Consider the following 221,913-nt stretch of genomic DNA (forward strand, 5'->3'; position numbering starts at 1 on the left):
TTCATGTCCGTTTCAATTTCTTCATTGATCCTTATGTAGGGGAAAACACTAATGGCAAACTATGAAAAAGGAATATCAATGAACAGGATAGTTACGGCCTATTAACTTATCCAAAGTAGTATGAGATCAGATACGCTTTTCCCATCAGGTATTATTCCCCTATCGGATATGGCTCCCCACAAAAATATGCTCCCCCATCAGGTCAGGTGGACATACTAACATGGAATTTCTGATAGTTTCTATTCGATAGTATTGTTTCATTGAGGAAGTCAAACCGAATGTTTTGAGATCAAACAATGTGTGTGGCTGTTAACGTTCATGTTGACCTCATCTTTAGACTTTGGATTGCACAGCAGTACCATGAAGATCATTAGGAAATAATCAATGTCTTCTGATCTGTTTCCATTCTCCAAAATGTCAAGTGAAGTCTGTCTATTTATGTGAAAATCTAAATTAATATATTTATTTATGTATTTATTTAAAGTATGAATGTCCTCTTGTCAAATTGAATTATAATTGAACATTTCTTTGTCCATGTTTGCCCCCACCCTCTTTTCTCATCGCTGCCTCTCAGCCACTGAGGTTCAGAAACCACACACAGACAAGCCTGTGGGCAACACCAAACAACTGAGACACAACATTTCATTATTTACCATTAATTCTGTATTTCTCTGACTTCAATTGCCATCAATAGCCTTCATTTTCAATTAACTTTCTTAGAATTGATTGTGTTCATTCATGTTCATGTGATTTTAGAAAAAATGTTTGGGCCTGTCTAGAGAGCCCAGCAGAGATGAACCCAGAAAACACTAAGACATGAGTTATACATAATGAAAGTGCAATTTCAACTCTTGGATATTTAATGGAGCTTGCGCCTACACTGTTGTAATCACATAAATAATCATAAGTTAGCTGTAGTACTCTGACGGTACATAACTCAAACTTCTTCCATTTCTGGCTTTCTCACACTCTCACAGTTCGATCAACGAACGATACTGTTCTGACCATCAGAAACGGCTTTAATGTAATGGAACAGCCTTATCCAGTGTTTTAGCTTCGTAGTGGTACATACATAATGTAACAAAGGTGATGGCTCATACTAGGCCCTAAATGCTTTCTTAGGGCAAATCACACTCCCCCTTCCTTTACCTACTTTGATCCACAGTCATCTTCCATCCTTGTGTGAATCACTTCTTCTGCATGTAACTCTAAAGGTTGTTCATTTCTCCTCAAGACTCCATCTCAGAGATACCTAATGGCATTTATCAAGAAAAATAAACAACTGAAAAGTGAAGTACTTGACAAATGTCTTTGTATTTGAGAGTATCCACTGCACTGATGGTTCAGTTGAATTCACCATCACACGTCACTGGTTAATCTCAAAAGAACAATCTGTGTATTTGTTTTAATTGTCCATTCAAAGAAATACAATGTCAAGTAGATGTGTCCTTGAATCCGGACAAACACCTATACATTCAAATACCTGAAATCTCTAAATTAGTATCTCTGACACAATTCTCACAATACACATATGGAATGGTAATGCACAAACAACAAGTACAAAACAGATATTGCAGTACAGATACTGCAGTGGCCCATCATATATAATAAAGGCACAGTTACATTTTCAAGCTCTAGTATGATGCTTTATTAGTTGGATCATTCAGAGGGTGGGGCTTCCCGACAGGAAATAAATGCCATGTGCAGTGATGTGCATCGATTCTGAGTAGCTATCCAGCTAGGTCCCCGAAGGCAGGCAGAGTGTGAAAATGTGAGAGGATGGAAGTCCTAACCATACCTTCATTCCAGTAGGCCATCCTCACTATACGTCAACAGTCATTCCAAGGTCAGGCTTTCTGGCGAATTGGATTTTACCATCCGCTTCTTGCTCCTCAAACACAATGACCTGAGATCAACAAAAGGCTTTGAATCACAGCAGAGGTCAATACAGCCGAGGCGTGAAACCAACACGTTCAGAGGGAAGAGAAGTCGCCTGAGGACTATTCCCACGAAGCACTGCCAAGTTCAATATCATCAAACCCACAGGGAGGCCCAGCCACTGCAGCTGTACATCAAAATTTGTGATGTTCCTAACAGAGGCATCTGAGTGAACTCCTGTGTAGGGTGATTTTCCAGGGAACTAGTTAGACAGAAAGGCAGTTACGGCATCAATATCTGATTATTTCCTCAGTTAAGCCAAGGTCCAGGGAGGTAGAGGGTTTTCTGGGGACCGATGGACCAGTGGTGTCAAATATTCTGCCCGTTGATTAAGACCACTCCTTTACTCCAGCCCTATGAATGGAATTCACTAATCAGTGACTAAAATAGAACGTGGTTCTATTTGTAACACTTGATGAACTGCAAGTCCCACCTCTCCCATCTCCTCATTGGTTTTTAGGAGCATATACCCACGTGCCATCTCCTCATTGGTTTTTAGGAGCATGATTGAAAGATTAACTGAGGTCCACATTCTAATCCAGCTGGTTCTGGTAATGCACCTTAAAATTGTTTGTCAACCGCCATATAAAGTCTACAGAAGAAGAAGAAGCCTGAAGGACGAGAGATTACTAGCAACGAACTCGGTTTACCCTTGTATCTGTGGAATAATTGTCGGAGTAGAGGACCCTGTGCATTTCAGGTAAAATAACATCCCAATGTTTATATACCAGGGTATAAATTAGCTAGCAACAGCAAAACAGCCAGCTAAATTGCCAATGTTTAATGCTTTTCAACCTGTCCCCAAATAAATATAGTTGGTTCAGAGTTTGTTTTGATATTTCAACCTGCGTGTGGGTGGACAAAATTAGCACGTGCGTGAGCGGTCTGGTCAGCATGTCAGAGTTTAGCATTTCTCTAGGACCTTCTTTCATCACTATGTTGGTCTGATGTGTGATATGCCTACTACACTAGCTATCAATAAACCAGATAGTCCTACTATACTACACATCAATAAAAAGTATGGACAGGTGGGACTCTCTTTCATAAGCACAGAGCCTGTTGGGCTGCTTTACACACAGGCAGTCTGATGAAGGTGTCTCTGGGATGGCCGTCCACATACAGCATACCCTGGAAGAACCCTGGGAAGGAAGGCTTCTGGGGGACTGAGTTCCACTGGCTTGCTGCACTCAGTCTGAAACATGGGAGGAGATCACACTATTATAAAACAGGAAATCACTGACTAATATGATTCCTCATCATATTTATTAATGTAACGAGATCATTTGTGAGAGTGTACAATGGCATGACTTCAGTCGTGGAAAAATAAAATGTTTTTATTCCACTTCTGATCTTTAGATGTAGTGTTGTTCTTAGTGGGCAAGCATTTTCAAGACAGCGCTAATTTCCCAGCTGAGTATAATGGGTTTTTAACATGGTAGTGGGAAACCACATGAAAAATCTGTTATTTCTGCAATCTGGCATTGTAATTCTACGCTCAGCGAGAACCAAGAAGATAATCAACAGAATCCGAGCTGGGCAGGAGCAATGACAGACTCAGAACAAATATACATGGGGACAGAAATTGAAAGATGTTCATGATCAGTACAAACCTATTTACAAAGCCAGGCTTCATATCTAGAATATGAATGATAAAGTCTCGTAGCGGGGTATTGGTCAACTCAATGTCTCTGACAAGACCTGAAAAATAAGCCAAGGCGGTCTTTGATATTCTACATTGTGGTTAATTAGCTGCTTTTGAGCACCTATTCTGAAAGGATTTACCAATATATGTGTCTAGTTATACAACCACAAGGCTATCACTGACCCAGAAACAGTAGGTAAAACTATCGAATTACCTTTACGCTGTTCATCTAGGAGTTTACCACAGTTCGCTCTCCCAGAGTTCTCCACAAGTAAACTCAATGTCCTCTCCCCCTTCAATGGAAAGTACATAAAAGATGTGGAAACAATTGGACGTACTATCTACAGTCCACAATGCAAAGTAGACTAACTAGAGACAACAGAGGAAACGTGGCTTTCAGTTGAACTGAAGATAATAATTGATCAAGTCCAATCTGCTTCTGTGCGATAGGGTAAGCAGCGTGGACTTGTTTCCCAATAACAGGCAGGTGCAAAGTTAGTGATTGAGATTCCTCTTTGTTAGAACAACATTTGTCTGAAAACTTTCTGTTGACTTAATCCTGGCACCTTAGTAACAACCGCATTTATCAGCATCACCAGAAGCTTTCCCCTCTATCATGTGGTGTTGAATATAAACTAGCCAGGTTAGAAAGCAGCTCAGCAGCACACCTATAGACTGAATAGAATAAAATAATGTGTTATTGTCACATACACCGGAAAGCTGCAGGGAAATGTGTTGTTTTACAGAGACAGCCATAGTAGTACAGTGCCCCTTGAGCAAATTAGGGATAAGTGCCTTCCTCAAAGGCACATCAGATTTTTCACGTTGTCAGCTCAGGTATTCGAAGCCAGCGACCTTTCGGTTACTGGCCCAATACTATAACCGCTAGGCTACCTGTCGCCCGAAACACACTATCACTACACCTTCCCATCTAGGCAGTGCAAACTCCAGAATCTTATAGTCCAGAACTCCAACAAATAGTTAGTCCACAAACACCTAGAAGACAAGACAAGTTGATTAGTATAAATAATTTACTGACAGTGTGTGCATCATAGGGTACTTGACATTTTCTAATATCCTGACATAATTACATGATGTAATAATATCATGTAGTGGTGTCTGTCTGTACTCACCAGGGCTCTGTCTCGAACATTGTTCCTGGAGTTCAGAAGGTCTCCACTGCTGATGGTGGTCTCATATAAAGTGTAGTCATAGGAGTTCTCCATGTTGACTGGTTTCTGACTTCAAGGGCTACAGCAGGACAAAACAACAACAACATTCTTTCTAATTTGACATGATTATACATTACATGATACAGTGAATTCAGAAAGCATTCATACCCCTTGACTTATTCCACATTTTGTTGTCTTACATGCTGAATTCAAAATTGATTTTCTTACCCATCTACACACAATACCCCATAATGACAAAGTGAAAACATAATTTTTGGAAATTGTTGCAAATTTAATTGAAATATCTCATAAGTATTCACACCCCTTTGCTATGACACTCCAAATTGAGCTCCGGTGCATCCAATTTCCTACAAGTTGATTGGATTCCACCTGTGGCCAATTCAATTGTTTGGACATGATTTAGAAAGAAACACACCTGTCTATATAAGATACCATGAATTCCAAAGAACTGTCCGTAGCTCTCTGATCTACGTGATGAGGCATATATCTGGGGAAGGGTATAAAACCATTTCTAGAGTGTTGAAAGTTTCTAAGAGTACAGTGGTGTCCATCATTGGGAAATGGAAAAATATGGAACTACCCAGACTCTGCCTAGAGCTGGCCGTCTGACCAAACTGAGCAACCGAGCAAGAAGGACCTTGGTCAGGGAGGTGACCAAGAACCCAATGAACACTGACAGAACTACAGAGTTCCTTGGCTGAGATGGAAGAACCTGCCAGAAGGTCAACAGTCTCTACAGCACTTAAAACATCTGGGCTTTATGGGAGAGTGGCCAGACTAAAGCCCCTCCTGAGAAAAAGGCACATGACAGCAAGCCTGGAGTTTGCAAATAGGCACGTGAAATACTCAGAGCATAAGGCAAAAGATTATATGGTCTGATGAGACAAAAATGTTACTCTTTGGCCTGAATGCAAAGCGCTGTGTGTGGAGAAAACTAGGTACAGCTCATCACCCATCTAACACCATCCCTACCGTGAAGCACCGTGGTGGCAGCATCATTCTATGGGGATGCTTTTCAGCGGCAGGGACTGGGAGACTGGTAAGTGCTGAGGGAACAATGAATGGAGCCAAACACAGGCACATCCTTGATGAGAACCTGTTTCAGGGTGTAAAAAAACTTAAACTGGGGCAAAGATTTACATTACAACAGGACAATGACCCCAAGCATACAGCTAAAGCAACGCTGGAATGGCTTCAGAACAAGAATGTGAAAGTCCTTGAGTGGCCCAGCCAAAGCCCAGACTTGAATCCTATTGAAAATTTACATTTAACATTTACATTTAAGTCATTTAGCAGACGCTCTTATCCAGAGCGACTTACAAATTGGTGCATTCACCTTATAACATCCAGTGGAACAGTCACTTTACAATAGTGCATCTAAATCTTAAAGGGGGAGGGGGTGAGAAGGATTACTTATCCTATCCTAGGTATTCCTTAAAGAGGTGGGGTTTCAGGTGTCTCCGGAAGGTGGTGATTGACTCCGCTGTCCTGGCGTCGTGAGGGAGTTTGTTCCACCATTGGGGGGCCAGAGCAGCGAACAGCTTTGACTGGGCTGAGCGGGAACTGTACTTCCTCAGTGGTAGGGAGGCGAGCAGGCCAGAGGTGGATGAACGCAGTGCCCTTGTTTGGGTGTAGGGCCTGATCAGAGCCTGGAGGTACTGAGGTGCCGTTCCCCTCACAGCTCCGTAGGCAAGCACCATGGTCTTGTAGCGGATGCGAGCTTCAACTGGAAGCCAGTGGAGAGAGCGGAGGAGCGGGGTGACGTGGGAGAACTTGGGAAGGTTGAACACCAGACGGGCTGCGGCGTTCTGGATGAGTTGTAGGGGTTTAATGGCACAGGCAGGGAGGCCAGCCAACAGCGAGTTGCAGTAATCCAGACGGGAGATGACAAGTGCCTGGATTAGGACCTGCGCCGCTTCCTGTGTGAGGCAGGGTCGTACTCTGCGGATGTTGTAGAGCATGAACCTACAGGAACGGGCCACCGCCTTGATGTTAGTTGAGAACGACAGGGTGTTCTCCAGGATCACGCCATGGTTCTTAGCGCTCTGGGAGGAGGACACAATGGAGTTGTCAACCGTGATGGCGAGGTCATGGAACGGGCAGTCCTTCCCCGGGAGGAAGAGCAGCTCCGTCTTGCCGAGGTTCAGCTTGAGGTGGTGATCCGTCATCCACACTGATATGTCTGCCAGACATGCAGAGATGCGATTCGCCACCTGGTCATCAGAAGGGGGAAAGGAGAAGATTAATTGTGTGTCGTCTGCATAGCAATAATAGGAGAGACCATGTGAGGTTATGACAGAGCCAAGTGACTTGGTGTATAGCGAGAATAGGAGAGGGCCTAGAACAGAGCCCTGGGGGACACCAGTGGTGAGAGCGCGTGGTGAGGAGACAGATTCTCGCCACGCCACCTGGTAGGAGCGACCTGTCAGGTAGGACGCAATCCAAGCGTGGGCCGCGCCGGAGATGCCCAACTCGGAGAGGGTGGAGAGGAGGATCTGATGGTTCACAGTATCGAAGGCAGCCGATAGGTCTAGAAGGATGAGAGCAGAGGAGAGAGAGTTAGCTTTAGCAGTGCGGAGCGCCTCCGTGATACAGAGAAGAGCAGTCTCAGTTGAATGACTAGTCTTGAAACCTGACTGATTTGGATCAAGAAGGTCATTCAGAGAGAGATAGCGGGAGAGCTGGCCAAGGACGGCACGTTCAAGAGTTTTGGAGAGAAAAGAAAGAAGGGATACTGGCCTGTAGTTGTTGACATCGGAGGGATCGAGTGTAGGTTTTTTCAGAAGGGGTGCAACTCTCGCTCTCTTGAAGACGGAAGGGACGTAGCCAGCGGTCAGGGATGAGTTGATGAGCGAGGTGAGGTAAGGGAGAAGGTCTCCGGAAATGGTCTGGAGAAGAGAGGAGGGGATAGGGTCAAGCGGGCAGGTTGTTGGGCAGCCGGCCGTCACATAGACGCGAGATTTCATCTGGAGAGAGAGGGGAGAAAGAGGTCAGAGCACAGGGTAGGGCAGTGTGAGAAGAACCAGCGGTGCCGTTTGACTTAGCAAACGAGGATCGGATGTCGTCGACCTTCTTTTCAAAATGGTTGACGAAGTCATCTGCAGAGAGGGAGGAGGGGGGAGGAGGATTCAGGAGGGAGGAGAAGGTGGCAAAGAGCTTCCTAGGGTTAGAGGCAGATGCTTGGAATTTAGAGTGGTAGAAAATGGCTTTAGCAGCAGAGACAGAGGAGGAAAATGTAGAGAGGAGGGAGTGAAAGGATGCCAGGTCCGCAGGGAGGCGAGTTTTCCTCCATTTCCGCTCGGCTGCCCGGAGCCCTGTTCTGTGAGCTCGCAATGAGTCGTCGAGCCACGGGGCGGGAGGGGAGGACCGAGCCGGCCTGGAGGATAGGGGACATAGAGAGTCAAAGGATGCAGAAAGGGAGGAGAGGAGGGTTGAGGAGGCAGAATCAGGAGATATGTTGGAGAAGGTTTGAGCAGAGGGAAGAGATGATAGGATGGAAGAGGAGAGAGTAGCGGGGGAGAGAGAGCGAAGGTTGGGACGGCGCGATACCATCCGAGTAGGGGCAGTGTGGGAGGTGTTGGATGAGAGCGAGAGGGAAAAGGATACAAGGTAGTGGTCGGAGACTTGGAGGGGAGTTGCAATGAGGTTAGTGGAAGAACAGCATCTAGTAAAGATGAGGTCGAGCGTATTGCCTGCCTTGTGAGTAGGGGGGGAAGGTGAGAGGGTGAGGTCAAAAGAGGAGAGGAGTGGAAAGAAGGAGGCAGAGAGGAATGAGTCAAAGGTAGACGTGGGGAGGTTAAAGTCGCCCAGCACTGTGAGAGGTGAGCCGTCCTCAGGAAAGGAGCTTATCAAGGCATCAAGCTCATTGATGAACTCTCCGAGGGAACCTGGAGGGCGATAAATTATAAGGATGTTAAGCTTGAAAGGGCTGGTAACTGTGACAGCATGGAATTCAAAGGAGGCGATAGACAGATGGGTAAGGGGAAAAAGAGAGAATTACCACTTGGGAGAGATGAGGATCCCGGTGCCACCACCCCGCTGACCAGGAGCTCTCGGGGTGTGCGAGAACACGTGGGCGGACGAAGAGAGAGCAGTAGGAGTAGCAGTGTTGTCTGTGGTGAACCATGTTTCCGTCAGTGCCAAGAAGTCGAGGGACTGGAGGGAGGCATAGGCTGAGATGAACTCTGCCTTGTTGGCCGCAGATCGGCAGTTCCAGAGGCTACCGGAGACCTGGAACTCCACGTGGGTCGTGCGAGCTGGGACCACCAGATTAGGGTGGCCGCGGCCACGCGGTGTGGAGCGTTTGTATGGTCTGTGCAGAGAGGAGAGAACAGGGATAGACAGACACATAGTTGACAGGCTACAGAAGAGGCTACGCTAATGCAAAGGAGATTGGAATGACAAGTGGACTACACGTCTCGAATGTTCAGAAAGTTAAGCTTACGTAGCAAGAATCTTATTGACTAAAATGATTAAAATGATACAGTACTGCTGAAGTAGGCTAGCTGGCAGTGGCTGCCTTGTTGACTTTGTAGGCTAGCTGGCAGTGGCTGCGTTGTTGACACTACACTAATCAAGTCGTTCCGTTGAGTGTAATAGTTTCTGCAGTGCTGCTATTCGGGGGCTAGCTGGCTAGCTAGCAGTGTTGTTTACGTTACGTTGCGTTAAAAGAACGACAATAGCTGGCTAGCTAACCTAGAAAATCGCTCTAGACTACACAATTATCTTTGATACAAAGACGGCTATGTAGCTAGCTATGTAGCTAGCTACGATCAAACAAATCAAACCGTTGTACTGTAATGAAATGAAATGAAAATGTGATACTACCTGTGAATGCGACCGGGTTGTTGAGTCCTATTCGGTAGACGTTGGCTAGTTGTTGGCTAGCTGTTGGCTAGCTAGCAGAGTCTCCTACGTTAAGGACGACAAATAGCTGGCTAGCTAACCTCGGTAAATTAAGATAAGATAATCACTCTAAGACTACACACAATTATCTTGGATACGAAGACAGCAAAGACAGCTATGTAGCTTTCTGTGGAAAGACTAAAAGATTGCTGTTCACAACACTCCCGATCGCACTTAACAGAGCTTGAGAAACTCTGCAAGGAAGAATGGGAGAAAATCCCCAAATCCAGATGTGCACAAACCTGATTCTAACATACCAAAGACGATTCAAAGCTGTAATCGCCATCAAAACTGCTTCTACAAAGTACTGACTCAGGTTTTTTCCCCCCACCTTTATTTAACCAGGTAGGCCAACTGCGACCTGGCCAAGATAAAGCAAAGCAGTGCGACAAAAACAACACAGAGTTACACATGGGAATGTGTAACTCATCTGAATACTGAATACTTAACATTTCTAAAAACAATATTCTCACCCATCTACACACAATAACTCATTATGGGTTCTTGTGTGTAGATGGGTGAGAAAAACTATATATTTAAATCAATTTTGAATTCATGCTGTAACACAACAAAATGTGGAATAAGTCAAGGGGTATGAATACTTTCTGAAGGCGCTGTATATTTAATATAAAGGTCAAGCTCTATTTTTAGACAGTCAATTACCATAAATCTGAAATACATTTTTTCTACAAGTGTGTCTGGATCTAGATGTTGTGAAAATAATTGTCTCAGAAGGGAGCAAATTACAGCACCGGCTAGTGAATAATTAATGGTCTAAGCAAGTACCAGACGTGCTGCTGCATCTGCCCACAAAATAAAAAATGAAGAGAGCATGTAAGGAGGTCTAGGGATACAGTATACAACCAATTATAGTGATACAGTATACAACCAAGTATAGTGATACAGTATATAACCAATTCTAGGGATACAGTATACAACCAATTCTCGGGATACAGTATACAACCAATTCTAGGGATACAGTATACAACCAATTCTAGCGGCTCACCTTCTCAGTAAACTACAGGCTCTCCCACAGTGACAGATGCTGCTGAATCATGACAGGCTCATACACTCTCCTGGCCTGGAGAGAGGAAACCTCAGGAAGCTTCTCACCTGAGCAGGGGCGCCGCCAGGGATTTTGGGCCCCTTGAAAAGATATCACATTGGGCCCCACCACAACAGGCCACACCAACCGTGCGTAATTGCTGTAACCACACACCTCCAGAACCCATTTGACCCATTCAAAGCTTTAAATAACTCTACCTTTGCAGGCTTGCAACTCTCTTGTAGTCCAATATATACTGTATGATATTTACTGACAGTGAGCTGTGAAAATATAACACTGTGCAGACATGCATGCAACATTCTGCATACAGTGGAATTCACTATTTGATACAAGACTGATTGATACAGTCTAATTGTAATTGTAATGGTAAAATTCTTAAATTGAAAGTTCTCCAAACATTAATGAATAACTTGAAATAAATATAACTTAAATATACTTTAAACTCCTCAATTAAAATAAATTAACATTAATCATCTATAGAATGATATAACAAACCAAATAAATTTTATAAATATTTTTGAACTAAGTATACATACCAACTAGAAAATAAACAGCTGTAAAAGTGGAATACGAAATGGAAATGAAAAGGCCTGATGGTGGCGCTAGAGGAAAGGTCAAGTGATCACCAAATCAATAGGTTTCTTCCACAAGGGGTATTGATTGTGCACAACCATTTTTATGGCAATCGAGCCATTACGTTGAGATCTATCTTGTTCTCAGTCTTGTTCTCAGCCTGTGGGCATCATGTGTGTAGTGATACAATATCCATAGCCATGCCATTTAACAGTTATCACTGGTCCTTGCTCAGCCTTACTCACCAAGAGCCCAGTGCCAATCCTTCTTGCTAGCAAAGTCACTGATCAAGACTTTGAAGTCCAGCTTTCTAGCTAAATAACTTTCAATGGACAGCATGGCAAGACTGCAAAGCCTGTCCTGGGACATAGTGGACCTAAAATAGTTTCAGTTTAAGCTTACTGAAAGCTCTCTCACCACCAGTCACAGGCAGTGTGCAAAATATACGTAAAGCAATGCACACTTTTCCAAAAATGCTTTGCAGCTGCATCTTACAAATTGCATTCAGGAGACCAAGAGGGGACAAGTTAGGGGGGAAAGTGGCAGCATATACAGTGTTCAGGTGTCTTACTTCATTTTGAAACTCAGGTGTAAGGTCTCTGGAATAATTCATGATCAGTGGTTGGCACACAGAAGGGACTTTATCCTCACTAATCTCCCCAACTTTCAGAACAGAAAATTATTCAACAATTTTTGAAGTGGTGTGGAACCTAGTTCCCAAGTCACTTCTGTTTTCCATAGCAGTAAAAAACACTGTTCTGAAAAAACGTTGCTGCACTGTCCTGAGCTGTCTCCTCTTGAGAGGTCTCATCATGGAATCTCTTCCTTTTCCTCTGGCGGCTGTGTTCCTTGCTAAATTGAGGTGGAACATCCATTTGCGTAGCAATCAGTGTTGCCTCAGACAGGAGAGACTCCCATCCATCTCTAAGAGCCTGCATCTCTTCCTTTAAGGCTCTGATATTGGATGTCTCTGTGTCTCAAGTGAGATTTTTCCTGACTGGATAATCACATTCCTGTCCTCAACGCATTGCAGTACCTACAATTATGCAAACTGACATGTCATTCAACACAATGCTGCTCACCTCCTTCAGTTGGGAGTAGGGCTGGTTCAGGGGTATGTGGATGGGGAGACAGGGCTGGTTCAGGGGTATGGGGATGGGGAGACAGGGCTGGTTCAGGGGTTTGGGGATGGGGAGACAGGGCTGGTTCAGGGGTATGTGGATGGGGAGACAGGGCTGGTTCAGGGGTATGGGGATGGGGAGACAGGGCTGGTTCAGGGGTTTGGGATGGGGAGACAGGGCTGTTTCAGGGGTATGGGGATGGGGAGACAGGGCTGGTTCAGGGGTATGGGGATGGGGAGACAGGGCTGGTTCAGGGGTATGGGGATGGGGAGACAGGGCTGGTTCAGGGGTTTGGGGATGGGGAGACAGGGCTGGTTCAGGGGTATGTGGATGGGGAGACAGGGCTGGTTCAGGGGTATGGGGATGGGGAGACAGGGCTGGTTCAGGGGTTTGGGGATGGGGAGACAGGGCTGTTTCAGGGGTATGGGGATGGGGAGACAGGGCTGGTTCAGGGGTATGGGGATGGGGAGACAGGGCTGGTTCAGGGGTATGGGGATGGGGATACAGGGCTGGTTCAGGGGCATGGGGATAGGGAGACAGGGCTGGTTCAGGGGTATGGGGATGGGGATGGGGAGACAGGGCTGGTTCAGGGGTATGGGGATGGGGAGACAGGGCTGGTTCAGGGGTATGGGGATAGGGAGACAGGGCTGGTTCAGGGGTATGGGGATGGGGAGACAGGGCTGGTTCAGGGGTTTGGGGATGGGGAGACAGGGCTGGTTCAGGGGTTTGGGGATGGGGATGGGGAGACAGGGCTGGTTCAGGGGTATGGGGATGGGGAGACACTGCTGGTTCAGGGTTATGGGGATGGGGATGGGGATGGGGAGACAGGGCTGGTTCAGGGGTATGGGGATGGGGAGAGATAGGGCTGGTTCAGGGGTATGGGGATGGGGAGGCAGGGCTGGTTCAGGGGTTTGGGGATGGGGAGACAGGGCTGGTTCAGGGGTATGGGGATGGGGAGACAGGGCTGGTTCAGGGGTATGGGGATAGGGAGACAGGGCTGGTTCAGGGGTATGGGGATGGGGAGACAGGGCTGGTTCAGGGGTATGGGGATGGGGAGACAGGGCTGGTTCAGGGGTATGGGGATGGGGAGACACTGCTGGTTCAGGGGTATGGGGATGGGGAGACACTGCTGGTTCAGGGTTATGGGGATGGGGAGACAGGGCTGGTTCAGGGGTATGGGGATGGGGAGACAGGGCTGGTTCAGGGGTATGGGGATGGGGAGACAGGGCTGGTTCAGAGGTATGGGGATGGGGAGACAGGGCTGGTTCAGAGGTATGGGGATGGGGAGACAGGGCTGGTGAGGCTGAAGCTGCATCTGTTGGCACCCGGTAGGGGCAGGGACAATTGATTTAGTTTGAATAGCTTGCTAAAAGTTTGCCTGCATTGATTAAATGTCAGCTGAAAACACTCTGAATTTTTTTGTGAAGATATTCAGTAACTAACGTTCGGGCGCAAAAGTAGCCTATTTCACTATGGACCAATACAGAGGCTCTCTGGATGTAAAATAAAATATTAAATATTATATTAATTATAATAGTTTAACAATTTAATATTGTTCTAATAATTTTGTAGGGCCCTTGTCAGTCACAGAATCGCAATTTACCCCTGTTATATCAAGCAAGCTAGCACTCAGAAGGGAGGGGTGGAAATAATTTAGACGTGTCCTTAAAACATGATCAAAAGTGCTAATTTTAGGCACCGCTGGTAGGGATATTTACGATCAACCTAAAGCAGATTTTAGTGGTAAATGCAGATGGTTATGGCATGAATTGACAGCGGAACGCAGCCTGTGACGCACTCTGCCTTTATGCGCATGGAACAAGAGTAGTCGAATGTGCTTATGGTGCCTGTGTAATGGATGTGAAACGGCTAGCTTAGTTAGCGGTGCGCGCTAAATAGCGTTTCAATCGGTTAAGTCACTTGCTCTGAGACCTTGAAGTAGTAGTTCCCCTTGCTCTGCAAGGGCCACGGCTTTTGTGGAGTGATGGGTAACGATGCTTCAAGGGTGACTGTTGTTGATGTGTGCAGAAGGTCCCGGGTATGGGCGAGGGGACGGTTTAAAAGTTGAACTGTTACACCTGTATACTTGTATACAGTATTTAGAAACATAAAAACTAATGCTTTTTCGCTATTTAATTTAATTTAGGTAAAAACCAAGCATAGCTTCCCCTCTTCTCAGTTAAGGCTTTTGCCCCCCTGCCCAATGCAATTGCGAAGTAGTCAACTTTCGATAAAGGGTTTGGCTCCTGAGACCACTTGGAAAAAATCTTAATCACAAAAGCATTATTAAAATATAAAGTTTGAGAGGAGTAAAACACTGAGCTGCCATTCCCTTTTTGTCTATGCATTATAGACAGGACCACATTATTTTAGCCATGTAGGTCCCGTTATGGATATGCGTAAAACCCTCTCCATGTAGGCTACTTTTCATGCCCATCAGGAAACGAGATATGAGAACATCAGGTAAATACCGGTGAAACTCCTATTGTAACATGTAACAATTGTTTGATTTCCGTTTCATACAGTAAGCTCAAAACCCAAACCCTGCCTTAGGACTACTATAACTGCTGGTTCAACAGCAATGAGTGTCTTTTTATCCTGCTGATTTTATGATATCAATTCATTTTACATGTATTTATTTATTGTTGTTAAAATAAAAAAGATTTGTTGTAATAAAATGTTACGAAAAACAAACAAACAATCTTATTAGAATGATTCACCTTCCTGGTTTTATGGTTACAACGTCCGTAGCGCGCATGCTATGCAACTTCTGGAGATGTGTGAACGCGATGTGATCTGTAAAATGGTTTCGATTATGTTCATAAATAATAAGCCTATTTGGAGGCAGTTTAACGGTCAGTGGACATTCCTGCTTTCTCTTTATATTGGATCTTTATCCAGCTCATGTGTAAAGTTTGGATGTGCGTAAAACTCTCCATAGTCTGCGTTGTTTTAATATTATATGCCCACAGGGAGACATTATGTTGCCTTTAAGTGTATCTATTGATAACAACTTGTTGTTTTGTTTTGTTTAGAATTTGATTCAAATGATTTTTTTCTCTTTTTAGGCCTATTCAATAATTAAATTAGTCTTGCTTATTGACAATGTTTGGTATGTCCATGCTCAGACAAAATGCAATGTACAGTAGGCCTAGCCTCTATATCAGTGTAAATGCTACTGAAGCCATGCAATTACTTAGAACAATGTGGACTGCAAATGGGTTCAAGTTAACGTATTTAGCAAAGATAGGTCTACATTTGGTTATTTCGTTTCTGTAAGCCGTTAACAAACTATAACGGACTAACATTGGAATTGATTCCAAGGTAATATATAAAATACCGTAGATATGCAACTTGAAGCAACCACATATTTCGCCATGTTTAGCACGTTCTGATTGGCCAGTAATGGGCAAAAGCCTCAACACACATACAACTTATTTAATCATCAAAACTCAGCCCATTCGCGCCAACGCCAGCAACTGCGCCAATAATAGTAATAGTGAAAATATCAAAAATACCACTGAACCTATAGCGCTACCGCCTGCCCTTAGATTTACCATTGCATTGGGTTTGTTAAAATAGAGCCCCTAACTGTTAGCTATATATTGAAAATGAACTGTTTATTCAGACTGAGCGGTTGCTAGGTAACACTATAAATGATCAGTTACAAGACAATTACATCCATTTATTTTTGTCACAACATAATCATTTCATATGATAATTTTGACCTCTGCATAAAAGTGGTATGTGACAAATGACAACTCTAGATCAATACAGAAGTGGAAAATATCTGTGACTCAGGAAATAACCCTTGCTTTTAAGATCATTTCTGGGAAAGCATCTGAGCTTGACAGCAGCTGGTAGTACATCACACAATCATACCCATCCTCCCTTTTCCAACTGTTTGAGGTGATTGTTTGTTGCTTTCTAAGAGATGTCCTCCAGCACTCTTTAAGGCGTTGAAGAACTGAGAAACCTGAAGCCACTCGGGGTTCCTGCTGGAACGTGCTCCCCTCCCAATATGTTCAAAAGTGGATAATGGGTGGCAGAAATCACCTAGCCCTGAAATGGCATTCTGTGTTTACAAGCATAGTATTTTTATGGAGCAAATTGTAGTTTCACACTCTTGCTGTTGTTTGATATTGTGTGAGCTGTGTGAGCTGCCTGACAAAGTTATCTTCAGCTGCAGTTAATATAAACTTGAAATGTTCATGTTATTGGATTCTACAGTGGATTGGTATTTTGGGAAAAGTGTATTAAGATTTAGCTCAATTTAAAGAATGTTGTGCAATTTGAACTTCCTGCCACATGCATAATCAAATCGTATTACCTTGGCTTTTAACCACTGCTCTGTCAAATATTAAAGAAGTCTCAAGGTATTGCTCACCTGAGGTAGAGTACCATATGATAAGCTGTAGACCACACTATCTACCAAGAGAGTTCTCATCTATACTTTAATGCAGGCAAACTTAAATAAGTTTTACCAAATTTTTACAAGCATGTCAATATGCAACCAGAGAAAAAAATGAAACTCTAGACCACCTTTACTCGACACACAGAGATGCATACAAAGCTCTCCCCCGCTCTCCATTTGGCAAATCTGACCATAATTCTAGCCTCCTAATTCCTGCTTAAAATCAAAAACTAATAGCAGGAAGTACCAGTGACTCCCTCAATATGGAAGTGGTCAGATGACGCGGATGTTACACTACAGGACTGTTTTGCTAGCACAGACTGGAATATGTTCCGGGATTCATCCAATGGCATTGAGGAGTATACCACCTCAGTTATCGGCTTCATCAATAAATGCATCGACGACGTCGTTCCCACACTGACCGTACGTACATATCCCAACCAGAAGCCATGGAATACATGCATCGAGCTAAAGGCTAGAGATGAAAGCGGGACACTAATCCGGATGCTTATAAGAAATCCCACTATGCCCTCAGACGAACCATCAAACAAGCAAAGCTTCAATACAGGATTAAGATTGAATCCTACTACACAGGCGCTGACGCTCGTCGGATGTGGCAGGGCTTGAAAACTATCACGGACTACAAAAGGAGACCCAGACGCGAGCTGCCCAGTGACGCGAGCCTACCATATGAGCTAAATGCCTTCTATGCTCGCTTCAAGGCAAGCAACACTGAAGCATGCACGAGAGCACCAGCTGTTCTGGATGACTGTATGATAACGCTCTCTATAGCCGATGTGAGCACGACCTTTAAACAGGTCAACATTCACAAAGCAGATGGATTACCAGGACGTGTACTCAAAGCATGCGCTGACCAACTGGCAAGTGTCTTCACTGACATTTTCAACCTCTCCCTGACCAAGTCTAATACCTACATGTTTCAAGCAGACCTGTGCCCAAGGAAGTGAAGGTAACCTGCCTAAATTATTACCGCCCCGTAGCACTCATGTCGGTAGGCATTAAGTGCTTTGAAATGCTGGTCATGGCGCACATCAACAGCATCCTCCCGGATGTCCTAGACCCACTACAATTCAAATACCGCCCCAACAGATCCACAGATGACGCAATCTCACGCCACACTGCCCTTTCCCACCTGGACAAAAGGAACACCTTTGTGAGAATGCTGTTCAGTGACTACTAGATCATCACTAAGCTAAGGACCCTGGGACTAAACACCTCCCTCTGCAACTTGATCCTGGACTTCCTGACAGGCGTCTGCCATGCTGATCCTCAATACTGGGGCCCCTCAGGGGTGTATACTCAGTCCCCTCCTGTACTCCCTGTTCATCCATGACTATGTGGCCAAACACGACTTCAATACTATCATTAAGTTTGCAAAGACAACAGTGGTAGGCCTGATCACCGACAACAATGAGACAACGCATAGGGAGGTCAGAGCCCTGGCAGTGTGGTGCCAGGACAACAACCTCTCCCTCAATGTGAGCAAGACAAAGGAGCTGATCGTGGACTACAGGAAAAGGCGGGCCGAACAGGCCCACAATAACATCAACGGGGCTGTAGTGGAGCAGGTAGAGAGTTAAGTTTCTTGGTGTCCACATCATCAAACTATCATGGTCCCAAACACACCAAGACACTTGTGAAGAGGGCACGACAACATCTATTCCCCAGTCACCCAAGTCATAGACTGTTTTCTCTGCTACCGTACGGCAAGCGGTACCAGAGCGCCAAGTCTAGGACCAAAAGGCTCCTAAATTGCTTCTACCCACAAGCCATACGACTGCTGAACAATTAATCAAATGGCCACCGGACTTTTACATTGACCCCACCCCCATCCATTTGTTTTGTACACTGCTGCTCCTCGCTGTTTATTATCTATGCATAGCCACTTCACCTGTACCCCCGCACACTGACTTGGTACCGGTAACCCCTGTATATAGCCTCGTTATTGTTATATTATTGTGTTACTTTTTATTTATTTTTTTTACTTTAGTTTATTTGGTAAATATTTTCTTAACTCTTCTTGAACTGCAGTGTTGGTTAAGGGCTTGTAAGTAAGCATTTCATGGTAAGGTCTACGCTTGTTGTATTCGGCGCATGTGACAAATAAAGTTTCATTTGCTCCGACTGTTGTCCTTTTTGAAGAACAAGACTATTTAATGTTGTTATTAAACCAAGTGTTAGATATTCAATTGAAAGTATTTTCCTTCTATTCATGGACAATTATTATAGACAATGTTTTAGTCTGTGACCACAGGTTACGCATTCCTCACAAAACTCATATGAGATGAGAGCCAAACAATAGCAGATATCAAGTAGGTTCTAAATACAGAATTAGGTGTAGTTGTACATCCAGGTCCCTGATGCTATAGAAACAGGACATAGGCTCCTGCCCGCAAAAGCCATGGCTCGTGCAAGGCTACTTACGTACACAGGGTATGCATGACTCATGAGCTGAGAGCCAAACAGCAGATATCAAGTAGGATCTAAATACAGTATTAGGTAATGTATATGTGGTGCTGAATATAACATAGACACTCTCCTACGCTTTAGTGCTTGCTCTCATCCAGGCCAATGCTCATTGTTCTACATACTGCACAACGTAAGGATGAAACGCGTTAAGATAGCCCTGAAGATCTTAGTTTACCGGGAGCCTAGGCTGGATATGTGTAAAATTGTTCTGACTGTATGTTTGATGGGTGGGAGATGTTCCTAAACCGTTAATCTGATGCCCCCTCCTATTCTTACTGTACTATAGTCCTGGAGGGGGGTCCACCATACCCAGCAACAATCTCACACATACTCATCTCTGATTGGGCAAGACAGACTCAATATTCCCCATAGGGCCTTACTAACTGACTTTGGAGAACGATACAAAGAAGAGCCCCTCACGGCGACACTCACTGTGGTAGCGGCTCAATACATTCCTCAGAAGAGTGTACTTGGTGGTGTAATCCCCTGCCTCAGATAACGGAGCATCGTAATCTGAAAAGATAATGCCACTATCAGAACAGCAAGAGGCACGAGGAGCGAGAGGCGGGGATACCTCCTCCCGTGTCCGATGAGTTTCTCTCTGCTCCTATCAAACATCTCAAGCCAGCAGGAGACATATTTTGTGGTTATCTTGACAGATGCGGCTGCAGGAGTTTGGATAGAGGCAAGAGGCAGTCGAGGAAATAAAATGTAAATAGAGACTACTGTTAAACTTGAAGGTCAAAGAGCAGGTGCCAATGTGCCACTGTTACTAATGTTTGACATCAACGGCATTCTCCTCTGAGGAGCAAGGTCATTACAGTGTCAACAGTTGCAAAGAGGATATAAAACCCATCATGCCGTCTTTCATTTAGTGGTGTAGGGGCTGTGCTTTGGCAAAGTGGGTGGGGTTATATCCTTCCTGTTTGGCCCTGTCCGGGGGTGTCCTCGGATGGGGCCACAGTGTCTCCTAACCCCTCCTGTCTCAGCCTCCAGTATTTATGCTGCAGTCGTTTGTGTCAGGGGGCTAGGGTCAGTTTGTTATATCTGGAGTACTTCCCCTGTCCTATTCGGTGTCCTGTGTGAATCTAAGTGTGCGTTCTCTAATTCTCTCCTTCTTTCTTTCTCTCTCTCGGAGGACCTGAGCCCTAGGACCATGCCCCAGGACTACCTGACATGATGACTCCTTGCTGTCCCCAGTCCACCTGGCCATGCTGCTGCTCCAGTTTCAACTGACCTGAGCCCTAGGACCATGCCCCAGGACTACCTGACATGACTCCTTGCTGTCCCCAGTCCACCTGGCCATGCTGCTGCTCCAGTTTCAACTGTTCTGCCTTACTATTATTCGACCATGCTGGTCATTTATGAACATTTGAACATCTTGGCCATGTTCTGTTATAATCTCCACCCGGCACAGCCAGAAGAGGACTGGCCACCCCACATATGCTCTCTCTAATTATCTCTTTCTTTCTCTCTCTCGGAGGACCTGAGCCCTAGGACCGTGCCCCAGGACTACCTGACATGATGACTCCTTGCTGTCCCCATTCCACCTGACTGTGCTGCTGCTCCAGTTTCAACTGTTCTGCCTTATTATTATTCGACTATGCTGGTCATTTATGAACATTTGAACATCTTGGCCATGTTCTGTTATAATCTCCACCCGGCACAGCCAGAAGAGGACTGGCCACCCCACATAGCCTGGTTCCTCTCTAGGTTTCTTCCTAGGTTTTGGCCTTTCTAGGGAGTTTTTCCTAGCCACCGTGCTTCTACACCTGCATTGCTTGCTGTTTGGGGTTTTAGGCTGGGTTTCTGTACAGCACTTTGAGATATCAGCTGATGTACGAAGGGCTATATAAATCAAATTTGATTTGAATTTGATTTGATTGACATTTCCCATGCATTTAATTAGCTGATGAATTATTTATGCAGTGAGTGTTAAAATGCAGCCTGAGGTCAAGCACGGTGGAGGAGTGACAGCACCATCTACTGGCCTTTACTAACAGTAAAGTGACAGTATATTACTGTAATCCTGCTTGTATAAATGGCTGGTGTAAAGTCCTTATCAGAGTTATGTTTCAATAAAGCGAAATAACAAGATCAACTATGAGAACACATTGATTATAAAACAAGTGGACAGCAAGTAATATAAAGATGCAAATAGAATGTACCATAGCTTGTTACCATTGGCTTATGCATGGGTGTGGCAATTGCAAAGGCCCCATTCATGAAGCCAAAATTTGTTCCTCTGTGGAACATGTAGAGATTGATTGATGCATCCTGTTTCAGGATTTCCGTCACAATAGCAACCATGTCTGCCAAACAGAGGGTAACAAATGAGAACTCACTACTGGTGGGTATATAGACAGAGTAAGAGCTGTATCATATCCATTGCTATAAACTCTACCTCTATATACAAGAACTGTGGCAGGTAGCCCAATGTAAAACAAAAAGTATGATAACATTTGACAAGCAACCGACCTCGTTCCAAGCATCCTATTGCCCATATTTTTATTTAACCTTTATTTAACCAGGTAGGCAAGTTGAGAACAAGTTTGCGACCTGGCCAAGATAAAGCAAAGCAGTTCGACACATACAACAACACAGAGTTACACATGGAGTAAAACAAACATACAGTCAATAATACAGTTGAAAAGTAAGTATATTTACAATGTGAGCAAATGAGGTGAGATAAGGGAGGTAAAGGCAACAAAAAAAAGGCCATGGTGGCGAAGTAAATACAATATAACAAGTAAAACACTGGAATGGTAGATTTGCAGTGGAATAATGTGCAAGGTAGAGATAGAAATAATGGGGTGCAAAGGAGCTAAATAAATAAATAAATACAGTTGGGGGAGAGGTAGTTGTTTGGGTTAAATTATAGGTGGGCTATGTACAGGTGCAGTAATCTGTGAGCTGCTCTAACAGCTGGTGCTTAAAGCTAGTGAGGGAGATAAGTGTTCAGTTCAATTGCAATATGGATTAAAACCCTGCCACACCTTGTTACATTTAACTATAACTCATTGTAGGGACAACCAGATCCCCATTCAAAATCACCTCCTTCACCATACTGATTAGCTACACATATTGCATAGAACAGTGGTTCCCAACTGTGGGGTGTGTTTTTTCAAGGAACTCAGTCCGTCTTTAAACTTACTCTTGAAAGTCATTAATAGAAATCACAAGGTGCAAATTCGAAATTGGGTAGTTCATCAGCAGTTTATTTTGTCCTGTTAGTCATTGCATACCTTAGAGAGCTATTTATAATTTGTCAGAAATGTCCAGATCAACTAGCCCAAGAAGCTAATGTTTTTTGTTGTTGCTTTTTTTGCCCATAGATATTGTTGTAATTTTTTTGTCACTCAAATATCACTTGAATGCACATACTTTACTAAATGTATAGAATTTCAATAAAATGTCTGTCAAAAACTGATAAATGTTCTTTACACCCCATGACAAAATGTGTAGATTTTCAGGAAATAAACTCAAAACCCCCACCCCCGAGTGAAAAAGTTTGGGAACCCCTGTCATAGGACATAATGACGTGTTTAATTAGACATTCAAATTGAGCTTTACTTTACTGATTTAAATCAAGGACAGCGGGATAATGAATAACAAGCATGGAGTGACAGAGCACGACTTGATTAGCATCCTGCATGTGCGAGATAGACATGGATGCTGATGGCAATGAAAGGAGGACAAAACCAGGCCTGAGGACCAGAGTTATCAGTGGCTGTTGTTCAACATAAGGACAGTCTGGAGAATCTTCATGACATTAATACACATCTACAACTGTGTGCCAAGCTGTGTGACAACTGACAAGTATTTACTGCAGTGATGCATTGTCTAATGAGAGGATCTTGAAAATTAAGCTTTTTTTTAAAGGATTCACCATCATGTAATGTGTAATATATGGCCACAGTATCTCAAAGCTAGCAGTGGCTACAGTGTTATGTGATTGGTGTGTGTGTGTGTGTGTGTATTAAATGGTTAGTCAGTGGCCCTTTCACATACTGTACTGTTCCCTTCTGAGAGGGGCTGAGTCACTCTTATCTAACAAGCTGCACACATGTACAGTGCATGTAGGTTAACAATAGGGGCTTTGCAGTTTCTATTTATTTTTAAGGTTCTAGACCAGGGGTGTCCAACCCTGTTCCTAGAGAGCTACCTTCCTGTATGTCTTCGCTCCAACCCCAGTTGTAACTAACCTGGTTCAGATTATCAATCAACTAATTATTAGAATCAGGTGTGCTAGATTAGGGTTGGAGTGAAAACTACAGGACGGTAGCTCACCAGGAACAGGGTTGGAGAGCCCTGTTCTAGACACTGAAGGACAGTACAAAAGCATAACACAGTATAAAACAGTATACAAAAGACAGCTCGGTTCAGCTGAAATTGACTACGTGCATCTTAATTGAATTTTAGGGGGAATAAAGACCAACTCTGGTTTATGATGCTTGGCTTGGAAACAAGCACACATGGAAAGCATATTCATCTCTGACAGAAATATACCACAAAGGAGAACTGACCATATGCTAAGCACCATGTGACCAATCTATTGAGTGTGACTCATGCGGTGTGGCAAAGAGATCCTACTGCTTGAGGAAATATGACTTACCCTCAGCAGCAAAAACATGGTGAAGGTCACCCCAGAGGTCAGACCACCCAGACCAATACCCCATCACCATCTTGAACTTCTGGGGCTAGAAGAATGGGAAGGGGAATGTTCAACAGAGAAGTACAAATAAACTAAATATATGTTATTCCTTGTAGACACAGTATTTACTCCTTGAACATCAGGGCCCAGTTTTTTTATTTTTATTATCTGATTGGATTTTGGCAATCGGATAGGATTAAATGCATAGCTATTTCTATGCATGTAATCCTTTCCGATTGCTGATCAGATAACTTCTGAAAAACTGTGCCCAGACTATAGGCATCCCAAGACTGTGATTCAAAGCAATTTATTACACAGATTAAGACTAAATAGCTAATATCCTCTGTTTTATCTACAGGTGTCAGATGAAACTGAATAACTGATCAATTACAAAACTGGAGCTGGATAAATCTAATGATAAATATCAGTAGATGATCGTCTGAACACAAGTCAATACATTCGCTCACTTGAATTGCATCCAGATACTTGAATCCCTCTGGGCTCAATTCGACGTCTATTCCACGTTGGTTGAATGTCATTTCATTGAAATTATCAATGTGGAATAGAGTTCGAATTAACGTCTGTGCACAGTGGGATACTGTCATGCTGTATTTTATTTGTGTATATTATGCAATTACTTTATGTACTCTACGTTGAGTCAACCAGTGTGTGCCCAGTGGGATGCTACAGTGACTTCCATGCTCAGGAAACAGCTTTGCATTTTAACAGTTCCTATTTTTGCCTTGTTTTCTCCCGAGTTTAATCTGTATCTCGGTAAACAGCACATTCCCTCATCTCATCGATCTTCTATGTGTTTAGGCTTCAAGTGGAAAGGGAACTAATCAAGGAACAGTTCTAATGAAGCCTAACAGTAGCGGCCTGACGCACACACACACACACACACACACACACACACACACACATCTGTCCTTGGCACAGACAGAGGCCTTGTGCTATGGGAGAATAACAACTACAGTTCAGGCAGAGACTGCAGTGTCAGATGGGCCAGAGGCTCTACTTTTGTGCAGCTGTCTGTCTGTTTGTCCAGTCAGTATAATACCTCCATTCACTCCCCCGTGCTTCAGCCTATCCTGGTTATCTGAGGTCAGGAGCAGCTTCTCGATCCCACTGGACAATAGTGTCTAGAACAAGGCTCTCATTTCAATCATGCTCATATTTCCAAGTAGATATCCTACTATTGCAAATGCAAATAGTTGTAGTGAAATCAAGATAAGATAAGATAAGTGATGCACAGAGTGTGTGTGTGTGTGTGTGTGTGTGTGTGTGTGTGTGTGTGTGTGTGTGTGTGTGTGTGTGTGTGTGTGTGTGTGTGTGTGTGTGTGTGTGTGTGTGTGTGTGTGTGTGTGTGTGTGTGTGTGTGTGTGTGTGTGTAATAAAGCAGATGCACTGCACTGTCTTACCTCTTTTCAACATCTTTTGCATAAGAGCCACACTCGTTCTCCACTTGAACTGCTATAATTGGGCCCCCCTTGGAGAACTGAGAGTTTTAAATAATAAATCAAAATAAGAGGAGAGCTTTCAAATGACTCCTGAATAAGTCAAGCATATATTTTCAAAGCCTTTGGGATTGATAAAACACCAAGCTTCACATTTTAAGAATATTTTTGTATTTTGATATAGCCATAATCAATAACCACCACAAATTAACAGGAAAAATGGAAACCCTAGTGTAATTAATAGAAGAGTAGTGAGAAAGTGAGAAAAGATTACCTGATATGGTGCAACTCTTGGAATGAGTTGATCAAAGGAGTCAACTGCTTCTGTGAAATCTGGGTAGGTTGTTCTCAACTTCATGTCTGGATCACACAGCAACCAACTAGGAAGAAAGCAATACTTAACTCTAATGTTATCAACAATGTATGCAGTTACATTTAAATACAGGTTGCACTGATGGCATTCATGCATAATGACTGCATTGATTGTTAATGTGCTTCATTACAGTGTGAGTTTAATAGATTTCAAAATATCTATAATCGGGTTAACCTAGTGGTACATACTAGGATATTTCTGGATCAATTACCCTTCCTCAATCAATTTTAGATGATGATCAGAGTCAGTCAAATGTCTCTCATTGAAGGGGGAAGCTCAGGAAATAACTGTTTTCATTCTCTCTGTGTGTGAGAAATATTGTTTTTTCCCTTTAGATCTATAATTCTATTTATCCACATTACTAAGGAATGTGGGACTGTAACTATTTTACAGAGACCTGACTGTACACACCAATCTAGCTGATTGAATAACTGACTAGTCAATGAGGGAAATAACACCACACTGGAAAAGAGCATCACAAAAATTGATGAGGAAAAATTGATGAGATGTCGTATAGGGGGACCTATCCAACAGGGAGTTGAAACCAACCTGGGCTAAAATGTTAAAATCTGGGAACATCTAACCTGGGCATCCCTCCTAAGTCCCACTCAGCACAGATGTAGGGTCCTGCCCGCAGAATAAACCAGAGCCCCAACTCTGCTGCTAGGCTGATGTACGCCCTGAGAGACACAGAGAAAAGCAGAGAGACAAAGCTCAACAGCTTTATCAAACATTTACCACAAAATCATATAAACGTCTTCCTTACTTTAAAACCACTCTCTTTTGCTCATGAAGGTTCCATGGCACATATCTGAAAGATAAAGCAGTCATTCTCAGTATCCCTCCATAGTTGAGCAGCAGTGAGTGGTGGCATAAGAGAACATGAGGTGTTCTGTGTGTCCCTACGTGGTGAGAGTGTTGACCCCACAGGCCCTCATCTTCAGCAGCCAGTCCTCCCAGTAGGCTTTTGGGACGCGGAAGTAGTGGATAGAGCCCCCCAGGATGTGAAAGGGCTCTCCCTCCAGAGTGAACTGAAAGGAGTTGGCCCTCAGACCCTCTTTCTGGCTCATTCTCTCCACCTCTGGGTGTTGGCTGGAAGAAACAGACAAACTTCTGGTCAAACCAGATAGTTAGACTAGATAGGAGTCATAGGAACTAGACAATGGCAATCTAAGGTGAGTAAGTAAGTATTTATAATTCTTGTGACAAGCATACAAGACACACCCAACAAATTGAGATAAATCAACAAAGCTTTCAGCATAAGCTACATACATGCTACTCCTCGTCTTACAAGAATGGAAATCTATATTTGAATATGAGTGTGAAGTACATAGTCAATTGTTCACACTGTTGCACTGTGGAATGAGTGCTGAACTGAGCCATAACAAATGGCAACACACAAGCTACGTGTTTGTCTACACAAAGGTTAATTTCCATAGTAGGTGGGTCAGGTGAAAGTTCATGATGGGGTAAATTAAAGATATGGAATGGCTTTGTATTAACTAGACTATCAAAAGTATTGATTGTATATAATTTCTCACATTTGTAGTCCTACCTCTTCTATGTAATAATATTTAACAATCTGATAATATTTTGTCATTATGAATGGTATTTAATAGCATTACCTATAATAGATTGTCTTTAAATAACCCGTTTTTAAAGGGTCCGTTTGGGATACTGGTTGCCTATTGATGCATTTGCAGGTACATGAAAACACGAGGAAAAACAAACAAATAGGACATAATTTTGTACATACTCTCGAGACCTGTCCATAAAGTCTTGTCACAGACAAAACAATGAGACAGCTATTTCACCGGATGAAGAAATGTGAAGCATCCGCTTGGCGGTTCCACCCACTTGAGAGGAAGCCCATTAGCCGGCAGTAGAAGATGGAACGAGATGGCTTTTGTCCGACATTCTGCACATTTTCTCATCGATTAAAAAAATGTCTGTTCCCAAAACTATAATATTTTACGAAAAGAGTCGAGTAATTTTTTAGACTCTACCCCTTGCCAAAGTTTTTTTTTAAATGCGTTGTTGTATACGCGCACTTCGCAGAGTAGACGTTCCCTAACGGAAATATGCAAATATAGGTTATAAGGCACCAATAGGGTCTCGCTAGCTCGTGATTGGCTCTGCCCACTATGACTCCCTTGTTTCCATTTGAAACGACAGGCTGTGGTTTATCTTGATTTAGTTCCAACAATCTTTGGCCTTACCGTGTGAATTAAAATATATCAGAGAATGGCATACCGCTGTCGTGTGAGAGACAGCCTGACGACCATGGACACATAAAAAATGGTTTACGAATAACGTTACAGCGTTGCAACAGCTGGTTTGACAGCCCACGCCTTCAAAGACCACACCGGAAGAACAGGAATAATACTATACAGGCGATTCACTCAAGGGGAAAATACAGGTGGGAGCTATAGAACTTAATAAATTAAAATATACATTTTCACCCGAATTACACACAACTCAAAACCTAATGCAAGTGGAAAGTCTGACTGTTCTGACAAAATTCAGTGTTTCTCATTAGTCTATCATAATTCGATTTTCAGCAGGCAATAGCCTTTAGTTTACATTGTCCGTGTTAGGCGTAAAATATTGCTCGCTTTCAATAGGCACTATGAAACGGATAGTTGCAATATATTGTATCACGTTTTGTCCTTACATCAAAATCAGTAAAAAAAAAAGACAGGTTAGGCGACCTTGCAATACAGGAATCTTACCATTTGGCGTTATAGCCTACTGTTTACACTAGATTGTAATGGGGAAAACGTTTTATCCATGTAACCAGGGTTGCCAGGTCAAGCTCAAATTTCAAGCCCAAATTTCAAGCCCAATGATCACTCAAAACCCGACAAAAGGCCTGAAACTATTCGGATTGTATATCTAAGCAAGAGAAGAGTTGCATATTAAACAAACCCTTTTCCCATAACGATATCGAGTCAATTAAGGAATATCATAGTAACGACGTTAGAAGCATAATTCGTTTTTCCTAAAATGTTTTTAATTATTGCAAGCTATGAGGTAAAGGAATTTGAATATGTGTCAAGAGAAATATATAATTTGCCTCGCCAGATCATTTTCCATCAATGGATGTCGATTTTGTTTGACTGCTATGATTAAGCAACAAGACACGGGGGTAAGGTGGCCAATATACCACGGCTAAGGCCTGTTCTTATGTATCTCGCAATGCGGAGTGCCTGCATGCAGCCGCTAGCCCTGGTATATTGGCCATATACCACAACCCCCTGGGGTGCCGTATTGCTATAATATACATGGTTGCCAACGTAATTACAACTGTAAAAAGTAATTTGTCATACCAGTGGTATATATCCTGATATACCACGGCTTTCAGGGCCCGAACCAGGTTTATAATTGTAAATGCATCCTCTTTGCGCATGCACATAACTGTAGATACATCCGACAGGAGAGTTTGAGTGATGAAAGTTGGACAGATAATCTTAATCTCTGAGCAAGAAACACTTGGACAAACATAAAAAAACAAAATTTAAGCTGTTTTTGGCAATTGTTATTTTATTATATGCCAGATGTTAAGACTACAAACTGTTATAAATAGCCCATTTGCGAGATTAACTTGTCATTTGAATAGGCATAGGCTGCAGACTAAAATCTGGGTTTATGAATGTTATTCAATTTTGCCATGGTTTGCTTTGATAAAGACAGGTACCCTATAGCCCCTGATAGGTCTACATCTAATTTCAGACAGTCTACAGTAAACTGAATGATATATCAGCTTGCTTAGTTCATATTAACAGACTAATTTATTCAACATGAATAGCAAGGCAATTTTGAGGTAAGAAGTCAATGAGGGAAGTAACACCACAGTGGAAAGTGGGTTGAGTTTTCTTGTTGTTGTTGTTAGAGACCAATTCATCCGGCTCACGGCACCAAGTTTTAATTTCACCATTATTTAACCAGGCAGGCCAGTTGAGAACAAGATCTCATTTACAACTGCGACCTGGAGTATTAGCGTTGATGTTATTCTTCGATAACACAGGCCGCAAAGCAAATCAGGGGGGAGAAAAATATATTTATTCAAAGATAACAAATCATGGTTGTTATGTTGGGAAGTAGCTGGTCATTCTTCCCTGTCCTCAGTGTTTCTCTCCACTGAACAAAGAGACAGGATTTAGTTTTAAACCCCCAACCCTAGCCTGTGGTTGACCATTTCCTGCAATAAAATTGTCCAAATGGCCAGATTACAAGTATTCCATTTCAGGATCAATGTATAAACAATTTGAACTAATGAGAACTTGCCTCATGTAGCTGAGTCCAGGCTGAAACCCCTATACAGATTCTAAACAGATGTTGAACTGAAAAACAACTATTTCCATTGATCATTAATTCCCTCTTGACCTTTTAATCCTCTGCGTTGTATATTGATCTTTGAATATTCTTACACATCCAACAACTTTGTAAAGTCATAAGCTTGATGTAGTCATTGCGTGCTAAGAATATGGGACCAAATACTAAACGTTTGACTACTTTAATTCACATAAGTTAATTTGTCCCAATAATTTTGGTCCCCTAAAATGGGGGTACTATGTACAAAAAGTGTTGTAATTTCTAAACGGTTCACCCGACATGGATGAAAATACAAGTCAGTCTGCACTTTAACCTCCGTCATTGTATTGAATCCAAAGTGTTGGAGTACAGAGCTGTGTCACTGTCCCAATACTTTTTTGAGCTCACTTTAAAATGTATTGGTATTCCTATGGAATTGTACAAGTTTTAGTCCTCTGTTTTATGAAAACAGTTAATAGGATAACATTGCATATATTTTGGTCAGCTCACATCCATGACTACTCACATGTACATATACATTTGACATGTTTGAAGATATTGCAATTATTGATCATAACATCTTCAGAAATAAGCAATTCTGACAGCTTTTTGGGCACATTCTTACTTCTGGGAATTTAATGTTAATATACCACTACCAATAAAAAGTTGAGACACCTACTCAAACCACGTTTTTTTTGGTTATTTGTACTATTTTCTACATTGTAGAATAATAGTGAAGACATTTAAAAATGAAATAACACATCAAATATATTTCATATTTGAGATTCTTCAAAGTAGCCACTCTTTGCCTTGATGACAGCTTTGCACACTCTTGGCATTCTCTCAACCAGCTTCATGAGGTAGTCACCTGGAATCCATTTCAATTAACAGGTGTGCCTTGTTAAAAGTTCATTTGTGGAATTTCTTTCCTTCTTAACGCGTTTGAGTTGGGTTGGGTTGTGACAAGGTAGGGGTGGTATACATTAGATAGCCTTATTTGGTAAAATGCCAAGTCCATATTATGGCAAGAACAGTTCAAATTAGCAGAGAAATGACAGTCCATTACTTTAAGACATGAAGGTCAGTCAATCCGGAACATTTTAAGAACTTTCAAAGTTTCTTCAAGTGCAGTCGCAAAAACCATCAAGCGCGATGATGAAACTGGCTCTCATGAGGACCGCCACAGGAAAGGAAGACCCAGAGTTACCTCTGCTGCAGAGGACAAGTTCATTAAAGTTACCAGACTCAGGAATTGCAGCCCCAAAAAATGCTTCAGAGTTCAACAGACACTTCAACATCAGCTGTTCAGAGGAGCCTGTGTGAATCAGGCCTTCGTGGTTGAATTGCTGCAAATAAACCACTACTAAAGAACACCAATAATAATAAGCATGGAGGAGGAGGTGTGGGGGTGCTTTGCTGGTGACACTATCTGTAATTTATTTAGAATTCAAGGCACGCTTAACCAGCATGGCTACCACAAGATTCTGCAGCGATACGCCATCCCATCTGTTTTGCGCTTAGTGGGACTATCATTTGTTTTTCAACAGGACAATGACCCAAAACACACATCCAGGCTATGTAAGGGCTATTTGACCAAGGAGAGTGATGGAGTGCTGCATCAGCTGACCTGGCCTCCACAATCATCTGACCTCAATCCAATTGAGATGGTTTGGGATGAGTTTGACCGCAGAGTGAAGGAAAAGCAGCCAACAAATGCTCAGCACATGTGGGAACTCCTTTAAGGACTGTTGAAAAAGCATTCCAGGTGAAGCTGATTGAGAGAATGCCAAGAGTTTACAAAGCTGTCATCAAGGCAATGGGTAGCTACTTTGAAGAATCTCAAATATATTTTGATTTAACAACTTTTTGGTTACTAGATGATTCAATATGTGTTGTTTCATAGTTGATGTCTTCACTATTATTCTAAAATGTAGAAAATATATCCCAATAAAATAAGACCTTTTAATGAGTAAGTGTGTCAACTTGTCACTGGTACTGTATATTAGGCACATTTGGTTGTGTATTCCACATCACTATGAACATTTTTAGATATTATTGGGCATATTACAATTAGGCCTGTATTTCATACATGCAGGTATAGTCATGCGAAATCAATTAAATAATACCCCTTTGAGTTGTTTGGCAGCCATATTGTGAAAAAGCTTCTGTGGGGTTAATGCATGAATCCTGTGATGGCCCTGTATCTGCAAAAGAAATTAAAATAAATCCTGTTCTAGCTGTGTGTGTGCGCAATTTGGAGATTCTATCACCAAAATTACAATCCAAAAACATAGCCACTACGTGTAATTATATGGCTAAGCTTACACCATTTTTAATGTCAGCGGCACAATATGGGCTATTTTTTTAACAATAGTGATAGGTGGTGCTTTCAAAGTTGGTTATATTATAATTTGAATGGTAATATCATGGCCTTTAAGAATCACTTGTCAAACAAAGTTTAAAATGTATCAGGGTTTCCTTTTTAAAGCAATTTATACAGGTAATTCTGATTTGTACCCGAGAGGTCAAAGGTAAACGTTCTGTTGGCCTGAACATTCCAAACATGTGTCTGATTGATAACGGAATCTTATTTATTTTATTTCACCTTTTATTTAACCAGGTAGGCCAGTTGAGAACAAGTTCTCATTTACAATTGCGACCTGGCCAAGATAAAGCAAAGCAGTTCGACACATAGAACAACACAGAGTTATACATGGAATAAACAAAACATAGTCAATAATACAGTGGAAAAAGTCTATATATAGTGTATGCAAATCAGGTAGGATAATGGAGGTGATGCAATAAATAGGCCATGTTGGCGAAGTAATCATAATATAGCAATTAAACACTGGAATGGTAGATGTGCAGAAGATGAATGTGCAAGTAGAGATTAGAGCTCCTCCCTGGGCTCGAACCAGCCACCACATCGAAGCAGCGTTACCCATGCAGAGCAAAGGAAGCAACCACCCCAAGGCTCAGAGCGAGTGACGTTTGAAACGCTATTAGGGGGCGCTAACTAGTCAGCCATTTCACTTCGGTCACACCAGCCTCATCTCGGGAGTTGATAGGTTTGAAGTCATAAATAGCACAATGCTTGACACACAAAAAGGAGCTGCTGGCAAAAGGCACGAAAGTGCTGTTTGAATGAATGTTTACGTGCCTGCTTCTGCCTACCACCGCTCAGTCAGATACTTAGATGCTTGTATGCTCAGTCAGATTATATGCAACACAGGACACGATAGATAATATCTAGTAATGTCATCAACCATGTGTAGTTAACTAGTGATTATGATTGAATGTTTTTTATGAGAAGTTTAATGCTAGCTAGCAACTTACCTTGGCTTACTGTATTTGCGTAACAGGCAGTCTCCTTGTGGAGTGCAACGAGAGAGCGGCAGGTCGTTATTGCATTGGACTAGTTAACTGTAAGGTTGCAAGATTGGATCCCCCGAGCTGACAAGGTGAAAATTTGTCTTTCTGCCCCTGAACAAGGCAGTTAACCCACCGTTCCTAGGCCGTCATTGAAAATAACAATGTGTTCTAAACTGACTTGCCTCGTTAAATAAAAGGTATATATAAAAAAAAAAATATATATATATATATATATCACCAGCAGCAAGAGCTACATCATTGATGTATACAGAGAAGAGAGTCGGCCTGAGAATTGAACCCTGTGGCACCCCCATAGAGACTGCCAGAAGTCCGGACAACAGGCCCTCCGATTTGACACACTGAACATGGGGCCGTGCATTATCATGCTGAAACATGAAATGATGACGGCACACATTCTAAAATGCAATTGTGTTCTTTGTCCGTAGCTTATGCATGCCCATACCATAACCCCACTGCCACCACGGGGCACTCTGTTCACAATGTTGACATCATCAAACCGCTGGCCCACACAACGCCATACAGTCTTCCATCTGCCCGGTACAGTGAAACTAGGTTTCGTCCGTGAAGAGCACACTTCTCCAGCGTGCCGGTGGCCATCGAAGGTGAGGACGACGAGCACACAGATGAGCTTCCCTGAGAGAGTTTCTAACAGTTTGCAGAAATTATTTGGTTGTGCAAACCTACAGTTTCATCAACTGTTGGGGTGGCTGGTCTCAGACGATCCTGCAGGTGAAGAAGCCTAATGTGGAAGTCCTGTGCTGGCGTGGTTACATGTGGTCTGCGGTTGTGAGGCTGGTTGGACGCACTGCCAAATACCCTAAAGCGATGTTGGAGACTGCTCATGGTAGAGAAATTAACATTCAATTTTCTGGCAACCGCTCTGGTTTCTGCAGTCAGCATGCCAATTTCACTATCCCTCAACTTGAAACATCTGTGGCGTTGTCTTATTTGACAAACTGCTAATTTTAGAATGTCCTTTTATTGTTCCCAGCACAAGGTGCACCTGTGTAATGATCATGCCGTTTATGAGCTTCTTGATATGCCACACCTGTCAGGAGGATAGATTATCTTGGCAAAGGATAAAATCTCACTTAACAGGGATGTAAACAAATGTGTGCACAATACTTTAGAGAAATTCGCTTTTTGTGCATGTGGAACATTTCTGGGATCTTTTTATTTCAGCTCATAAAATATGGGACCAACAATTTACATTTTGCGTTTATATTTATGTTCAGTATACTATGGCTTCAACACTAAAATAACAGCAGTGTTTTGAAACAACAATGGTTTCCCTTGTTCAAAGCATTCTAGGCCTTTCTTCATTGTTCTCCATTCGTTGAAGCCGTCCGCGTGAGCTCTGCTTCAGTAGATGGGTATAAGCCATACTGAACATTATTTCAGCTTTAGACTTTGTGAAAATCAATGTAGAAGGTAAGATTCTTAATTTTGACATTAGCTGAGATTGGTCAATCTACATAGGGATATTTTATTATGTGTTGAATTGACTGTCTTAGAATAACAGCTATCGATTCTGGTCATAATATATTCTATCATCATACAGTATCTTACAAGTTGTATGCATTTATTAGTCCCTACACAGTTGCTCTAATTATTGTCTTAAGTGTGATTATTCATAACATTCATAAGAGATCCAGACAGTGGTTTGTCTGTTTCTTCCAGCCTGCAGCCAGAGGTGAGGAGAATGAGCCAGAAAGAGGGTCTGAGGGCCAACTCCTTTCAGTTCACTCTGGAGGGAGAGCCCTTTCGCATCCTGGGGGGCTCTATCCACTACTTCCGCGTCCCCAGAGCCTACTGGGAGGACCGGCTGCTGAAGATGAGGGCCTGTGGGGTCAACACTCTCACCACGTAGGTACACACAGAACACCTCATGTTTTCTTATACCACCACTCACTGCTGCTCTACTATGGAGAGATACTGAGAATGACTGGTTATTTTCCAGGTATGTGCCATGGAACCTTCATGAGCCAGAGAGAGGGGTTTTCAACTTCCAGGACCAGTTGGATTTAAAGTAAGGAAGACCTTTGTGATGAATATGTTTGATAGAGCTGTTGAGCTTTGACTCTCTGTTTTTCTCTGTGTTTCTCAGGGCGTACATCAGCCTAGCAGCAGAGTTGGGGCTCTGGGTGATTCTGCGGCCAGGACCCTACATCTGTGCTGAGTGGGACTTAGGAGGGCTCCCCAGGTTGTTTCCATTACTTTAAGCCTTTAACTTTGTAGCAGGGATCGAATCAAACTGTATTTGTCACATGCGCCGAATACAACAAGTGTAGACCTTACCGTGAAATGCTTACTTACAAGCCCTTAACCACCAGTGCAGTTCAAGAAGAGTTAAGAAAATATTTACCAAATAAACTAAAGTAAAAAAAATATATATAAAAAATTGAGTCTATAATACATGGGGTACCGGTACCGAGTCAATGTACGGGGGTACAGGTTAGTCGAGGTCATTTTTACATGTTAATGTTAATCCAAGTCCTGCAGTGCCTAGCTCCACTCCCACTCCCCAGGTGCTCTCATTTGTTGACTTCTGTAACTGTAAAAGACTTGGTTTCATGCATGTTAACATTAGAAGCCTACTCCCTAAGTTTGTTTTACTCACGGCTTTAGCACACTCTGCCAACCCGGATGCCTTAGCCGTGTCTGAATACTGGCTTAGGAAAACCACCAAAAACCCTGAAATCTCCATCGTTAACTATAACATTTTCCGCCAAGATAGAACTGCCAAAGGGGGCGGTGTTGTAATATACTGCAAAGATAGCTTGCAGAGTTCTGTATTACTATCCAAGTCTGTACCCAAACAATTCGAGCTTCTACTTCTAAAAATTCAGCTTTCCAGAAACGAGTCTCACTGTTGCCGCTTGCTATAGACCTCCCTCTGCCCCCAGCTGTGACCTCGATAACATATGTGAATTGATTGCCCCCCACATATCTTCTGAGCTTGTGCTACTAAGTGACCGAAACTGGGACATGCTTAACACCTCGGCCATCCTACAATCCAAGCTTGATGCCCTCAATCTCACACAAATTATCAATGAACCTACCAGGTACAACTCCAAATCCGTAAACACGGGCACCCTCATAGATGTCATCCTAACTAACTCGCCCTCCAAATACACCTCTGCTGTTTGCCTGCATCCGTAATGGGTCTGCGAACAAATGACCACCCCTCATCACTGTTAAACGCTCCCTAAAACACTTCTGCGAGCAGGCCTTTCTAATCGACCTGGTCGGGTTATCCTGGAATGACATTGACCTCATCCCGTCAGTAGATGCCTGGCTATTCTTTAAAAGTGCCTTCCTCACCATCTTAAATAAGCATGCCCCATTCAAAAAATGTAGAACTAGGAATAGATATAGTCCTTGGTTCACTCCAGACCTGTCTGCCCTTGACCACCACAAAAACATCCTGTGGCTTTCTTCATTAGCATCGAATAGCCCCCGTGATATGAAACTTTTCAAGGAGGTTGGGAACAAATATACACAGGCAGTTAGGAAAGCTAAGGCTAGCTTTTTCAAACAGAAATTTGCATCCTGTAGTACTAACTCAAAAAAGTTCTGGGACACTGTAAAGTCCATGGAGAATAACAGCACCTCCTCCCAGCTGCCCACTGCTCTGAGGCTAGGAAACACTGTCACCACCAATAAATCCACCCTAATTGAGAATTTCAACAAGAATTTCTCTACGGCTGGCCATGCTTTCTACCTGGCTACCCCCCTATCCCGGTCAACTGCCCGGCACCCTCCACAGCAACCCGCCAAAGCCCCCACCATTTCTCCTTCACCCAAATTATGATGTTCTGAAAGAGCTGCAAAATCTGGACCCCTACAAGTCAGCCGGGCTAGACAATCTGGACGCTCTCTTTCTAAAATGATCTGCCGAAATTGTTTCAACCCCTATTACTAGCCTTTTCAACCTCCTTTCAACCTCTCTTTCTGAGATTCCCAAAGATTGGAAAGCTGCCACGGTCATCCCCCTCTTCAAAGGGGTTGACACTCTAGAACCAAACTGCTACAGACCTATATCTATCCTACCCTGTCTTTCTAAGGTCTTTGAAAGTCAAGCTAACAAACAGATTACCGACCATTTCGAATCCCACCGTACCTTCTCCGCTATGCAATCTGGTTCCAAAGCTGGTCATCGGTGCACCTCAGCCACGCTCAAGGTCATAAACGACATCATAACCGCCATTGATAAGACACATTACTGTGCAGCCGTATTCATCGACCTGGCTAAGGCTTTCGACTCTGTCAATCACCACATTCTTATTGGCAGACTCTACAGCCTTGGTTTCTCAAATGATTGCCTCGCCCGGTTTACCAACTACTTCTCTGATAGAGTTCAGTGTGTCAAATCGGAGGGCCTGTTGTCCGGGGCTACCACAGGGTTCAATCGTCGGGCCGACTCTTTTCTCTGTATACATCAATGATGTTGCTCTTGCTGCTGGTGAGTCTCTGATACACCTCCTACGCAGACGACATCATTCTGTATACTTCTGGCCCCTCTTTGGACAATGTGTTAACTAAACTGCAGACGAGCTTCGATGCCATACAACTCTCCTTCCGTGGCCTCCATCTGCTCTTAAACGCAAGTAAAACTAAATGTATGCTATTCAACCGATCACTGCCCGCACCTGCTCGCCCGTCCAGCATCACTACTCTGGTAGGCTCTGACTTAGAATACGTGGACAACTACAAATACCTAGGTGTCTGTTTAGACTGTAAACTCTCCTTCCAGTCTCACATTAAGCATCTCCAATCCAAAATTAAATCTCGCAACAAAGCATCCTTCACTCATGCTGCCAAACATACCCTCGTAAAACTGACCATCCTACCGATCCTCAACTTTGGTGATGTCATCTAAAAAATAGCCTCCAACACTCGACTCAACAAACTGGATGCAGTCTATCACAGTGCCATCCGTTTTGTCACCAAAGCCCCATACACTACCCACCATTGCGACCTGTACGCTCTCGTTGGTTGGCCCTCGCTTCATACTCGTCGCCAAACCCACTGGCTACAGGTTATCTACAAGTCTCTGCTAGGTAAAGCCCCGCCTTATCTCAGCTCACTGGTCACCATAGCAGCACGCGCTCCAGCAGGTATATCTCACTGGTCACCCCCAAAGCCAAGAAGGACATTTCTAAGTGACCCCAAACTGTTGAACGTGTGTGTGTACATTTTGGGTGAGGTTTTTTCTCTCGACTGAGTAGCATCGTTTCACTGCCAAAAATAAAATTAAACCATCTCGTGTTCAGCGAAATAACAATACAATGTCAAATACAGGTAGCCTAGTCAAATAATTAACATCCAATCATATTAACTGTTACTCTCTCCCGAGAAACCTTCACTCATGCACAGACATTTAGAAACGAAACATGACAACATACATACGGTCACTGTGGGGACGACGTTGTTGATGCACTTATTGATGAAGCCGATGACTGAGGTGGTATACTCCTCAATGCCATCGGATGAATCCCGGAACACAAACCAACATGTTGAATGAGACATCCTTATAACAGTTATTTTCTTTTAAGCTGGCTGTTACGTGACAAAAACATGAAGTTGAGGACAACCTACCCTGGCTTCACAGAAGCAGTGAACTCTTTCTTTGACAAACTCATCCCAATAATTAAGCCTCTACAAGTACGTAAATTAGTTTCCTTATTATCCAAGTTATTAAGTCCTGATATCTGTTAGAGCGGTTTGCAGGGGTGTTAGTGAGCTAGCTGTCAATACATGTTGTCCTCCTGTTTTATAGTTTAAAGAGGGAGGCCCCATCATTGCAGTTCAAGTGGAGAATGAGTATGGCTCATATGCAAAGGATGAACACTACATGCCTTTTATAAAGGAGGTACTGTGAGACTGTACTGTTTCTCACCATCTGCATCATACTGTATGCCCAGTATAAACCTTTGCAGTGACCTAGAAATGTATAGTGAAACTGTATTCTCATTGGCAGGCTCTACTATCCAGAGGAACCAATGAACTCCTGCTGACATCAGACAACCGGGAGGGGCTCAAATGTGGAGGAGTGGATGGAGGTAGTGGTTTTCTATTGCTAGATCTTGATATTTGGTAATGTGCTACAATGTACATCTTTGACCCATTTCACTTGCTTTCAATAGAGTAATGATGCTGCTAGAAAATATCCTTATTTAGTCTACATTGTTCATCACTTGAACCCCTCCTCTCTTAAGTTCTCAAGACGGTAAACCTTCAAAGACTGGCCTACGGAACAATACAATATTTAGCGTACATGCAGGTATAGTGCCAATGATTCTCTATTTTCTTCTATTTTGTCTTGCATCTGAGAAAACATAGTGGTCCAAAGATGAAGTGTGACTTTTCCCTTACTGTAGCCCCAGAAACCTCTGCTTGTAATGGAGTACTGGTCTGGGTGGTTTGATGTCTGGAGTGAATCTCACCACGTGTTTCCAGCAGAGGGTAAGTTTCATTACAAACTAGGTTAAGATCATGTCATATAACCCCTAGTTATAGCAACTCTTAAAGTTCATCCACCTTTTACACGTTGTCATTTAGCAGACACTCTTGCCCAGAGCAACTTACACTAGTGAGTGCATATATCATATTTTGTTTGTATTGGTCTCCCTTGGGAATTGAACTCACAACCCTGGCATTGTAAGTGCCATGCTCTACCAACTGAGCCACACAGGGCAATCCATTCATCAGTCTAAGGACTGTATGATTGCCCACCGTCTATCATTGATTCTGTCTGTCTACTTTTCTGGTAGACATGTTGGCTGTGGTGTCACAGATACTGGAGCCAGGTGTATCCATCAACCTCTATATGTTCCATGGTGGAACCAGCTTTGGCTTCATGAATGGAGCTGTGGCGAACCTTGGCACCTACAAACCTCAGGTCGGCAGCTATGGTAGGTTTTATATATCCTATCAAATGTAATATTACTTGCAAAGAAAAAAGTTGTCATCTGAATCTTTTTTATTTAATTTTTTAGATTATGATGCACCGCTATCCGAGGCTGGAGATTACACCACTAAGTATCAGCTCTTGAGGAATTTATTCAGCCAGTTTCACAGTAAGCTTTCTCTTTCAAACATTCACGTAAAATACCATTGAAGTTTTGGAAAACAGGCACCATATGCAATTTGAGAAAAAATGTCTAACTGGCACATGTATCTGTGTGGTCTCAGGTGAGAAGCTTCCTGAGGTTCCCTCTCTCCAGGCCAGGAGAGTGTATGAGCCTGTCATCATTCAGCAGCATCTGTCACTGTGGGAGAGCCTACAGTTTACTGAGAAGGTGAGCTAAGGGTTAAGTAGCATGCTGTCAGCTGAGACCTGGCAATACTCTATCTCTTCAAGGGTTGATGTTGATTCCATAATGTTCTTAATTTAATTGAATGCACTACATTGACAATGTTTCATCATCAAGCCCTTGAAGTCAGAGGAGCCTGTCAACATGGAGAACCTTCCTGTCAACAGTAATAATGGTCAGTCCTATGGCTACACTCTATATGAGACCACTATCAGCAGGGGAGGCCTTCTGAACTCCAAGAAAAATGTTAAAGACAGAGCCCTGGTGAGTACAGACACACAGCTACATGGCATGAATGTACTATACTGTATGGTACACACCGTATGACAATACATCATTTGTACTAATAGAGTTGGCTTGTCTTCTAGGTGTTTGTGGACAGACACTTTGTTGGTGTCCTGGACTATAAATCGGTAGAGTTTGCACTGCCTGATGGGAAGGTATGGTGATACTGTGTGTTTAGATTCAGTCTACAGGTGTGCTGCTTTGTAAACTGGCTAGTTTATATTCAACACCATGATAGAGGTGATAGCTGCTGGTGATGCTGATCAATGAGTTTGTTACTAAGGTGACAGGATTAAGCAAAAAAAGTTTTCAGACAAATGTTGTTCTAACAAAGAGGAATCGTAATCACTAACTTTGCACCTGCCTGTTATTGGAAAACAAGTCCATGCTGTCCTATAGTAGAGCGGAAGATTGGATGAATTACTCTCTGCAGTCCAACTGAAAGCCACATGTTCTTCTATTGTCTTTGGGTACTATGCATTGTTGACTGTAGTGCATCAATTAGTGGTTTCCACATGTTTTATGTATTTTCCATTGAAGGGAGAGCGAACATTGAGTTTACTTGTGGAGAACTGTGGAAGAGTGAATTATGGGAAAGCCCTAGATGATCAGCGTAAAGGTATGGTATTCTTAGTTACTACCACTTTAACAATCAGAATTCCATGGCAGAAAGCGTACATTAAAGGCACTGTAGACCTTCAGGTTTAATCCTTCATTGCTGTGACAACTGTACATAGTCGTTAAAGTGGATAGACCTAAATGCTCAACAAATAGTGACCGTATCAATGAGGTCTTGGAATAATTGCATTGTTACTCGCCCATGCAGCTCTTAATCTTTCGTTGCATTATCACCCTGTTCTAGGTCTGGTGGGAGATATTGTATTGAACCACGTGCCTCTGAAGGACTTTATAATCTACTGTTTGGATATGAAGCCAAACTTCCTAAAGAGGTTTGTCCTGATCATTTCATTTATACAACAATAAGGTCCATTCTGGCTCTTACAGTTTATAATTTAAGTGATAATGCCTGAGAAGCCAGTGTCTGGAAGATATATTGGCACGGGTGTTGTTAGGCCCGAGACAAAGTCGAAGGCCGGCAGCACACCTATAGCCTGAATTGAAACACACCAGCTTCGAGGGCATTATTACTTTTATACAACGGGTTACCAACATATTCAAATAATGATTGACATATTTTCATGAACTTTATTTTGATTAATTATTCATACTATTTCATCCTTCAACGAGATATCGTCCTGACACAAATCTAGGGTTGCTACCTAAGCCGGCTAGTCGTTCGTTCTATCGGTTTGGTTGCCAGAGACGCGACCCAGTCGTTAAGTCCTTTTTGTTCTGCATCTATGGACATGACCCAGTCATTCTTTTCTAAATGTTCTATTGCTGTACTGGCTGGCAACGTTCTTATGCCTTGCTTTCTAGCTAGCAAACTATGACTAATTTACAGTCTTGTCAAACAGTGCAGCCAGAATAACAACAAAGTAGCTGCATTTGCATTTGTTTAAGTGGCTTTATTTGGATACATTCATAAGAATGAGCTAATGATGCTCGATTTCACCTGGCATAGAAAATGTGCTCTCTCATCAGGACACTGATGTTCAGAGAGTTAGCTAACAACACAGCTAACACAATCACTTCAAACTGAGTCTGGAAAGAAAACAAACTAGCTGTGTTTCATTTAGTTTTACCTGTTTTTTTATTGACATTTCTTTGTATATGTCCATAAAAATTATGCTGATTCATGATTTTGACTGGCTCAGAAAAGCTGCCTGCCCGTCTGTCTCATTCCAACTTCCAATCCCTACACGTTAATTACTGAGACAGCTGGCGATCGAATTTCAATATTAAAACAATGTTGCAAATGTCAGAGATTCAGACTGCAGGTTTTATACAAATCTCCGCTATTGAAAACCAATTGCTCGTCTAAAAGAAATGGGAGATAATGTCTAGATGCTTTTTACAGTGGGGATAAAGATGATAAATTGTCTGGCTGGGCTGAGACAGTGGATTGCATAGTGAGATGGAACAGAGTAAATATACATTTCACCATCATAGCTTTCATGGTGGTAACTTGTGGAAAAGACACCGACTGGAATGCGGTTTTAACCAATCAGCGTCAAGGATTAGACCCAACCGTTGTATAACTGTTGTCATTGTAAATTTAACTGGCATGCCTAGTTAAATAAAGGTAATATAAATAAAAAATCACCATGCTGTAAATTAGATAATAGATCGATAAGAAAGAGAGTACAAAACCTCTCTGCCAATAACAGCGAATTTCAGTTTTCCCCTCCCCACTCAGACCACTCTCAAACAGTCCAAGCAAAATTCTTGCTTGAGAAATTGCCCTTTGCTAAGAAGCTATTTTTGTTTTTGTTTTTAATTGAAAACAAGACTTCATATTGAGAAAAAAATGGCTGCATTTGACCATTAAAGTTTATATGATTTGTATTGTAATGCTAGTCAGTGATTTCCTGTGTTATAATAGGGTGCTCTCATAGCCTGGTTCCTCTAGGTTTCTTCCTAGGTTTTGGCCTTTCTAGGGAGTTTTTCCTAGCCAACGTGCTTCAACACCTGCATTGCTTGCTGTTTGGGGTTTTAGGCTGGGTTTCTGTACAGCACTTTGAGATATCACATGATGTATGAAGGGCTATATAAATAAATTTGATTTGATCTCCTCCCATGTTTCAGACTGAGTGCAGCAAGCCAGTGGAACTCAGTCCCCCAGAAGCCTTCCTTCCCAGGGTTCTTCCAGGGTATGCTGTATGTGGACGGCCATCCCAGAGACACCTTCATCAGACTGCCTGTGTGTAAAGCAGCCCAACAGGCTCTGTGGTTATGATAGAGATCACCACATGTCCATACTGTGTCCCTGCTGGTTTATTCGTATAGTATGGTAGACCTATCTCTGGTTTATTGGTTTATAGTATAGTAGGCCCATCCCTCATCAGACACACATACTGATGAAAGAAGTTCCCAGAGAAACTCTAAACTCTGATTATCAAGTCACTGATTACAGTGTTTCCATCCACAGGGCTGGAGTAAAGGAGTGGTCTTTATCAATGGACAGAATCTTGGACGCCACTGGTCCATCGGTCCCCAGAAAACCCTCTACCTCCCTGGACCTTGGCTTAAAAGTGGAAATAATCAGGTAGAACTGAAAAAAGCTCCTTTAATTTCTAATAGATATAGGGTTCTAGGCTTCTGATGTGTTTTCAGAAGTTCTCATGTTTACACTACCATGTATTCTTATAAAGTGTGTATCAGACTTTATTTGTACAGTTTATCCTCAAATCAAGACACGTACTGATACATAAACAGGCTTGAATGGTTTGTTTAATGGATCCTTTTTTCATTATTTTAGATCATTGTGTTCGAGGAACAGAAAGCTGATGACAAATTAGTATTTGTTGAAAATCCTGATCATGGAAAAACAATTGATGTATACAAATATCCATTTTGTGTTCTGCTTTGAAATGATAAATATTTTAAATAAATTGACACAGCAATTTCTTATAACATAGTAATAACACGGTAATACAAAGCTATGATTACCTTAACACATTGTATGTAATGTTGTTTTTGTGTTATGGGATGGGTCTACCACTGAATGTGATGATAGACATGTATTTTTATGTAGTCTAGAGCACAGTCATAAGGCAAGTTACATACACTACCGTTCATACGTTTGGGGTCACTTAGAAATGTCCGTTTTTGAAGGGAGTAGTACACAACATTGTACAAGATCTTCAGTTTCTTGACAATTTCTTGCATGGAATAGCCTTCATTTCTCAGAACAAGAATATACTGACCAGTTCCAGAAGTAAATATTTTGTTTCTGGCCATTTTGAGCCTGTATTTGAACCCACAAATGCTGATGCTCCAGATACTCAACTAGTCAAAAGATGGCCAGTTTTATTGCTTCTTTAATCAGAACAACCGTTTTCAGCTGTGCTAACATAATTACAAAATTATTTTCTAATGCTCAATTAGCCTTTCAAAATGTTAAACTTGGAATAGCTAACACAACATGCCATTGGAACACAGGAGTGATGGTTGCTGATAATGGGCCTCTGTATGCCTATGTAGGTATTCCATTACAAATCGTCTGTTTCCAGCTACAAGTGTCATTTACAATATTATCAATGTCTACACTGTATTTCTGATCAGTTTGATGTTATTTTAATGGACAAAAGCTATTTTCTTCTTTCAAAAACAAGTACATTTCAAAGTGACACCAAACTTATGAACAGTAGTGTACATGCATTAAAAGACAAGACTTTGAGTGGTGGAATGTAGACTATTACAACAAAGAAAGGTGAGATGGAAGAGATAAAGGACAACCAAGTTCAAAGGTAAAATGCAGATGTGTAAAACATTCAAGTTCAGTACCTTACTCTAGTTGTCTGGATAGGCAGTGTTATTGTCCATCTAAAATGAAATATAGATGAAAAACAAACTACTTGATTTCACATTTACAGTATTTGTCTTGAGTACTGTTAGGCATACTTTTGCTGTTAGGTTGACTAAAAAGGTATTTCATTGTATTTAGATTAACACAATATAGTTTGCAGCGCATCTTATGCTCATCTTGAATGGTAAAGCTCAGGTTATTAGTGCGTAAACATTAGCCTATAATATTTTTTTAACTGGTCATTTTATTTGATCATAAATTATTTGTTCTTCTCTGTAATAACTTTATAATAATCTGGCACGCCCCTTTGTGTATTTTATTTTATGAATTGCTTGTATATCATTGATTTTAAATCTTTCTTATTACAGATTATCCATTATATTGACCTCTGTTTATCATCTATCCCGATTTTGCCTATTCACTTTTACCCCTACCTACATGTACACAGTGGCAACACGTCATTCAGGGCAGGTTAGGCTTGCCTGCTTTGCATGTTATTTTGGCATTAGTACATGTCTCACATCAGTTTGCAAACAATGTAACAAAAAATGTATATAATTTGAGTTAATAAAGCCACAAACACACATGGTTCCTTTTTGGTTTTCTTGAGCAAGGCAGCTCCAAAATGCAGGAGTTTCAGCCTAGCTCAGTGCTTTCTGTGGTGGTGGGGCAAGCCAGCAGAAAATACGGAGCGGTGCGCTGTGATTGGCTCAGTGTTCTGTCACTCATGGGGACACTATGTCACCGCCAAGTCTAAGGGTAGACCTCGAAAGGCTCAAGGTCATTGGCCACATAAAATGATGTCAAATCACGTAATATGTACAGTAGCTTTGATTGGACTGATGTCAACATACTTTCAAAATATTAGCTAGCAGTCATCATCATGAATCAACTCAACAATCTACTAGCAAATCCTTTTCGATCCTTGTCATATGAAGATAAATAATTAAGAGAAATCATAAAAAATGTATCTGTGCTCATCGGCCATTGGGCATTAACATTACACAACAAGTTGGAAATCGCAAATTCCACAATGAGTGGTTTGGAAGGAAGGTGAGTTCAAAAATGTCTAGTAAACTGCTGCATAAATTATGTAATATGCCAGGGAGATATGTATACTGTAGCTAGGGAAGTAATACTAAGTGTATGTTGTGTAGTAAGCTGTTAGTAGCCCATGTGCAGCACCCTAATAATTTGGTCCCTTTTCCCTTCTTAATTTCGCCTACTGTTCTGATTTGGTGGTGCACATGCAGCCTTTTGCCTGTTTGAGAGAAATGTAATCATTGAATATTGTAAGAGCCTTCATTGTCTGCTAATATGCCCCCGTTATTTATCCTATGGTTCTGACTTGGTGTACAGGGAGAATACTAAGAGCAGCCCATGTTCTGAATTCTGTCGCTGTACATTTCAAAAGTGCTGAACAAAGTTATATTGACAATGTCCATCCTAGCTCGCTCATGAATGTCTTAATCGAAATAACAGATTGCCTCTTATCCACTCGTCATTCCCTTATGCCATAGTTTGTACATCTCAATTGTCAGTAGAAACCATATTTGTTTAAACAAGTCAGCCATATCAGTTATGTTTTTTTTAAAGGCAGTAAATTAGGCTGAATTAACTGTATGTGTTGTGCAGTTCATGTATTGTTTAGTGTTGTGTAGTAGCTTTTCTGGCATGCATAATTTTTATTTTATTTTAAATTGCCCCACCAATATTTACATGCTAAAATTGCCACTGTGTGTACATATTACCTCGTGCCCTCTGCACATTGACTCTGTACTGGTACTCCTTGTATATAGTCTTGTTATTTTGTATTACTATTTACTTTTTAATTTTTGGGCAAATGTTTCTTACTTTTAACTCTGTGTTGTAGTCGGTATGGCTATATCGTAAAAATACATGAAAACAAACATTTTTGAGGGGTCTTTAATTCACGGTTAGGGTTTAAAATCACATTTTAACAAGATAAATTGTAGAAATTGGCGAGGTTTATGACTTTGTGGCTGTGGTAACTATTGATGATGTAAAGTTGCCGGGATGTCAAGTGTCCTACTCGATTCGGCAAAGGTAAGAATATCTGGATTAACTATATAATTTTAGCTAAATGTAGCAATGAATAAATTGGCAAAATGTATTTAAAGGGACAATTCTGTGAACTGTCTTGTGCATGTTTTAAAATGACACAACCTGTTATCAAAGGTGTCAGCTAGAGATGATGTGCAGGAGCTTGCAGGGATTTGTAGTTTTTGCATGATGTCTACTTTGATGCTAATTAGCATTTTCGAATGCGAGTAAATAGAGACAAATATATTGCTAAAAGACACCTTGTCGGCGAGAGATTTACATGGTTATCAAAGCGTCACGCCAGGGTAAGCCTACACGAAACACAGCACTTATTTGAAGTGTTTCTAAATTCCTCTATGGGGAAAACGAATGGAACCATTTTGCTTTTTGACCGCTAGGTTTTGTGGGTATTGTGCTACCTGTTGGGCTTTATGAACCCCCATACAAAAACTGACTTGGTGAGCGAAAAAAACGGGGGGCAAAACACCTGCTGGAGAAGGCAGATTTTGGGCCCAATTATCTGTCACACTTCGCCTCTTCCTCTCTGTTTTTATTCACGATCCCAGTAGTTGCGAAACACTGCGTTGTTGACCGTGAATATCCATTTTGCGACATTTGCGTCAACAGTGAGCAATAGCAATCATCGGTCATTTGAAGTTGAAATACGGTGGTTAGTTGCACTGCACAAGCGGGTGGAGTATGGTTTTCCACGCGTTTCTTGTACAGTAGGCTAGTAAATGGTGCATTTGAAATGCCTGTCTATAAATTGCAAGGTTACTAGGATGTGCATTGGATGAACAGCAGCCTAAACCTATTCGATCAGGATAAAATATTGGTTAGTGCTTTTATTTTAGGACTTGCTTCCGTATTTTTGACACATTGCCGTCGGTTGGAAATGGAGATTGCCACCGCACTGGGGTGTTTTGTTGGTTTCGCCTTCGGAGGACTAGTATTTGTAGCGTATAAACTTGGTTTAATGTATCAGTTGTTTCATAAGGTAAGTCCCTTCGGTGTAAACAATATGACATTCTAACTTGGCTTCAGCCTGCTCACTTGCTGTCTCAACTCTGAAACTCGACTGCAACCTGACATTCTTAGAAGCAAAACAGCTTGCTCTTACTGTACCTTACTACAATGTCTGTATTTTTTTTCACCTAGTCTTAGTAGGTGAAAAGTAACCCTGCTGCATGTGAGAGAACTTTTAACTGCCTTGTGGCTAACACAAAGGTCATGACGACAGTGCAGGTTCTTCAGAAGTCATACATTGGCCACATAAGGTGCATTAGGCCTACAAGGACAATATGCAGTTCATTGATCATTACAAGATACTATAGTGATAAATACATAACCAATAGGCCTTTCTAGTTTATGACAGCACTTTTCAGTTAATTAAATCAAATATTCATGACCCTGATTTTGAAGTCTGCCTGTTCAGTTATTTGCCTGAGTCCTCTACTTCTTCCCCCAGACTGAGACCCAGAGCCCTCGCCATGGTGGGGAGAGTGTGGCAGAGGTTCTGCGTGCCCATGGGGTTAAGTTTGTCTTCACCCTGGTGGGGGGGCACATCTCGCCCATCTTGGTGGCCTGCGAGAAGCTGGGCATCCGCATCGTGGACACCAGGCACGAGGCTACTGCAGTCTTTGCAGCTGACGCAGTAGCCAGGCTCTCCGGTAAATAAGTAACATGCCTAATATCGCAGACACTGACAACTGTAATGTAAGGTATTTATCTGAACTGTCCGGGACTGGTTTAACTTGCTTAGTGCACTATGGTCTACTCATTTATTCATACAGTAACATTGACACTGTCAGTGATTCTCCCTCCAACAGGCACTGTAGGTGTAGCTGCAGTGACTGCTGGCCCAGGCCTGACTAACACAGTCACAGCAGTGAAGAACGCTCAGATGGCCGAGTCTCCACTGCTTCTCTTGGGGGGAGCTGCTGCAACACTACTTCAGGTGAGAGTCTGAGGGCTTTTACTGGTGTAGCTGCATGGGGGTACCCTAGTCCTAACGTTAACACTAAGGCTAAGGTCATGATGCACCAGCAAGTTCTACACAACAAATTACCATAATCCTGCATTGTTGAGTTGTGACTGGGTGAGCACACTCTCGTATGATTTCCCCCGATCCATTGTGGAGGTTTGACCTCTTGGTGAACTTTTGCTGTGCAGGGTAGAGGAGCACTGCAGGACATTGACCAGATGTCCCTGTTCAAGCCGCTGTGTAAGTTCTGCGCCTCAGTGAGGAGTGTGAAAGACATCGCCATCACTGTGAGGAAGGCCCTGGCCATCGCCCAGTCTGGAACTCCAGGCCCTGTGTTCATAGAGTTCCCCATCGACACACTCTACCCCTTCCACCTGGTGTCCAAAGAGTTCGGAGTGAAAAACCCTCCCAAGGGAATAATGGGAAAAGTTGTCACTTGGTAAGTAATCAGCAGAATTGTGCTCGACCATGCTTTCACACATCCCTAGTGATTTGTGGAAGTAACAGATGCTATATATTTTCTTCCATAAGGTACCTCCACAATCACCTAAAGAACTTGTTTGCTGGGGCCTGGGAAACCAGAGACGTGTCCCCTCTCCCTGTACACATCCCTCAGGCCACAGACAATCAGGCAAGACTAACTCTAGCCCTCAGTCGTTCTCTAACAACTGTGAGAAAGGTTTTGATTTGATTTGATAAAGGCTTGATTTGGTAGAAGCCGATAGTTCATTCTGTAACCAGTTACAGTTTTCCAATAGACACGAAGGCATGTTTTTTTTATGTATCCCTTGTGGCTCAACCTCTATTGATCTGTCATCAGGTACAAAAGTGTATAGAGCTGGTGAGCAGAGCCAAGAAGCCTGTTATCCTACTGGGGAGCCAAGCAACACTACCTCCAACACCTACAGACGACATCAGGTATTTCAACAACCACATTTATATTACACAAGACATCAGCAGACTTCTGGTCCATTCAATGCCCATTCATATAGTTGTCCTGTAACAGGGTGGCCCTGGAGTCCCTAGGTATCCCCTGCTTCCTGGGTGGAATGTCCCGTGGCATGCTGGGTAGGAACAGTCCCTTGCACATCAGACAGAACAGGAGTGATGCCCTGAAGGAAGCAGACCTTGTGCTGCTAGCAGGTGAGACAAACTGCCACCTGTAAGTTTTGTCTTCATACAGTTTTTGTCTTTGTGGCAGTCTCACAATGGTGGTATGTGTTCCAGGAACTGTATGTGACTTCCGATTAAGCTACGGCAGAGTGCTAAACAGACGCAGCAGGATCATTGCTGTCAACAGAGACAAGACTCAACTTCTGAAGAACTCTGACATGTTTTGGAAGCCCACTGTGGCCATTCAGGGTTGGAACTGATGACTGAATTGCCCAATCAGAAGTCTTATTTGCTTTCACAAAATGCTGCCACTTCCTCTTTGGGCTATTTGGTCTTGTGGAGACTCACAATTCTGTCTGTCTTTTAGGAGATGCAGGCTCCTTCCTTCTCCGCCTCTCCAAAGGCCTCAAGGGCCACACATGTCCAGAAGATTGGCCACAGTATCTCAAAGCAGGAGATGTCGCCAAAGAGAAGGCTAATCGGTACACTTGTGGAATTCATTCAGCGAGTTGGGCAGAAAGCCCATACCTAACCAATGACCTCCATGCAAATGACTATAGTTAGTACATCCAGTGCACCAACCAGACAGTACAGGCTGGGTTATTTCCCTGTGAAAGTGTGTTTTGTTCTGTGTGTTTTTTTTCGTGCAGGAGGAAGGCTGATGAGAAGACGGACCGCCACCTGAACCCCCTGAGTGTCCTGTACCGCGTGGATGAGCTGATGGCTGACGACAGCATCATAGTGGCGGATGGGGGTGACTTTGTGGGCAGTGCTGCTTACATCATGAGACCAAGGGGCCCACTCCGCTGGCTGGATCCAGGTCAGGATCCTCAGTGGACAGTGTTGAGTTTATTTTTATAAAATATGTTTTGAAATGTGTTATAATGTGGTCATTTGAGTAAGAGAGGTATTAACATGTACAATAAAAAAAAGTAGGACGTGTTTATTGAATGTGAATCCTGGATGTTCCTGATATCTTAATGGATGATTACCGAATGTTTGTCATTCTAACAGGAGCATTTGGAACCCTTGGTGTTGGAGGAGGGTTTGCTCTGGGAGCCAAGCTGTGTCGACCTGAGTCAGAGGTACAGTAGAATACCAAGCATCCTTTATTCATCACTGTTTTATACGGGTTTAGGTTTTTCGTTTTTTTATGCTTTGAAACACCATCTATGGTTTTGGTTGAGTTTAGCTGACTACGTTTCTCATTAAGGTGTGGATCATCTATGGCGATGGATCCCTGGGATACAGTGTTGCAGAATTTGACACCTTTACCAGACACAAGGTACAGTAATAACCAATTCACTATTCAGACCAATTTATCAACAACTAATCATGCATTCAGACCAGTTAATCTGCTTTCTCCCTCTCCCAGATGCCAGTAATTGCTCTGGTGGGGAACGATGCCTGTTGGAGCCAGATCGCCAGGGAGCAGGTTCCCATCCTGGGCAGCAATGTGGCCTGTGGCCTGGCCTTCACAGGTCTTTGTTGCCTACTGTACCCTCATTGCCACCATATTGGAGATCTCTTGTGCCCATACTCACACATGCAATGTCTCTGTTGGCCTATATCATCTCTTTGGATGTAATGTCACACATCCAATTCACTGTCTCTGTTCTCCCCTTTCCTAGATTACCACATAGTTGCCGACGGTTATGGAGGCAAAGGCACCCTCATTGGTCGCGAAGACGAGGACAAGCTGGACGGCATCATAAAAGAGGCTCAGAAGGAGACCAGACAGGGAAGAGCCACACTTCTCAATGTTCTCATAGGGAAGACCAACTTCAGAGAGGGCTCCATCTCTGTGTAGAGTAGCTCAGACAGACTGCAACCCCTGGGGTCCCTGTCTGGACCTGTGGGTCCTAAAACCTTCCCACCTTGCCTAGAAACACAAATATGTTCACATGCTGTGGAACAGTACAACTGCTGTCTTTTTTTCTGGTGAAAGGAAAACAATTCAGGAACTCAATCTCCACAACCTTTATCAGCCTTTCAAACAGCTGTGAAGATGAGTTTTGATCATGGACCTTTTGGTTCTTTTTGCTGGAGAGAAACAAACTTGACATGTATGCTTTGGAAAATTAACTACGGCTGGCTTTGCTGCTGTTATTATGTAGTAGGCCAGTATCCTTGCTGTATACACTTAACTAATACCTGTGCATTGACTTCAGATTGCCTATTGATCTACTGAACTCTACTTTGAAGCTGGCTATTTATTTTGAAAAATCAAATAAAGTGAATTTTGGAATGGCACATCCTTAATAGAGATATTTAGGGAAATTAATCCTACACTAACCTACAAGTCTCTGCAGGATCTGTAGGGTTAACAAGATAATAATACAATTGTAATCATTTAATTTAAATGGTATATAATTGATGATTGTATGGCTTTGATTATTGAACGTGCTGTAAGACTCCACTAATACATCAATCAACAGAATGGATACACAAATACAAGATGCCCTATGAAAGAGGAAGGAATTTAAACTAAGATGTTATTTTACCATTTGGGTATTGATCATCATCTTAAATGAATGATCAAATCTGACTTATTACACTGCTCATACTATTTCAGGTTGACTTATTTTATGGAATTCTGCATTATCCTGATTGTGCAAATTGAAGTCCACCTTAAATTTGAGTGTTTTGAGAATATTTGAATATTTTTCTGTTTTGCTTTGAATGTACTATTCATAATGTTTATGTCGTTTGTAAGGAGAGGGATTGGTAGACACCTGACCTGAATCTGGGTCTGAGAATCTCTTGCACTAGCATATGGTATTTGATTATATAAAATGTCATCTTCTACATAAACACTGTGATACTAGTATGCCTCCTTTGTTTTTCAATGTTGACATAATGCATTTAGTCATCAGTTCTGGAATCCGAACACTGGGATTATAGGAACAGTTATTTTTGTTGTTGCAATAGAGAATAATTTAAATGTAGTGTTTTTTCCCCCTCTACTGAGTGGTGCCTTTGTGACACCAACTACACTGGTTGTCTAATTCTGAGATCCTGACCATTGTATGACACTATCCACTCCACTGTCCTCCTGGTCCTCTATCATTTACCTTTTATCAACTCAGATGTCAAGATTGTGTTGGCTGTAGGCAGAGCTACTGTACATACAGATCTCTATATGTCTCTGGCTATATAGTCACAAATGTTCTCCTCTTATTTTACCATACTACCAAGTCTTGTTCAATGTTCTACTGTATTCATGTTCTATGACTGTTTTGGATAATAGGATATTATGGTTTGCTTTTAGATTAAATGTTCAAAGTCTACAAGTGTTACAATCAGTGTATTACGTAATACAATTTGGATCATCACACCATAACCATTTACTTTGGTCTTATTGGTTGAAACAAGTTGAGTAATTATATATCTGCTTGATATATGAATGATTGTTATTTGGCCAACAGTGGTCTTCTCTTAACTCCTTTTATTTTCCAGCTGTATGTTCTCCTCTGCACCTGTAGACCTCTTATTATTCTCTACTATTCCAGGGAGAGTTGCCTCCTATCAACCTTTCTATGGTGAGCAGTGCCCCTGTCGATTCTCTGGAGCACATACAGAGCTAGAGCTAACATCTGGGCTTGCAACGTCTTTTCATGTGTTCTGGGTTGGTCCTACTTTCCTATTTCCTCAAGCAGTACGAATGGAATTAACTGATTTCATGCAGATTTCTTTGATATTTTTGTCCTGTTTTTACAACCATAACCTGTCTTAGTAACCTTTGGCCTGCTCCTTGTGGGTGCAATTCTCATAATTACCAGCAGATGGTGCACTCACCATTTTTGGTGTGTAAGCCACACTTACGCTATTATTGGTATCCCCAAAGTAGGCTAAATAACCAGTGGTGTAAAGTACTTAAGTAAAAATACTTGAAAGTACTACTTAAGTAGATTTTTTTTGGCGTGTCTGTACTTTAATATTGATATTTTACTTCACTACATTCCTAAAGAAAACAATGTACTTTTTACTCCATACATTTTCCCTGACACCCAAAAGTACTTGTTACATTTTGAATGCTTAACATAACAGGACAATTGTCCAATTCAAGCACTTATCAAGAGACCATCTCTGATCATCCCCACTGCCTCTGATCCGATCTCACTTTTACTTGAGTCATTTTCTATTAAGGTATCTTTACTTTTACTCAAGTATGACAATTGGGAACTTTTTCCACCACTGTAACTAACAACACCAATCACCATTTACACACACTTTCTTGATTAACAAGGATGTTCATCTGTTTAATTAATCTGTGTCCATACCACCATGACAGTATCTAGCTGCCCCGGTCCCTGGCCCAGACTTGAGCTTCTATGTTTTCTTATGGGAAAACAATAATTACACATTATACAATGTTATCTACTAGAGAAAGAGTCAATTAAATAACACCTATTTCAATGTTTATTGTGAGTATGCCCTTTTGTTTTTCCCCCCCAAAAAGATACACCTGTCCTTTGGTAGTGGTGTCCTTTTCACCACCAAGGGCAAATTCCTCATGAATAGTTTTTTCAAGAAAATGTTCATTTACTTACCATGGAAACTTATTGTGACACTAACACTATATGCTGTCTTAAATACTAGCCAAAGCATGCTAAGCAGTCTGTCTTCTTCCTCCAAAAACTGTAGAAGTGTCATTTCCATCACAAATATATATTATTATAGTTTTTACATTTAAAAAAAACTTTAGGCTTACTTAATCATGTTTTAAAGAAAATGTTCCAACTTGAAAACTTAAGTAGTATTTTTCCTTGTTTATAGAAGTTGCCACATAAAACAGCACCGAGGTCACAGAAATAGAAACAAAACAAAAAATTATCCTATATTATACTAGGAACATCTGCAAAAAGACAGGAAGAGGTACTGGAAGGAAAACGAGAAGGGAAATCTATCTCTGAGCTTACAAAGCCAGAACAAAGAAGAGAATGCAAAGGAAATGGAGCAAACTGAATAGAAAACAGACTTGAAAGAGAACAGTTGCAATGGAGATTTGCCTATCAAGCAACACACCACCTCAGTCACCAGATGACTTCCAGCCAGAACATCTTCATTGTCTGCAACAGGAATGAGAAGTTGAATAAATGCTGGAAGAAAAAAGGTTGGAAGAGTTCGCTCAAAAACATAGAGATCTTTGCATGACAAATGTCAAACTTGATAAAGCTTTACGGAAAGCTGAGGAGTACAATGGACTTAGATATCGGCCATATATCCTGCCTATAGTTTACTAGGGTGCACCCAACTCTTAGTCTGGCGGTCTCAGATTTCAAAGTTCAATAGCAATATTATAAACATGAATCCACAGAAAACACAAACCAATTCACAAATATTGACATAAACCACTATGAGATGGGCTCAAATGTGAGTGACTGTGCCTATCAATAAACACTGTATGGTGTTTAAGTGTAGCATGTGTTTATAACAATACCACTGCAATGTATGATGCAATTATGTCTTGCAAGAAATATCCTACCACACCGTAATATGGCAGTGCAAATTCAGTGTTCTCCAAGGAAAATACATCTTGGAACTGAATCCATAATTAAAAAACAACCAAATCCTGGCGTCAATCTTTCCCTCAATCCCTTCACAGCACGTTTGTATAGGTAAGTGAGTGTTAATGTCCAGTTCTCTCTTTTTTATTTCAGTTTTATACAACTTCTCAACGATTTGAAACTACATTTTCCTTCCATGGAATGACGTTGTTCACGTTACGTTCTAGCTGTTTTGTTTTGCATGTTGGCGCCAACTGGTGTAGAACGTGAGGGTAGGAGAGGGACTAAGAGAATATTGAGTTTTGATTGGCTCAAAATCAACTGCTCCACAATGGCCTGGCCAAAGCTGCAAAAAGAGAATTGGGATTTTCAGCAAAATCAATGAGGGCAAATGATAACAGGCCAACAAGTCTTCAATACTCCAGGAAAAAGCAGTGGAACAGAATTAGCACAGCCACAGAAGAGAAAATCACTAGATTCTATGAATGTGACAACAACAGTGGAAATGGACACACGAACTAACAAGAAGAAAAATAAGCAGAAGCGCTTCCTAAATGGCACAATTCAGAACATTTATCAGAAGTTTAAGAGGGAATATTCACAGATTAAAATGTCATACTATGAAATCTGCAAGAGATGTCCCTTTTGGGTTGTCAAGCCAACAGTCCAGGATAGGGACACATGCCTCTGCAAAACGCACACCAACCTCCAGTTCATGCCAGACAAACTACAGTATCACAAAGTGATCAGCTGCAGCAACATTGAAAACCTTATTTAGTCTTTGTGCGGACCTGAAGAAGGACCTTGTGAGGACCTGAAGAAAGAGTGTATGTACAGAGAGTGTTCCCTTTGCCAAGCAAAAGAGTTTTAACGTCTGACTTTGATGCTGGTGAGCAGACATGGTGGTTTGAGTGGAAAAACAAAGCTGAAGAGCGATAGAAGAAAAACAAAGAGGTAAACATAGAGAAGTTCACTGTACATTTGACAATAAAAGGAAATGTGTGTGACACACTGCAGATTTTACTGGAGGACTTCTCCAAAGGATTGAAAGAGAAGTTGGGGAAACAATTGTACAATATTCAACACCAATACTCCAAACTGAGAGAATTAAAAGAGAATCTGCGGAAAGAGATCATCATGCATATTGACTTTACAGAGAATTACCTGTGTAAATACACCAGTTAAATCCAGGCAGTTTACTTGGTGAAACTGACAAGCAGGTGACCCCTCCACACCTGTGTTGGATATACCACAAATGAGACAGTTTCACTCTGATCACTGAGCTCTTCTATGCGGATGACCCTCTGCAATCTAGGCCCATCTGCTTGAGCTCTGCCCATCAGCTACTTTTTCAATCTTGCTTTGTCTTATATTAATTAAATGTTTAACAATGTATTATGAAGTCAAGATCAATGATATTATGAAGCCAAGGTCAATGAAAGAATGATGAAAAAAAACTTTGGAGTACTTTAAATTAAATTATGGGCAGAAAAACAAATTCAACTCAATCTTTCATTGAATCAGATGGCTTATTCATCACAAAACCATTTGATGTTGCCAATTATTTTAATGATTACTTCATTGGCAAAGTGGGCAAACTTAGGCTGGAAATGCCAACAACGAACAGTGAGCCATCATATTCATGCATAGAAAAACAATTAATGAAAGCATTGCACGTTTAAATTTTGTACAATTAGGGTGGGAGAGATGGGAAAATTATTGTTATCGATCAATTATAACAAACCTGGCATTGACAACTTAGATGGAAAGCTACCGAGGATGGTTGCTGACTCTATAGCCACTCTGTCATATCTTTAATCTGAGCCTAGAGGAAAGTATTTGTCTTCAGGCCTGGAGGGAAGCCAAAGTAATTCCACTACCCAAGAGCGGTAAAGCGGCCTTTACTGGTTCTAACAGCAGACCTATCAGCTTGCTGCCAGCTCTTAGCAAACTGTTGGAAAAAAGTGTGTTTAACCAAATACAATGCTATTTCTCCGTAAACAAATTAACAACAGACTTTGAGCATGCTTATAGAGAAGGGCACTCAACATGTACTGCACTGACACAAGTGACTGATGATTGGTTGACAGAAATTGATAATAAGAAGATTGCGGGAGCTGTACTGTTAGATTTCAGTGCAGACTTTGATGTTATTGACCATAACCTGTTGTTGAAAAAACATAAACTACCGTTCAAAGGTTTGGGTCACTTAGAAAAGTCCTTGTTTAGTGAAAGAAAAGCATTTTTTTGTACATTAAAATAACATCAAATTGATCAGAAATACAGTGTAGAGATTTTTAATGTCGTAAATGACTATTGTAGCTGGAAACGACTGATTTTTAATGGAATATCTACATAGGCGTACAGAGGCCCATTATCAGCAACCATCACTCCTGTAATCCAATTGTGTTGTGTTAGCTAAATCCAAGTTTATAATTTTAAAAGGCTAATTGATCATGAGAAAACCCTTTTGTAATTATGTTCGCAAAGCTGAAAACTGTTGCGCTGATTAAAGAAGCAATAAAATTGGTCTTCTTTGGACTAGTTGAGTATCTGGAGCATCAGCATTTGTGGGTTCGATTACAGGCTCAAAATGGCCAGAAACAAAGAACTTTCTTCTGAAACACGTCAGTCTATTCTTGTTCTGAGAAATTAAGGCTATTCCATGCGAGAAATTGCCAAGAAACTGAAGATCTTGTACAAGGCTGTGCACTACTCCCTTCACAGAACAGCGCAAACTGGCTCTAACCAGAATAGAAAGTGGAGTGGGAGGCCCCGGTGTACAACTGAGAAAGAGGACAAGTACATTAGAGTGTCTAGTTTGAGAAACAGACGCCTCATAAGTCCTCAACTGGCAGCTTCATTAAATAGTACCCGCAAAACACCAGTCTCAAGCGGTGACTCCGGGATGCTGGCCTTCTAGGCAGAGTTGCAAAGAAAAAGCCACATCCCAGACTGAGCCAATAAAAGATTAAGATGGGCAATAGAACACAGACAATGGACAGACGAACTCTGCCTAGAAGCCAGAGGCACCTCTTCACCAATGACGTTGAGACTGGTGTTTTGCGGGTACTATTTAATGAAGCTGCCAGTTGAGGACTTGATGAATAAATGGTTTCAGCTGTTACAAAGGCAAGTTTAAACATTTAGGCATCGTGTTGAATTATACATTTTAGGAAAAACAAAAAAATCACTTAGAATGTACAAATATATAAGAAATGTGTTATAAATTAATTGTATGATATTTTATATTCAACTAAAATGGACCCTGGGTACCCTGTTTTTATGCATTACATGAATGGTATGCCTAATCATCATCACAAAGAGCCATCATCAATGTTGTTTTTGTGCAACTGCTTCAATAATCCTCTTGTTTACCAGGATCTTAAGCACCTACTTTTTAAGTGTAATGTTATGTCTGTCTCAGTCATAAATATTAGTCCCACATAAATGTATCAACGATTTATGTAATATATGGAAGGGAATAGAGCTGGAGACGTACTGTGGTAAGGGCTAAAAGGCTATTGAAGTCAAAACATAAAATGATTCCCATGCATTTTCACAGGACAAGAGGGTTGATGATTTTGAACTCATCCCTGAAACCCAGCTGATGGTCGGTCTGTTGGTGTTTAACATGCTGGTTCCAGCTCCAGCCAGGTGTGCTCTCAGGATGACTGATAGGATAGGCAGGCACCAGATAACAGATATGGGAAACTGTAGGCTACATGCTGTTAGCCTCTGCCACAGGTTTTCACCAACAACATGAGAGAAGCCTGGAGCTGAGGCTATCACGCTGTTTGATAACACACGTCTCCAGAATGGGAACATTTGAAACCACTCTTGTCATCCTCATACACAGTAATACTGAGCCTCCTTTATTTACATCATACATTTTCTGTGCCCTTTCTCAGGCTGTGGTTATGAGCCACTGAGAGAGCTGAAACCTCTTCCATTAGATAAAAATGCATTTGCTCTCTTATGGACTCTGTCCAAATGAATTACTCCAAGAATACTACTGTGCAACATAGGTCAGTCTCCTAGTTTCAGAATGGTGTGAGTACAAAATCTCAGCAACATGCATGCCTCTGTTTCCAGGGTGGTGGTAGTAAACTTAGGTTTGTTTAATATAACAGATGCACACAATTGCAGGTCCGGGGAACAGTTTATGGTGGGCAACAAAACTTCTTAACAGTATTGTGAGTAAATAGCATGGTCTCCCTCTCTAATTGACTACCAGTGACACGGAGTAGCAATATATCTAAAATCTTACAAGCTCTCAGCAATCAATGCAACACCATATGGTCATAGGTCATGGGCGGGGACTGTGCTGCAACTCTGAGATAAGTAATTTGTCATTTGCATACTGTGTGTGAAAGTGATAGGTCTCAATTTTTGGAATTAGGCAACTGGTCTAGCTCTAAAATAGATAGTCCTTGTCCAAGCACATTCAACAGTGTCTTATGTAACTGCATTAGATATTAAGAACCCCCCTCACCTTGTATCATCACCCATTTGCCATCTAAGCCAAATTGAACCATCAGGTTATCTTCTTCCAGACAGCCTTTTTTGGAACTCTGTATCCAGAGAATTTCACTCAGGGATGGGCAACTGACGAAATTGTCTTTGGAAGAATTTCCAAAAACAAACAAAAAATCACTCATATTTTTGTTGAGAGTAAAATAGTAGAATACACAAGGCAATATTGAAATTTGGTTGTGCTGCATCAGCAATGTATCTATTGTTATGTCAATCACTGACAGTCACTCAATTAGCTCGTCAGTTTAAACATTTTTTAGATTGGTAAATTAGTCTAGCCAGCTATCTAAACTTGTAGTAATCATGGTTTAATTACCAACCTGGGCCCCATTGATTTTGTTAGACATTCTCACTCAGATATACACTATGGCCAAATGTGTAGAATTGCAGGAAATGTTCAACATTTTCTCTCCACCCAATGGCAAAATGAGTAGATTTGCATAAATGTAGCTATAAAATCGATAAATATTCTCTCTACCCCATTGCTAAATGGGTAGAATTGCAGCAAACTTGGTTTGAAACGGCAACATTTTCCCCACACCCGGTGGCGAAATTAACTATAAAACATTTCACTTATGTCGCCCAAAAGGCTAGAGCCGGCTCCTGAATGTGTGGGTACGCAAACCAGTGAGCCACTGCGGCCGCTCTTGATGAGTTCAGTTTTTGTGTGACCCCCACCCTCATCAAAGTTGCCCATCCCTGATCTAGCTAATATCACATGGGCTGATCGTAAGTGGGGAGGTGGGGGTAAAACATTGTTTACCCCTTTCCAGAATGTAGAGAGCCAGTGGGATTTACAGTAGCGCGCTGAGCACATCCCAATTGCCTTGTCCAACTCCGTCACAACACACACAGTCAGACCTCCAGCTGCATATGAGTCGACAGGTTGTGTACACAGAGGAAGTCGACTGAGAAAATTTTATAGCTAAATAGATTTGCTAAGAATAACATCTAGTAGACAAAGGCACGCAGACTTCGCCATGTCAAGTACAACAATCTCAAATACCGGCTTTTAAAGCAGGATATGTCCGTAGTAGACTGTACTGGATTTTTAACTCGCAGTTGCAAGTCAGCTGACGTTAACGGCTCGTCTGCTAGCACGTTGAATATTTCCACTGACCAAAAAAGCAACTTGGAGATATCCGGGTAAGTGTAAATACTTGTGTGAATTTAACTAGCCAATGTGTCGTATTTCACCGTTTTAGTCCAACTTTAACGTCATTCTAGCTAGTCTGTACAGTACATTGAGCTTTTGCCAACTGGTTAGATAACGTCAGTCAATTCTTCCTGACTGCGTTCTTCCCGTCCTTAGTAAGTAGCTAGCCAATTTAACTAGCTAAAGTCAGCTAGCCAGTAACGTTATAGCCAAAGTATACAGTGTATGAACACGTCACCAAAATGTTTTTTTTTCTTGGAGTGAAGTTTTTATGTCTCCAGGAGGAAAGTATCGTTCTTATTGAGCCCCAAGACTACTATTATTGCAATAAAGATACAATAAATTGGCCTCAAGTCAGACTTTAGCAGTAATACAATATGAAGATAATTTAGCTAATAGATTACGCCGAGATTTTTCACTTTCAAATTCTATTTTTTTTAAATAATTATTTACAACCACGGCCACACTCGGGTGACGCTGGGTCGCCACTCTATGGGACTCCCAATCACGGTCGGTTGTGATACAGCCTGGAATCGAACCAGTGTCTGTAGTGACTTCTCTAGCACTGAGATGCAGTCAGTGCCTTAGAACGCTGTGCCACTCCTTAGCCCAAAATGCAGCCACACCAAACAAAAAACAGATTTCAAAGTTTAACAAACCATAGAACTGAGCACAAATTGAGGACTACTTTTAACACTTTTTACAAATACACATTTACAGGAAGAACTGTGCAGATACTAAGTCTGGTAACAGAATTTAACCGAGGGAGATTTTACCGCTTTGTTACCAAATTTAGCATCTGCACAGTTTTTCCAGTAAGTGTTTTTTTTAAACTGTGTAAATTGTTCAAAGTAGTCATTGTTCATAGAGGTGTATGGTTTGTTAAACTTTGAAATCAATAGTTTTTGTTTGGCATACATTTTAAAGTGTGAAATCTAATTCTGTTTCCGTGGAATTGCCCTTAGTTCGGCATCTCAGTACTTTGTGTGTAAGGTTAGCACCATGGATGTTCCACTATATAAAGCTAGTTAGTGTAAGGTGAATCTGATGCCCTGCCTTTGGTAGTAATGGGGACAGTGGCACACTGTCCTGTAAAGGTGCTGTTCTATGTATGATACAATAAACTGAGATCATGACTCTGTGGTTACTCCAGATTGCATTTCACTTAAGTTATTGCTTTGATGGAATTCTATGTATATTAATTCTCATGGTTGTCTTACAGGAGCCGAATGGCCTCTGTTGTGGCCTCTGTTGTGACTGTGAAAACCGAGAAGCGGCCTGCCCCTGCTGACCCTCAGGATGTTGACTCCAACACCAAAAAACCCAGGTAACAAAAATTGATATGAGTAGCCTACATTTAGTACTCAGTTCCTGTTTATGTGCCAAAACATTATTGGTATGTCACTGGTCAGGAGCTTTTTCTCTTAGTTCCTGTTCCTAAACCCATTCTTTATCTTTCAGCCTAGGTTTGAGTTCAAACAGCAGCCAAGTAAACTTGCCATGATTTGTTTAACCTTCATGTTGTCTAAGGATTTGGGCACCATCAATGGAACCATCACTCAATCTCTGCCTGCCCCAAAGGAAACTGCTGCCCAGCCTGAAGACCAAGCGGGCCTCCGAGCTGGTCCTAGTTATTGGTACAGGGGTGAGTTCAGCTGTGGCCCCTCAGGTCCCTGCATTGCGCTCCTGGAAGGGTTTGATCCAGGCCTTGTTGGACGCGGCCAACGACTTTGACCTCCTAGAGGAAGAGGAGAGTCGGCGTTTTCAGAAGAGCCTGAAGGACGACAAGAACCTAGTCCACGTGGCTCATGACCTCATCCAGAAGCTCTCTCCGGTAAGGCTTCACTTCCCTCACTCCTTTGCACATACAGACAGCCAGACGTGGACAGGACACTGCCAATACACTGTCTCCAGCTGGTTGAGACACACCAGTGTCGTTCATTGTAAACCTTCCTGTATTGGGATTTGTAATTCCAGTGGGAATGACAGTGGCAAGGAGTCAGCATAATTATATCTACATTCGAAAACATTTGATTCAGGTTTTCAAACCTGTGTTCTTTGTAAAAGGTGATGCCCTTGCCCTAACCAAAGTACAGCACTGATAGATGACAACAACACTTCATCGTTCATTGCGTTGTTTTCAAAGCCACTGACAAGTTGGCTCAACCAGTTCTGACACTTTTAAGGCCTGTTATTTGATTCGCTAGATGAAGAAATCCCCCCAGTGAATAACGTCTCATTGATTTCTCAATAAGTCAACGAACCAGTGGACCGTGACTAAATGATGGAGAAATTCAAGGGGAAAACATTTAGGGATTTCCGTACCAGCCCATATCCCCGTCATACCAGGTTGGCTCAAACCATAATGGATTGATGAGGTCTTAATACCATCTGCCTTCAGTGTTAGTCATGTCTCATCGCACCTTTCACATTGCTTAAACATGCTTTGTTTCAGCAGCCTGCCTGTTGCCACAAAGGGAACAAACAGCCCATTGTGGGTTTATCCATAGTTTTTATTCCGGTTCACAATCATGCAGGCCCGTTGCTGTTGGCTATGGATTTGGGTGGCTTTAACATTTTAATGGGAGTGCTGCTGCCTGCTAAAAAAATATGTTTTGTAATCATGGAGTAATGTGAATCCGGGAACACCAGCCCCGGCCAAGGTTTCCATTCAGCCTCAGAATAACAGAGCGCCCCACCAGACTAAATAGCTCACAAGAGGAGACATGATTATCAGGTGATTACACAGCCATGGACCCTGTGGCAAATATTTTTCTGTTCTTACTTAGCAAGCAGCGGTTCTCCACAGGCCTGTCTGTACATGTTCAGCATCTTATCAGTATGGGGTAAGCAACTTTAGCTGAACATAATTCACTGTATCACAATTCCAGTGGGTCAGAGGTTTATATACACTAAGTTGACTGTGACTTTAAAAATAATGGAAAATAGAAGCTTCTGATAGACTAATTGACATAATTTGAGTCAATTGGAGGTGTACCTGTGGATGTATTTCAAGGCCTACCTTCAAACTCAGTGCCTCTTTGCTTGACATCATGGGAAAATCAAAAGAAATCAGCCAAGACCTCAGAAAAAAATTGTAGACCTCCACAAGTCTGGTTCATCCTTGGGAGCAATTTCCAAATGCCTGAAGGTACCATGTTCATCTGTACAAACAATAGTACGCAACTATACCACCATGGGACAACTCAGCCATCATACCGCTCAGGAAGGAGACTTGTTCTGTCTCCTAGAGATTAATGTACTTTGGTGCGAAAAGTGAAAATCAATCCCAGAACAGCAGCAAAGGACCTTGTGAAGATGCTGGAGGAAACAGGTAGAAAAGTATCTATATCCACAATAAAACGAGTCCTGTATCGACATAACCTGAAATGCCGCAAGGAAGAAGCCACTGCTCCAAAACTGCCATTAAATAGCCAGACTACGCAACTGCACATGGGGACAAAAATCATACTGTTTGGAGAAATGTCCTCCGGTCTGATGAAACAAAATTAGAACTATTTGGCCATAATGACCATCGTTATGTTTGGAGGAAAAAGGGGGAGGCTTGCAAGCCGAAGAACACAATCCCAACCGTGAAGCACGGGGGTGGCAGCATTTGCTGCAGGAGGAACTGGTGCACTTCACAAAATAGATGGCATCATGAGGTAGGAAAATTATGTGGATATATTGAAGTAACATCTCAAGACATCAGTCAGGAAGTTAAAGCTTGGTCGCAAATGGGTCTTCCAAATGGACAATGACCCCAAGCATACTTCCAAAGTTGTGGCCCTGACCTCAATCCTATAGAAAATTTGTGGGCAGAACTGAAAAAGTGTGCGTGAGCAAGGAGGCCTAGAAACCTGACTCAGTTACACTTGCTCAGAACATGAGAACATATGAAAGCTGGTGGTTCCTTTTTAACATGAGTCTTCAGTATTCCCAGGTAAGAAGTTTTAGGTTGTAGTTATTATAGGAATTATAGGACTATTTCCCTCTATACCATTTGTATTTCATTAACCTTTGACTATTAGATGTTCTTATAGGCACTTTAAATGTTTAGTATTGCCGGTGTAACAGTATAGCTTCCGTCCCTCTCCTCGCTCCTCCCTGGGATTGAACCAGCAACACAACGACAACAGCCACCATCGAAGCGGCGTTACCCATGCAGAGCAAGGGAAACAACCACCCCAAGGCTCAGAGCGAGTGACGTTTGAAATGCTATTAGCGCGTGCTAACGAGCTAGACATTTCACTTTGGTTACACCAGCCTCATCTCGGGAGTTGATAGGCTTGAAGTCATAAACAGCGCAATGCTTGACGCACAACGAGGAGCTGCTGGCAAAACACAGCATGTTTGAATGAATGTTTACGCTCCTGCTTCTACCTACCAACGCTACCAACGCTCAGTCAGATACTTGTATGCTTAGTCAGATTATATGCAACGCAGGACACGCTAGATAATATCTAGTAATATCATCAACCATTTATAGTTAACTAGTGATTATGATTGATTGTTTTTTATAAGATAAGTTTAATGCTAGCTAGCAACTTACCTTGGCTTACTGCATTCGTGTAACAGGCAGTCTCCTTGTGGAATGCAACGAGAGAGAGGCAGGTCGTTATTGCTTTGGACTAGTTAACTGTAAGGTTGCAAGATTGAAACCCCCGAGCTGACAAGGTAAAAATCAGTCGTTCTGCCCCTGAACGAGGCTGTTAACCCACCGTTCCTAGGCCGTCATTGAAAATAAGAATGTGTTCTTAACTCACTTGCCTAGTTAAATAAAAGTATTACATTTTTTTTTTATCAGCAAATCGGCTTCCAAAAATACCCAATTCCCATTGTTATAACTTGAAATCGGCCCCAATTAATCGGCCATTCCGATTAATCGGTCGACCTCTAATCCTAACTGACCTAAAACAATGATTCTTTACTATGATTCAATGTCAGTAATTGTGAAACTGACTTTAAATGTAGTTGGCTAAGGTGTATGTAAACTTCCGACTTCAACTGTAGATCTATGGCGCTTGCTATATAAAGTAGCCTGAGTCTCAAATTTTGTAGAATTTAACATGCTGAATTTAAAGAAAACACTTTGAAAAGAGGACTCTCTTAGCTTGAGGACTCTTGTAGAGTGTAGAAGGAGAGATTTGTCATTGCTTCACCTTTTTTAGTCTTTGGTCACATTGTTGCCCAACGAAACAACATCGATTCAACCAGTGGGTGCTTGTTCACAGAACCGCTGAAGAGAACCAAGGCTTCTGCAAGGAGGAGTGTCCCGCGTCTCAAGAAGTGATCAAATACAGAGTGGGACACAGCAGTTTAACCCAATGGTATTGGTGCGGCAATGACTGCAATCCAAACAATGTAAATAACTGGATTAGGACTGTGTTTTGGCACATAATGTCGGTTAATGAGCCTAATCTGAAGGTTAGACTCAGAATGTTTGTGACCTAAATCCTTTCATGCTGTCATTGAATGACCTAGGCAAAATACTCTAGGAAATTACATTACAATTTTCCCTGTTTAGGACTAGATTGGTTGAAAACTTTAGGGTCGAATCCTAGGCTATATCAATCTCAAAATCAGGATTGGACCATGGTACTACTTTGCCTTATTTGGTTGTTACATAAATCCTGAAACAAAAGGAGAATCCGTTCAGTGCAGAAGTCAACAGCAGGGTGGGTGGATAGCTAGATGCTTGCCCTTGGTGATGATGACTTCCTTCCTGTGGAAAGGGATCCTGTTGTTAGTTAATTAGCCCACTAGATCTCTAATCTCTAGACAGTCCAGCAGTAAGCCGGGCAGCTGGCTGTGCTAAGCTCACCTAGACAGTGCTATTCATAGCGGGCCAGCACTTCTCCTATGTTTTCCTACAGCCATTGCCAGGTAGTGTGAGCGTTTTGCGTAGCTCTCGGTAATGAGATTTATCCATTACAGACAGCCATAATCTCATGGCTACTCAAACATCCTGCCCACCAACTCTTTGCTCCATAGCCATGTTTACCGTGTATAGCAACTGTTTACATGCCACATCTAATGATGGAAAAACATTTTCACCTTTCATTTACATGACTACCACAACCAGTCATAAATGCTTTATTATACCTTTTAAAAAACGTCTCCCTCCTAGTAGTTAAGTACCAGCAGTATAATCTGGTCCCAGAAATGCAATACACACCCACTAACCCCTAGTCATTGTGTTCCTGCCCTATCATTGCAGAGAACAGGCAACGTGCGGTCCACCTTCTTCAAGGACTGCCTGTACGAGGTTTTTGACGATCTGGAGTGTAAGATGGAGAATGCGGGGAAGCACCTTCTCCGCTCCGTACTGCAGCTGATGGAGAGTGGAGCGCTGGTCCTCACCACCAACTTTGACAACCTGCTGGAAATTTATGCAGCCCACCAGGGATCGAAGCTGGAGTCTCTGGACCTCACAGATGAGAAGAAGGTAACTACAGATCCTTTTCCCCTTTGGAAAGATATCTGTAGTCATGGCCTTGTGTGCTCTTTAGGACCAAATTATAAATTGTGTGCATAACTGACTTTCATTGAAATAACACATCATGGATTGATGCCAATTGGGAATTTGCATAAACATTTTTGTTCCAGTATGTCATGTGTGCAGATCTAGTCTGTTTCTAAAGCTACACTGGCACACCACTTCGCTATGATGCAATTGGGGTTGTTATCATTTAGAGAAAATCCCTAACTGAATAAGTTAAATTTTTGGACAAATTTAAAATCACAGTGGAGCTAACAGGTGCCGATCCTCATCATAAGGGGAACATTTTTAACATTTAACAAATACCTAACACAACATTGCTGTAACGTTAGTAAGAGATATGCATCTTTCAAATTATTTGCCACAGATATAAAGCGCTCCGCACATCATCGTCATTAACAGTTGGGAAAATGGCAGAGAGTGAGACAGGGAAGCGACAGCAGTGAAGTCCTGTATTGCAATACTTTGACAAGTTCAATAAGAATGTGGTGAAATGCAAACTTTGCGCGTTGGAATTGAGCTACAGTGGCAGTACAGGTGCAATGCTTAACCATCTGAAAGGGAGGCACCGTGAGACACTGTTGCTGGCCTGGATGGAGAAATTGTACAATGATTGCTCTGCAAGAACAAAGCGTGAGCTCTCAAACATCCCATAAGTGGCATTAACAACAGATTGTTGGATGAACATGCTGTCATGCATCACTGTGACGAGCCATCACATTGATGAGAAGTGGGACATGAAGTCCCATGTACTGACTACTGAAAACATGGAGGTGAAGCACACAGCAGAGAACCGAAAAATGTTATTAACTACCATTGTTGCTGAGTGGGTTGGGGACAGCAGTAAGGTAAACCCCGTCCAGTAGCCAATGGAACTGCATTGTCCCCTAGCGATCATACGTTCAAACATACAGCTGATGTCGGAAGTTTACATACACCTTAGTCAAATACATTTAAACCCAGTTTTTCACAATTCCTGACATTTAATCTGTGTAAAAAATCCCTGTTTAAGGTCAGTTAGGATCACCACTTTATTTTAAGAATGTGAAATGTCAGAATAATAGTAGAGAATTAGTTATTTCAGCTTTTATTTCTTTCATCACATTCCCAGTGGGTCAGAAGTTTACATGCACTCAATTAGTATTTGGTAGCATTGCCTTTAAATTGTTTAACTTGGGTCAAATGTTTTTGGTAGCCTTCCTCAAGCTTCCCACAATAAGTTGGGTGAATTTTGGCCCATTCCTCCTGACAGAGCTGGTGTAACTGAGTCAGGTTTATAGGCCTCCTTCCTCACACTTTTTCAGTTCTGTTCTATAGGATTGAGGTCAGAGCTTTGTGATGGGCACTCCAATACCTTGACTTTGTTGTCCTTAAGCCATTTTGCCACAACTTTGGAAGTATGCTTGGGGTTATCCTCCGCTCTCTCCACTGGCTTCCAGTTGAAGCTCGCATCCGCTACAAGACCATGGTGCTTGCCTACGGAGCTGTGAGGGGAACGGCACCTCAGTACCTCCAGGCTCTGATCAGTCCCTACACCCAAACAAGGGCACTGCGTTCATCCACCTCTGGCCTGCTCGCCTCCCTACCACTGAGGAAGTACAGTTCCCGCTCAGCCCAGTCAAAACTGTTCGCTGCTCTGGCTCCCCAATGGTGGAACACACTCCCTCACGACGCCAGGACAGCGGAGTCAATCACCACCTTCCGGAGACACCTGAAACCCCACCTCTTTAAGGAATACCTAGGATAGGATAAAGTAATCCCCCCCCCCCTTAAAAGATTTAGATGCACTATTGTAAAGTGGCTGTTCCACTGGATGTCATAAGGTGAATGCACCAATTTGTAAGTCGCTCTGGATAAGAGCGTCTGCTAAATGACTTAAATGTAATGTAATGTAAATGTTATTGTCCATTTGGAAGACCCATTTGCGACCAAGCTTTAACTTCCTGACTGATGTCTTGAGGTGTTGTTTCAATATATCCACATCATTTTCAATCCTCATGATGCCATCTATTTTGTGAAGTGCACCAGTTCCTCCTGCAGCAAAGCCCCTCCACAACATGATGCTGCCACCCCGTGCTTCACGGTTGGGATTGTGTTCTTTGGCTTGCAAGCCTCCCCCTTTTTCCTCCAAACATAACAATGGTCATTATGGCCAAACAGTTCTAATTTTGTTTCATCAGACCAGAGGACATTTCTCCAAACAGTACGATCTTTGTCCCCATGTGCAGTTGCAAAGCGTAGTCTGGCTATTTTATGGTGGTTTTGGAGCAGTGGCTTCTTCCTTGCTGAGCGGCCTTTCAGGTTATGTCGATTATAGGACTCGTTTTACTGTGGATATAAATAGTTTTGTTCCGGTTTCTTCCAGCATCTTCACAAAGTCTTTTGCTGCTGTTCTGGGATTGATTTTCACTTTTCGCACCTAAGTACGTTCATCTCTAGGAGACAGAAAGCGTCTCCTTCCTGAGCGGTATGACGGATGCGTGGTCCCATGGTGTTTGTACAGATGAACGTGGTGCCTTCAGGCGTTTGGAAATTGCTCCCAAGGATGAACCAAACTTGTGGAGGTCTACAGTTTTTTTTAAATCTGAGGTCTTGGCTGATTTCTTTTTGATTTTTCTTACGTTGTTAAGAAGAGGCACTGAGTTTGAAGGTAGGCCTTGAAATACATCCACAGGTACATCTCCAATCGGTTCAAATGTTAAGTAGCCTATCGGAACCATTTTCTGGAATTTTCCATTCTTTTTAAAGGCACAGTCAACTTAGTGTATGTAAACTTCTGACCCACTGGAATTGTGAATTAATCTGTCTGTAAACAATTGTTGGAAAAATGACTTGTTTTAACAAGAAATGTGGAGGGCTTGAAAAATTAGTTTTAATGACTCCAACCTAAGTGTATGTAAACGTCCAACTTCAACATCACGTAATTTAATGTATTTTTTTTCATAACGTTTAAATAATAAAACAATTGCCACTTAAACGTTAAGAATTGTTTTACATTTGTCATATCTATAGATTTGGGCATGTGGTGTGGACACTGGAACATAGGTTTTAAGACTGCATCGGAGCTGGGGGGGGTGGGTTCACCTTTATTTACCAGTTATGCTAGTTGAGAACAAGTTCTCATTTACAACTGCGACCTGGCCAAGATAAAGCGGTGCGACACAAAGAACAACACAGTTACACATGGAATAAACAAACATAGTCAATAATACAATATAAAAAGTCTATATACAGTGTGTGCAAATATACAGGCACTAAATAGGCCATAGTGGCAGTATAGCTATTAAACACTGGAGTGACAGATGTGCATTAGATGAGTGTGCAGGTAGATTGACTCAAATGATTAGGGACCCCTGTTCGGGGAAGTTGTCTATGAACCACTGAGGTCATGACAGTTTAACTATACTACGTTGTTTATGCTCACAACACAGGGAATGCTCTTACACATAAAACATGTTTTTAATGTGTATTAAAGGCAAATTCAAGGGAAGGTATTTAATTCAAAGCCCAACATATGTATTCTAATATTGTTTCCCTTCTAATATGGTGTCCTTACACCAGAGAAAATGATCAATGTATTGACCTGTGAAAGTACAGTATTTTTGTCTCTGACAGAAGTAGGATGTAGTTAGTATATATTGAGGTCACATTTTCAAACATCCTCCAACCATTGTCAACATTTATGGATTAATAAATGTCAGAAATAGGAACTAACCTGACAAATATATTTCTCCTTTAAGCAGAACTTAAACACTATTCCTACTCTCACCTTAGCAGGGACCCAACATGGATTGTTATTTATGTAGAAGCATTAAAATGAGTCTGTATTTATCAACGCCTGTGATAATGCCCTTCCTTCAGGTGTGGTATTTATGCACTGTTAGTTGTGTTACTCTATACCCAGTGAGAACAGGTATTGGTGCTATGGACTGTGAAATGTGTGTATATGCAGGTCCTGGAGTGGGCTCAGGGGAAGAGAAGTCTGAGCGTTTTGCACATTCACGGTGTTTACACGAATCCCAGTGGCATTGTACTGCACCCTGCTGGCTACCAGAATGTACTGAGGAACACTGAAGTCATGGTGAGCATTGAGGCAGGCAGCCTTTAAATGATACCATGGAAATGTTTTAGCAGTTGCTGATGTTTTTAAAAAAAAAAAAAGGTTAAATTTAGTCAGTGTCTTAATGAAAACGGAATTATCTTGGTTCAACAGAGAGAGATCCAGAAACTGTATGAGACCAAGTCGTTTGTGTTCCTGGGCTGCGGGCGCACGGTGGACGACACCACCTTCCAGGCTCTGTTCCTGGAGGCGGTCAAACACAAGTCGGACCTGGAGCACTTCATGCTGGTGCGGCGCGAGGACGTTGGAGAGTTCAAGAAGCTGCGGGACAACATGCTGGACAAGGGCATCAAGGTCATCTCCTACGGCAATGAGTATTCTGACCTGCCCGAGTACTTTGAGCGGCTGGCCAATGAGATCTGCAACCGCGACGCTGTCATTAACGGCTGGGGTAAGGAAGCCCCTCTGGTACAATTTATAGGAAGGGAAGAGCCTTTTCACATAACTTACCAGTTTCAGTGAAATTACTCACACTCTCACTGCATGTTTAGTAATCATACAGTATCCTACAATAGATCACTTATTTGGTGATATGTAAGTGTAAATCAAAACAATTATTTATTTAGTGCTTGGATCTCCTCTTACGGTGATGCTACTGAGGAATTATATTGCTCTGTGTTTAAACATGAATACCTCCTTTGTTTGCCCTCACTATTTGTGATTTTCATAGGATCTCCCTCTCAAGAAGAACAGGAAACCCAGAATGGCTTTCATTCACAGAAGTGCCTCCTTCAAGGTTAGGATTGTGTACAGGCTTACCTGTAATGCATGGCAGTGAATGGTAATATACAGCTGTTGGTTCTCCTGGTCTTTTACCTGTTCACCTTCTCTTTCTGCCCAGACTATTCTTCTTGACAGGCACAAAACAGGTGGGAGTATCAGTCCTTTTCATTCACCGTTCCTTCATAGATTTCAGTCTACTACTCAGGTCTGGTTTCATTGGATCTACTACAACTCCTCCAGGCAAATATGGGCCAGAAGAGACCATGTTACTGCTCTGTAGTCACCCGCTGATTTTGTTTATTTTTTTCTGTACCGGTTGTCATGACAAAGGGAAAGATCCAACAGGAAAGCAGCTGTCCACCCTGGCAACTTAATGTAAATGTAGCCCTAATGGATATAGATGTGTGAAGTAGGGATGACAATGTCAGGTCCCTGATCTGGTTTCTCGCATATCATCATTTGGAAATGAATCCTGTCCTGAATGGATGGCTGGAGTCAGTCCAGTGGACCTAGATGTGAGTTTCTGAAGAGAAGCAGGCAAAATGTAGCCAATATGGCGTACGGGCTGTTCCGATGCAGCCTTTTGCCGTGGTATATTGACCATATACCACAAACCCCTGAGGTGCCTTATTGCTGTTAGAAGCTACTTACCAACATAATTAGACAGTCTGATATGTCATTCAGGGTTCACTCCACCCAGCTTCTTTTTATGCCTTTTGTATTGTTAATACTGCAGGTTGAGAAATGTGTCGGTATTTAAGTGCTATTTAAAAAATAAAAATAAACACTTTGGTATCATACACCCAACTCTTCCTTTTCCATTGTGATCCAGACCACACTATCAGCATTTGTAAGACGTATGTTATTCCATGCCATCATAGCAGCTTTATTTAGAAATGTTTACATTCTCAACTGACAAATCTATACAACTCTTGATTCTCATTGCACTACTGCAAATTAAAAGGGACTGGAAAATTGTAAGATTTGTATTTGTTTTCAAAATGACAAAGGGGAAGAAATTGAAAAAGCTAAAGTCAAGGCCTAGTGCTCCAGTTGTAGACCCTGGAGGACAACCCCAAAAAATGTCTTAAGTTATTTTTTTCAACTCGACCACAAACTGAAGGATTATTCAAGTCTCTAATTGCAGAGGAAGAAGGGAGCATCGGGATGGGGGTTATAGCAGTCCATCCAGAGAGCTAGAAACAGAAGGTAGTTACTGGGTTTCAGATCTCAGCAGATAGACGGTCACCCGTGTAGTGGTGATGCTTCAGGGAAATGGATAGGATAGGCACTATGGTCACTAAGCTTTCCTCGGGAACGGGGCGGCTGCTGAAACGTGTCGCATCCAGCAAGCCTTCATAACTGACATGTTCTCGTTGAAGTGAAGGGGGAAAACAGACACCAAATGCCAGGAAGTGAATTTGACAATGAGTAACCTGTGAGTGAGGACAAATAAATATTCTCTATTTGATCAGATAAAAAGTCAGGAAATGTGTCTCTTGAACTTTAAAGCAAAATTGAGGTACTTTTGAATTTGGCCCAACTGTTTACAGCAAGAGACGCTTACTTAAGTCAACACCCACCCCTTTCCCAGATGGAGTTGGGAGGAAGCTTGTGTGTTTTGCATTTGGTGCTATGTGGAGGGTTAGGATGTGAGCCACAGGACAGGGTTAGCAGGACCGGACATCTCAAAGCGCTGTGTTTAGTTGGCTTTGTCACGATAGTGATGAACACGGATGCAGGCAGCAGCCACTCAGGCCTTCATGAGGGCGCCCACAACAGCACGGGCGTTGAGGCTACGCAGGTCATTGTAGGTCTGCCCTGTGCCCACAAACACAATGGGCTGGCCTGTGATGTAGGTCATTGAGATGGCAGCGCCAACCTGAGGGGAGGAGTGACATCAGCTTTGCAACCAAAAACCATGCAGACTTCTGTTCTGACAATCCGATAAGGATGTCCAAAAGCTTGGACTTCCTATCAATAAAAAACATTGTTTACAGGGACTTCTGTTAACCCATAAGAATCTAAGCTGGGGGGAGCGGGGTTCTACTAAACTATATGGAATTATTTTATTATGGTTATACCAAGGATAATTTAGCCAATTGATTGAGTTATGAAAAATATAATAGATTTTTGGCTTTACTATTAGCCCATAAAAACAGTCCCCCAAAAATATTAAAAAATAAGCTTGTTCTGAAGTGTCTGTAGTCAAATGACATACGAACCTTGTCATCAATGGTGTCAAACTTGGTGAGAACGATCCCGTCGATGAGACGAGGCTTATCAGACATGGAGTGATCAGCCAGCGCCTGGTTAAATTTCACCTGCAAGTATAGTATCACACTCATTATACAGTAGAGTGCAACATAAAACAGCTATGCAAATCAACAAAACAGAGAGTCTATATATATTTTAAAGGCGGCAGGTAGCCTAGCAGTCAAACGGACTGGACCAGTAACCGAAAGATCGCAGGTTCGAATCCCGGAGCAGACTAGGTGGAAAAAGCTGCCGATGTGCCCTTGAGCAAGGCACTTCTCCGATAAGTTACACTGGATAAGTGTCTGCCAAATTACTTATGTGCCCTCTACACGACAAGTTAAAATACCATTTACAGAGCATTCGGTAAGTATTCAGACCCCCCCGACTTTTTCCATATTTTGTTACATTACAGCCTTACACAAATAGATTAAATAGCCTTTTCTCCCTCACTAATGTACACAATACCCCATATTGACAAAGCAAACCGGTTTATAAATCTTGGCAAAAAAAACTAATCACATTTGCATAAGTATTTAGACCCTTTACTTTGTTGAAGTACCTTTGGCAGCAATTACAGCCTTGAATATGACGCTACAAGCTTGGCACACCAGTATTTGGGAAGTTTCTCCAATTCTCTGCAGATCCTTTCAAGCTCTATTAGGATGGATGGCGAGAGATGCTGCACAGCTATTTTTAGGTCTTTCCAGAGAGGCCGGGCTCTGGCTGGGACATTCAAGACCTGTCCTGAAGCCACTCCTGAGTAGTCTTGTCTGTGTGCTTAAGGTCGTTGTCCTGTTGGAAGGTGAACCATCACCCCAGTTGGAGGTACTCCCATCTCCACAGAGGAACTCTGGAGCTCTGTCAGAGTGACCATCGGGTTCTTGGTTATCTCCCTGACCAAGGCCCTTCTCCCCCAATTGCTAAGTTTGGCCGGGCGGCCAAGAGTCTTGGTGGTTCCAAACTTCTTCCATTTAAGAATGATGGTGACCACTGTGTTCTTGGGGACCTTCAATGCTGCAGAAATGTTTTGGTACCCTTCCCCAGATCTGTGCCTCGATAGAATTCCTTTGACCTCATGGCTCAGTTTCAAATCATATCACATTTTATTGGTCACATACACATGGTTAGCAGATGTTAATGTGAGTGTAGCGAAATGCTTGTGCTTCTGGTTCTGACAATGCAGTAATATATAACTAGTAATCTAACACTTCCCCAACTACCTAATACACACATCTAAAATGGGGAGAATGAAAATATGTACATATACATATACGGATGAGCGATGTCTGAGCGGCATAGGCAAGGTGTAATAGATGGTATAAAAGAGTGTGTAAACATTATTTAGAGTGGCATTGTTTAAAGTGACTAGTGATCAATTTGTTAAAGTGGCCAGTGACTGGGTCTCCATGTAGGCAGCAGCCTCTCGGAGTTAGTGATTGCTGTTCAGCAGTCTGATGGCCTTTAGATAGAGACAGCTTTGATGCACCTGTACTGACCTCGCGTTCTGGATGTTAGCGGTGTGAAGAGGTAGTGGCTCTGGTGGTTGTCTTTCATCTTTTTTGCCTTCCTGTGACATCGGGTGTTATAGGTGTCATGGAGGGCAGGTAGTTTGCATCCGTTGTGCAGACCGCACCATCCTCTGGAGAGCCATACGGTTGAGGGCGAAGCAGTTGCCGCACCAGGCTGTGATACAGCCCGACAGGATGCTCTCGATTGTGGATCTGTAAAAGTTAGTCAGGGTTTTGGGTGACAAGCGACATTTCTTCAGCCTCCTGAGGTTGTCTGTGTGGGTGGACCATTTCAGGTTGATGTGTACGCCAAGGACCTTAACTTCCCACCTTCTCCACTACTTTCCCGTTGATGTGGATAGGGAGGTGCTCCCTCTGCTGTTTCCTGAAGTCCACGATACTCCTTTGTTTTGTTGAGTGAGAGGTTGTTTTCCTGACACCACACTCCAAGTGCCCTCACCTTTTACTGTAACCGTAGGCTGTCTTGTCGTTGTTGGTAATCAAGCCCACTACTGTTGTGTCGTCTGCAAACAGGGAGTACAGGAGGGGGCTGAGCACGCACAGTTGAGGGTCAGCGAGGTGAGGATGTTTCCAATCTTCACCACCTGGGGGGCGGCCCGTCAGAAAGTCCAGGACCCAATTGCACAGGGCGGGGTTGAGGCCCAGGGCCTCCAGCTTGATGATAAGCTTGGAGGGTACTATGGTGTTAAATGCTGAGCTGTAGTCAATGAACAGCATTCTTACATACAGTTGAAAGTTTGCATACACTTAGGTTGGAGTCAGTAAAACGTTTTCAACTACTCCACAAATGTCATGTTAACAAACTATAGTTTTGGCAAGTCGGTTAGGACATCAACTTTGTGCACGACAAGTCATTGTTTACAGACAGATATCACTTATTCACTGTATCACAATTCAAGTGGGTCAGAAGTTTACATACACTAAGGTGACTGTGCCTTTAAACAGCTTGTAAAATTCCAGAAAATGATGTCATGTCTTTAGAAGCTTCTGATAGGCTAATTGACATCATTTGAGGTGTACCTGTGGATGTATTTCAAGGCCTACCTTCAAACTCAGTGCCTCTTTGCTTGAAATCATAGGAAAATCCAAAGAAATCAGCCAAGACCTCAGAAATAAATGTGTAGACCTCCACAGGGCTGGTTCATCCTTGGGAGCAATTTCCAAATTCCCGAAGGTACCATGTTCATCTGTACAAACAATAGTACGCAAGTATAAACACCATGGGACCATGCCGCCGTCATACCGCTCAGGAAGGAGACACGTTCTGTCTTCTAGACATGAACATACTTTGGTGCGAAAAAGTGCAACTCAATCCCAAAACAACAGCAAAGGACCTTGTGAAGATGCTGGAGGAAACGGGTACAAAAGTATCTATATCCACAGTAAAACTAGCCCTATATCGACAACCTGAAAGGCCGCTCAGCAAGGAAGAAGCTAATGCTCCAAAACCGCCATAAAATAGCCAGACTACGCTTTGCAACTGCACAAGGGGACAAAGATCGTACTTTTTGGAGAAATGTCCTCTGGTCTGATGAAACAAAAATAGAACTGTTTGGCCATAATGACCATCGTTATGTTTGGAGGAAAAATGGGGATGCTTGCAAGCCGAAGAACACCATCCCAACCGTGAAGCACAGGGGTGGCAGAATCATGTTGTGGGGGTGCTTTGCTGCAGGACGGATTGGTGCACTTCATAAAAAAGTTGCATCATGAGGAATGAAAATGATGGGGATATATTGAAGCAACAGATCAGTCAGGAGGTTAAAGCTTGATCGCAAATGGGTCTTCCAAATGGACAATGACACCATACTTCCAAAGTTGTGGCAAAATGGCTTAAGGACAACAAAGTCAAGGTATTGGAGTGGCCATCACAAAGCCCTGACCTCAATCCCATAGACAATGTGTGGGCAGAACTGAAAAAGCGTGTGTGAGCAAGGAGGCCTACAAACCTGACTCGGGTAAACCAGCTCTGTCAGGAGGAATGGGCCAAAATTCACCCAACTTATTGTGGGAAGCTTGTGGAAGGCTACCCGAAACGTTTTGACCCAAGTTAAACAATTTAAAGGCAATGCTACCAAATACACTCAATTATTATGTAAACTTCTACCAAATACTAATAGAGTGTATGTAAACTTCTGACCCACTGGGAATGTGATGAATGAAATAAAAGCTGAAAACTCATTCTCTACTATTATTCTGACATTTCACATTCTTAAAATGAAGTGGTGATCCTAACTGACCTAAGACAGGGAATTTTTACTAGGATTAAATGTCAGGAATTGTGAAAAACTGAGTTAAAATGTACTTGGCTAAGGTGTTTGTAAACTTCTGACTTCAACTGTAGGTATTCCTCTTGTCCAGATGGGATAGGGCAGTGTGCAATGTGATGGCATCGTCTGTGCTCCTGTTAGGACGGTAATTCAAACTGAAGTGGGTCTAGGGTGGCCGGTAAGGTGGAGGTGATATGATCCTTGACTAGTCTCTCAAAGCACTTCATGATGACAGAAGTGAATGTTATGGGGCGGTAGTCATTTGGTTCAGTTAGCTTTGCCTTCTTGGGTACAGCAACAATGGTGGCCTTATAAATTCACTCAGAGTCAGCGTATAGGTCAATGTTATTCTCTGAGGCTGACTGGAACATATCCCAGTCCTCGTGATCAAAACTATCTTGAAGTGTGGATTCCGATTGGTCAGACCAGCGTTGAAAGGTTCTCGTCACTGGTACATCCTGTTTGAGTTTCTGCCTATAAGACGGTAGGAGCAAGATGACGTCATGGTTGGATTTTCCGAAGGGAGGGCTTTGTGTGCATTGCGGAAGGTAGAATAGCAGTGGTCGAGTTTATTACCCCCAGCGTGTAGTGCAATCAATATACTATACTTTAAGTAGCCCTTTTCTCAAATTTGCTTTGTTAAAATCCCCACCTACAATAAATGCAGCCTCATGATATACAGTTTCCAGTTTACATAGAGTCCAGTGAAGTTCCTTGAGGGCCATCTTGGGGTCTGCTTGAGGGGGAATGTACACAGCTGTGACTAACTGATGAGAATTCTCGTCAGTTATAGTTTGTGGGGAATTCTAGGTCGGGTGAGCAGAAGGACTTGAGTTCCTGTATGTTGTTACGATGATTACACCATGAGTCGTTAAATCATGAAGCATACACCCCCGCCCTTACTCTTCCCAGAGAGGTGTTTAATCTCTGTTGGCGCAATGCATGGAGAAGCCCGGTGGCTGAACCGATTCCAAAAACATATCCAGAGAGAGCCATGTTTCTGTGAAACAGAGAATGTTACAACCTCTGTCTCTCTGGAAGGCAACCCTGGCTCGAATTTCGTCTATCTTGTTGTCAAGAGACTGGACAATGGCGAGTAGTATACTCGGGAGGGGTGGGCGATGTGCACGTCTACGGAGCCGGCTTCTGGGATTAGATCCATTGTCCAGGGTGGTGGTCCAAACAGAGGTTCCACTTAGGGAAAGTCGTATTCCTGGTCGTAATGTTGATAAGTTAAGTATGGAATAAGACTTAAGATTTCCTGGGGTAATAATTTAAGAAATAATACATTAAAAAAATTAAATTCTGCATAGTTTCCTAAGAACTCTGTCAGCGCCATCTTGAGAATTTTGCACTGTCAACTGTGGGGCCTTATATAGACAGGTATAGGTCTTTCCAAATCATGTCCAATCAATTGAATTTACCACAGGTGGACTCCAATCAAGTTGTAGAAACATCTCAAGGATGATCAATGGAAACAGGATGCACCTGAGCTCAATTTTGAGTCTCATAACATAGGGTCTGAATACTTATGTAAATAAGGTATTTTACTTGTAATAAATTCGCTAACATTTCTAAAAACCTGCTTTATGGAAAAAGGGTTGTAGTAAATACAGCTAAAGCTCATGGATTTTTCTACCATTGTAATCTTTGGGCGGACTGCCTAAGCATTTTCTTCGGGTCGCTTAACTCCAAACGGTGTAAAAAAAAAAAAGATTTTGGATGCAGAAACGCTTTCAGTGTAAACTTAAACGACAAAAAAAAGTATGTGGAAAGATAATGGACCTATATATATTATTTTATAATATAATCTTTGAGAGGTAACAATAGTCAAAATAAAAGCTAGACAGTCAGGGAGAATTGACAACTCCAAAAACAATTAATTTAGCATGATTATATTTGTTATTGTTTTAGAAAAAGAACACAGAATTAGCCATGGCAAAATGCATAGAATTTCAAGAAACTAGCTTTAAAAGAGCAAAGTTCTCTCAGCTGAATGCAGGAAATTGTCTTAGAAATGTAAAAAAAAAAAAAAATGTTTCTACACCGCCAAGATGGCGGCCCCATTTTCAACCAGAAAAAATCCTGAAGCTATAGCATAATCCAAAATAAACTCAGAGTATCTAAAACGCATCCGGAATTCTTTGACAGTTGGTCTGTTTTTTACCTTCTAGGGATCAGAGTTTCAGAGGCATATTAAACAGTAGGATGTTATATGACAGTGGTCACAAACCTTTGAGTCAGATCACTTTCTGAATCAAAATGCACGCCGAGATCTAACGCTCTGATTTTTTTATTAACATGACTTTAAAAAATGTAAGCTTTACGCAACATTAACCAATTAAAAACAGTACTGTAGCAATGAGGTTTGTGCAGTAAGCTATAGGCCCAAAACATTAGAACAGGGCTCCGGGCAGCCGAGCGGAAATGGAGGAAAACTCGCCTCCCTGCGGACCTGGCATCCTTTCACTCCCTCCTCTCTACATTTTCCTCCTCCGTCTCTGCTGCTAAAGCCACTTTCTACCACTCTAAATTCCAAGCATCTGCCTCTAACCCTAGGAAGCTCTTTGCCACCTTCTCCTCCCTCCTGAATCCTCCTCCCCTCCCCCCCTCCTCCCTCTCTGCAGATGACTTCGTCAACCATTTTGAAAAGAAGGTCGACGACATCCGATCCTCGTTTGCTAAGTCAAACGACACCGCTTTTTCTGCTTACACTGCCCTACCCTATGCTCTGACCTCTTTCTCCCCCCTCTCTCCAGATGAAATCTCGCGTCTTGTGACGGCCGGCCGCCCAACTACCTGCCCGCTTGACCCTATCCCCTCCTCTCTTCTCCAGACCATTTCCGGAGACCTTCTCCCTTACCTCACCTCGCTCATCAACTCATCCCTGACCGCTGGCTACGTCCCTTCCGTCTTCAAGAGAGCGAGAGTTGCACCCCTTCTGAAAAAACCTACACTCGATCCCTCCGATGTCAACAACTACAGACCAGTATCCGTTCTTTCTTTTCTCTCCAAAACTCTTGAACGTGCCGTCCTTGGCCAGCTCTCCCGCTATCTCTCTCAGAATGACATTTACATTTTACATTACATTTTTACATTCGTCATTTAGCAGACGCTCTTATCCAGAGCGACTTACAAATTGGTGCATTCACCTTATGACATCCAGTGGAACAGCCACTTTACAATAGTGCATCTAAATCTTTTAGGGGGGGTGAGAAGGATTACTTATCCTATCCTAGGTATTCCTTAAATGACCTTCTTGATCCAAATCAGTCAGGTTTCAAGACTAGTCATTCAACTGAGACTGCTCTTCTCTGTATCACGGAGGCGCTCCACACTGCTAAAGCTAACTCTCTCTCCTCTGCTCTCATCCTTCTAGACCTATCGGCTGCCTTAGATACTGTGAACCATCAGATCCTCCTCTCCACCCTCTCAGAGTTGGGCATCTCCGGCGCGGCCCACGCATGGATTGCATCCTACCTGACAGGTCGCTCCTACCAGGTGGCGTGGCGAGAATCTGTCTCCTCACCACGCGCTCTCACCACTGGTGTCCCCCAGGGCTCTGTTCTAGGCCCTCTCCTATTCTCGCTATACACCAAGTCACTTGGCTCTGTCATAACCTCACATGGTCTCTCCTATCATTGCTATGCAGACGACACAATTAATCTTCTCCTTTCCCCCTTCTGATGACCAGGTGGTGAATCGCATCTCTGCATGTCTGGCAGACATATCAGTGTGGATGACGGATCACCACCTCAAGCTGAACCTCGGCAAGACGGAGCTGCTCTTCCTCCCGGGGAAGGACTGCCCGTTCCATGATCTCGCCATCACGGTTGACAACTCCATTGTGTCCTCCTCCCAGAGCGCTAAGAACCTTGGCGTGATCCTGGACAACACCCTGTCGTTCTCAACTAACATAAAGGCGGTGGCCCGTTCCTGTAGGTTCATGCTCTACAACATCCGCAGAGTACGACCCTGCCTCACACAGGAAGCGGCGCAGGTCCTAATCCAGGCACTTGTCATCTCCCGTCTGGATTACTGCAACTCGCTGTTGGCTGGCCTCCCTGCCTGTGCCATTAAACCCCTACAACTCATCCAGAACGCCGCAGCCCGTCTGGTGTTCAACCTTCCCAAGTTCTCTCACGTCACCCCGCTCCTCCGCTCTCTCCACTGGCTTCCAGTTGAAGCTCGCATCCGCTACAAGACCATGGTGCTTGCCTACGGAGCTGTGAGGGGAACGGCACCTCAGTACCTCCAGGCTCTGATCAGGCCCTACACCCAAACAAGGGCACTGCGTTCATCCACCTCTGGCCTGCTCGCCTCCCTACCACTGAGGAAGTACAGTTCCCGCTCAGCCCAGTCAAAACTGTTCGCTGCTCTGGCCCCCCAATGGTGGAACAAACTCCCTCACGACGCCAGGACAGCGGAGTCAATCACCACCTTCCGGAGACACCTGAAAGGTGCATTATTTCATTTTTGGATAAAACGACGTGCCCATTTTAAGTGCAATATTTTGTCACGAAAAGATGCTCGACTATGCTTGGAATTGATAGTTTTGGAAAGAAGACACTGACGTTTCCAGAACTGCAAAGATTTTCACTGTGAGTGCCTTATAACAAAAGCTTCAGGCAAAACCAAGATGTTTGAGCGACCAGGAAATGAACAGGATTTCTGAAGGTACGTTTTCCATGATCGCCTTATATGGCTGTGAATGCGACAGGAATGAACGGACACTTTCTAGCGTTTCCCCAAGGTGTCTGCAGCATTGTGACGTATTTGTAGGCATATCATTGGAAGATTGACCATAAGAGACTACAATAGCCAAGTGTCCCGCACGGTGTCTGCGTGGAAATTGGTGCGCAAAAGTCAGCTACCAGTATTTTTCCATCCGAATCAGAGAACAAAGAAGGCTTCTAGGACTGCCATTTCAATGAAGAGATATATGACAAAACACCTTGAGGATTGATTCAAACAACGTTTTCCATGTTTCAGTCGATATTATGGAGTTAATTCGGAAAAAAGTTTGACGTGTAGGTGACTGAATTTTCGGTTAGTTTCGGTAGCCAAATGCATAGTAACAAAACGGAACGATGTGTCCTACACAAGAATCTTTCAGGAAAAACTGGACATCTGCTATGTAACTGAGAGTCTCCTCATTGAAACATCTGAAGTTCTTCAAAGGTCAATTATTTTATTTGATCCCTTTGCTGGTTTTTGTGAATATGTTGCGTGCTAAATGCTAACGCTAAATGCTAAGCTAGCTATCACCACTCTTACACAAATTATTGATTTTCTCTGGTTCTAAAGCATATTTTGAAAATCTGAGACGACAGGATTGTTAAGAAAAGGATAAGCTTGAGAGCAGGCATATTTATTCCATTTCATTTGCGATTTTTAGAAATCGCTAACGTTGCGTTATGGTAATGAGCTTGAGGCTGTAGTCACGATCCCGCATGCGGGATGGGGCGGACTATGAGGTTAAGGAATACCTAGGATAGGATAAAGTAATCCTTCTCACCCCCCTTAAAATATTTAGATGCACTATTGTAAAGTGGCTGTTCCACTGGATGTCATAAGGTGAATGCACCAATTTGTAAGTCGCTCTGGATAAGAGCGTCTGCTAAATGACTTAAATGTAAATGTAAAATGTAATTATCACAGCATACCAAATTTGCTTGAATTTACCTGCCAATACATTGTTGTGGTTTGGGACATTTTTTAAAATTTTATTTCAAACTTTGAGCTATTGTGAGGCACAGCTGTGTGAGCATACATTTAAATAATTTCCTTTTTATTTTACTGGGCTGATGGTGCCTGCATCTGATGGTCAGTCTCAACAGAGGGAGAGAGCAGCAGACTGAGGGTCCGTCTCTTAATATCCCTCCACTCTCCCTTTCCTCCACTGACCAAAAAAGGAGTCGCACCGCATTATTTCTGCCTCATGCACAAATTCATGTTCTTACTCCTATGAACAGAGAAAGTGAAATATTCCTTGATATGAAAAAAGACCCAAACCGCTAATAATAATAACGCAAGCCTATAGATCCACTTTCCTACTCATTCATTACTGCTGCACTGCTTGTTGTAGCGCTGAGTAGAAATAGGAAGAATGTACATTTTATGGCTTATAAAAGTGTTGACAGCTCTGAGTAAGAACTTAAACTCACTAATAAAAACAGCAGCTCTTTGCTGTATTTGTTGACAGTCTCTCTGGTCTTGGTTTTAAACATTTTGAAATCTCAACAGTATCAATTTTGCTGTAGCTTTCTTTTATGCCTGCTACATTACTGCAGACTCGGTTATCTGAGCAATCTGATTGGCCAGCGGTAGCATAGTGCACTTGGCAGAACCTACCACCAACAGCCGAGACTAATAAAAAAATAGGAACAAGGCTTTATCGTTGGGTTTTTTACATAAATGTTTGGCAATCGACTAGAAATGCCTTGGAGATCGACCGGTTGGTGACCACTGTTGTATAAGGACTCACCAGCTGGTCCACAGCCTCGTTGCCCACTAGAGCTTCCCCCACGAACAGCACCAGGTCAGGCATGTTGACAGCTATCAGCTTGGCCAGAGCCGTCATCAGGGGGGTGTTGTCCTGCATCCGCCCAGCAGTGTCCACTAGCACCACATCAAAGGCCTGGTTACGGGCTGGACAGAGAGACAACAAAGGATTTCTTCACTTGGTTGAATGAACGTCTGACTTGGTCCATATACTCAGTTAATATGCGAGACAATAAGAAGCATTCGTGAACCCCTCCTACAGATCACCATACATTTATTTGAGGACAGACAGAGCTATGGCATACTATGGGGCTAGGATGACCTAGTCTATGAATGGCAAGCTGGGGAATGGTATGGTTACCATAGGCAATAGCCTCCATGGCGATGCCAGCGGCGTCCTTCCCGTAGCCCTTCTCATAAAGCTGCACTATGGGCCGTCCCCCGTGGTCCTGAGGGGGGTGCAGGGAGTTAAGGCGGCGCTGGTGGGTACGCAGCTGCTCCACGGCCCCCGCACGGAATGTGTCACAGGCTGCTATCAGCACGGTGAAACCATTCTCGATTAGCCAGAAAGAGATCTGCACACAGACAGAGGATGTAGGGTTTCAGCAAATAAAAAACAATTTCCCTGCTGGTTTTTCTGTGGTCTGAATGGGGGCTTCCCAGGTATTCGGTGGCCTATGTATCTAGACAGCCTGGAAAGGTCCAACCAGGACCTGGTTTGGTTAAATGGATACAACCCAGGTTTGAAATCCCCAACAACACCAATGTTTTCAATATGACGGATAAAAAAAAAAATAAAAAAATAAAAAATACTGACACTATGGTGGATCTCACCTTGGCCAGGTTGGTGGACTTTCCGACCCCGTTGACCCCACAGAAGGTGATGACGAAGGGCCTGCGCTGGCTACGAGCCTCCAGGACGTCTCTCAGGATGTCCACACGCCGCTTAGGCTGCAGGATCTGGACCAGGGAGTCCTGCAGGGCCCCCTTTACAGTTGAGGCCACAGCTATTACAAGAGGGGGTGGGGGGCTTTATCAGAGCAAGAGGGGTACTCAACTGTTGTGCAGCATCTTCATCTCTTTGGGTGTGAACTCATATTGTGGACTTATTCTACTCAGTGGCTATGTGGAAGACAGTTGTACTCACTGGTGAAGGTGCCCATGACTTTGCCCTCCAGTTTCTTGGCTACAGAGTCACAGAGTTGGGAGGCAATTTCGGCTGCTACATTCTTAGCTGAAAAAATTAATTAAAATTAAAATAGATGAGAAATTCTACGAATACAAGTCAAATGTGAGGCTTTTCCCCTCAGGTGACCTAGGACATGTACAAATCTATGTTGAACAGTGAATTACACTCCCGTACATATTTATTTTGACAGTGAAGATAAAACTGTTGTCTCTATACTCCAGCATTTTGGATTTCAGATTAAATGTTTCATATATGCGGACAGTACAGAATGTCACCTTGTATTTGAGGGGATTTTCATACATATCTGTTTTACTGTTTAGAAATTAAAGTACTTTATGTATCTAGTCCCCTCCATTTGAAAAAGGTGACATTCTGTATGGTCACCTCATATGAAACACTTGATCTCAAATCCAAAATGCTGGAGTATAGAGCAAAATAAAAAGTTTTAGCTTCACTGTCCAAATAAATATTAAGGGGAGTGTATGTGTTAAGAAACTGATACTGTAGTGGGGAACAGAGGAGTCCATACCGATGAGGTGGTCCCTCATCTTGTCCAGAACTGGCTCCATGTCCTCCTGGCTCAGACTCTTAGAACCCACCAGGCCCTTCAGCATCCCAAACATCCCTCCAAAAGCACCCTTTTTGGGGCTGAGGAACATTTTAAAAAGGACACTTAGACAGGAGCAACAGGGCACAAAATCACATTCATATCATCTTCCATTCTTCAGCCATGCTTCCTATTATCTGACACATTAAATAATCAAAGGGTCTCACATTTTCTTGCTAATGTCAGCAACTACCACCCTCTCCACAGCATCTTCTTCCTCCTCCTCCTCCTCCTCTCCCTCGCTGGACTCGTAATCCACGGCGAGCAAGTCACCCTTCATCGAGCTCAGCTGCATCCCCTGGACAAGACAAGACAAGACTTTATTAAGATGTGCAATTCCTATAAACTAAGCACTTCTACACCACATGGGCCTTATTTATCAAGGTACCAACAGAGCATCCCTGAAGGCTATTAGCTCTAGTCTGGTTAAACCAGACAGATCGCTGCGCTCACCATTATTTCACTGCATTTAAATAATGTGAGCGCAGCATTTAGTCTGGTACAACCAGGCTATATTAGCTCTGCTGCTCTCAAACCCAACAGGCACATACCGGGTCAGCTTGAGCATCCAAGCCTTGGTCTCCAGCAGCATGGGCTCCATTGCCATTGCTCTGGCTATAGTCCAGTTCTTTGGTGCTGCTGCCACCCAAGGTCCACACCCGCTTCTCTTTCCCCTTGGGTTTCTCCTTCGCAGGCTTGGGGGACTTACTGGAAGGCAAGAGACAATGTGACTTCCAGTACTGAAGCAACTGTCAGCAACATTCCAAATTAGAACTTTAACCACATTGGGTCCCTCCCAACCCCACTCACCTGGGCTTCTCCACAGGTGCCCCCATGCGCTTGCGGATAAACTCCTCTCTCTTCTTCTGAATGATCTCCTCCTGGGTCAAGCCTTGGTTACCGTTCTCTTCTGTCTTCTGGGCACTGGCTGGAGCCTTAGCTTTTTCCCCTTTCACAGGCTCAGCAGCAGGAGCTAGGGGGGAAAATATCAGAAACTAACCCCATCCACACAAAACATTATCAATGTCCCCATCACAGGAGGTTGGTGGCACCTTAATTGGGGAGAATGGGCTCGTGGTAATGGCTAGAGCGGAATAGTATCAAATACATGATTTCTATGTGTCTGATGCCATTCCAGTTGCTCCATTTCAGAAAATTATTATGAGCCGTCCTCCCCTCAGCAGCCTTCTCTGGTCCCCATGAAATTAAAACATGAAGAAAAATGGACCGGTTTCAAACAGAAATAGTGTAACCATGACAAAGTGCTTGTATTCCAACACCTTCATAATAATCATGTCAAACCCTTACCCTCTTTTTTGGCATTCTTATTCTTCTTGCCACCCTGTTCCTTGCCCTTATCCCCTCCCTTCGTCTCGATCATGGACTTCACAGTTTTCTGGGATTTCAGGGAAGCATTGAAGCTTCTCATGGAGGTGGGACCTCGAGCTTTGCTGCTCTCCTCCGCCTCACTAGAGCACAACAGGACAGTAACATTTGAGTCAAAGCACTTAGCATTTAACTTGAACTATAGTGAAATTCTATTTTGTACACGTAGCCTTCAGGTCCTTGTAGACCTGTGTGTTGGCAACTCAACAGCTGGTTGTGTGTGTGAGATTCAGCAAATTAGTTTGAAAACAGAATCTTCTCTTTATGCACCAGTATCAGCCCTAAGATATGACACTGCTTACCGAAGAAGCATTTTGAAGTCATCCTCAAACGCAAAATGGCTGTTCAACAGCGCAAGGGCCCCCTTTTGCTCCAGCTCGTTCTTATAGCGATCCCTGAAGTGGAGCTGTACGTCATCTATGAACTTGTCAACATACGTCAGCGTCAGGATTTTTTGAAAACCCACCTACACAAAAAAGAGAAGAATGGTCAGTTTGGAGTCCATGGACTGCATGACAAGAAAACACTTCTGTATGTTAGTATGGTATGTTCCTTCAGGAAATAGTAAATGTTATAATACACTGCAGTTCTCTGTGAAACTTACCACAAAAACCAGCTCAAACTCATTATCGAGTTTGTACTTAAGACTCAAGGCATCATGAGAATAGGAATTGTTGCCACTGCGTTCCTGAAACAAAATAAGAGAACCATTAACATTAATACTGTAACACTGATCAGAGGTTATCACTGAAATGAAAACATTTCTCTTGAACACATGTTCTACACTGCACAAAAATAAACATGTAAAGTGTTGGTCCGATGTTTCATGAGCTTAAATAAAATATCCCAGAAATGTTCCATATGAACAAAAACCTTATTTCTCTAAAATGTTTGGCAAAATGTGTTTACATCCCTGTTAGTGAGCACTTATCCATTTCCAAGATAATTCATCCACCTGACAGGTTTGGCATATCAATAAGATAATTAAACAGTTTGATCATTACACAGGTGCACTTTATGCTGGGGACAATAAAAGGCCACTTTAAAAATGTGCAGTTGTGTCACACAAGACAATACCATAGATGTTTCAAATTTTGAGGGAGCATACAATTGGCATGCTAACTGCAGGAATGCCCACCAGAGCTGTTGCCAGAGAACTGAATGTTAATTTCTCTACCATAAACCACCTCTGTCATTTTACAGAATTTGGCAGTACTTCCAACCAGCCTCACAACCGCAGACCACGTGTGGGCAACCGGTTTGTTGATGTCAACATTGAGAACAAAGTGCTCTATGATGGCTGGCGGTGGGGTTATGGTATGGGCTGGCGTAAACTACGAACACAATTGCATTTGATCAATGGTAAATTGAATGCACAGAGATACCATGACGAGATCCTGATGTTTTCTGATCCAGACCACCTACCTTACCCCTTTTTTATGTATATGTATTCCTAGTCACATGAAATCCATAGATTAGGGCCTAATGAATTTATTTAAAATGCACTTATTTCCTTATATGAATTAACTCAGTAAAATCTTGGAAATTAGTTGCGTTTATATTTTTGTTACGTATAAATACTTGATATCTAGCTAGCAACGTGGTAATAGTCTTGCATTTTGTGATAATCCCACTAGGCTGTGATATTGTGATGTGGCTGGCAAAATAACAACCTGTGCGCGTGTAACCCCAGTTCCCAAATCCCCCATGTCTGTATTACGCAACCATATACGAGCGAGCGCAATCGTAACATTACCAAGCTAACAAGTGCGCTAGCTTTACCAATATATACATCCTATTGAGTTTAGACAAAGAAAAATGTACATGATAGGTGTATCTGCGAAAGCTACGTAGCTAAATTAGCAAACCAGTTTGTTGATGAAGTGGCGACGCTCTGGCGCATGCTGAAAAACAACCATACATACACACCGCTAGGCTGCACAGAAACATGACAGCTGTCACTTGATTTAAGTATTTCTCACCTGAAGGATCACGGAGCGGATCAGCGCGTTGACAGGCCCGGTAAAGGACTCTGTAACACCGGTTCCCTGAAAACACCACAACACTATGCCCCCCTTACTAAAGATGGTGAAGAAATCCAGCATCTTGACACCACGTACACGAAATAATATACCAACGTAAAGAAAACAAACTAACAAAAACGTTAAACGGAAGGGGGAAAAACGCTATAAATAACTGATCGGAATAATATTTTAAGTGGCTTCGCCTCCAGAAGGAAATCTAATCAGATATACAGTATCTGATGAAAAATTTCCTCCCAAGTCAAGCTACCTCCACTAACACTGTTTTCGACACGTCAGTTGCAAGACCAGGAAATGACGTTTTCTTCCGGAGATTTCTGATTCTTCTTCTTTTTCTTTGGAGTTCAACGGCGGTTGACATCCAATATGCCTCATTACCGCCACAAACTGGACTATAATATACAATCATTATACTTTGTGATACAAAACGGGGAAAGGAAAAACAAAAGTAAAACTACAAAAAAACACCCTTCCAAACTGTGGTGTCAGAATTTGTGTTGAGCTGTTGAAACGTCTCAAGGGATATGTTCTGTGTTGGACTGTGATGTAATGCCTTTCATAGACTCCTGGTATGTATGCACCCTAACACAAGGGTATTGTGTTCTGTAACTGTTGCTAGTACAAAATAACTGTTGTGTAAACAATTTTATTGTGTTATCACTTCCCACTATATAAAGAACATGCAGCCATTCTCAAGTTCTTCCCTGAGGTTGATCTCCCCTACAGCTGCTTGTATTAAAGGTTTTCTATTGTACCATTAAGTAGTCTCTGCCTTCATCTTTGGATCTAATTTTCAACAACATTTGGTGCCGTGATCCGGATGAGAACAACCTGAATTTCTGATCCGTTCTGCCCGGCTTGGAAAAAGGTAAGATACCTTATTTAAACATCTCTGTGAGGGACTGTCTGTTTTCCAGCCGAGCCTTAATGGTAAGATCTCGTCCTCCTCATCAACAAAATGTTGGGGTTCAATTTGGCAGAACAATTTTTCTATAATAATGAATCTCGCCGGTTAACATTGATCAATGGCAGCACAGGTGTGTATCTAATAGGGATTGGTTTTCCTACAATCAGTTGAAAATAATGTTGGGTCAGTCTATAAATAGGTATACATTTCACTACACTTGCAGGTGAATACTGTTGGATCAGTGACAAAATACTGTTGGATAAGTATATAATTTAGGATGGGTCAGTATATAAATAGGGATTGGATTCCCTACAATCAAATACATAATTACAGTGGGGCAAAAAAGTATTTATTCAGCCACCAATTGTGCAAGTTCTCCCACTTATAAAGATGAGAGAGGCCTGTACTTTTCATCATAGGTACACTTCAACTATGACAGACAAAATGAGAAGAGTTGAGTTTTTACCAAAAAGTTATATTTTGGTTTCATCTGACCATATGACATTTTCCCAATCTTCTTCTGGATCATCCAAATGCTCTCTAGCAAACTTCAGATGGGCCTGGACATGTACTGGCTTAAGCAGGAGGACACGTCTGGCACTGCAGGATTTGAGTCCCTGGCGGCATAGTGTGTTACTGATGGTAGGCTTTGTTACTTTGGTCCCAGCTCTCTGCAGGTCATTCACTAGGTCCCTCCGTGTGGTTCTAGGATTTTTGCTCACCGTTCTTGTGATCATTTTGACCCCACGGGGTAAGATCTTGCGTGGAGACCCAGATCGAAGGAAATGATCAGTGGTCTTGTATGTCTTCCATTTCATAATAATTGCTCCCACAGTTGATTTCTTCAAACCAAGCTGCTTACCTATTGCAGATTCAGTCTTCCCAGCCTGGTGCAGGTCTACAATTTTGTTTCTGGTGTCCTTTGACAGCTCTTTGGTCTTGGCCATAGTGGAGTTTGGAGTGACTGTTTGAGGTTGTGGACAGGTGTCTTTTATACTGATAACAAGTTCAAACAAGTGCCATTAATATAGGTAACGAGTGGAGGACAGAGGAGCTCTTAAACAAGAAGTTACAGGTCTGTGAGAGCCAGAAATCTTGCTTGTTTGTAGGTGACCAAATACTTATTTTCCACCAGAATTTGCAAATAAATTCATTAAAAATCCTACAATGTGATTTTCTGAAATTCTTTCCCTCATTTTGTCTGTCATAGTTGAAGTGTACCTATGATGAACATTACAGGCCTCTCTCATCTTTTTAAGTGGGAGAACTTGCACAATTGGTGGCTGACTGAATACTTTTTTTGCCCCACTGTAAATACAACCACTATATATATTACTGATTTCCACATGAGAGGAAGTGAACTAAAGGATTGAGCATGTTTAATGAGGTTGGTAAATGTAAATCAAATCAAATGTTATTTGTCACATACACATGGTTAGCAGATGTTAATGCGAGTGTAGCGAAATGCTTGTGCTTCTAGTACCGACCAAGCAGTATTCTAACCTAACAATTTCACAACTACCTTATACACACAAGTGTAACGGAATGAATACGAATATGTACATAAAAATATATGAATGAGCGATGGCCGAACGGCAGAGCCAAGATGCAGTAGATGGTATAGAGTACATTATATACATATGAGATGAGTAATGTAGGGTATGTAAGCATTATATAAAGCGGCATTGTTTAAAGTGGCTAGTGATACATTTATTACATCAATGTTGGTGATGGCTGTTTAACAATCTGATGGCCTTGAGATAAAAGCTGTTTTTCAGTCTCTCGGTCCCCTCTTTGATGAACCTGTACTGATCTCGCCTTCCGGATGATAGCGGGGTGAACAGGCAGTGGCTTGGGTGGTTGTTGTCCTTGATGATCTTTTTGGCCTTCCTGTGACATTGGGTGGTGTAAGTGTCCTGGAGGGCAGGTAGTTTGCCCCCGGTGATGCGTTGTGCAGACCTCACTACCCTCAGGAGAGCCTTATGGTTGTGGGCGGAGCAGTTGCCGTACCGGGTGGTGATACAGCCCGACAGGATGCTCTCGATTGTGCATCTGTAAAGGTTTGTGAGTGGTTTTGGTGACAAGCCCAATTTCTTCAGGCTCCTGAGGTTGAAGAGGCGCTGCTGCGCCTTCTTCACCATGCGGTCTGTGTGGGTAGACCATTTCAGTTTGTCCGTGATGTGTACGCCGAGGTACTTAAAACTTTCCACCTTCTCCACTACTGTCCCGTCGATGTGGATAGGGGGGGTGCTCCCTCTACTGTTTCCTGGAGTCCACGATCATCCCCTTTGTTTTGTTGACGTTGAGTGCGAGGTTATTTTCCTGACACCACACTCCGAGGGCCCTTACCTTGTCCCAGGGGTAGGCCATCTCGTCGTTGTTGGTAATCAAGCCTACCACTATAGTGTCGTCTGCAAACTTGATGATTGAGTTGAAGGCGTGCATGGTCACGCAGTCATGGGTGAACAGGGAGTACAGGAGAGGGCTGAGAACGCACCCTTGTGGGGCCCCAGTGTTGAGGATCAGCGGGGTGGAGATGTTGTTTCCTACCCTCACTACCTGGGGGGCGGCCCGTCAAGAAGTCCAGGACCTAGTTGCACAGGGCGGGGTCGAGACCCAGGGTCTCGAGCTTAATGACGAGTTTGGAGGGTACTATGGTGTTAAATGCTGAGCTGTAGTGGATGAACAGCCTTCTTACATAGGTATACCTCTTGTCCAGATGGGTTAGAGCAGTGTGCAGTGTGATTGTGGCGTCTGTGGACCTATTGGGGCGGTAAGAAAATTGGAGTGGGTCTAGTGTGTCAGGTAGGGTGGAGGTGATATGGTCCTTGACTAGTCTCTCATAGCACTTCATGATGAGGGAAGTGAGTGCTATGGGGCGATAGTCATTTAGCTCAGTTACATTTGCTTTCTTGGGAACAGGAAACAATGGTGGCCCTCTTAAAGCATGTGGGAACAGCAGATGGGGATAAGGATTGATTGAATATGTTCGTAAACACACCAGCCAGCTGGTCTTTGCATGCTCTGAGGACGTGGCTGGGGATGCCGTCTGGGCCGGTAGCCTTGCGAGGGTTAACATGTTTACATTTTTTACTCAAGTTGGCTGCAGTGAAGCAAGACATGGTGGTCCGCGACGAGGCTGGTTTTCCTTTTGTTGTCTGTGATTGACTGTAGACCCTGTCACATACCTCTAGTGTCTGAGCCGTTGAATTGCGACTCTACATTGTCTCTATATTGACGCTTAGCTTGTTTGATTGCCTTGCGGAGGGAATAGCTACACTGTGGAATAGTTACACTGTTTGTATTCAGTCATGTTTCCGGTCACCTTGCCCTGATTAAAGGCAGTGGTTCGCTTTCAGTTTTGCGCGAATGCTGCCATCAATCCACGGTTTCTGGTTGGGGAATGTTTTAATAGACGCTGTAGGTACAACATCACTGATGCACTTGCTAATAAATTTTCTCACTGTATCAGCGTATTCATCAACGTTATTGTCCGACGCTATGCGGAACATATCCCAGTCCACGTGATCGAAGCAATCTTGAAGAGTGGAATCCGATTGGTCGGACCAGAGTTGAACAGACCTGAGCACAGGCGTTTCCTGTTTTAGTTTCTGTCTATAGGCTGGGAGCAACAAAATGGAGTCGTGGTCAGATTTTCCAAAAGGAGGGCGTGGGAGGGCTTTATATGCATCACGGAAGTTAGAATAACAATTATCCAGGGTTTTGCCAGCCCGGGTCATGCATTCGATATGCTGATAAAATTTATGGAGCCTTGTTTTCAGATTAGTCAGAAATTTGACTAATTGTTTGTTTTGGATTAGGACGGGTTGAGTATAGAGAGGATGTGATCGAGAAGTGGTCAGGTACAATTGTGTCTGTTGAGAGACGTAGTTGGATAAAGAGAGATTAAGTGATAAATGTGTGTATAATGGGTTACTAGAGATTTTTATTTCATTTCAATTTTTCACCTTTATTTAACCAGGTAGGCTAGTTGAGAACAAGTTCTCATTTGCAACTGCGACCTGGCCAAGATAAAGCGTAGCAATTCGACACATACAACAACACAGAATTACACATGGAATAAAACAAAACATACAGTCAATAATACAGTAGAACAAAAGAAAACAAAACGTCTATATACAGTGAGTGGAAATGAGGTAAGTTAAGGAAATAAATAGGCCATGGTGGCGAAGTAATTACAATATAGCAATTAAAGACTGGAATGGTAGATCGGCAGAAGATGAATGTGCAGGTAGAGATACTGGGGTGCAAAGGAGCAAAATAAATAAATACATACATACCAGTATGGGGATGAGGTAGGTAGATAGATGGGCTGTTTACAGATAGGCTAAGTACAGGTGCAGTGATCTGTAAAATGCTCTGACAGTTGGCGCTTAAAGCTAGTGAGGGAGATGTGAGTCTCCAGCTTCAGAGATTTTTGCAATTCGTTCCAGTCATGGGCAGCAGAGAACTGGAAGGAAAGACGACCAAAGGAGGAATTGGCTTTGGGAGTGACCAGTGAGATATACCTGCTGGAGTGCATGCTGCTATGGGTTTTGTAGAAAAAAATAAAGTAAAAAAGTTCTACCCGATGACATAAAAAACAGAGATTCATGGTGATATGGAAAGCCAGAAAATACGGCAAAAAACAAACAAAACAAAACAAAAACAGTGGGGTGCCTTGCTTCCTTTTACGTCTCTGAGCGAACTCTGTACATTGCAAAACAACTTGTTGCAGATAATAATAATAATAATAATATATGCCATTTAGCTGACGCTTTTATCCAAAGCGACTTACAGTCATGTGTGCATACATTCTACGTATGGGTGGTCCCGGGAATCGAACCCACTACCCTGGCGTTACAAGCGCCATGCTCTACCAACTGAGCCACAGAAGGACCAGGTGGTCTTCTGGTACTAAAATTGCTGTAATGGCATCAACTCAACTCCAATACTGATATGTAGGCTTAGCCCTAATCAAAGAGTGCTCATCCACTCTCTTTTTCTTTGCCCCAAAAGAAAAGCTTATGTTTGTCCTCCTCTTGGACAAAGTGCTAAATCCATCTTTCTGATGACAAATGTCAGTCATTTGTTAAATGCTTAGGCCATTTTAGAGTTATTTTACCAATCACACACGGAAACGTACACTGTTTTGGAAATACAGTAGACTATACACATGACAGAGCATTACAGTTTGACAATTGCTAGCGCATGATTTCTGAAACTATGGCTCCTTTTCTCTAGACTACACAAAATGCCAAAACACACACGCAAAACAACACACATCTCTTGCAAAACCAAACACTTAATTCAAAACTATTTTAACTCCTCAAATTGTGTTTTAACATCAAACTCTACACACAAACCATAAAATGATTAGCTCTTACACACACCAACTACACACAGACATGAGAAATGTAAAACACTACTATTTTGTCTTTTGCATTTTCAGTGGAGTCCACGGCAGTTTGTCATAGCACTCACACATACATGTATGTGCACAAATATATACAGTATATATGCATATTTAGTATATATTTACACAATAAACAGAAATACAAGGGGGGGATATTAAATGCATTTCTTTCTCATAACATTGTATTTTCATCCAGATTTCAGGATGAACAGTAACAGACAAAACAAATACAGTAGAATATAAACAAGTAGGCTTGTTACTAAACTCTTCAGGACCCTGTCTTTCAAAGAGAATTGGTAAAAAGCCAAAGGGTTTAAACACTGTTTCCCATGCTTGTTCAATGAACCATAAACAATTAATGAACATGCACCTGTGGAACGGTCATTAAGACACAAACAGCTTACAGACGGTAGGCAATTAAGGTCACAGTTATGAAAACTTAGGACACTAAAGAGGCCTTTCTACTGACTCTGAAAAACACCAAAAGGAAGATGCCCAGGGTCCCTGCTCATCTGCGTGAACGTGCATTAGGCATGCTGCAAGGAGGCATGAGGACAGCAGATGTGGCCAGGGCAATAACTTGTAATGTCAGTACTGTGAGACGCCTAAGACAGCGCTACAGTGAGACATGACAGACAGCTGATCGTCCTCGCAGTGGCAGACCACTTGTAACAACACCTGCACAGGATTGGTACACTTCCGAACATCACACCTGCGGGACAGGTACAGAATGGCAACAACAACTGCCCGAGTTACACTAGGAACGCACAATCTCTCCATCAGTGCTCAGACTGTTCGCAATAGGCTGAGAGAGGCTGGACCGAGGGCTTGTAGGCCTGTTGTAGTAAGGCAGGTCCTCACCAGACATCACCGGCAACAACTTCGCCTGTGGGCACAAACCCACCGTTGCTGGACCAGACAGGACTGGCAAAAAGTACTCTTCACTGATGAGTCGTGGATTTGTCTCAACAGGGGTGATGGTCGGATTCGCGTTTATCGTCGAAGGAATGAGCGTTACACCGAGGCCTGTACTCTGGAGCGGGATCGATTTGGAGGTGGAGGGTCCGTCATGGTCTGGGACGGTGTGTTACAGGATCATCGGAATTACATTGTTTTCATTGCAGGCAATCTCAACACTGTGCGTTACAGGGAAGAAATCCTCCTCCCTCATGTGGTACCCTTCCTGCAGGCTCATCCTGACATGGCTCTCCAGCATGACAATGCCACCAGCCATACTGCTCGTTCTGTGCGTAATTTCCTGCAAGACAGGAATGTCAGTGTTCTGCCATGGTCAGCGAAGAGCCTGGATCTCAATCCCATTGAGCAGGTCTGGGACCAGTTGGATCGGAGGATGAGGACTAGGGCCATTCTCCCCAGAAATGTCCGGGAACTTGCAGGTGCCTTGGTGGAAGAGTGGGGTAACATATCACAGCACTGGCAAATATGGTGCATGAGGAGGAGATGCACTGCAGTACTTAATGCAGCTGGTGGCCACACCAGATACTAACTGTTACTTTTGATTTTGAACCCCCCTTTGTTCAGGGACACATTATTCAATTTCTGTTAGTCACATGTCTGTGGAACTTGTTCAGTTTATGTCTCAGTTGTTGAATCTTATGTTCATACAAACATTTACACATGTTAAGTTTGTTGAAATTAAACGCAGTTGACAGTGAGAGGACGTTTCTTTTTTTGCTGAGTTTATAAAGAAAAAAACAGTTTGGGTGCATCCTGTCTCCTATTTGAGTCTGGCCACAGCACCTCCTCAACATCACAAGAGCTGTTCTCTCTGGCTAAACAGTGGGGAAAGTAGCATCTGAAGTGGTGTATCCAGCCCTGGCATGCTCCCTCATGTCACCACAGGCCTCCTCCATCACCTGGAGAAGGGATATGCCATTATATACCTTCCAACACCATGCCGAAAATAACTCTTCAATTGGGTTTATAAATGAAGAATATGGTGGCAGGTTGAGCATCAAAACTTGCGGATGGTCAATGAACCAATTGCAGACTAGAGCAGCACGGTGGAAACTTACGTTGCCCAGATGGCAACAAACCTGGACTGCTCTGGCCCATTCCTCTGGTCATTGAGAATGAGGATATTATGCAGGGTGTCAAGGAAGGTGATAATGTGGGAAGTATTTTAAGGACCAAGAGTGGCATGATGATGAAGGACACCGTTCTGACTAATGGCTGCACCCATTCTGATGTTGCCACCACACTGTCCAGGGACATTGACGATGGCGCGGTGTTCTATGAGGTTTCTTCCCCTGCATCTTGTTTTGGCTATGTTAAAGCCGACCTCATCAACGTAGACGAAATCATGATGCTCTGCAACAGCATCTAGTTCCATAACTCTGAAACTGTCACATTCTGACCTTTATTTCCTTTGTTTTGTATTCATTATTTAGTATGGTCAGGGCGTGAGTTGGGGTGGGCAGTCTATGTTTGATTTTCTATGATTTGGGGATTTCTATGTTTCGGCCTAGTATGGTTCTCAATCAGAGGCAGGTATCATTAGTTGTCTCTGATTGAGAATCATACTTAGGTAGCCTGGGTTGCACTGTTTGTTTGTGGGTGATTGTCTATGTTGATTGCTTCTTTAAGCACAGTTCGCATTAGCGTCACGGTTGTTATTTCATCTATTGTTTTTGTATAGTGTTTCAGTGTTCAGTGTTTTCTTTATTAAAATTAATGATCACCTACCACGCCGCATTTTGGTCCTCCGATCCTTCTCGTCTCTCCTCTTCAGATGAAGAGGAGGATCACCGTGACAGAAACAGACAAGACATTATTGCATGACAGTATGAATAGACAGAGCAGTCAATATGTAGCACAATACACTGGAATATAGTACCAATGACATGATAGTATAGCCTACTTGTACGTACTCATAGCGCAGTTGTTTCACACTGTCAGAATTTTGTTCAAATGGTACTCTGTAGAGCTGCTTCATACAAATCTGATGGCGTTTCAGGAGACGGCCAAGTGCGGATAAACTCACACTATTTATGTTACTGAATGTTGTGTTGTCAGTGATGATGTGGGGTTGCAGTTGTCATTAACGTATGCGGTTGTTTAAAATGACCATTCACTGTGTTGGTCCTGCTCTGCAGTGAACAGCCAGTTTCATTTCATTCTAACCCATACAAGAATAATAACGTTACATTTGCAGTTCCAGAATTGAGGATGTACAACCAAGCAACGTTAGCCTACGCAAGGAAACAGGCTACAATTGGAATAATTTTAGCATGGGTCACCACCACTCAAAACACCCTGTAACTCCTCTGAACACAAATCGCGTATACCCAAATACCTCTCTACAGCTGCCACCACAACGTCTAATATATTTTCTGTGATTTCGGTTCCATTTCTGCGTGGATTACTCTGATATGCTGCTACGCAGTTCAAGTACTGGGGTTTGTTTGTCAACGAGCCAAATATGGTAGTCGTCACAGCCACAAAGTCATACAAAGGATTACTCTTTCCGGTTGCTTACATCGTTCGCTACATTATTTGATTCTAGCTCAGACAATAATAATTCCCACAGCCACAAAATCATATAAAGGATTACTGCGTGACATTTTTCCGGTTGCGTACATAGTTCCCTCACAGCTCTTGATAGTATCACTGATGTTTAATAAATGTACGTATCAGTCTCACTGCCTTCGTCAGAGCATTTGTGAATTTCTTGATTTAAAAAAAGAAAAATTGCACCGTTATGTAGACCTAGCCCCACCCACATCCGTTCCACACATCGAAGGGTGTTGGAGCGAATGTGGAGCCCATCGATGTTCCATTCGTTTGGAAGTATTCATCATCACACCTAAAATAGTTATACGTCAAAACATATTCAGCCAGCTCTAGAATGAAGTATGTTGGTGGATATTCATTAGTATCTCTGTCTCCCAAATAGTGTACTAGTGCTGCCAGCCCCCCACATGGGGAATGCTGGTATATAGACTCTCGACATCGAATGTGACCAAAATACAGTCTTCTTTTGTGCATTGTGGGAACCAAGACATTTAGACAAACTCAGCTGCAGCTGCTAGATTCAGCCTCCTCTTTTTCTGCTGAGTACCAGGGAAACTTTTGGTGTTATATTTGCAAGTTATGACATTTTTTTGTAGTAACAAAGGTTGTTTAAATTTTTTTTAAATTAATTCATGAGTGTTCATGTTTTATGTGATCAACTTTCTGTTAAGTGCTTAGAACAGCACATATATTAAAATAAATTAATTCATAAAATGTGAAGGATAGAACAGGTACAAAATTGCAATAGTCTGGAGAATGATGTCAAAAGCATGTATGGTAAATTTAAATACTTTTTTCCTAAACCACATATACTGTATAGTTGATCAACTTGACAACAATACAATCTATTCACAAACGTGATATTTATACAAGATCGAACTTGTCTGTTTTGATAAAAAGTTATTGTGTGAAAGGACCAGTACTCAGTTGGCATAATTGGTGTCAGAGGAATGCCCCAAAAATTGTCAAAGACTGTCACGCCCTGGCCATAGAGAGGCTTTTTTGTCATAATGCTTTGTAGTCCATGGCAAGTGATGACTCAGGAAATGTGATAACACATTTTCTCTCTAACAAAACAAAATATATATAAAAAAAAACAGTTTGGGGGGGATCAACTACAATGACAGAAAGAGTGAAAATAAGGCTACATATTAAAATGGTTGCAGTTACCCTTTAATGACATCATTGTAAATAAGAATTTGTTCTTAACTGACTTTCCTAGTTAAATAAAGGTTGAATCAAACATTTCAACCTGAACTGGAAAGGAAATAACAACACTTGTTCTTAGTATCTACCACTAGGTGGTATACGTCTGCCACATTTCATCACTGGAGAATGTTTTACAATTAAGGAATGTTTATAAGAGATAGTCTTAGTTTTTGCAGAAGAAGAATCAGCAGACTGAAATGTCACAATACCAACTACACAACACATCAGCAGACACAACACATAACATGAAGCATCATACTTGATCAATTTGTATTATAGCATTACATATTCATTTCTATTCCCAAGTACCATCATCATTTTCCTTGGCCAGAGAAAATTATTTGCCAGGGTTTCCGTTGACGACCCTGCAGTGTTGTAATTAGGGTTCTGAGGCAGATTGATTTAGAATTTAAGTGGGTTTAGCTAAGCTTATCTTGGAGGTGGATATTTCAAATTACTTTTGAATAAGACAAAGGAGGAAAAGGAGATGATTGTGGACTACAGGAAAAAGAGGACCAAGCACGCCCCCATTCTCATCGACGAAGCTGCAGTGGAGCAGGTTGAGAGCTTCAAGTTCCTTGGTGTCCACATCACCAACAAACTAGCATGGTCCAAGCACACCAAGACAGTCGTGAAGAGGGCGTGACAAAACCTATTCCCCCTCAGGAGACTGAAAAGATTTGGCATGGGTCCTCAGATCCTCAAAAGTTTCTACAGCTGCACCATCGAGAGCATCCTGACTGGTTGCATCACTGCCTGGTATGGAAACTGCTCGGACTCTGACCGCAAGGCACTACAGAGGGTAGTGCGAACAGCCCAGTACATCACTGGGGCCAAGCTCCCTACCATCCAGGACCTCTATACCAGGTGGTGTCAGAGTAAGGCCCTAAGAATTGTCAAAGACTCCAGCCACCCTAGTCATTGACTGTTCTCTCTGCTACCGCACCACAAGCGATACCGGAGCGCCAAGTCTAAGTCGAAGAGGCTTCCAAAAATCGTCTTCCCCCAAGCCATAAGACTCCTGAACACCTAATCAAATGGCTACCCAGACTATTTGCATTGCCCCACCTCCACCTCCCTCCCCCTCTTTCCTCTTTTACACCGCTGTTACTCTCTGTTGTTATCATCTATGCATAGTCACTTTAATAACTCTACCCACATGTACATATTACCTCAACTAACCAGTGCCCCAGCACATTGACTCTGTACCGGTAACCCCCTGTATATAGTCTCACTATTGTTATTTTACTGCTGCTCTTTAAGTACTTGTTACTTTTATTTCTTATTCTTATCCTTAATTTTTAGTTTTTCATTTTTTAAACTGCATTGTTGGTTAGGGGCTCATAAGTAAGCATTTCACTGTAAGGTCTACTACACCTGTTGTATTCAGCGAATAGGCTGTTAGGAAGGATGAAAAAAATGGTAGTGTTCTGGTAATAACCACATTGACAAACAGGACAGTTTTCATCTGTGAGGAAAGATTATATGATCTTCATAAAATATGTATTATCTATTTATTACTTCCATTGAACCTGTGATACTGTATGTGTGAAATGCAGGGGGAACACATCTTGTTAAACCATTAATCAATGTGGACAGGATACAAAGTTATACAAATATGTTTCCCCTAGAAAATGTATTTTAATTATGTGATCTCTGCTATGGATTAAAGCAGATTAACAGGCATTTGAAATTAAGCTCTCTGTAAAAGGCCCTCCTCCAAAGGTCCCTTTTGTGTTTTTTTCGGGGGCCAAGACAACTTTGTGTCACGAATGAAAATCGAGATTAATCTCTGAAAGGCACAGCTGCTCTAAGAAGCTTTTGTTGCTTCATAACATTTCCAGGATCAAGTATTGCCAATGAGAGGGAGATATGAATATCCACCTTCTACAGAAGCCACCATTTCCCTGCTAATTTAATCTTATCTATATGATAAGGTCTAAGTCAATACTATGGCAATGTGCAATAGCAATAACTTTGTAAACCACAGTGAGGGGTTGCACACAGTACATATGACCTAATTACTATTACCGTAGTCAGGAATACTTATAGGCTGTAGTATGAACATTTGTTTGATTTAAAATGGAAAATAATCTTCTGAGATGCAATACAATGAGGTTAAATTTGGATGGTTTGGGATATGCGTTTCTTCCAAGAGAGGTGTTTGGTTTGATTTAGGGTGCAGCAGTAAAACCTGATCAAGGATGGGAGAAGAGTTAGACATGAAAAAGTGCAGGAAAACCCCTCAAATAAGATGCAAAATGTGTGTCGACAACTTAAAGCATGCCACACCAAGCAGAGAAACCACAGCAGCTCGGGCCAGACGATGGCTAGCTGGTTTGTTCGGGACCACCAACAACATGGAAAAGCACTCAGAGCTGTGGTTTAAATGGTGGTCATACGGGGTGGAGCAGCAAGTTTTCAAACTGCAATGACTGTGCTAGACTCAGGCTCTCTCCCTCCACACAGCCAAAGCAAACAGTTGAACTCTGATGGGGGAGACTTTAGTTGTGTGGGTGATGGATGAGTTATAGGATGATCCACTACTTTCTGATACTTTGAAACCTGGGGCATGGGGCTGTTTGTATCAAGCGTCTCAGACTAGGAGTGCTGTTCTAGGATTAGGTCGCCCCTGTCCATTCAATCTTGTTCATTGTGGTCTAAAAGGCTAAACTGCTCCTAAATCAGCATTCTTACTCTGAGACACATAATACTTTCAGCCCCAGGAATCTGGTCTACCCAAGTAAAGAACTGTCCAGAATGACGTTCTTCCCTTTTCAAGGGATGATTCACAGCCAAGCACCCAAAGACACATAGAGATGAGACTGCAAGATGTAGATTACTGGCACTTCAAATGGACTTCTCCCACGCAGTTACAACCAAACAGAGACCGGAAGTCCTGTCTGTTTTTTACTGTGCCCTGGAACTACCCTTGGCAAAGAATAAGAAAACATTTGCTCACCATTTTATTATTGGATTTCAACATTTATAGTCTGTCAGCAATACAAAGTTCAATGTCCATGTAACAGTATAATTTTTAAACCGTCCCCTCGCCCATACCCGGGCGCGAACCAGGGACCTTCTGCACACATCAACAACAGTCACCCACGAAGCATCGTTACCCATCGCTCCACAAAAGCCGCGGCCCTTGCAGAGCAAGGGGAACTACTACTTCAAGGTCTCAGAGCAAGTGACGTAACCGATTGAAACGCTATTTAGCGCACACCGCTAACTAAGCTAGCCGTTTCACATCCGTTACATTCACCCCCCTTTTGACCTTCCTCCTTTTTCCGCAGCAACCAGTAATCCGGGTCAACAGCATCAATGTAACAGTATAATTTTAAACCGTCCCCTCGCCCATACCCGGGCGCGAACCAGGGACCTTCTGCACACAACGACAACAGTCACCCTCGAAGCATCGTTACCCATCCATCGCTCCACAAAAGCCGCGGCCCTTGCAGAGCAAGGGGAACTACTACTTCAAGGTCTCAGAGCAAGTGACGTAACCGATTGAAACGCTATTTAGCGCACACCACTAACTAAGCTAGCCGTTTCACATCCGTTACATCCAGTCAAAACAAATCTTATGCTGTCAACTGTGGGTGTTACCAGTAATAGTATTGGCAACAGAGATGTTCTCTTCACACTAAAATATATATTTTTGTTGTTGAATAAATATGAATAAATAGGCTATTATAAAATATGATGACTTGAGAATGTGTGAAACGGTTTGTAGTTCACAGAAAAAGCACATTTAGTTTTACTTAACTTCAGAACTTATTTAAATACAAATAGCATGCATATCAGCATTCAATCAATCAATTGATGGATTATTTTCTGATGGTCAATAGCTCAAGAACTGCATAAGCTGCGCATGCGTCAAAATACATATTTTGAAAAAGGGTACGCGTTGTACTGATTTACGTTCCAATGGACGGTGGAATCTGCCTGCGGAGATGGCAGCCAGGTAGATTATTGCCAACCAATTATTATTTTGCTATGGAAAATGTATTTACTTCTCAAATGTGGTATGTGGCCATATGTTTTCAAGTCATGTAGGACTAATCAATGAAAGGGATACCACGGCGCCTCCCACTCGGTGCATTAAAACGCCTATTTCTTGCATCTCAAAGACAGCGTTTAACGTTACTAACGTTAGTTTACTTGCCTACTATATTCTGTTTGTGCTTCGGATTGCCAAATGTGTTAACTACATTGCTGGTAAGTGAATTTACATGAGCTTTTTCCAAGCTTTTTTTTCTCGCAACCACAGCTGCCAAATACTGGGCGAGCTGGCTAATTTGAATCATTCAGAAAATAGCGGTTCCATGCCCAGCAATCGCATAGAGGCAACTAAAATCTGTTTATTTTAAAATGTATAATTTCTTTAAAAGTTCTCATTGTATACTTTTATGAAAACATTCAATTACTTTGACATCTGTTTGCGAATGGATTTGTTTAGCATAGGATTGATACTTTAGCTAATAATACATTTGTCAATTTGATGCTGTTGGTTGGTTGGCAAGTTACATCACATCAATTGAGGCAGAAACAGGCACGCACAATTTGGTCATCTTTTTTTAATAAATTATGAAAACAAATAATTTGTTGGAAATACTTTCCAAAAATTAAAAGTGAAAAACAAGTGCAACAAGGCTGTTTGATGGGTTCACAATTGTTCTAGGAAAGTTTGCAGAATGGTTGTGGAAGTTGAATGGTTCTGGAACATTGAAAATGTGGTGAGGTGGGAGATGTTATCCTTTCATCTTCACCTTCCTATAATCTCCGTAAGCAGTGTGTTAACAGATTCTTGAGAGTGTCTATTCTGTGTTGATTCCCCACATGCTGTCTGTCTGTCAGCAGGGACATGTCCTGAGTTTCCCCCTGCTGAAATGAATTCTGGCCCCTGAAATGGAGAGCAATGATGTTGGCCGTGGCCGTTATGACTGTCCGCAAACTGTCATGCACGTTGACAATATGCAATGTCCATTGTGTTATATTCGGTTTGAAACAAGATAGCAAACAGGTGAAGCTCCAAATAACAGGGGGAAAAAATACATGTATATATACATTTAAATAGTAAAAATGTAGTAATTATATAACTTTAATTCTAAGGGTGCTGACAGTCTTATACTCTTTTCTATTAATGTTCCCAGCATTCTCGGATTAGGCCTAAGCATTATAGAAAACAGATCAATTTATAGGCCTATAGTCTTATACAGCAACACACACAGGGAATGTTCAGTTTCTTGTAGGTCAGCCCACTGGTCCGAGTATTGAAAGGTATTAGAGGTCGACCGATTATGATTTTTCAACGCCAATACCGATACCGATTATTGGAGGGCCAACAAAAAAGCCGACACCGATCAATCGGACGATTTTTTAAAAATGTGTATTTTATTTATTTGTAATAATGACAATTACAACAATACTGAATGAACACCTATTTTAACTTAATATAATACATCAATAAAATCAATTTAGCCTCAAATAAATAATGAAACATGTTCAATTTGGTTTAAATAATGCAAATAATGTTGGAGAATAAAGTAAAAGTGCAATATGTGCCATGTAAGAAAGCTAACGTTTAAGTTCCCTGCTCACAACATGAGAACATATGGAAACTGGTGGTTCCTTTTAACACGAGTCTTCAATATTCCCAGGTAATACGTTTTAGGTTGTAGTTATTATAGGAATTATAGTACTATTTCTCTCTATACCATTTGTATTTCATTAACCTTTGACTATTGGATGTTCTTGTAGGCACTTTAGTATTGCCATTGGCACAGTATAGCTTCCGTCCCTCTCCTCGCTCCTCCCTGGGCTCGAACCAGGAACACATCAACAACAGCCACCCTCGAAGCAGCGTTACCCATGCAGAGCAAGGGGAACAACCAGTCCAAGTCTCAGAGCGAGTGACGTTTGAAACGCGAGCGAATCGCTATTAGCGCACACCCCACTAACCAGCTAGCCATTTCACATCGGTTACACCAGCCTCATCTCGGGAGTTGATAGGTTTGAAGTCATAAACAGCGCAATGCTTGACGCACAACGAAGAGCTGCTGGCAAAACGCACAAAAGTGCTGTTTGAATGAATGCTTACGAGCCTGCTGCTGCCTACCACCGCTAAGTCAGATACAGTGCCTTGCGAAAGTATTCGGCCCGCTTGAACTTTGCGACCTTTTGCCACATTTCAGGCTTCAAACATAAAGATATAAAACTGTATTTTTTTGTGAAGAATCAGCAACAAGTGGGACACAATCATGAAGTGGAACGACATTTATTGGATATTTCAAACTTTTTTAACGAATCAAAAATTGGGCGTGCAAAATTATTCAGCCCCTTTACTTTCAGTGCAGCAAACTCTCTCCAGAAGTTCAGTGAGGATCTCTGAATGATCCTATGTTGACCTAAATGACTAATGATGATAAATACAATCCACCTGTGTGTAATCAAGTCTCCGTATAAATGCACCTGCACTGTGATAGTCTCAGAGGTCCGTTAAAAGCGCAGAGAGCATCATGAAGAACAAGGAACACACCAGGCAGGTCCGAGATACTGTTGTGAAGAAGTTTAAAGCCGGATTTGGTTACAAAAATATTTCCAAAGCTTTAAACATCCCAAGGAGCACTGTGCAAGCGATAATATTGAAATGGAAGGAGAATCAGACCACTGCAAATCTACCAAGACCTGGCCGTCCCTCTAAACTTTCAGCTCATACAAGGAGAAGACTGATCAGAGATGCAGCCAAGAGGCCCATGATCACTCTGGATGAACTGCAGAGATCTACAGCTGAGGTGGGAGACTCTGTCCATAGGACAACAATCAGTCTTATATTGCACAAATCTGGCCTTTATGGAAGAGTGGCAAGAAGAAAGCCATTTCTTAAAGATATCCATAAAAAGTGTATTTTAAAGTTTGCCACAAGCCACCGTGGAGACACACCAAACATGTGGAAGAAGGTGCTCTGGTCAGATGAAACCAAAATTGAACTTTTTGGCAACAATGCAAAACGTTATGTTTGGCGTAAAAGCAACACAGCTCATCACCCTGAACACACCATCCCCACTGTCAAACATGGTGGTGGCAGCATCATGGTTTGGGCCTGCTTTTCTTCAGCAGTGACAGGGAAGATGGTTAGAATTGATGGGAAGATGGATGGAGCCAAATACAGGACCATTCAAACCTGATGGAGTGCAAAAGACCTGAGACTGGGACGGAGATTTGTCTTCCAACAAGACAATGATCCAAAACATAAAGTAAAATCTACATTGGAATGGTTCAAAAATAAACATATCCAGGTGTTAGAATGGCCAAGTCGAAGTCCAGACCTGAATCCAATCGAGAATATGTGGAAAGAACTGAAAACTGCTGTTCACAAATGCTCTCCACCCAACCTCACTGAGCTCGAGCTGTTTTGCAAGGAGGAATGGGAAAAAATGTCAGTCTCTCGATGTGCAAAACTGATAGAGACATACCCCAAGCGACTTTCAGCTGTAACCGTAGCAAAAGGTGGCGCTACAAAGTATTGACTTAAGGGGGCTGAATCATTTTGCACGCCCAATTTTTCAGTTTTTTATTTGTTAAAAAAGTTTGAAATATCCAATAAATGTCGTTCCACTTCATGATTGTGTCCCACTTGTTGTTGATTCTTACCAAAAAAAATACAGTTTTATATCTTTATGTTTGAAGCCTGATATGTGGCAAAAGGTCGCAAAGTTCAAGGGGGCCGAATACTTTCGCAAGGCACTGTACTTGTATGCTTTTATGCTCAGTCAGTTTATATGCAACGCAGGACACACTAGATAAACTAGTAATATCATCAACCATGTGTAGTTAACTAGTGATTATGATTGATTGTTTTTTATAAGATAAGTTTAATGCTAGCTAGCAACTTACCTTGGCTTACTGCATTCGCGTAATAGGCAGGCTCCTTGTGGAGTGCAACGAGAGGCAGGTGGTTATAGCATTGGACTAGTTCACTTTAAGGTTGCAAGATTGCATCCCCCGAGCTGACAAGGTGAAAATCTGTCGTTCTGCCCCTGAACGAGGCAGTTAACCCACCGTTCCTAGGCCGTCATTGAAAGTAAGAATGTGTTCTTAACTCACTTGCCTAGTTAAATAAAGTTTTTTAATAAAACACACAAAAAACGGCCAAAAATACCGATTTCCAATTGTTATGAAAACTTGAAATCGGCCCTAATTAATCGGCCATTCCGATTAATCGGTCAAACTCTTAAAGGTATGACTCATTTAAAAAAAAGAGTAGCATAGTTGGTGTATGATGAGATGACCAATGTTAACTTCAATAGATTTTGTTTTCTCAGATGAACATTGAGAGACACCCAGCAACCCGAGGGTATTGTGTTGTTTTCTTAAGCGTCGGTGGGATGTCTTTATTGGATGAGTTGCCCTTTGCCCGCCTGGCTATCTGCCATTCTGATCCTCATAGCTGGATTAAACAACTCACATCACATCAGTCCTCTGGACAGTACACTACAGCTGCATTTATTACACAGGCAACCAAATTCTGATATTTTGCTCAGTTAATGCCTAACTGTGTAAACATGGCCTAAATCAATGAACAAAGGTTGCATTGGAGAGTTGACTGATAATATAATCCATGCCAGGCCCACCCACTGGGGAGCCAGGACCAATTGATCAACAACAAAAAATTGTATGGCCTTTACTTGTCAGTATTCCATACAGGACATTATTAGTGTTTGCATGTTTAGGTAAAAATACAATCAGATAGAATTAATAGCAAGCAGTGAACTGGGTTAGTCAGATTTGATTAAATGTAACAGATTAACTGGAATGACATTCACTCTCACAGGATGGGTGGCCAAAAATAACAAACTAAAAGTCACATCCCCAATAAGCCACGAATATGACCGCATTGAGGCATACAGTATGTCACTGTGCTTCTGTGGCTATATGCACCATAACACTGCCTATTTCATTTGTTCATTTAGCAAACAAGACAGCTCATAATCCACTGTCTTTATCACAGTCAACACACCTATATTTTAGCTTTCATTAACAATTTCTCTCTCAGCCACATGGCAAAATGTGTAGAACAGCACGAAGTTAGTTGCGTTCACAAACAAAAAATACATGTATTTTTTGGGGGGGGCCTACCCAAATTTATACAAGCCCACCCACCAATGAATTTTTGGCCACACCACTGATCCATGCCCACTTCATTCACCATACTACTAATCTGGTGTAGGATGGCTGGTAGCCTGGTAAAGGTGCGGTGTTATCAAAGAACGGAATACAATACCGTACCGATGCCAATTGTCTCAATAGACTGGCAATCACAATGGTTTCTTGGCAACAGTGGAAACATTGATTAATGTGTTCTCATAGGTGTCACGGTCTTCCTCCTCTTCATCTGAAGAGGAGAGGTGAGAAGGATCAGAGGACCAAAATGTGGCGTGGTATGTGTTCATGGTGAATATTTAATTAAAGAAAGTACTAAACACTGAATACAAAAACAATAAACCAATAACGACCGTGAAGCTATAAATGAGACCTGTGCTGACACAAGCAACTAGCATAGACAATCACCCACAAACAAACAGTGCAACCCAGGCTACCTAAGTATGATTCTCAATCAGAGACAACTAATGACACCTGCCTCTGATTGAGAACCATACTAGGCCGAAACATACAAATCCCCAAATCATAGAAAAACAAACAGACTGCCCACCCAACTCATGCCCTGACCATACTAAATAAATACAAAACAAAGGAAAGAATGTCAGAACGTGACAGTACCCCCCCAAAGGTGCGGACTCCGGCCGCAAAACCTTAACCTTTAGGGGACGGTCTGGGTGGGCGTCTGTCCGCGGTGGCAGCTCTGGTGCGGGACGCGGACCCCACTTCACCATCGTCTTAGTCCGCCTCGTTGTCCGCCTCCATGGCTTCCTAACCATGGCAACCTATCTAAATGACCCTACTGGACAGAGGCGGCAGCTCGGGACAGAGGGGCAGCTCGGAACAGAGGGGCGGCTCGGGACAGAGGGGCGGCTCGGGACAGAGGGGCAGCTCGGGGCAGAAGGGCTCCGGCGCCTCTGGGCTGAGGGGCTCCGGCAGCGTCGGACAGGCGGGAGGCTCCGGCAGCGCCGGACAGACTGGACCACCTGTAGGGAGGAGACAGAGACAGCCTGGTGCGTGGGGCTGCCACAGGACCTTCCAGGCTGGGTAGACCTCCAGGAGGCTTGGTGTTAGGAGGAGGCACCTGAAGGATCGGGCTGTGGGGGAGCACTGGAGCTCTGGTGCGCAGCCTTGGCACCACTCCCCCAGGCTGGATCACTACTCTAGCCCAGACCCTCGAGTGCAGGCACAGGTTGATCCGGGCTGTGGGAAAGCACGGGAGATCTAGTGCCTACTACGCGCACCTCTCCCTTAGGCTCCACTCCCACATGTGCCCGGCACGAGTGGAGCGCAGGCATAGGACGCACTGCACCCTCCCAGCACCCCGGAGACACAGCACGCAGAGCCGGCGCAGGATACCCTGGCCCGAAATGGCGTACCGGCGACCAGACACGCTAAGCAGGCACCATACGGCCTGGCTGGATGCCCACACTCGCATGACACTCTCGGAGGGCTGCCCTATAGTGTACCGGGCTATGGGCACATACTGGCGACACCGTGCGCTTAACCGCATAACACGGTGCCTGACCAGTAACGCGCTGCTTATAATAAGCACGAGGAGTGAGCTCAGGTCTGCTACCTGGCTTAGCCCCACACCTCAAAAAATTGGGGGGGGGGGGGTTGCTGCCTCTCGTACCAGTCGCGCTGCCATGCTGCCTCCTCATATCCCCGCCGCTCAGCTTTCGCTGCCTCCAGCTCTGCTTTGGGGCGGCGATATTCCCCAGCCTGTGCCCAGGGTCCCTCTCCGTTCAATATCTCCTCCCATGTCCAGGAGTCCTGTGATGCTGGCTGCTGTTGTTGCTGCTGTCGTCGCTGTCTTTTACCACGCCACTTGGTCCTTGGTTGGTGGGTGTTTCTGTAAGGGATTTCCTCCTCTTCTTCCGAAGAGGAGAGGCGAGAAGGATCAGAGGACCAAAATGCGGCATGGTATGTGTTCATGGTGAATATTTAATTAAAGAAAGTACTGTTTGGCCCACCTTTTCCTGTAGTCCATAATCAGCTCCTTTGTCTTGCTCACATTGAGGGAGAGGTTGTTGTCCTGGCACCACACTGCCAGTTCTCTGACCTCCACCCTATAGGCTGTCTCATTGTTGTCGGTGATCAGGCCTACCACTGTTGTGTCATCAGCAAACTTAATGATGGTGTTGGAGTCGTGTTTGGCCACGCAGTCATGGGTGAACAGGGAATACAGGAGGGAGTAAGTACACACCCATGAGGGGCCCCAGTGTTAACCTCTCTTGGGTAGGGGCAGTATTTTCGTGTCCGGATGAAAAGCGTGCCCAAAGTAAACTGCCTGTTACTCAGGCCCAGAAACTAGGATATGCGTACAATTGGTAGATTTGGATAGAATACACTCTACCCTTTCAAAAACTGTTAAAATAATGCCTTTGAGTATTACAGAAATGATATGGCAGACGAAACCCCAGAGGACAAACCCCCCCCCCAAAAAAGATTCCGCCTACCACTGTTTCCAATGGCTTTCATGTTTATTATGTGGCGAAGTCCTCCCAGATTGTTGACATCTAGTGGAAGCCCTAGGAACTACAGTCTTTAGAAAGAGTTTCAGGCTCGTTTTTGGAAAAATTAGTTAGAAGTTGTAGTTTTTCTAAGTGGCTCCCATTTTGGCTATAGTGTTTCCATGCGCGTGGATGAAAGCGCGTTTGTTTTTTATCTCTGGTAATGAACATACCGTCTTAAATTGTATCATTTATTTACGTTTTAGGGTACCTGAGGTTTGATTATAAACGTTGTTTGACTTGTTTGGATAAGTTTATTGGTAATGTTTGGGATTAATTTTGTATGCATTTTGATGGAGGGAAACCGGTGGATTATTGAATGAAGTGCGCAAGCTGAACTGAGTTTTATGGATATAAAGCAGGACTTTATTGAACAAAAGGGCCATTTGTGATGTAACTGGGACCCTTTGGAGTGCCAACAGAAGAAGTTCTTCAAAGGTAAGGCATTTATTATATCGCTATTTCTGACTTTTGTGTCGCACCTGTCTGGTTGAAATATGTTTTACATGGTTTTGTATGCGGGGCGCTGTCCACAGATAATCGCATGGTGTGCTTTCACTGTAAAGCCTTTTTGAAATCTGACACAGTGACTGGATTAACAAGAAGTCAATCTTTATTTTGATGTATAATACTTGTATTTTCATGAATGTTAAATATTTATATTTCTGTCATTTGCATTTCGCGCTCTGCAATTTCACCAGATGTTGGCCAGGTGGGATGCTACCGTCCCAACTGCCCATAAGAAGTTAAGGATCAGCGTGGCAGATGTGTTGTTGCCTACTCTTACCACCTGGGAGCAGCCCGTCAGGAAGACCAGGATCCATTTGCAGAGGGAGGTGTTTAGTCCCAGAGTCCTTAGCTTCGTGATGAGCTTTGTGGGCATTATGGTGTTGAACGCTGAGCTGTAGTTGATGAACAGCATTCTCACATAGGTGTTCCTTTTGTCCAGGTGAGAAAGGGCGGTGTGGAGTGCGATTGAGATTGTGGATCTGTTGGGGCGGTATTTGAATTGGAGTGGGTCTAGGGTGTCCGAGAGGGTGCTGTTGATGTGAGTAATGAACAGCCTTTCAAAGCACTTCATGGCTACCGACGTACGTGCCACAGGGCGGTAATAATTTAGGCAGGTTTGCTTCCTTGGGCACAAGGACTATGGTGGTTTGCTTGTAACATGTGTTTTTTAAAAATTTTTTAACATGTAGGTATTACAGACTCAGTCAAGGAGAGGTTGAAAATGTCAGTGAAGACACTTGACAGTTGGTCCGCGCATGCTTTGAGTACACGTCCTGGTAGTCCGTCTGGCCCAGCGGCTTTATGAATGTTGATCTGTTTAAAGGTTTTGTTAATATCGGCTACAGAGAGCGTCTTCACACAGTCATCCAGAACAGCATGCGTTAGTGTTGCTTGCCTCCGAGCGAGCATAAAAGGCATTTAGCTTTTCTGGTAGGCTTGCGTCTCGGTATCTCTTTGTAGTCCGTAATAGTTTTCAAGCCCTGCCACATCCGACAAGCGTCAGAGCCGGGGGAGTAGGATTCAATCTTAATCCTGTATTGATACTTTACTTGTTTGATGGTTCGTCTGAGGGCATAGCGGGATTTCTTATAAGCGACCAGATTAGTCTCCCGCTCCTTGAAGCGGCAGCTCTAGCCTTTAGCTCGATACGGATGTTGCCTGTAATCCATGGCCTCTGGTTGGGATATGTACGTACAGTCGCTGTGGGGATGAAGTGTAACATCCGCTTCATGTGACCACTTCCGTATTGAGCGAGTCACTGGTACTTCCTGCTTTAGTTTTTTTCTTGTAAGCAGGAATCAGGAGGATAGAATTGTGGTCAGATTTGCCAAATGGAGGGATGGGGAGAGCTTTGTATGCAACTCTGTGTGTGGAGTAAAGGTGGTCTAGGATCCCCCCCTGGTTGCACATGTGACATGCTGGTAAAAATGTGGTAAAACTGATTTAAGTTTGCCTGCATTAAAAACCCCAGACACGAGGAGCGTCGCTTCTGGGTGAGCATTTACTTTTTTGCTTATGGCCTTATAGAGTTGGTTGAGACTGGTCTTAGTGCCAGCTTCGTTTTGTGGCGGTAAATAGACGGCTACGAATAATACAGATGAGACAAGCTTATTTGGAACTACAAATAGTGTTTTTTGACACGCAAAGACCCAAACGGCGTTCCATAGAAATCCTGGTTAGGTTTGAAACGGCTGAACAAATGAACAGTGAAACAGCACAGCAAGTAAGTGAAAGAAATAGGTTTTGATTATGTTTTACTGGTTATGGGGACATATGTAAATGCTAACAAAATAACTTTTTGTTGTGCGTGTGTGTAACCTTTATTTAACTAGGGAAGTCAGTTAAGAACAAATTCTTATCTACAATTACAGCCCGGACGACGCTGGGCCAATTGTGCGCCGCCCTATTTGACTCATGGCCGGATGTAATAGAGCTTCGGTTTGAACCAGGGACTCTCGTGACGCACGCCTCTTGCACTGAGATGCAGTGACTTAGACCGCTGCGTCCGTGTGTGTGTTAACTATGTAACTTATTGTATCATTTTTTGGGGGCGAGGAAAATATTGGATTTCGGTGTCCGCCAAAAATATCATATCGGTGCATCACTACAACAAACAGATATGGGAAATGGTTAACCCATGTGGTTTGTCACAACATCGGTGCGTCATGTTTGTGCAGACTATATTTACTTTACAAATGGAAGGTTTGTTATAATATTGTAATAACACATGAAAAGTAAGCACTGTACTGTTCATCACCAGTGTCAGTGTCACGACTTCCGCTGAAGTCGGCCCCTCTCCTTGTTCGGGTAGTGTTTGGCGGTCGACGTCACCGGCTTTCTAGTCCCCACCGATCCATGTTTCATTTTTGTTTTGTCTGTATTACACACACTTGGTTTCAATTCCCATATCATGTTCCTTATTTAACCCTCTGGCATACATTTCTGTTCTGTCCGTGATTGTTGGTGTCTTTAGTGGTTGTTGATTGTGCTAGTGTGTATGTATTTTTCTAATTGATATATTGCTTGACTTTTTTTTGAGTAAACTCAGTTGTGTTGCTCAAAACCTGTGTCCTGCACCTGACTCCGCTACATCTCTGCACCCAATCGCTGACAGTCAGACTAGACTGATACTTATCCTAGGGATGCAGGCTTGCTCTGTACAGTAGACTACATGGGGTTGTCTTTTTTAATGTGATGCGAAGTTTAAACAGTGACAAAATGCCACACCACTGAGCCCAGGGAACTGGACAGAAAATATTAAATCCTGCTGAAACTTTATCTTCTGAGTCAGGGAGTCATCTGTTGTTAGCCTAACTCAGGAACATGATGGCATCACTCTCCAGCGTCCTCCATTAAGTTAGGCCTAATGTTTAAAGGAAAGGCTGTTCTTGGTGTTCCTGCATTCCCTCCTTTTTCACTCTCCTCTATGAGGCCCTCTGGTTGTGTTCGTGACCCATCGTTTATTGTCATCTCAATGTAGCATACAGGGTGCTCATGTGGCACGTGGTGATTAGGCTGAGTCTGGTGTCTCTTGCCAAGTAGTGTTCCTTCTTGTTCCTTATAAGAGCTGTTAAGTCAGTGTTTTTCAGACACTAAGCACCCTGTTCAGACCTTACCTAACCTAATGCATACTTCAAAGTTTTTTTTTCACCCCATAAAAGCTCAGTCACAACATTATTGTTAGGCTATTTTCTAAAGTTGCCTGGCATGGCTGCGTATGTTACATTGTTTTGTTTTATGGATTGAGTTGTGTGAGCTGAATACATGCACACATGGCTTTGTTTTATTCAGGACTGAGAGAAATCAGATGGCCAGTAATTTTTGGATTAGATGGTAATGTTCCTTCAGTATATTTTCATATTGGCTGAAGGATCAAGGTCTGTAGGCTTCTTGCTAGTATTAGCAAGATACTACAATAAGGAGGCCTAATGGTAATGCTTAGACTATTAGCAAGCAGAAAAATGACAATCACACAATTTCAACTAAGGTGTTATAACGGTTTATTAAAGATTATTATTATTATTGATAAACAATATATCAACTAATAATAAACAGCCCAACTACTTATAAACCATTTGTAAATCATTCATAAAGTGGGCTATACCTTAATGTAAAGCGTTGTAACCAGCTTCTATCCCCAAGCCATAAGACTGCTGAACAGCTTCTATCCCCAAGCCATAAGACTGCTGAACAGCTTCTATCCCCAAGCCATAAGACTGCTGAACAGCTTCTATCCCCAAGCCATAAGACTGCTGAACAGCTTCTATCCCCAAGCCATAAGACTGCTGAACAGCTTCTATCCCCAAGCCATAAGACTGCTGAACAGATTCTATCCCCAAGCCATAAGACTGCTGAACAGCTTCTGTCCCCAAGCCATAAGACTGCTGAACAGCTTCTATCCCCAAGCCATAAGACTGCTAAATAGCGAACAAAAAGGCCACACAGACTATTGGAGTTGACCTTGGTATTTTATATTTATTTTTGCACTTTCCCTATGCACACTCACAGGCCCTACCCCCTACTCACACAAGGGCTGGGCGATATGGCCAAAATATCATATCCCGATATAGGTGATTTCATATCCCGATAACGATGCATATCACGATATTGCACAATTTCTGTAAATTCAATGAATAAAATGACCACATGTAAAGGCCTATTTCTTATAACATTTTTAATTATACTCAAATAAAAAGGTACTTACTCGTATTTGATTATTTATTTTATATAGAACCTGTACAAATTTCCAATTAACCATGTAACAAAATATAAAATGTGAATGTATAAAATCTAAAAAGGTAAATAGAAAACACTTCAGCTATAGTGGCAATCAAAATAAATATACGCCAAAAATATATATATATATATATATAAACAGTGGGGCAAAAAAGTATTTAGTCAGCCACCAATTGTGCAAGTTCTCCCACTTAAAAAGATGAGAGAGGCCTGTAATTTTCATCATACACTTCAACTATGACAGACAAAATTAGGGGAAAAAATCCAGAAAATAACATTGTAGGATTTTTAATGAATTTATTTTTCTAATTATGGTGGAAAATAAGTATTTGGTTACCTACAAACAAGCAAGATTTCTGGCTCCCACAGACACAGCTCCTCTGTCCTCCACTCGTTACCTGTATTAATGGCACCTGTTTGAACTTGTTATCAGTATAAAAGACACCTGTCCACAACCTCAAACAGTCACACTCCAAACTCCACTATGGCCAAGACCAAAGAGCTGTCAAAGGACACCAGAAACAAAATTGTAGACCTGCACCAGGCTGGGAAGATTGAATCTGCAATAGGTAAGCAGCTTGGTTTGAAGAAATCAACTGTGGGAGCAATTATTAGGAAATGGAAGACATACAAGACCACTGATAATCTCCCTCGATCTGGGGCTCCACGCAAGATCTCACCCCGTGGGGTCAAAATGATCACAAGAACGGTGAGCAAAAATCCCAGAACCACACGGGGGGACCTAGTGAATGACCTGCAGAGAGCTGGAAACCAAAGTAACAAAGCCTACCATCAGCAACACACTACGCCGCCAGGGACTCAAATCCTGCAGTGCCAGATGTGTCCCCCTGCTTAAGTCAGTACATGTCCAGGCCCGTCTGAAGTTTACTAGAGAGCATTTGGATGATCCAGAAGAAGATTGGGAGAATGTCATATGGTCAGATGAAACCAAAATATAACTTTTTGGAAAAAACTCAACTCGTGTTTGGAGGACAAAGAATGCTGAGTTGCATCCAAAGAACACCATACCTACTGTGAAGCATGGGGGTGGAAACATCATTTCTTTGGGGCTGTTTTTTCTGCAAAGGGACCAGGATGACTGATCCGTGTAAAGGAAAGAATGAATGGGGCCATGTATCGTGAGATTTTGAGTGAAAACCTCCTTCCATCAGCAAGGGCATTGAAGATGAAACGTGGCTGGGTCTTTCAGCATGACAAGTATCCCAAACACACCGCCCGGGCAACGAAGGAGTGGCTTCGTAAGAAGCATTTCAAGGTCCTGGAGTGGCCGAGCCAGTCTCCAGATCTCAACCCCATAGAAAATCTTTGGAGGGAGTTGAAAGTCCGTGTTGCCCAGCAACAGCCCCAAAACATCACTGCTCTAGAGGAGATCTGCATGGAGGAATGGGCCAAAATACCAGCAACAGTGGGTGAAAACCTTGTGAAGACTTACAGAAAACGTTTGACCTCTGTCATTGCCAACAAAGGGTATATAACAAAGTATTTAGATAAACTTTTGTTATTGACCAAATACTTACTTTCCACCATAATCTGCAAATAAATTCATTAAACACACACACACACACACACACACACACACACACACACACACACACACACACACACACACACACACACACACACACACACACACACACACACACACACACACACACACACACACACACACACACACACACACACACACACACACACACTCTCTCTCTCATACAATCATCATATAGTTTGCTGCTACTCTGTTTATCATATATCCTGATGCCTAGTCACTTTACCTCTATCGACCCAGTGTCCCTGTATTCCTATACATATCTACCTCTGTTACTCCAGTATCCCTGTCACCTTATCCCTATACATATCTACCTCTACCACTCCAGTATCCCTGTCACCTTATCCCTATACATATCTACCTCTATCGACCCAGTATCCCTGTCACCTTATCCCTATACATATCTACCTCTACCACTCCAGTATCCCTGTCACCTTATCCCTATACATATCTACCTCTATCGACCCAGTATCCCTGTCACCTTATCCCTATACATATCTACCTCTGTTACTCCACTATCCCTGTCACTTTATCTCTATACATATCTACCTCTATCGACCCAGTATCCCTGCACATTGTTAATATGGACCTGGAATTGACTGACCCTGTGTATAGTATGCCTCCTTACTTACTTTATTGTGTTTTTATTATTTTTATGTCTTGTGTTTTTGTTCTACCTTGTTATTTTTAGTATTACATTGTTATTGATTACTGCATTGTTTTCACTGTACTTGTGCATGTGACATTGAAACTTAAGTAGACTTACAGTATAATGCTCATCTCAAAATGTTGCAGTTATTTTTCCCACGAAAGGAATTTTTCTCAGTTAAAGATGTAATCTCAAATCCAATAGTATTGATCTATCATTTCAGGTTGTATGACTCCATATAGGGAGACTATTGACATCTTTATCTCTGCCGTTTGCGCCTCAGCCTGGCCAAACAGCCTGGCCAAACAGCCTGACCAAACAGCCTGGCCAAACAGCCTGACCAAACAGCCTGGCCAAACAGCCTGGCCAAACAGCCTGGCCAAACAGCCTGGCCAAACAGCCTAGCTCCCATCCACAGGTAGAGGAGCACTTACAGTGAAGTCGTAAAAAAATCAGCTGTAGCTGTGTGGTGCCTCAGACAGACCTAGATCGGATCCCCTCCACGTACGCGAAGCGGCCTGAGGACTTGGGCCTCTGCCAGCCCCACTGTATCCTACCCAGCACTTGGCCCTCTCTTCTCCCAGGCTGCTCCCCACATGCCACACAGACAGTCATTGTGCTGCCTCTGAGGACCTGTGCCTCCTGCTCAGAGCAGGCATGTGGAGCTGGTTAGAGCTCCCTCAAAGAAGTCCTCTCACACACTGCGTCATGGAAAAGAGCACTGGGGCTCATAGAGGCAAGAGTTGTCAGGTAGCATATGGCACCGTTGGTTAGGGAAGGAGCGTTTATACCCTCCTGATGTTGGCATTTTGGTTACAACTGAAAGACAGTGCTAAAAGTTCTTCACAAAATGCTTGACTCAAGGGTGGAAGAGTTAGCATTGGAATTAAAAGTCAATTGGGGTTCATTTTAAACCACTTGGGAAATTATTCAATTTGGCTATGGTTTGATGTTCAGTTTGCCTATTCATGATTTGTGAGTCAGAATCCTGTTTAGAAATACAAATTAATGATAGTAGGTTAAATGATGAGATCACGGCATTCTGCACTTAAAGTTGAGGAATGATAATGTTCTTAGCATGGAGATAAAGCAAGCGTCCTTTCTTACTGGTTTCCACCAGTCATGCACTCAGTTTGACAGTTTCTAATAATGGTTGTCTTCATTGTATAAACCACTATTAAGGATATTATCTTCTTATAGTCATACATTTGATCACCACATCAGTTACCACTTTATATTGTTCTCCATTGTCTTAATCATCTCCTTTGTTTTACAGGGAGGAACCCAGAGTCAACATATCCACCCTTTAAAGGACATGGAGAAAGGTATGGGATTTAGGTTATCGACAGAGCTTTGATTGCTTATAAGACTGCTTAGTAATATACAGTGCCTTCAAGAAAGTATTCAGACCCCTCTCTTTTCCCACATTTTATTACGTTACAGACTTATTCTAAAATGGATTAAAAATAAATACATCTTTAGCAAACTACACACAATACCTAATAATGAGCGAAAACACGTTTTTAGAAATGTTTGCAAATGTATGACAAATAAAAAACAGATACCTTATTTACATAAGTAAAGGTGCAACCTGTTTCCATTGATCATCCTTGATGTTTCGACAACTTGATTTGAGTCCACCTGTCACGGGTTACTAGGAGTGGTGCGTAGGAGTCGGGAGCAGAGGGGTTACTAGGAGTGGTGCATAGGAGTCGGGAGCAGAGGGGTTACTAGGAGTGGTGTGTAGGAGTCGGGAGCAGAGGAGTTACCAGGAGTGGTGCGAAGGAGTCGGGAGCAGAGGGGTTACTAGGAGTGGTGCGTAGGAGTCGGGAGCAGAGGGGTTACTAGGAGTGGTGCATAGGAGTCGGGAGCAGAGGGGTTACTAGGAGTCGGGAGCAGAGGAGTTACCAGGAGTGGTAGGAGTCGGGAGCAGAGGGGTTACTAGGAGTGGTGTAGGAGTCAGGAGCAGAGGGGTTACTAGGAGTGGTGTGTAGGAGTCAGCAGGGGTTACCAGGAGTGGTGGTGCGTTACTAGGAGTCGGGAGCAGAGGGGTTACTAGGAGTGGTGGGTAGGAGTCGGGAGCAGAGGGGTTACTAGGAGTGGTGTGTAGGAGTCGGGAGCAGAGGGGTTACTAGGAGTGGTGCGAAGGAGTCGGGAGCAGAGGGGTTACTAGGAGTGGTGTGTAGGAGTCGGGAGCGAGAGGGCAGCGGGAGCAGGGGTTACTAGGAGTGGTGCGAAGGAGTCGGGAGCAGAGGGGTTACTAGGAGTGGTGTGTAGGAGTCGGGAGAGGGGTTACTAGGAGTGGTGCGAAGGAGTCGGGAGCAGAGGGGTTACTAGGAGTGGTGCGTAGGAGTCGGGAGCAGAGGGGTTACTAGGAGTGGTGCGGGAGCAGCAGGGGTTACTAGGAGTGGTGCGTAGGAGTCGGGAGCAGAGGGGTTACTAGGAGTGGTGTGTAGGAGTCGGGAGCAGAGGGGTTACTAGGAGTGGTGCGAAGGAGTCGGGAGCAGAGGGGTTACTAGGAGTGGTGTGTAGGAGTCGGGAGCCGAGGGGTTACTAGGAGTGGTGCGAAGGAGTCGGGAGCAGAGGGGTTACTAGGAGTGGTGCGAAGGAGTCGGGAGCCGAGGGGTTACTAGGAGTGGTGCGTAGGAGTCGGGAGCAGAGGGGTTACTAGGAGTGGTGTGTAGGAGTCGGGAGTCGAGGGGTTACGAGGAGTGGTGTGTAGGAGTCGGGAGCCGAGGGGTTACTAGGAGTGGTGCGTAGGAGTCGGGAGCAGAGGGGTTACTAGGAGTGGTGTGTAGGAGTCGGGAGCAGAGGGGTTACTAGGAGTGGTGCGTAGGAGTCGGGAGCAGAGGGGTTACGAGGAGTGGTGCGAAGGAGTCGGGAGCAGAGGGGTTACTAGGAGTGGTGCGTAGGAGTCGGGAGCAGAGGGGTTACTAGGAGTGGTGCGTAGGAGTCGGGAGCAGAGGGATCAGTGATTTGCAGATTTATCTCTCTGGCACAAAAAGGTCACGCCAAATACAGGGCGCATAAACACTGGCGGCTAGTAGGTTGTACAAAGGACAATTTAAGCCTACTAGAAAGTGTGTGCCCTCAGGCCTGGAGGGAAGCAAAAGTCATTCTGCTGCCCAAGAATAGTATAGCCCCTTTTACTGGCTCAAAAAGCCGACCAATCCGCCTGTTACCAACCCTAAATAAACTTTTGGCAAAAAATATGTTTGACCAGATACAATGCTATTTTACGGTAAACAAATTGACAACAGACTTTCAGCACGCTTATAGGTAAGGGAATTCAACAAGCTCAGCACCTACACAAATGACTGATTGGCTGAGAGAAATTGATGATAATATGTTTTGTTAGACTTTGGAGCAGCTTTTTACATTATCGATCATAGTCTGTTGCTGGAAAAACTTGTGTAAGGGCTTTACACCCCCTGCTATATTGTGGATAAAGAGTTACATGTCTAACAGAAAACAAAGGGTGTTCATTAATGGGAGCCTCTAACATAATCCAGGTGGTCCTTCTGTAGCTCAGTTGGGAGCAGTAACGCCAGGGTAGTGGGTTCGATTCCCGGGACCACCCACGTAGAATGTATGCACACATGACTGTAAGCTTTGGATAAAAGCGTCTGCTAAATGGCATATATTATTATTATTATATTAGAATCAGGAATTCCCCTGGGCAGCTGTCTAGGCCCCTTACTTTTTTCAATCTTTACTAGTCCAATCACATTTTATTTGTCACAAGCGCCGAATTGAGCAGGTAGACCTTACCGTGAAATGCTTACTTACAAGGCCTTAACCAACAATGCAGTTCAAGAAATAGCATTACTAAAATATTTACAGGAAATGTACATAACAATAACGAGGCTATTTACAGGGGGTACCGGTACAGAGTCAATGAGTGGGGGTACAGGTTAGTCGAGAGAATTTGTTAAGTGACTATACATAGATAATAAACAGCGAGTAGCAGCAGTGTAAAATCAAAGGGGGGGGTCAATGTAAATAGTCCAGGTGGACAGTCTTATGGCTTGAGGGTAGAAGCCGTTAAGGAGGCTTTTGGTCCAAGAGTTGGCGCTCCGGTACCGCTTGCCGTGTGGCAGCTGAGACAGTAAACCAGTGTGTCCATGTATGCGGATGACTTGACACTGTACACGTCAGCTACTACAGCAACTGAAATGACTGCAACACTTAAGAAAGAGCTACAGTTAGTTTCAGAATGGGTGGAAAGGAATAAGTTAGTCCTAAATATTTTAAAAACTAAAAGTATTCTATTTTGGATAAATCATTCACTAAACCCTAAACCTCAACTAAATCTTGAAATGAATAATGTGGAAATTGAGCAAGTTGAGGTGACTAAACTGCTTGTAGTAACCCTATTGTAAACTGTCATGGTCGGAACATATTGATACAACAGTAGCTAAGATGGGAAGAAGTCTGTCTTTAATAAAGCGCTACTATGCCTTAACAACACTATTGAGAAGGCAGGTCCTACAGGCCCTAGTTCTGTCGCACCTGAACTGCTGTTCAGTCGTGTGGTCAGGTGCCACAAAAAGGGCTTACAATTGGCTCAGAACAGTGCAGCATGGGTGGACCTTAACCTTAGGCACATCATCATCTGCACATCTATCACTCCAGTATTAATGCTAAATTGTAATTGTATTTGCCTCTAGGGCCTATTTATTACCTACTTCCCTACTCTTCTACATTTGCACACACTGTACATAGAAAAATCTAAAACAAATTTGTGTTATTGACTGTATGTTTGTTAATGTGTAACTCTGTGTTGTTTTTTTATGCACTGCTTTGCTTTATCTTGGCCAGGTCGCAGTTGTAAATGAGAACTTGTTCTCAACTGGCCTACCTGGTTAAAACCTGTCTAGGACTGGGGTTCTGCTAGCGCAATCAATCACACAGTGACCACACATACTAATCCTACCCCACCCATCCTATTTTAAAAACAGCTCCAGTCTATTAAGGTGAACTGAAGGAGAGACCGTCTCCCCAAAGGAATAGCTTATCAGTGCTAATGCTGTGACAGCACAGATTGTTTAGCTGATGGGTTGAATCCACAACCAGAACCTGTGGTGGTTTTAAAAGATAATGTGATCTTTGATCCTCCACACTCTGCCAGGCTGGGCATGCATGATTGACACCAGGTCTATTTAACTGTTGTTGCTAAATAGAAACTAGCAGCTTACATGGATATATTTAGTTTTCAATGTTTTGTTCCAAATGTAAAAACATCTGTAGTTGAGTGAAGTGTTTATTTTGTAGTCAAAATGAACGGCCTGTCAGGCTGGGCAAACCGTCATGATTCTGGACCATGACATTGGGGGGTTGTGGTCAGATTTTGTCCAGAGACGGGGAGTCCGTGGAAGATGTCTGTCTGTCTGTCTGTCTGTCTGTCTGTCTGTCTGTCTGTCTGTCTGTCTGTCTGAGATTGACATCAGCGACCGATAATCTCATCTAATCCGTCATTTATACTCGGCCACTCCAAAGCAAAATTTAAAGTAGCAGATTGTGGTGAGCTGTATGTGACGGTGTGGGATTGAAAATGTCCCTAGATGGTGATGAAGTGTCATCTCTCCCGTTCATCCTCTTACTGATCTGACCCATCTCTCTCTCTCTCTCTCTATGCCTCACTCTCTCTATCTATGTGCCTCTCTCTACAGTGCCTTGCAAAAGTATTCACCCCCCTTGGCATTTTTCCTATGTTGTTGCATTACAACCTATAATTAAAAGCTGTATTAGTCAAAATAGTCAAAATAGGTGAAGTGAAATGAAAAATATAATACTTATTTTAAAAAATTCTAAAAAATAAAAAACGGAAAAGTGGTAGGTGCATATGCATTCACCCCCTTTGCTATGAAGCCCCTAAAAAAGATCTGGTGCAACCAATTACCTTCAGCAGTCACATAATTAATTAGATTGCACACAGGTGAACTTTATTTAAGTGTCACATGATTTGTCACATGATCTTAGTGTATATATACACCTGTTCTGAAAGGCCCCAGAGTCTGCAGCACCACTAAGCAAGGGGCACCACCAAGCAAGCGGCACCATGAAGACCAATGAGCTCTCCAACAGGTCAGGGAAAAAGTTGTGAAGAAGTACAGATCAGGGTTGGGTCATAAAAAATATTCAAAACTTTGAACATCCCACGGAGCACCATTAAATCCATTATAAAAATATGGAACGAATGTGGCACCACAACAAACCTGTCAAGAGTTGGTCGACCACCACAACTCACAGAACAGGCAATTGAGGGAATTAGAGAGGCAACAAAGAGACCAAAGATAACTCTAAATGAGCTGCAAAGCTCCACAGCGGAGATTGTAGTATCTTTCCATAGGACCACTTTAAGCCTTACACTCCACGGAGCTGGGCCTTATGGAAAAATGGCCAGAAAAAAAGCCAGTGCTTAAAGAAAACAATAGGCAAACACATTTGGTGTTTGCCAAAGGGCATGTGGGAGACTCCCCAAACACATGGAAGAAGGTACTCTGGTTAGATGAGACTAAAATGGAGCTTTTTGGCCATCAAGAAAAACACTATGCCTGGCGCACACCCAACACATCTCATCACCCCGAGAACACCATCCCCACAGTGAAGCATGGTAGTGGCAGCATCATGTTGTGGGTATGTTTTTCATCGGCAGGAAACTGGTCAGAATTGAAGGAATTTTGGATGGCGCTAAATACAGGGAAATTCTTGAGGGAATCCTGTTTCAGAGGTTCACCTTCCAGCAGGACAATGACCCTAAGCATACTGCTAAAGCAATACTCCAATGGTTTAAGGGGAAACATTCAAATGTCTTGGAATGGCCTAGTCAAAGCACAGACCTCAATCCGATTGAGAATCTGTGGTATGACTTAAAGATTTCTGTACACCAGCAGAACCAATCCAACTTGAAGGAGCTGGAGCAGTTTTGCCTTGAAGAATGGGCAAAATCCAAGTGGCTAGATGTGCCAAGCTTATAGAGACATACCCAAATAGTCTTGCAGCTGTAATTTCTGCAAAAGGTGGCTCTACAAAGTATTGGCTTTGGGGGGGGTGAATAGTTATGCACGCTCAAGTTAAAAACATTTTGGTCTTATTTCTTGTTTGTTTCACAATAAAAACATATTTTGCATCTTCAAAGTGGTAGGCATGTTGTATAAATCAAATGATACAAACCCCCAAAAATGTATTTTAATTCCAGGTTGTAAGGCCACAAAATAGGGGGTGAATACTTTCGCAAAGCCACTGTATGCGCCTCTCTCTCTATGCGCCTCTCTCTCTACACGCCTCTGTCTCTCTGTCTCTATGCCTCTATCTATTCCTCTCTCTCTCTGTAACGGCGTTCTTCGTTTGTTGAAAGAGAGTCGGACCGAAATGCAGCGTGGTGGTTACTCATGTCTTTAATAAATGAATCGCGATACATGAACATAACTTATACAAATTCAAAACAACAAACGGAACGTGAAACCTAATACAGCCTATCTGGTGAAACTACACAGAGACAGGAACAATCACCCACGAAATACACAGTGAACCCCGGCTACCTAAATACGGTTCCCAATCAGAGACAACGAGAATCACCTGACTCTGATTGAAAACCACCTCAGGCAGCCAAACCTATGCAACACCCCTACTCAGCCGCAATCCCGATAACTACAAAACCCCAATATGAAATACCACAAAATAAACCCATGTCACACCCTGGCCTGACCAAATATATAACGAAACACAAAACACTATGACCAAGGCGTGACAGAACCCCCCTAAGGTGCGGACTCCCGGACGCACCTCAAAACCATAGGGAGGGTCCGGGTGGGCGTCTGTCCATGGTGGCGGTTCCGGCTCGGGACGTGGACCCCACTCCATTAAAGTCATAGTTCCTCCCCTTCGCGTCCTGGGATAATCCACCCTCGCCGCCGACCATGGCCTAATAGTCCTCACCCAGAACCCCACTGAACTGAGGGGCAGCTCGGGACTGAGGGGCAGCTCGGGACTGAGGGGCAGCCCGGGACTGAGGGGCAGCCCGGGACTGAGGGGCAGCCCGGGACTGAGAGAAAGCCCAGTACTGAGAGGAAGCCCAGTACTGAGATGAAGCTCAGGCAGGTAGTAGGCTCCGGTAGATCCTGGCTGGCTGGCGGATCTGGAAGATTCTGGTTGACTGGCAGATCTGGAAGAGACTGGTTGACTGGCAGATCTGGAAGAATCTGGTTGACTAGCAGATCTGGAAGAGACTGGTTGACTGGCAGATCTGGAAGAATCTGGTTGACTGGCAGATCTAGAAGATCATGGCTGACTGGCGGATCTAGCTGCGCTATGCAGACTGACAGCTCTGGCTGCTCCATGCAGACTGGCAGTACCTTGCAGACTGGCAGCTCCTTGCAGACTGGCAGCTCCTTGCAGACTGGCAGCTCCTTGCAGACTGGCAGCTCCTTGCAGACTGACAGCTCTGGCTGCTCCATGCAGGCTGACAGCTCCTTGCAGACTGACAGCTCCTTGCAGACTGACAGCTCCTCGCAGACTGGCAGCTGTTTGCAGACTGACAGCTCTGGCTGCTTCATGCAAACTGACAGCTCTGGCTGCTTCATACAGACTGACAGCTCTGGCTGCTTCATACAGACTGACAGCTCTGGCTGCTTCATGCAGACTGACAGCTCTGGCTGCTTCATACAGACTGACAGCTCTGACTGCTCCATGCAGGCTGACAGCTCTGACTGCTTCATACAGACTGACAGCTCTGGCTGCTTTATGCAGACTGACAGCTCTGGCTGCTTCATACAGACTGACAGCTCTGACTGCTCCATGCAGGCTGACAGCACCTTGCAGACTGGCAGCTCCTTGCAGACTGACAGCTCCTTGCAGACTGACAGCTCCTTGCAGACTGGCAGCTCTTTGCAGACTGACAGCTCTGGTTTCTTCATGCAGACTGACAGCTCTGGCTGCTTCATGCAGACTGACAGCTCTGGCTGCTTCATGCAGACTGACAGCTCAGGCTGCTCCGAACAGGCAGGAGGCTCCGGCAGCGCTGTAGAGGAGGAAGGCTCTGATAGCGCTGAACAGGCGGGAGACTCCGACAGCGCAGGAGGGAAGGAAGGCTCTGGCTGTGCTGAACAGGCGAGGCGCACTGAAGGCCTGGTGCGTGGTGCTGGAACTGGTGCTACAGGATCGAGGACACGCACAGGAAGCCTGGTGCGGGGAGCTGCTACCGGAGGACTGGTGTGTGAAGGTGGCACAGGATGGACTGGACCATGAAGGTGTACTGGAGAGCCTGAGAGCAGGACTGGCACAGGACGTGCAAGGCTAGGTAGGTACACAGGAGGCCTCGTGCGTGAGGCTGGCACATTTTTCACCAGCCGACTAACACGCACCTCAGGACGAGTATGGAGCGCTAACCCAGGTGCCATTAAATCCCCGACACGCTCCGTCGGACGAATATCGTACCTATAGCTCCATACTAGCAACTCCCTCATTACTCTCTCCTCCACTTTCCCCATTAACTCCTTCACAGTCTCTGCTTCGCTCACATCTAACACCGGCTCTGGTTCTGGTCTCCTCCTTGGCTCCTCACGATAAACAAGGAGAGTTGGCTCAGGACTATCTCCTGACTCAGCCACTCTCCCTCTGAGCCCCCCCCCAATACATTATTGGGGCTGCTTTTCGGGCTTCCCTCTGCGCCGTCGTGATTGCCTCTCCAACTCCATTCTCCTGTAGCCCTCTTCGCACTGTTCCAGCGAATCCCAGGCGGGCTCCGGCACTCTCTCTGGGTCGACCGCCCACCTGTCTATTTCTTCCCACGTCGTATACTCCATACATCTGCTGTCCATAAGGTCCTCATAACAGCGTCTCTCAGCTCTCGTAAGTGCCTCCGTTCGCTGCTCCTGCTGTCGCTGCCTGTAACGACGCCACTCGGTCCGTGTGAGGTGGGTGATTCTGTAACGGCGTTCTTCGTTTGTTGAAAGAGAGTCGGACCGAAATGCAGCATGGTGGTTACTCATGTCTTTAATAAATGAATCGCGATACATGAACATAACTTATACAAATTCAAAACAACAAATGGAACGTGAAACCTAATACAGCCTATCTGGTGAAATTACACAGAGACAGGAACAATCACCCACGAAATACACAGTGAACCCCGGATACCTAAATACGGTTCCCAATCAGAGACAACGAGAATCACCTGACTCTGATTGAAAACCACCTCAGGCAGCCAAACCTATGCAACACCCCTACTCAGCCGCAATCCCAATAACAACAAAACCCCAATACGAAATACCACAAAATAAACCCATGTCACACCCTGGCCTGACCAAATATATAACGAAACACAAAACACTATGACCAAGGCGTGACACTCTCTCTCTCTCTCTCTCAAATTCAAGCTGCTTTATTGGCATAAAAATATTGTGTCAATATTGCCAAAGCAACAATGTAGACAATATACATTGTAAAACAATTATAAAGCATAACAAATAATTATATAAAATGGTAGTAAATAATAATACAAAAAAACACAACAATTAAATGTTAACAGTCAGTAGTAGAAATGTAATAAATATGAAAAGCTAAACATGGAAAATTAAACTATAACAAACTGTCATCTTCACCATCATCATCATCATCATCATTACTACCACCACCATTATCATCTTCATCATTACTACTACCAACATCATCGTTATTACTACTACTACTACTACCACCACCATCACTAAACAGCTATCACTACCATCACCCCTACTATTTGGAATGATAATCACAACAACATCAATAATAGTAATAATAAGGAAGTTACTGTTTACTATTGTAATGCTGGTATGAAGAGATTCGGGAGACAGGCGCAGGAATGCATAATAGTTTTTTTTATTGTATCCAAATTACGGCGTACCGTGTAAAGGCACGGGGACAAAGACAAAACAAACACATGGTGATACCCAAACAAAAGAGTGAGGAGTACTTCGAATAAATAACACACGCGCACAATGATTAACACGAAATCCGTAATCATCTACGCAATCCACAATGGCACGATGCCCAAAACACACAGCACACGTACTCACACGCACCAATGGACATTGTAACAATAATTGACCAGACCATGGTGAAAGGGCATATATATACAAATATAATTAGTGGGAATGAGGGCCAGGTGTGCGCAATGAAAGTTCCAGAGGGATCTGTGGAAACTATGCAGATGTTATTATCCAGTATCCATCAGGCTATGGCAGACAAAGACATATTTGGCTGCAAGAGGAGCCATTGCTCCTTCCCCATGAGTATTTTATGTTTTTCCTCTGGGTTTAATAAGTTAAAATTTGGAATAAATGTAGTAATTTCTGTGAATAATGAATCACTTGGTGAGGAATATTTAGTAAAGGAGAAAGTGCCTCTCTGTTTCTACCCCCCCTGTCGTGCAGTGACCACATACACGCTCCTCTTTGGGTAACCATGTCTTTTTTATGTCTGCCGGTTTCTATTGCCAATCGGTGGTCACTCACTTACTTGGTAAGGATCTGTCTCTGCTTCGTATCTCTGACAGAGTAGAGATAATCAGCCAATTCATATTCTCTGTTTAGGGCCAGATAGCAATTTAGTCGGCTTTGGGATTTTGTTTCGTTTTTCCAATGTTGTTAATATGAGTCCTTTGATTGGTTCATGGTTTTGTTTATTGGAATTCTTTCTTTTGAAGCAGTGCTGGTGTCAGCTTAGTTGGTTAGGTCCAACACCAGTTTATTTTAATGAACTTTTCTGTATTTTCATTACCACTGGGAAGCGGCCCAATTCTGCCCGTCATGCATTAGTTAGTGTATTTCTCAGGACTTATAGATTTCTCAGACAGAATTCTGCATACAGGGCTTCAATTGGATGTTTTTCCCACATATAAGTCCAGTTTATTGAGTGGCCCCCAAACTTCACTTCTGTAAAAAGCTATTGGTAGCATTACACTGTCAAATATTTTGGTCCAAATTCTAATTGGGATGTTGATATTGAATAATTTCATTTTTATTGCATACAATGCTCTGCAGGCTTTTTCTTTGAGTGCCTTCACTGCCATATTAAAGTTTCCCGATGCCGATATGGTCAGACCAAGGTAGGTGTCATTTTTAGTGTGTTCAATTATGGTGTTGTTCAGGGTGAATTTATATTTGTGTTTCTGACATCTGTTTTTTGGGGGGGTGAAATCATGATTTTTTATTTTTTTTTATTTACTGCCAGGGCCCAGTTATGGCAATACTGCTGTAGAATGTTAAGGTTCAGTTGAAGACCTTCTTTGGTTGGTGATAGAAGTACCAAATCATCAGCATATAGCAGGTATTTTACCTCTGTGTCAAATAGTGTGAGTCATGGGGCTGGAGAATGGTCCGACATGTCTGCTAATTCATTGATATAAATGTTGAAAAGATTTGGACTCAAACTGCAGCAAAGGTCTCACACTTTGATTTTGTGAAAATAATTCTGTTCTTTGGTTTTTGATTTTTATTGCACACTTGTTTTCTGTCTACATACATTTTATTAAGTCATACACCTTACCACCAATCTACTGCAGAGATAGTCTGCAGAGTTTTGTCTTATGATCCAGGTCTGTGCCCAAACAATTTGAGCTTCTACTTTTAAAAATCCACCTTTCCAGAAACAAGTCTCTCACCGTTGCCGCTTGTTATAGACCACCTTCTGCCCCCAGCTGTGCCCTGGACACCATATGTGAATTGATTTCCCCCCATGTATCTTCAGAGCTCGTGCTGTTAGGTGACCTAAACTGGGACATGCTTAACACCCCGAGCATCCTACAATCTAAGCTTGATTCCCTCAATCTCACACAAATGATCAATGAACCGACCAGGTAAAACCCCAAATCCGTAAACACAGGCACCTTCATAGATGTCATACTAACCAACCTTGCCCTCCTAATATACCTCTGCTGTCTTCAACCAGGATCTCATTTACATTACATTTAAGTCATTTAGCAGACGCTCTTATCCAGAGCGACTTACAAATTGGTGCATTCACCTTATGACATCCAGTAGAATAGTCACTTTACAATAGTGCATCTAAATCATAAAGGGGGGGTGAGAAGGATTACTTATCCTATCCTAGGTATTCCTTAAAGAGGTGGGGTTTCAGGTGTCTCCGGAAGGTGGTGATTGACTCCGCTGTCCTGGCGTCGTGAGGGAGTTTGTTCCACCATTGGGGGGCCAGAGCAGCGAACAGTTTAGACTGGGCTGAGCGGGAACTGTACTTCCTCAGTGATAGGGAGGCGAGCAGGCCAGAGGTGGATGAACGCAGTGCCCTATATATCTCAGCGATCATTGCGTCATTGCTTGCGTCCGTAATGGGTCTGAGGTCAATCGACCACCCCTCATCACTGTCAAACGCTCCCTAAAACACTTCAGCGAGCAGGCCTTTCTAATCAACCTGGCTTGGGTATCTTGGAAGGATATTGACCTCATTCCGTCAGTAGAAGATGCCTGGTTATTCTTTAAAAGCCAATTCCTCCATTTGGCCGCCTTTCCTTCCAGTTCTCTGCTGCCAATGACTGGAATGAATTGCAAAAATCACTGAAGCTGGAGACTCATATCTCCCTCACTAGCTTTAAGCATCAGCTGTCAGAGCAGCTCGCAGATCACTGCACCTGTACATAGCTAATCTGTAAATAGCCCATCCAACTATCTCATCCCCATACTGTTATTTATTTTGCTCCTTTGCACCCCAGTATCTCAACTTGCACATCTATCACTCCAGTGTTTAATTGCTAAATTGCAATTATTTCGCCACTGTGGCCTATTTATTGCCTTTACCCCCATTGTCTTACCTCATTTGCACAGACTGTATATAGACTTTTTTTCTAATGTGTTATTGACTGTATGTTTGTTTATTCCATGTGTAACTCTGTGTTGTTGTTTGTCTTGCATTGCTTTGCTTTGTCTTGGCCAGGTCGCAGTTGTAAATAAGAACTGTTTTTGTTCAGTATTTGGTCAGGACTGTTTCTATTATTTATAATATGGCTATTGTACAAGAAGGAGTGTCTAAATATATGGTGTTACCTCCCGCATCAGTGTATTCAGGCTCAGAACCTGTTCTTGCATTGAAATCTCCATAAATAAGCACTTTACCCTCTGCCTGAAAATAGAATGATTTTTGTATGGAGATTGTCAAAAAACTGATCATCATAATATGATGAATCTGAAGGAGGAGCATAAGCTGCACATATGAATACATTGTCACAGTAGATTGTATCTTTTGTTAAGTTTTAGGCAAATGTGATTAGTACCTTACCTCTCCCTATCTATGCCTCTCTCTTTATGAATCTCTCTCTCTCTCTTTCTCTCTCTCTATGCCTCTCTCTCTCTCTCCTCTCTCTCTCTATCTCTGTCCCCCCTCTCTCTCTTTCTCTCTCTCTCTCAGCCTCTCTCTCTCAGCCTCCCTCTCTATGCCCCCCCCTCTCTCTCTCAGCCTCTCTCTCTATGCCCCTCTCTCTCTCTCTCTATCTCTCTCTCTCTCTCTCTCTCTCTCTCTCTCTCTCTCTCTCTATATATATATATATATATATATATATATATATATATATATATATATATATATATGCCTCTCTCTCTCTCTCTCTCTCTCTCTCTCTCTCTCTCTCTCTCTCTCTCTCTCTCTCTCTCTCTCTCTCTCTCTCTCTCTCTCTCAATTCAATTCAAGGGCGTTATTGGCATGGGAAACATGTGTTAACATTGCCAAGGCAAGTGAGGTAGACAACATACAAAGTGAATATATAAGGTGAAAAACAACAAAAATGAACAGTAAACATTACACATACAGAAGTTTCAAAACAGTAAAGACATTACAAATGTCATATTATATATATATATATATATATATATATATATATATATATATATACAATGTACAAATAGTTAAAGGACACAAGATAAAATAAATAAGCATAAATATGGGTTGTATTTACAATGGTGTTTGTTCTTCACTGGTTACCCTTTTCTCGTGGCAACAGGTCACAAATCTTGCTGCTGTGATGGTACACTGTGGTATTTCACCCAGTAGATATGGGAGTTTATGAAAATCGGGTTTGTTTTCGAATTCTTTGGATCTGTGTAATCTGAGGGAAATATGTGTCTCTAATATGGTCATACATTGGGCAGGAGGTGAGGAAGTGCAGCTCAGTTTCCAGCTCATTTTGTGGGCAGTGTGCACATAGCCTGTCTTCTCTTGAGAGCCAGGTCTGCCTACGGCGGCCTTTCTCAATAGCAAGGCTATGCTCACTAAGTCTATACAGAGTCAAAGCTGTTTTTTTTGTTAATTCTTTCCAATGTGTCAAGTAATTATCTTTTTGCTTTCTCATAATTTGGTTGGGTCTAATTATGTTTCTGTCCTGAGGCTCTGTGGGGTGTGTTTGTGTTTGAACAGAGCCCCAGGACCAGCTTGCTTAGGGGACTCTTCTCCAGGTTCATCTCTCTGTAGGTGATGGCATTGTTGTGGAAGGTTTGGGAATCGCTGCCTTTTAGGTGGTTGTAGAATTTAACGTCTCTTTTCTGGATTTTGATAATTAGAGGGTATCGGCCTAATTCAGCTCTGCCTGCATTATTTGGTGTTTTAAGTTGTACATAGAGGATGTTTTGCAGAATTCTGCATGCAGATTCTCAATTTGGTGTTTGTCCCATGTTTTGAATTCTTGGTTGGTGAGTGGACCCCAGACCTCACAACCATAAAGGGCAATGGGTTCTATAACTGATTCAAGTATTTTAAGCCAGATCCTAATTGGTATGTTGAATTGTATGTTCCTTTTGATGGCATAGAATGCCCTTCTTGCCTTGTCTCTCAGATCGTTCACAGCTTTGTGGAAGTTACCTGTGGCGCTGATGTTTAGGCCGAGGTATGTATAGTTTTTTTGTGTGCTCTCTGGCAACGGTGTCTAGATGGAATTTGTATTTGTGGTCCTGGCGACTGGACCTTTTTTGGAACACCATTATTTTGGTCTTACTGAGATTTACTGTCAGGGCCCACGTCTGGCCGAATTTGAACAGAGGATCTAGGTGCTGCTGTAGGCCCTCTTTGGTTGGTGACAGAAGCACAAGATCATCAGCAAACATTAGACATTTGACTTCAGATTCTCGTAGGGTGAGGCCGGGTGCTGCAGACATTTCTAGTGCTCACACCAATTCGTTGATATATATGTTGAAGAGGGTGGGGTTTAAGCTGCATCCCTGTCTCACCCCATGGCCCTGTGGGAAGAAATGTGTTTTTTGCCTATTTTAACCACACAGTTGTTGTTTGTGTACATGGATTTTATAATGTTGTATATTTTTCGCCAACACAACTTTCCATCAATTTGTATAGCAGACCCTCATGTCAAATTGAGTCGAAGGCTTTTTTGAAATCAACAAAGCATGAGAAGACTTTGCCTTTGTTTTGGTTTGTTTGTTTGTCAATTAGGGTGTGCAGGGTGAATATGTGGTCTGTGTACTGTAATTTGGTAAAAAGCTATTTAACATTCGCTCAGTACATTGTTGTAACGGCGTTCTTCGTTTGTGGAAAGAGAGTCGGACCGAAATGCAGCGTAGTTGTTACTCATGTTCTTTAATGAAGAGAATGACGATACATGAAATAACTAAACAAATACAAAAACAACAAACGGAACGTGAAACCTATTACAGCCTATCTGGTGAACACTACACAGAGACAGGAACAATCACCCACAAAATACAAAGCGAAACCAGGCTACCTAAATACGGTTCCCAATCAGAGACAACGAGAATCACCTGACTCTGATTGAGAACCGCCTCAGACAGCCAAGCCTATACAACACCCCTAATCAGCCAGCGATCCCAAATACTACAAACCCCAATACGAAAATACAATAACATAATCCCATGTCACACCCTGGCCTGACCAAAAATATAACGAAAACACAAAATACAATGACCAAGGCGTGACAGAACCCCCCCCCCCCTAAGGTGCGGACTCCCGGACGCACCTCAAAACCATAGGGAGGGTCCGGGTGGGCGTCTGTCCATGGTGGCGGTTCCGGCTCGGGACGTCGACCCCACTCCATTAATGTCCTAGTTCCTCCCCTTCGTGTCCTGGGATAATCCACCCTCGCCGCCGACCATGGCCTAATAGTCCTCACCCAGAACCCCACAGAACTGAGGAGCAGCTCGTGACTGAGGGGCATCTCGGGACTGAGGGGCAGCTCGGGACTGAGGGGCAGCTCGGGACTGAGGGGCAGCTCGGGACTGAGGGGCAGCTCGGGACTGAGGGGCAGCTCGGGACTAAGGGGCAGCTCGGGACTGAGGGGAAGCTCGGGGCTGAGGGGCAGCTCGGGACTGAGGGGCAGCTCGGGACTGAGGGGCAGCTCGGGACTGAGGGGCAGCTCGAGACTGAGGGTCAGCCCGGAACTGAGGGTCAGCCCGGAACTGAGGGTCAGCCCGGAACTGAGGGGCAGCCCGGAACTGAGAGAAAGCCCAGTACTGAGAGGAAGCCCAGTACTGAGATGAAGCTCAGGCAGGTAGTAGGCTCCGGTAGATCCTGGCTGGCTGGCAGAACTGGAAGATTCTGGTTGACTAGCAGATCTGGAAGATTCTGGTTGACTGGCAGATCTGGAAGAGACTGGTTGACTGGCAGATCTGGAAGAGACTGGTTGACTGGCAGATCTGGAAGAGACTGGTTGACTGGCAGATCTGGAAGAGACTGGTTGTCTGGCAGATCTAAAAGATCATGGCTGACTGGCGGATCTAGCTGCTCTATGCAGACTGACAGCTCCTTGTAGACTGACAGCTCTGGCTGCGTCATGCAGACTGACAGATCCTGGCCGACTGGCAGATCCTGGCCGACTGGCAGATCCTGGCCGACTGGCAAATCCTGGCCGACTGGCACTTCTGGCGGATCCTGGCTGACTGGCACTTCTGGCGGATCCTGGCTGACTGGCACTTCTGGTGGATCCTGGCAGACTGGTGGATCCAGGCAGACTGGTGGATCTAACTGATCCTGACAAACTGGTGGCGCTGGGCAGACAGGCGGCGCTTGGCAGACTGGCGGCGCTGGGCAGACTGGCGGCGCTGGGCAGACTGGGAGCACTGGCGGCGCTGGGCAGGCGGGAGACTCCGGCAGCGCAGTAGAGGAGAAAGGCGCTGGCTGCGCTGAACAGGCGAGGCGCACTGAAGGCCTGGTGCGTGGTGCTGGAACTGGTGGTACTGGATCGAGGACACGCACAGGCAGCCTGGTGCGGGGAGCTGCTACCGGAGGACTGGTGTGTGAAGGTGGCACAGGATGGACTGGACCGTGAAGGTGTACTGGAGAGCCAGAGAGCAGGACTGGCACAGGACGTGCAAGGCTAGGTAGGTACACAGGAGGCCTGGTGCGTGAGGCTGGCACATTTTTCACCAGCCGACTAACACGCACCTCAGGACGAGTATGGAGCGCTGACCCAGGTGCCATTAAATCCCTGACACGCTCCGTCGGACGAATCTTGTACCTAAAGCACCAAGCTAGCAACTCCCTTATTACTCTCCACTCCACCTTCCCCATTAACTCCTTCACAGTCTCTGCTTCGCTCACCTCTAACACCGGCTCTGGTTCAGGTCTCCTCCTTGGCTCCTCACGATAAACAAGGAGAGTTGGCTCTGGATAGACCGGACCGTGCAGGCGCACTGGAGCTCTTGAGCACCGAGCCTGCCCAACCTTACCTGGCTCGATGCCCACTCTAGCCCGGCCAATACGAAGGGCTGGTATGTGCCGCACCGGGCTATGCACCCGCACTGGAAACACAGTGCGCTCCATAGCATAACACGGTGCCTGCCCGGTCTCTCTAGCCCCCCGATAAGCACAGGGAGTTTGCGCAGGTATCCAACCTGGCATAGCCATACTCTCTTTAAGCCCCCCCCCCCCAATATTTTTTTTGGGCTGCTTTTCGGGCTTCCTTGCCAACCGTGTTCCCTCGTATCGTCGACTCCTATCTCCGACTGCCTCTGCTCTCTCTGCGTCGGCCGTCCACCTGTCGATTTCTTCCCACGTCGTATACTCCATGCCTCTGCTGTCCATAACGTCCTCCCTTCGCTGTTCAAGCTGTCGCTGCCTGTTAACACGCTGCTCGGTCCGTGTGTGGTGGGTGATTCTGTAACAGCGTTCTTCGTTTGTGGAAAGAGAGTCGGACCGAAATGCAGCGTAGTTGTTACTCATGTTCTTTAATGAAGAGAATGACGATACATGAAATAACTAAACAAATACAAAAACAACAAACAGAACGTGAAACCTAATTACAGCCTATCTGGTGAACACTTCACAGAGACAGGAACAATCACCCACAAAATACAAAGCAAAACCAGGCTACCTAAATACGGTTCCCAATCAGAGACAACGAGAATCACCTGACTCTGATTGAGAACCGCCTCAGGCAGCCAAGCCTATACAACACCCCTAATCAGCCGCGATCCCAAATACTACAAACCCCAATACTAAAATACAATAACATAAACCCATGTCACACCCTGGCCTGACCAAAAATATAACAAAAACACAAAATACAATGACCAAGGCGTGACAATTGTTTTCACTGAGGAAATGAGTCCACTGTTAATGATAATACAGAGGATTTTCCCAAGGTTGATGTTGACGCATATCCCACGGTAGTTATTGGGGTCAAATTTGTCTCCACTTTTGTGGATTGGGGGTGATCAGTCCTTGGTTCCAAATATTTCGGAAGATGCCAGAGCTAAGGATGATGTCAAAGAGCTTTAGTATATCCAATTGGAATTTGTTGTCTGTATATTTGATAATTTCAGTGAGGATACCATCAACTAGAGGTCGACCGATTATGATTTTTCAATGCTGATACCGGTTATTGGAGGACCAAAAAAAGCTGATACTGATTAATCGCCCGATTATTATTTATTTATTTGTAATAATGACAATTACAACAATACTGAATGAACATTTTATTTTAACTTAATATAATACATCAATCAAATCAATTTAGCCAAATATAAATAATGAAACATGTTCAATTTGGTTTAAATAATGCAAAAACAAAGTGTTGGAGAATAAAGTGAAAGTGCAATATGTGCCATGTAAGAAAGCTAACGTTTAAGTTCCCTGCTCAGAACATGATAACATATGAAAGCTGGTGGTTCCTTTTAACATGAGTCTTCAATATTCTTAGGTAAGAAGTTTTAGGTTGTAGTTATTATAGGAATTATAGGACTATTTCTCTCTATACCATTTGTATTTCATATACCTTTGACTATTGTATGTTCTTATAGGCACTTTAGTATTGCCAGTGTAACAGTATAGCTTCCGTCTCTCTCCTCGCCCCTAACTGGGCTCGAACCAGGAACACATCGACAACAGCCACCCTCGAAGCAGCGTTACCCATGCAGAGCAAGGGAATAACTACTCCAAGTCTCAGAGCGAGTGACGTTTGAAACGCTATTAGCGCACACCCCGCTAACTAGCCATTTCTCATCGGTTACACCAGTCTAACCTCGGGAGTTGATGGGCTTGAAGTCATAAACAGCAAAGAGCTGCTGGCAAAACGCATGAAAGTGCTGTTTGAATGACTGCTTAGGACCTTGCTGGTGCCTACCATCGCTCAGTCAGACTGCTCTATCAAATCATAGACTTAATTATAACATAATAACACACAGAAATACGAGCCTTAGGTCATTAATATGGTCGAATCCGGAAACTATCATCTCGAAAACAAGACGTTTATTCTTTCAGTGAAAAACGGAACCATTCCGTATTTTATCTAACCATAAGTCTAAATATTCCTGTTACATTGCACAACCTTCAATGTTATGTCATAATTCCGTAAAATTCTGGCAAATTAGGCATCCCAAACTGTTGCATATACCCTGACTCTGCGTGCAATGAACGCAAGAGAAGTGACACAATTTCATCTGGTTAATATTGCCTGCTAACCTGGATCTCTTTTAGCTAAATATGCAGGTTTAAAAATATATACGTCTTTGTATTGATTTTAAGAAAGGCATTGATGTTTATGGTTAGGTACTCATTTGAACAAGGACAGCCTTTTTTCGCGAATACGCACCGCATGGATTATATGCAACGCAGGACATGCTAGATAAACTAGTAATATCATCAACCATGTGTAGTTAACTAGTGATTATGATTGATTGATTGTTTTTTATAAGATAAGTTTAATGCAAGCTAGCAACTTACCTTGGCTTATTGCATTCGCGTAACAGGCAGGCTCCTCGTGGAGAGCAATGAGAGGCAGGTGGATAGAGCATTGGACTAGTTAACTGTAAGGTTGCAAGATTAAATCCCCGAGCTGACAATGTAAAAATCTGTCGTTCTGCCCCTGAACAAGGCAGTTAACCCACTGTTCCTAGGCCGTCATTGAAAATAAGAATGTGTTCTTAACTGACTTGCCTAGTTAAATAAAGATTAAATAAAGGTGTAAAAAAAACAAAAACTGGCGAAATCGGTGTCTAAAAATACCGATTTCTGATTGTTATGAAAGCTTGAAATCGTCCGACCTCTAATATATACATATATATCTATGCTTCTCTCTCTCTCTTGCAGTATATGCTGGTAGTGTTTGGTAGTTGAGAAGCCGTGTGTAGTTGAGCTGCATTTTTCTTATTGATGCTTTCTTTTCATTTGTATTTTCTATGGTGGAGGGTTAACACACTGTTCGTTTATCGGCACCCACTGTTTTTTTCAAAGTTAAGGAGGATGAGGACAGACTTTTAGCTTCCTGGTGGTTTGGAAGGTGTGGTGTCTGCGATGGCTTCACTGCCTAGCGTGGAGGAGACGTGCGTCAGGTGTGTTCCTGAGAACGGAAGTAAGACGGAAGAGGTCCTGCTCGCCATCGGTGAGCAGGTAGGAGCTGAACTTATACATGAATGAACAACACTGTGGTTGTGTTCATGAAAATAGTGAATTTGGTGGGTAGGCTCAATGCTAGCGAAATATTTGCAAGGAATGTGTTGGTGCCGATTTTTGGAGGTCAATGTGCAGGTGGGGCAATGAGATGCAGGCAGCAGAGGCTGGGCCAAGTCATGTTATGGATGGGGGTGTAGATGAGGCTGGTCTAGTCAGGTTATAGATGGTGGTGTAGATTAGGCTGGGTCTAGTCAGGATATGCTAGTGGATGAGGAGAGTATAGTGGGGAAGTGTAAGAGACTAGGGGGGAGGAGGAGGGTGTCAAGCGGGAGAGGGAAAATGGGGAGATGAAAGGAGGTGGGAGGGGAGACGGCTGGGGTGGTCAAAGGCACCATGGAACCTTTGCCTGGTGCTTGGTGGGAGGCCCCCTACCAGAGAGGAAGGGCAGGTGGTCAGGATGTGAGATGGCGATGAGGAAGGTGAGTCTGAGGAAGAGGATGATGAGAAGTCTTTGTTGTCAGACTCCTCTTCAATGGGTCCGGAGCTGACAGACAGTTAAGTGGAGGGGTCAAAATGCACAGTGAGGGAACTTGACAAGGTTCCTGAATGAGACTAAGGGGAAAAATGTTCATCTTGAGGCTTTTTTTCTCGATCTGAGAGTTTGTAAGATCAGTACAACATGCTATGAAAAATGAGGGGCATGGTGTCCTCTCATCCAGGAAACGGTTTAAGTTGAGTAAGTGGGTCACAACCGTGCGTAGAAGTCTACCTTCAAACGCTGTTTAGATTAATAGTTTTTTTTCTGACACTTTTTGAGCATTTTATTGGTCTCTTTCTTTGCTGGCTTTTCTCCCACTTCTAATGGAGACTCTTTGGGTTGGATCGCTTAATATAAATGGCGCCAGAGATGCAGGAAAGAGGAGTGTGTTGGGTGAATATGTAAAACAAAGTACAAGTACAGGTGTTGTTTCTTTATGAGACGCATAGTAATGTGGTGAATGAAGTCGATTGGGGGCTCAGGTGGAAAGGGGCAAGTGTGTTGAGCCATGGGACATATTTTAATGCAGGGTTGGCCGTCTTTTTTGTACCAGGTCTGTCTGTAAAAATTTGCTCCTCAAATGAGTTGTGTAGGGGTAGGCTGCTTGTAGTAAAAGCAGAAATTAACAACATGGGTTTTGCCTTTATAAATGTGTATGCGCCTAACACAGGGGGGCTTCTATTTGGGTGTCTTAGACAGCAACTCTCACAGGTAGCGCCTGGGGAGACGCTGGTGGTCGGCGGGAACTGGAACTGTACAATGCTTTTTATGAAATACAGAAATGGGGAGCCTCATTCAGGGTCAGTGGGAGTGTTAAGGGACATCATTAATCAGTTCGACCTTGTGGATGTTTGGAAAACTAGATATCCTGACACAAGACAGTATACATGGGTGAAGGTCTTTGGGGCTAGGGTGAGTGCAGCCTGACTTGATCGAATTTACATGTCCAGGAATCAGAGCAATAGGCTGTTAGACGCTACCTTTCTCCCGGTGGGTTTTTCGGCTCACAACATAACCATGGCTCAGCTGTCTATTTCATCTGGGCCTCGGCATGCATTTTATTGGAAGTTTTTAATGTAAAGCTCTTACAAGATTCATTTTTTTTGCTTAGGTTTCCAGATATTTTGGGGAAAGGTGGGGGCAGCAAAGAGAGGAGTATAAGTCTCTGAATCAATTGTGGGATGTGGGTAAAGTCCAAATTCGGCTTTTCTGTCAACAGTAAACAGCTCTCTCATCCTCCAGAGGCTAGGAGAGTATTGGGGGAACTCGAGCATTGTATTAGTGAGATGGAGGTAGAGATGGTGGGGCAAGGCAATGTAGTCTTCCAGGCTAATTTAGCTGAATTACATAGGGACCTGGGAAGTTTTTTCCAGGTTAAAGCAAAGGAAGCACTTGTAAGAGATGGACACTCCCAGCTTCTTCTTCTTTTGTTTGGAAAGACAGAGCGGTGAAGCAAAGGGTATGCATTGTCTACGGCTGTCTGATGGGCAGGTGACCTCTGTAGAGGGGAGATGCGGGAGCGGGCTGTGGAGATTTATACTGAGTTGTATAGGGCAGAACTGTGTGATCCTATGTGTGCTCAGGTTTTGTTTGCAGAACTCCCTATGCTCTCTCTGGCACAGTGGGATGAAATGGACATTCCTCTGTTGTCCCATTAACTGGCAGAGGCCGTAACTCAAATGTCCCCCGGCCATGCACCAGGGCTCAATGGACTCCCAGTGGAGGTTTCTAAAAAAAATTGGGGGATTAATTGGACTGGACTTATTTTGCGTGTTGCGTGAAATATGTGTCTCTGATATGGTCATGCATTTGGCAGGAGGTTAGGAAGTGCAGCTCAGTTTCCACTTCATTTTGTGGGCTGTATGCACAGTCTTCTCTTAAAGAGCCAGGTGTGCCTTCGGTGGCCTTTCTCAATAGCAAGGCTATGGTCACTGAGTCTGTACATAGTCAAAGCTTTCCTTAATTTTGGGTCAGTCACAGTGGTCAGGTAGTCTGCCACTGTGAACTCTCGGGTTAGAGTAAAATAACATTCTAGTTTTTTTTGTTAATTCTTTCCAATGTGTTAAGTAATTATCTTTTTGTTTTCTCATCATTTGGTTGGGTCTAATTGTGTTTCTGTCCTGGGGCTCTGTGGGGTCTGTCGTGGAAATTATAACTGAGAGAGTCAGTAATTTCTTCAAACAATCATCTTTATTTAATATAGATTATTGCTATAATGAGACTAGTCAAGTTGGGCTGAGCAGCTTAACCTTTACACAAATGCAGAGTTCTTTATATAGCTGACACTAAGAATAATTAGTCATGGTTGTTTCCACCCTTCCCATGCAGATTGGGGCATCATAAGCCACTCTGGGTTCATCCTGTTGTTATCTGCACAGGGTAGTTGTCTTAACCCCACCCTGGCTTAGTTTCTCAGTTGCAAGGATGATTTTGAGACAATGAGGGATGGTTCTACTCATAAGCTATCTCTAGTAAAACACATTATTGTCTATGTAATGCAGTCTTTAACTAATTTGTCAACTCAAGCTCAATCTCTCAGCTCAATCTCTAGTGACCATACGCCCAGATTAGCTGAATGAGTGGAGACTATAAAAACACAGACACTAGAAGGATAGAAATGTCTTACTATTATTTAAATATGAATTGTTAACCATTAATATCAAATAGATCAGGTAAATATGTACTGCCTCGTTCCTAGGCCGTCATTGAAACTAAGAATGTGTTCTTAACTGACTTGCCTAGTTAAATAAAGATTAAATAAAGGTTTAAAAAAAAAATCTGCAAAATCGACGCCCAAAAATACAGATTTCCGATTGTTATGAAAACTTGAAATCGGCCCTAATTAATCAGCCATTCCGATTAATCGGTCGACCTCTAATCTCTATGGCTCTTTCCCACACTGTCTGGTGCATAGTCACTGGAGACAGCCAATTCCATTTTTTCACAATGAGCACAAAGCCAGAGAAACACTGCAATGATTATCATCAGTCAGTGCTCCAGAGTCCCCTGAAGTGACTGTGTAATCTACGTGTTGTCTTGGTGTTTCATTTCAATCCCAGTTTCTCATTTATATTCCTGGTGGAGAAATATGTCATTTATTGTGCGGTTTAAGGCATATGGTTAATTTAATTTGCTGGTGCCACTCCTGTCCGATTGAGCCTGATGTTAGAGGTGCTAATATGCTGTTCTTCCTTCACCTTCCCCCTCAGGGTAACATCATGTGCAGTACCGAGATGAGAGGGCGAAGGAGCATGTGAAGATGTCCCTAAAGACTGCTAAAAGTAAGCTCCCGCTGCTTCCTTACAGGAGTTGTTGTCAATACACCCCTGCACATACAATACTTTAATCAGACATTTAACTCCTGTCTTCATTTGTGGTTGTTGTTCTTGAAATGAAAAACATGGGATAGCTTTGTTTTCTACTGTTTTCTTTACTTTTCTTTTTATAGAAGGTTTACAGTATTTCTACAAATCTAGCCTAGTACAGTTTCATTCTTTCAGTTCACTCAAGCTTTTGGTAGATGTAGTGTTACACAATAACATCCTTATGTTAGCTCTCACATACCAGCTCATTTCAGTTTGCCTAGCTGCTGTGTTGAAAATGAAAAGCCAGTCCAAGGTTTCTCTGACTCCGTTAAAGGCAGTACCAGAAAGCAGATTCAGCTCAATGGAGACCATGTTTAGTTTGGCACTACATGTTTGCCTTTACTGTATAAGTAGCCATTTGTATTCCTGGAACAAATGTGTGGGAAGTATGTCTATGAGCTGGAGTACTGCCCTCCCTCCCTCCTAAGCCCCTGTACATGTAGACCACTGTCTGGGCTGGGGGAGTGTTTATCTACCAGACGAGAGAATGTTTGTGGTCATTGACATGTTGCTAGTGTGGAGGTAGAGGAGACTTTTGTTCGGCAGAGTTGTTTGATGTGGGAACTGAAAGTTCTAGGGGCTGCTTTGTTTTTTATTTATTTACTGCTCAAGTAATAGCACTCCTCCATTCCACTCCAGTGGATGTTAAGTTAGTGATACTGTAGGAAGTGAAGATCTGCCTGCAGTCGTGCCTGCCTGCTTGCCTGCAGATTGGATCTCATGCAATCTCATGCCATAATTAGCATCAATTTGAAATATCATAGACTAGGATTTGACTACAGGCTATACAAGAAAAGCATTATGTTGGTTTCTAATCTATTGCATGTGGTTGTTCTCTCCCTCTCCAGGATGGTGCTTTAGACTGTTCGCTGTTGTACTGTTCTTAGTCTCCTACTACTGCTCCCACGTTTTCATTCAGAGGTAAGGCTTCTCCAGCTCGGCCCTCAGGCCTCAGCCCTGGTCTACTGCCTGGAAGCTCCCTCTCTGGAGCAGCAGGCAGAGCAATCACGTAGATGCTCATCTATGCTTTACTGAAGGAAAAGGAAACCTTGAAATAAGGCCCGCTGCTGAATCACAACATGTTGACAGCCCACTCAATTCACCTAGCCAACATCTTGTCTACCCACAGCTTTAAGTGGGTAAACGGCAGTCAATTTAGGCTTTCAATAGATACCCACCCTTTACATTTTTTAAACTAAAGTCACTGGGCACGGTGAGTGTTTAAACAGTCAGCAGTTTTTGTCCCAACTGTGGTGATTTGTGTGCTTTTCTTTCAGTTATGGAGGCACCAGCAAGTCTCCTTTGACTCCTAGCAAGTCACTGTGTGGTGGCTGGCTAATGCAGAAGAAGTGGGAGAGCCTCAATTTTAAGTGAGTAATGGAGTGTCTGTGGGAGTGATTGGTTTCAGTCTAACTAATTTCTGCCAATGCTTTTACTGGAATGCGAGGTGCCAGCTTCTTTTGACATTTGGTGGCTGTTTTCACCCGGTCACCAGTAAATTTAATCATTTTTTGTTAGTAGCAACAATTGTATTATGAAAGGAAATCATTTTCTACAAATTGACACATTAAAGTACATTTTCTGGAACAATTGTTTAAGTTGAAACTGCTGATGGATCGTCAATGAAAACAGACCCCTAAGAGCAAGTCTGTTTTTTTAAAGGAGCTTTCGATTCACACAATTAAACATTTTTTTCAGGAGGACGATGGACAAATGTATTTCTCTAGCTTGCTGAGTACCTTTGTCCAGGACACTTGAATGGTCCTCTATTTATTTTTACTCTGTGCTATTATCAGTTTATTCAACTGGGTATGTACTGGAGCTGTTCTATTTCTGTGCACTGCTCAAGCGTTCAACAGTGATATGCTCCATCCAGCAACCTTGGGGTCAGCCATTTCTTTCTCTGACCACTAGACCATAGAGTTCAGTTGGCCTCCTCTCAGCTCCCCTCAGACATGACCTGCAAAATATAGAGATTAACAATGCTCCATTTTCTCAAGATCAATACTGTTTACCAACTGATTTTGATTCATGTGTTGAGAAGGTCAGGTCATTTTTCACATGCAAATCAGATGCTTAATTACAGTATCGGACACTGGGAGGCCTCTGTCGTGTCTTTACTATCATTAACTGAAGACTGATAGTTTTTATCAAAGATTCTCTGTAATTAGTTATTACGCGATTAGACTGATTAATCATGTAACCGTAATTACTAGGAAGTCGGGGCACAAAGGAAAAATATTCAGATTACAAAGTTATCATTTCCTAAAATAACTTTTCAAATATTTTATCTGATCAATTAGTCTTTGAATTAATGAATTATTTACTTTACCTCACGTTTGTCTCATTCAAAACATCGTAAATTGTTGGTTATCTGAACGAACCCAGTCTTCACTATGAGTCATCCATACATCAATTGTCTTAAATCATTTATTTATTACTAACTAAATAATTCACAGAAATGCATAAAAAACAAACAAGGTAAATGTGGTTACATGAAATGATAGGAGATTGTGCCCTAGTGGGCTAAACCGGCATGGTGGCTTGTTAGACAAAAGGGGAAGTGGGGGTCGACTAAGAAGTCACTACAGAGTGATAATTATAACAATTGAAATGCTAATCCTTTGCACATGAACGCTCACTCATTCGTGAACAATTGCAATCAATATATATATTTACGCTCAGTGTGTCGTCTTGACCACTGGTGAAAAGTTTGTTGTCTTTTGTAGAATTGTCCGTCTCTCTCCCTCTCTCTCTCGGTTTGGTTAGAGGGGATAGTTCAGAGTGACATTTGTTATAGAATGGATGTGTCGGCGGTTGTCGTTCTTTGCGTTCAATGATACCGAATTCCTAGCTGCAGACTAGTAATTAATATCAAAGACTTGTTCTTATTCTGTCGGTATCGATAGTCTAAGAGTTTAACCACGTGGTATGGTTAAAAGATTCAGCAATGGTCTGCAACCTTTGTCTCCCCTAATGGAGAAAAACATGGTCTGCAACCTTTAGCCATCTCGTAATTGAGGTAAGCTCGGTCTGCTGATCGAAAACCCGAGTGGGGGTTTTATTCGGAAGGGCCGAAAAAGGGCTGTCCCAGGAGGCCTGACCCTAACTGGGCTCAGGGGCGGACTTCTGATTTAGTTAAAATCAAAAGGGAATTGTATTTTTCTTCATTAAACAGTCCACAATCATATTACACAATTATACAAACAGTATCATATTCACTCATTCATCTTATACAACAATTAGATGTAAATCTCATATCTGAGGCTATTATATTATCAGTGTTATGGTAATGTGGCCACACCGTCTCCCATGAGCTTCCCCAAATTGTGACAAACGGACCAGTTCGTAGCTGGATTCTTCACCGATCTTTTATACTTTCTCCGGAACATGAAATTTGTTCGTACCTCAGGTCCTGTGAGGTGGAAGGATTTCCTTTGTCCTCTATGAAAATTGACTCTCTCTATACTGTGTGTCCTTGAGGAGATCCTCAGGAATTTACGACATCTCTCTGATCACAGCAACATAGTTGAAGGAGGAAAAGGGGAGGCAGGGAGAGGGGGATGGGGCTTGATATACCCAAAGAGGCCAACGTCATGACACCTAGGCAATAACAATGTCACTCTTAATTGGAAGCCCCCAAGTTGTCCCTTAGTCTTTCACTGACAACTACAACTGGCACACCATGGTAATATATCTCAATGACTAACTGTTACTTACTCGTAAACAGCGGGTATCCAAAGCATAATCCTCCATGTTAAATTCCAACCAGAGAACAAACACCAGGAGACAGTAATAGAGTAATACATTTGACTAGTGTGCTTGTGATGTTTGTCTCACCCCTTTCCTTGGAGTCTCAGTACTGTACAGTACATTCAGTAAGTATTCAGACCCCTTTACCTTTTCCACATTTTGTTACTTTACAGCTTTATTCTAAAATGAATAATGTTTTTTTTCAATCTACAAACAACACCCTGAAATGACAAAGTGAAAAAGTTTTTTTAGAAAAGTTTGCAAGTGTATAAAAAAATAAACAAACAGATATACAATTTTTACAAAAGTATTCCGACCCTTTGCTATGAGACTGAGATAATGGTGCTGCAGGGGATGGCTGCTGTTTTACGGGCTCCTAACCAATTGTGCTATTTTGTGTGTTTTGTTTTTGCATTGTTTGTAACTTAGTTTAGACATAATGTTGCTGCTACCATATTTTATGACCGGAAAGAGCTTCTGGATATCAGAACAGTGATTAATTACCTCGAACTGGACTAATATTTTTTCTATAATGATTCTGACTCGAAGGATATACTGTTGCTCACAGACCAGCCAAAATCCCCATCATTCACATGAAGAAAAGATGGAGATACAGGGGGCGCAGATCCGGGTGCCTTGGGAGAATTTTTCGCTGAGTGGGTAACCCGCCTCTCCCATCTGTTCTATTGGACAACGTGCAATGACTGGATAATAAACTGGATGAGCTCCGATCAACACTATCCTACCAACGGGACATTAAAAACTGTAATATCTTTCACAGAGTCGTGGCTGAATGGCGACATGGATAATAATATATAATATAATAATATATGCCATTTAGCAGACGCTTTTATCCAAAGCGACTTACAGTCATGTGTGCATACATTCTACGTATGGGTGGTCCCGGGAATTGAACCCACTACCCTACATAAGGATATATGAATGAGTGATGGTACAGAGCAGCATAGGCAAGATACAGTAGATGGTATCGAGTACAGTATATACATATGAGATGAGTATGTAAACAAAGTGGCATAGTTAAAGTGGCTAGTGATACATGTATTACATAAGGATGCAGTCGATGATATAGAGTACAGTATATACGTATGCATATGAGATGAATAATGTAGGGTAAGTAACATTATATAAGGTAGCATTGTTTAAAGTGGCTAGTGATATATTTCCCATCAATTCCCATTATTCCCATTATTCCCATTATCCAATTCCCATTATTAAAGTGGCTGGAGTTGAGTCAGTGTCAGTGTGTTGGCAGCAGCCACTCAATGTTAGTGGTGGCTGTTTAACAGTCTGATGGCTGTTTTTCAGTCTCTCGGTCCCAGCTTTGATGCACCTGTACTGACTGACCTCACCTTCTGGATTATAGCGGGGTGAACAGGCAGTGGCTCGGGTGGTTGATGTCCTTGATGATCTTTATGGCCTTCCTGTAACATCGGGTGGTGTAGGTGTCCTGGAGGGCAGGTAGTTTGCCCCCGGTGATGCGTTGTGCAGACCTCACTACCCTCTGGAGAGCCTTACGGTTGAGGGCGGAGCAGTTGCCGTACCAGGCGGTGATACAGCCCGCCAGGATGCTCTCGATTGTGCATCTGTAGAAGTTTGTGAGTGCTTTTGGTGACAAGCCAAATTTCTTCAGCCTCCTGAGGTTGAAGAGGCGCTGCTGCGCCTTCTTCACGATGCTGTCTGTGTGAGTGGACCAATTCAGTTTGTCTGTGATGTGTATGCCGAGGAACTTAGAACTTGCTACCCTCTCCACTACTGTTCCATCGATGTGGATAGGGGGGTGTTCCCTCAAGTCCACAATCATCTCCTTAGTTTTGTTGACGTTGAGTGTGAGGTTATTTTCCTGACACCACACTCCGAGGGCCCTCACCTCCTCCCTGTAGGCCGTCTCGTAGTTGTTGGTAATCAAGCCTACCACTGTTGTGTCGTCCGCAAACTTGATGATTGAGTTGGAGGCGTGCGTGGCCACGCAGTCGTGGGTGAACAGGGAGTACAGTAGAGGGCTCAGAACGCACCCTTGTGGGGCCCCAGTGTTGAGGATCAGCGGGGAGGAGATGTTGTTGCCTACCCTCACCACCTGAGGGCGGCCCGTCAGGAATTCCAGTACCCAGTTACACAGGGCGCGGTCGAGACCCAGGGTCTCGAGCTTGATGACGAGCTTGGAGGGTACTATGGTGTTGAATGCCGAGCTGTTGTCGATGAACAGCATTCTCACATAGGTATTCCTCTTGTCCAGATGGGTTAGGGCAGTGTGCAGTGTGGTTGAGATTGCATCGTCTGTGGACCTATTTGGGCGTTAAGCAAATTGGAGTGGGTCTGGGGTGTCCGGTAGGGTGGAGGTGATATGGTCCTTGACTAGCCTCTCAAAGCACTTCATGATGACGGAAGTGAGTGCTACGGGGCGGTAGTCGTTTAGCTCAGTTACCTTAGCTTTCTTGGGAACAGGAACAATGGTGGCCCTCTTGAAGCATGTGGGAACAGCAGACTGGTATAGGGATTGATTGAATATGTCCGTAAACACACCGGCCAGCTGGTCTGCGCATGCTCTGAGGGTGCGGCTGGGGATGATGTCTGGGCCTGCAGCCTTGCGAGGGTTAACACGTTTAAATGTAATTACCTCGGCTGCAGTGAAGGAGAGACCGCATGTTTTCGTTGCAGGCCGTGTCAGTGGCACTGTATTGTCCTCAAAGCGGGCAAAAAAGTTATTTAGTCTGCCTGGGAGCAAGACATCCTGGTCCGTGACTGGGCTGGATTTCTTCCTGTAGTCCGTGATTGACTGTAGACCCTGCCACATGCCTCTTGTGTCTGAGCCGTTGAATTGAGATTCTACTTTGTCTCTGTACTGACGCTTAGCTTGTTTGATAGCCTTGCGGAGGGAATAGCTGCACTGTTTGTATTCGGTCATGTTACCAGACACCTTGCCCTGATTAAAAGCAGTGGTTTGCGCTTTCAGTTTCACGCGAATGCTGCCATCAATCCACGGTTTCTGGTTAGGGAATGTTTTAATCGTTGCTATGGGAATGACATCTTCAACGCACGTTCTAATGAACTCGCACACCGAATCAGCATATTCGTCAATATTGTTATCTGACGCAATACGAAACATATCCCAGTCCACTTGATGGAAGCAGTCTTGGAGTGTGGAGTCAGCTTGGTCGGACCAGCGTTGGACAGACCTCAGCGTGGGAGCCTCTTGTTTTAGTTTCTGTCTGTAGGCAGGGATCAACAAAATGGAGTCGTGGTCAGCTTTTCCGAAAGGGGGGCGGGGCAGGGCCTTATATGCGTCGCGGAAGTTAGAGTAACAATGATCCAAGGTTTTTCCACCCCTGGTTGCGCAATCGATATGCTGATAAAATTTAGGGAGTCTTGTTTTCAGATTAGCCTTGTTAAAATCCCCAGCTACAATGAATGCAGCCTCCGGATAAATGGTTTCCAGTTTGCAAAGTGTTAAATAAAGTTTGTTCAGAGCCATCGATGTGTCTGCTTGGGGGGGATATATACTGCTGTGATTATAATCGAAGAGAATTCTCTTGGTAGATAATGCGGTCTACATTTGATTGTGAGGAATTCTAAATCAGGTGAACAGAAGGATTTGAGTTCCTGTATGTTTCTTTTATCACACCATGTCTCGTTAGTCATAAGGCATACGCCACCGCCCCTCTTCTTACCAGAAAGATGTTTGTTTCTGTCGGCGCGATGCGTGGAGAAACCCGTTGGCTGCTCCGCCTCGGATGGCGTCTCTCCAGTGAGCCATGTTTCCGTGAAGCAAAGAACGTTACAGTCTCTGACGTCCCTCTGGAATGCTACCCTTGCTCGGATTTCATCAACTTCTGGCAAGAAGAATGCTAGGGAGTGGTGCACGGTGTGCCCGTCTCCGGAGTCTGACCAGAAGACCGCCTCGTTTCCCTCTTTTCCGGAGTCGTTTTTTTTTGGGGTCGCTGCATGGGATCCATTCCGTTGTCCTGTTTGTAAGGCAGAACACAGGATCCGCATCGCGAAAAACTTATTCTTGGTCGTACTGATGGTGAGTTGACGCTGATCTTATATTCAGTAGTTCTTCTCGACTGTATGTAATGAAACCTAAGATGACCTGGGGTACTAATGTAAGAAATAACACGTAAAAAAACAAAAAACTGCATAGTTTCCTAGGAACGCGAAGCGAGGCCCCCATCTCTGTCGGCGCCGGAAGTAGACATATGAAGCCACTCCTTCGTTGCCCTAGCAGTGTGTTTGGGATCATTGTCATGCTGAAAGACTCAGCCACGTTTCATCTTCAATGCCCTTGCTGATGGAAGGTTTTCACTCAAAATCTCACGATACATGGCCCCATTCATTCTTTCCTTTACACGGATCAGTCGTCCTGGTCCCTTTGCAGAAAAACAGCCCCAAAGCATGATGTTTCCACCCCCATGCTTCACAGTAGGTATGGTGTTCTTTGGATGCAACTCAGCATTCTTTGTCCTCCAAACACGACGAGTTGAGTTTTTTCCAAAAAGTTCTATTTTGGTTTCATCTGACCATATGACATTCTCCCAATCTTCTTCTGGATCATCCAAATGCTCTCTAGCCAACTTCAGACGGGCCTGGACATGTACTGGCTTAAGCAGGGGGACGTCTGGCACTGCAGGATTTGAGATCCTGGCGGCGTAGTGTGTTACTGATGGTAGGCTTTGTTACTTTGGTCCCAGCTCTCTGCAGGTCATTCACTAGGTCCCCCCGTTTGGTTCTGGGATTTTTGCTCACCGTTCTTGTGATCATTTTGACCCCATGGGGTGAGATCTTGCATGGAGCCCCAGATCGAGGGAGATTATCAGTGGTCTTGTATGTCTTCCATTTCCTAATATTTGCTCCCACAGTTGATTTCTTCAAACCAAGCTGCTTACCTATTGCAGATTCAGTCTTCCCAGCCTGGTGCAGTTCTACAATTTTGTTTCTGGTGTCCTTTGACACCCCTTTGGCCTTGGCCATAGTGGAGTTTGGAGTGTGACTGTTTGAGGTTGTGGACAGGTGTTTTTTATACTGATAAGTTCAAACAGGTGCCATTAATACAGGTAACGAGTGGAGGACAGAGGAGCCGCTTAAAGAAGAAGTTACAGGTCTGTGAGAGCCAGAAATCTTGCTTGTTTGTAGGTGACCAAATACTTATTTTCCACCATAATTTGCAAATAAATTCATTAAAAATCATACAATGTGATTTTCTGGATTTTTTTTCTCATTTTGTCTGTCATAGTTGAAGTGTACCTATGATGAAACTTACAGGCCTCTCTCATCTTTTTAAGTGGGAGAACTTGCACAATCGGTGGCTGACTAAATACTTTTTTGCCCCACTGTAAGTATTCAGACCCTTTGCTATGAGACTCAAAATTGAGTTCAGGTGCATCTTGTTCCATTGATCATCCTTGAGATGTATCTACAACTTGATTGGAGTTCACCTGTGGTAAATTCAATTGATTGGACATTTACATTTACATTTAAGTCATTTAGCAGACGCTCTTATCCAGAGCGACTTACAAATTGGTGCAAACACCTATGACAACCAGTGGAACAGCCACTTGCATCTAAATCTTGTTGGGGGGAGAAGGGGGGGGGGGGTGAGAAGGATTACTTACCCTTACTTACCCTATCCTAGGTATTCCTTGAAGAGGTGGGGTTTCAGGTGTCTCCGGAAGGTGGTGATTGACTCCGCTGTCCTGGCGTCGTGAGGGAGTTTGTTCCACCATTGGGGGGCCAGAGCAGCGAACAGTTTTGACTGGGCTGAGCGGGAACTGTACTTCCTCAGTGGTAGGGAGGCGAGCAGGCCAGAGGTGGATGAACGCAGTGCCCTTGTTTGGGTGTAGGGCCTGATCAGAGCCTGGAGGTACTGAGGTGCCGTTCCCCTCACAGCTCCGTAGGCGAGCACCATGGTCTTGTAGCGGATGCGAGCTTCAACTGGAAGCCAGTGGAGAGAGCGGAGGAGCGGGGTGACGTGAGAGAACTTGGGAAGGTTGAACACCAGACGGGCTGCGGCGTTCTGGATGAGTTGTAGGGGTTTAATGGCACAGGCAGGGAGCCCAGCCAACAGCGAGTTGCAGTAATCAAGACGGGAGATGACAAGTGCCTGGATTAGGACCTGCGCCGCTTCCTGTGTGAGGCAGGGTCGTACTCTGCGGATGTTGTAGAGCATGAACCTACAGGAACGGGACACCGCCTTGATGTTAGTTGAGAACGTCAGGGTGTTGTCCAGGATCACGCCAAGGTTCTTAGCGCTCTGGGAGGAGGACACAATGGAGTTGTCAACCGTGATGGCGAGATCATGGAACGGGCAGTCCTTCCCCGGGAGGAAGAGGAGCTCCGTCTTGCTGAGGTTCAGCTTGAGGTGGTGATCCGTCATCCACACTGATATGTCTGCCAGATGCGATTCGCCACCTGGTCATCAGAAGGGGGAAAGGAGAAGATTAATTGTGTGTCGTCTGCATAGCAATGATAGGAGAGACCATGTGAGGTTATGACAGAGCCAAGTGACTTGGTGTATAGCGAGAATAAGAGAGGGCCTAGAACTGAGCCCTGGGGGACACCAGTGGTGAGAGCGCGTGGTGAGGAGACAGATTCTCGCCACGCCACCTGGTAGGAGCGACCTGTCAGGTAGGACGCAATCCAAGCGTGGGCCGCGCCGGAGATGCCCAACTCGGAGAGGGTGGAGAGGAGGATCTGATGGTTCACAGTATCGAAGGCAGCCGATAGGTCTAGAAGGATGAGAGCAGAGGAGAGAGAGTTAGCTTTAGCAGTGCGGAGCGCCTCCGTGATACAGAGAAGAGCAGTCTCAGTTGAATGACTAGTCTTGAAACCTGACTGATTTGGATCAAGAAGGTCATTCTGAGAGAGATAGCGGTAGAGCTGGCCAAGGACGGCACGCTCAAGAGTTTTGGAGAGAAAAGAGAGAAGGGATACTGGTCTGTAGTTGTTGACATCGGAGGGATCGAGTGTAGGTTTTTTCAGAAGGGGTGCAACTCTCGCTCTCTTGAAGACGGGAGGGACGTAGCCAGCGGTCAGGGATGAGTTGATGAGCGAGGTGAGGTAAGGGAGAAGGTCTCCGGAAATGGTCTGGAGAAGAGAGGAGGGGATAGGGTCAAGCGGGCAGGTTGTTGGGCGGCCGGCCGTCACAAGACGCGAGATTTCATCTGGAGAGAGAGGGGAGAAAGAGGTCAGAGCATAGGGTAGGGCAGTGTGAGCAGAACCAGCGGTGTCGTTTGACTTAGCAAACGAGGATCGGATGTCATCGACCTTCTTTTCAAAATGGTTGACGAAGTCATCTGCAGAGAGGGAGGAGGGGGGATTCAGGAGGGAGGAGAAGGTGGCAAAGAGCTTCCTAGGGTTAGAGGCAGATGCTTGGAATTTAGAATGGTAGAAAGTGGCTTTAGCAGCAGAGACAGAGGAGGAAAATGTAGAGAGGAGGGAGTGAAAGGATGCCAGGTCCGCAGGGAGGCGAGTTTTCCTCCATTTCCGCTCGGCTGCCCGGAGCCCTGTTCTGTGAGCTCGCAATGAGTCGTCGAGCCACGGAGCGGGGAGGGGAGGACCGAGCCGGCCTGGAGGATAGGGGACATAGAGAGTCAAAGGATGCAGTAAGGGAGGAGAGGAGGGTTGAGGAGGCAGAATCAGGAGATAGGTTGGAGAAAGTTTGAGCAGAGGGAAGAGATGATAGGATGGAAGAGGAGAGAGTAGCGAGGGAGAGAGAGCGAAGGTTGGGACGGCGCGATACCATCCGAGTAGGGGCAGTGTGGGAAGTGTTGGATGAGAGCGAGAGGGAAAAGGATACAAGGTAGTGGTCGGAGACTTGGAGGGGAGTTGCAATGAGGTTAGTGGAAGAACAGCATCTAGTAAAGATGAGGTCAAGCGTATTGCCTGCCTTGTGAGTAGGGGGGGAAGGTGAGAGGGTGAGGTCAAAAGAGGAGAGGAGTGGAAAGAAGGAGGCAGAGAGGAATGAGTCAAAGGTAGATGTGGGGAGGTTAAAGTCGCCCAGAACTGTGAGAGGTGAGCCGTCCTCAGGAAAGGAGCTTATCAAGGCATCAAGCTCATTGATGAACTCTCCGAGGGAACCTGGAGGGCGATAAATGATAAGGATGTTAAGCTTGAAAGGGCTGGTAACTGTGACAGCATGGAATTCAAAGGAGGCAATAGACAGATGGGTAAGGGGAGAAAGAGAGAAAGACCACTTGGGAGAGATGAGGATCCCGGTGCCACCACCCCGCTGACCAGAAGCTCTCGGGTGTGCGAGAACACGTGGGCGGACGAGGAGAGAGCAGTAGGAGTAGCAGTGTTATCTGTGGTGATCCATGTTTCCGTCAGTGCCAAGAAGTCAAGGGACTGGAGGGAGGCATAGGCTGAGATGAACTCTGCCTTGTTGGCCGCAGATCGGCAGTTCCAGAGGCTACCGGAGACCTGGAACTCCACGTGGGTCGTACGCGCTGGGACCACCAGATTAGGTGGTCGCGGCCACGCGGTGTGGAGCGTTTGTATGGTCTGTGCAGAGAGGAGAGAACAGGGATAGACAGACACATAGTTGACAGGCTACAGAAAAGGCTACGCTAATGCAAGGAAATTGAATGACAAGTGGACTACACGTCTCGAATGTTCAGAAAGTTAAGCTTACGTAGCAAGAATCTTATTGACTAAAATGATTAAAATGATACAGTACTGCTAAAGTAGGCTAGCTGGCAGTAGCTGCGTTGTTGGCACTACACTAATCAAGTCGTTCCGTTGAGTGTAATAATTTCTACAGTGCTGCTATTCGGGGCTAGCTGGCTAGCTAGCAGTGTTGTTTACGTTACGTTGAGTTAAAAGAACGACAATAGCTGGCTAGCTAACCTAGGAAATCGGTCTAGACTACACAATTATCTTTGAAACAGAGACGGCTATGTAGCTAGCTATGTAGCTAGCTACGATCAAACAAATCAAACCGTTGTACTGTAATGAAATGAAAATGTGATACTCCCTGACCGGTGATTGAATTCGAATCAGTAAACGTGTGGTGACGTTGGCTAGCTGTTAGCTGATAGCTGTTGGCTAGCTAGCAGAGTCTCCTACGTTAAGGACGACAAATAGCTGGCTAGCGAACCTCAGTGAATTAAGATAATCACTCCAAGGCTACACACACTAAACTACACAATTATCTTGGAAACAAAGACAGCTATGTAGCTAGCTAACACTGAACTAATCAAGTCGTACAGTTGAGTGAATAGCACTACAGTGATGCTAATCTGTGTGCGTTAGCTAGCGTTGCTAGCTCCTGGGCGAATAGCAGTGAAGGCTACGTTAGGGCGACGAAATACGAAATACGATAATTATGCAATTATCTCTGATACAAGGACGGCTATGTAGCTAGCTAAGAAGAATTGCTAAGATTATGTAGCTAGCTAACAGTAAACTAATCAAGTCGTACAGTTGAGTGAATAGCACTACAGTGATGCTAATCTGTGTGCGTTAGCTAGCGTTAGCTAGCTCCTGGGCGAATAGCAGTGAAGGCTACGTTAGGGCGACGAAATACGTCGCCCATACGAATAATTATGTAAATGTCATATTTCAGTTTTTATTTTTGATAAAAAGGATTTAAAAAAAATGTAATCTATTTTAGAATAAGGCTCTAGAGTCTAAAGTAAAAAATAAAAAAAAATGGAAATAGTGAAGGGATCTGAATGTTTTCCGAATGCAATGTACATCATTGTTTTTTTTCTTCTTCTTTGTTGATTTTATAGAGGGGCATGCTTGCTGAATGACATCATGTTAACATATTACTTGTTGTGTTGGGAACATTTTCATCGATATCGGCATTGCTTATAATGCGTACAATTTGTCTGCCTGATAGACATGGGGGTTGATTAGACTGAACTATGAGAAGGAATTATGGCTAAGTTCATTTCCATTTTAATGACTGAAACTAAAACTGCCAGGTCAGCAGTGTGTACTTTATATCCCCATACCATTGGCAGTATGGAATATTTAGTAGGAACTGTACACTATATCCTTGCGTATTTCCAGGTTGTAATGTGAATTATTTTCTCCACTGTTCCTAATACAGCATTAGCAGACAAACAGAGCTCTTCTTCAAACTGGATGATTTCTTCTGGCGACAACATCAGTCCACATTAGCGTTGCCCTACGGTATTAAAGGAAGTGGTATGTTCTCTCATTTCATTGTGTCATTTCTTTGTTTTCCTCTCTTTCCCACAAAGCACAAAGACTTTAATGGAACATGTTTATGAAAATATATTTCATTCTAATTACACTTTTATTTAAAAAAGGTATTGATACCACCCAGGTTCTCACTATTGTTCCCTATCTTTGATAAACACCGATATTAAATGTTTTTTTCCAAAATGTTGTCGTCTCAAGACTTACTTACCCAAATTGATCCACATGGACCAAATCGGGTTTGTTAAAAAGTGTTCATCCTTGGATAACCTCCATCGACTATTACATATCTTCGATGCTTCATCAGAAACAACAGGTCCTTGGGCTGTATTACTTCTTGATGCAGAAATAGTTTTGATAGTCTAGAATGGTCATATCTCTGCTCTGTCTTGGAACATATAGGAATTGTCTCCAATTACATGAATATTATTAAAATACTATATGTCAATCCCTCAGCCATAGTTATAACAGGCAATATCTCATTTGTTCCATTCAGAATCACTAGAAGTAGCAGACGAGGCGATCCAATTTTGACATTGCAAATCTTATTATCCGTGGAACGTTTGGCCCAGGCAATTCGTCAATCGTAGGAATTAACACAAATTTCTCTCAAATCTACAGTTCACTTAATCTCATTAGATGCAGACAATACTTTACTATATGTAGACAATGTATCTCAATCGCTCCCAAACGCATTGAAGATAAATTCAGCTTCATCTCAAGTTATAAAACTAGTTTAACCAAATCAGCGCTGCTGCCTCTCAAGACCCGATGGAGGACTCTATCTCTATTTATGGAATCCAGGTCGTTTACCATTTGAAATATTTGGGAGAAGGTATATTTCCTTCTTTATATAAAACCATTGCCAGAAACTTCAACAGAACGCTCAAATCAATTAAATCTGACCTCAATAGATGGAATTATATCCCAATTGCTTTAACCGTCAAAATAAATATATTGCCACGGCTACATTTCTGTAGTTTAATTCTTCCCATGGCTCCTCTTTGTAACCCGCCATTGGGATACAATTCATTGTGCGGTTGTAAAATGTATATTGCAAGGAAAGACGTATGAGGACTATTTGTACCAAACTTTAAATTGTATTTCCAGGCGCTAGCGTTTCACCCTATCCTAAATTGGTTTAGACATGATTCTTCTGCCCCACCGGCTGAGTATAGAGAAATATGGTGTCTCCTATGGCCCTGGAAGAGGTGGTCTTCATTGATTTATCCCTTAAGACAATGTAAACTATGCTTTGGTCTTATTATTGCTCACACTTTCTATTTGGTGCAAAATTGAAAAACAATGTAATTATGAATCAAAATGAGTGTTTTGCAATTATTAGTCATGTAAATTCTGCATTTCTTCAGATTGATCTGTGAGTAAGAATGAATAAACTTAAACTCAACTAACAAACAAATGTATGCACTGTCATTCGAAAACGTAGCACCTAAGTCTTTGCAATCACAAAAAATCTCTCCTTACATCATCCCTCAGCACTTTGATGTGCGAGTCCAGGTATTTATATGCTGACCTCATGCCTCAACAAGCTTCTGATTGGTCCGAGTCAATACTCCTGGTCACCATTGATTGACAGATGTGTGAAGCAAATGTGTGTGACCACGGAACAGTTTTTCGAGGTCAAGGGATGCTGTGAGAGAAACATCTGCATGAGCTTCGCCATCTACATAAAGAGATGAGCTCGGCCATCCGCATAAAGAGACGAGCTCAGCCATCCGCATAAAAAGACGAGCTCAGCCACCCGCATAAAGAGACGAGCTCAGCCATCCCCATAAAGAGATGAGCTCAGCCATCCGCATAAAAAGACGAGCTCAGCCATCCGCATAAAGAGATGAGCTCAGCCATCCGCATAAAGAGACGAGCTCAGCCATCCGCATAAAGAGACGAGCTCAGCTATCCGCATAAAGAGACGAGCTCAGCCATCCGCATAAAGAGACGAGCTCAGCCATCCGCATAAAGAGACGAGCTCAGCCATCCGCATAAAGAGACGAGCTCAGCCATCCGCATAAAGAGACGAGCTCAGCCATCCGCATAAAGAGACGAGCTCAGCCATCCGCATAAAGAGACGAGCTCAGCCATCCGCATAAAGAGACGAGCTCAGCCACCCGCATAAAGAGACGAGCTCAGCCATCCGCATAAAGAGACGAGCTCAGCCATCCGCATAAAGAGACGAGCTCAGCCATCCGCATAAAAAGACGAGCTCAGCCATCCGCATAAAGAGACGAGCTCAGCCATCCGCATAAAGAGACGAGCTCAGCCATCCGCATAAAGAGACGAGCTCAGCCATCCGCATAAAGAGACGAGCTCAGCCATCCGCATAAAGAGACGAGCTCAGCCATCCGCATAAAGAGACGAGCTCAGCCATCCGCATAAAGAGACGAGCTCAGCCACCCGCATAAAGAGACGAGCTCAGCCACCCGCATAAAGAGACGAGCTCAGCCATCCGCATAAAGAGATGAGCTCAGCCATCCGCATAAAGAGACGAGCTCAGCCATTCGCATAAAAAGACTAGCTCAGCCATCCACATAAAGAGATGCGCGTGTAATTATTCAACTGGCAATATTTTCAAGCTGGGATCAATTTTACAGCATGACGTCACAATGAAGAACGATCAGAATGATTGGGAACTATGTCACCCTTGGAAGATTTTTACATGACCCTCTGCAGTTAAATATTTCTGGGGAAAAGTTACCAAATACATTTTGAATTGCAGAAATGGAACTTTTCAATGCTTTCCATTTATTTTGTTACTTAACAATGATAGCCCCTTGAATCTCTCAATCAGAGAAGATTTCTGCTGGCAGGAAGCAATGCTGCAAAAAAAAAATTGGTCTCTATGATGGCAACCACCTCACTCTTTCCCATTTAACCAGTGGATACAGTTACTATTAGAAGTTATTGCATTAGGATTATCGACAGCGAGAATGAATGGTGCTAGTGAAGGAACAATTGAGGCCTGGGAAAATATACCTGACTCTGTAATGAACAATCTCCGTTAGGCAGGGTGGGAAGCATAGTTTCTAGGTGGGGAGGGAGGATGCGGGCGGGTGGATAGGGCCTTAGGGGGGAATGGGTCAGGGTTATATTTGTATGCATTTTATTGTTTTTGTACATGTAACGCTCCTCTGAAAAATAAAAATGACATCTAAATACATATACATTTCATTCTCAGCCAAGCTCTACACGCTGTCAGTTCACCAAGAGTTGACTTGAGTCCCTTCCTGTTTTGTTTGGTCTAGTTAGTTTTTGAATGAGCAGCCGTTTGCATATACTGCTGTAAAAGTCACCACTGTTCCCCTGCTATAAGGTAACACGTACTCTTTGGTGTTTTAGGCTGGGTATCTGTATAGCACTTTGTGACAGCTGATAACATAATGACTCAAATCATAAGATACATTTTATTGAGAAGCATTATGGAGTCAAAGTCCACTTGCCAGAAAACGTGTGCGACATTTATTGATTTTATGACGAGTTAGCTGGAAACAGTATTGGATCATTGGTCCTCTCAATATGAACTTCTCTATGTGAAGACAAACTGTCCTCAGCATCTGGGCTCCCGAGTGGCACAGCGGTCTAAGACACTGCATCTCAGTGCAAGAGGTGTCACTACAGTCCCTGGTTCAAATCCAGGCTGTATCACATCCAGCCGTGATTTGGAGTCCAATAGGGCGGCCCATAATTGGCTGGGGTAGGCCGTCATTGTAAATAAGAATGTGTTCTTAACTGACTTGCCTTGTTAAAAAAAGGTTAAATAAAAAAAATTATCAGTCTGAGTGATCACACCTTTATTAATCCCTCTCTCATTTTCCAGAGTTACTGCTGCTGAGAGTGTTAGCCATTATTGCCAATTACAAAATGCCGGCCAGCATTGATCGGTAAGTGTGATGAGTGTTTCTTAGCCATATTAGCAAGGTTTTTAACCTCTGGTGTGCCGTTTTAACCACTTTATTTCTTACAATAATTGTTAAGATCACAAAGAACCACCGATGGGTGATATGTGTCTGAGAGCAATATACACAAGGGTCTTTTTTTTCATAACTCTCCACAATGTATTGTAGTGTAAATGCTGTGCTAACATAATGACTCAAATCATCCCTGTGGTATGTGTATAATGGGTGGACAAGGAAGCGTCCTTACTTAATTTCAAGAAAGAATGCCAATTGTCAAACCAAGCAGTGTGACCAGTCACTATTACAATGGCCGTGTTGGAAAATGTCCAGTGGTTCTACTGTAGTGTGCAGTTACAGTCACCCCTCTGAAAGTAGTCTTGAACTCTAAAATGATAATGCAGGCAACACTAAAGTAAATGGATTGTAATAATAGGATGCAGTGAATTATACTGAACTTAATTTATTTTGATGTATTTCCTCAGTCTAGACTGCAGAACATGTGCAGTCATAGGAAATGGGTTTGCCATTAAAAACAGCTCCTTGGGGGGCGTCATCAACGAGTATGATGTGGTGATTCGGTAAGTATTAAGCCTAATGGTTGCATCCTGTTTTCTACCACAAAAATCTTCATTAAGTCCATCCGGCAGCGTAGCCTATTGGTTAGAGTGTTGGACTAGTAACCGGAAGGTTGTGAGTTCAAACCCCCGAGCTGACAAGGTACAAATCTGTCATTCTGCCCCTGAACAGGCACTTAACCCACTGTTCCCAGGCTGTCATTGAAAATAAGAATGTGTTCTTAACTGACTTGCCTGGATAAATAAAGGTGAAATTGAAATAAAAAAATTAAAAAATCCTCCCACTTCTGTTGAACTATTCATAGGACTCCTCATTTCTGTTTTATCCAATGATGTTCCTGCACAATTAATGGTGTTCCTAATCAATATCAGTACATAGAGTGCATTATATTGCAGACAGTACAGTCAAGAGCCATATCATTTGCAGACCTGCCAACATGCACGCATTTTACGTACCAGCTACACAATTCTCTGTCCATGTACGCAGGTACGAGATCCGAGTTAAAAGTACGCAGAAATGAATAGGGCCTGATTATTATTATTTTTTACATAATTATTTTTTTTTTAATACACAGAGTAAATCTAACATCCCGATTATCGAGCTGCAACACACAAACATGTACAGAGTTTATGTCAACAGACATGGAGATGAATACATCATTATTCGACGTAGCTACCCCATGTCTGCACCTCCTGTTTGTTGTGATGCTGAGTTTGCCGACTGTCAGCTGTACGTGAACACATGGACAAATCCCTTTTCGACTCTGTGTGTCGTGTAAAGGTCAACACTAATTGTTTCAAGCTAACGTTAGCGAACATGGGATGAGCATTCAGTGGGCTCTAAAGTGTCAGCAGTTCACTCGCATTTGCTAGTGAAAGAAATTAAATGCAAATATGAAAAATAACTGGTCACATTTGTGCGAGTGTGATATACATTTAATTCTGCGTCCCAACAGTTCTATTTTCCACGTAACATTACGAGGATCACACAATCTGATAGACTAACTGTAATTTTGATCCACGTCACAAAGTATTACAAAAGTATAATCAAAAGAAATATAAACATCTTGGCATTACATGGAGTCGTGAGTTTAGAAGACTACACGAGGAATAATGAATGAGTATCCGGTATTAGCTATAGAGGCATTGCTTATAAAATGCCTTTGCACTAGATTTGCGAGTTGAATCTCCAATTTTTCGCGCCCGTCTAGTACTCTAAAAAGTTGGACAGGGTTGGCAGGCCTGCATTTGATATCGAAATATGGCTCAGGGTACAGTCTATAGCCACAATAGCATTTAACCAGTCCCCCAATGGCCTTTTCCATAGCAATTCCCGCAATCCAGTAAAAAACAAACAGATTTTCTATGATGTGTTGTCCTCTAAAGAGGGGTATTCTAATTTGTTTTGCCCATGGAAGCATAATGCTGTACTATAATGGCCAGCTCAGACTGGTGACCTTGCTTTAATGCCTTTCTCTATGCAATCAGTCAACTGTTGGGTTAACTCAGGCGCTTAAAAGGGGGATTTGGTCGACCATGCAGAAAAACACCCCAGCGCACTCTTCAAATCAGATTTATAGCCTTGGAAGGAACACATACATTTTTCGTTTTTTTTATAAGCCTCTTACCAACAGCCCAGGCAATTTTGCCTGGTCATATCCAGGCACAATGCACTCTGGTCTGTTCTGCTTTGTTCTGTTCTGCTCAGCACTTACTTCTCCGATTCTCTGAATCTAATCTCATAGGCTGAGGAAATAGAGTTCATTGACATTTGGTGCTCTGTTCTCCTACCAAGCCTGATGTTTCCGACGCTTGCATTAGCCTGGAAAAATCTTAAAATGCCAGACACAATTAGAGCAATCTTGCATTAAAGTGTACAATCCTAAACACAAGAAACTAGACAGGGGTTTTCACCTGTTTTGATACATGGTGGTGAAATAGTGAAGTGCATTCTGTTACATAAGAGGCAGGGTAGAACAGCTTTCAACTTATCAGGAGAACACTCAGAATATGAAGGTTACTTGAACTGTAGTCAATTTCACCAGCGATGGCATTCCTGGCACGCAAGGATACTGGAACTGTGACTGGTGGCAAGCGTAGAATGAACTCCTCCATGTTATTTTTGTCCAGTGTTGCACTGTTACTTGTTTGCTTTTTTATTCAAATGCAATAAACACAATCCAACAAACTTACATAGGTGCAGGGTACAAGTAACATCATGGGAAAATAAGATAAATAGGAAGTCTCACTAAGAAAACCCTTTGTGGTTGGAGTGTTGCTATTTACATTTCAGGAATGGTGTGCTGGTGTTTTTACTCTGTTTTATTTTTATAGAAGTGAATGGCTAAGGTTTATCTTTCTCTGTGTCCCTGTGCAGGCTGAATGATGCCCCTGTCAGAGGTTATGAGGATGACGTGGGGAACAAGACCACTATGCGTCTCTTCTACCCTGAGTCGGCCTCCTACAACCCCAGCATGCACAACGACCCCGACACCCTTATGGTCCTAGTGCCTTTCAAACAGCAGGACCTCCGCTGGCTCAAAGAGATCCTGTACGACGAGAAGAGGGTACTGGATATGTGTGCACACACACCTCCATTTTAGCTGCTTCCCTGGTACTTGCAATCCATCCACGCAGTGACAAAATGTACATTATCAATGGCAGCCTTGCCAAACCTACTTGAAAATCCAACTGTAGTCTCAACAGCCCAAACACCTCCACTCTCTGGTTTAGCTCAGGCTGGTCGCTATTAGCATGATTCGGGACAGGGTCATTACTCCTTCATTAAGGAGTAGGTCGCCCTGAGAAAATGAGAAGAATGAGACTTAAACAGGGCCTCAATTGTGTAGACACGGGCTCTGTGTGTGTGCACTCACTAATCAACACACCTTTTCCTCCGTGTGTGTGTGTGTGTGTCAGGTGAGGAAAGGTTTCTGGAAGCCCCCTCCACAGATCTGGCTGGGCAGGACCAGTCGCATCCGGGTGCTGGACCCTCACTTCCTGCATAGGACGGCCAGCAGTCTGCTACAAATCCCACTTCAACCAAAGAGCAAACAGGTAAGGGATCAGCTCTGTTTACTCCTAGCCACGTTGGGAACCAGGTAATGGGCAGAAAATAAATCCATGTGAAGTGGCCAGTGTTCTGTGCTGTCTGCTGTCTGTTGTGCTGTCTGTATACATTTCTACCAGCTGCAGTTTGGAAAGGAGGTCAGTCCCAAACGCTCTACTGATTACCCAGAAATGGATGAGCAAGAACAAAACGATACTGCAGGGAATTCCACAAAATAACAGTAGAACATATGCAGAATGGAACAACAGAAATAATGGAATGAAGAAAAATGATTGCGGAATAGAATATTGTGATGGATGACATTTGAATAGTAAGCCATTGAGCTGTTTTCTGTTCACAAATTGGGAGTACAATTCTCTGTTTGGCTGAGGAATTCTGGGTTTTGAAATACATGATACATTGATTTGAGCTATAACTAATGTGGAATTGTGTTTTCATTGGCCAAGAGGTCCATCTGCCAAGAGGGCTTGTTCAGTGCATGGTGGAGATGTCTTTGAGATGGAACAAAGCCAGGTTAAGTTTGGTTTAATTTGTTCCCCCAGCGAGCCCCTGTGTCAGAGACTGAGGCTGTGCACTCTTTGGACTGCTGAAATGCAAACACAACTGGCTGGTGTCTGTGCCGAGGGAACAGTGGGAAAGTCCTGCAGGCGATCAGCGGGGCAGCCCGAGCATAGCACTCCTCCATCTGCGTGGCCCTACAGGCAAGATGAGCTCAACCTTGGCTGGCTGTCTCCTGGCTGGCTGGGTGTCTGGCTGGAGGGCGTAGGCTGTTTACTCTGAGCGAGAACAGGAACAGGAACCATGCCGAGCACTCGATCCTGGCCCCTTTGCCCTCATTCCCCTCTCCCCTGTCACTTTCCTGGGTCACGGGCCCGACCGCAGCCCCACATCCCCAATGCCAAACTCTCACCCCCTCCCTGTGGCTGCCATGTTGGCAGTCATCCACATGCCCTGTGAGAAGGCAGCAGCAGCAGGCAGTCCCCCTGGTTACAATACAGAGGCTGACTGAGCTGAGGAGAGCTAGAGGGCTAACTAATGCCCCTGTCGGTCAGACAGCCCCCACCGCCACCCCCTTCCAAAACAAAGGTCCGACTCCCACCAATCTGGTCTGTTTGGCGAACAGCAGTGACAATATTCACCTCACCAAGGCTCCATGGGCCAATGTCCAAACTATGCGAGGCACTACAGAAGTTGGAGCGCTCGGTGACCGACCACATGAGACTAATGCACACAGAATGTCAGATTTAGCAGAGCCAGGCTCAGGAAGAAAAGGCACTTATGCTAAGTGCATTAGGAACCAGGTTTGGAGGAATGTCCCGTACAGTGTGATGAAGAGAGGAGAAGCACAGGTTTGAGAACTTGGTTTCTCCAGTTTCTCTCTCCTTAGGGCACAAGTAATGGCTGTCCAGGTCAGACAGCATGCTTGTAAAGCCCTGCAGGATTCACTGAATGACTCACTCACTGACTCACTGACTGACTGACTGACTCACTCACTCACTCACTCACTCACTCACTCACTCACTCACTCACTCACTCACTCACTCACTCACTCACTCACTCACTCACTCACTCACTCACATTTACCTTGGAAAGGCTCCTGCACTCAGTATTGGCCATTTTGAAGGTTTTATGTATTGTTGTTTTATTTGTATTTTATTTGGCTGATTTATACTGCAGACCCACAGCACCTCAGTAGGGTTTTATTGGAAGGAATTGAGAAAGCAGTAGGCGGGAATAATGTGCCTGAACAAGAAGCTTCCTTGGAAATGGTGGGTAGATGAGTAAACTAAGGTTAATGATTACATGGAACAGGTAAGGGAGAGGCGGGTAAGTTGAGCCAAAGGGATAAGTTAAGTCACCCCATCATTTCAGTCTGTGAAGGAAGAAACCACATGGAAAAAGTGGTAAACAACTTAGGGCCAAAAAACTGATTTTCACCAAGTCAAATGAATTTATTGTGTTAGAGGTTTCACGATGCTTGTATCTAAAATACTTTTAAGATTGTTCTTAAAGGCATTATCTCTGGAATCAAATCAAATGCTATTTGTCAAATGCGCCGAATACAACATACCTTATAGTGAAATGCTTACTTACAAGCCCTTAACAACAATGCAGTTTGAAGAAAAATGCCTAAAGAAAGTATACATAAAATAACAAATAATTTAGAGAGCAGCAGTAAAATAACAATAGCGAGGCTATATACAGGGGGTACCGGTACAGAGTCAATATGCGGGGGCACAGGATAGTTGAGGTAATTGAGGTAATATGTACATGTAGGTAGAGTTATTAAAGTGACTATGCATGGATAATAACAGAGAGTAGCAGCTGCGTAAAAGAGGGGGGGGGCAATGCAAATATTAATTTGATTAGATGTTCAGGAGTCTTATAGCTTGGGGGTAGAAGCTGTTTAGAAGCCTCTTGAGCCTAGACTTGGCGCTCCGGTACAGCTTGCCTTGTGGTAGCAAAGAGAACAGTCTATGACTAGGGTGGCTAGAGTCTTTGGCAATTTTTAGGTCCTTCCTCTGACACCGCCTAGTATAGAGATCCTGGATGGCAGGAAGCTTGGCCCCAGTGATGTACTGGGCTGTTCGCACTACCCATTGTAGTGCCTTGCGGTCAGAGGCCGAGCAGTTGCCATACCAAGCAGTGATGCAACCAGTCAGGATGCTCTCGATGGTGCAGCTCTAGAACTGTTTGAGGATCTGAGGACCCATGCCAAATCTTTTCTGTCTCCTAAGGGGGAATAGGTTTTGTCGTGCCCTCTTCATGACTGTCTTGGTGTGCTTGGACCATGTTAGTTTGCTGGTGATGTGGATGCCAAAGGAACAAAGCTCTCAACCTGCTCCCCTGCAGCCCTGTCGATGAGAAGGGGACGTGCTCGGTCCTCCATTTCCTGTATTCCACACTCCTCTCCTTTGTCTGGTTCACGTTGAGGGAGAGGTTGTTGTCTTTGCACCACACGGTCAGGTCTCTGACCTCCTTCGCTTAGTGATTAGCTTTGAGGGCACTATGGTGTTGAACGCTGAGCTGTAGTCAATGACAATGCAGTAATAACCAACGAATAATCTAGCTAACAATTCCAAAACTACTACCTTATACACATAAGTGTAAGGGGATAAAGAATATGTACATAAAGATATATGAATGAGTGATGGTACAGAGCGGCATAGGCAAGATGCAGTCGATGGTATTGAGTACAGTATATACATATGAGATGAGTATGTAAACAAAGTGGCATAGTTTAAAGTGGCTAGTGATACATGTATTACATAAAGATGCAGTAGATGATATAGAGTACAGTATATACATATGAGATAAATAATATAGGGTATGTAAACATTATATTAAGTGGCATTGTTTAAAGTGGCTAGTGATATATTTTACATCAATCCCATCAATTCCCATTATTAAAGTGGCTGGAGTTGAGTCAGTGTGTTGGCAGCAGCCACTCAATGTTAGTGGTGGCTGTTTAACAGTCTGATAGCCTTGAGATAGAAGCTGTTTTTCAGTCTCTCGGTCCCAGCTTTGATGCACCTGTACTGACCTTGCCTTCTGGACGATAGCGGGGTGAACAGGCAGTGGCTCGGGTGGTTGTTGTCCTTGATGATCTTTATGGCCTTCCTGTGACATCGGGTGGTGTAGGTGTCCTGGAGGGCAGGTAGTTTGCCCCCGGTGATGCGTTGTGCAGACCTCACTACCCTCTGGAGAGCCTTACGGTCGTGGGCGGAGCAGTTGCCGTACCAGGCGGTGATACAGCCCAACAGGATGCTCTCGATTGTGCATCTGTAGAAGTTTGTGAGTGCTTTTGGTGACAAGCCAAATTTCTTCAGCCTCCTGAGGTTGAAGAGGTGCTGCTGCACCTTCTTCACGATGCTTTCTGTGTGGGTGGAACAATTCAGTTTGTCTGTGATGTGTACGCCGAGGAACTTAAAACTTACTACCCTCTCCACTACTGTTCCATCGATGTGGATAGGGGGGTGTTTCCTCTGCTGATTCCTGAAGTCCACAATCATCGCCTTAGTTTTGTTGACGTTGAGTGTGAGGTTATTTTCCTGACACCACACTCCGAGGGCCCTCACCTCCTCCCTGTAGGCCGTCTCGTCGTTGTTGGTAATCAAGCCTACCACTGTTGTGTCGTCCGCAAACTTGATGATTGAGTTGGAGGCGTGCGTGGCCACGCAGTCGTGGGTGAACAGGGAGTACAGGAGAGGGCTCAGAACGCACCCTTTGTGGGGCCCCAGTGTTGAGGATCAGCGGGGTGGAGATGTTGTTACCTACCCTCACCACCTGGCGGCGGCCCGTCAGGAAGTCCAGTACCCAGTTGCACAGGGCGGGGTCGAGACCCTCGAGCTTGATGACGAGTTTGGAGGGTACTATGGTGTTAAATGCTGAGCTGTAGTCGATGAACAGCATTCTCACATAGGTATTCCTCTTGTCCAGATGGGTTAGGGTAGTGTGCAGTGTGGTTGAGATTGCATCGTCTGTGGACCTATTTGGGCGGTAAGCAAATTGGAGTGGGTCTGTAATGTTTACATGAATTCTGATTATTTCCAGGGATACACAACATTCTGAAATATATGTAGATATCTTTGTGGGAAGGTATACTATATTTCCCTTGATGGGAGTGATGCTGAATGTAAAAAAAGGCTCAATCTAACCTACTCTTTGGAAAAGGGGATTTTAATCCCCCTCACAGCTCTCATGTAGAAACAATTTCCCTCTGCTGCCTCTGTGAACATTGGTAATCATTATTTACACATAGCAGTTTTATTTAACCTTTATTTAACTAGGCAAGTCAGTTAAGAACAAATTCTTATTTACAATGACGGCCTACCAGAAGGCAAAGGCCTCCTGTGGGGGCGGGGGCTGGGATTAAAAATACAAAATTAAAATAAATATATTCGACAAAACACACATCACGACAAGAGAGACACCACAACACTACATAAAGAGATACCTAAAGACAACAACATAGCAAGGCAGCAACGCATGAAAACACAGTATGGTAGCAACACTTGACAACAACATGGTTGCAACACAACATGGCAGAAGAACAACCATGGTAGCAGCACGAACATGGTACAAACATTATTGGGCACAGACAACAGCACAAAGGGCAAGAGGGTAGAGGCAACAATACATCATGCGAAGCAGCCACAACTGTCAGCAAGAGTTTCCATGACTGAGTCTTTGCATGAAGAGATGGAGATAAAACGTCCAGTTTGAGTGTTTTTTTGCAGCTCGTTCCAGTCGCTAGCTGCAGCGAACTGAAAAGAGGAGCTACCTAGGGATGTGTGTCCATGAACGGAATCAAACCAGGGACACCCCTCACATTGTACTGGAGACAAAAAGTCAAAAATCCTAGTACCATCTCGCTTTGTCTAAGTACACATTAAGAAAAGGGTACACTGCTCTGTAATTTACTTGTCATGCCAACTAATGTACTAGAAATGCAGGACTATGGGAGTTTTTACTGGTCTCGGATGCCCCCTACTGTTTCAAACATAATACTACATGTATATTACTTAAGCAAAAAGCCACGAGGGGGTGTGGTATATGGCTAATATACCATGGTTAAGGACTGTTCTTAGGCGTGACAGCATCGCAAAGTTGGCCAAATACCACAAACTCCCGAGGTGCCTTATTGCTATTATAAACTGGTTACCTACTTAATTAGAGGAGTAAAATGAAATGTTTTGTCATACACGTGGTATATGGTCTGATATACCACGGCTGTCAGCCAATCAGCATTCAGGGCTGGAACCACACAGTTTATAATATACTGTAGGTCTCATTGGTTTTGGTTCTCACTCCTACAGAAACCGGTACACCCCACTACAGGGATCCTTGCCGTGTTCGTGGCACTCAACTACTGTGATGTGGTCCACATAGCTGGGTTTGGATATCCAGCATCCAAAAACCAGAAGCATCCTATACACTACTATGGATATGACACTATGAAATCCATGAAGGTGAGTGTGCATGGGATTTTACTCAACTCCTGTGACAGATCAACACTCAGTGTTATATGCCATGCTAGTAGATTTTTCAGTGCACTGTGATGTTATGTTTAGGCTCTGCTTTCGTTCTGTTCCAGGATTCCTACCATGACCTTACCCACGAAGCAGAAGCCTTAAAAAAACTAGAGGATTCGGGGGCTATCCTGTACTTACACCCTCACTCCTGACACACACACACACACGCACGGGCACGGTCCAGAAACACCCCGTCCCTGACCTAGGAACTTCATCAAAATCTGCAAGGAATTTTCACTGCACTGCTAATACATATAAATATTTCTTCAGATCTACACATGCCTAGATGGTAGAGGCTAGTGGGTGTTTTATGGACTAGGCTACTCACAGATGGTAGTTGTGGACTCTGCTGACAATATTGTCCATACAGTCCAAACATTAAAAATAAAGAAATAATTTCATTTTTTTTTCCTGAGTTCTGATTTTAATTAACTTAAAAATATATATTGTCTTTGAAATGGTACCACTGGATATTTTATTGTATGTAATACATTTTTATTCAAATTAAATCTAAATGAAAATATCACTCTGTTCAGTTTACTATTTCTTCGCGAAGACTGTGCCATGGTCAAACATTTTCCCAAATGTTTTCATTTATTGATGTTGTTTTTTTAGTTGGGAATAGTTTAGTCTGTTATGAGACATACACTGAGTGTATAACACATTATGGACACCTGCTCTTTCCATGACAGACTGACCAGGTGAATCCACGTTATGATCCCTAATTGATTTCACTTGTTATATATTTTTTATTTAACCTTTATTCATTTAACCATTCCTGATACACACGTAAAGCAGTAATTGTTAAATCCACTTCAGTGTAGATGAAGGGGAGGAGACAGGGTAAAGAAGGATGTTTAAGCCTTGAGACAATTGAGTCATGGATTGTGTACGTGTACCATTCAGAAGATGAATCAGCAAGACAAAAGATTTACTTGCCTTTGAACAGGTTATGGTAGTAGGTGCCAGGCGCAAGGGTTTGTTTGTGTCAAGAACTGCAACGCTGCTGGGATTTTCATAGTTTCCTGTGTGTATCAAGAATGGTCCATCACCCAAAGGACATCCAGCCAACTTGTGGACGGACATCCAGCATTGGAGTCCACATAGGCCAGCATCCCTGTGGAACACTTTCGACACCTTGTAGAGTCCATGCCCTGATGAATTAAGGCTGTTCTGAGGGCAAAAGGGGCTGCTGGTGTTCTAAATGTTTTGCACACTCGGCATATGTGGCTTAGCTTATTGTTATTTGGTCTATGGGAAAAGCGATAATTGACCTGTTTTACCTAAATGAAGTCTATTTGCAGCTGAGCTGCTGTGTCAGCTTTTGGCCACTAGATAGCGTAAAGGCACTCCATAAAGGTGGTCAAGGATACAGTAGGTAGCTTCTCATTTCACAGCCCCCAAAAAACAGCCACTTCAGAGATAGAAGCTGAAGCTTGGGGCAGTTCCAACAACAGCACTAGCAGCCGGTCTTACCGTGCAGTACTTGTACTAAAGCATCTCACTGTCTCTTCGTGGAGCACGAGGAGACAGTGAGATGCTCTTTAATCAGAATGACTGAATAATGTTGCTAGCGACAAATCAATCAATCAAATGTATTTATAAAGCCCTTCTTACATCAGCCGATGTCACAAAGTGCTGTACAGAAAGCCTGCCTAAAACCCAAACAGCAAGCAATGCAGGTGTAGAAGCACGGTGGCTAGGAAAATCCCTAGGAAGGCCAGAACCTAGGAGGAAACCTAGAGAGGATCCAGGCTATGAGGGGTGGCCAGTCCTCTTCTGGCCATGCCAGGGGGAGATTATAACAGAACATGGCCAAGATGTTCAAATGTTCATAGATGACCAGCAGGGTCAAATAATAATCACAGTGGTTGTAGAAGGCGCAACAGGTCAACACCACAAGCGTAAATGTCAGTTGGCGTTTCATAGCCGATCATTCAGATCAAACAGCAGGTCTGGGACAGGTAGTACGTCCAGTGAACAGGTCAAATCAAATGTTATTTGTCACATACACATGGTTAGCAGATGTTAATGCGAGTGTAGCGAAATGCTTGTGCTTCTAGTTCCGACAATGCAGTAATAATCCACGAGTAATCTAACCTAACAATTTCACAACAACTACCTTGTACACACAAGGGATGAAGAATATGTAAAGGGATGAAGAATATGTACATAAAGATATATGAATGAGTGATGGTACAGAACGGCATAGGCAAGATGCAGTAGATGGTATAGAGTACAGTATATACATATGAGATGAGTAATGTAGGGTATGTAAACATATAAAAGTGGCATTGTTTAAATGGCTAGTGAAACATGTATTACATAAAGATGGCAAGATGCAGTAGATGGTATAGAGAACAGTATATACATATGAGATGAGTAATGTAGTGTATGTAAACATTATATTAAGTGGCATTGTTAAAGTGGCTAGTGATACATTTTTTACATAAATGTTTCCATTATTAAAGTGGCTGGAGTTGAGTCAGTATGTTGGCAGCAGCCACTCAATGTTAGTGGTGGCTGTTTAACAGTCTGATGGCCTTGAGATAGAAGCTGTTTTTCAGTCTCTCGGTCTCTGCTTTGATGCACCTGTACTGACCTCGCCTTCTGGATGATAGCGGGGTGAACAGGCAGTAGCTCGGGTGGTTGTTGTCCTTGATGATCTTTATGGCCTTCCTGTGACATCGGGTGGTGTAGGTGTCCTGGAGGGCAGGTAGTTTGCCCCCGGTGATGCGTTGTGCAGACCTCACTACCCTCTGGAGAGCCTTACGGTTGTGGGTGGAGCAGTTGCCGTACCAGTTGGTGATACAGCCCGACAGGATGCTATTGATTGTGCATCTGTAAAAGTTTGTGAGTGCTTTTAGTAACAAGCCAAATTTCTTCATCCTCCTGAGGTTGAAGAGGCGCTGCTGCAGTTTCAACTGTTCTGCCTGCGGCTAGGTCAGGGTTCCAGAACAGTTGAAACCGGAGAAGCAGCACGACCAGGTGGACTAGGGACAGCAAGGAGACATCAGGCGAGGTAATCCTGAGGCATGGTCCTAGTGCTCAGGTCCTCCAAAAGAAAAAGAAAAAGAGAGGTTTAGAGAGAACATACTGAATTCACACAGGACACCGGATAAGACAAGAGAAATACTCCAGATATAACAGAACCTAGCCCCCCCCCGACACACAACTATTGCAGCATAAATACTGGAGGCTGAGACCGGAGAGGTCGGGAGACACTGTGGCCCCGTCCGACGATACCCCCGGACAGGGCCAAACAGGCAGGATATAACCCCACCCACTTTGCCAAAGCACTGACCCACACCACTATAGGGATATCTCCAACCACCAACTTACCATCCTGAGACGAGGCTGAGTATAGCCCACGAAGATCTCCCCCACGGCACAACCCAAGGGGGGGCGCCAACCCGGACAGGAGATCACGTCAGTGACTCAACCCACTCAAGTGACGCACCCCTCCTAGGGACGGCATGAAAGAGCAGCAGTAAGCCAGTGACTCAGCCCCTGTAATAGGGTTTGAGGCAGAGAATCCCAGTGGAAAGAGGGGAACCGGCCAGGCAGAGACCGCAAGGGCAGTTCTTTGCTCCAGTGCCTTTCCGTTCACCTTCATACTCCTGGGCCAGACTACACTCAATCATAGGACCTACTGAAGAGATGAGTCTTCAAAAGGACTTAAAGGTTGAGACCGTGTCTGCGTTTCTCACATGGATAGGCAGACCATTCCATAAAAATTTAGCTCTATATGAGAAAGCCCTGCCTTCAGCTGTTTGTTTGGAAATTCTAGGGACAATAAGGAGGCCTGCGTCTTGTGACCGTAGCGTACGTGTAGGTATGTACAGCAGGACCAAATCAGAAAGATAAGTAGGAGCAAGACCATGTAATGCTTTGTAGGTTAGCAGTAAAACCTTGAAATCAGCCCTTGCCTTAACAGGAAGCCAGTGTAGAGAGGCTAGCACTGGAGTAATATGATATATTTTTGGGGGAGATAGCTTAGGAGTAGAACAATCCCTCATTGTCTCAAATTCATCCTTGCATCTGGGAAACGAAGCCAGGGTGGGGTTAATAAGAGAACAGACCTCGTGCAGATAACGACAGGATGATCCCAGAGTGACTTATGATGCTCCTTGGTCTGCATGAGGGGTGTTGAACCAACCATGACTGAGCATTGTTAGTGTCAGCTATATATAGTACTCTGCATTTGTGTAAAGGTTAGGTTACTTGGTCCAACACTCAAGGGTGTGGGCTCGACCAGCCTCATTATTGCAATAATTAATTGAAATTAAATAAAGATGATTGTTTGAAGAAATGACCAAGTCTCTCTCAGTACTGAATTTCCACGACAATCTACAGGCCACTCTCGCCACAATCAATATCGACGTGGAGAATAAAATCTATGACCTACGAGGAAAATTAAACTACTAACGGGACACTCAAAACTCTAATATCTTATGCTTCATGGAGTTGTGGCTGAACGACGACGTTATCAACATACAGCTGGCTGGTTATATGCTGTATCGGCAGGATAGAACAGAGGCGTCTGGTAAGACAAGGGGTGGCGGACTATGTATTTTTGTAAACAACAGCTGGTGCAAGATATTTAAGGAAGTCTCAATGTTTTTCTCTCCTGAGGTAGAGTATCTCATGATAAGCTGTAGACCACACTATCTACCTAGATAGTTTTCATCTGTATTTTTTGTATTTGTTTACATACCACCTGTCGTGGAAGATTCAGAATTTGTTGGTAACATATGTAAGATGTTTAATATTCATCAAATGTGTGTAAGTTACTTCTCATCAGAATGGTATTTTTGATAATACTGTGGCGAGGTTGCAGTTATCTGTTCTATGTCAAAACTAAGTTGCATGGGCCACAGAGAGGGGAGAGGTCAAAGTGTCATCATGTGTAAACATATCTTTTACTCCCTACCTTTTTCTAGTGGGGGAAAGAAGGGTTGCAGTGTCTGGAATCATTCTATGCTCCCTCTAATGTTGCTTTTATCTTAACCTATAGCCTCATTCTCCTCTCCGTGAGTTTGTCCAGGAGGTTGTATTTTGAGTTGGTTGTATATAAATGACAATTTGATATATGCCTGTTGATTTGGATTTATGGTTCTGGGGTTTGGGAAAGGAGACAAAGCTGAACGATGAATTATGTCTATGCTGTCTGACTATATGTGTCTTTGCTATTAAAGGAACTCAGTTGCATTGTAAGGGGGCTCACAGAGAATTCACTGAGAGACACTGAATTATCTGAGAGTCACAGGATTGTGATAGAGCTGACATAATTAAAGATGGACTTTTATAACTAACTCTGACGGGTGTGTGTGGTTTGCTCCCATGATTTGGTAAATAGAGGAAATTTCCACAACACACCACAGACGGAGGCTGGCAATAAGACAGCCTTGAATGAGCTGTATTCCGCCATAAGCAAACAAGAAAACGCTCACCCAGAGGCGACGCTCCTAGTAGCTGGGGACTTGCAGGGAAACTAAAATCCATTTTAACACATTTCTATCAGCATGTTAAATGTGCAACCAGAGGGTAAAAAACTCTGGACCACCTTTACTCCACTCACAGAGACGCATACAAAGCTCTCCCTCGCCCTCCATTTGGCAAATCTGACCATAATTCTATCCTAAAGCAAGAAGCACCAGTGACTAGATCAATAAAAAAGTGGTCAGATGAAGCAGATGCTAAAGTACAGGACTGTTTTGCTAGCACTGACTGGAATACAGTTGAAGTCGGAAGTTACATACACTTAGGTTGGAGTCATTAAAACTCGTTTTTCAACCACCCCACAAATTTCTTGTTAACAAACTATAGTTTTGACAAGTCTGTTAGGACATCTACTTTGTGCATGACACAAGTAATTTTTCCAACAATTGTTTAGACAGATTATTTCAATTATAATTCACTGTATCACAATTCCAGTGGGTCAGAAGTTTACATGCACTATGTTGACTGTGCCTTTAAACAGCTTGGAAAATGGATGTGGATATATTGAAGCAACATCTCAAGACATCAGTCAGGGAGTTAAAGCTTGGTCGCAAATGGGTCTTCCAAGTGGACAATGACCCCAAGCATACTTCCAAAGGTGTGGCAAAATGTCTTAAGGACAACAAAGTCAAGGTATTGGAGTGGTCATCACAAAGCCCTGACCTCAATCCTATTGAAAATTTGTGGGCAGAATAAAAAAGTATGTGCGAGCAAGGAGGCCTACAGCCCTGACTCAGTTACACCAGCTCTGTCAGGAGGAATGGGCCAAAATTCACTCAACTTATTGTGGGAGCTTGTGGAAGGCTACCCTAAATGTTTGACCCAAGTAAAACAATTTAAAGCCAATGCTACCAAATACTAATTGAGTGTATGTAAACTCCTGACTCACTGGGAATGTGATGAAAGAAATTAAAGCTGAAATAAATCATTCTCTCTACTTTTATTCTGACATTCCACATTCTTAAAATAAAGTGGTGATCCTAACTGACCTAAGACAGGGAATGTTTATATTGGGATCGTGGAATTACTTGTATATATTTTACATACTGTAGAAATGCCCTATTCACTTCCCTTCATTTTGTTTCAGCCGGTACTCGGTTACCTTCAGAAGAATCCCGTCACTCTTGTGGGGGTAGAGCAAAATGGAGAACATCATTTTGTTCTTGAGAGTCTTATCTTTCCATCGTGGGGGCATATTAGTCTGTTCGGATACTACAGACATTTTCCCGAGAAGACCAATTTTTGGGATGTCTCCTGGTTCTGACAAAACCGCTGTAGCTCGGCCACCTTTCATCGCAGATGTGTCAAGACAGAGCCCGGCTCATGAGGCCCCTTGAGGATGATGTAAGGGTTTTTCCAAGATGGCATAGCAGTTCAGACGTCTTTTGTCCTCGTCTTGTCGTGTCCTGTATATATATATATATATTTACAACTTTTTTCACATACATTTTATTTTTATTTTCCATCAACTCATCTTCAAAACACTCTCCTGCAACCCGCCTCACCAATTTATATTTATAAAAAAGTATTATTTACCTCAAATCTGTAATCCTCCAAGAAGCTTGCCAGAAACTCCAAGAAACTAGCCAGAAGTTAGCCCAGAAGCTAATCCAGAAGCTAATCAGAAGCTATTTCAGAAGCTAGTTAGCTTCTTTACTGGCAAATCGTTAGTATTCTGCTAACCACGGTTTGTGGTCATCAGCTATCCTTTAGCTCGAAAATCTATCGCCAGTTTTGTACGGCGCCGCGCAGCGCGGCTCGGAACGGAACATACCGGACCAATTTTTCTCTCCATGTCCCTGGATTTCAACTGCTCTCTGGACATTCATACCTGGATCTCACAGCTAGCTAGCTGCTATCCGTGTGACGATCGGCTTTCGTCAATTCCGGAGCAAACATCAATTATTCCGGAGCTAGCCAGCTCCGTCAATCACTCCTGAGTTCCATCAATCACTCCTGGGCTGCAGTCACCTATCCGGACCCGTTTTACTGCCTACGCGGAGCCCCACCGGGCCTTCACAACTGGACTGCCGACGTTATCTACCCGAAGGAGTTATCCTCCATCGCGACGTTACCTGAACGCCCATCTGCGGCCTTCTAACCGTTAGCTGTCTTACCGGCTGCTATCTGAATAGACAATCGGAAAATTTATTTATTTTTATTATTATTATGTTTTCTTCTTGGGCCTCTATAACTATATCTATTGTTTTTATTTTTGTTGATAGCCTGCAGAGTTCTGTCCTACTATCCAGGTCTGTACCCAAACAATTTGAACTTCTACTTTTAAAAATCCACCTCTCTAAAAACAAGTCTCTCACCGTTGCCGCCTGCTATAGACCACCCTCTGCCCCCAGCTGTGCTCTGGACACCATATGTGAACTGATTGCCCCCCCATCTATCTTCAGAGCTCGTGCTGCTAGGCGACCTAAACTGGAACATGCTTAACACCCCAGCCATCCTACAATCTAAACTTGATGCCCTCAATCTCACACAAATTATCAATGAACCTACCAGGTACCTCCCCAAAGCCTTAAACACGGGCACCCTCATAGATATCATCCTAACCAACATCCCCTCTAAATACACCCCTGCTGTCTTCAACCAAGATCTCAGCGATCACTGCCTCATTGCCTGCATCCGTAATGGGTCAGCGGTCAAACGACCTTCACTCATCACTGTAAAACGCTCCCTGAAACACTTCAGCGAGCAGGCCTTTCCAATCGACCAGGCCGGGGTATCCTGGAAGGATATTGATCTCATCCCGTCAGGATGTCTGGATATTTTTTTTTAAATGCCTTCCTAACCATCTCAAATAAACATGCCCCATTCAAGAAATTTAGAACCAGGAACAGATATAGCCCTTGGTTCTCCCCAGACCTGACTGCCCTTAACCAACACAAAAACATCCTATGGCGTTCTGCATTAGCATCGAACAGCCCCCGTGATATGCAACTGTTCAGGGAAGCTAGAAACCATTATACACAGGCAGTTAGAAAAGCCAAGGCTAGCTTTTTCAAGCAGAAATTTGCTTCCTGCAACACTAACTCAAAAAAGTTCTGGGACACTGTAAAGTCCATGGAGAATAAGAACACCTCCTCCCAGCTGCCCACTGCACTGAAGATTGGAAACACTGTCACCACTGATAAATCCACCATAATTGAGAATTTCAAAAGCATTTTTCTACGGCTGGCCATGCTTTCCACCTGGCTTCTCCTACCCCGGTCAACAGCACTGCAACACCAACAGCAACTCGCCCAAGCCTCCCCATTTCTCCTTCTCCCAAATCCGTTCAGCTGATGTTCTGAAAGAGCTGCAAAATTTGGACCTCTACAAATCAGCCGGGCTAGACAATCTGGACCCTTTCTTTCTAAAATGATCTGCCGAAATTGTTGCCACCCCTATTACTAGCCTGTTCAACCTCTCTTTCGTGTCGTCTGAGATTCCCAAAGATTGGAAAGCAGCTGCGGTCATCCCCCTCTTCAAAGGGGGGGACACTCTTGACCCAAACTGCTACAGACCTATATCTATCCTACCATGCCTTTCTAAGCTCTTCGAAAGCCAAGTCAACAAACAGATTACCGACCATTTCGAATCTCACAATACCTTCTCTGCTATGCAATCTGGTTTCAGAGCTGGTCATGGGTGCACCTCAGCCACGCTCAAGGTCCTAAACGATATCTTAACCGCCATCGATAAGAAACATTACTGTGCAGCCGTATTCATTGATCTGGCCAAGGCTTTCGACTCTGTCAATCACCACATCCTCATCGGCAGACTCGACAGCCTTGGTTTCTCAAATGATTGCCTCGCCTGGTTCACCAACTACTTCTCAGATAGAGTTCAGTGTGTCAAATCGGAGGGTCTGCTGTCCGGACCTCTGGCAGTCTCTATGGGGGTGCCACAAGTTTCAATTCTTGGACCGACTCTCTTCTCTGTATACATCAATGAGGTCGCTCTTGCTGCTGGTGAGTCTCTGATCCACCTCTACGCAGACGACACCATTCTGTATACTTCTGGCCCTTCTTTGGACACTGTGTTAACAACCCTCCAGGCAAGCTTCAATGCCATACAACTCTCCTTCCGTGGCCTCCAATTGCTCTTAAATACAAGTAAAACTAAATGCATGCTCTTCAACCGATCGCTACCTGCACCTACCCGCCTGTCCAACATCACTACTCTGGACGGCTCTGACTTAGAATACGTGGACAACTACAAATACTTAGGTGTCTGGTTAGACTGTAAACTCTCCTTCCAGACCCATATCAAACATCTCCAATCCAAAGTTAAATCTAGAATTGGCTTCCTATTTCGCAACGCAAAGCATCCTTCACTCATGCTGCCAAACATACCCTTGTAAAACTGACCATCCTACCAATCCTCGACTTTGGCGATGTCATTTACAAAATAGCCTCCAATACCCTACTCAACAAATTGGATGCAGTCTATCACAGTGCAATCTGTTTTGTCACCAAAGCCCAGTATACTACCCACCATTGCGACCTGTACGCTCTCGTTGGCTGGCCCTCGCTTCATACTCGTCGCCAAACCCACTGGCTCCATGTCATCCACAAGACCTTGCTAGGTAAAGTCCCCCCTTATCTCAGCTCGCTGGTCACCATAGCATCTCCCACCTGTAGCACACGCTCCAGCAGGTATATCTCTCTAGTCACCCCCAAAACCAATTCTTTCTTTGGCCGCCTCTCCTTCCAGTTCTCTGCTGCCAATGACTGGAACGAACTACAAAAATCTCTGAAACTAGAAACACTTATCTCCCTCACTAGCTTTAAGCACCAACGGTCAGAGCAGCTCACAGATTACTGCACCTGTACATAGCCCACCTATAATTTAGCCCAAACAACTACCTCTTTCCCAACTGTATTTAATACATTTATTTATTTTGCTCCTTTGCACCCCATTATTTTTATTTCTACTTTGCACATTCTTCCATTGCAAAACTACCATTCCAGTGTTTTACTTGCTATATTTTATTTACTTTACCACCATGGCCTTTTTTGCCTTTACCTCCCTTCTCACCTCATTTGCTCAAATTGTATATAGACTTGTTTATACTGTATTATTGACTGTATGTTTGTTTTACTCCATGTGTAACTCTGTGTCGTTGTATCTGTCGAACTGCTTTGCTTTATCTTGGCCAGGTCGCAATTGTAAATGAGAACTTGTTCTCTACTAGCCTACCTGGTTAAATAAAGGTGAAATAAAAAAATAAATAAAAAGACCTGAGGCAATTGCCTCTTATGCCTAATGGTAAGTCCTCCAGTGCTTACACATGCCCATGTCCTTTAGTCAGGAGATGCACAATTAGATTACAATTACAGGGACATTTATTTTCTTCTGGATCATAGACATGTAAGTGCTTCTCTCTCTGCTGTAATGAGTGAACTGATGATGCGCAAATGCTGCTCAGGGACACACAGACTGTCACTGCAGATACACTGCAGATATGTCTCTTTGTGCATCACAATCTAACGTTATAGGTTATTGTCAAAGGCAGAGTGATTTACTGTGCTTTCAACTACAGTACTGTACATTAGACAAGCCAGTGATCAAAATTGGTTGAAAGACATCTTTTCAACCAAAAATACCCTTTCAACGTCTTTCTGAAGTCATATGCATAGAGGGAGGTTCAGCTCAGCTCTCAATTACAACAAGGTCAAGCTTTAAATGGTTCTCCTGCGGTTCATATCTGTGCTGCTCATAACTGCTAAATTAAAACATATTTGAAATGGAGCCTGAAATGCATTGCCGCTGGATCAAGGCATGTCCTCTGCGTCTCTGTGCCTTGGCCCATCTGTTTACACTGTCAATAACCATGTGGTGCAGCCAGAGAAGAGACCTTCCATTCAAATACAAATCAAATCAAATGTTATGTTATTTGTCACATGGTCCGGTGTAGAACTTACTGACAAGCCCTTAATCAACAATGCAGTTTTAAGAAGATATGTGTCAATAAAGTATTTACTAAATAAACTGAAGTAAACAATAATAAATAAAAAATAAGAAAATAGATGGGGGGTCAATGCAAATAGTCTAGGTAGCCATTTGGTTAGCTGTTCAGGAGTCTCATGGCCTGTGGGTAGAAGCTGTTCTATCTTGCCAATGCACGGAAAATGAGCCAGCTGTATGTTATCCATGTCGTCATTCAGCCACAACTCGGTGAAACATAAGATATTACAGTTTTTAATGTCCCATTGGTAGGATAGTGTTGATCTGAGCTCATCCAGTTTATTATCCAATGTTTGCATGTTGGCTAATAGGACTGATGGTAGAGACGGGTTACCCACTTGCTGTCGGATTCTTACAAGGCACCCTGACCTATGACCCCTATATCTCCATCTCTTCTTCATGAGAATATTGGGGATTTGGGCCTTGTCCGGTGTCTCAAGTAAATCCTTTGTCTCTTACTTGTTAAAGAAAAAATCTTCTTCCAGTACGAGGTGAATAATCGCTGTTCTGATATTCAGAAGCTCTTTTCAGTCATAAAAGACGGTGGCAGAAACATTATTTACCAAACAAGTTACAAATAATGTGAAAAAACACTCACAATAACACAATTGGTTAGGAGTTACTCCGGCGCTGAGGAGGCCAGGGTAATCTCACCACCCAGCTTATCAACAGTAACAATTGTGATTATGATACTGTAGCATGGCCATTCCATCCAATTTAAAACCAATTTAAGACCGCATGTTCAAACAAATTCACTTTATCCATTTTACCTAGCAATTTCAGTCTCCAGGGCCCAGTTTTTCAAAAGTTATGTATGTATCCAGATCCCCACCCGTAGCACGCGCTCCAGCAGGTGTATCTCACTGATCATCCCTAAAGCCAACACCTCATTTGGCCGCCTTTTCGTTCCAGTTTTCTGCTGCCTGTGACTGGAACAAATTGCAAAAATCGCTGAAGTTGGAGACTTTTATCTCCCTCACCAACTTCAAACATCTGCTATCTGAGCAGCTAACCGATCGCTGCAGCTGTACATAGTCTATCGGTAAATAGCCCACCCAATTTTACCTACCTCATCCCCATACTATTTATATTTATTTACTTTTCTGCTCTTTTGCACACCAGTATCTCTACCTGTACATGACCATCTGATCATTTATCACTCCAGTGTTAATCTGCAAAATTGTAATTATTCGCCTACCTCCTCATGCCTCTTGCACACATTGTATATAGACTCTCTTTTTTTTCTACTGTGTTATTGACTTGTTAATTGTTTACTCCATGTGTAATTCTGTGTTGTCTGTTCACACTGCTATGCTTTATCTTGGCCAGGTCGAGGTTGTAAATGAGAACTTGTTCTCAACTAGCCTACCTGGATAAATAAAGGTGAAATAAATAAATACAAAATTAAAAAATATCTTATAGAATTAAATGCAAAGAAATAGAATGATTAGAATGGGAGTCCCAATTCAAGTCAATTATTCATCCTTTCTATTCATTATATTTCTTTGCATTTAATCCAAACCGAAAGGCAAAATCATCATACATAACTTTGGAAAAACTGGGCCTAGAACACTATCATTATATGTTGAGGGGATTGACTGATTAAACGCTTATAGTGCGGTTCACCCTGTCCCCTCTATATTCTGTCCGAGACACTACTGGCCACAACTAAAGAAACAGATGATTGCTGATACACGTAACTGCCACGGTGTTGATGTGTTGATGAGAGAAGCTCACCCTGTCATACTGGATGGGCTGCTCTCTCTCTGTTCTCTTATGCAACTGACTGAGTTATATAATTGAACAGGGCAGTGTGAAACTGTGGGCTGTTTACAAGACAACTGGAAACCAGGTCAGTCTGTTGGAGGATGAGTGCACAGTGTCCAACCTGGCTGGCTCTAGACATTACTGTTGGGAACAGTACACAGATGTGTATCTCTGGCTAATTGATTTATGGGTGCAAACAGATAGATCCAACTGATATGTATTTTCTTGCCTTCTCAGATATTTACACAGCAACACCATCATTTTCTCGTTGTAAGCCTGCCATACACACTATACGATACATTTATTAAACATAAGAATGAGTGTGAGTTTTTGTCACAACCCGGTTCGTGGGAAGTGATAAAGAGCTCTTATAGGACCAGGGCACAAATAATCATATAAAATAATAATCAATAATTTTGCTCTTTATTTAACCATCTTACATATAAAACCTGATTTGTTAATCGAAAATATGAATAACTCACCACAGGTTAATGAGAAGGGTGTGCCTGAAAGGAAGCACATAACTCTGCAATGTTGGGTTGTATTGGAGAGAGTCTCAGTCTTAAATCATTTTCCACACACAGTCTGTGCCTGTATTTAATTTTCATACTAGTGAGGGCCGAGAATCCACTCTCACATAGGTACGTGGTTGTAAAGGGCAACAGTGTCTTAACAGCGCTGATTAAATTACATTTTCACAGACCAGCTTGTTGCAGATATCGGTAAGTGGACTGGAGGCAGGGCATGAAAGGGATAACAGATCGAGTTGTTTGTGTCATCCGTTTCGGGAAGGTACCTGCGTAATTGTGTACCCAACTCACTCAGGTGCTTCACTATATATCATTTGACATTGTCCGTAAGCTTGACTTCATTTGCACACAAGAACTCATGCAATGACGGAAAGACCTGTGTGTTGTCCTTGTTAATACAGACAGAGAAGAGCTCCAACTTTTTAATCATAGCCTCAGTTTTGTCCCACACATTAAATATAGTTGCTGAGAGTCCCTGTAATCCTAGATTCAGATCATTCAGGCGAGAAAAAACATCACCCAAATAGGCCAGTCGTGTGAGAAACTAGTCAACATGCAAGCGGTCAGACAATATTATGGTCAGTAAAGAAAACTTTAAGCTTGTCTCACAATTAAAAAAACATGTCAATACTTTGCCCCTTGATAACCAGCGCACTTCTGTATATTGTAAAAGCGTTACATGGTCACTGCCCATATCATTGCATAGGGCAGAAAATACATGAGAGTTCATTGCTCTTGCATTAACTAAGTTAACCATTTTCACTATAGAGTCCAAAACGTCAAGCATTCCCTTGGCAGCAAGAGCCTCTCGGTGGATGCTGCAGTGTACCCAAGTGGCGTCGGGAGCAACTGCTTTCACACGCGTTACCACTCTACTATGTCTCACTGTTATGGCTTTTGTGCCATCAGTACAGATACCAACATGAGCAGCAGCTACGTTTGGCTACATACGGACCGTTAGTGAAATTCCCACAACGGAGTAACGGTTAATGTGATTGGATGTTATTGATTTGACTAGGCTACCTGTATTTGACATTGTGTTGTTATTTCACTGAAGACTAGATGGTTGAATTTTAATTTTGGCAGTTAAACGAGGATTCTTAGCCGAGGAAAAAAAACACTCAAATGTATAGCCCCATTGGAAAATATAAATGGACTGTTTGAAAATGTGAAGGAAAATATATGTTAGAAAAAAAAAAGAAAAAAAAGATATACATTTATTTTTTACGTGAATCACATTCTTATTTGGCATACCCCCGACAGCATTGCGCGTACCACAGTTTGGGAATACCTGTATTAGACAATTTGGCAGTAAGTCCAACCGGCCTTACAACCTCAGACCACGTGAAACCATGCCAGCCCAGGAACTCCACATCCGGCTTCTTCACCTGCGGGATTGTCTGAGACCAGCCACCCTGACAGCCGATGAAACTGAGGAGTATTTGTGTCTGTAATAAAGCCCTTTTGTGGGGGGAACTCACTCTGATTGGCTGGGTCAGGCTCCTCAGTGAGTGGGCCTGGCTCCCAGGCTCTCCCAGGCCCATCCATGGCTGCACCCCTGCCCAGTCACGTGAAACCCATAGATTAGGGCCTAATGAATTCATTTAATTTGACTGATTTACTTATAGGAACTGTAACTCAGTACAATCGTTGAAATTGTTGCATATTGCATTTATATTTTTGTTCAGTATAGTTAATAGACTAGTAAGCAAGATTTCCAAACCTTTATGCCGTTGACAGCTAATTTTCAGTTTCCCCCCCCCAACTCCGACCACTCCCAGACAGTCCTAACAAAATTCTTGCTTTAGAAATGGCTCTTTCTCAAAAAGCTATTTTGGTTTATTTTTTCCCCATTTTAATTTTTAAAAAATCACAGTAAGGTACTTCATTGTTACCCAGAAATGATTTGATATTGAGATAAAAAAAAATTTTTAATGTGTGTTCCCTGACAATAATAAGAGCCATTTCAGCTAGAGACTTACCTCATATCTAATTTCACCATCTGGTACATACTGTACATACATACTATCCACTATTATAATACTGTATATTGCTTTAGCTCATCTGTCTCCTGTTCTTAAGTTTCTTTCCCATTCAGTTGAATCATTTAGCAGACACTCATCCGGAGCAATTTACAGGAGCAATTAGGGTTAAGTGCCTTTTCAGATTTTAACAGATTTTTCAACTAGGCAGCTTACGGATTCAAACCAGCGACCATTCCGTTACTGGGCCAATGCTCTTAACCGCTAGGCTACTTGCTGCATAACTCCGGAAGTCCCCCCCTTGAGGCCAATTTGGGTATTTTGTATTGTATATCTCACTCCTCCCGAAGCGGGTGAGAGAAGGAGACTCAATGCTGAAGTTTTGGAGCCTGGAGCACAGAGGAAGGCTTCTCTCCGGATTGTGTTGGAAGCAAGGAAGAAGAGTTGTATTATACCTGGAGAAGGATGTAGCTTTACACACCACTCACTCGCCCACAGTGAGGGGAACTGTGGCGATTCAGCTACTGCTCACATAAACCCAAACACCAATGCTAAGGTAAGTAGGGAACTGGGTACATCGGGGAGGGAAAAAAAGAGTGAAAAGAAAAAGCCTATTTTGGTGTGCGTGCCATGAGCCTGCGTGGCTGTGTCTTCTGTGCGGAGCCCCTGTGTTTGTTCACAGCATGGGCACTCTTTAGTGATGACTGGCTGCTTTAGGTTTGATTTTCTCTATTACTGCAGAGCTTCAGGTAGAAAGGAAGACAGCTCACAATTGTAATGAACAATTTCAGCTTGGATAAAAAGGTCAGCTGTCAAGGACAGGTGGAATGGTTATTTTCACTGATTCAAGGAAAACCTGGCGTACTTGTTGAACTACATTAGTTGAGCTACATTTGCTGAAATCCTATTCATAAAAGTTTATAGTCCAACATTTTAACACCATTGCTTCAATAGACATTAACCTAATTTACCATGGTTTTATGCCAAGAGGAGCAATTAATTTCCCTTACAACCAACAAAAATCAGTTGTCCTGGATAATTTAAAGCCTTATAGGCTGCCAATTTCTCATAAACTGTGTTGTGGCAAAAAAAGGTTAGCATTATTGAGCAGCCCTACAGTTAGAGGCTGGCTGCTATGGTGGACAGGATCACAGCGGGTAACAGGCATACTGTGTAAATAATAAACCTTGACTGCTAATGCTGTGTGTGTGTGCGTGTGTGCGAGTGTGTGTGTGTGTGTGTGTGTGTGTGTGTGTGTGTGTGTGTGTGTGTGTGTGTGTGTGTGTGTGTGTGTGTGTGTGTGTGTGTGTGTGTGTGTGTGTGTGTGTGTGTGTGTGTGTGTGTGTGTGTGTGTGTGTGATGATTGATTGATCCAGGGTCTGATTGCAGATCAGATTGCAGCTCTCGGTTGTTTACCCCTGCAGTACCCTCAGGATGTTGGTCTCGCCTCATTCACTGACACTCTCTCTGGCCATGTTGTGTGGCATGTGGGTGGGATTTCTGCTAGGCACCGCTCTGTCTGTCTGTCCTTGTGCCTGCTGTCAGTGTGACTGTCCGAATACAAACACTGTAGCTATTCCCTGCACAAGGCAATCAAACAAGCAAAGCGTCAGTATAGAGACAAAGTGGAGGCGCAGTTCAACGGCTCAAACACAAAACGTATGTGGCAGGGTCTACAGTCAATTACGGATTACAAAAAGAAAACCAGCCCTGTCGCGGACATCGATGTCTTGCTCATAGACAAAACAAACAACTTATTTGCTTGCTTTGAGGACAATAGAGTGCCACTGACACGGTCCGCTAACAAAGCCTGTGGGCTCTCCTTCACGGTGTGAAACATTTTAACGTGTTAACGCTCGCAAGGCTGCCAGCCCAGACGACATCCCTAGCCACGTCCTCAGAGCATGGTAAACACACCAGCTGGCTGGTATGTTTACAGACATATTCAATCAATCCCTATACCAGTCTGCTGTGCTCACATGCTTCAAGATGGCCACCATTATTCCTGTTCCCAAGAAAGCTAAGGTAACTGAACTAAATTACTTTCGCTCCGTGGCACTCACTTCTGTCATCATGAAGTGCTTTGAGAGACTAGTCAAGGATCATATCACCTCCACCCTACCTGATACCCTAGACCCACTCCAATTTGCTTACTGCCCCAATAGGTTCACATACGACACAATCACCATCGCACTGCACACTGCCCTATCCCATCTGGACAAGAGGAATACCTATGTAAGAATGCTGTTCATTGACTACAGAAACATTTAACACCAAATTACCCTCCGAAATCATCATTAAGCTTGAGACCCTGGGTCTCGACCCCGCCCTGTGCAACTGCATCCTGGACTTCCTGACGGGCCGCCCCCAGGTGTTGAGGTTAGGAAACAACATCTCCACCCCGCTGATCCTCAGCACTGGGGCCCCACAAGGGTGCGTTCTCAGCCCTCTCCTGTAATACCTGTTCACCCATGACTGCGTGGCCATGCACACCTCCAACTCAGTCATCAAGTTTGCAGATGACACTACAGTGGTAGGCTTGATTATCAACAACAACGAGACGGCTTACAGGGAGGAGGTGAAGGCCCTCGGAGTGTGGTGTCAGGAATATAACCTCTCACTCAACGTCAATAAAACAAAGGAGATGATCGTGGACTTCAGGAAACAGCAGAGGGAGCATCCCCCCATCCACATCGACGGGACAGTAGTGGAGAAGGTGGAAAGTTTTAAGTTCCTCGGCGCACACATCACGGACAAACTGAAATGGTCCAACCACACAGACAGCATGATGAAGAAGGCGCAACAGTGCCTCTTCAACCTCAGGAGGATGAAGAAATTTGGCTTGTCACCTAAAACACTCACAAACTTTTACAGATGCACAATCAAGAGCATCCTGTTGGGCTGTATCACCGCCTGGTATGGCAAATGGTCCGCTTACAACCGTAAGACTCTCCTGAGGGTAGTGAGGTCTGCACAACGCATCACCAGGGGAAGACTATCTGCCCTCCAGAACACCTATACCATCCGATGTCACAAGGCCAAAAAGATCTTCAAGGACATCAACCACCCGAGCCACTGCCTGTTCACCCCGCTACCATCCAGATGGCAAGGTACAGTACAGGTGCATCAAATGTGGGTCTGAGAGACTGAAAAACAGCTTATATCTCAAGGCCATCAGACTGTTAAACAGCCATCACTAACATTGAGTGGCTGCTGCCAACATACAGACTCAAATCTCTGGCCACTTTAATACATTTAATAAATGGATTTAATAATGGTATCACCACTCACTTTAAATAATGCGACTTTAATAATGTTTACATATCCTACATTACTCATCTCGTCTGTATATACTGTATTAATAATAATAATAATATATGCCATTTAGCGGACGCTTTTATCCAAAGCGACTTACAGTCATGTGTGCATACATTCTACGTATGGGTGGTCCCGGGGATCGAACCCACTACCCTGGCGTTACAAGCGCCATGCTCTACCAACTGAGCTACAGAAGGACCATCTACTGCTCTTGCCTATGCCGCATGGCCATCGCTCATCTATATATTTATTTATATATACATATTCTTATTCATACCTTTACATTTGTGTGCATGAGGTAGTCGTTGTGGATTTGTGAGATTACTTGATAGATATTACTGCACTGTCGGAACTAGAAGCACAAGCATTTTGCTACACTCGCATTAACATCTGCTAACCATGTGACCAATAACATTTTATTTTTCAGTTTTATCTGTATGTCATCCTCTCCTCCTGTCCCCCAGCAGCTAAAGCTAGGACAAAGTGTCACAAGACTGTCTGCGTGGCACCATGCTTCTATAAACAACGCCACTGTAGTGTTCCATCTGACTGACTAGGGACAGGTAAACAAGTGTGACATTCAAGCTTTATTCACACTGGAGGCCTTAATATGCTCAAATAATTTTTGTTTTTCAAATCCATTTTGGAATACATACTGTCCAAATGGCAAGTTACAAGTGACCAAATCAGATTTGTGTGTGTTCAGACTGTAGTCATTTGCTGACATGGCTAAGCTAGTTGTGGTGGTAATGTCGGGTGTGTGTGCAGTTGTGGAGGCTGATTGATGGTGGTGCTCATGCTTCCTATCACTCAGAAGTTATGTAGCAAGCTAATGTGACAACAATCCCTGCCATGGAAGTTTCCCAGTTGCTTTGAGTGTTCAAAATCATAGTGTAAGATCACTATGACAGCCTCAAAGGATAAGATGATTCAACTTTTCTAGAACATTCACTAATTTGTTTGTAAACAATTAACAAGCTAGTTAGCTACCATATGTGTCACGCCTTGGTCATTGTATTTTGTGTTTTTGGTATATGTTTGGGTAGGCCAGGGTGTGACATGGGTTTATATGTTGGGTTTCGTATTGGGGTTTGTATTAATTGGGATTGTGTATGATTAGGGGTGTGTCTAGTTAGGCTTGGCTGCCTGAAGCGATTCTCAATTGGAGTCAGGTGATTCTCATTGTCTCGGATTGGGAACCGTATTTAGGTAGCCTGAGTGCGCTTTGTATTTTGTGGGTGTTTGTTCCTATCTCTGTGTTGTAGTCACCAGATAGGCTGTAATTAGTTTCACGTTTCGTTGTTGTTTTCTTATATCAGTTATTTCATGTACCGCGATGCAACGTCGTTACAATATGTTTTTTTCAAATTGTCAACAGAGTATCTAATAAGCAACATGATATGCCAAATAACATTCAAAATCCCACTTGAGGGCAAAAAAAATCTGATTTAACTGTTCAGATACAAGTCACGTTGCCAGGAATCATACATACAAAAAATATCAAAAAATATCTTAGCGGTCACATTTGTGACCAATGGGAAAATACAGTGGCTCTAACTTATTATATACAGTTGAAGTTGGAAGTTTACATACACCTCAGCCAAATACATTTAACCTCAGTTTTTCACAATTGCTGACATTTAATCCTAGTAAACATTCCCTGTCTTAGGTCAGTTAGGATCACCCATTATTTTAAGAATGTGAAATGACAGAATAATAGTGGAGAGAATGATTTATTTCAGCTTTTATTTCTTTCATCACATTCCCAGTGGGTCAGAAGTTTACATACACTCAATTAGTATTTGGTAGCATTGCCTTTAAATTGTTTAACTTGGGTTAAACGTTTCGGGTAGCCTTCCACAAGCTCCCCCAGTAAGTTGGGTGAATTTTGGCCCATTCCTCCTGACAGAGCTGGTGTAACTGAGTCAGGTTTGTATGCCTCCTTGCCCGCACACGCTTTTTCAGTTCTGCCCACACATTTTCTATAGGATTGAGGTCAGGGCTTTGTGATGACCTCTCCAATACCTTGACTTTGTTGTCCTTGAACCATTTTGCCAAAACTTTGGAAGTATGCTTGGTGTCATTGTCCATTTGGAAGATCCATTTGCGACCAAGCTTTAACTTCCTGACTGATGTCTTGAGATGTTGCTTCAATATATCCACATAGATTTCCTGCCTCATGATGCCATCTATTTGCACCAGTCCCTCCTGCAGCAAAGCACCCCCACAACATGATGCTGCCACCCCCATGCCTCATGGTTGGGATGATGTTCTTCGGCTTGCAAGCCTCCCCCTTTTTCCTCCAAACATAACAATGGTCATTATGGCCAAATAAGTTCTATTTTTGTTTCATCAGACCAGAGGACATTTCTCCAAAAAGTACGATCGTTGTCCCCATGTGCAGTTGCAAACCGTAGTCTGGCTTTTTCATGGCGGTTTTGGAGCGGCCTTTCAGGTTTTGTTGATATAGGACTCGTTTTTACTATGGATATAGATACTTTTGTACCTGTTTCCTCCAGCATCTTCACAGGGTCCTTTGCTGTTGTTCTGGGATTGATTTTCACTTTTCGCACCAAAGTACGTTCATCTCTAGGAGACAGAACGCGTCTCCTTCCTGAGCGGTATGATGGCTGCGTGGTCGCATGGTGTTTATAGTTGCGTACTATTGTTTGTACATATGAACGTGGTACCTTCAGGCATTTGGAAATTGCTCCCAAGGATGAACCAGACTCTGATTTTCCCATGATGTCAAGCAAAGGGGCAGTGAGTTTGAAGGTGGGCCTTGAAATACATCCACAAGTTACAACTCCAATTGACTCAAATTATGTTAATTAGCCTATCAGAAGCTTCTAAAGCCATGACATCATTTTCTGGAATTATACAAGCTGTTTAAAGGCACAGTAACCTTAGTGTATGTAAACTTCTGACCCACTCTCTGTAAACAATTGTCAGAAAAATTACTTGTGTCATGCACAAAGTAGATGTCTTAACCGACTTGCCAAAACGATAGTTTGCTAACAAGAAATTTGTGGAGCGGTTGAAAAACAAGTTTTAATGACTCCAACCTAAGTGTATGTAAACTTCCGACTTCAACTGTATATATTTAATCATAGCAGATTATACATTTTTACTGTATATTGAATTTGAGTTGGGTTATGGATATACTTGGTATTTTACCATTTATGCATTAACCTTTATATATGTTTAAATGAGTGGTTTATCAGAGTATTGTTGAGGGGATTGCCTGATACCTGGTTTGTATGGATATTTGGGCTGAGATATGCAGGTGTATATCTGGTTTTTAAGAGTACTGGAGCTGTGGTGCAGGCTTATTACTGTTTTTAGGAGTACTGGAGATGAGGTGCAGGGGTAGACCTGGTTTTTAGGAGTACTGGAGCTGAGGTGCAGGAGTAGACCTGGTTTTTAGGAGTACTGGAGCTGAGGTGCAGGGGTAGACCTTGTTTTTAGGAGTACTGGAGCTGAGGTGCAGGGGTAGACCTGGTTTTTAGGAGTACTAGAGCTGAGGTGCAGGGTTAGACCTGGTTTACAGTTTATACGTTTTCATGCCTCGGCACATTTAGACCTGGCTTAGTTAACTAATTGGGTTCAAGCACAGGTGCAGACTTTGTAGGTATGTACATTGGAGCTGAAGTACTGGTGTTGACCTGTTCTGTAGGAATATTGGGTCTGAAGTACATGTATAGACCTCGTTTGTATACATGTTGAGGCATGGGCATTGGGGTAGACCTGTTTTATATGAGTATGCCCATGGATGTACCTGGTTTATATGAGTAATGTGGTGTAGGGATATACAAGGCTCATACAGGTAATGGGTTTGGATGGACATCTATTGCCCATTCATATCCTTTCTGGCAACAAGTTTGTGGTAGGAAAAAGCTGATGGGTCTGGGGCATATTTGTTATGGCACTGTACTATACATGTATTTGTGAAATAATTAGTGTATACAGGTCAGTGGTCACAGGACTAAGATATGCAAATAACAGGGTTAGATTGTGCAGCGAATAGCTGGATACAGGTTCCTGTTGGTGACTTGGGGAATACAGGGCTATAAGGAACGTGGGTAACAGGGCTGACATGAGCAAGTAACAGGGTTAGATTGTGCAGCGAATAGCTGGATATAGGTTCCTGTTGGTGACTTGGGGAATACAGGGCTAAGGAACGTGGGTAACAGGGCTGACATGAGCAAGTAACAGGGTTAGATTGTGCAGCGAATAGCTGGATATAGGTTCCTGTTGGTGACTTGGGGAATACAGGGCTAAGGAACGTGGGTAACAGGGCTGACATGAGCAAGTAACAGGGTTAGATTGTGCAGCGAATAGCTGGATATAGGTTCCTGTTGGTGACTTGGGGAATACAGGGCTAAGGAACGTGGGTAACAGGGCTGACATGAGCAAGTAACAGGGTTAGATTGTGCAGCGAATAGCTGGATATAGGTTCCTGTTGGTGACTTGGGGAATACAGGGCTAAGGAACGTGGGTAACAGGGCTGACATGAGCAAGTAACAGGGTTAGATTGTGCAGCGAATAGCTGGATATAGGTTCCTGTTGGTGACTTGGGGAATACAGGGCTATAAGGAACGTGGGTAACAGGGCTGACATGAGCAAGTAACAGGGTTAGATTGTGCAGCGAATAGCTGGATATAGGTTCCTGCTGGTGACTTGGGGAATACAGGGCTAAGGAACGTGGGTAACAGGGCTGACATGAGTAAGTAACAGGGTTAGATTGTGCAGCGAATAGCTGGATATAGGTTCCTGTTGGTGACTTGGGGAATACAGGGCTATAAGGAACGTGGGTAACAGGGCTGACATGAGCAAGTAACAGGGTTAGATTGTGCAGCGAATAGCTGGATATAGGTTCCCGTTGGTGACTTGGGGAATACAGGGCTAAGGAACGTGGGTAACAGGGCTGACATGAGCAAGTAACAGGGTTAGATTGTGCAGCGAATAGCTGGATATAGGTTCCTGTTGGTGACTTGGGGAATACAGGGTTAAGGAACGTGGGTAACAGGGCTGACATGAGCAAGTAACAGGGTTAGATTGTGCAGCGAATAGCTGGATATAGGTTCCCGTTGGTGACTTGGGGAATACAGGGCTAAGGAACGTGGGTAACGGGGCTGACATGAGCAAGTAACAGGGATGAAGTGTATTGGCAAAGGAATTGTGGTCTCTGAGTAACAAATAGGGCATTTAGAACTAGGATATAGGTGTATCGGTACTTGATTGTATCAATATTAGGGTATTGGCATGTGGGTGTTAGGGTCACGGAATAGGGGGTAACAGTGCTGGGGTGTGTGGGTAATTGGGTTTAGGTGTGTTGATAAGTGGGCTGAGGTGTATAGATATTGGGGTTGAGGAATAAGGCTAAATGTCTGTTCATTTTCTTATAGGAAACCCAGAGCACATGTCAGAGAACATTAACATATGCAATATATATAAAGCAATATGGATGACATGTTATGGTTACTAATAGCATAACATTTGCATAGTGGCATATCTGGGAAAAATTTGGGAACAAATGGATTAAGTGACATGTCACATGGGGGCTTCGCCAAGCCTCTCCCACTGCCCACCTGCCTATCTGCAGGCCTGCTCTGCATGCCTTGCCTGACCCACAACATCCCAGACACACTTTCTGTGTAAACTCTTTACTTTGAATTTTTGGACTGTTTTGTCTTATTCAGGTCTGGTGAATATCTTTTGCATCACTGTTTAGATTTAGCATAGGTTTTTGTGTAAAGTAAAATGATAAGAAACCACATTTCATTTGTTAGCATTTGAAGATCTGTCAATTCTGATCTCCAAATGACATTTTGTGGAGCATCATGAAATGTGCGCCTTGTTATTGGAAATATAAATTGGTGAGACCAGCAGAAAATACACACACTCCCTTATGTATGCTGTCCATTTATGGCATCACGTGGAGTGCACATTGATAAATGGTAGCATTTCACTCAACACGCAGTGTTTACTGTAAACCCAGAGCATATGACAGTGAACGTAATCATTGACAGCACCAGCCTTTGACATTTGCTGAAAGGCAAGAATACAACCACAATAGAAATATTGCATTGCAAAGCTAGTTGCTCAAAAATATCTATTAAAATTAATTTAGCTACCAAAGGAAATATGCGGTTATGAATATGCTTGCATAATATTGCAATGTCACTTTTTCCTAAATCTGAAAAAAATGTATAATACAATTGAAATGATTTGAGCAAAGTAAAACTCCATGCTCTTGTCGACCGGCTCTTGATGTGGTAACACCCACCCACGCGATGAAGAGGTCATCTTCATCTCTCTCCGTCTGCCCGATACAGAAAGGCTTGAATAATAATCATACAAAACAATGTAAAAATACAGTGGTAAGTAGACTGTTTCATAACCCTCAAAGCAGTGTTTTCCCTTCCCTGATAATATGAATTCCAGCTCTTGGAGAGGAAAATGGATCCCATGGTGTTCTGAAATAATGTTGAGGACTTGTACAGTAGGTTTGTCAGTACTTGTTTACTGTAAATAGTAATATGATTATTTGTCACAACAGTTGCATGCACTTTTACTCATTTCATGTGTATGAGAAGTATTTAACAACATTAACATGTATGTGTCTATCGAGGCCACTGAAGACAGTGAGCTGATTGAAAACATGTACAGAATGACTTCACATCTGCAGTGTGGAACTGAATTGTAGGTGATCCAAGCCTTCTTTTCAAAGAGCCCTTAAATGACAGTGATATATGATGATGTCATTAGAATCAGTGGAGCTCAACCATGTATGGCCCCACTGACTGGCTCTCTTCCTTGCATTTAACTCCTCCCTAACCGGGCACCGGGCACTTGAGAACTACTGGGCAGTTAACCCACTGTGCCATCATTGTAACCCACTATGCCATCATTGTAAATAAAGGTTTTTAAAAAACTGCAGTGGGTGTCTGATATTGGATGAGAGACCTCAGTCAGTGCTATAATCTCAGTGAGAGCCATTAACTAAATATTATGATATTAAGAGGCTTTAAGAAAAACAGATTGTTGCCAATCATGATTGAGGGAGAGTCGAGGAACAGGAGGCAGCCTAAATGCAAAAGAGAAAGCGAAAGAGCAGACTCTGGGTTTGAACAAGTCATACATTTTCTTCTGTGTGACTTATTCTTTCAAAACAAGACCATATCTGACAGACCTGAATAGATTTCTGGGGGAAAAGTGCTTCGGTCAGCAAATGAGGGGGACCTTGATAAGCTGACCTCATGCTAAAGCTGCTTTGTGGCTGCAAAGGGCTCCAGTGAAGACGGTCTGCTTTGCACTTCTATGGGGGACTGTGTGCTGCAGAGTCGGACCAGCAGGATATATTTATCTGAGCCTTATCTCTGAGCACCAAATTGAATATTACCTTGAGCCAGCACAGCTCTACATCTTAGTGGCCACAAAAATAAACACTCCTGGCCACCAGAGTTCAAAGGATCCCAGTGCAATGTTTATGTCCCCTGCAACCATTGTCAAATGCCTGCAAACAATAAATAATGTTCTGGGTGTCTACCAGTAAACTAGTTTTGGTTCCCATTACATGGTTAGACACAATGCTAAGCTCATGCCATCTTGCAGTCATGGAGCTAGTTGCAGCCTTATGTTTCACAGGAAGTGAATAGCAGCAAGTAATTCAATAACCTCAAATTGTCCATTTTCTTTTGAGTGTTCCAATAATGTTTGTCCCAAAGGAACTGTCACACAATGTTCCCAGAACTCCATTGGGAATTCCTTGATCTAATTATGACACGAATAAAAGCTTTCCCTTTGACTCTGATCATTTCTGAGCGGTTGTGCTTGATTGAACATTGTTGGACAGGTTTGGCAAACATTACACTTTTAAGGTGATCTCACAAAAAAACAGTAATATCTTATGTTTCACCAAGTCGTGGCTGGATGACGACATGAATAACATACAGCTGGCGGGTTATACACTGTATTGGCAGGATAGAACAGCAGCCTCTGGTTAGACAAGGGTGGCAGTCTATGTATATTTGCAAACAACAGCTGGTGCACGATATCTAAGGAAGTCTCGAAGTTTTGCTCACCTGAGGTAGAGTATCACATGATAAGCTGTAGACCACACTATCTACCAAGAGAGTTCTCATCTATATTCTTCATAGCTGTCTATTTACCACCACAATCCGATGCTGGCACTAAGACCGCACTCAATGAGCTGTATACGTCCACATCACTAACAAACTAACATGGTCCAAGCACACCAAGACAGTCATGAAGAGGGCACCATCGAGAGCATCCTGACTGATTGCATCACTGCCTGGTCTAACCCTATTATGGGGGCTGAGTCACTGGCTTACGGGTGCTCTTCCATGCCGTCCCTAGGAGGGGTGCATCACTTGAGTGAGTTGAGTCACTGATGTGATCTTCCTGTCCGGGTTGGCCATCCCCTCTGGTTTGTGCCGTGGGCGAGGTCTTCATGGGCTGTACTCGGCCTTGTCTCAGGTTAGTAGGTTGGTGGTTGAAGATATCCCTCTAGTGGTGTGAGGGCTGTGCCTTGGCAAAGTGGGTGGGGTTATATCCTGTCTGTTGGGCCCTGTCCGGACACGGCCACAGTGTCTCCCCGATCTCTCCTATCCCAGCCTCCTGAATTTATGCTGCAACAGTTTGTGTCATGGGGCTAGGGTCAGTCTGTTATATCTGGAGTATTTCTCATGTCTTATCCTTTGTCCTGTGTGAATTTAAGTGTGCTCCCTCTAATTCTCTCTCTTTCTCTCTCTCTTCTCTCGGAGGACCTGAGCCCTAGGACCATGCCTCAGGACTACCTGGCCTGATGACTCCTTGCTGTCCCCAGTCCACTTGGTCATGCAGCTGCTCAAGTTTCAACTGCTCTGCCTGCGGCTATGGAACCCAGACCTGTTCATTGGACGTGCTACCTTGTCCCGGACCTGCTGTTTTGACTCTCTCTCTACCGCACCTGCTGTCTCTGAATGATCGGCTATGAAAAGCCAACTAACATTTACTCCTGAGGTTTTACTGAGGTTGCACTTACTCCTGTTGCACCCTCTACAACCACTGTGATTATTATTATGTGACCCTGCTGGTCATCTATGAACATTTGAACATCTTGGCCATGTTCTGTTATAATCTCCACCTGGCACAGCCAGAAGAGGACTGGCCACTCCTCAGATTCTGGATCCTCTCTAGGTTTCCTCCTAGGTTCTGGCCTTTCTAGGGAGTTTTTCCTAGACACTGTACATCTGCATTGCTTGCTGTTGGGGTTTTAGGCAGGGTTTCTGTACAGCACTTTGTGACATCGGCTGATGTAAAAAAGGCTTTATAAATACATTTGGTTGATGGATTAAATTTGATTGTATGGCAATTGCTCGGCCTCCGACCTCAAGGCACTACAGAGTGTAGTGTGTACGGCCCAGTACATCCCTGGGCCCAAGCTTCCTGCCATCCAGGACCTCCATACCAGGCGGTGTCAGAGGAAGTCCCTAAAAATTGTCAAGGACTCCAGCCACCCTGGTCATAGACTGTTCTCTCTGCTACCGCACGGCAAGCGGTACCGGTGCGCCACGTCTAGGTCCAAGAAGTTTCTAAACAGCTTCTACCCCCAAGCCATAAGACTGCTAAACATCTAATCCAATGGCTACTCAGACTATTTGCATTGCCCCCACCCCCTTGTATGTTGCTGCTACTCTCTGTTATTATCTATGCGTAGTCACTTTAATAATTCTACCTACATGTACATATTACCTCGACTAACCTGTGCCCCCGCACATTGACTCTGTACCGGTCACCCCTGTATATATTCTTGCTATTGTTATTTTACTGCTGAGTCTTTAATTATTTGTTACTTTTATATATATATATTTTAAGGTATTTTTCTTTAAACTGTATTGTTGGTTAAGGGTAAGTAATCGTTTCACTGTAAGGTTGTATGTGACAAATACAATTTGATTTGATTTGACAAGCAAATGGGAATCATACAAAAAAATGTCCCTTGTATTCCTGCATCTGGTTAGCTGGCCTTGCAGAGTTGTATGTGTCTACAAACAACTAATTGAAGTGTCACTTGTAGGTTTAAATATATTCACAGGAATGATTCAAGCAAGAGTGTTATAACTGTATTCGGAGAAAAAGGAGCCTGAGGGTTGGATTCTCAATAAGACTGTGACAAGCACCAGGCTAGTCTGTCAGGAGCTCATTTAGCCTCTTCTAACCCCCACCACTCTCTCTCTCTTCCCTTCAGCCACATTGTGACACTCAGGGAGCTGGAAGTGTTCTGTGTGGTGACGTCCCAGAGGAGAGAGATGACCCTGGGGTACAGAGGAGGCAGGGAGGAGCAGCTGGAGAGCAACTCTCCCTTGGCTGCTGTCCCAGTTAGCATGGTCTCACACACACACACACACATGCGCGCATGCACGTGCGGACACACACACATGCGCACGGACACACACACACACATACACACACAAGATTGAATAGCCTCTGGATCGCATTGAGGCCTGTGGGGCCAGAATGCCAGTTACTGGAAAGAAAAGTACACAACCCCACTTTGACATTTAGACAGCTCTAGTAAATATCTGTCTCACAAACAAAATGTTAAAATGTTCCACCAATTGATTTATATCCTGTAGTGACATTTGATTCCTGTATCGTCTTCCCCATTAGCATGGTGGTCTTTAGAAACCATAACATGATATAGCAAGACATAAGTACAGGAGTTAAGACCAGGACACATCCCTGTGGTAATGGACATGTTGGCACGAACCATCAAACAACCCTCTGTGGTGACTCAGCTCCTAGCTTTCATTTGGCACTTCCCTCTCACAGACTGACAATATGTGTCCTCATCCTACCAAAATGTATTTTTTTACATCTCTGGCAGCAATGCAACAGTCTCTGTTCTGTGAAAAAAAAAAATGCTGTATGAAGCCGGCATCCGGCAGCCAATTCTTTGCTACTTGGACCTGACCAAGCTCATCTTGGCAGTGAAGGATGGTAAAGCAAAAACTGGGAATTAGTTTGAATCTTCATTCCACACTGATTCCAACTATGTTCATTGCAACTGATTCAGTCTTACCCCCCACTTTAATATTGCAGCTTCTCCTAGTATGCAGATTTCAAAGGAAGCTGACTGCGACTGGGAGGGACATTTAACAGAGGCACCATTTTGAGGCCCAGTCTTGTTCTGTCGGAGCTCATTATACCGTCTCCTCAGGTGACTGACAGCTGTTCTCTGGAGCCACCACAAGGGATGATGGGAAAGCTCTGTAGCGTGGGAGACAAAGAAAAGGGAGGGAAGGAAGAAATGGAGGAAAGAAGGCCATGAGCAGCCATTAAAAGATTAAACATTGAAGATTAGGGATGGAATGAAAGTGGAGCTATTAAGCTATTAGACTGACTCCCTGTGGATGGAAGAGGCCACAGATGAGCCTCTGCTGCAGCATGGAGGAATATAGCCCGAGATGAGGCCAAATTAGAACATTAACTGTAATGTTGAGGCACAACAATGCAGTAAATCTGCTGCCGGAGTCTCCCGCCTGTCCGGCGCTGCTGCCGGAGTCTCCCGCCTGTCCGGCGCTGCTGCCGGAGTCTCCCGCCTGTCCGGCGCTGCTGCCGGAGTCTCCCGCCTGTCCGGCGCTGCTGCCGGAGTCTCCCGCCTGTCCGGCGCTGCTGCCGGATTCTCCTGCGCTGTCGGAGCCTTTCTCCTCTCCTGCGCTACCGGAGTCTCCTGTCTGCATGGAGCAGTCAGAGCTGTCAGCCTGCATAGAGCAGCCAGAGCTGCCAGTCTACATGGAGCAGCCAGAGCTGTCAGTCTGCATGAAGCAGCCAGAGCTGTCAGTCTGCAAGGAGCTGCCAGTCTGCAAGGAGCTGCCAGTCTGCAAGGAGCTGCCAGTCTGCAAGGAGCTGCCAGTCAGCAGGGAGCTGCCAGTCTGCAAGGTGCTGCCAGCCTGCATGGAGCAGCCAGAGCTGTCAGCCTGCATGGAGCAGTCAGAGCTGTCAGTCTGCATGAAGCAGCCAGAGCTGCCAGTCTGCAAGGAGCTGTCAGTCTGCAAGGAGCTGTCAGCCTGCATGGAACAGCCAGAGCTGTCAGTCTGCAAGGAGCTGCCAGTCTGCATGAAGCAGCCAGAGATGTCAGTCTGCAAGGAGCTGTCAGTCTGCAAGGAGCTGCCAGTCTGCAAGGGGCTGCCAGTCTGTAAGGAGCTGCCAGTCTGTAAGGAGCTGCCAGTCTGCAAGGAGCTGCCAGTCTGCAAGGAGCTGCCAGTCTGCAAGGAGCTGTCAGTCTGCAAGGAGCTGCCAGTCTGCAAGGAGCTGTCAGTCTGTAAGGAGCTGTCAGTCTGCAAGGAGCTGCCAGTCTGTAAGAAGCCGCCAGAGCTGTCAGCCCACATGGAGCAGCCAGAGCCGCCAGTCAGCGTGGAGCAGCCAGAGCCGCCAGTCAGCATGGAGCAGCCAGAGCCGACAGTCAGCATGGAGCAGCCAGATCTTTCAGTCTGCCCAGCGCCGCCAGTCTGCCCAGCGCCGCCAGTATGCCCAGCGCCGCCAGTCTGCCCAGCGCCACCAGTGCCGCCAGTCTGCCCAGCACCGCCAGTGCCCCCAGTCTGCCCAGCGCCGCCAGTGCCGCCAGTCTGCCCAGCGCCGCCAGTCTGCCCGGCACCGCCAGTCTGCCCAGCGCCACCAGTGCCGCCAGTCTGCCCAGCGCCGCCAGTGCCGCCAGTCTGCCCAGTGCCGCCAGAACTGCCAGTCGGCCAGGATCCGCCAGTCTGCCAGGATCCGCCAGAACTGCCAGTCGGCCAGGATCCGCCAGTCGGCCAGGATCCGCCAGTCGGCCAGGATCTGCCAGTCGGTCAGGATCTGCCAGTCGGCCAGAATTCGCCAGTCTGCCAGGATCCGCCAGTCTGCCAGGATCCGCCAGAACTGCCAGTCGGCCAGGATCCGCCAGTCGGCCAGGATCCGCCAGTCGGCCAGGATCCGCCAGTCGGCCAGGATCCGCCAGTCGGCCAGGATCTGCCAGTCGGCCAGGATCTGCCAGTCGGCCAGGATCTGCCAGTCTGCCAGGATTCGCTAGTCTGCCAGGATCCGCCAGAACTGCCAGTCAGCAAAGATCTGCCAGTCAGCCAGATTCTTCCAGATCTGCCAGTCAGCCAGAATCCTCCAGATCTGCCAGTCAACCAGGCTCTTCCAGATCTGCCAGTCAGCCAGAATCTTCCAGATCTGCCAGTCAACCAGGCTCTTCCAGATCTGCCAGTCAGCCAGATTCTTCCAGATCTGCCAGTCAGCCAGAATCTTTCAGATCTGCCAGTCAACCAGGCTCTTCCAGATCTGCCAGTCAGCCGGGATCTGCCAGAACTGTCAATCAACCAGGCTCTTCCAGATCTGCCAGTCAGCCAGGCTCTTCCAGATCTGCCAGTCAGCCAGACTCTTCCAGATCTGCCAGTCAGCCAGGATCTGCCAGTCAGCCAGGATCTGGTAGATCCATCAACCTGCCTGAGCTTCCTCTTACTCCTGAGCTTCTTTTCACTCCTGAGCTTCCTTTCACTCCTGAGCTTCCTTTCGCTCCTGAGCTTCCTTTTCACTCCTGAGCTTCCTTTCACTCCCGAGCTTCCTTTCACTCCCGAGCTTCCTTTCACTCCTGAGCTTCCTTTCACTCCTGAGCTTCCCCTCAGTCCCGAGCTTCACCTCAGTCCCGAGCTTCACCTCAGTCCCGATCTGCTCCTCAGTCTAGTGGGGTTCTGGGTGAGGACTACTAGGCCATGGTTCGCGGCGAGGTTGGACTATCCAGGGACGCAAGGAGAGGGGACTAAGACATTAACTGAGTGGGGTCCACGTCCCGCGCCGGAGCCGCCACCATGGACAGACGCCCACCCGGACCCTCCCTATTGATTTGAGGTGCGTTCGGGAGTCCGCACCTTAGGGGGGGGGGGGTTCTGTCACGCCCTGGTCGAAGTATTTTGTGTTTTTCTTCATGTATTTGGTCAGGCCAGGGTGTGACATGGGTTTTTGTATGTGGTGTGTAGCTTAGTGGGGTTGTAGCTTAGTGGGGTGTTCTAGGAAAGTCTATGGCTGTCTGAAGTGGTTCTCAATCAGAGGCAGGTGGTTATCGTTGTCTCTGATTGGGAACCATATTTAGGCAGCCATATTCTTTGGTTGTATTGTGGGTGATTGTCCTGAGTGTCTTGATGTCCTTGTTAGATGTTAGTTGACACATGTATAGGCTGTTTCGGGTTTCGTTTCGTTTATTGTTTTGTAGTGTTGTAGTGTTTGTGTTTAGTTGTGTTTTACGTTTGTTTAAATAAACATGGATCGAAATCGACACGCTGCAGTTTGGTCCGACTCTCCTTCACCATTAGAAAACCGTGACAACTATGCATGTAATTGACAGCTTTGGAAAGAAAAAACTCTGACGTCTCCAAAACTGCAAAGATATTATCTGTGAGTACCCCAGAACTAATGCTACAGGCGAAACCAAGATGAAATTTCATACAGGAAATGGTCCAGATTTTGAATGCCCTGTGTTTCAATGTCTCCTTATATGGCTGTGAATGCGCCAGGAATGAGCCTGCACTTTCTGTCGTTTCCCCAAGGTGTCTGCAGCATTGTGATGTATTTGTAGGCATATCATTGGAAGATTGACCATAAGAGACTACATTTACCAGGTGTCCGCCCAGTGTCCTCCGTCAAAATTATTGCGTAATCGCCAGCTCCATGCGTGTTCCATTTTCTTCAGAGGAGAAAGTCAACTGCCACGAATGATTTATCATCGATAGATATGTGAAAAACATCTTGAGGATTGATTCTAAACAATGTTTGCCATGTTTCTGTCTATTATGGAGTTAATTTGGAAAAAAGTTTGCGTTGTAATGACTTCATTTTCGTTTTTTTTTTACCCAAACGTGATGAACAAAACGGAGCGATTTGTCCTACACAAATCATCTTTTTGGAAAAACTGAACATTTGCTGTCTAACTGAGAGTCTCCTCATTGAAAACATCGGAAGTTCTTCAAAGGTAAATGATTTCCTCAACACTGGGGCCCCACAAGGGTGCGTTCTGAGCCCTCTCCTGTACTCCCTGTTCACCTACGATTGAGTGGCCAAGCACAACTCCAACACCCTCATTAAGTATGCTGAAGACACAACAGTAGTAGAACTGATCACTGACGACAATGAGACAGCCTATAGGGAGGAGGTCAGAGACCTGGCAGTGTGGTGCCAGGACAATAACCTCTCCCTCAATGTGAGCATGACAAATGAGATGATCATGGACTACAGGAAAAGGAGGGCCGAACAGGCCCCATTAACACCGACGGGTCTGTAGTGGAGCGGGTCGAGAGTTTCAAGTTCCTTGGTGCCCACATCACCAACAAACTATCATGGTCCAAACACACCAAGAAAGTAATGAAGAGGGCACAACAACAAATTTTTCCCCTCAGAAGAAAAGATTTGGCATGGGTCCTCATATCCTCAAACAGTTCTAATGCTGCACCATCGAGAGCATCTTGACCGGTTGCATCACGAACTGGAATGGCAATTGCTTGGCATCCGACCGTAAGGCACTACAGAGTGTAGTGTGTACGGCCCAGTACATCACTGGGGCCAAGCTTCCTGCCATCCAGGAACTATATACTAGGCGGTGTCAGAGGAATGACCCAAAAATTGTCAAAGACTCCTGTCACCCAAGTCATAGGCTGTTCTCGCTGCTACAGCATGGCAAGCGGTACCGGAGTGCCAAGTCTAGGTCCAAAATGGCCACCCACTCATTGTTTTTACTCTGCTGCTACTTGCTGTTTATTATCTATGCATAGTCACTTTACCCTGACCTACATGTACAAATTACCTCAACTAAACTGTACCCCCATACTTTGACTCGCTACTGTTACCCCCCCTATATAGCCTCGTTATTGTTATTTTATTGTGTTGCTCTTTATTAAATTGTTTTACTTTAGTATATTTTATAAATATTTTCTTAACTCTATTTCTTAAACCGCATTGTTGGTTAAGGGCTTGTAAAGTAAGAATTCCACGGTAGTCGCTGTATGTGACAAATGTGACAAAACATTTGACTTGATTTAATTTGACTCCTGGGCCATGACGAAAATGGACAAGACATAGTGGGTATTGGGGATGTGTCGACAGCACTTCTGTTTGCAAGGGGATACTGTGATGAAACTGAGCCAAGCAACCAATTGTCTGTGAAACAGAAGGCAGCAGTCACATAACTTGAAGGATGTGAGAGGGAATGGATTGACTGGATCCCTGACACAGCAGAGTGAGATGGACTGTATCAAGGACTCAGGACTCTTGGAAAGGGAGAAATACTTTGCCACTGTGAGAGTTGCTGGTGTCTCCTGGCCAGAAGCCAGTGTAAATCTCCTACCATGGCTGTGTCAGCAGTGGTTTCATACACATAGCTTGGTGTTTTATGTCCCCTCCACTCCTCCTTCACCAGTTTATGAAGAAACCAATGAAAGAATCTTAAAAATACTACTGGAAATTTCACAGAGTAACTAAATGTGTGTTTAAACGCTACTCATCCAAAAACACAGGTGTTTCCTGTCATAGCCAGTTGATGTATGACATGCTGACATGCTGCACAATGTGTCCTAGTCACCAGGCTTCCACATGATCTCATCTCCTGACATGAGGATTTTGTTATGCTGCAGATGGCTCGCTGTACCTTGGCCCATATAATAACACATGACAGGAAGCTCCCCACTGGGAATATTCTTGGATTAAGAATGACACAGACATGAATTGGAGCATTGATATACTACACATTAGTAGGGTGACACACTATACATTGATATACTACACATTAGTAGGGTAACACACTATACATTGATATACTACACATTAGTAGGGTAACACACTATACAATGATTGTGTAATGTTAATATCCCTGGTTGTCAAATAGTAATATCTTCACCATCTTGATAAATTGCACAAACCAAAAGCAGTAGTTTGGAGCAAATCATTTCTAATAGAAAAATCATAATTTTTTGGAGTAATACAAGCTCTTTTCAATGTCCCTAAGAAATAAAATACACACTTTAATAAATGACTTGAGCTGGGCCATCTTCCTTGGAGTCAAATGTCCATCCATCTCCACTCTACAGCCTTCCTCTACCTTGGTTGTGTCTCTGAGGAGAGAGAGGCTGTACTAGCAGAGAACAGCCAGCCAGCATACAGGGAGCGTCCAACTGTAAGGAAAGAGGCCTTAAAAGCTCATTCCTTCTCAGTCACTCTCCAGAGGAAGGAACCACACTGGCCAAGTCAAATCGCAAAGCCAATGGATAACAATTATTACACATTCAAAGACACACTTCCCAAAGACAAGTATAAAACGGTGGGCGTAAAGTAAATAACACAACATTATAAAATAGCATTTTGGGTTAAAATTATATGTCCTGGCGCTGAATGGTGGAAGTGAGTCACTATGAGTGACAACAGCAGGAGTTGAAATTGTCAGGTGTCACTAACGATTGACATCAAAGTCCATTCAGTGTTGAAATACTTGGGTTTCAACTTGGATCTTCTATGGTTTCAAATGGAGGTTCTTTTGAATCTTTTGTGCAAACTTTGAAAAAAGGTTTTGAAGGAATTGACATTAAAAGTCCTCTTGTGTAAGTTATTTTCTTGTGTAATCGGCATACAATAACAAAACAAAACAAACAACTTTATGGAGAACTTTCCCCCACGCCACCACCTCACGGTATAAACGTTCCCCCACGCCACCACCTCACGGTATAAACGTTCCCCCACGCCACCACCTCACGGTATAAACTTTCCCCCACGCCACCACCTCACGGTATAAACTTTCCCCCACGCCACCACCTCACGGTATAAACTTTCCCCCACGCCACCACCTCACGGTATAAACTTTCCCCCACGCCACCACCTCACGGTATAAACTTTCCCCCACGCCACCACCTCACGGTATAAACTTTCCCCCACGCCACCACCTCACGGTATAAACGTTCCCCCACGCCACCACCTCACGGTATAAACGTTCCCCCACGCCACCACCTCACGGTATAAACGTTCCCCCACGCCACCACCTCACGGTATAAACGTTCCCCCACGCCACCACCTCACGGTATAAACTTTCCCCCACGCCACCACCTCACGGTATAAACTTTCCCCCACGCCACCACCTCACGGTATAAACTTTCCCCCACGCCACCACCTCACGGTATAAACTTTCCCCCACGCCACCACCTCACCTCACGGTATAAACTTTCCCCACGCCACCACCTCACGGTATAAACTTTCCCCACGCCACCACCTCACGGTATAAACTTTCCCCACCGCCACCACCTCACGGTATAAACTTTCCCCCACGCCACCACCTCACGGTATAAACTTTCCCCCACGCCACCACCTCACGGTATAAACTTTCCCCCACGCCACCACCTCACGGTATAAACTTTCCCCCACGCCACCACCTCACGGTATAAACTTTCCCCCACGCCACCACCTCACGGTATAAACTTTCCCCCACGCCACCACCTCACGGTATAAACTTTCCCCCACGCCACCACCTCACGGTATAAACTTTCCCCCACGCCACCACCTCACGGTATAAACTTTCCGGTATAAACTTTCCCCACGCCACCACCTCACGGTATAAACTTTCCCCACGCCACCCCCACGCCACCACCTCACGGTATAAACTTTCCCCCACGCCACCACCTCACGGTATAAACTTTCCCCCACGCCACCACCTCACGGTATAAACTTTCCCCACGCCACCACCTCACGGTATAAACTTTCCCCCACGCCACCACCTCACGGTATAAACTTTCCCCCACGCCACCACCTCACGGTATAAACTTTCCCCACGCCACCACCTCACGGTATAAACTTTCCCCCACGCCACCACCTCACGGTATAAACATTCCCCCACGCCACCACCTCACGGTATAAACTTTCCCCACGCCACCACCTCACGGTATAAACTTTCCCCCACGCCACCACCTCACGGTATAAACTTTCCCCCACGCCACCACCTCACGGTATAAACTTTCCCCCACGCCACCACCTCACGGTATAAACTTTCCCCCACGCCACCACCTCACGGTATAAACTTTCCCCACGCCACCACCTCACGGTATAAACTTTCCCCCACGCCACCACCTCACGGTATAAACTTTATAAACATTCCCCCACGCCACCACCTCACGGTATAAACTTTCCCCCACGCCACCACCTCACGGTATAAACTTTCCCCACGCCACCACCTCACGGTATAAACTTTCCCCCACGCCACCACCTCACGGTATAAACTTTCCCCCACGCCACCACCTCACGGTATAAACTTTCCCCCACGCCACCACCTCACGGTATAAACTTTCCCCCACGCCACCACCTCACGGTATAAACTTTCCCCCACGCCACCACCTCACGGTATAAACTTTCCCCCACGCCACCACCTCACGGTATAAACTTTCCCCCACGCCACCACCCCTCACGGTATAAACTTTCCCCCACGCCACCACCTCACGGTATAAACTTTCCCCCACGCCACCACCTCACGGTATAAACTTTCCCCCACGCCACCACCTCACGGTATAAACTTTCCCCCACGCCACCACTCACGGTATAAACTTTCCCCACGCCACCACCTCACGGTATAAACTTTCCCCCACGCCACCACCTCACGGTCCCCCACGCCACCATAAACTTTCCCCACGCCACCACCTCACGGTATAAACTTTCCCCCACGCCACCACTTCACGGTATAAACTTTCCCCACGCCACCACTTCACGGTATAAACATTCCCCACGCCACCACCTCACGGTATAAACATTCCCCCACGCCACCACCTCACGGTATAAACTTTCCCCCACGCCACCACCTCACGGTATAAACTTTCCCCACGCCACCACTTCACGGTATAAACTTTCCCCCACGCCACCACTTCACGGTATAAACTTTCCCCCACGCCACCACCTCACGGTATAAACTTTCCCCCCACGCCACCACCTCACGGTATAAACTTTCCCCCACGCCACCACCTCACGGTATAAACTTTCCCCCACGCCACCACCTCACGGTATAAACTTTCCCCCACGCCACCACCTCACGGTATAAACTTTCCCCCACGCCACCACCTCACGGTATAAACTTTCCCCACGCCACCACCTCACGGTATAAACTTTCCCCCACGCCCCCATAAACTTTCCCCACCACCTCACGGTATAAACTTTCCCCCACGCCACCACCTCACGGTATAAACTTTCCCCCACGCCACCACCTCACGGTATAAACTTTCCCCCACGCCACCACTCACGGTATAAACTTCCCCCACGCCACGCCACCACCTCACGGTATAAACTTTCCCCCACGCCACCACCTCACGGTATAAACTTTCCCCCACGCCACCACCTCACGGTATAAACTTTCCCCCACGCCACCACCTCACGGTATAAACGTTCCCCACGCCACCACCTCACGGTATAAACGTTCCCCCACGCCACCACCTCACGGTATAAACGTTCCCCCACGCCACCACCTCACGGTATAAACTTTCCCCCACGCCACCACCTCACGGTATAAACTTTCCCCCACGCCACCACCTCACGGTATAAATTTCCCCACGCCACCACCTCACGGTATAAACTTTCCCCCACGCCACCACCTCACGGTATAAACGTTCCCCCACGCCACCACCTCACGGTATAAACGTTCCCCACGCCACCACCTCACGGTATAAACGTTCCCCCACGCCACCACCTCACGGTATAAACGTTCCCCACGCCACCACCTCACGGTATAAACCCCCACGCCACCACCTCACGGTATAAACTTTCCCCACGCCACCACCTCACGGTATAAACTTTCCCCCACGCCACCACCTCACGGTATAAACTTTCCCCCACGCCACCACCTCACGGTATAAACTTTCCCCACGCCACCACCTCCCTTTCCCCACGCCACCACCTCACGGTATAAACTTTCCCCCACGCCACCACCTCACGGTATAAACTTTCCCCCACGCCACCACCTCACGGTATAAACTTTCCCCCACGCCACCACCTCACGGTATAAACTTTCCCCCACGCCACCACCTCACGGTATAAACTTTCCCCCCACGCCACCCCCCAAGCCACCACCTCACGGTATAAACTTTCCCCCACGCCACCACCTCACGGTATAAACTTTCCCCCACGCCACCACCTCACGGTATAAACTTTCCCCCACGCCACCACCTCACGGTATAAACTTTCCCCCACGCCACCACCTCACGGTATAAACTTTCCCCCACGCCACCACCTCACGGTATAAACTTTCCCCCACGCCACCACCTCACGGTATAAACATTCCCCCACGCCACCACCTCACGGTATAAACTTTCCCCCACGCCACCACTTCACGGTATAAACTTTCCCCCACGCCACCACCTCACGGTATAAACTTTCCCCACGCCACCACCTCACGGTATAAACTTTCCCCCACGCCACCACCTCACGGTATAAACTTTCCCCCACGCCACAACCTCACGGTATAAACTTTCCCCCACGCCACCACTTCACGGTATAAACGTTCCCCCACGCCACCACCTCACGGTATAAACTTTCCCCCACGCCACCACCTCACGGTATAAACTTTCCCCCACGCCACCACCTCACGGTATAAACTTTCCCCCACGCCACCACCTCACGGTATAAACTTTCCCCCACGCCACCACCTCACGGTATAAACTTTCCCCCACGCCACCACTTCACGGTATAAACATTCCCCCACGCCACCACCTCACGGTATAAACATTCCCCCACGCCACCACCTCACGGTATAAACTTTCCCCCACGCCACCACCTCACGGTATAAACTTTCCCCCACGCCACCACCTCACGGTATAAACTTTCCCCCACGCCACCACTTCACGGTATAAACATTCCCCCACGCTACCACCTCACGGTATAAACATTCCCCCACGCCACCACCTCACGGTATAAACTTTCCCCCACGCCACCACTTCACGGTATAAACTTTCCCCACGCCACCACCTCACGGTATAAACTTTCCCCCACGCCACCACCTCACGGTATAAACCCCCACGCCACCACCTCACGGTATAAACTTTCCCCCACGCCACCACCTCACGGTATAAACTTTCCCCCACGCCACCACCTCACGGTATAAACTTTCCCCCACGCCACCACCTCACGGTATAAACTTTCCACGCCCCACCCACCACCTCACGGTATAAACTTTCCCCACGCCACCACCTCACGGTATAAACTTTCCCCCACGCCACCACCTCACGGTATAAACTTTCCCCCACGCCACCACCTTTAAACCCCCCACGCCACCACCTCACGGTATAAATTTTCCCCCACGCCACCACCTCACGGTATAAACTTTCCCCCACGCCACCACCTCACGGTATAAACTTTCCCCCACGCCACCACCTCACGGTATAAATATTAATTCACTGCACCATTTTTCAGATAAACTTATTATGAGTTCTCACCTCCAGTGTGGTGTGGTACAGTACTTAGGAAATACCTTGGAAATACTGCATACTGCATTGAGCAAATTCAAGCAGTCAATACAGCCATCTGCATAAATGAATCCAGATTTAAAAGAAAGCCATTGAAAATGATCCTGTCAAAACATGAATCAACTGTAACAATGCCAAACTAAGCCCCTCTGCATATGGTTGCATAACTGAACACACACTCTCCATACATACTAGGTTTAGTCAGGACAGCAAGAACAGTGCAGTACCAAAACATCCCAAGAGGGTCTGCCTCTGTCTTCCTCATGGAGCACAATGCAAGTGCCTCGCTTTATGTCTCCAGAGAGGCCTGGGTTTCAATTAGACGACACTACGTGTTAACAGAGCTTACTTTTCAAACCCGATTTCATGTTAATCAGGCATCCAGTGCTGTCTGATCCTAGAGCGTGTAGGCTAAACAATAGGATCACAACACAACAGGAAGCTAAAGGTAAAGTGAATTGGATGTGGGAATAAGACTGTGGGCTTGGCAAGGAACAGTGGAAGCTATCATTAACATAAATGCCTTCCAGTAGCAAGGTGCTCATTACCATGATCGAAAAGGCCAAATATACTGTCGTCTTAATACAATGCCAAAGGGTAGACAAACAAATCACAGTGCACAGTGCAATTACAGATGCACTTACAACGTTTCATTATTACTACTAAAACATTAACTATGGACATGAAATCCAAGGCGTTTTCTGACACTTAACATATGACCCTGTGAGAAGCATTAAGTATGCTGCAGTGAGGCTGTGACTGAGAACCATGGCTGCAGGCTGGAGGATGTCAGGGGAATCTGTGGAAAGGTCACAAGCCTGTACTTTCTCTCTTTGAGATGAACAGCAATGGAGAAGAAACTTACGTTAGAGAAAAGTAAAGTGTGGTTGAGACTGAGGCTTACAACCTCCTTTGTTTAGTTGTATAGAGCAGTGACAATTGTGTGAGCAAGTTCTCTTCCATCTTAGCTATGTATGTGTAAGTACAATTCACTATACTATTGCTGACGATTGAAGGATGACATCCAGTGGGACCTTGCAGCATGCTTCTATACAAGAGTATTTGTGTAAAGGGACTAGGCAATACACATACGTACGCAGTCAATGCAGTACATGCATACAGTAAATTCAGTGGCTAAGGAAAATGATGGTTCCGGTTGTTATAAATGTGTTCCTTGTCATCCGGCGCTTCCCTTATAATCCAAATGCAACGTACAGCTAGAGGTTTATAGCCAGAGGAGTCTGCCAGGGTTCACTCACTGAGGATTTCATTTGGGATCGGATGAGTAATCACTGAACTTTCACTAGAGTTTTTCCTCTCTGGTCACACTAACTTTAACTTCAATAGCCTTTAACCTGGCCTGACTTAACCCATCAAATTTTCCCAAATTCGAGATATCCTGCAACTATGTAATAATGGTATGAAACTCCACTGAACATAAAGGGCCAGTTTTATTCATGTAATTGGCAGAGTCCAGAATATCCGTAATCCTAAAAGTTAAGAGACAATGTAGCTGTATGGATATGTGCCCCAATAGAGCAGCACAGTAGACAAGATATTCCGCTTAATAAAATCATTTATGGAGTGGTTTTTTGCCTTATGCAGAATATATCAAGCTTAATGTTGTAATTTAAATGAAATATATTCTATTTATGAGAGACGGTAGGTGTCATTTTGTATGGGTGAGCAGAAAAGGGAATACTGTTAAACTCCTGCAGTGCTGTGGAGTGTAAGTCAGTAGGAGGAAAAACTGTTTAGTCATCCAGAGATGCGTCACGACAGTAGTGAGAGTGAGGACAGTATACCTCTTGTGTTTTACACTGTGTTTTAGTGTGTAGGTGGAAATGGGGAACACATAGTAAAGGAGAAGAACAGTAAGGGAACACTAGTAAACAAATAACAGAGCAACAAATGTGTGGCTCGTATGGTCACATGTCATTTGATCCCTGCAGTTATTTAATACCAATAAGTAGCAAATTGCAAAGTAGGAAGTACATATTATTTTACAATTAAAACTGTCCATGAAAATGGTACCTCAGGGCATACCCACTGGGCACACACTGATTGAATCAATGTCGTTTCCACATCCGTTCAATGAAATTACGTTGAACCAATGTGGAATAGACGTTGAATTGACGTCTGTGCCAAGTTGGTATTTTGTCAACAAGTTATTCAAGTGTTCTTTGCAGATAGCTAATCAGAATATTGCAGATAGCTAATCAGACACAGTGGACATTATCCTACTGTAGAGGCCTTACTACAGGTACAACTACTGACTCAGTCCTACTGTATACTGTGGTGGGTGTTTTGATGTTTCTGAATCAGATCTTAAGTAACCCAGAACCATTTGCTTACCTTTCGAAGTCTGTTTATCAGATTCCGCTGAACAAGAAATTTGCATCCCAACTGATTGTAGAGTTTTAATATTGGTATAGAAAACTGTCTCGGCGCAGAATCAAGCCCTGCAGAAGCTCAGAACGTTGTTACCACAAAGTATCTTTTGATGATAGAGCTTCAAGACACAACTAACTGAGGCCTCTACTTGGAGCCATTGCTTGGGCCTATTGAGTTACCAGCACCATTGATGTAGGTTTTTCTCACTTTGAACAGAACACTCCCTCTTGAATCACAAGAGGCCTCCTATGACGAAAAGAAGAGGGTCCTATCCCATACATCATTCCAAATGTGTAGTGGCAAAATGAGAGAAGGTGATACTCGTGACTAGCAACTGGCTGGTGTGGAAGCACAGCATGAAGACTCAATAAATTGTTTGGATGGATGGCTGTATATGTGCATCTTACAGGGAAACTGTGTTATTCTGTTCGTCAGACGGTGGACAGTTCAAAAGAGGTATCGACACAGGAGTGGACTCCTATCATTTTAATTGAGTTGATTCGATTAGAATCTGAGTGTGTTGTTTCTGCCTTTTTTTTTAAATGAGCAAAGTGCAAAGAAATGTTCATTCTGGTTTAGCGTGAGTTTCTACTTGAATTTGGTTAAATGGGCAGTGAATTCGCTCATACTTGGAGAACTTGCTTCCAAGCTCCTGTGTGTATCAGACTCACATCATTTTTTGGTTTAGAGATTATTCTGAACTGAAAACACGTGTAACCACATCAAGTCTCCTTTAGTTGATAGTCATTTACTCTGTGTTATTCTGTAAGTGTTTGAGTGTTAATTAGTGAGTGTTAATTATTTCATGACTAATAAATTCCATTAGTTGAATTGAGTAAATGCATTCCTCCATGTTCAGAATAATAATTTCATTGACTATATGCTCAGAATTGAGTAAGTCTATTGGTAAATATTGTTTTTACTACACATAGAACAGTAGGCTTGGGTTCCACTTTGATATTCCTGGTCTACTTGACTGAGTAAATTAATGTTAGAACATTGGTCGCCAGGATTAGCTACAGTATTTGTATCTAGCCTCTTAATAATTGCAAAACGGTGACACGTGTTCATTATAGTCATACTGAGAGGTGATAAGAGGATTGCTACCTTGACTAGATCCTCGAGAGACGCACACGGCCTGTTGCATTTATTCACAAAATAATAGAGTCAGATTGATGAATGTAGTTTATTATTATATTCAACATAATTCTATAAATGTACACAAATCAAACTGGAAAGAAGGCAGCAGCTCCTGTTTTATTTACCATCGTTATAATCCTTCGACTTCAAGTTCATAAGGACATGTTTAACATGGTTTGCTTCATCCTCATTTGAATGTTCCTTCACTAAAGATGTCCAAATCATTAGGGAGATGTAGTCTTTTCTCCAATAACCATCTGGATGCCCTTTTCCTTGACTACATGCTATGAGACTGAAAAGCTCAGAGACAGAAGGTACTAGCAGACGGTCCTTTATTCTTTCCTGTCTAACAAACAAAAATTGCCGTCTGTCAGCGAAAGCATCACTCAAACTCTGCAGACATAAACTACATACATTTTGATTCAAAATGTAACTATTTGTGTTCCAAGCAGAATAGGACGCATTTCATCAGGGGCACAATTTTTACTGGAAACGGGGAGGACATGTCCCCCCCACATTCTGAAATTGCACCCCCAGTTTTATCATTGGAATGTGATACAAAACGGGGCAATGTTGTGCTTCAGGACCATGCGGACACCTCCGAGCGTTCGGGTAGGCTGTTTGGAGTGCTTACTCAACTGCATAATAAAAAATAAAAAACATGTCTCTCCCCAACTTCTAAAACCAAAGTTGCGCCCCTGCATTTCACTACCCATAAGCACCTCACATATTTTCTAGTGTAGTTAATAATACCTAGCTACTGTACCTCCCCACCACATCAATAATGTTCCAGGCTCAAGGTTAATCTAAATAAGCTCATGATCTGTCTTTCAGAGTTTGAGCTCATGCTCAGAGAAGTACTGAAAAAGCCACAGAGCCCAAGACAAGTTTGCTGTTTATATACAATGTCCTCCCTCTGCAAAAATGTATCTTATTCTCAAGTCTGAGTCAGAAAATGAAATACCACCAGCCCCAAGAAGATTTCAACCCTGCCATGAGGATTCAATCCCCACGGAAACAGATAAAGAAGTCCCTCTGACATGAAAAATATCATCTCACATTGCCTTTTACCCCAGTGGCTAATATCCCTACCTGTGGGTTGACTGTAGAGCTTGTAGTTCCATATATGATCATGTTCCTGGGGATGTACGGTCATGTAGCACAGCAGGTGACCCGCGCCTCACGACAGCTCTGTATGAGATGGCTCCCACTGCTAGGAGAAGGGGGCTGTGACATCCCATTAAAGCCCATCGCCCTGACACATCAAAGAGCCAGACCCAGGCTCTCTCTCGCCTCCGTGGCCCCTGGGTGAAGTCATCATACAGGCCTATGATGGAGCGATAATCACATCCACCGGTGGTGCACTGCAACACTTGGAAGAGAACATTGAAACCAGGGGCTCAAAGAGGTAAATCAAACACATTCACATGACATCTACATAGCCTTTACGCCAGCAAGTTATGGGGAGGTTGGATCAAACACATTCACATGACATCTACACAGCCTTTACACCAGCCAGTTATGGGGAGGTTGGATCAAACACATTCACATGACCTCTACACAGCCTTTACGCCAGCAAGTTATGGGGAGAAGTTGGATCAAACACATTCACATGACATCTACACAGCCTTTACGCCAGCAAGTTATGGGGAGGTTGGATCAAACACATTCACATGACATCTACACAGCCTTTACGCCAGCAAGTTATGGGGGAGGTTGGATCAAACACATTCACATGACATCTACACAGCCTTTACACCAGCCAGTTATGGGGAGGTTGGATCAAACACATTCACATGACATCTACACAGCCTTTACGCCAGCAAGTTATGGGGAGGTTGGATCAAACACATTCACATGACATCTACACAGCCTTTATGCCAGCAAGTTATGGGGAGGTTGGATCAAACACATTCACATGACATCTACACAGCCTTTACGCCAGCAAGTTATGGGGAGGTTGGATCAAACACATTCACATGACATCTACACAGCCTTTACGCCAGCAAGTTATGGGGAGGTTGGATCAAACACATTCACATGACATCTACACAGCCTTTACGCCAGCCAGTTATGGGGGAGGTTGGATAAAACACATTCACATGACCTCTACACAGCCTTTACGCCAGCCAGTTATGGGGGAGGTTGGATCAAACACATTCACATGACCTCTACACAGCCTTTACGCCAGCCAGTTATGGGGGGAGGTTGGATCAAACACATTCACATGACCTCTACACAGCCTTTACGCCAGCCAGTTATGGGGGAGGTTGGATAAAACACATTCACATGACATCTATACAGCCTTTACGCCAGCAAGTTATGGGGAGAGGTTGGATAAAACACATTCACATGACATCTATACAGCCTTCACGCCAGCAAGTTATGGGGGGAGGTTGGATCAAACACATTCACATGACATCTATACAGCCTTTACGCCAGCAAGTTATGGGGGGAGGTTGGATCAAACACATTCACATGACATCTATACAGCCTTTACGCCAGCCAGTTATGGGGGGAGGTTGGATCAAACACATTCACATGACATCTATACAGCCTTTACGCCAGCCAGTTATGGGGGAGGTTGGATAAAACACATTCACATGACATCTACACAGCCTTTACGCCAGCCAGTTATGGGGGGAGGTTGGATCAAACACATTCACATGACATCTAAACAGCCTTTACACCAGCCAGTTATGGGGGGAGGTTGGATCAAACACATTCACATGACATCTAAACAGCCTTCACGCCAGCCAGTTATGGG

General features: G+C 43.7%; 7 protein-coding genes and 1 long non-coding RNA gene across 17 annotated transcripts; 5 read left to right on the forward strand and 3 right to left on the reverse strand.

The window, feature by feature from the left end:
* Positions 1–21,820: 21,820 nt before the first annotated feature.
* Positions 21,821–27,976, reverse strand: LOC118394613 (beta-galactosidase-1-like protein 2). 2 transcript variants are annotated; one of them, XM_052518787.1, is made up of 7 exons: positions 27,583–27,976; positions 26,733–26,918; positions 26,593–26,637; positions 26,411–26,506; positions 25,728–25,833; positions 25,418–25,494; positions 21,821–24,042 (listed from the first exon to the last, which is right to left on the reverse strand). In XM_052518787.1, the coding sequence occupies exons 1-7, from the start codon at positions 27,597–27,599 to the stop codon at positions 24,021–24,023; spliced, it is 549 nt and encodes a 182-aa protein (XP_052374747.1). In that variant the 5' UTR covers positions 27,600–27,976; the 3' UTR covers positions 21,821–24,020. The 2 variants fall into 2 exon arrangements, with proteins under 2 accessions (XP_052374747.1, XP_052374744.1); XM_052518784.1 differs by lacking the exon at positions 21,821–24,042 and adding an exon at positions 25,068–25,138.
* Positions 27,977–27,978: 2 nt separating this feature from the next.
* Positions 27,979–46,153, forward strand: glb1l2 (galactosidase beta 1 like 2). Of its 6 annotated transcripts, none has more exons than XM_052518703.1 (21): positions 27,979–28,245; positions 33,503–33,601; positions 33,959–34,377; positions 35,214–35,399; positions 35,494–35,562; positions 35,641–35,736; positions 39,092–39,200; positions 39,316–39,408; positions 39,517–39,598; positions 39,755–39,819; positions 39,917–40,001; positions 40,310–40,450; positions 40,535–40,615; positions 40,731–40,837; positions 40,970–41,116; positions 41,221–41,292; positions 41,678–41,756; positions 42,000–42,087; positions 43,847–43,961; positions 44,190–44,306; positions 44,520–46,153. In XM_052518703.1, the coding sequence occupies exons 4-21, from the start codon at positions 35,236–35,238 to the stop codon at positions 44,628–44,630; spliced, it is 1,821 nt and encodes a 606-aa protein (XP_052374663.1). In that variant the 5' UTR covers positions 27,979–28,245; positions 33,503–33,601; positions 33,959–34,377; positions 35,214–35,235; the 3' UTR covers positions 44,631–46,153. The 6 variants fall into 6 exon arrangements, with proteins under 6 accessions (XP_052374663.1, XP_052374673.1, XP_052374658.1 ...); XM_052518713.1 differs by lacking the exon at positions 33,503–33,601 and having other exon boundaries at positions 33,959–34,135; positions 34,220–34,377; XM_052518698.1 differs by lacking the exon at positions 33,503–33,601.
* Positions 46,154–48,080: 1,927 nt separating this feature from the next.
* LOC118396764 (2-hydroxyacyl-CoA lyase 2-like) lies at positions 48,081–53,557 on the forward strand. The gene is made up of 14 exons (XM_035791212.2): positions 48,081–48,630; positions 49,102–49,303; positions 49,463–49,590; positions 49,806–50,056; positions 50,149–50,248; positions 50,438–50,535; positions 50,624–50,760; positions 50,845–50,979; positions 51,098–51,212; positions 51,381–51,550; positions 51,745–51,815; positions 51,944–52,015; positions 52,106–52,211; positions 52,362–53,557. The coding sequence occupies exons 1-14, from the start codon at positions 48,427–48,429 to the stop codon at positions 52,538–52,540; spliced, it is 1,968 nt and encodes a 655-aa protein (XP_035647105.1). The 5' UTR covers positions 48,081–48,426; the 3' UTR covers positions 52,541–53,557.
* A 7,846-nt stretch (positions 53,558–61,403) lies between these two features.
* Positions 61,404–74,077, forward strand: LOC118396971 (protein FAM118B-like). Of its 2 annotated transcripts, none has more exons than XM_035791458.2 (8): positions 61,404–61,922; positions 63,155–63,259; positions 63,514–63,766; positions 68,153–68,380; positions 72,387–72,515; positions 72,648–72,945; positions 73,225–73,290; positions 73,396–74,077. In XM_035791458.2, the coding sequence occupies exons 1-8, from the start codon at positions 61,801–61,803 to the stop codon at positions 73,407–73,409; spliced, it is 1,215 nt and encodes a 404-aa protein (XP_035647351.1). In that variant the 5' UTR covers positions 61,404–61,800; the 3' UTR covers positions 73,410–74,077. The 2 variants fall into 2 exon arrangements, with proteins under 2 accessions (XP_035647351.1, XP_035647276.1); XM_035791383.2 differs by having other exon boundaries at positions 61,408–61,922; positions 63,463–63,766.
* Positions 74,078–74,139: 62 nt separating this feature from the next.
* Positions 74,140–91,360, reverse strand: srpra (SRP receptor subunit alpha). The gene is made up of 14 exons (XM_035791298.2): positions 91,004–91,360; positions 89,626–89,709; positions 89,324–89,487; positions 88,944–89,104; positions 88,446–88,608; positions 88,187–88,343; positions 87,803–87,933; positions 87,558–87,676; positions 86,987–87,073; positions 86,674–86,846; positions 86,201–86,414; positions 85,823–85,986; positions 75,503–75,601; positions 74,140–75,159 (listed from the first exon to the last, which is right to left on the reverse strand). The coding sequence occupies exons 1-14, from the start codon at positions 91,124–91,126 to the stop codon at positions 75,031–75,033; spliced, it is 1,968 nt and encodes a 655-aa protein (XP_035647191.1). The 5' UTR covers positions 91,127–91,360; the 3' UTR covers positions 74,140–75,030.
* A 4,557-nt stretch (positions 91,361–95,917) lies between these two features.
* On the reverse strand, positions 95,918–101,057 carry LOC118394909 (uncharacterized). Its single transcript, XR_004827835.2, has 3 exons — positions 100,278–101,057; positions 100,093–100,132; positions 95,918–99,263 (listed from the first exon to the last, which is right to left on the reverse strand). It is a non-coding gene; the product is annotated as an uncharacterized LOC118394909 (long non-coding RNA).
* Positions 101,058–106,024: 4,967 nt separating this feature from the next.
* LOC118370777 (CMP-N-acetylneuraminate-beta-galactosamide-alpha-2,3-sialyltransferase 4-like) lies at positions 106,025–174,561 on the forward strand. Of its 3 annotated transcripts, none has more exons than XM_052518760.1 (12): positions 106,025–106,096; positions 122,046–122,094; positions 146,357–146,428; positions 147,361–147,433; positions 147,790–147,882; positions 160,335–160,432; positions 164,280–164,343; positions 164,841–164,936; positions 167,311–167,500; positions 167,853–167,990; positions 173,823–173,975; positions 174,101–174,561. In XM_052518760.1, the coding sequence occupies exons 3-12, from the start codon at positions 146,407–146,409 to the stop codon at positions 174,188–174,190; spliced, it is 1,017 nt and encodes a 338-aa protein (XP_052374720.1). In that variant the 5' UTR covers positions 106,025–106,096; positions 122,046–122,094; positions 146,357–146,406; the 3' UTR covers positions 174,191–174,561. The 3 variants fall into 3 exon arrangements, with proteins under 3 accessions (XP_052374720.1, XP_052374723.1, XP_052374717.1); XM_052518757.1 differs by lacking the exon at positions 106,025–106,096 and adding an exon at positions 106,109–106,350; XM_052518763.1 differs by lacking the exons at positions 106,025–106,096; positions 173,823–173,975; positions 174,101–174,561 and adding exons at positions 106,103–106,350; positions 168,546–173,816.
* Positions 174,562–191,804: 17,243 nt separating this feature from the next.
* LOC127906199 (uncharacterized) lies at positions 191,805–195,067 on the forward strand. Its single transcript, XM_052457547.1, has 2 exons — positions 191,805–192,893; positions 193,569–195,067. The coding sequence occupies exons 1-2, from the start codon at positions 192,269–192,271 to the stop codon at positions 193,652–193,654; spliced, it is 711 nt and encodes a 236-aa protein (XP_052313507.1). The 5' UTR covers positions 191,805–192,268; the 3' UTR covers positions 193,655–195,067.
* The last annotated feature ends 26,846 nt before the right edge of the window (positions 195,068–221,913 follow it).

Source organism: Oncorhynchus keta, chromosome 1 (genome assembly GCF_023373465.1).
Source record: "Oncorhynchus keta strain PuntledgeMale-10-30-2019 chromosome 1, Oket_V2, whole genome shotgun sequence".
Classification (NCBI taxonomy): Eukaryota; Metazoa; Chordata; class Actinopteri; order Salmoniformes; family Salmonidae; genus Oncorhynchus; species Oncorhynchus keta.

Coding starts and splice junctions, on each gene's coding strand:
- LOC118396971 (XM_035791383.2), top strand. CDS start 61,801: ATGTCCGTAGTAGACTGTACTGGATTTTTAACTCGCAGTTGCAAGTCA. Junction 63,260..63,462: donor TCCAACACCAAAAAACCCAG/GTAACAAAAATT, acceptor ATGTTGTCTAAG/GATTTGGGCACCATCAATGG. Junction 63,767..68,152: donor TCATCCAGAAGCTCTCTCCG/GTAAGGCTTCAC, acceptor CTATCATTGCAG/AGAACAGGCAACGTGCGGTC.
- LOC118396764 (XM_035791212.2), top strand. CDS start 48,427: ATGAACAGCAGCCTAAACCTATTCGATCAGGATAAAATATTGGTTAGT. Junction 48,631..49,101: donor TGTATCAGTTGTTTCATAAG/GTAAGTCCCTTC, acceptor TTCTTCCCCCAG/ACTGAGACCCAGAGCCCTCG. Junction 52,016..52,105: donor ACACCTTTACCAGACACAAG/GTACAGTAATAA, acceptor TCCCTCTCCCAG/ATGCCAGTAATTGCTCTGGT.
- glb1l2 (XM_035790477.2), top strand. CDS start 34,903: ATGGGTATAAGCCATACTGAACATTATTTCAGCTTTAGACTTTGTGAA. Junction 39,409..39,516: donor ACATGCCTTTTATAAAGGAG/GTACTGTGAGAC, acceptor TCTCATTGGCAG/GCTCTACTATCCAGAGGAAC. Junction 41,293..41,677: donor TTGCACTGCCTGATGGGAAG/GTATGGTGATAC, acceptor TTTCCATTGAAG/GGAGAGCGAACATTGAGTTT.
- srpra (XM_035791298.2), bottom strand. CDS start 91,126: ATGCTGGATTTCTTCACCATCTTTAGTAAGGGGGGCATAGTGTTGTGG. Junction 87,934..88,186: donor TGGATGCTCAAGCTGACCCG/GTATGTGCCTGT, acceptor TGTCTTGTCCAG/GGGATGCAGCTGAGCTCGAT. Junction 75,160..75,502: donor TTGACACCATTGATGACAAG/GTTCGTATGTCA, acceptor TCCTCCCCTCAG/GTTGGCGCTGCCATCTCAAT.
- LOC118394613 (XM_052518784.1), bottom strand. Junction 26,507..26,592: donor CAAAAGAGAGTGGTTTTAAA/GTAAGGAAGACG, acceptor TGTGTCTCTCAG/GGCGTACATCAGCCTAGCAG. Junction 25,834..26,410: donor GACTTAGGAGGGATGCCCAG/GTTAGATGTTCC, acceptor CTTTCTTCCTAG/TTGGTTGCTGTGTGATCCAG.
- LOC118370777 (XM_052518760.1), top strand. CDS start 146,407: ATGTCCCTAAAGACTGCTAAAA. Junction 146,429..147,360: donor GTCCCTAAAGACTGCTAAAA/GTAAGCTCCCGC, acceptor CTCCCTCTCCAG/GATGGTGCTTTAGACTGTTC. Junction 167,991..173,822: donor TTCAACCAAAGAGCAAACAG/GTAAGGGATCAG, acceptor TCACTCCTACAG/AAACCGGTACACCCCACTAC.
- LOC127906199 (XM_052457547.1), top strand. CDS start 192,269: ATGCACACCTCCAACTCAGTCATCAAGTTTGCAGATGACACTACAGTG. Junction 192,894..193,568: donor GCTACCATCCAGATGGCAAG/GTACAGTACAGG, acceptor GTCCCCCAGCAG/CTAAAGCTAGGACAAAGTGT.